This window comes from Antedon mediterranea, chromosome 6 (genome assembly GCF_964355755.1).
Source record: "Antedon mediterranea chromosome 6, ecAntMedi1.1, whole genome shotgun sequence".
Classification (NCBI taxonomy): Eukaryota; Metazoa; Echinodermata; class Crinoidea; order Comatulida; family Antedonidae; genus Antedon; species Antedon mediterranea.
Window position 1 is genome coordinate 676,643 of NC_092675.1, and position 209,382 is coordinate 886,024.

At 31.9% G+C, this 209,382-nt stretch overlaps 11 protein-coding genes and 1 pseudogene across 23 annotated transcripts; 6 read left to right on the top strand and 6 right to left on the bottom strand.

Moving 5' to 3' along the window:
• Positions 1-1,696: 1,696 nt before the first annotated feature.
• On the bottom strand, positions 1,697-26,227 carry LOC140052294 (uncharacterized). The gene is made up of 5 exons (XM_072097781.1): positions 25,940-26,227; positions 21,577-22,107; positions 20,472-20,893; positions 17,964-18,071; positions 1,697-6,743 (listed from the first exon to the last, which is right to left on the bottom strand). Exons 1-5 carry the CDS (start codon positions 26,057-26,059, stop codon positions 6,242-6,244), a joined length of 1,683 nt encoding a protein of 560 aa, XP_071953882.1. The 5' UTR covers positions 26,060-26,227; the 3' UTR covers positions 1,697-6,241.
• A 2,441-nt stretch (positions 26,228-28,668) lies between these two features.
• LOC140052285 (exosome RNA helicase MTR4-like) lies at positions 28,669-40,968 on the bottom strand. The gene is made up of 22 exons (XM_072097763.1): positions 40,856-40,968; positions 39,934-40,050; positions 39,412-39,550; positions 38,970-39,082; positions 38,225-38,399; positions 37,761-37,851; positions 37,548-37,672; positions 37,086-37,184; positions 36,884-36,992; positions 36,440-36,651; positions 35,880-36,092; positions 35,447-35,572; positions 34,874-35,024; positions 34,315-34,487; positions 33,836-34,036; positions 33,087-33,197; positions 32,755-32,847; positions 32,236-32,331; positions 31,725-31,888; positions 30,659-30,821; positions 29,912-30,074; positions 28,669-29,329 (listed from the first exon to the last, which is right to left on the bottom strand). The coding sequence occupies exons 1-22, from the start codon at positions 40,960-40,962 to the stop codon at positions 29,172-29,174; spliced, it is 3,099 nt and encodes a 1,032-aa protein (XP_071953864.1). The 5' UTR covers positions 40,963-40,968; the 3' UTR covers positions 28,669-29,171.
• Positions 40,969-41,569: 601 nt separating this feature from the next.
• Positions 41,570-50,081, top strand: LOC140051761 (uncharacterized). Its single transcript, XM_072097066.1, has 6 exons — positions 41,570-41,735; positions 42,584-42,687; positions 47,795-48,154; positions 48,373-48,682; positions 48,920-48,966; positions 49,441-50,081. The coding sequence occupies exons 1-6, from the start codon at positions 41,656-41,658 to the stop codon at positions 50,079-50,081; spliced, it is 1,542 nt and encodes a 513-aa protein (XP_071953167.1). The 5' UTR covers positions 41,570-41,655.
• A 2,104-nt stretch (positions 50,082-52,185) lies between these two features.
• LOC140052303 (tetraspanin-33-like) lies at positions 52,186-67,750 on the bottom strand. 6 transcript variants are annotated; one of them, XR_011845615.1, is made up of 10 exons: positions 67,626-67,750; positions 66,876-67,025; positions 65,770-65,955; positions 65,115-65,189; positions 64,613-64,708; positions 63,243-63,365; positions 61,126-61,299; positions 54,774-56,308; positions 54,258-54,740; positions 52,186-54,213 (listed from the first exon to the last, which is right to left on the bottom strand). XR_011845615.1 is itself a non-coding variant. In XM_072097801.1 (9 exons), the coding sequence occupies exons 2-8, from the start codon at positions 66,960-66,962 to the stop codon at positions 59,913-59,915; spliced, it is 855 nt and encodes a 284-aa protein (XP_071953902.1). In that variant the 5' UTR covers positions 66,963-67,025; positions 67,626-67,750; the 3' UTR covers positions 56,203-56,308; positions 59,879-59,912. The 6 variants fall into 6 exon arrangements, 3 of the variants coding, with proteins under 3 accessions (XP_071953901.1, XP_071953902.1, XP_071953903.1); XR_011845616.1 differs by lacking the exon at positions 54,258-54,740 and having other exon boundaries at positions 54,741-56,308; XR_011845614.1 differs by having other exon boundaries at positions 54,258-56,308.
• A 518-nt stretch (positions 67,751-68,268) lies between these two features.
• On the bottom strand, positions 68,269-114,276 carry LOC140052286 (PH and SEC7 domain-containing protein 3-like). 5 transcript variants are annotated; one of them, XM_072097768.1, is made up of 15 exons: positions 114,119-114,276; positions 103,784-103,850; positions 91,346-91,399; positions 89,911-91,129; positions 89,434-89,686; positions 88,858-89,067; positions 87,922-88,003; positions 85,103-85,173; positions 82,703-82,765; positions 79,637-79,788; positions 78,909-79,053; positions 78,066-78,209; positions 77,286-77,465; positions 73,721-73,740; positions 72,176-72,270 (listed from the first exon to the last, which is right to left on the bottom strand). In XM_072097768.1, the coding sequence occupies exons 1-14, from the start codon at positions 114,251-114,253 to the stop codon at positions 73,735-73,737; spliced, it is 2,781 nt and encodes a 926-aa protein (XP_071953869.1). In that variant the 5' UTR covers positions 114,254-114,276; the 3' UTR covers positions 72,176-72,270; positions 73,721-73,734. The 5 variants fall into 5 exon arrangements, with proteins under 5 accessions (XP_071953866.1, XP_071953867.1, XP_071953869.1 ...); XM_072097765.1 differs by lacking the exon at positions 73,721-73,740 and having other exon boundaries at positions 68,269-72,270; XM_072097767.1 differs by lacking the exons at positions 72,176-72,270; positions 73,721-73,740 and adding an exon at positions 75,987-76,052.
• Positions 114,277-117,387: 3,111 nt separating this feature from the next.
• LOC140052287 (uncharacterized) lies at positions 117,388-122,336 on the bottom strand. The gene is made up of 6 exons (XM_072097770.1): positions 122,233-122,336; positions 120,648-121,714; positions 120,339-120,548; positions 119,784-119,950; positions 119,043-119,225; positions 117,388-118,805 (listed from the first exon to the last, which is right to left on the bottom strand). The coding sequence occupies exons 2-6, from the start codon at positions 121,707-121,709 to the stop codon at positions 117,788-117,790; spliced, it is 2,640 nt and encodes an 879-aa protein (XP_071953871.1). The 5' UTR covers positions 121,710-121,714; positions 122,233-122,336; the 3' UTR covers positions 117,388-117,787.
• A 4,814-nt stretch (positions 122,337-127,150) lies between these two features.
• Positions 127,151-127,268, top strand: LOC140053092 (5S ribosomal RNA; annotated as a pseudogene).
• A 12,609-nt stretch (positions 127,269-139,877) lies between these two features.
• Positions 139,878-140,765, top strand: LOC140051764 (galanin receptor 2b-like). Its single transcript, XM_072097070.1, has one exon. The coding sequence runs from the start codon at positions 139,878-139,880 to the stop codon at positions 140,763-140,765; it is 888 nt and encodes a 295-aa protein (XP_071953171.1).
• A 3,426-nt stretch (positions 140,766-144,191) lies between these two features.
• Positions 144,192-145,073, top strand: LOC140051765 (galanin receptor 2b-like). The gene has a single exon (XM_072097071.1). It carries the CDS (start codon positions 144,192-144,194, stop codon positions 145,071-145,073), a length of 882 nt encoding a protein of 293 aa, XP_071953172.1.
• Positions 145,074-148,000: 2,927 nt separating this feature from the next.
• Positions 148,001-148,879, top strand: LOC140051766 (galanin receptor 2b-like). The gene has a single exon (XM_072097072.1). It carries the CDS (start codon positions 148,001-148,003, stop codon positions 148,877-148,879), a length of 879 nt encoding a protein of 292 aa, XP_071953173.1.
• Positions 148,880-166,214: 17,335 nt separating this feature from the next.
• LOC140051464 (superoxide dismutase [Cu-Zn]-like) lies at positions 166,215-169,203 on the top strand. 2 transcript variants are annotated; one of them, XM_072096684.1, is made up of 7 exons: positions 166,215-166,272; positions 166,491-166,637; positions 166,879-166,895; positions 167,482-167,595; positions 167,764-167,936; positions 168,212-168,329; positions 168,671-169,203. In XM_072096684.1, the coding sequence occupies exons 2-7, from the start codon at positions 166,550-166,552 to the stop codon at positions 168,788-168,790; spliced, it is 630 nt and encodes a 209-aa protein (XP_071952785.1). In that variant the 5' UTR covers positions 166,215-166,272; positions 166,491-166,549; the 3' UTR covers positions 168,791-169,203. The 2 variants fall into 2 exon arrangements, with proteins under 2 accessions (XP_071952785.1, XP_071952784.1); XM_072096683.1 differs by having other exon boundaries at positions 166,227-166,272; positions 166,483-166,637.
• A 4,516-nt stretch (positions 169,204-173,719) lies between these two features.
• LOC140051404 (uncharacterized) lies at positions 173,720-176,555 on the bottom strand. Of its 3 annotated transcripts, none has more exons than XM_072096615.1 (5): positions 176,441-176,519; positions 175,964-176,154; positions 175,463-175,780; positions 174,792-175,293; positions 173,722-174,606 (listed from the first exon to the last, which is right to left on the bottom strand). In XM_072096615.1, exons 2-5 carry the CDS (start codon positions 176,144-176,146, stop codon positions 173,987-173,989), a joined length of 1,623 nt encoding a protein of 540 aa, XP_071952716.1. In that variant the 5' UTR covers positions 176,147-176,154; positions 176,441-176,519; the 3' UTR covers positions 173,722-173,986. The 3 variants fall into 3 exon arrangements, with proteins under 3 accessions (XP_071952714.1, XP_071952716.1, XP_071952715.1); XM_072096614.1 differs by having other exon boundaries at positions 176,372-176,511; XM_072096613.1 differs by having other exon boundaries at positions 173,720-174,606; positions 175,964-176,555.
• Positions 176,556-209,382: the final 32,827 nt, after the last annotated feature.

Genomic DNA, 209,382 nt, shown 5'->3' on the forward strand with positions numbered 1-209,382 from the left:
GAAGTGTAAAATGATCGGAATATGTCTAAATTGGTTTGCATCACATTACACATAATTATGAGGAATTAAAATCCAATTGTTATAAATTGAATATGTTATGTAAATTTAAATAAGAGTAATGAAATCTGGAAATAATGAGGCAGACGTGATGACGTCAATTGTTTTACGGCATAAATTGGTTGAAATCAATTGAAAACGATGAATAATTCTAACACCATGACTTTATTTCTTCTTTAATATTTGTTTATATAAATTGGTTTAATAAATAACAATTATGCTGTATTGATCTACTATAAATTTATCAATATTTCATCTTCTTGTATGATTAACAATATTTATTCCTTATTATTATATGTCTATGTTTCAATTACACGAAGGCTGTTGCGTAAATGTATAAAAGGTTAAACTCGACTGATTTTAATGTCTTATGCATTTCATGCAACTGAAGATACATACGTTCACGATATAAAATCAATAAAAAGGCTTTAGAATCTTCGGTAAACTGATTCAATCATATACATCATTATGTTGCCAATAATGGTTCAATGGACGCCGCGATCTTAATTTTTACATTTCTTAGTTGTTAATCTTACTCAGTTTATTTTAATAGTATGTATGTGTGTTTTATTATACAAGTTAATATTTGTCATGATAAAGGATACTTTATATTTTGTATTTCTTTTCCATTTACTGTAGGCTAGCAAGTCGACGTAGGCCTATTTAATATAAAATCTCTTCAACTATATAGGTCTATAGAATAGGCCTATTTAAATATTATCGCGTATTTAAGCTTGGTTCCCACTAGAGACGCAACGCAAAGACGTTAATTACGCAGCGCAAGTGATTCGACCAATCACAAGCGATGGATTATTCGAACAGTTGCTTGTCTGTCTGAAGTTCAAATGAATTATGAATATGAATTATTAATCAATTGTTTGCATAATCGGAAATTCTTCTGTTCTGTTGCCGACATTGTAATACTTGTTACTATAGGCCATTGAGAGTTTATGGTGCGGCCCATTAAATATTATTGCAACTTACATCGAAATAATGAGCAGTTTAATTAGACATTCTTATATTTACATTAATTACCATATGCTTTCAAAATTAATAATTTACTAGATATCGTCGTCATATGGGCTATGCCTATAGTATTAAGTAATGTAATGTTGCATAACGTCTCTGCTGTGGCGATATGATTTCAAAAAATGATTTAAAAAAAATATGCTCCTTGAGGATTTCGAGGATTCAGGTTACGTATTAATATTTATACAGTATTATTTATTTATTTCACAACACATGTTGATGACATAAAATGGCTGGTGTGTACCACGTGAGCTGAATGTTGTCTTTACATTAATGTTGGTGAATATGAAACAAAATGGCTGGTGTGTACCTACCACGTGACCTGAATGTCGTCTTTACATTAATGTTGATGAAAATGAAACAAAATGGCTGGATTGTACCACGTGAGCTGAATGTCGTCTTTGCTACTATGGGTGGAGTATTAATTTAATCTCGGAGTGGGTTGAAATCTGCTACGTTTACCATAATTGCCAGACATGCAGCAAGCTTCATACAAGGCATAGTAAACCATAGATTCAATACGCGTTTCCAAATTTAAGTTTCTGATATCAATTTTTCAATCTTGCATTCATTGTCTGTTTTTTAAAAATTAAAAAAACCAATCAAATAATTCAATTCCAAAATAACTTTAATAATAACAATAATCATATGAAATAAAATATTTAAAATGTGAGCCACACCGTTGCTATGCTATAGGCCTAGTCTTTATATTCATTCTCTTAAAAAATTACCAAGGGATAAAATGTACCATGGACAATGACATTAATAGATTCACTCGAAATATACGTTTCTATACAATATAATTACAAAATGATATTTCCATATCATATGTCCATATATGGGATGGGAATATATCAACAATCATTTTTTTCCTAAACATTTTCTTTAAAAAACCTTTTCAGCTAATTTTTAACAATAAATATAACAATACTGAGTTATTATATAGTGATTATCGTAACGTTCTTCTAGTCTACTAAAATTGTATTTATCATTATGTTATTGGATCTATATATCTATTGTACTGTTCAATTACATATTCATATCATGAATTTGAATTTGTTTCATAATTATGCTTTTCATATTTATAATGCAATATCAATATATATATACATATATATAACAAATACTTTATAATCATTTTAATCCTAAATATTGATATAAAGATATTGTTTTTTCAAAGCACCAATGACAATATACAATATTCACCTTTTGTTTAAATTTACTTTGTTTTTATTTGACATACTATATTCACAGGGAAATAATAGAATGGGAATGTATCTACAGAAAGCACTAACGCTTTTATTTCACAAACAAGATAATAACTAATCAAAATACAGAGAAACAAAATTGAACAACAGCTATATTATCATAAATGTTGCATGTAGACACTCTGCCAGAAAAATATTAGAACACTTCCTAAACCAGAAATGTTTCTAAGTTCAAAATTGTCATAATTATTTTTAACAGTGTCACCAGTACCAAGTTGTAAGAAATTGTACATTACGGATATATTATTACTCTAAACCTGTCTACACATTCAAACTGTATGCGAGTAAAAAAAAATCAAAACAAATCTGATGTGCCCATACAGTATATGGACGTGACACAAAGTACCATATTTGAGCATATCACTACCATATTTGGGCACATCACACTTTTTTTTGTAAAATTAGTTTGATAGTGTAGACAGAGCTATAGATACAGTAGAACTCCTGTTAAGGGGACAATAACATTAATTATAAGGTTTGTTTTGCACATTAGTGTTAAAACATATATTTCCCCTTGGAAAGTGTCCCCTTAATAAAGGGTGTCCCTTCAATAGCGGTTTGTCGTAGTGCTAAAACGTATATATTTCCCCATGTTCATTTCATAGGTAGGTAGGCTGGAGAAGAGTGTTCCAAAAAATGGGTTTTAGTTTACCTGTATTTAGTATACAAATGAGTGTCATAAACTAAGTGGTTTTCACACACTGGTCTTACACCAAGAAATTATATATTTTGTAGCTTGTAAAGGTAGAGATGTACTGGACGCAAGAGGCCATGTTAATGAATGAAGTTCAGTTGTATAAATTATCCTTATGTTTTATAATGTTCAATTAATACACAAAATGTAAACTTAGGAGAGCCTTATATGGTTTATTATTGCATTTATCCTCAAATACAATCAGGTGGAATTTAATCAATGTTTACTATAGCACCATAGTATAACACAGATAAACTTAAACAACTACAAATAACATACAATAAACTAGAATGGTGAAGAATATACATTATGTATGCTAATATTATTAACAAAGCAATTTGTTGGTTTATATCTGCTGTACAAACCATTGTTTTATACCAGACATTGACATTTCATCACTGTCCTACAAGGATTTACACACTTCCTTCATTTAACATATCCATTGGGTAAATAATCTCACTACTGTACCATCTGTTCTCACATCATCAGTACATTTAAATATTAACCAATTTTATTTACTTTCACAAGATTACAATCATTGTTATTATTTATTAGCATATTTGTTATGCAACTAAAAGTTAATAAAGTGATTATATCTACATCAGTGCATATGATTATTACCATGATTTAAAGAATAAATTATTACTTGATTATTTCTAAATAAATTTTTATCTTTCTATTGAACTAAGACAAAGCTAGTTCTCTTCTTCTAAAAATTAAAGCATTAATAAATATGTTGCCAAGATTGTCAAGATAATTTAAAAAGCAATGATTAAAGTGAAAACAATAATCATGCTTTATTTATTTATAAAACCAGTTCTAAGGAAAAAACTATGCAAAAATATTTGCTTAAGGTTATTTTGAATTCATAAATCATTGGCTCGAAAAAGGTAAAATGATTTCTTTTAAAAACAAGATTGATAATCTTGAGAACCCCATAGATAGATTACTGGTTGAACAATAGCATTTGGATTGTCATTTCAGAAGGTATCTTATGCAAGAAATAGGCATAATAATATCAAACTGCAAATCACGTACTGTGTTAATAGTACTTTATCTTTCAGACAAATGCTAGAATTCAAGAATTTAGTGAGCATGTGTTATTAGGTTTGGTTGGTTTAAAATCAAATGATCATTAAGAAAAATAAAACTTGTATAATAAAAATAAATACAGTAAACGCACCTGTAACTTTGTACTTTAAATATCTATTCTTAATACACACATACATATCATTTGTGTGGAAGCATGTATTGTAACATTAAAACCACGATAAACAATATTTGCATAAAACCATATAGAGAAAACTAACAGTCATATTAGATACAGTAACTTGTATCATCATATTAGTTTCACTATTGTAGTAACCTCTATGCATTGTCACAACAGATACAAACGCATCAATTTACATCTTACATTTCATTTTATACAATTAACAATATAAATAAAATTGTTTTAAGATTTCTTTTCTCAAGACAAATAATAATAGCATTGAAAGAAAAATTATTTGAGAATTTTGTCTAAACTACATATCTTATTTGCAGGGAAACATTTGATGTGTCAGAAAAAGGGATATTAATTAAGGAGACACCTTTAGAACAAAGTTATACCCTTTGTAGGGATGTCCAGTGAATAGGGATGGAAGATTACCTTTTCTTTACCATTTATTAAACTAAAACTATTGATTTAGATTTTGTTATTTATATAACATAATAACATAATTTGTTATAACTTTATTCTTATATTTAGTATGGCCAGCATATAGCTGGAAACACACATCAGATGAAAAAAAAACCTAACAAGACACATGTACAGTTACTGGCTCTGTTATTGGCCACATTATACTTGGTCTCATTACATTTACATTATATTTTAAACAAAAATAAAGGAATAAAGAAATCTACGCGATTGAAATAAGCGGCCTGTTGCGCTATTTAGATTCATGGAATCTTCTCTATTTTAATATGTCAGTCTATCATCATTCTCCTCCTCCTCACAATACTGTACACCTACATTTCTTTAGTTACATAATAAGCACCATTTTCATCATATTTTATTGCCGTTGCTAGGCAACTAATTGGAACTTGCATTCAAATAAATATATTGGTGATAAAAGATCACATATCTAGCAAATATACTGAAAGAAAGCTACAAGAAATGTGCCAATACACAGTGCCAATACACAGACAAATCTAAAGAATTAGATCATTTAAGACATTAAATCAAAAGCAAAGCTTTTCAAGACGACCAAATAAGGAACAATAAATGCCATGATCTATAACTCGCTGACAAAAGGTTTAATTAGTTTTCCAGAAAGATGGCATTTCTATTCATGATAGAAATACAATTGTATTGTATATCCTAATTCAAAGAAAAACAGATCTAGAAGGTTCTACCAGCAAACATTAGTTTGCCTGGTAACCAAGTATAAAGTGCAGATTGGCCTAGGTGAGATGTTTACTAAAGAGCTCCATATCACTGTACACATACAGCTGTACATTAAATAATGAAATGCTTTGTTCTGTTTTTTTAAGGACAATATTTAACCAATAAAAACTAATCTATACTGCATAGGTCTAGTACCTAATGAAACATGTAATGAAATTATATGAAAACGTAGAAAGTGAATTTTCAATTAGAGCAGTATTTATATTAGATTTTACTACAGTATATCATTAAAATCCATTGGACAGATGCATTGTTGCCGATGATAGAATTACAAAACATGTGACATTTCCCACATTATTAACATATTAAAAACAGATTTCATAAACCTTGTTATATCACAACTTAAATAATTAAATTACATGGAATATATTCTTAATACACCAAATGAAAATTTAAGATATCTGTATATACCTATAAACACTGGCAAACATCCAATACTGAAAAAGCTAACTTCAACATTAACGGGGGAAAAATCATGCAAGGTTTTTATAAAAATATTATTATTAAATCAACTACGGTAATTCCAATCTGTACATTTCCTAAAAAAAGAGGGAGGGATTTCAATTAAATTATTCACCTGCATCTTACACATAAATACACAAGCAGCATCAACTGTCTAATCTAGGTGATTTGTATAACATTGAGTTGTTCTGTTTGCATTTTTTTTGCTTGGGAAATTGACCAACAGCAGCAGAGCACAAGTTTGTATGAAAAAAATTGGGTTTTTTTTTCTCTCAATTTTTAAAGTTAGTCTTCATCGCTGTCTGATGAGCTGCTGTCATCTTCATAAAAACCGTGTTTGCGATGTTGCAACATTGCTTCCATTGCTGCATCCGAATCAGGATCAGATTTACGAATAGCAATCCAAATTGCAAATGAAAATACGTAGAGAGCTAAAACGGGCATCAGTGACAAAATGACAGCACATTTAACAGTTCTACAACCTCTTGTCGGCTTTTTGCGTGCTTTCCTTCGAATTATTCTCGTCTTTCGTTTCTTTTGCTTCTTAAACTCACGAACAAACGGCGTGTCTATTCCCTTCTTTGTTAGGTTTGCCAGTTGTGTGATGTTCCACTCTGGATGATGAAAATGGATATCAAATTTTTGTGCCCAGCGAGCAAAAACTGCCTTCTCGGTCATAAATAAATGGCCTGATTTCAGATTGTGTTCGCTCCAGCTATAGTAGAGGCATTCTTTTGTTCCATTTGGTTCATAGTAATGATAAGTAGTTAAATTATCATTATTATCCCTAAAAAAAAATAAGAATATTTACCAAAATTGTTGAAAATGTAAAAAGGGGAATTTTGTTATTACTGTAAATGTTTAATATTTATAGGTTTTGCAAGATGACAAAGATGCACAATTTTATTGAAGCAAAACAGTGTGAATTAAAATATTATTAAGCAATAACAAATATGCCACATAATCTATGTACAGTATTATATACAGTATAATATTAATGTACCAGCGAAAACAAACCAAAAATATATTAAATATTATCTGTTTTCACAAGCATTAGAAAGCTTGCATAAACAGATTTAAGCTGATCCAAATAATATCAGTTTTAACCTTTAATGTGCGATCAGTTTACTCTTTTATATCTACATGTGATAACTCTTAAAATACTGCACTTTTGATGGTTTTCAGAGATATACATCTGAACAGAAAGACAACACAAGTATGAGATAGAGACTATACTGTAGCTGAATTATCATGAGGAACAGCCAGGCATGTTCATTATTACTGTAGCAATTATTAAAATTAAATTTCAATAAAAAATTATAACAATACAACATAAATAATTTTAATAGTACCACAGTATGCACAAAGACGACTCAAAATATGCCCAGCGATAGTTTACGCCTACATGGCGAATCAAAGCGAAAATTGTTACACTATAAACAATTTATTTAAAAAAAAAATGTAAATTCAGGTTTAAAAATAACATTATAGACCTACATTTTATGGATTCCTACTGTAATCTTAGGAATACTGAACTAGGCCTTGGGATGGGGGTGGAAGGGGACGCCTTTATCAAGTGAATCACAATTAAAAGAGCTAACTGTAAACAACAAGATATATCAAGAAAAGAAAATGTGTAAACATACTGTACAGATTGAGTTATAATATATAATGGTTACTAGTAAATATGGCTTTTGTTTTTGTCGTCATTGGCCTGATGCTACTGTAGCTTGTAATTTGGGAGAGTCCTTTGAAAGCAGTTGAAAGATACTGTTGAACACCCACCAAATCCGTCAAGTGTACGGCCTGATACTCAATTGATATCAATATGTCAAAATTGGTGAAACAAAATCATTTTATTTAAAAAATACTCTATACATGCAATGATTTGGTTTGTATGATGACTTTTAAGCGTGTATGTCAGGAAACAATATTTACAATCATAGAATTGCCTACACAGAACTATATAGCTGTTACTTATTAACTTCTGTTTTGAATACCAATGTTTGTTACTAGAATCAAACATATGTTTCAATATATACATGGTACCAACAATTTGATTTTACCATGTGTTATGCACTAAACTTTAGTTACAATGAATTAACATTCTTAAAATACAAAATAAATAAATAATAGACCTCGGGCTATATAATAGACCTAAAAGGTAATATTAGTGTACAAGAATTTAACAATACAGTTGGACAGCATATGGTAATTGCAGATAATAATGTCCATAAATACCAGTACTGTAAACCACAACAATTAATGCTCTATTATATTACTTCTTTCTTATTAGTTGACCTTGTGTGTAATGTATTTATAGTAAATAATGGAACTCATTGGAAATAAAGTCAACCACTTAATTTTAATGTCAACTTAATACATGTACTTTAATGTAATCCCAATATTCTTTTGAAATCATTGTATGTATTGTATTTTACATAAAAGATATCGAATAAAGTCAACCTATAAACTTGATGTTAATCGCAACTATAAGTACTATACAGCAATTAAACTTTAAAGAAGAAAAAAAATGACATACCAAGTAAGTCATACATTACATGATTTAGTTTAATGTTGGTTCAATTGGGTTTGCTATGTATTTTGGAGGTTCACGGTAGTTTTCAGGGTTTAGCAGCAGCAGCTAATTACTGATGACAATACAGTATCAAGCTACTCAACGTTATGCAGTCATAATATAACCTACTGTATTAGTTCCAAGAACATCAACATTATGTGAATAATCAATATTTTTCTATTTGGAATAATCTACTGAAAACCAGGATATTTTGCCATTGACACTTCATAAACCTATACAATATGTACTGTTTTCTGATTTTATTTCTGTATGTCAAGGGCTTCCCAGTGGCATAACGCAGTGGGCAGAGGCCCCTAGTTTAGCACTCCTAAGAGGCCCTTAAATGGTACTGTACAGTAGTTTGGGACTGCTCATGTTCTGGGGACACCGGTTTTTGTCAGACACAGTAGCCCTCATAGCATAAGGGCGTGTGGCGCAGTGTGTTGACGCTGGATTACCAATTGTGAGGTGGTGGTTTGAATCCAACTCTCACCGCATTGCTTGTATCCTTAGGCAAGGCACTTACATTTGCCTACCCATGTATGTGTATAAAATTGGTACCGGTTACTGTAGATCAAGACACAACTTTGATTATCCTGCATTATGGGAGTATGTTTCTATATGTGTTTGATCAAAAAAATGACCGGGGTAATAATGTTATATAAAGTGCCTTTGAGCATGATTACTCATGAAAAGGGCACTATATAAATGTATTATTATTATTATTATACAATGAACCCAAATCATTCAATATTTGATTTAATATAAAAATTGTAAATAGACTACTAAACAAAGAAATACAATCAAATAAATAAAATTACAGTAGCAAAGGCCTACTGTGAATCTGGGTTGAGGCAGGGGAATGTCGAGCTACCTAAACCTTTGCATTATAATTTCACCCCTGACATTAATGCTTTACATGTAACCCCAGAAGCCTCTTAATACTGTTTTACTGCAAATACAATTTACATTCCCTAAAATTACGTGCGTTACAGTAAACTACAGTTTATTCATTCCTATAGGTTTCCAATTTTCTGTCTTTCAAAATCGAAACTTTCAAAATGGGAAATGCTATTGATATTTCCACAGTTGATTTATGCGTCCTGGGTATGACTGGCAGTGTATAAGAATCCTGCTAACCTGGATTAACAGGCAATAGCACAATGTACCAGTGTTCTCCCCAAGATTCACATCAAGCGTCACGCTTCCGCCCCCGGGGGGAGGACCATTCCGACACTAAGTCCCACCCATGTATATAAGAATCCTGCTAACCTGGATAAACAGGCAATAACACAATGTACTGTAGTATTCAAAGAAAAAGACACAAACCATAAGTGGTGTTGGTAGTGCAGCTAGCTTACCTGGATAAACCGACATTGGCCTATTCCCTCCGAGACGAGAGCTACAACTCGAATACAATTTTACAGAACACCCCTATCAGATAATGGTACATTCCATAAACCCCTGCCATAACGTGGTAGCATCCCAACACAACCATATCATTTAGAAAATTCCCTTAACAAAAATGGTACAGTCCACAAACCATGCCCCATGTGGAAGAATCAGAGACACACACCAATATTCTCATTTTCTTTTCCAGAGGCTTGTCCGAGGGATAAGACAGGAGGGTTGTTTATTTTCATGGAAAATAAATATACTCTTTTTTATTCAGCTTTAGCTAGGCACGAACTATAGTGATATAGTGCTAGTAATTGTTTTGAAGGTACAATGTGATTATTAGTACTTTGCTTTTCTTCTGTGTTGTATTGATTAGAAAAAAATGTGCAATTCTTAGAAAATCACTCTCACAACATTCAAACAATGAGAATTCACAAATAAAAAATTGGATATTAGGAATAAATAATGTATATTTAGCTAGTTTAATACAGGAATTTATAAATATCTTCTAATAACCGATTGCATTATTAACTTTTTTTGTTGAAACACATTTTGTATAAAACTGAGCAAAATATTTAAAATATACAGTAGAATAATAGGTTCTGAGGCCAAATTTCTAGAAAGGAATTTCATCAATTTATAATTTCTATCTATATAATTTTGATCCTTATTGTACAAAGCCTTATTCTTGTCTTAAAGAGACCATATACAGTATATAAACAGCATATATTATGCATAGTAGGGTACCTACTGTAGTATAGTTACTTCTGATTCAGAAAAGAAGGGTTAACAAAATGGCTGCATGTGCAATTATGCAAAACTATCAATGAATACAAATAAATATTTGAACTCATTTGATAAAATCATTTTTGCTTTTACTGTAGTTCTCTGGATACATTAAATTGGCCATCTAATTAGCATAATTTATGCAATAAATTTTAAGCATAGCAATAATGACAAAACACACCATGATTTGTAAGTAGTCATGAGTATTGAAAAAACACTACTAATTTCTAACAATCACATTCTTACTGTATTATTCATTGTAACAGTAAAATTTCATGAAACATTTTTCGAAAATGTAAGTATGAATTTTACATAAATGTGAAATCATTTTCTTTCAGTATTTTCAAAAGGGGATTTTGTTCACATCCAAATTGATGGCTGAATGAAGATAAACAAGGACAATCAATATTAACATTTTGTAATGTACAAATACATTTGTAATGTACATTGAAACTGCTCTATCCTGTTCCTGTTTGCAAAAGGTGAGGGAATTTTCTGGTTTTTTCCTTCATAATAATCAGGTTAATTAACACTAAAAACGTGTTTTAATGTAAAGCTTTATACGATAACTAACTTTTTCTGGAAAAGGTTTGTCAGTTTTCCAAAAATGTAATCACTTGGATTTTTCTTACAAACTGAAAACCTTCAAATCCTTGATTTAAAATAAAAACAGCAAATGTTTTGTTGCTAATTATACAAATGTGCCAAGAAACTAAATCGTTTACTCAATTATGGCATTACAGTACATTACAGTCCTAAATATATCACATGATTTTATGTTTTTCAGGATTATGGAAAAATTTGGGAATTTTAGAATTCAACTTTAAAACATCTGAAAATACACAAACCAAAAGTGGTTTAGTAGTCTATAAGTGCTAGTTTACCTGGATCATTGACCCATTCTCTCTGAGAAGAGAACTATGACTCGAATATATAAAATTGTATGAAAAAACCCTATCAGATAATGGTACATTCCATGAATCCTGCCCTCAAATGGGAGCATCCCAACACACAACCATCATCATTTCTTGGACTTTAACATCCTTATATTTTATGTAATGTCAACAGTACTAAAATATGGAGCTATCGACAAACGACAACACCTTCATTGATTGACCTATAGGTTGGTCATCGGTCATCTTTCGTCGCAAATTGAATCCCTAATGAAAGACTGGATCATTTTAGAAATTACTGTATGTTACACACTGTTGGATATTATGATAATTACAACATTTATTAGCTCACTAGGTGGCAAGCTGACTGAATAATATGCCAATCTTTACAGGAGACTTATTTCAACAGCTTGACCATTGACAATCATTATTCTATTGTTTAATTACAATACTTGATACACATCATCACAGTGTACACTAGGTAGTAAATTACGCCTTATGTCAGTGACATATTATTATTTTAAACTAAGGTGATAAGTTAATAATATTGTTATCCATCAAATAGTCAGACTCTACTATTTTAAAAATATAATCTAATGCTAGCCAGAATAGTACCACTACAACTTTTTTAGGACCAATAATAATACTATCTATATTTTAACGCGGAAAAGCTTGTATCGCTACAAAATCTGTTCTTCTACTGTACAAGGCAGTGATCAACTTGATGCATTACTAATTTAATTAATTTAAAAAATATTTGGTAGAGTTAAATTATAATTAATCAAATATAAAATATCTAAGAAAACCGTATTATAATGGTTTTGTCCTATTGTAAATTGTATATTTAGACTATAGGAGTTAAATGTTATAGACATAGTATTGTATTGTATATTTAGACTATAGGAGTTAAATGTAATAGTATAATGCATGGTTTTGTCCTATTGTATATTTAGACTATAGGAGTTAAATGTAATAGTATAATGCATGGTTTTGTCCTATTGTATATTTAGACTATAGGAGTTAAATGTAATAGTATAATGCATGGTTTTGTCCTATTGTATATTTAGACTATAGGAGTTAAATGTAATAGTATAATGCATGGTTTTGTCCTATTGTATATTTAGACTATAGGAGTTAAATGTAATAGTATAATGCATGGTTTTGTCCTATTGTATATTTAGACTATAGGAGTTAAATGTTATACAAATAATGAATGTTTATGAGTGTAATGGTACAAATAATGGCACGAGGTGAATGATGAAAGGTTATATTTCAACGAGGCGATGAGCCGAGTTGAAATATAACCTTTCATCATTCACCAAGTGCCATTATTTGTACCATTACACGAATACAAAACATTCATTATTTGTTTTATATAACATCTAAATAAATTCTAGTTATTTGAATCAAATAAAAGGTAGCCCTAGCCAAAGTTTACTACATTTCATTCACACACATTGATTAAAAACAGTAACATTTCGTTTTAAATAATTTTATATTAAATGTTATATTTATATGGATTTCGTAAACACACCTACTTTTGTGTTAATTATGTCAACAAACGACCAAACAATCCTAGGCCTAGCAAGGCTAAAACGCCTAGGCTAGGCCTAGCCTAATACTAGCATGGCCTAGGCTAGACCTAGTAGCCTAGTACTAGCTTGGCTGAAAGGCAAAACTTCGACAGACAATTGGAACTTATCTAAGCTAATTATGGTTTTTCCAACAATTCCACGTCCTGTAGGGATGTCCCCATTAATTAATCAAAATCCTAAAAACGATCTAAAGCTAATTTAAATGCCTTTTTGAATGAAATTAGTACATAATGTCCAAATCGTACACAAATATCTGCTGCTGTTGCATATCTCGCGGTGGTGTTTACAAATGAAACTCAGACCAGACGACAGGTGGCGCTGTTGTATTTCACAGTACATAGCCATATCATAGGATAATTTGTGTACTAGATTTTTTTTCATCCGCGAGACGTTTTTTTTTTCGTACACAAAAATGTTTCAAAAAGTACTATTTAACGATCGTTGAATAGTGCGTACTATTGCACGCCATGTGACCCACAATCGTCCAATCAAATGACAGGAATTTATTTAGGTGTTATATAAAATAGTATAATGCATGGTTTTGTCCTATTGTATATTTAGACTATAGGAGTTAAATGTAATAGTATAATGCATGGTTTTGTCCTATTGTATATTTAGACTATAGGAGTTAAATGTAATAGACATAGTATAATGCACAGAATGTCATAACACATAATTTAGAATGTTATTTTAATTCCCTACAGTATAATGTATGTTTTCACTTTTGTGTTTTATTTCTTGTTATTGTTTGACTTACATGACTCTGATCAACTAAATATCATTCAGCATTTATTTTGCCAACTGAAGACAGTTGTAGAGTAGTATCATATTTCTGTAATACTGTAGGTCAGTAGAAATAGTTCAGCCATGAACAGAATGTTTTAGCTACAGGATCAATGGATACTGTACTTGCTATTAAATTGACATAAATTAACATCAAATTTAAGAATATGTAAAGATCTGCCTACAGTACACTATCAAACTAGTTTGTACTTACCAAATATGGTAGTGAGGTAATATATATGGGCACATCCCATTTTTACTCGGGGTACCCGAGTCTAGTACTTACTCATTTTCTCCTCCACCATCTGGACACTATTGAGTAAAAAGTGCGATTTTTAAAGTACTACTCCTCCCTTATTAGTTGTAGTATTGAGCTGGGATTTGGCATGAACATACTACAGGGACATGTCCTCAAAGCTATAGAGCCGGATTTTTAATTTTTTGTTAATTAATTTGTTTAATTAAGAATCCACAATGTGTGACACACACCACAGCGTTATGTAGTTATATGGTTATATGCGGCTTCTTGGCGTAGTGGTTATCACGTTTGCTCAATACGCAGAAGGTACCTGGTTGGAGCCCGGGCTAAACCTTTTTTTTTAAACTTTATGGTGAAAAGTACTGTATACGCAATATGATAATTATACACAGTATATCTTATTATTATTTTTTTAAATACTTATTTTGTGTAATCGGTAATTATCACTTTTACACATGTTTATTTTGCTTTGTGCTTATTACCATTTATTTGTAATTTAAATGGATTAAAAAACTTTCTGTAACCCACAATTTCAATGTAAGAGGTTTCGTAGTGTAGTGGTTGTCAAGTCTGCTTAACACGCAGAAGGTCCCGGTTCGAGCCCTGGCGAAACCTATTTTTCTTTAACTTTCTAACTGTATACGTCTGTATACAGCTTCTTTCGCTGTACCCCGAGTATTGCACATTCGTGCTTGTTTTGTCACATAAAGTTTGATAGTGTAGACAGAGCTTTTACAATTGGTGACTGAAAGACGACAAATAAACAAAAAATATGTCATCTTAGACATGCTTTCCTTGGATTTATGCAAGTACAATTTTCGTTAGATATAATGGTACCAGTATTTTTTTTCAAATTTCAAAATTGGATTGTTAATCTTATACTTATTTTAATTCTATCCAAAATAGGAAATAAAATTGCACATTGCTATATTTTATAGAAAAATTAAGATTTGAAAAAAGTAAATATGGAATATAATATTGGTATAAATACTGTAATATTATATTATCAATATTGCAATACATGTTTATCTAATCAAAAAGTTGTTTGCTAGTGAATTATGACTGTGTATAGAAAAAAATGTAACAATATTCTTCAGAATGATTGTACAGTCGACTCCGCCTAAGTCGAATTCGCGTAAGTCGAAAAATCGCGAAAGTCGAATTTTTAGGAAAGTCCCAATTCTTTCCTATACATTACTGTGTAATTTTTATTTGTAAGTCGAATTTTTCTAAGTCGAAATTCGTCTAAGTCGACGTCTTTTTGCGGTCCGAATACACACATTCTTTAGTGATTTATATCGTATAAGTCGAAGTCACAAATTACGCGGCAACAACGTGCTAAAAAAGCCGATGAAACGTACGTAATTCGAGGGGATAATGTGGGACCATATCGGTTCTCTCAAGCAGGTTGTATAGTATAGGCGGCGTCCTACAACTCGCGCTAGTGTATAGTGTATGAGTTGTTTGAGAGTTGAGAACTTGAGCGGCGTTTTGTGGGTACCTATTTTGTGATAGACAGATGGCAATAAACAATGGATACCGATTACGAATAAAAACCGAAATGTATTTATTATACGTTTTTGTATTGTTTCGGGCTTAAACCATAAAAGAAAATACAGTTTATCATTGCCGATAAAGAGGCTTAGCATTTATTAGGCCTAGCTAAGCAAACGCAATTCAAGAAGGCTCATCGCGTGGGCCGCGATCGCGACAGGGCAGGGTCCACTAGGCCTAGCCATAGCGCGGCTAGTGAGTGAACCTAGGCCTAGCATTTTTTTGGCAAATCTGTAAGTCGAAGTTCACGTAACTCGAATTTTTATACCGGTCCCATTAGATTCGACTTAGGCGGAGTCGACTGTATTACTGTAATGTATGAACAAACACATGGAAAAATACTTGTATATTGCAGCTACAGTAAACAGCACAGTTTGTGCTTTGACCTTAATAATAGCAAGGACCATACCAATTTGTACACCTGGGTGGAGACAGGCAGCTACTGTACAGTAAAGTTTGTGCTTTGACCTTAATAATAGCAAGGACCATACCCATTTGTACACCTGGGTGGAGACAGGCAGCTACTGTACAGTAAAGTTTGTGCTTTGACCTTAATAATAGCAAGGACCATACCCATTTGTACACCTGGGTGGAGACAGGCAGCTACTGTACAGTAAAGTTTGTGCTTTGACCTTAATAATAGCAAGGACCATACCCATTTGTACACCTGGGTGGAGACAGGCAGCTACTGTACAGTAAAGTTTGTGCTTTGACCTTAATAATAGCAAGGACCATACCCATTTGTACACCTGGGTGGAGACAGGCAGCTACTGTACAGTAAAGTTTGTGATTTGACCTTAATAATAGCAAGGACCATACCCATTTGTACACCTGGGTGGAGACAGGCAGCTACTGTACAGTAAAGTTTGTGCTTTGACCTTAATAATAGCAAGGACCATACCCATTTGTACACCTGGGTGGAGACAGGCAGCTACTGTACAGTAAAGTTTGTGCTTTGACCTTAATAATAGCAAGGACCATACCCATTTGTACACCTGGGTGGAGACAGGCAGCTACTGTACAGTAAAGTTTGTGCTTTGACCTTAATAATAGCAAGGACCATACCCATTTGTATACCTGGGTGGAGACAGGCAGCTACTGTACAGTAAAGTTTGTGCTTTGACCTTAATAATAGCAAGGACCATACCCATTTGTACACCTGGGTGGAGACAGGCAGCTACTGTACAGTAAAGTTTGTGCTTTGACCTTAATAATAGCAAGGACCATACCCATTTGTACACCTGGGTGGAGACAGGCAGCTACTGTACAGTAAAGTTTGTGCTTTGACCTTAATAATAGCAAGGACCATACCCATTTGTATACCTGGGTGGAGACAGGCAGCTACTGTACAGTAAAGTTTGTGCTTTGACCTTAATAATAGCAAGGACCATACCCATTTGTACACCTGGGTGGAGACAGACAGCTACTGTACAGTAAAGTTTGTGATTTGACCTTAATAATAGCAAGGACCATACCAATTTGTACACCTGGGTGGAGAGAGGCTGCAAAGTGTCTTGCCTTGGGATTCAAGCAATGTGACTTATAGTCAAGATCATTAGTCTTTAAGGTGTAACACACTGCACCACACGCCCTCATATAAATTCTCAGCTCAATAAAATGATGGATATGATATATAAGAAGACGATAATAATAAATTAATATTTAATATATCAACACTTAATTCAACACTAATTTATTGGCTGCAATCCAAATTAATATTTAATATATCAACACTTAATTCAACACTAATTTATTGGCTGCAATCCAAATTAAATTATCAAAGGTTCATGTAAAGAAAGATGAATCTATGGCTTATAATTAATAAAAAAAATTATAGAATAAAAAATATTTCTTAATGGTCAAGGTACCGTGTTGTCACGACCTACTGTGCAGATATAAGGTTCGAATCCTAAACCTATTGCAGAGATCATCAATTACATATTAATATTATAATATGTAAATGTATTTAAAATCATTTGATATTTATATGTGCAATTAGTTGTAGCATAACATTAATTATAAATGCATGAAATATAATTTAATGATGTTATCAACTTCTAGCATCTAAACACTTTTCCAATTAATGAAATTCCTGAAATAGAAAATTAACATAAAAATGTATTGCACAAATTACATTGAGTCATCAGTGGATAATACTTACACACAATATCGATGGCTAAGCATTCCATACACGTCAATCCTGTCACAAACATCTATTGCAAATAACATAGACATCCACCCTGTTGTAAACCAGGTTTTGGCTTCTTTCCTAAAAACAGCAAGTGAAAAAACATATTTAACATTCAGGATTTATTATTTTTTGGATATTCAGTAATTACTACTGTAGATGTGATTGTGAGAGATTCTTGAAGAGATAGTGGTCCAAAGTCCCTTTGTATTATTCCCAACTACTGTTGAGGGTAAGGGTGTTTCTACAAGCTTGTAGCCTAGATTTTTTTACATTCGTTTTACTACAAATGGGCAAACATCGTCATGAGCTAGGCTTAGGCCTATTTACCACACTTTCACTGGTGATCTCTAGTTTAGAAAAAGGCACTTTCGGAAAAAAGAGGGGCTTCTTCAAACCCACAAACCATTTTATAATACTACAGTATGGACAATAAAATAATATCAGTATCACAAGGGGAACAGCAGAGGAAAAAACACTGCTTCAGTTTAAATAGTGCACAGACTATTTCAAAATATGAAATTGGTCAATAGGTCCATTTCATGAGGTATTATCGAATTGTCATGTATAACTATTTTTACCCATAATTGTTGTTGTTACTTCAATATTATCTGAGCCTATTTATCTTAAGTATTACATCAAAATTCGTCAAAACAGATCCCAAACAGATTCTAAAATGTTATGGAATTATTAAAAACAATTTCTTTGTCGTCATGATTAAATTGGAGATTTAATATTTTACAGCCAAAAGTTGAGGCTACATGCTAAGGTAAAAACAGTGACACATGTACTTTGTCCTAAGTGGTCTAGACTGTGATTAGCACCCATTGTATTCAAGGAACATACAAGGAAATATAAATGCCACATTTAGACAATCTTTAAAAACGTACAGTAGGTAGTCTAATTGTGGTTTATGAACTGTAGGCATATATACAATGTATATATACTGTAGTTTTCACATTCCCTATGTTTTTTTAGATCTAATTTAAGGTCACAAACTACATTTAATGTACTGTATAAATAAATACTCTATGTTCCTATTGCGATAGCTTTTTTCCTCTTTGAATGGTTAGAGTAGCCATATTCTGACCGATTAACTAGACTGAATTTGATGACAGCTGAATCAAAACAAGATTGTTTTACCGGTATTTTTGTTACAAATATATTATATAAATTACAGAATAGTTTTATTTTAAATATGTTGACTATCAATTGTAGGCATTTGGATGTTCTAACTTTTAAACATCTTGCATCCAAAACTGATAGTGGAAAGCATTGTATCCCAACACTAGATTTATTTGTTTGTGGAATACACTACCGGTCAATATTAAAGACGCCTTTGTATGCGGAAGTTGGGTACAATTTAAAAACATGCTAATGGACCACTTTAAAAATACTATGCCTCTTTAATGTACAGTATACAATTATGGTATTAATATTACATATTTACATTGTTTTATGTTTTATTGTATGCTTTGAGTGCTGGTGTGGCACGCCTTATGGCGACAGTGGTCCTTCGACCTCTTTTGCCACTTCTTGGCACACTCAAAGTTTATGTAATTGTTTTAATGTTGCTAAAATTGATAAAATAAATGAAAAAAAATGTGAAAAAATACAGAGTTTCCCTCAATTTGTATACTGTAACAGATTCTGGCAAAAACAGAAAGACAATTAATGCAGCAACTAAACGTCAGGCTAAGCCTATAGCTAGCGTACGATGTTCGTACATTACTGTTCACCAGCTAGGCCTACAAAACTAAGCCTAGCTAGGCTAGGCCTAAAGACCGTCCATGAGAAGAGACTCACAGCGAGCTACTTAGGTAGTTCATTGTTTCTCTCTTACCATAAAATTACCATAAAACGTACATCTAAGACAAGGAATAACCTGGTTTAATGTTTGTAAAGTAATTTAGCTTTTTTGCGACCTATTTTAATGTCATTCCATTCCTCAGGGGTCCCTGTAAGCTCAGGGCCCCTAGGTTTAGACAGTGGGCGCTGATAGCCGTTACATCAATGGTCACAATACTCGACGACCACAACTACGCAATTTTGACACAAATAGTAGAGAAGTGAAATTCTGTAATATTTTATTTGGCATTATGGGGTTACTGTATATTACTATTCTGATATGAATAATGTACTATAGCCTGCAGGAACCTGTAACATGAAATGAATATACATCATTTGGAAGCAACGGTAGACGAAGGAGATGGTATAAGACAATGAGGCGTGAACGGATACACATTTTCACTTGTCACAGTCTGATAAATTACGACTGTCGTCCCAAAACGAAAGCTTGCCGAAAAGGAAACATTGTTTTCAGAATATGAAAGATATACATGACAACATTATGAAGTTTATCTGTTCTTTCAATTTCATTTCTATTATTATTTTGGGATTTTCCCATTTCAACCTGTAGTTTTACAAAGGAAATAAAAAGTAGGGAAATTATATAATAACTACAAAAATATTATGACATACCTTGTAAAACCAACCTCCTCCGTGAATATATTTTCAACGTCTTCTATCATTTTTGGAGATATAACAAAAAATTCAATGTCTGGATATCGTAATGAAAAATTCCGAACTAGATCGTAATATTTATCAGAAGTTTTGTTAATTGTGTCATTGTATAGCCATGGTATAACTGCTTTCTTTGTACGTGTTCTAGTATCCACAAAAATCTCATCAACTCTTTCTGTCTCATTCATTTTCTCCATGTTAACATGACCAATCACGCGCACTGTTGTTCGTTGGCCAACATCCTCTTCAAAACCGCGTGTAGGTGCATCATTCATGCGTATAACACATTTTGAACTGTCTATTTTTTCACCAGCACTACGGTTGACTAATCTACCGGAGCTTGTTACAAGGGCACACTGGCTGCATCTCATAGAAAGAGGCTAACAATACAAAATGTAAATAGCACAGTTAACAATCTCATTATAATCACATAATTATTTATAATTAAATTATTAAAATTAATTAAACCCTCAACTAATGTAGATATGGCCTTGTTTGGATCTTGCCTTGTTAGCAAAAGGTTACGGTACAAATCCTGTGACCTAAGCGCCATAAGCACCATTGTAGGGCTATGCATATATAATAATAATAATAAGATTTATAGAGCGCACATATCCACAAAGAGTTCAAGGCGCTTACAAATTGCTCAATTTAATATATTTAAATTTATTAAATATTATTAATATTGTCTACTGTAGAATATAATAGCTTTTAATAATAAGCCTATTAATTTCCATTTTTATTTTGTAATGAAGGAAAACTAAAATCAGTGGAGGTATATCCTAAATGTTGTAGATTAGTTGACGACATGTAATGTAAATAAAATTTAGGCTTTGACTATTAAAATATACTTCATAGTACTATAAACAGAAATACTTGAATTGTGGTCAAAATATATTCAATTTCCTATGTTGAAAGTACTATGATTTATGGTTTAGGTATTTATTTTGTTCATCACAGATTTTAGTGTGGAAATATTTGTTTTATAGTTATCATAAATCAAAAGGTGAATTACAGAAAAAAAACCGAAGACTGTTACAGGAACAGTAACAGTAACCCTTACCTTTTCTGTATCTACTTTATAATATCCATCAACCTGAAATGCGTCTGATGAATTTTTCGCTGATCTTGCTTTTTTTAAAGTCATCCTGCGAACTATACTAGATATCAGGTTGTCCATTTTTTCTAAGCTAACCCTTTGTGTCGTGTTTGGTAACGCACCTCCTTTACGTATCCTTGATAATGTTTTATTCCTAAATTCCTCTTCTTTACTTAAAATATTTATGGGTATAAATTTACTAGATATATTCACTTTGGTTAAATTACTCAACGTTCTGAATTGTTGAACAGGTGGTTTGGAATTTTTAATATATGCATCTGGATTCTGAGCTAATTGCGATGCGAAGCCGACACCGGATGGTGCTGCTCGTTTGCGCTCTTTTTTTGCGAGTTCATTTGCAAGAATATACTCTTTTGACCATACTTGGACTATATGAATTCGTGGAGTTTCATTGTAACTGCTTGCCATATAAAGAAACAATGTTGCTATTAAAACTGCGTTGCACATTACTAAAAGGGTAAATGTTCGGAATGTCTGCAAACAAATAAAGAAAAGTAAATTAATTGGTATACTGTACTGCAAGTATTTTATTAGATCAATAAATAAAAGTGGTGTTAGTGTACAGTACATACTGTACAGTGTACACTGACAGATAATACAATTCCTAATATTAAAATAAGAGACATAATAAATAAAGTGTAAAGCCTCTTCACAATACAGTCAACTCTCCCAATACCAGACTCTCCCAAAACCGGAATTCACGAAAAACCGGACTTTTTTGGAGGGCCCAATTTGTCCCTATTCTAAATGTACTGTAATTTATTATGAAAACCGGAATACCCAATTCCGGAATCCGGACAAATTATGAAGTACAAAACACGAAAATTAGTCTGAAAACCGGACTGACAGTTAAAAAACTGTCGCTGACTCGGATTCAATACATGCACAATGTACAAAAGCTTTTAACCATACCCTGACCATGCATGAAGTGCGCGACGTTTCGCGGTACGATCAAATAATGTTGCCATGGAGCGCTACACTGTGATTGACAGGTCAGTTCATTGTTAACCCACGAGGCGGCAATTGCTTTGTTGCGTATCGAACTGCGGTGGGCTTTTTCACATCGAAGCGCTATTGTTTTTAGCAGGGAGTTGTTAACAACTCCCTCCCTGTTTTTTAGCATATGAATTGTTTTTTAATAAAGTTCAATTTACATTCCACTTTGTGTCTTTGTTTTGTTTAAATCATTGTTAAATTCACAATTGCAATAGGACTTTAAAAAGGAATGTTTTCACTAAAAATGTGCATCATTATAAATTTGGAAATCATTATGGCAAAACGGAATGAACTTGACTTAACTAGTGTTAATAAACTTTGAAATGTTACTAATTAATTATTGTGTCACTATTGCTGGTCTCGTTTACCTAATCAATTTTCATCATTGCTATCAAATTACGTCAAAATAAAGGAGCTTAAAAAACATGTGGTCTAGGTGTGGGCGTTTTTATTTGATTATGACACCTCTGCACATGCACATCAATCAAAGCCCCGCTTTGCTATTTTTATCACCCCATGCTGCTGCTGCTGCAAGCTAGCTCACGAAAAACAATAAACAGACCGAAATTATGTTCACCGTACGTACGTAGGCCTTTTTGCCGTTAAAAACACATTGAGAAACAGTTTACTATTGTAACATGTTTTATTGGTACTGTACAGTAAATAATGTAACTTTTAAAAAAGGTAATAATATTAATAAAGTAGGCCTAGGCATATCACTAGCTTGACACAATCATAGCCTAGGCCTTCCCTACGCTAGACCGTACCGGGCAGCATTCGGACCGGTGATTCAACGCATTTTCAGTGACAACGTGATGACTTTAAAAATATGTTTTCAGGAAACCGGACTTTCGAAAAACCGGAAAATATATGCCCGCCCAAGGGTGTCCGGTATTGGGAGAGTTGACTGTATTATCCCGGTCATTTTTTTATCAAACACATACAGTGTAGACTTTATACAAGGTACTGTACCAATTTGTACACCTGAGTTGAGAAAGGCAAACATAAGTACATAGCAACACAACAAGTTTTATTTTACCAAGTGAGTTGTTTGGTTTCTATAGTACAGTAGGTATTAGCAATACCTCAGGGAACTACAGCACTACAACAAAAATAAATGGAGGATTGTGTTGGTAAATGTCTTCATTGACATTGTGTATTGTGGTTTTGCCCCTGGGTTTACACTATTCTGTGTACATACATGTGGTAACAAAACAGGAATGGTTGACTATACATATAACTGTTTGAACATTGGATCAATTTCAAAGTTACCGGTAGTGGATGTTTGGTGATGATGTTTTGTTGCCTAGAGACACAGTACACTGCTACAGTTAACATCTTCCACCTCTTTTATACAGTACTGTACAGTTTTTCAATTGACATATTAGGTGTGTAGTACACTACATGATTCACTAACTTTTATGTCGGTTCGATGGGTTTGCTATGTTTTTTGGGGGTTTGCGGGGTTTAGCAATACCTGTGGTAGTACTGTACATTAAGTACAGTATAATTTACATTAAATGAATGCATGAAGCAAGCAAGCAAGAAATAACACAATTTGTTATGGAGATGGTTTTCTATGAAAAAGTAATTAGTGATTGTTAATTTGTAACAGTTACCTAGTGTTTAATGAATTATACATGCACTATATCAAACGCGGTTAAGTAATTGATGTGTTATCGTCTTGACTACAAGACAATAATTAACTCCCACTTTCCATATGTATCAATCAAATTGTAAACATTCAGTATACTTTACACAGTACACCAATATAAATGTCAGTCATTTTTTTTTTGTGGCATTCATTCTGTAAATATTTTTAAAAGTATCGTATTTAAACAAAGAATCTACAGGTATATGTTGCTTTTGGTTTTTATTTTTTTGTAATTTTGCAATATCCAGTAACTGATAGTGCTGTGTACTGTAGTAAAAGACCAAATAAATATTTGTTACAGTGTATGTGCATGTCCAGGAATTTACAGAGTTTTTTTTAAAATATTTTTTAAAATAATATCTTTTGTGATGTACACACACCTCACTAAAGGATCATGCTATATTTTAATTTATAGAAAATTGAATGACCCCTTTCATTTGCTTCATTAATACTGAAAACCACCTTTAAAAAAAAACCAAAACTATTCATGTGGCTCCTAAAAGTTATGAAGGCGAGAATGTGCCCTTATCCACCCCACCCCCTTCCTAAGCTTTCTTGCTGGTAATATGGGAAGCAGTGTCATAAATGTTAAAAACAGGGGGGGAGACGGGTGCGTACACAACCCCCACCCTCCAAAATTGCCAAAGGTCCACATTTTATAGGGTCTTAAAATGAAGAAGTACTCAATATTATGAAAATGGTTCAAAATATATTAATCCGCACCCACCCAAATAAAATCCTGCGTACGGCCCTGAATACTAGCTGCATTAATGGAAGTTAAAATTGACCCTCAACACAATTAGAAACATCAATTCAACATATACCACTATTGAAAATGTATGGGGGGAATTTATTTAAACGGTTATTATCGATTATTTTTTGCAGAGGAAACAGAACCACAGATACTGGCAATAGCCTGTGAGAAAGGCCTTGCATTAATTAGACTGGATGGACATATAGGATGGGTGACCCTGCCCTGAACTGCTCTATTCCTTTCAAAATTACTGTGCAGTACTGGTAAATCTATTTGATGGTAAGGTCAGTGTAAATTTGATAATTAATATTCATATACGAAACCAGTACATTCTATAATTAAGGAAGTATATGCATGAAAACCAATATTAAAATTGGTAAATCTGAATAATACAGTTAGGTACTAATTAATAACAAAATCGTAAAAAGGAGTGAACAAAGCACTTTCACTTAGTGTGGCTGGCAAGAAATCAATAAATAATTTTTTTCTGGCATTTTTGCCATGAAAACAAATATTATTATTATTATTTTATGATTATTATGGCTTTGCATATAAAAGTATGCGGATAGTGCTGTACAAAAAGTGTTGTAATGGTGAAATCATTAACATACTGTACAAGCTCATGAACAACTTAGTTTAGTCCAAATGATTGGTTTAATATAGGGATTACCAACCATTCTTTCCCTTAACCAGTAGTAGACTACAGTGTATGGATGGGTGCTGTAAGTGTAAGTGTATGAATGAGAAAATACAAACAATACAATACAATAGTAACCTCTCAAACAACAGATTCTACAATTGTAAAACAAAAATTATAGTGTGTAAGCACACAATTTGTAAGCGTCAAATTAACAGTCAGATAAATCCGTTTATCCATTATTGTATTTAGTTTACAATCTTACCGCACATGACCGTCCACCAGGCCATTTTGTTCTAACGAGTTCATAAACTCTGGCTAAATCAACAAATTCATCGGGCGAGGCGGCGGTGATGGTGGACGGTAAATCCGAACGGCTTGCCATCGATGTTTCACGCTGCGAATTCCTCCCCTCTCAACACACCGTTTCCCACTTATTTTTAAACAAATAAGTCTGTATAGTATATCCAAAATAAATTTTAAAATCCAACAATAAACCACGTTTTATTACAGTTAAAATGGCAGTCCATTTACACCTTATACTTTCACTCATGCTCAGAAACTGAAAAGTCCGTGTTGAATGCTGGGAAGCAATAACAGTATTCGCATATCTCTCTGCTGTATACGTACGTGAGTCCGTACTCAACTCTGCATTCTCGGGTCACTTTATTTGTGGGTCACTGCGGTATGACGCTCCGAGGTTCTCAATGCTAAATTATTTGGATTTCTTTACATTTTAGTTAATTAATGTCTTTGAATTAATTTTGCATATACTGCATATTATTAAAATTGCCAAGGGTATATTATAAGTAGATTATAATCTAATAGCAGCCAGTAAAAATCACTGCCTAAAGTCGCCAGAAACCACCAAAACAAAGACAGTAGTTGACTTGTCATTTGTTCTTGATAATAATAATTGGTAGCAATCAGTCAAAACAATAATATAAAAGTGGAATATTACGTAAGATTATTTATTTATGATGGTATATAATCATGACTGTGACATCACATTTAGAACATTTTCATTATAATTAAGTACGCCTATCTAATTACTTTTTTTAAGACAATTGGGTAATGCAGTGTGATCAACTTTCATCATGATTAGTTTTCTTTATTTTTTTATAGGCATTTTAAGTACTTTAAAAAAGCATTTATTTTGTAAAGTCACTGCTGAATGTTCAATGATCAGAAGAAAATCCCTGATAATATATTCATAACTGTCAAATAGTAATTTCTGCTATTGGATTCATTGATGTAGAAAAGTGATTGATTGAAAACAATTGTTTAACAGAGGATGTGAGTATTGATCAATATAATCAATACCGATTAATAATCGGAGCCTATATTATGAACGCTTTTGGTCGTAAATCAATTGGGGCTCAACAAATAGGACATTGGATACGGCATGGAAACAGTAAAATTACAATACTTTTTATTGACACTCAAAACAAAAATGAGAATGGGTCTCAGTGGAAAACGTTTAGTTTGAGCCGCTACCGTTGTCTAGTCGAGTGGCGGCAAAACAATCGGAGCATTTCAATTGTCATATCCTGATTTGGTCATAAATAAACCCACGTACTATTTATTTTCGGCTTTACTCATAAGCACAAAGCTCTGACGTCATAGTCGAAAGTCCAAAACACATCATGTCCTTCGTGTGTCGATAGACGGCCCAATAATATTGATATCATTGATATTGATTGTGGATTGGCGGGTACAGACCGCGGCTATAACATTTTCTAAATGACACAAAAACCTGTTTATACTCCTAATAATAACAACAATACTAGGCAGAGCAACTAACAACAATATATAAACAACATTCCTCTGAATTTGTAAAATAGTACATTTTTAATAAATTTTAATAATTAAACTTTATTTTTTAGTTGACTTCCGTTTTGTAGACTTACCCGGTAGTCTTAATCAACATCAAACCATGGACCTAATTTATAGATCCATTCTCCACTTTGAGTTAAGTATTTGCTGCAATTCTATTTTTATGTAGGCCTATTTAAATCTACTTGCTGACCGTTTTTATTAATTTAATTTTGTTTATAGTTTTGATGTAATTTTATTTTTTAACTGTTTTATAAACGTGTGCCGCTGATCCAAAAACGTTGTTCGAATAAAGTTTGACTTTTTTGAGGCGATTACAGAACATAATAGCGATATTGCATTCTACTCTATAAAGTGCGCATAGTAAATAACAAGGATAAATAGATAGAATAGAAGTAGATTAAAAGATAATAAGCTGCACAATACGGAAATCGAAACAGTACAAAATTAATATTTAACTGGAGCAATGAAACACGAAAGAAACCTGTAAACATCCTTTAGGGATGTTTTCGAGATGGGCTTCTTTTCGAGTTTACTTTTTCAAACTAAAGAGGAGCTTCTTTGGGAAATGAACGTTGCCAATTTCGTGAATTAGGCTACCACTACAATAATAGAATTTTTTAAACATTACCTGCGAATTTTACAAAAATATGTGATCAAAATACCATTATAAACTGTAAAATAAATGTATGACAAAGCCGATCATACAATATATCTGCATCACAAGTTACCGAGCATAAAATCACCCTTTAAATCACCAAATAGTCCATACTATCTTAAACTTAGCTCATGAGATGGGCTTCTTTTCAAGGTTTTATGGTAGCTATGGAGGCTAATGTTTGCAAAAACAGCAGCTGACTACTAACTAATGTAATAGTATGTAGTACTGGTAAATCTAGACTACTAGGCCTATAATGTTTCCCCAGATGCATTAATAATGAAGGATGATGTTGTAGCCACTATCTGGAATCCATATTAAGAAGCAATAGAAATTTAGAACATCACAGAAATAGTATAAAAAATATGAATTATTATTATTATATTATGAAAATGAACAATTTATTTACAAACTCCTAGATGTATACAACTAAAGAGACATAGTGAGCTGTAGAGTCGCGATTGCGTGTGAATAAAAATTGAAACTCAAATACCAACAGATTATTTGAAAGTTATTAAAATACTTTAATCATTAAACAAATTTAAAAGAAAAAAGAAATATACAAAAAAACACAAGTTTTGATTCTTATTAGTCTATTAAGCTCTGTTTACACTATCAAACTAGTTTGACAAAAGTGTGATTTGCCCAAATATGGTAGTGATATGACATCATCATGTCAATACAAGTGCACATCACATCACATTGTTTGTCATATAAAGTTTGATAGTGTATACAACATGTATTCTGAAATCATATTGTAATGAAAACACATCAGGGTCGCCATAGAAATGTGGATTTACATTACTTTTGTCTTTACATTTATTTTATATAATAAAACGTTAAAATATTTCAAATTCATTCACAAAATAAAAATCCCCACAAGGTGGGTGAAGTTGATAATAAAACTGAAAAACATCAAGAAAGTGTAGTAACATAGTAGATATCTTTTTCCAGGAACATAATATTTAAAAACGTCATAAAAATAAGAAATTAGTTTGTTTGATCATAAATACAAACTGGCAGCAAACACAATGTCTCTTTTGATTTTTGTGATACCATCAGCAAATTTATTCTCCAGTTCTGTGTTGCCGATTGCCTTAGCTGCCTGACACATTTGTCTCATTAACTCCTCAAGGCGACGCATTGCTCGAATGATGCTTCCTATAATGAAGACAATATCAAAGTTAAAAGAATATGAGGTAAAAAAGAAAAACACATCAGCAACAACTCAAGCTTTGACAGCCGGTTATGGAGGCCTACCATTTAAAGATGTATTGTCCCCCAAAAACATGAAAAATAATAAAGTATTTTGTAGTTTTATTCATTTTCGTAGAAAAAAAAACCGGACAAAATAAATATTTTCACTTAAAATAACAAAATGGTTAAATTCAACCAAAAACCCATTGGCATGTGGCCTCCTAAATTTTTCAATTTGTAATGCAAAAGATAGGACACTAATTTCAGTTCAGCACCTAAAATTTGCCATTTTTAGGCCTTGGGCCCCACTATTTCAAAATCTTGGATCCGCCACTGCATCAGGTCACCAGTGAAATAGGTCTGTTGACTGAGGTAAGAGTTTGGATAAATTGTCAACAAGCACAGAATCAAAACGCATTATACAGCAAAACAAATTCTCCTTCATTTATTACTAGCTTTGTAGAGTCACAATTTTATCTTTACAAAAGGGAAATATGAAACATAATTGTTATCAAAAAACGATATTATAAATAATATAAACTCTACCTTCAAATACATCAGTCATTTGACATAATTGTGAAAATGTTGCCCCTTTACACCACTCATAGACAACATCCATCAAAAATGGCTTAAATGATTCCACATACTCTTCTTCATCTACGTCTAACTTTGCTTCAGCGCTCACTTTTGCAATCCTCCTTGCCGAATCCTGAAAAAGTCAAAATGTATTTGCTTCCAGTATTCTGGATATAGGAAAGAGAAGGGATGGGGGATTTGAGGATACTGGCCTGAGCCTCCCCTCAACATTGTGAAAATTACAGTGCAAACAATAGGACATTGAGTTCAGCCCTTTATATCATGAAATAAAAGCTTAAGAAAAGCATTTCCTTTCTTTGTTGGGCGTCGCAGTTAACAGTGCAAGGTTTTTCTTCAATGGCAATAAAAACTCCGGACGCAACTCATTAAAAATGGAAAAATTAACAGAAAGTGATATTCATCTTCAATCAAGCAGTGTGTTGTTGTAATGTAAAATATCATGTTTATTGTTGGGACATCCTTATTAATATTTTTATAAATCCAAAGGCAAATTACTGAAAAAAATGACAATGCTGTGGGTATCAGTGGCTGATCTCAATGGATACAAAATAAAATAATCAAAAAGTTAAATCATAACGATAAAACTAAATAGCGAAAAAAATTAGTAGAGCTTTTGAGCAACACTAGCCCTTCAACACTAGCCCTTCAACACTAGCCCTTCAAAAGTACATTTTATAAATATATCTTTATACTTACTTGCATTTGCCGCAGTGGTCCGGCCAAAACGTCCGATAATCTTGGCATTTCTTTTACTTTTTCTTGAAATACAAAACAACTTAACAATGAAACTGTTTGTTCAACAGTCAACTCATTGAAAACACCATTGAATACCAACTCAGTTATCATCAACTCATCACCACTGAAAAAGAAGAATTGAGAAAACATTATTTTTTTCATTATTAAAGATATATTGTCCCCATGAAAAAAATTTATTTTTTTTTGTTGAATCTGCCATGTTAATAGTTATTCACTTGACCAAAAATTGGATCAAGAAAAAAATTAGCAAAAGCTATTTTTGTTTGCTCCTATTTGCTATTTGTGAAAAAATAAGAAATTAATTATCTTATGCGTTCATCTTCCTTAGAGATTTAAAGCAATGTTTCTGTTATAAAGTGCTTATGTACTTTAACAACATTACAATTAACAGACTTTCTGATAACATAAACTTCTTCAAAAAATTGTTTATGTAATTATTTCCAGATAATATAAACATTTTATGTAATTTTGTTTATCTTTTAACAACTTAATGAATTTGAGTTCACTGGACAGATTATATTCAGTTGTCACTGCATGTTCAATATTCTAAATGTTTGGTGCAGGTGCAGGTTACAATGCTTGCATACTAACTCCATGGTCACAAGCTCTTAAAACACCTCTATTTATAGTTTGGCCATTTGCTAAACTACAGGGTACCTTAAGCTTAGCTTCAGCAGGATGGAATACTTTAAAAATGAACATAACAGTTTAGTGGTCATTTTGTTTTTATGAAAATCTAAAGGTCAAGATGAGTCATATCTAATGATTGTACCAAAAACTGGGGTTGTCCATTTTCCAGATATTGTCCTAGTTTAGTATTTGTAGGTGTGTTTCTTCTATAAACTTGTTGACATGAAATAGAGACTCATGTCACTATAATCATCTTTTAAAGTAGTATTACTGTTTTGATGGATAACTGTAAACATAATGACAGTACATAATAAGACAGAGAAAATTAACTTCAAGTAAACCTAACAATAAAAACATTATTTGTTTTTCTACTCACGTGCTAACTTCACATGCCACTCTTCCTTTCACCTCAATAACATCCGCTGAAGTTGCGTAGCCCAGTCGTCTCAGGACACGTTTTCTACATTTTAATTCATCCATTTTAATCACTGTTTTTACTTTTTTCAACTCTTTCTTTGCTTCTTTGATATCTAAAGCAATCTTTAACATAAATAAACATAGAGAATAAATAAATGTTGTTGAATAGAGTTTGAAATACTAAGTGAATGGAAAAAAGTGTTTTATTTAGTACTATTTACATATTGATATTTTTATTACAGTCTATTGTTCGGGAATGCTTTCATAATGTCTACCAATATTAATTTTTCCAAGATAAAGCCTGTTTTCCAGTTAATATTTACACATTTTTACCCGATTGGTTTTCTTGGTTCATATCAATGCATTACAAAGCAACTCGCTGCAACTCAACGTCGACTGGAAAACAGGCTTTAGTACTAGCCAGTACTTAAATAAGTTCACAGACAGCAAGTAAATATGCAATAGCTTACTAGGGCTTTCTTTTCATACTCTGCAAATATTTCTTTCACATTTGGATCCTTGTGTAACGGGTGCTCAACCAGTCTTTTCTCAAACGCTTCAACTTTCTGAAAGTTTAATCGAAAAGTTATTTACTAGGCGTACCATTAATGGATAAAACATGCTTTTACCTAGCTAAGAAATTTAATTGATCAATAAAAACAGAACAATTAAACAATCATTAAATCAAACTGTCAATAAATCAATCACTGTATTATACACTTGATATTTCTTAATTCACATAATATAAAAGTAGTAAAGAGATATAGCTAGAGAAAAGAGAGAGTTAAGGTGGTGGCGAGTTATGGGTGGAAACAATCAAAACAGTAATCAAGGTATATAGAGGTTTGTTGGGTGGGTACTATGTTGAAATGTGAGGAGCTTCAGGCTGGGTTGAGACTTTGACGCTGGGTGTCCTGCCCACCTAAAAAAAAAACAATTACATAAATAAAATAATAAGTTGTGACAGAAAGAAAAATAATTTGTGTTACCTCTACAAGTTTCTTCAGTCCACTGTCCTTAATTCCCATGTCATCAATTGGGTCTAAAAGTGGTAAACCATCTGGAAACCTTCTTATTACCTCCTGCGAAAACAAAACAAAACATTTAAAGTAGCACAATAATTCCTAAGTAAATAATTAGTTGAATACTAGTAGAAGATTACTTTGTTTTTCTGATCTGTATGGCTATATGTCTGGCTTCCATGAATTTTTAACTACCTGATACGTTAGACCAAGAACTACAATGTGTTTTTGCTAGTAAACATTTTTTATTGAGAACATAGTTTTATGCCTTAAAACTGATTAATCTGAATCTGAATTACCTGTATAGATTTTCCAACACTCTGTCTATTGTCTGTAGGTCTTAGATCCTTTGGTATATACAACCGGACACTACTCATTTTAGTTATTAAATGCAGCATAATGGGAACAACCTAAATAACACAAATAATAATATACAATAACCCATTACTTAATGAAACTTAAGTGTGTGTTGAATTTCTCTGTCCTCTGCCGTACCGAAATCAGAGTTACGATATTCGTGTGAAATTCCTATGTAATGCATATATCAAATTCAAATAGGCCTAAAATAGCCTACATAATACAAATTGTATGAGTATCTTAGCTACAGCATACATTATAAATAATCTGTAGAATTGCAATATATATATATGAACAATACCATAAAAGCCCCAGTGGTCTAATGGTTAGGACATCTGCATATCAAGCAGGCGGTTCGAGTTCGAGTCTCGGTTGGGGCGACTTTTTCTCATTCTCAAAGATTTCCTCATCTTTATCGTTTCAAATTAATTAAACAAATTTCAGTATTTTCACCGAGCGGTTTAGAATTAATGTTCTTTGCCTGATTTGTTTATATATAAGTTACAATTTCAAAATGGTACACTAAAGACTGTTTCATGAAGGAGATAAAATTATCAGAGGCTAGGCTCTGAGAAAAATATATGAAGTATAATTCACTGTTTGATTTGTGAAAACATCCACAAGAATACAAACATATGTTTTTATTTATTGAACTTCATATCATAATGTGACAACATTAATCTACACTCACAGTCATTTCGCCTCTTTCACCTTCCGCAGGAGGTCTAGCAGACTCTGTGACGGCATTCTTGATGCTCTCTTTCGATACATTCAGGAGCACCTCACCAACATATAGTGGAGAGTCATCTGTTGGATTTGCCATCTTCTGGTTTGCTTTTTTCCTAAAATTAATGATGACGCCCCAACCAAAGTCATCATTAGCATTTTTTACCTGTTAAAAGAAAACATTTTTCAAAAGAATAAATATGGGACACAGAATGGAGTATCATAAAAATTAACATTGTAATTAGCATGTATATGAGTACTTATTAAAACACTTAACTCCTATTAAGGGGACATTTTCAGGACCCAAAAGGGTGTCCCTTTAATAGGCATGCCAAGCTGAATGTATCTTGTTCCTCATTAAGTTCAAAGGAAAGTCTTCCTAATAAGGGTGTCCCCTGAATAGTCTTAAAGGAGTGGTTATGTATTACGAACATTGTCACTCACATGAACAAGCCTACCAGGCTGCATAAATGGAAGACAATTCTTTGGCTTGGTTAACACTGCCTGTATCTCAATTCTTAACCTTTCCAGTTGTTGGCGTATCTTATAATATGTCTCAACATTCTCCTCATCTTCTATACTCCTGCTGTTGTAGTCCTTTTCAAGTTGTTTCAATTCTAATTTCAATAATAAGAGAACATGGTTGATATTCTATAAAGCGGAAGATGTTATTTAACTATTTTTATTATTTATTTATGCTTGGTGACCTCTTTAGTCAATAACTGGTTCGTTATTATCAGTGGCTGTGAGTGACAGTGGCTGTGAGTGACAGTAGCTGTGTGTGTACTAGTACACTGGGGTAACCACTTACTAGTCTCAAAAGATGTACTAGTTTCTTTAAAGTGCACATGAGCTAGTTGTGTGCACTGGACCTACGGTTTATAGTCCTTATCCAAGAAGACTTGTTGTACCACCAGAACCATGGAGCAAGTGAGCCTCGATGTTATTGTTAGTAATTATGGCCCCACCGCTCGGCCACTCACTCACTTTGAACGTGACTTACTATCTATGAGTTGTGGTATTGCAATGTAGTTCTGGAATTGGTAAAATGATTTCTCCAACATGTATTCTGGATTGATCTCTTCGACTCGTAATAAATTTAACACCATGTTGTATGTCAAATGAAATGCACTGTTTAAAGGATCGGGTAATCCCTGAAAAATCAATCAACAAAAACGGTAATCATTTCTGAAAACAAAGTATCAGTTATTAAAATAAATACAATAGCGTAGTTATGTTACAAAAGGAGTTTAAAAAATAGTCTTAAGCTCTGTCTACACTATCAAACTTTATGTGAAAAAAACAAATGTCATGTGCCCATATATGGACAAGATGACATCAATATATGACAAGATGACATCACACTTTTCTATCAAACTGGTTTGATAGTGTAGACAGAGCTTTAAGTCATGTGGTATCAATGGGCTTGAGCTTATCCCTAGCTTCTGTAGCATGAAGCAGACAAGAGAGTATCCTTTTACCTTGGAAACATAAAAAAGTAACGTGGTATAATGAATTGAATGTCATAATGTATAAGAATTCATATCCAAATTGAATAAATTTAAAGGTTTCATACCTGTACAATATTCTTGCCAACACTTGGACTCATCTTCTCATCCACCATAAGAATAACAATACCACGATCATCCAAGCCTCTTCTTCCTGCACGACCACTCATTTGAATATACTCACCTGATGTAAGCTTTTAGAAAAAGGTGCAAACAAATTAATAAAATGAAAGTCTAACTCTCTCTACCAACATTAAGGCGAGTCCCGTGTTCATTCTGAATGTAGGGAAGGAGGTCATTTTACCAAGCTTCTGCATTATGTGGTAGGGTGGCCAGTTCCTTTCCATGCTACCTTATCCTCACTAGTATTTTCAAACAAGTACTCAGTGAGTGGATTGTACTACTACTACTACTGTATGTACACATGCTTGGTCTGGTCAGCAACAGTAACTTATTCTTACTACTTTGGAACTTTTACAAAAGGTTTTAAAAAACACTAACCCATCTAAACATTTTGCCATCAAATTTCCTAGCATTGGTGAAAACTACTGTCCTTGCTGGCATGTTCAACCCCATTGCAAATGTCTCTGTCGCAAACAAAGCTTTCAAAAGTCCCTCAGAGAAAAGGATCTCAATTACTTCTTTTAGCAGGGGGAGTAATCCTGAATGATGGATTCCAATTCCTCTTTTTAACAGAGGGAGTAAATTTTCAACCTGCAAGTAAATTATAAATAAAATCAAGTTCCTTATTACTTACTGGTTAAAAAAAACAACAAAAAATAGGAGTAGGATGATAAACCATGTGCAGTAAAAAACCAATATTATCAAATCAGGAAGTAAAAGAATTCACATAAAACAGAACAGAAATTCATCTATTTCTGCTACCCTGTACAATGTCAGTGTTCCCATATATGGACATGATGTCATTTCGATACCATATTTGGGAATTTCACTACCATATTTGGGTACATCACACTTTTTGTCAAACTAGTTTGATAGTGTAGACAGAGCTTTAGACTCAGGAATATAAACTTCCTACAGCCATACTGATGTTTTCTTACTTGCGGAAGTGTTTTATCTTCGTCTGAGAGGGCATCAGTGGCATTATCAAAGACTTCTTGAACAAGCTTCTTCTCTTCTGGAGTGTTGAAGTCTAACTTAGCAAGAGTGAGGGCGTACACCTCACACTCTTTCTTACTAAAACTAAAGATTATCACTGGCTGAAAACTCTTCTCCATTATCATCTTTACAATCTTATAAATATTAGATGGGCCTGAAATTAACAAATTAATTAATCGATGGTAACTAACAAATTCCTTTAAAACAAGCAAAGAGAGTATTTAAGAGCAATTTTAGTTTTTAAAGTATTTTTTTGTATATATTTTGATTTAATTTTAAAACTGGACCTCACGGGAGACAAGTACTTATGTATTGAATGAATTTCCCAGAATAAAGAAAGATATGAAGAAAAAAAAAGAAAACCTACAGCTCCACAAATACTATACCTTTCGTTCCTCCTTTCCTTCCTCTATTTGACATATCCCCCTTAGAAGCATCTCCTGCGTCTCTTAGCACTGACATTGCTGTGTTGAAATTATTTTGACGAAAATCACCCTAAAATAATAAACATAGTTGACAATTTCTTTAAAAAAATCAATATTATTATGGAACACATACAATAACATAAATAGCTATAAATTGTCCTACCTTTTCATCAACAACAAGGTGGAGGCCATCTCCACCAGCGGGAAAGATGTAGTGCTGTAGAGGAACTGGTCTATAATCTGTATACACAACATGACACGGCTAGGGGAAAAAATCAATAGTTACATGAAATTCTTTTTTGTGTATTTAAAAAAAAATAAAAATTGGCAATACTGACATTAGATGTAAAAAAAAATTATGTTCCACAAAATAAACTCACTCAAAATTGTATTTAAAATCTTAGAGTCTCCCTTTATTTAGTCGGTTTATGTATGTATCTTTTTAATCGGAATTGCTGACAACCGACATTTCTTTGTTTTTTAACGAAGACAAATGAAGTTTCTTATATCTTGTAACTTTTTCAGTAATTGGAAATTCAATTTTTTAGTTGAAATTACATGCATGAGTAAATTTTCTATAGCTCCCTAAGTTCGTAATTATTTGTTTTACAGTATGTGAACTGACTTGTTTGTGAAGATGACAAATCCATTCTGCAAACTGCCTTGCATTTGGTATCGTAGCTGACAGGAACACATAATGAACATTATCCGGCAATAAGATAATTGTTTCTTCCCATACAACACCTCTCTCTACATAAACCAAAACAAAATTAATGAATATTGTAATGTTTTATTACTTATTTTCGTATAAAAAGCTGTGAACTATACTAAAACCAACCTTTATCTCGCATGTAGTGAATTTCATCAAAAATTACCCAGCCGACCTCTCGCATAATTTCTGATCCTCTGTACAACATACTTCGAAGAATCTTGAAAAGTAAACAACCAAATTGTGAATGGAAATGTTGTTACCAACATTTATTTTATAGAAACTTCTATTTTTTTTTAGAAACTATTACTCTATACTGATGGGAAATAACTAATTACATTATTTTTATGAAATTAGAGAATGCCTTTGTGGCACAAAGTTTTGCTAACACCATTAAGCTCTGTCTACAATATCAAACTAGTTTGACAAAAAATGTGTGATGTACCCAAATATTGTAGTGATATGACATCATCATGTCCATGTACGAGCACATCACATTTTTTTTCATATAAAGTTTGATAGTGTAGATAGAGCTTTATAGTATGATTGTTACATTATACATATGATTGTTCTTACACTATATACTCACTCACCTCTGTCGTCATAATAAGGCAACTAGCAGTTGGATTGATTGTTACGTCACCAGTCATCAAGCCTACATCTTGAAACTCCTCAAACATCTCACGATACTTTTGGTTGCTGAGCGCTTTGATTGGCGTTGTGTAGATGACACGCTGTTTGTCTCGAAGGGACATCGCTATTGCATATCTAAAAATAGCAACAATGAGGAGCATGAATAATCTCGCTTGACAACAGATAAACAAATTCGTGATCGATGTGAAAGCATGCTCATCATTCGCGATATTTCTCTCAGGGCGTCGGAACAAATATAAGCACGATGTGAAAGTAGGTTTTAAAGTTTAAAAAAAGAACAATTTTTGTCTAGAAATTGAGAGATTTGTTTGTTATGAAAATTTTGTTTTGGTTTTTATATATTTAGACAAATTGCCAAGGATAACCATAGGCGAATTCATTCACTATCCTTCTTAAAGGTGGCAATCCTGTTCACAAGACAAACATTATACACAAGATGCTATACATAAAGAAAGTCCCATTCCAAGTCTTTGGGAGTGGAGTTTTAGTTTTTCATTAGAAAAAATCCTGACATATAACAAGACCCTTGGATTGGTAGCCAAGCATCATAACCACCAAGCCACAACTCCACTCCTACAGTACATGTTTACTATAGCATGCATACATCCATACAATTTGTCCTGGGAAAGTTTTTAAACTATATTTTGGTTACAGGTAAATGTGCTCTTTAGTTTTTTTTCTTACTCTGCTACCACTGTTTTGCCTGCTGATGTGTGAGCAGACACCAGTACTGATTGGTTGTTCTCCAGACATTTCAGTGCTTCCTTCTGAAACGGATCTAAGATAAAAGGATATTCCTGCAAGAAAGAAAGAAATTAAAATCATTGTTTTGATATAATATGCACTGTAACACTAAAATGCACTAATAAATTTTCTCACATACACCCTGATTCAGGGGACACTTTCCATGTCCATGAAAAGCAATGTATGTTTCACACTAAAGCTCTGTCTACACTATCAAACTTTATGCGACAAAAATGTGATGTGCCCATATGAACATGATGACATATCACTACCATATTTGGGCACATCACACTTTTTTGTAAAACTAGTTTGATAGTGTAGACATTACGTTAGGCTACCTCTAATTTAGGGAATGCTCTATTAAGGGCAAAATCGTTTATACCTTAGCAGGTTTAGAGCCATCCGGCATTGGCTTCAACTCCTCATATTGCTCATCTGTAGGTACAGCTACTTCATGTGTACAACCTGAAATAGTGCCTTCAACAGGATGTACAGACACCTTTGGTAAAATTGACTCTAGGCTGTAAACAAATTAACAGTGTAATTAACGAATACCCAGGTATACATTTTTTTTTTTAAAGTCAGTCAATTCCAAATTGTTATTTATCCTACAGCAAATCTGCTGGGCATAGCTGTAGTTTTCATTGAGAAGTAGTTTTTTTTAATTCGATTTAGCATTTAATATTTAGCTTTATTAAAATTATTTTATTTCATATACAACATTTATTGTCATGCCTGGACAAAGATGTCTTTACTTTGTATATATAAACCCATTACATTTTTACTGAAACTATTATTATCTATTACTCAAATAATTTAAAAAAAGAAAACATGATTATTATTTATTAAGCATTTTAAATAGTTGCATAATAATAACATTTATTTAAAATAGTAACATATGCACCTTAAATCATCCTCTGTAAGTCCAACTCGGACTCGCTTACTAAATTCTTCACTTTCTTCAGTATCTGATAGGGGGCGCTTTTCTGCAACACCTGTAGTGATGGTGGCCTCAGAAAAGCTATTAAGGGGAAAGTAAACAAAAAAGCACATAGCATAAAAAATTGACTAGATGTACCATACATCAATAAACAGACGTCTATTACTTAGTAATTACTGACATACACTGTGACAGTACAAAGATAGGCTGTAGATTCTAGTTACTTTACAAACAAAGACTAGTTAAAATAACAATTGTTTGAAACAAAAAAGGCCTAGTATTAATAATCAAATATTTAATATATAATTAATTCAAAATTAAATATTGTATGAAATTGAATGCAAACTTGTTTGTAAAACTAAAAGTGCAGTGAATTTATAACAGGTTTAGTCTGGAAAAAAAACCCATCAACTTAGCAAGGTCCTAAATTGTTTTTTGACCTAGGACTAGCCTAAGTAGACTAGAAGAATTTATCAATAAATAACATCAAAAAATATTATTACTCTGAGTTACTGTATAATTATTATTAATTAGGCTAATAAGTAATATAATACAGTTCTGTTTTTGTGATTATTATATAATCCTTCTTTTAGGTATTTCCAGTACTAGCTAGACATATTAAATGTAATGTGGACGTCCTAGGCCTACTAGGCAAATCAGTAACATAAGTTTTAATGCAAATCCTGGCCAACAGCTAGCCTCAGTTCCAGGCTAGGTTTAGGCGGTGATGAATAGCTTCTTCACTGGGGAAACGGACAGGTTGGGGTGGATCGGCCGACGTGCACACGTCACACACATTGCAAAAGCAATAGGGCCTAGCTTTTAGTCGTTAATTATAAACGTCCTAAAACATTTGGACAGTTAATAAATCACATAATTTACAAACCTATCCATGTCTGAAGTCCCTGGCAGATCGTCATCTTGCTTTTCAATCCCCTTGGACTCCACCGGTTCGTCAAAAACACTAAAAAGATCGTCACCGAACTCGGCCATGCTTGTTAGTTTTTTGTCGTGTGCTATTAATACGGCCGCCGTGTGTACTGTCCAGCAAAGAATTTTATACCAGTCATTGTCTCACTCTCTTTCTTATATTTCATTTTTTTTCCATTCCATATATTATTATAAAAGGTCCTTAATGAAAAAGTAATATATTAAATATGAAATTAGATTTTAAAAAGATATGCCCTGTTATGGGATGCATAATTACTTCCATTTTAATATTTTAATATCTAGATCTTATGCTCTAGAACCAATAAGCTGAAAGAAATTGTAAACAGAACACATTAAAATACAAATCTTTAATATAGAATAACCTTTTTTACATAATTAGCGCCACCTCTTAAAATAAAAAAGGTGGCAAAAAAACAATTTACATTAGCGCCACCACTAGACAAAAAGTTGGCAATATTCTACATAATATAGTCGCCTTGTGTTTTTTAGTAACAGCTGAAATGATTCAGCTGTAATGTGTAGGAGGAAAAATTTACGTATCCAGGCCATTTCTGTCATTAATAAGTACGTCAAGGTTGTCATAACGATTGCCGGAATTTATTTCAAATTACACAACATTATAAATATTAAAATCACAAGTGGAAACTTTATTATTGTGGCTCTGTATAGGACAACGAAATTGATAAAAGTCTCTTCAGAGACAATAAAATATTGTGAAATTATTGAGCGGAGAGAATGGACTCAATCAGAAGATATGTCGTGATGTCCGTTTTGTTAGTCGTTTTATGTATTTTCACATCGGCAAAACAATGTGGGTAAGTAAATTCCACCTTTTTCGGTTGCACTTAGGAAAAATATTAATGTGGATACTAGAATGCGTTCATGGCTTATTATTTTCATTTATTTTTTTGTATCGAATGTACAGTATATTTATTTTTTTATGCATATTGTAAATTGTTTTGTATTTTTTTTATCTGTAATGTAACTTTTTATTATATGTACTACAATAATTTCAGACTTGTTCTGCTTTTTGTAATGTTTTTATTTACCGGAATAAAAAAAAAAAAGAATGATAACTTATTCTAAGAATGAAAACACTAGATGATGACGATGGCAATGTCTCTCATCTCTAAACATGTTGCCCGGTTGTTGTCCTGTTATATTGTGCACCCATGTAATGAATACACTAGATGACGACGATGGCAATGTCTCTCATCTCTAAACATGTTGCCTGGTTGTTGTCCTGTTATATTTTGTGTACCCATTTAATATTGTTGTGATTTTATTACTCGTGTTGTCAGTCAGTCCTCTTCCAAACATCCTAAAGTAAAACGAAAATGTAACAATATGACGATCTCGATCAACGAAGACATTGAATGTCAAATTAAGATGGCAACCGATACACCGGTTCATAGGCAAATCTAAAGCTCTGTCTCACTATCAAACTTTATGTGACAACAAATGTACTTTTCCCAAATACCGGCACATGATCATGTCATATCACTACCATATTTGGGTATATCATTACCATATTGGGCAAATTACACTGATTTTGTCAATCTAGTTTGATAGTGTAGACAGAGCTTAAAGATGGTTTAGGCCTAATGATATCGCGAACGAATCAACCAAACCGATTTTATATATAAACTTATTTTTTCCTCAGAAACATGTCATGTGATTGGAATGCTGATGATGAATGTTATTTGTTCTACACCTATAGAGGATCGTGGTACTACCAGTCAAAATACAAGGTTCAACGAGGCTTCGGTATTAATTATTCATATCATAAGCTATAGTAAAAAAAAAACCTTCTTTAGGATACCCATACCGGTGGTAGGGCCTGGGACACTTTGTTGGGTCCCGAAGGTGTCCTCTTGGTTCTAGCAATTTGTCTGTACATTGCTTTCTAATCTAACAAGTTTTCCTTTGTTGTATATAGTGATTGATAATACAAAATGTTATATTGCATTCTATAGGCCTAATGGGAACCAATATATAGTCGTAGAGACTAAACCCAATTACGAGCCTAGATTTAATGAATTACGAATATACTATTAGTCAATAAACTTCTAAATTTGTTGTTTGTAATCATCTTGCGAACGAAACATTGACGTTATTGTATAGATGAATTACCTTATTCTCTCAGTGCTCTATGCAAAGGTTACAGAGAGCTTATTCGAGTCTTATTCGAGTCTTATTCGAGTCTTATTAACACATCACTAAACTTTTGTCAATATCTTCGAAAAAACTTACTTCAAGGATAAGAGTGGGTAAAATTTGTGATGCAATTAAAACTGTTCATTTCCTATTGCAAAATACATTAATTCTCAGGAAATGTGGTGTGGAGGCCCTATACTATCTATGCCCCTACTTGAACAGAAGAAGACATTATGTACGTGCATGAGTGTGAATGTTATTATATTTCTAATTATGATATATAATTATTACTTCCGTGATCGTCAATCGTGATAACATACTACAAGGTTGTGTAATTGTCACATGTGGCAAAAAATGCACGTCAGAACCCCATACTTATTGGATACAAGTATAATAAATAAATTACTTAAAAAACAAATTCCTTCGGAGTAAAAACATTGAAAAGCATTCATTTTAAACTTTAACTTAAACGTTGCGGTCGCTTCAACGTAAACATTGTGGTCGCTTCAACGTAAAAATTAAAGCCTGTTTTCCGGTCGACGTTAGTCGACGCTATCGTTAACAATAATGTTTAATTTACTACATTGCGGTGGCCTCCAGCGTGACGTTACGGCTGCGTTGGCAGGAACGTTGATGTAACGGTAGGCCTACCGGTGCTGACAGTCATGAAACGATGTTAGGCCTACCGTATTATTACTGATGTAACTTTCTGCACCAAAAACTATATACTATATAATTTAGAAAGTTAAATCACTCACTATGGAAGAATGCGTACCTGAGCAACTTCTCTGTTTTTATTGAAGTTGACTTAGTAATGCTATTAATAACGCATTGCCAAATTCGTATGATGGTTAGTTTCCAGACTTCACGGTCGCAAAATAGATTTAGTTACTCAGGTGTGGGTCTATGTCTCAAAAGCATTACGATTTTTAGTGGTTTCCTGTCTCTCATAATAAACACTGCCTTGAGCAAGTTACGTTTCATGAGCAGGAGTACCATGCACAGAAAGACACAACACCCATCATCTGAGGATTAGCAGGTAACCACATATTAACGTGATTTTCAATTCATGGTTTCGATCCTTGTTCACTTGTTTTATTTAATACAAGACTTCCTATTTTGTTTTGCCGGGGGCCTTCTCTCAGTTGGATTTGAATTGTTATAGCATACATATTGTAGATATTAGCTTCGCGTACATGCGTGCACGTATAGGCATAGTTCGGTTATTGGTCCCACTAAGTAAGCGTCACACAAAAACTTAAGTTAGACAATTACTAATGTGAAACAAACTTTATTGTAGGCCTAGACTAAAACTTAAAGTTATACTTTATAATACTGTTTAGGCCTAATCAAATCAGTAACATCATTTACACTCTGTGGTTTTCAATACACACATTAGTATTCCAAATGTCCGATTCCACATGCAGCAACATACTATACATTAAACAAATTAAGATAAAAGAACATTTTTATATTTATTTTAGAGTTTTATTTGTATAATGTGACAAAGTTTGTTGATTAGTGATATTGTCTATTATGTGACATTAACTTTATGTGACATATTCTTTAGATGTTTTTGATGAACTGTTCTAAATCCGTTTGTGGAATTCAACATTGACAGCAGTTTACTTGTATCTCACTACTTTCAAATTCATGTTATTTTATAAATAATTTCCGATATTAGCTGTTGGGAATTGAAAAAAAAATAACGGAGTAAATGCCCGGGGCCAACGTAAAAGTAGTTTGAAAATTGATTTTTAGAAAAAAATGGGCCTTTATTCAAATTTATTGACCTCCCTTAGGAGAAACATATAAAAACTGCCAACCAACACATCAAAATGAAGATTCACCCGAATCGAAAGATTAAAATGGTTTTAACAAGTTAAATAAAGTGTCAAAATCATAGTGAAAAAGGGAACTTGACTTCGCTGCTTTTCCACTTTTTATTACTCATAATTCGTCAATGTTATATAAAATGTTAGAAGGACGGTAACACAATTTAAAATAAAAGTAAAAAGGCCTTACACTACAAACAAGTAAACTTTTTGTATTATACAGATAAATGCAGATTATTTTTTTTTTTTAAGTGTAACAAAGATAGTATATTTCTATTTCAAATGATTTACCATTAAATAAGCATATATCACACACTGCTTAAATAGGCATATATCACACACTGCTTAAATAGGCATATATCACACACTGCTTAAATAGGCATATATCACACACTGCTTAAATAGGCATATATCACACACTGCTTTCAAGAAAAACATTTTATTACCGTTAGGCCTTATTGTAATTACTAAACATACGGTAATAAAGAAACGATTTTGCAAGCGCAGCAGATGGAATTTAATTTAGTACGATGGATATAGGCCTAGATTTATCGACCCTTCGTCTGATGTGGTGATGACGTAATATCACGTTGTAAAACGTACAAAAAAGTTCTACAAAAATAATTTACCCACTTCTAAGAAATTTACAATACTAAGCGTATAATAATCTACTCATGTTGTCATGTTCTATTGAGTAAGATGTTACGTGTAGGCATGTGGAAATTATGACTATTGATCAAAACTAACTCATAACTATAATATGGGAATATATTTCAAGTTTTCTTAAGAAGCGGCAATGTGGAAAAAACGGCAAAAGAGATACAACAGCACCTGTTGAATCTCCACCGAGGAAACATAATAATTACATTTGAATATATTTAATTTAATTTACTTATAAATATTGAAACGTCAACTCATGGTGATTTTAAGGAAGTTATTATTACATGTGTATGTGTGGACAAGCGTCATGCTGTATCAGTCTCTCCTTAGCTTCACAAACATCGAATTTGTTTTAATGAAAATTATCAAAGTTGTTAGTGTTAAGATGTTAATTCTGTAATTATACGCGTTTTATAAATCATTATTTTAATAACTTTAATTTAGTATTCTTTCTCAACAAAAATTATTACAGCACTGGCTTTGTCTTCTTATTGTATTGTTAAAATGATATAATTCAACAAATATGATTCATAAAGTTTATAATCTTAGTTCAATTACTTATATTTTTTCAACAAAAGCCATTAACTCTAACTACACAATTTGATTAATTTAAAAATCTTTTTACAATTACAGTTTATTAATATTTTCAACAGATAACATATAGGCCTATTTATAAATGATTTTCCATATCAACATTCATTAGCGTCATTTGCGGTTATGTATATAGGCTACAAATTGTTATTAGTATTTCAGCTTCTTCGAGTGGGCTAGTGTCTACAATTTATGGGCCCTGATTTTATAGGCCTATTTAACGTCAGTTGAACCGTTTGTAGATATTATAAGGATTTGGGTGCTGGGCACCACTTTAAAAAAGAGAAAACACTTTCTAACACTACTAACCGTAAACAGTATTTTGTCATTGTTAACTCTACTCGACGCCGCACAATAAAATTTGCAAATCTTGCAGCTAATAATATTTTATATTGATATTCAGGATTTAAAAAAAATCTATTTATATGTGTTAATATGTTGAAAAGTGGCTCTATATTTAGATATCGTGCGAAGTTATATTTAAGATACTCTAACCCCAGTAATCCCACAAGAATTAACGGTTAACGTCCAAAAAGCGAAACAACAACCAAAGTCTAGAAGTTAATTAAAAAGCATCCATCTCTCTCATTTCGAATAGCATTTATTGTGGACTTAAAACCGCATTGCTTCCGCTTAGTACTCAAGATACTTGGCTCATTAATGCGTGGCTATGTTTGAGAAATCAGGCACGGTTTTATGCGACTGGGACAGGGAGTAAAACAGGAACTGACGCCTCGAAACACTTATCGTTGGCTGTCACGACTGCTACCCTGGCTAGGCCTATCATCCGTCTTATATCTGCAACATCCAGTTGCTTATTTTGACCTTAATAATCCAGTTTATTGCTGACAATAATTGTATTCAGTTGTGTTAATTATTTTATAATTAAGTTTCATAGAATTCATACAGCAGAAAATATGAATTGACGTTATTATAGAAAAACGGCCTTAATTAACAGGCGCAGTCTACAGATCCATACGCGTATAAGAGTTTAGGTTTGTGCGCGACTCTACAGCTCACTATGTCGGTCGGTCGGTTGGCCGGTCGGGGTCGGTAAACACTAACTCAGATTTACGCACACGACTGCAGCCATGTATATGGCCTTGTTTATGCGTAGCGTCGGTAAAAACACGTTTCAATGCAGACAATATGTAAATTTATCTGCGTAATTATGTTTACGTACTTATGTACTTAATGCTGCACAATCATAGAATAAAATCTAAACTGAGGTGATATCGATGACCTGAATGACCTAATGAACACTCTTCTAGACGTCTAATAAAACCTAAACTAAAAATAATATTTGGATCAAAAAGTCAATGACATTTGTATAAAAACATTTCAGAGAAAAATGAGTATGTTAATTTTGATAAAACATGCAGGTTATCTTTCTCAGAAATCAGGTACAAACGTTTTTGGATCAATTGATTTTGAGTAATAGCTTTTTCCACACTTTTCTTTAAAATAAAAATGATTATGACTTATATAAAGACAATGATATTACCAGTATTTCAAAATAAGTTTTAAAATTATATAGGATAGGAATCAACACTTGGTGATACTGGAAATGTTTCTGCTTGTAGTAATGTAGGCAACAACATTCATATAGATTAATTTTATTTCTTCTACAGTAAACACTGCCAAATCAGAATCATGCTATAAATACGTGGTAAAGCGGAATATCATATCAACATCTTGTCTAGATATGGAGAAATATTGCAAGGAATCCGGGGGAGCTCCAGCCGTCATCAACAGCCTCCGAGAGTACCAAGAGTACAATGAGTTCGTACTAGACGTAACTAATCTCAAAACATTTGATCCGGTTTATCGCAAGTTTCTTGTACATGTGGATTCTTTACCGATGGCTGGTTTGAATAGGACATGCTCTCAGGTTTTTGTGAAAGATGGCTGGCTGACAGATAACGGAGGATATATACTTAATCAACCATGTGCAGAGAAGACAATCGTCAACAGTATATTATGCGAATATAGTAAGCTAAAACATTTTATTATGATAATAAGGCTTCTAAGAAAAAAGTTGAAGAATTACCTATATAACATAATAAACCGCATAAGAACTAGATTTAAACTCTGTTGATTATTATCTCTATCCATATTATTACACAATAGGCCTACAGTTAAAAATGTACCTCGATTCAGTTTAAGCCTACTCTTGTAAACATTTTAATTGTGTATGTTTTGTTATTAGATTCAAAAATTAAAACGGAACCAATATGTGCAATACCAACACCAACACCAACACCAAAGCCAGCGACAACAACCTTACACACGACAACGACTCTAACACAACAGGAAAACGTTACCATTCCCATGATGTCATCCACTATGTTCCCCACTCCAAATCGTGATGTGCGTGACGACAGAAAAACCATCGGTTTTGCCGCAACCACAGTAACGATCATTGGGCTTCTAATTATGATAATCGCCTTACTCTCTTGTATGTTACTCTACATTGGTAAGCAAAAACACAAGCGAAAACAAGAGAGATATGTAGTCAGGTAATTTGACATGAACACATGTTTTTATTATAGTTCTTAACACAACTATACATTGCCAAATTTCCTTGTTTACCCACTAAGCCTCTTTGGAATCTTTTAATTTTATTATATTAAATTTAACCTACTATAATATACCTGTCTCATTTGTATTTCTTATTACCACCTTCGTGCATTTACTATTTTGTCACTAATAATCTACTATATGACCCCCTATGAAACATTCCTATTATCTTTTAGGGCTCATCAGGAGATAAGATCTGTTCATCTATACGACTCTCCCTTGGGTAAGTATAATTGACAAAAAACTTCCTCAATAATGAATGTCAATTTTGTGTCGAGATGAAACATTCTTTCTTTTTTATAACATAGCGAAAATTATTCAATGACTTTTTTTCTTTATTGGCAAACACGGCGCAAACAGCAAAAACATTAACAAAAATTTAAAAAAATATTTCAAATAGAAAAAATGTATTCAACCATTAAAATTGTCCAGTAAAAATGGAAAAGAAGAAACAAAATTAAATATTCTTTATTTTTTTTTTTTAAATTGTATAAAAACACTTGTTTTTATAATCTTTGTAAGACTATTCCATGCTTTAGGCCTATTAATACTTTAACGATATAAGGGTCTTTTTTCTTTGTAGCAATTTCCAATTCAATTATTATTCGATTTATTTTTTGTAAATTGAGAAAAAAATAACAAGAAAAACATTGTCATGGTTTTGTTTACTTCATCCATTAATAACTTTCTATTTTAGATGACTGGATGGATAAGCCGTACTTAGTTGCTAGTCAAAAACAAACACTTTATTCAAATTCTGACGAAACCAATTCCACCAGGCTTAGCGATGTCACCGACGAAACAAACAAAGATCATTACATCACAACGTCCACATCGAGTACGAATAGTTATGAAAACCATCATCCCACGAACGATGATAACGAATATTTGTGCCCAATATCTCGAAACCAAGACCAGACAAAGGAGTACTATAACGTATCCAGTTGTTCAAACCTAGACACGCTAGACGCGAGCATCATCAAACGGATTTACAACCCTCTTCGGCCTCAGAAAGATCTAGTTTCTGAGACGAGTACAAATAAATACAAGCCTACTAAACCAGTTAAATACAATTACGACAAGTTATCTAGAAGTTCAACAATGGTGTCAATGCCAAACCAATTCAAGTCAAAACCCCCCAATGTTAGACCCCCAAATGTTACACCATGTAGACCCCCTAAAGGCATTGGACACTGCAACATCGCTGTGCAATATATGCAGCCAGGTGCCGTAAAAACGGGATATCACCACCTGGAACGCCGCTGTGCAACTATGAACATTGGGGGTACGAATGACCATGATTACTCACGACTCGCAATGAGTGACACTGCAACATAACTCATCAAATAATCTGAACATTTTAAACTAATTTACTGATGTAATATTGGCATTTAAATAAGTAATGGTTTACATACTGTTGCATGAGTTGACGCTTCAATCTCCAGATGCCAGGTGCCTAACTCAAATTATGCAAATTATGTACAAATTGTAAATACGAATCAATGGACGCTGTCTTTTATGAAGCGTGAGTAAGCTATTTGATATCTTCGCTTCGATATTTTTAAATTCTTAAGTTTGTATAAGGCTTTTTATGCGTGTTATGTACCTAATTAAAACGTTGGTGAAGTATATAGAAGAAGAATATTTAAAAATTCTTCAGCAACTTATGATAACATTGCATTTTTTTTCCCATCACCGCTTCTCGAAATTCCTAAATGACATTCACTGTCTATTCAAACTGCTAGTCTTTGAATTCTCACTGAATTCTTTGTACTAAGAAATTTAAAAAAAATAATATATACATTTGATCAGATTCAGCGCGCTTCGGGGCAATGGTAATCCAGTGGGGGTGGGGTTCTAGCCGGCCTGGGCCCCCTAAATTTCACAAATTGTAATGCAAAAGATAGGACATCAAATTAAGCTTCATTTTACCATTTTTGCCCTCGCCCCGCCCTATTTCAATCAAATAATCAATGTGGTTACAAAGTTTCAAATCCGGAATTTCTACCGTTTTTTTTCATCAGCCATACAAGAGCTCTGTAATTTATTTGAAAGACATGTTTCATTAGTTATAATTAACTAGTTATTAAACAAATAAAAGATATTATTAAGCGATATTTATCATGTACTAAATATTTGTAAATAATGTACAATACAAACACATTGAAATAAAGTAAAAATATATGAAAGTGATTTGTAACTTTGTTCAGCGACTGGTTTATGGAGATTAATTTTGCACGAATCTTTCATCAATAAATTCAATTTGTAAACTATTAATTTAAACTCGTCTCTCGTTTATCAATAGTAAAACACCTAATAAACTTAATTAAATACTTTCTTAATTTGGTAGTCTTTTATTTGTACCGCGTGTTTAACTTGTTCAAAACAAAGTAGGCCTAATCGTGAAAGCGGGGTTGTTATCGAGTTCTCTCGTGTGGGTTTAATCTATCCCTACCCACCAAGCTAGCTAGGTAAGGTGGAGTACATTGGAAATCAATGGTTTACTCACATCCTCTAGGAGAACATAGTTTGGCATTTATCCACATTTGATGAACAGAAAGGTAAGGTAGGCCTGAACGTAGTATGTACTTCAAAGAAAAACTTTCTTTCTTTCGAACTTTACTATAACAAATTGCTTATGGTACGAGACAAGTTTTAACTTCTAGAAGGAATCCATGATAATAATGACTACCAATTACTGCTTTATCTATGTTCACTTTAATATCTTTTTTTTCTATTTTGTATATGTTCATTCAATTATCTGAATAAATGTTATCTGAATCTGAATTTCAAATTTACATATACATGGCTGCAGTCGCGTCCGCAAATTTGAGTTAGTGTTTACCGACCGACCGGCCGACATAGTGAGCTATGTGAACGAAACTACATGTATAATAAAGTCTATATCAAAGCATAAATAAATTATCAATAAAATCTAAATACTATTATGTGAGAAGTTTAAAAGGGAAATAGCGTGGAAAATCTTGAATCTTTGTCAAGTGTTAGCGGATGTAAACATCTTCAATCGTAATAAAATGACAATTGTGGAATAAAAGTATAACAAATTCGATGAAGCTTATATCAAAGAGTAGATGTACTTCAAAGCATAATTATGTAGAAATTATATATAAAACCTAAATACTATTATGTGAGGTGCTTATGAGCGGAATAGCGCGGGAAATAGGGTGAATCTCTGTCAAGTGTTATATTAAGCTACTGAATATTGCAAAGTGATTAGGCCAGGCAAGTTACACTTTTTTGGGGGTTATTTAGAAATGTTACTTGGAACGTCATGACTGGGTAGCCTAATGTTTTGAAAACTTTACACATATAACATATTATATGTTTTATTTAAAATAGGTACTGTTATAATTATGTACACAAGACAGGAGGGGGGGGGGGGGGGTTCTACCACACATAATACAATACAGTATACGTAATATGCACTTCTTTATGATTTACAAGTTTTTACTTATTTATTTTTTATCTCCCACTTAAATTAGCCTAACTAACTAAACTGTTAAATGAATTATAAAAAACATGTGCACTAATAAAGAGTATTGCCAAATACAACTAATTATCTTTTCTTCATGTCATTAAGTTATCTTGCATCTTGAGCTATCATTACATGATGTGCCTAAAGTTCTGTCTACACTATCAAACTTTATATAACAAAAAAATGTGATGTGCCCATATGGACATGATGATGTCATATCACTACCATATTTAGGCACATCACACTTTTTGTTGTCAAATTAGTTTGATAGTGTGGACAGAGCTTAACTAAAGAAATACATCAAATACAATGATGTTAATACAAATTGCATTTTAATCTTAGGTGTGAACACACTACATAACAATTCGTCCAAAACAAATTTACGATTTTAACAATTAATTATATTAATAATTATAATCAAATACATTAATAGTAAATATACTATGATTAGATATTGTAAGGTTCAAATTATATTTGAATTTCATGGAACAATTAATAATATGATGGAATTTGTCAAGCAATACGATTAAATACAAACACTGATAATAGTACAGTACCAAGTCTACGGATTTAACCAGGAGAGCTACAGTATGGAACCCCAAGTTCCAATACATTAGTATGTACCAGCCATTACCATAAGTGTACTTAAATACCATTATATTTAAGATACATGAAGATTAGTCCATGGTACTATGGAAAGCCAAAGAGCTACAGTACGGAACGCCAAAGAGCTACAGTATGGAACGCCAAAGAGCCACAGTATGGAACGCCAAAGAGCCACAGTATGGAACGCCAAGTTGCAATACATTAGTATGTACCAGCCATTACCATAAGTGTACTTAAATACCATTATATTTAAGATACATGAAGATTAGTCAATGGTACTATGGAACGCCAAAGAGCTACAGTATGAAAAGCCAAAGGGCTACAGTATGGAACGCCAAAGAGCCACAGTATGGAACGCCAAAGAGCTAAAGTATGGAACACCAAGTTGCAATACATTAGTATGTACCAGCCATTACCATAACAGTACTTAAATACCATTATATTTAAGATACATAAATCTTTTTTATAATATTACAAAATTGCACTCTATTCATATATAAACCCAAGCATTAATTAATGTAAGTGCATTAAACTTACTAAGTACATAATTTATTAGTCAAACAACATAATGCCAATATACATAAAAAAACAATAATTACACATCAACACACCAATTAAAGTAAAGTTTAACTAACAGGCTATACATGCATAAGCTATGCAAGTACTGGCTATGAACAGGCTATATGTGTACAGGCTATACATGCACAGGTTATACACACACAGGCTATACACGTATCAAGTAGGTGGTATATTGTTCCATAATAAGGATTCTACTGTAATTTGAAAGTAAACATATTATCCCATGATCACAAATACAGTATAACTTTCTTTTTCAAATTTAACAATCATAAATGTCCTTTTTGTCAAGGTTCTTAATAATAAACTGCATTTAATTTAAAAAAAAAACATTATTAAGAAATTTAAGCAAAATTCTACATTGCATTATTAATTGAAAAGAAATTAAAAAACATTATGTCATGCTTGTTCACCAATTTGTTTTTATACCTTTATGCTATACTTTTATAATAATAACATTAAAATATACTTTGTTCTTTGTTACAGTTATAAATAAATATATCTATCTATATAAATGTCATAGAGTTGTTAAAAATGTAGCATAAAGACTACATATGTTAAAAAATCTCTATATTAAAGATACCTCTATATTAGGGACTGCCTCTATATCAAAGAACACCTCTATATCAAAGAACACCTCTATATTATATTAGGGACTGCCTCTATATCAAAGAAAACATCTATACCAAAGACAACCTCTATATTAGAGACTCCTATATCTGCAAAAAACAACCTCTACTATATCTATTTTAAAGACTACAGTACCTCTAGAGATTACCTCTATAAAGACATCTTAAGAATCCTCTATTATCAGAGTCTGCCTCTATAAAGACTACCTTTATATCAGAGTCTGCCTCTATAAAGACTGCCTTTATATCCGAGTCTGCCTCTATAAAGACTACCTTTATATCAGAGTCTGCCTCTATAAAGACTACCTTTATATCAGAGTCTGCCTCTATGAAGACTACCTTTATATCAGAGTCTGCCTCTATAAAGACTACCTTTATATCAGAGTCTGCCTCTATAAAGACTACCTTTATATCAGAGTCTGCCTCTATGAAGACTGCCTTTATATCAGAGTCTTCCTCTATCCTTCGGATGGGATGTAAAGCCGTTGGTTCCGTGTACTTAACAATGCATGTTAAAGAACTTGGTACACTATTCGAAAAGAGTAGGGGATCGTCTCCCGGTGTGCTAATCTGGTAGGCGCTGCACTGCTGGCTGCCGTGGGTCCGTGGAGGGCCTAATCCGAATTTCCTCAGTTTCCAGTTAAGCTTGAGGACAAATATGAAATACCTTTACCCTTACCTAAAGACTGCCTTTATATCAGAGTCTGCCTCTATAAAGACTGCCTTTATATCAGAGTCTGCCTCTATAAAGACTGCCTCTATATCATAGACTATCTCTACTACATCTGTATTACAGACAACCCCTATACTACTACCAAAGACTATCTCTACAGTATCAGACACTACCTCTATAAAGACAACCTCTATATTTGATATTATGTCTATAATATCAGAGACTGTGTATCAGCCTCTGAATCGAAGAACATTTATTTTTGTTATTACTAGTAACCAGTGACATAGAAAAATAAGTATTTTATAATTAATAATAAGTATATTATAGTACTTTAGTCTAAAGATAGAAATAGTAATTTTGCATAGATTAAGTACAGGTAGTATCAATTATATAATAGAATTGTTTTAATATAAATTAATGATTTGACATTAGGTGGGTTTTGAAAGGAAAGCGAAAGCCAAGAGACACAGTGGGTGGTGTTGTATTATTTTAACAATTAATATCACAAATTTGTCATAATCTAATTTTTCATATAGTATACGTAGCTGCCAGGCGAGATATTATACAATTAAAAATTATATATGTTTAGTGCATTTGTGATTATGTACATTATAAATTGCATATAAATAAATTATGTATATTTGATTTCTTTCTAAAAACATTTTCCAAAAATGTTATTCATACAAAAAATTTATCTTTCTAAAAAACTACAAAAATGGTAATTAAATTTATTGGAATAATCATTCCTAATTAGTATATAGAATAGAGTACAAAAATTACTTTTATTTAAAAATACATTTTTATACATATTCTTTATTTAATGTATTTCACGGCATGAAATGGGTGGGCCTTACCTTTCTGTTATAGCAGATTGGTTTCAGCAAAAGAAATGTTATAGTAATTAATAATTTATTGTTAATTAGCAATATAATTTATATTAGTAATTTTCAAAAAACAAGTTTGATTTTTAAAATAAATTATATCATTAATATTTCATGTTAATATTTTTTATTTTATTTTTGTAACATAAGTCTACTATATAGTAACTGCTACTCTGAGCTGGTATTAAATGCTTTAAATTGTTAAGAAAGAATATAAAACAAAACAAACAATAGATATATGAACCCTGAAATATAGTATTTCTTAGCTAACCACTGTCCACTGGTCTGTGTTATTCTTTAATAAAAAATAAAGTTATTTCTGTCTGTGTAAACCAATTTAATATTGAATATTTAATGAATATTTATGAGTGGAATGGATATTAGTATCTATCTATCTAAATATCTATCTTTCAACTTTTAAAATATTCTATCCATTCAACAAATAAAAATGCATTATTTGTTTTATAACACACCTACTGTGAATGTCAAAGGCCCATCCATAAATACAGGTTTTGGAATTGGCTGTGTAGTAGAGCTATTATGGATGGTGTACAGGTTGGTCTGTATGTTAGTGTCTGTTGTCATGTTAACTTGGTTGTTGATATATCTTCACTTGTTACTGCCATAACTTTCTGGTAGTTATATAATAATAATTCCTCTTGTATTTGTGTTACCATTAACATGTTGATAATTAAGCCAAAAATCTGAAATGAAAGGCAAAAGGTATAATAATAGTAATAAATTATGATGGTAGATAAAAACAATAATTATTATATACTGTATGAATATTATTTAATTTAGTGGGGTTTGAAAGCACTGGCATTAGCCTAGGACAATAGTAATGGTAATAAATTATATAAAGAAAAAAGAGGTATGTTACAATTTGTTTACACTTTTTTTTACATTTTATTTCAAGCTTTTCTTTTTCATTTTTGGCTCATTTTCTAAAATGATATTCGAACGCTAGAAATCTTTTCTAAGCAAAATAAAGAGAAACAAACTCAGAACTTTGCATTAAATTGTTTAAGAAAGACGATAGTAACTGCAATACACACTGAGAAAAAGAAAAACACATTAGTGTTCAATTTTTGTTATTGCAACTTTATAAAACTTTTTTGGTTTTCTTTATAGTAGCTAATCATCATTACTAAATTCCTCTTTTATTAAGTTTTATAGACATTTTTATTTGTTTTATCTTTGATATCTTCTATTTTAATTTATTTTTTTTTTCTGTTTTATTTTTCATTGTATTTTTTGGATATGGAAATTATTTTGTGACACTAACTGATTTCTGTATTTTCACTAAAGTTAGTTATAGCGATCAGCATAATATAACTTTCAAGTCCAGTAAATACTGTTATTAACTAATTTTGATATTGTTAATATTCAGAAAAGCAATATTGAATATTTTAAGTTTTAGAATATTAATTTGCAAACCAATATGTACTGCAGCAAATATAAAATGGTTAAATCTAAAAAATGAGTAAATATATAAGTATATAATAATAAGTATGAAATACTTATACTGGTCCAGTGAGTTTAGTATGAAATATTCTATATAAACATTAATAATACATCTACCAAATGAATGTATTAATTATTAAACCATACAAAGGATTTAATAAGAAGCAACAGTGCCAGTTATTGAATGTAAACAAATGAAAGATACAATTAGATGATATATATATATACATACAAATATTGTGAATTACAGATTTTCATGCAAAAGTAACATATTACACTACAGTAAAAGCCTTTCTTTGGGACACCCCTGAAGAACGAATGGAACAATCTATGTTTGAATACTACAGTCAACTCCTACCTACACTATGCTGGGGCCTGAAAGTGTCCCCTTCATAGGGGTTCAAGTGTAATTATAAATAATTAAATATAATTGCTTTAGATTACTAATTTACTTATCTTTGTACATAGCGGCCTTTATATGACCATTTTTAGCATGCTTTCTATAATGTAGTCTGGTCTAGCAAAATGGAATGTGTGACACGTCCAAAACAAGTATGTATGAATACATCCTACTGGTCCAGTGATCGAAGCCTGAATATACTTGTATGTAAACAATGCATAAGGATAATTTACACAGACAAGCGGTTACGGTATAAGTGGAAAGCCGCATAGCTTGTACTACATAGAATCTGTATCCTCAACGGAAACCGCCTCACCGCTCCACGTTTGTGTACATGGAGGAATAACATAGATTCTATATTTTTATTATCATTACCGCTCATCTGTGTAAATTGACCTTCAATCATAGTACTTACAAACTTCTTTTATTTGTATCTCCATTGAGATCCAGCCATGGATACCCACAGCATTGTCATTTTGTTTGTAATTTGCCTTTTGATTTTTATAGTATAGTAAAGAGGAAATGTTATTAAAGCTATTTAAGAGTTTCACCTAGATTAAATATTCCATCAATAAATGAAATGGTATAACATGAAAATGAACCACTGAATATTAATATTTAAAATTTGACAATCATAATATTCACTGTGAACAAAAATAATATTTTTTAGTTCCACTAAAACTCTGTCTACACTATCAAATTAACTCTATGTGACAGAAATCTGATCTGCCCATTTATGGACATGATGATGTCATCAACATTTTTGTGACAAACTAGAACTAGTTTGATAGTATAAACAGAGCTTTATAAGCAATTTGCTTCTAATTTTCGAAAAATTAAATCAATCAACATTCATACACAAGTAATGACTGCTATATTTTCCAGTGTCTCAACCTAATTGTAAAAATCTATTAATAGTAACCTAGCTTTTCAGATTCTTAATTTTCTTTTAAATTTTTAGATATCGTCACTTTTAATTTTAAAGTTTTATAATTTTATTTCTGTCTAATGTCAATTATGTAGTTATCACCTATGAATAAATCCTATTTTTTTTACACTAATCCCTCAAATATTATGTTAACTGTTTCAAATTTGTTTTTGCGGGTTACCGATAAATCCACATTTTAAAATGAAAGATGTTAAAATAGATGTATGCATTTTCTTATCAATTATAATTTTAGCTTAAATTCCTCTTAATATAGAAATATAAAACTATTATTCAATTAAATGTTGGAAGTTGGCAGGGCTTGAACATTGTAAAATGAAATGTAAAATAATTATCTTTGTGTTGCATTATATTTATGTATAAACTTAATAAATAAATATTAAAAGAATATTTATGAATGTTAATATGAAGCTATTTTATATTTTTATAATATAAATAAAGCAAACAATTTTATTAGCACAAAGAAAAAATAATAAGTTTCCTTCCTCTTATAAAATGAAATATAGAAAAGATATTTTTAATGTAATATAGGAAACATTAAAATTCTAACAGCAAAATAATTAAATGAAAACAAATTAGTTGATGAGTTTGAATAAAATAATGAATATACTGTATGATAAAAAGAAATCAACTTCAATATCAATCTGATATTTGGTTATATAATAAATAGTAAGTGTTAGGCAATCCAAGATGCACAGTAGTGGCATTCATCAGTCACATGATACCTAGAGTGCATTCAAAGTAAACAAGTTAGTGCGACTTAAGTGCTGCTTATCGTGGCCATCACCAGCAGTGGTTAAACCCCACAACGGCTACTGCTGCAATATATCATGGGTTTTTAGTAACAGATTAGGAAATGTTTTTTTTCAATGGAAAATTGGTTTCAAGTTGAAGAAAAAAAAGAGGAAAAGAAATGTGATTTTTAATAACATTTGGAGAATTGATTAAATAAGATGATGGTAATAACAGGGAGTTACAACTCCCTGGTAATAATAGATTGATAGGGCAGTGATTGGTTGAAGTTGAATATAAGAGCACAAAATGACGCAATCTTTTTCATATGATCATGATGACAACTTTGGATATGTTACCATGGTTAGTTACTCCACTCTCAATTTCAAATAAAATTTGTAACCCCTTTCTCCCGACAGCTTTAGAAATAATTACACAAAATAAGTTTTAATTAAAATCAATTGCCTTTTTGTAGGAAAAAAAACAGAAAACATTTATTTGTGTGACAATAACAAAATAGAAATGAAATTTAGGAAGAATGACCCATATTAAGAATGACCCATGTTATATTGCAGTAGTAAATGATAAGGTAATAAGGTGTCACTGTGCAGTGTGCTGCCCCCACGTGTTGGAAGAATGACCCATGTTATATTGCAGTAGTAAATGATAAGGTAATAAGGTGTCACTGTGCAGTGTGCTGCCCCCACGTGTTGCATTTCACCATGAACTTACGCACATGAGAAGAAAATAATGAATTAAGCAGAAATTATTCTGTGGTTTTGTCTGGCAATTCAGCCGCATCTATCATATCAGCTTCCGCATACAAATTCTCATCTTTTATTTGCTGGATAAACCCAAAGGTCATCCAAATCCCTGCCACCTGTAAAGATTGAAGGTTAAAGGTCGAACGAAGTGCAAAGAGTAAATGTTTGAAATGACTGGATTTGAGCAGATACAAAATCATCTAATGATTGATTCATCAGTGACAATGTTCAAAAGTATTTAAAAACCATTTTAAAATGATGACAAACCATACATTACTAATCAATGAGTTAAACAATTTTAAAAAGTGTAACCCAAGTGTATAGGCTACGTATGTGCTAGTTCGACACAAATAACACATGTTGTTGAAAATGATTAATTATGACAAATTTCAAATATCTTTATTATTATTTGTTCTCATGTCTTAAGAAGTTTAACCACCACCGCAAAAAGAAAAATAATAATTGTTAGTTTCTGCATACCAACCAATACATGCCATTCAAAACCCAACATACTCATTTTAAAACGTAATGTACATATAGTACAGTATACGTTTTTAAGACAATATGAAGTTCTCCAAAAAATACAGAACCTGTGTTGCTTTTTGAAAGTTAGTAACAATGTTTCCATAAAATCTCTGCTGTTGCTACAAGTTAACGATGTAACTGTGATCGATCAACCAAACAAATTGAGAAAGTTGTTTTCAATTTGTTTGCAATGATTTGCAACATTGGCCAATCACAAGTTTAGTTAACGTACGTGGTGTATATGCAATTTTTAGCTGAGCACTGCAAGATCAATCTAGAAGTATTTCCATGGAATCTCTACTCACTATCACTGACAGGCAGTGTAGCAATTATATGAAAACCAGTCTTATAGTAATTTGATCAAACCAGTGTATATACAGTAGTACATGTGTTTAGAAACAGCTATATGTTTGTAACTTTTTCTTTATTCCACGGAAACATGATTGAAAACCTGGTTTTCATATGCACACTACACATAGGATTGATATTTTTTCCTGAAATATCTTAAATCTTTCAAAATGTCCTAAACAATGGTTACCAAAACAAGTAAGTAAACCTTGATAAAGACTGCAAACCATACATCCCTATACTTCATGCTGAATTTCATTCAGAACCAAAAATTGGCAAAACATTATTTTCATTCGATTAGTAAACCATTCTAGATTATTAAAATAAATCAGTAATGTATACCTGTGGCAGGGCGAATCCAAGTATGACACCAGCTATGAGGGCTAAGTTGTCCTCTAACCAAGTACTAAAAGCGTCTACGCATCCACTGATGTAGATTTTACCTTGTAACTCAAGCCGATTAGTAACTCCTTCACGAATTCCATTTCCACATTGAGTGTTTGGTATCATTTCATCCTATGGAAAAAAAAATACATTTCAGATACAATACAAGATTAAATATTGAAAATACAGACTTGTTTAAAAGGTTGATTACTTTTTAATTATAAAATACAAGCATTTGATGACTACCACTGTAAACATTGCATCACATGTGACTACCACTGTATACATTGCATCACATGTTCATTCGTCACAAATATTGCATTTAGGAATTATAAGCTGTGTCTACACTATCAAACTTTATGTGACAAAATAATGTGATGTGGCCATATATGGACATGATGATGTGATATCACTACCATATATGGGCACAACACCCTTTGTTGTCACATAAAGTTTGATAGTGTAGAGCTTAAGAGAATCGGCTACAGTGATGAGTCCCATTTTGAAAAATTGGTGCCACAGGACATTCTGGACTGGAACAATTTCAAGAAGTGTAGCAGAACAAACAGATCTTAATAAATTATGAAGAATTTGTGTTGAATTAAACCACTTTAGTTTAAGTTTCTATCTTCAAAAATAGCATTAATAAAGAAACATCAAACAAATTGTGCAAAATTAGAAGATAATACAGAATAGGCATTTTATTTTGAAAACAGCATAATATCCAGTATGTGCTCAGAGAAGGAATTAAATGTGATAGATGGTGATTTTATAAATATAGTCGACGAATTAGTGAAGTGTGCCTAACAAGATGTGAAAAATCTCCACATCACTACAGTAGCTCAAAACTCCTGGTGGAACTAAGGATACACACAAACTGATGGTTATAGGGCTAGTGATCTACAGGTTGGGCCGGCCTCAAACCATCTTATTCAAAGGCATTCTCATAGGGCTAGTGATCTACAGATTTGGCCGGCCTCAAGTTCAAATGAAAAATCAATTTTATTCAAAGGCATTCTCATAGGGGTAGTGATCTACAGGTTGGGCCGGCCTCAAGTTCAAATGAAAAATCAATCTTATTCAAAGGCATTCTCATAGGGCTAGTGATCTACAGATTGGGTCGGCCTCAAGTTCAAATGAAAAATCAATCTCATTCAAAGGCATCCTCATAGGGCTAGTGATCTACAGGTTGGGCCAGCCTCAAGTTCAAATGAAAAATCAATCTTATTCAAAGGCATTCTCATAGGGCTAGTGATCTACAGATTGGGCCGACCTCAAGTTCCAATGAAAAAACAATCTTATTCAAAGGCATTCTCATAGGGCTAGTGATCTACAGATTGGGCAGACCTCAAGTTCCAATGAAAAACAATCTTATTCAAAGGCATTCTCATAGGGCTAGTGATCTACAGATTGGGCAGACCTCAAGTTCCAATGAAAAAACAATCTTATTCAAAGGCATTCTCATAGGGCTAGTGATCTACAAATTGGGCTGGCCTCACGTTCCAATGAAAAACCATCTTATTCAAAGGCATTCTCATAGTACATACTGAATCTTTAGTATACAATTCACTCAAATACAACAATCTAATTAGTAAAGAACAACAATGTTTAAGAAGTTAAACCAATGTGATGATTTTATCATCTTACTTGTTGTTCCTGCAGAAGGAAAAATAAAATAATGTGAAAATAATGTAATAATTACAAAAACATGTAAGTAATAAACAATAATATTAATAAAAGCATTTATAATACACCATATCAATGATTGTTCATAGGTGCAGTACATACATGTATTAAACCATTATATGAATTAAAATATTTAAAAAAAATTGTTATTTTACTGTTTTAGCAAGTTTTTATGCATGTTTTTAACCTTTTATTTTCTATAAACAGGACCATATATAAAACAGGTGCTACATTCATCTATACCTGATATGTTTTATCCTGTATAAATATGTTTTTAAATAAATAAATAAAATATAAATTAATTAAGTAAAGTATAAAAAATGCAATGAAAAATACTAAGTTGTAGATTAAGATGTAAATGAGATTGAGTGTGTTGTTGATTCGAATACCTTGGGTACAACACAGCATGTGTATGGCACGCCACAGGAACTTGCAGATCGATGTGAATCGGTACACATGAAGTAAATATTTCCGTCCCAGTCATTAAAGTCAGCACCACCACAACATTCAAACTATATCACAAAAACAAGAAATAGTACCATATGTATTTGTATTAAAAAATATATTCTGATATCATAATCATAATAATTTCTAGTTTCAGTTTATAAGTATATTCTATATAACAACAACAAAGCATAACATTATTTATTATAATATAAAATAATATAAACCATGATGCCATTGTGTTAAACAATTGTATAACTAATGACCCCAGTGTTACATGAGAATTAGGAATTAAGTATACTTATGTGGCACAACAACATCCTGGTAAGACAATACCAGAGACCTTCACAAAAACAACAGTATGAAACCTATAGAACAACCTTTCAATCCTGTATAACAGGATTATTGTACATATGTTATATTATTATTTAAAGAAAGGATTTTATGACTTTAAAACACTTTATAAACAATTGAAAGCAAGAAAATTGCAAATTACAGTATGAATAAACTATCATACAGTACTTGCCTTGTTTGAGGCTTTGGGAGTGGGGTAGAGAAAGTGAGTTATTTAAAGCCACTAGGTCAGGATTGAACCATAGACCCCGGGATTGGAAGGCAAGCATGTTATCACCAAGCTTCAACTGCACTACCATCACAGTTTACTGATTGAATGCCTCTAGATACATTTCTGTTTAAGGAAATTGTTTTTTTTCAGTAAAACAGTTTTTATGCTGAAACTCAAGGATCTTCTGACAAAGACAAGTACATTGTGAAGGTAATCCACAGTGAGGAATAATAGAATAACAACAATGGGTTGAAAGGTTTAAAATCATAGATTTCCTACACCTGAGGTAATCCACAGTGAGGAATAATAGAATAACAACGATGGGTTGAAATGTTTAAAATCATAGATTTCCTACACCTGATCTACAAACAATAATAAGTTATATATACAAAATGGCCATAACAACAACAACCACTAAACAAGGATATTACAGTTGATATTAAATGTGTACAAAACTGTTTCATGGTGTGTATTAATAAACATCCACTGTACACAAATTAAATTTCCTTTCGGACTACTAAATAATATTTGCATATTTAAATGCATAAAAATTCATATTTAAATGTATGCAAATTCATATTTAATTGTATGCAAATTTATATTTAATTGTATGCAAATTCATATTTAATTGTATGCAAATTCATATTTAATTGTATGCAAATTCATATTTAATTGTATGCAAATTCATATTTAATTGTATGCAAATTAATATTTAATTGTATGCAAATTAATAAACAGATAAGTACCTACATTTGTTTGCATTGCATCTACAGCAAACTGAATATCAGGATCATTGTAATAGTTTCTGATAGAGTGCTGAAGCCCATCTTTTACAAGTTGTTGAGTCTAACAAAAAATACCACCATCTTTTAAATGAATTATTTACATGTAACACAATCTCATTACTGTATACAAACAATTTAATCTCAGCACTAATTTAGACTAAATTTAGACATAATTCCATTGTTATATAGATATATTTCTCCCTTTGAAAAAATAATTGTTTTAAATGTTTTTCCATTTTAATGTCACCTAATAGTTATTCACTTTGACAAAAATTTTGGATTGAAAAACAAATAATTTTCCTGAAAATTTTAAGTGAAAAATAGTCAAGATAGTACAATTTAAGCATTTATTTTGTCTTTTAATAAATGAAAACTTCATATTTTTACCGTTACAACATTTCACTCTAGTGAATATTTCCAAGTGACTGTTGGTGAAATTACAAATTAAATGTTAGATACAAACTTACTTGACCCCTGAATGCCAACGCAAGAATAGCACCAATCAACTGAAGCGCAAACACAACAGCCAGTGTAATACCAAACTAACAAAAAACAATTAATGCAAAAATCAGTCGGTTATAGGATGGAAAAGTGATGCATTTAACAAAACAATGAGTTTAAAATCACAAATTTCAAATGTTTAAAATAATATTTAAAAACAAATAATGTTTTTATATTTGTGCAATGGAACCAATATTTTCTTCCGCTTAAATTAAAGGCGAAATGTTGAATTTTTACATCATGAAAATATTTGTACTATTGTACTCATTCATTATTTGTATAATATAAGAAACACTGCTGTGGTTATAGGAGTTCTATTGCATAATCAAAGTTATGAAGTACGAGGTTATAAATCTTGTTTGTATAGTGTAGATGATATGATATGAATGGATCTACTCTGTATTATTTTTTTAGTTTAGTGAGATAGGATGCTGTTTGGTTTGTTTGAAAGAGACCAACATGATATAAATGTTTGCTGAGCCTTTGTTCGGTTATCTTTGCCTTATATTGTTTACTTTCATTTTTTGTTAAATAAACAATCTTATTTACCCGTCTTTTAAATAAATTACAGTATAGTGGGTCATACAATTGACATGTGCATAACAATTTAACAAAACTTACAATTCGTAGCAAAGTAATATTTTCTCGTAATGCTCCTATGCAGCCAATGAAGCCAAGAATAAACATGAAGGAGCCGACAACAATCATGAAAATAGTCGGGGTAAGAAGGACATCAACGACTGCTTGGTAGTCTTTCTTTTCTATTTCAGCATAAATACCCACACCTAAAATAACTACACCAATCAGCTATGATAAAGAAAAAAAAAAGAGTTACTAATCCATGAAAAAGAAGTTTAAAAGGCCAGGTGCGGGCAAACAATTTCTATTGATCATACATTCCAATAATTATCGATCTATAATTTGCCCTATGTTTAATAATTTTGGGGATTTTTGAGGTTGTTGAAAATAAGCACTTTCTTATCAGTGGGGGGATAGTTTAAATTACAATGTAAAATCTCTATTCTTTTGTACAGAAATTTTGTAAATAGAAAGGCACTTTAAAAAGCTATGAAAAATAAACAGTGTTGTAAAAAATGTTATCAGGTGACTAAAATAGGCAATATAACTTGAATTTTACATTTCTGGTATTTTTATTCAACTTCAGATTTTTATTTTCATGCTATAGCAAAAATTATCCACTGTATATCCACCATCTTTTTTCACTTTCTAGGGAGTCACCAGACATGTTATTACATTAGGTTAAACTACCTAACTACTGGAAAAAGCCTTCCTGGTTTTTATGGCAGAATGTTGCCAAATTTTATATTTGACCATATTAAGGAAAGGTTTTTCGTCTTGATTTCTGTTACAATTTGATTTATGTACAATTAACCATATTATATTTAAAATTCATGCATGTACCGGAGCTTTAAAAAGTTACATACAGGTATGAATCCATTAAATAATATTTCTGACAAAAACACTTTTATTGCATGTTTAATAACATCCAGAAACTGAAAAATATTCTAATTTCAATTTTCTAAAAACTGTATTTGAATAAACGCCTGGATGGTTTTTAGGGGATATTCAGGGAAGGCGTTTATTTAAAGTGGGCGTTTATTCCAAATAATATGTTATTGGGGACGTTTATTCAAGGGAAGCGTTTTTCAAAGCAGGCAGGGTGTTTCTTCAAATAAATACGGTACTTGTGAGTTGTCACTACTTACCCAAAATCCTACATCATATAAAAATAGTATAATTCGCAAAATGCGATGACCACAGCTTGGTCTTGGAAGACGTTTCAAGGAAGGCATGATGTCCGTGTCCTTTAATAATGGTTAAGTAATGATGTCTTTGGTTGTTCCTAGGCCTAGACTCTGAAAATTGGAAAATAAAAATGTTTCAAGTTTACTGAAGTGAATGATTGTAATTGTAATACTTATACTGTATATATTAATATCTACTAATTAGCTACTAATAATGGTTTTGTAGTATTATTGTACACCAACCAAGTAGTCAATTTAACACGCATTAAAAAATGAATACAAATAAATGTCAAAATTGTTCATAATAAATAGAAATGCAATTTGTTTTTTTAATTACTGTATCTCATCACCGGTATGCACGTACCCACCTGTCCTTAATAAATAGCGCTCTAAACTAGCCTAGCTTTAGTTTATGCAGATATTTTGTTCACTATTATTATTAATAATAATATTATATATCTCTATAGTTTATGGTAGGCTTAACTAAAGAGACTCTAGGCCTAGCAAGGCTGTGGTATAGCCTCCTTTCCTAGCCCTCTCCCTGGTCACTGGTGGCCTAGGTCCGGCCTGGCCTCTTTCTAGTACTACACTACCAGCCTAGAGGCCTAGCCTAGTTAGGCCTAGGCCCTCTAGCCCTGGCTACTAGCAAGTAAACGCTAGGCTAGCGACGTACAAGCTAGACAAGCATGGGTTTACACAACCAACTCTTACCGTTATTTTTTTAGCATATTTATATCATCAATCAAACCAATAATTATACTTGTTTACATTCATAAATGATGGGTGGGGTATAAATTACAGTTCGTCGTTTTTTACGTCGTCTTCGTTGGTGGTTCGCTCGAGTAACACCACCACCACAACATGACCTTGGTTTCCTTGACCTTGATTATACGTCAGAATATTCATATTTTCAAATATTAAATATGCATTAGGTAGTTAGCATAAAACAACTGCTGTATGCAAATTTTTATAACATTACTGGTTACTAAAACAGCAATGAAGAATAAAAACGAATGGTAATTTTATATACTAAAGAAGTGAATTTTCTTTTTTGTTCATCCAATTAGTATGATATAAATACAAAATAAAAAAGTATTTACGGCAAAAATAAAAATTTTTGTCGACATGGAACTCAACTGTGTTGATATAAAGTGCAACTTAACGCAACTGACAACGAGGCACAACAAAAATGTTGACATATAAGCTTAGTTGCTTTCAGTTGCCTATGTTCTATTTTTTTAAAGGAAAGGACTATGAAAGGAACTATGAATCGATTACACGCTTTCAGTATGGGTAACCACGACCAGACACCTTCAGTTCGATTTTACAGTAAAGTGCTCACGCATACTGGTTCCTATACAACCATGACTATTACAATCAGTTCCAGTGTTGACATACGTGCTTGCACACTGGTTCATTTCAGTTCCATTCAGTTGCTCAAAATGTTGACATAAGCGCTGTCGCACAACCAGTACCTTTCAATTGAGTAGAGTTCTGTGATGACATAAGGGTTCCTTTCGGATCCAAATTATTTCACGAATATGCATGAATGTTTACATTCGCACTGGTTGCTGTAGTAAGAATCACAGAAGCGTTTAAATCCGGAATAAAACAATCTACCCATTGTTACAGGGAGAAAAAGACAACAATGCTTTAATTAAAACAGAATGACTAAATAACTGATTTATCTTTGTAAAATTTACTTCAAAATTCTACAGAATAAAATAAGGGAGTAACGAATATTAACAACATATATATATTGATAATATATTACAGGAAAAAAAAATGTCCACACATGCACTAATTTATTCACAGCTTTAAATCAAAAGTGTCATTGAGTCAAGTTTTGGAAATTATGAAAATAAAGACAGGAGGTCTACACCTTTTACCAAATAATAAATATCTAGGTACAGTCAACTTTCCCAATACCGGACACCTTTGAGCTGGCTAAATATGTCTGGTTTTCCAGAAAGTCTGGGGATGTGTTTTTAATGGTAAAAAGAAATTTGAGAGAGAGAGGTCCGGTATTGGGAGATTCAACAGTATAAGCAGTGAAGCCAAGTTGTACAGTTGAGATGGAGATGGTTGAATTTTACAACCAATGCTCAAAAAGGAACTTCAAAATGCATTATGATGTTAAGGTATCTTAATTATGATATTTCAATATTTTGACATAGCCATTTCTTTCTGCACCTATAATTAAAAAAGTGAAAAGTTTCAACTCAAATCTAATACTGCTAGTTCATTGGATAAAATATCTGATACAAAAAATGATGAAAATTCTAATTACGGGTGTCTCCCACAATTAAATCCTTGACGAATAAGCCCATCCCCAAATGTTCATACAAAAAAAGACCAAGATAATATGCACACATTAAAACGCATATGCAAAGTGATCATAATAATGTCATTATATATTTTACATAAAGTAGAATGCCATGTTAGCAACAAGTTTATTTTAGTAATTATTAATTAACAAATTAGTGAGCACAGATTGAAAATAATTCTTAAAATCATTATTAAACGTGAATAACACAAATTATATTTTAAATTACATACACTGTTACAAAAAAAAAACTTACATTACAAAGATAATTAATGAACTAAACCTTTATCAATAAGTAACAAAGGATATGTATATCATGAAATATTAAATAAAAAAAAAAATTAATAAATATAATTTATAGTTTTATAAGACATAATAAAATAAACGACAATTAAAACAATTATTATATTTAACGCTGTAATTTCATTTTACTTTTTATTGATTGTTTTATGTACTTTAATTTTTTTATTGATTTATTACACTTAATTTTTAGAGGGTTACCTTAATAGCGTATGATGAGTGACAGTGGCTGTGTGTATACTAGTACATTAAATATGTTTTTCTGTGGAACAATATATATTGGTAAACAATATTATTGAAAATAAAGGTATCGCCAAATATAGATTTACAGTAATTTTTGGGTACCAGGGGAATTTAATAATTTGCACCCCATTGTTCATCATTACCATCACTTTGTTTCAATTGTCATTCCAAATAACATAATTCCTAAATATTTAGCTACACCACAATAACAATATTGCACATGAAAAACAATATTCAATGACATTTGTCATTATTAAAACACAAAACAAAATATAAACAATAATTATTATATATTAAATTCAGAATATTTTTCAATATTATGTTTCTATATAACATAATGATCAATTATCATTTAGTTATTATAATTTATTGGAATGAATTTGTTTTTTACCCCTTTTATGTCCGATAAACACCTTTTATTCATCAACTTTTTAGACCAAAGTTTTACTTTTACTTAATCTCTCCATACATCAGTTTTAGCACGATAATATGCAAAACAATAAAACACTAGCTCTATTCATCAATCACAAAATGCACAGTACTTAAATACAAAAAACCCATCAAACATCATTGGTATCAAATTTAGAAAAGTGAATCAAATTTGTTGCAATATTGGAAGCACAAGCATCTGAAATATGTAGTTTATTTGGATTTAAAACATGTTTGATTACGAAATAAAATAATTATAATCATAGTAGTATCTTGCAGAAGCTAGGGGATGATGTACTACTTTTTATCCAAAGCAAACGGTACAGGTCAAATCAAGGTACTATTATGAATTGAAATGCACTCTCTACTTTAAAAATATTTGATGTTAATTTGTACCTAATATTTTAGTCTGGCCCAAAGTCTCCAGATTGTCTATTTCATGTTGTTAATATTTATTCACAAGCGTCACAAGCAGATCGTTTTAATTTTTTTTTTGTGTCAAAAACTCACAGCTCATCTCAGCTTTATCAACAGTTTATTTTTTTAGGAGGTAAAATTACTATTTGAATATAATAGAGTTAAACATTTTATTGAACTATTTAAATCATAGTAGGGCCTATATTTATTTTATAAATACACTAAATTCTATTTAAATACAGAAAATCTTTTATAATGAGCACATTACAGGTACAATAGTAGTGTTTAATCTTCACTTAACTTTATTCCCTTTTTAGAGTCAGTTTAGAAGAAAAGTATAATCGTATTTATTCTTTCAGAACTAATACACGTGGTGTACCGCAAACTAATACACGTGGTGTACCGCAAACTAATACACGTGGTGTACCGCAAACTAATACACGTGGTGTACCGCAAACTAATACACGTGGTGTACCGCAAACTAATACATGTGGTGTACCGCAAACTTTATATCAACGTATTTATAAAGTTTATTTTTACAGTTAAAACTGAATCTGCAGTCGAACATCATTTGTCTGGCAAAAAATATTCAATTATTTCGTAAATTTACCTGTTTTAGCAAAACTCTTAATTACACTTATAGTTGAAATAGGATTAATATACATTGCAATAAAACTGAATAAATAATTTAAATTTATAGGTTATATATTATTTTAATATGAAAGAAGTACATTTTTATTTGATTTTATTATAAGCAAATAGGTATTATAAATCATTATGTGCATGGATCTAATACAAACATAAATATCAGGCAATGACCACCATGGCCTTTCATCTCAAAGGCATCATCATGTACTGTATGTCTTAGTAGGTACAGTGATATTCTAATGCAGTGTGATACTGTGCAGTTTAATCAACTACACCGCAAATATTCAACTAAAGTACTTAATTCAATTTTACAACTGTACCATGTACTGGTAAATCATTATATGGTATTCTTATGCACTTGTAAATTGTATGAACCACTATACGGCCTCTGTGAGAGGAGCGTCATGGGTGCATCATTTACAAATAATTATTGACGCAGGGGTGCATCAAAAAACCTAAGATTCACCTTTGAAGGCTGTAGTTCTTGAATGGGAAATATGTGATTCCAAAAATAGATGCAATGCTATATGATATCAGTTGTTTGATGTGCAAATGTCTGCAACTAAAAATTGTGACTAAAAATCAGATCAGTTTTGTGATGTTCTAGTGAACAAAAGCGAAATGCGATACTGGCAATGAAGATGGTGTAAATTTGACGACGATGTAATAAGTGAGATTTATCGGAGTGCTTTAAATACAGGCATGATGTAATCTTGAAAGCAAGACGTAAACCAAGATCGTAAGTCCCACTCAGCATGTATGATTCTGTAGTGAACTCGCAAACCAAACAGCGTAATATGTTCTGTCTTTTCACATAGTACAACGATAAGCAGATTGGTGATACTACAATTGTGCAACTTGTTAATTTCAATGTTACATGGGTCACATTATCATTTTTTCCAGCTACAAATACGAATCTTCATCATTTAGGTTCAGCAGAAGCGGTGGCGCTACATTCTTCAAGCGTCCTGGAGATGAGGCCAGTCTAAAAACCTGTAGCACAAAATTAAAAAAGAGTGTCAATTGAAAAAATATGTATTGTCATTGGCATTTTATCACAAAAGTTTCTTTCTAAAAACTTAATAAACAAAATAGTAAATGTGGTTATGTAATTAAAATAGTTTAAACAAATTAAATTAAAAACATTTATTTTATTTGAATAAAAAAAGATAATGTTTTAATATTATATGAATAATTCAACTTAAACTATCCAAAAAATGACATAAAAATTAGATTAAAATGATAAAATAGAAATGAGAAGTACAGTGTTATTGTGGCACATACAGTACATAGATTTCAAGATTTTGATTTAATTTGTATTTTTATGTCCAAATGTTTAATTTTGGTTGTTAAAACTGTCCAAATTCATTATAATTACTATTTAATTGCTGAGTAGACACCCCTTCAGTAAATGATCAATAATTAAAAACCTTGGTCCCCGCAGGGATCTGGTTATAAAAATAACAAAAGTAAATTGGAAATAGATAAATTAGCGTATCTTTCAATCATTTGAAATCTTACAAAATCTTTGTACGGTTCAAAGCCTATGAAAACATTTTGATTCAAGTTGAGAAGTGAAAACATTCCAAATAACCATGTCACATAATTCACATTATTTACCTGTTAGAATTTGAAAATTGCTAAATCTAATTATTTTTCAGAGAAAAAATAAGTAAGTTGAACATTTTATACAGAATAGGGTGCAAGGGTGCAATTGTGACTATGAATATTATGGTAAATATGGAATCAATGGCAGGATATAAGAATATGCCATTCATTGAGGAATATCTCTATGATTATGGAAGCATGGGTGTATTATGGTACTTAGCATAGGAACCAACGGTGGGACTGTAAGTATAACTTCTGACCTTAATATTAAATATCATGCATAACCATAACATGCAAATTAAGCGCAGTTTTTAAATAAAAGTGGAAAAATTCTAATACAAGAACAATAAAAAAAAAATTACTTAAAAAGAGAACATTTACTATAAATGACAAAATAATTAAACTGTTGATAAATGCATTGTTTGTTAGTCTTGGTTACCATTACAAAATCAGACGTATTTGTGTTTAGTGTAGTTAATATTTGTTTATACTGTACTAAATGCGAAAAAACATCCAATTCTCAATGTATAAAAAATGATGTTGAATGTTGAAAAGATATAAACTATAAAGGTTTACTCATTGATATTAGCAAGTAACCCATCAATAGGATGAGATAATTATTTAGTTCTTGCACAATTCATGCTATGAACACATAAAACATTACAATTATCATGATTATGCAACATACTAAAGCAACATTAAACAAAGCTAATTAAGAATAACAACTATGAAAAAAATGTTACAATAATGACTAGAAAAGGGGAGCATGCTGTCCTTATAAACCATTAAAAAATGTTACCTTAACATGAAAATAAAAACAACATGCGGCACTTACTTGGGGTAATACTTTTACATCTTGAATGACATTGTCAATAAATTGAAGCATCAAAATAAAATGGTAGATATGTTGATGTTGTGTTCAAATAAAATTGTAAAAAAACTCTTTTTATAATGTTATATCTAGGATACTGTAGTATATCATAAGTACAAAACCTGTTCACATTTTAAAGAGAAATATTTGTATCGGTCTTTGACAAAACTTACTATTCAAATCGCGGTCTTTGATTTGGACTAGGACTAGAAATATTATCTCTAATTTACAGGAACAAATGATCATAACTTTTTGCTTTAAAAATCTACAATTTAACTGTAAAATTTAAAAAAAATCTAAAAACATTAAAGAAGTAAAGCAATAAAAACCAACAATATTCATAAATTCACAATTTGGCAAACAAAAGCAAACGTAATGGCCAAAGGGGTTTTACTGGCCAAAGGGGTTTTAATGCCCAAAGGGGTTTTAATGCCCAAAGGGGTTTTAATGCCCAAAGGGGTTTTCAAAGATAATTTCACACACAACAGGATGAATTGAAGCAAAACTGTGGGTTTTAATAGTAATCCTTGGTTAATATTATTATTATTTACAATTTATAACAGAAACAAGGTGTTAAAAACAATGTGTTATAATACACTAGAACCTTATTTATTTGGTTTTCTTTCCGCATTTTTTACAGGTTTCTTTTAAAATTAAATCTTCTTATACAAAAGAGTGAATTTATAACTTAAATAACTACAATTCTAAGTAACCCCATTATCAAGTATAAGATTGCCCCTAAAAATAATTTGAATTTATCAACTTAACCCAATGTATTTTGGTCCTCAGGTATACGCCTACCCTCAACATTTATCAAATATAGCATGCTCTATGGGCTTAAGTCTGGTATGGATAATTTATAAAAATAAATGTTTTTTTTTCTTTCAATGATACATTCAGTTTTCTCAGGCGTAGAAATAGCATGAAGCAAGCCAACCAGCTACACATTCCAATTGCATTTAGGCATGATAACCAATCACTGATCTCAAATACACATTGGTTTTGTTTTAATATTTTCAACTAATATGACAGATATACATAATCTCTCTCATGAAAGTAATTTTTAACTGAAAATTGACCTGCATAAAGTACATCTAAATCATATTAAAATAAACAATTATTTCAAGATTACTGCAATTGTGTTATAATAAGATTTAGAAAATACCATCAAACACGTCATTAAAACTAACATCACACAATTTTTATTTTGGGAACTTCTAAGCAGTTTGCATGCAAATGTTACAATAATATACTACAGTAATATTGTTCTTAAATTATAGTTGAAAAAGGTTTTTTTTCATCAGAATCTCATTCATTTGCCAATGATAGGTAATTACCTAACTAATACCCAATGCCCTGATTTAAGCTATAATAAGTATTTTTGATATAACTTTAGGTTTGAGAATTAATGTTTTAAATTTTTAATACTAGACATATGTCAGATTAGCTTTTCCTTTTGCATATTATATAATAAAAAAATAAAAATAAAAACTATACTACATCTGCTATACACGTTTTTTTTTTCATGCAATGAAATGACTAATTTATAAATATTTTTAGATTTATATTGAAACATTTCCTTAATTTATGCATGATGTAATTAACAAAGTTTACAATATGTTAATATTATTAATATTTACATCTAAATAATTTACATATTTATTTCCTAGAAAGATATGAAAATATGAGTGTATTTTAGTATAATCATTTAAAATAATAATGAAAATCCTGTAATTCATCTCTATTTTGTTAATGTATTGCACCAGAATGGTCTATGAAATAACATTTATAAAATTTAACAATAAAAACTTTTACAGAATAGGTCACTTGGGTTATAAAAACATTTTCAGAACTAAAACCGCCTTTTAAAAAAAAGGATTTAGAGGATTTATTTCATGCGATTTTAAGAAGAAAAAAAGCTATGAAAATCAAAGATTCAGCCTGAATCAATTAGTTTGTACTATTTCACTCCAACTTCATTAAAATGATTAATATCTATTGCTATTTAATTTTTTTTTTAATATTTCAAAAATAAGTTTTTCTTGCAATCCCAAAATTTAAATACATTTTTTATAATATATATATTTTTTTTCAATAAAATACATTTTATATATTGAATTTAAATATTTGTTTTAATTTAAAATTGTAAACAATTCATAAGAAATTTGTATTATAAAATTGTATAGCAATATAATTTTAATCAATTTTATAAAATGTAAGCATTTATATAAATGAAATAATTGTAGTATATTACCTGTCTTATAAGTAATACAAAGAAAATTCACACAAAAATAGGCTGTAGTAAAAAGAATATAAAGAATGAACACAAAGTTCTAAATAAAACAATTCTATTAAGAAAATAAAAGAAAAATTGATAAGAAAGAAATTATAAAAACAATAAAAATAGAATTAGATATAAAAAATATTTTAAATTATTTCATTATTTATTTCACCATTTGCTATTTAGATTTTTGTTGTTGTCTGTTAATAGTACAATATTTTGGTTGTACAGTTATCTCTCTTGTAAGGAGTGTATCAATTTGATTGTTAATGTGATTGAGAACTACCGTACTGTATTTGAATGTCCTACATTAGCAGTTCAAATCCCATCCTGCCAAGGGAATCACTAGTATCTAAGGGCACCAATGTAACACAATTTATTCTATCAGCTAATCCTAGCTGGTACGAACAGCAATGTTGTTTAGCGATTTAAAGTTTTTCATTTAAGTTCATTACTGAAGTTACAATATAGTAATTATTACAAACATGTTAGGTTTCTTTAAATATTTTGTTTTATCAAAATTGTAAAATCTAATCCAATATTTCTAGTGTTTAGCTAATTCTGGTGGTCTGCGATGCTGTACCCCATGTGTTACCAAAGGAAGTATAGCTGAGAATGTTTCGGTTGTTACGCAATGGTTGTAGTCGTACAAATGATCATATTGAAAAATCAGTTTGCAAGTGTACAACTTGCAATATTTTGTATTTGTATATTACTTTATGTAATTATTTTAAAAGGATGTTATTAAAATTAAAGTAAAGACAAGAATAGTTTTATAGACTTTTCATTTATATGTACAAGATTAATCGGAGAGAACATTGAATCATCAAATTTAATCATACAAATTAATAATAATTTGTTTAGTTAATACAAATTAGTGTTATCAAATATTAATAAACTATTACCTTAGTTTAGTCAGTTAATTAAGAAAATAAAGATCATATAATTATTCAGTATCTTCAGATAATCCCTTTATATACAAAAACAAAATAATAATAGTCTATAATAATAACAGTCTATTTATAATAGTCTATATTTTCTGAGGTATTTGGTGCAGAAGAAAAAGAAAACAACTTTTATAAATTTACAATTTGTGCAATAAAATCCAGAGTGCTATAGATGTGCATATTTTGGCAGCATATATATAAATAAATATAATTCAAATTATATAATTGTTCTTTAATCTATTTCATGTGTTTTATAAATAGCCATTCTATAACTATAGCGATCTGATAGGCTTCTATATACCTTGGTATTTGGTGATCTTCTTTGAACATCTGCTGTGGAAACTGATTGAGATAAAGGTTTCTTCATTGACGTCGATGATACAAGTGGGGCGGGGGCGGTGGGAGGGGGAGAATGCATGGTAAGAAGGGGGTTTCCAACATTTGATTGAAGTAGGTATACATATGTCTTGAATCTTGTTACCTATAAATACAAAATTTAGATTAGTGAAATGTTATTGGGCAGGTGTGGTTCAAGGTCATAGAAAAAGCCAAGTTTATGTGGTACGGTACATGCACATTCATATTTTTTTTTAAATAGAATTTTGTTCAATGCTATAGTGCACTTGAGAACAGGTCTATCCAGTTTACTGTTCTATTTAATGAGACGAGATGGAGAAATCAATCTTTCAACTCATGAAAATATACTATCCATTCAATCATAAACATTCATTATTTGCATTTGCTCCACCTAGTTAAATAGAGCAGCCAATCTTCATTTAGGTATATTTATTCATAAAAAGACATCAAAATACAACGGCAGCCAAAAGGCTGAAAAGTAGTATTTTACAAAATTTGATAAAAATATATAAATACATTATGTATAAAAGGTAAAAATCTTACAACTCATATTCTCACCATCAAACTCACATTCATTACTTTTATAATATGCAACTGATTTTGGGAAACAGCTGAATGGGAATAAAATACAGTAATTGAGGCTAAGGCGGTTTCACGTTGTGAAGCGCCTCTATGTAAAATATTGTATTAAATGTACTGACATAGTTCATTAAATAACACCAACCTCATATTCTAAGTAATCTTTTTTATCTTCCCAGTCCTTAAGTACAGGTGCACGCGCCCCTTTATCTGGAGGGTAGTTCCTATGTTCAGTCAGTTCACGTTCCAATTCTTCAACTTTGCTTTCATGATTCTGCTGTTGTTCAACCTAAAGTATAAACATCATCATGCATCGATACGCTTGAATGATTCTCACATTTTAATAACATTTCTGTTGTCATAACATAAACATGAATGCTGTCCTCTACATGCTTTTCTACTATACACTACTACAGTTTGCATTGAATTGAAAATATTAGTATGGATCACTTTAACTATTACAGGAAGGTTAAAATTAAAATAAACTTGGATCTCAAGTAAACACCTATATTCGTCAATGACGGTCATGTGTCTTCAGAAGGAGATGGCAACATTGTAGTTTTAACAGTAACTACCTAAAAATGTCGATGAATTGAAAATTGAATTGAAAGTAGTCAATGCATTCACAGAATTTGAATCTGCAAACCACAATGCGTAAGCCATCTGCTAATGTTCTCAATTCAGAATATATTAGTATAGTTTTTCTAAGATCTAATCAAGGCTTCTTGTCAGTCAACTATTGTAAAATCAAACAATCTGAAAACCAAAACGGCGTTTGCAGCACTGCATTTCCATTTTCCTTAATGTACTTGAACTTGATCGATTTGAGTCTTTTTACATAGCTCAATGATTTAACTAATTTAGGACCACAATGGAAATAAGTTTGCCGTCTCGGTACTTTTTGTGTTTTTATCCTATTGATTTTGTATCAGAATAAAGAAATATAAAAAATAAACTAAATTAATGTATTGTTTATATGACCACATACCCTACTTAGCTTTGAAGTAGCAGAAGGAAGTAGTGGTCGAGTAAACCTCTTTATTGAACCACACCCAGCTGGTAACGGTGGAGTTGATAGCGTTGCGGCTGCAATGTTAAAAGCCTGCATCCACAACTGTACCTCATTGGCATCTCTGAAAAAAAGATAACAGTTATATTAATGATAAAATGACAAAGCAACTCTAAAGCAACGCATAATTAAATCTCATTTGAGTCGTAGGGAGTGGATTACAATTTAACTCAAAATCAATTTATTTCATAAAACTAAGGATTTGTACAAAGATGTCATCAAATATTTATAGAAAAGGAAACTTTAAATAAGCAACGCTTTTAAGCTGAGACTGAGAATAAGGTAATAAGAAGTTTTTAATATCAAAAACAATAAAAACAGAAACAAGAATAAATTTCTTTAAAAGAAGATGATAGTGAAATATGTTTGAAATTGATGTACTGTAAGTTGACCAAAAAACGTTTACATAAATGTTTAAATAAAAGGAACAAGATGTGTGGTTAAAGGTGTAACTATAGTTACACAACTCACAGGGACAAAACTTACAGTTACAACCCTGCCACTTGGTCAGGATTGAACACAGGACCACGACATTGGAAGGAAAGCACCTTAACCACCATGCTACAGCTTCACTACTCATTTTGATCTTAAATTTACTATTAATATAAATTAACTTTCCAATAATTTATTTTGGTTTGAATACATACGAGCATTGTGTGAGGTATTCACTCCAATCAGAATGCCTAACTCGAAAAACATTTGACCTTTTACTGTACTCTACATCCTTTGTTGCTAGGCAATGATGCAAACTGTATGACTCCTTAGGCTTGTGAAAATTTAGTTGCGATGCCATATCAGACTACAAAAAATAAAACAACTTTTACAACAACAACATAATATATGTATTTAAAACATTTCATTTTTGTTATCTAACTTTTCCAGCTGTCTGTGTGGAATTTGATGTTTTAAAACCGTAATAAATAAATAGAAGAGTATTAGTCATTAACCATAAAAGATAAGCTACAATGTAAAACAAGCAGCAAAGTAAATTGTAAGTATATTTATAACTATTTCTTTATTACTTAATACTAATATAATGTATTATATTCATACTCATGATTGGCCGTATTACTTGTTTCAATAGTAAACTATTTTGATCTCTATTTCACTACTGTAAATAATACATTAAATCATTATTTTTTTCAACAAAAATTTTTTTTTTTTTTTCACATACAGAAATAAATAAATAAATAATAAAAACGAATTAAATACATCTTTAATTAATTAATTAACGTAAGTGTTTGAACCACAGAATGTACTTTATTTTTATGTGGAAATGTTGAAAAAAATACAAATATTTATTACAAAATGTATTATTGCAAAAGAGATGGTTTTAATACACAATTGATAAATCATTATGATATTGAAATTTGAAGCAAACCAATGTCTTTTATTACATAATGAAGAAGATTTACAATGCATTAAAGGACATACTGTATAATATTAGTATACTTTAATAAAGATGATGTGAATACTAATGTAACTATATATTCTCACAAATACACTAGCACACATTATGCTTTTTAATAACACAGACAATTAATCTGATGTTTTATTATGTCCAGCTTACCATCTTTAAAATCTAACTAAATATTATTTCAAATTGCTTAGCAGCAGAATTCAATACCCAATTGGCAAACTGATGATACAAATGTATGTCATAAAATATATAATGACTCCAGATTATTAGACCAAATCAAATTATTCTTAATACAGAGTATGTGAGCATATATGGTATAATAACATAATGTACTGTAGTAGTTTGTAAATGTTACATTGCTATAAAGACCAATGGTTACTGTATGGTTATAACATACAATGTGTGTATAAGACCAATGGTTACTGTATGGTTATAACATACAATGTGTGTATAAGACCAATGGTTACTGTATGGTTATAACATACAATGTGTGTATAAGACCAATGGTTACTGTATGGTTATAACATACAATGTGTGTATAAGACCAATGGTTACTGTATGGTTATAACATACAATGTGTGTATAAGACCAATGGTTACTGTATGGTTATAACATACAATGTGTGTATAAGACCAATGGTTACTGTATGGTTATAACATACAATGTGTGTATAAGACCAATGGTTACTGTATGGGTATAACATACAATGTGTGTATAAGACCAATGGTTACTGTATGGTTATAACATACAATGTGTGTATAAGACCAATGGTTACTGTATGGTTATAACATACAATGTGTGTATAAGACCAATGGTTACTGTATGGTTATAACATACAATGTGTGTATAAATTGTGACATGTGACGTGAATGGTGTACAAGTGTAGATGCATATTATTTTTTTTAAACACATAAACAAATAAACTACAGTGGGGATCTTTCTCTTTTATAACATGTATAGTCTACAATATCAAACTAGTTTGACAAGAAAAATGTGATGTGCCCAAATATGGTAGTGATATGCCCAAATATGGTAGTGATATGACATCATCCTGTCCATATATGGGCACATCACATTGTTTTGTCACATCAAGTTTTATAGCGTAGACAGAGCTTTATGATGAATAAGCAGGACCAGCTATCAAATTACCCTTTTTCGATTTTATGAGGACCAGAACCTAGAAACAATTTTTAGTCCCCAGAACAGGAAATTGATCCTAACGTAGTCCATATTCCAAGACACTCAACATTGGTCAAGCGGACAAAATTTGTATGTTATTGCCGCTTGCGTGGACATAGAATTGACCAAATTGAGTCGTACAGTATGACTCGGCAAAATATAAGCATTTGTACAGATAAAAACTAAAGCTAATAATAACAACAAAAGCTGCATTATGCTTTAATGTAGCAAACAAATTAAAATTAGATTACTCTTTATATTTTGAAAATAAAAAATTAAGCTTTTCAAATTTCTGTTAAGAATCATGTTTATATCTATGATGTATACAAAGGGTAAATTACAAGTATTAAATATGTATTCTGTATTAACTTCAATCAATATCGTCCACATAGCATGACTTGTAATTATTTGTACAATCAATGTTCACATTATAGATAATATTTTAATAGCCATTTCTCTTTTGTACATGTTCAAGTGTATCAATTTTAATAGCTATCCGTAGATGGTTTTATATTTTTTTTGTGGATCAAAGTTCAACAGATATGCTGTTACTACTTGTTAGAAGAGCTTAATAAAAGAGCTATAGTTAACGTTAGTGCTATTTTGCTCAAAATGAACAGTATACGTTTGCTTGCTCAAACATTTTACAAATTTTTACTATTAATAATAAAAAAATGTTGGTGTAGAAAATAGCACAAGCAGTCAGCAGCAAAAGATGAAATTTAAATATTAAAATAATATTTATCTAAAGAAATTTTAATAAATAATGTAAATTCCTTTGTTTTAATTATAAAGAAAACCATAATTATTTCTAGATGCTTATTACTGTAACATTTTCATTGTTCGTTCTAGAAAGGATTTGAACCCAATACCACAGAATTCAAGGAAAGAACCATAATCACCAAGCAATATAATGTTCTACTCTATGCATAATGAAACAACATGTAACACAAAGTGGAGTTGAATCCACAATTGTAGCAATGTAAGCACCTTAATTTGATCAGGATGCATAAAAGTATTAGTAAACAAATGCTACAGATGGTAGTGCACCATGGTAAAACAAAGATGTAAGAAAACAGAAATGTATTTTGCTTTCAAGATGAGCATTTCTTACATAATTGTTGATACTTCTGCTATCACCTGTTTGTTGAGATACTGATCCCTCCACATTAAAATCCTAAAGAAATTGAATATACGCCCTGTCTGTGTTAATAATGCTTTAAGTCAGGTAAATATATTGTGCAGTGTAGCTATTGTACACACCCAAACAACATTTTAAAGGTATAAACTGTTATTGTTTATTAATATTTTATTTATACTGGGCCAAGGGTGACCTCTTCAGTCAAAGACTGGTCTGTTATTGTTTATTAATATTTTATTTATACTGGGCCAAGGGTGACCTATTCAGTCAAAGACTGGTCTGTTATTGTTTATTAATATTTTATTTATACTGGGCCAAGGGTGACCTCTTCAGTCAAAGACTGGTCTCCCAGAATGCCCAGTTATTATCAGTACACCGGGGTAACACCTACTCATCTCGAAAGATGTACTAGGTTAACATGAGCTAAATCTGTACACTGGACCTACAGTGAAAAGGAGGGGACCTGTTACAGTCCCATGTCATCTTCTCAAAAGTTATTCTTTTATGTTGATGATATAGGCCCAAATTATTTTGTAATCTACAGTAGTTGTGGTTACAATATTAGTTCAAGGAATACTATATTAAATTTATGTAATATTTTTATTGTTCCATCTGATTTTGGTAGTAATTTGCTACAATGTCCAGGCTGTAAAATAGCAAAAAACATCATTTACAATTAGGAGGTTACTCGTAAATGTAAATTGTGAATTTGACTAGAACTCTTGTGGTATAATACTGCTGAAACTTGGAAGCTTTCTAAAGATTTTAAAAGCTAATTTGAATAGTAATAATAAATGATAAATCATTAATAAATTGCTTTTAAAAAACAAATCGCATCTTCTATCAATTTGCCGAGAGGCACATGTACACATTGAACGCTCATCTGCATTTCCTTTGCGGCACTTTCTACAGTCAACTATCAATTTCCTCCAATTGTCAAAAAAAAGTGTTACATTTTTAGAGATTGAGAAATGTATGAAGCTTAAAAAAACATAATCCTGGTTTCTCACATTTTCTAAAACTGATCTATAATAAATTAAATTATTATCATAATATACCAATAGAAAACATTCATTTTTAATTAGAAATTTATAAACGCCCTAATTGAGGAAGGTCCCTGTTAAAACAAGTCTTTTTGAACACAAGTGCTTCCAGCTCCTATATATTATTCCTACAAGGGCATAAACTCCAATCTGTTTACACTAATAAGTTTTAATAATTTCCAACAGTATTTCTCTAAAATAAGACAACCTCTCCCCTCCCTTATTTGCATAAGTATAGACAAACATGTAGATGGTGAAAAACACTTAGTCAGATTTAATAATCATACCCCTTTACCATACATAATATTGGACTTGAGCCTGTCACTGTTAATGCCAAATAAGGTATGTGTTAGCGTCAGTACGTACCTTGTACGAACTAGAAATTCAATCAGTCATAAAACTTACAGAGAACTTTGGATGAAAAGCTATATATTGTATAAATATCAGATAAATAGTAAGCCTGGTTAAAATCTGTTTGTAGACACCCTTGCCACTGAGCAATAACGTAGGAGCCTGGCAGGACAAGTAGACTAATCAACTTTATAGCAATAATTCAAAAACAACATATTTCATGGTCATGTTTAATATCTTTCAAATCTGAGTAACCTGCTCAATTTATGAAAGTAAATCCTTTCAAATTGTATGGGAAAAAAAATAATTGGAAACAATAATTGTAAATAAAAACAGAACCTATAAAGAGATGACTGAAGACAGAAGTGAGCAGAGGAATTTTGTTGCAACCTTGTATATTATAATATATTTTATATATAATAATTATTTACATATCTCTAAAATACAAACATCTCAAATGCACCATTAGTTTAGTATAAAATTAATAGATTGCCATATCACTATACATCTATGTTCTTCTTAGAGATAAAATGTTAGGTTTTGCCTAAAAATAAAAATTTTCTAACTCATAGGGAATAATTTGACACGAACGAAAAAAGCACATAGGAAAAAACATTTATAATACTTATAATGTGTGTATGCATAATTGAGAACTAGTGCTGTACCACACCAAAGATTTCAAGTATTTGAATAATACCATGAAAGCACCAGTGATGTAATGGTTAGGACATCTGCATATCAAGCAGAAAGTTCAGAGATCAAATATTGGTCAAACAGCTTTTTCTCATTCTCAAAGATTTCCTAATTATAATCGTTTCAAAATTAATTTATTAATTTTCAGTATATCACTGAGTGGTTTAGAATTTCTTCTATGCCTGAAAATATGTGTATATATAAATAAACTGTTATTTTAATGACAGTTGGAAAGCATTTGAGCATAAAGTGTTTTGAAAATTGTGCTTTATAGTATATAGCTTACCTTGTGTAAATACAAAATAAGACCTTTAATTACAGCATAGTACATCCGCCATGACCTCTTTCCCTTTGGAGCTAAAACAGGAAATATAAGACACAGCATAGTGAATGAACAAAGATGTTGGCATGTTTTGGGGGTTTGTTAGTATACTTAAAAATAGTAATTAATATCTTGTGGTTTGTCATATGCTGTACACAAAGGGCAATTTTCACTCTTAACTATTAATTTCAATAAATATACTTATATTCCTCCTTTCAGTTTCATATAGATTATAAATACAAATCCATTATAGTATTTAAAGTGTTTAAAATAAATTACTATTATAGATAAGGATATCAAGTAATGCATTCACAGGCTTTGGAAGACAATAGGATTAGGAAGATAAGAAGACGAAATGTACAGATTCAAATAAAACAGACCATGGTCGTGTTCGTACGGTGGTTAAAATAAGCGCTTAATTTCACCCATGCCTCGGGTTATAAATTGAGCGTTGTTTGTACTTGAAATATTTAACCGCTTAAATGCTTAATCGACGAATCACAAACCGGAAATTACGTTTTAAGGTCAGTTGTCTTTACAACATACGACCCCATTTTCGCACGCTAGTTTCGTGTTGTATATTTTTTAATCGCGATCTTTCTTTACAATAACAATTACTTGCTACCTTTTACACCGCTTATCATCCTTGCGACAAACCTTATGCCTCTTAACGCCGATAATCCTGCCGAAATATGCCTTCTCCTGACGACCATTATTTTACTCATTGACGAAGAATTTGAGCCCAATGTTACATGACGGAAACACCACCGACCAGCTAGGCCTACTAAGCGGGGTGTATTCCTAAGCGGTCTACACCAACAAGGACAGCACCAGCTGACAATCGCTCTCGAAGCGTGTATGGAAGAGCTTCGTAGGAGAAATGACGGGCCTAGGCAGCGAACGTTTGTCAAAATTTGACACATTGCCTCTATCGGAGATTCATTATCCTCGAAGGCCGAGTATAATTGGATTATCGCTGAAATAACCTGCAAATTTGGTGAACATTTTGCCTCGAATTTTTTTGTAGCCTGAGGCAAAAGTTAATTGGATCACGCGAACGGAAATCGGGAATAAGCTGGTATTTTCAACCCCTACGAACAGGCCCTAGTTGCAAAAACATGCTATTTTCACATTTATTTTGCAGGAAATATTTCAAATGCCTTTTTCATTTTATTCTTTATTTGAATGAAAAGGCCATATGTAACCTATGTTGAATTAATCTTACTTAACATTTAAACAATTTACAACAGGTTTAAACTTTTCCTGACCTACGTACAGTCATTTCCCTTTCAAATAAATTTAAATCCTCTTTAAAGATGTATTTCACAACATACATTAATAATCTGATTATCATATCTATTATATAACAATAATTAATAGACAATGTATAAATTTATTTGAGCACGAAAAAACAAATAACCGTTTTTTCACACCAATTTCAATTTAATTAACATATACTACGGTATATCAATTTATAGAATTTTTAAAAAATTTATCATTACGGTATTAGTATTACATTAAAAAATATATAAATGAAAAAAATGTATTATTAAATCTATTCTGATAACAATATTAACAGAACATTTTAATATATCAATTTTGTTTTATTTTATAAAATGTTGTTTGTTCTGCAATGTGCTATTAACTGTCTTTAATACAGTACCAAGCTACTGTAACTGCATGTTTTGTTGACGATACTCTTATTGAACAAAGGGAAATATATAATATTATAATTAGGAGGAGTGCTATTGTGTCTGTAATTGGGTAATTTAGTGTTTTTAATTGGTGCATTATTTGTCATTTGTCCACTCATACGAGTCAATTATGTTCTAATAGTTGAAGGTTCAATATTTTTATTTTCCTCATTTATGATTTTGACCTAAAATATATTATTAAATTTATTCTATATAATACTAGTAACACTATAACGTATTAATATAAAGTGTTAATATTTAAAGTTAGTTAAAGGGATATAAAGCTTTGTCTGCACTATCAATCTATAGTTTGACAAAAAAAGTGTGACGTGACCAAATATGGTAGTCACATAAAGTTTGATAGTGTAGACAGAGCTTTATGTCTTTATACAGTACAAAGATAACTGCATGTTTTTATGATGTTTTTGTATTTGAACAAAGAGAAACACATTTTTTATTTTTGCTTCTTTCACGATGTTGACCTGTTATTCAGGTTCACATGATTCATGTGCGATACTCGTTAAAATATATTTCCAAGAGCATATTCATTTTGATTCATCTCAAAAGCAACAAATCTATACTTGCTATTGTAATGCAATTAGTTGTAGGCAAATTAGGCAAGAGAATAATAGTTATTGATGATAATTTTGAGAGACAAGACAGTGAATAATGTTAATAATATGTTGAATAAATCTCTTGAAAATGATGTTTTTAAATTCAACCTTTAATAATAAATAACAAAATATATTATATAACTTGTTTTATATAACCAGTTTTATCTATATATACAGTTTATTTAACAACTCCCTGATTGATAAACCAAGCATAATAAATTTAATTTAAAGAATTTGAAAAATTGTAGTATTTAAAATGTGCTCAATTGGGCAACATTTAGGTTAAAGTTCATAACAAAAATATGTACATACTAGGCAGGCAAAATATTGTACATTTGAGTGATAAATCACTAAGGTATTTTGTTGTTGCGTGTACAGTATTTAAAAAAAGGCCACAGCTTTACCACTACAGACTAATTATGTTACCATTCTTAGGTTTCTTACATTTTCACAAAAAAAAGATGGTTAAACTTACTTTTTTTGCCATCGCCATCTTTAATGTTCTTTCTCATGATGTAGCCTTGCATAAAAACAGGAGCATTTGGATCACTTTGGAGCTAGACATAGCGAACAAATAGCACAAAAACATCTTTAATATTTTTAATCATTCAATGCAATAACAATGATGCATTACAGAATACAGAATTAGTTGCTACTTGATTTGTTTTCTAAATCCTTAAATATGAATTGAAATTTATATTTATACTGGGTAACCTCTTCAGTCAAAGACTGGTCTCCCAGAGGGCCCAGTTGGTGATCAGTGGCTGTGATGTACTAATACACCGGGGTAACCCCCTACTCGTCTCGAAAGATGTACTTTAAAGTGCACACGAGCTAGATGTGTACACTGGACCTACGGTTTATAGTCCTTATCCGAGAAGACTCGTTCTACCACCAGAACTATGGAGTGAGTGAGCCTCGAACCCCTGCCGATGTTATGGCTACGTAATTACGGTTCCACTGTCTTAACCGCTCGGCCACTCACTCACAATGTTTAAATGTCGTATTCTATTCTCAAAAAATTTCATCTGGTTTCAATAGATATTAAATAAATAAAGGTTAACTTTTAGTTAAACCAGTTGACAAGTACTTACTTGCTACGTTTAAATATCGTATTCTATGTTGTTAATTCTCATTAGTAAACATGTTGGTGGTGGGTGGATTATTTTATCTTAATTTTGGATATTGCATATTTTGTAAATAGATAGATGATGATGATGATATTGTTTGTCAAACATCACCTGTAATTGGGAACTTTGTTCCTTTTGAAATGTTTTTGTGCAAATAAAAAAAAAATGCAGATAGTATCACTAAATACTTTTAGTTGAGAAAGTTCATCAATGAATATCTCACACGTGTTTGAATTGTATACATAATTGAAAATCTATGTAGAATTATATAATATGTTTACCTCCATAAAAGGGTTACCACTAAGTGTTCTGGTGCCATTTGGTGGGGTTTGGAATGAGATTTCCTGTGCCTCACCCTTTGCCCACTGAATGTTGTTCATCTTAATTGACTGGTAAATCCTCTTTAGAAGCTCCCTTGGGAAGTCCTCTCCGTCGTTCATCTTTTCCAAGTTTAGTTGGAATGCTGGTAAAGTCATCTTTTTGCCTATGTTCTGCAAAAACATAGTATAAAAAAATATTTGTCATCTACAGTACTAGTTCCAATACACAGTACTAGTTCCAATACACAGTACTAGTTCCAATACACAGTACTAGTTCCAATTCACAGTACTAGTTCCAATACACAGTACTAGTTCCAATACACAGTACTAGTTCCAATACACAGTACTAGTTCCAATACACAGTACTAGTTCCAATACACAGTACTAGTTCCAATACACAGTACTAGTTCCAATACACAGTATTAGTTCCAATACACAGTATATCAGTTCCAATTGCAGTTGTTTTCAATAGAGGCTTTTATCTGCCACCTCCCTTACCTTACCTTATATTTTGCATAAATCTTTTAAGGTACTTACTTGTCCATGTAAATCTGTGTTCAACAAAAGCATTGCACATACTAACGTATGTACTGTATCACTAGATTTGAATTTTCCTGGATTGCATTCGTTATATCGCCGTGAGAAATGCGTCAATATGCGTTCTCTTTCCTGAGTCTCGCCAACTAACGTAATTGCCTTGAGAAATTTCCGTAAAGAAGAGTCCAGCTTTTCATTGGCAAAATTAAAATAATTTAAATATTCTTCAGCTACTATTTGACTAAAATCATTTCTGGATGATAAAAAGAAAGAAAAACAAGTTTAATAAATTGTCTCTTAACGTTGACCTAAAAATAAAAAATGTTAAAATGATCGATGATTGAGTTAAAAAAAGAACTTAATAATCAAAATGAAGCCTGAAGTCATTAGACCTCAATAAACTGTTTCTTTTTATAGTTTCCAAGATATTAATTTAAAAAGTCACTTTTTATTTTAAAAAAACAACTTTAAACTAACCTTTTACTAAGATGTTTTGCAACGTCTGATCGTTTAAATCCATCTAATAAAAACAGCCGCTTTGCTAATCTTTTCGCAGAGGGTTTATCAAGACCTTTACTACTATTGTTCATGATAGCATCTTCTAGCGTTTTCATGTCGAGTGCATCTTCCGAATCTATGGTTGAACATGATGCACTCCTGGGTATAGACTCTTCTTCAGGATATAAATCTTGAGTAGTTGACTGTGACATTTCCAAACAACCAGTGCTATGAGAAAGCCTTAAGGCACCTTGTGGAGTCGTCTTTGTCGGAGATTTCTTCGGTGATGTTTGAGGGGCTAAGAAATTTTTATGTGAATCTGAAGGTAAATCATTGGGTCTAGCCAGAGTTGGAGAAGTTGTGGAGGTTTCTTGTTCATTGTGTTCAATGTGGTTGGACATGTTTGCGATGTCAACATCTTCATTAAAATGCGTCTCCACGAATGGTTGCTGCGATTCTTTTTGCTTACTCAATACAAATTCATTAACCTGAGAATTCATTGAATCTAAGTCTGGGTCTGAATCTGCAGCACTTCCTTCTGAAGAACCACCGACTCCAGAATCATGCCGCCTTTCTCGTCTAAGAGTCTCCTCATCTGGGCCTACATCGTGGTGCCCATTAATTTGTATTACTGGTTCATTCGAAATTTTATTTGAGTTCGTATCCATTATTTGAACACCGACTGCTTCCGACAAAGACGAGTCCTCACGATGTATGAGAGCACTAGTTACAAGTACTTTGTTACTAGGTGTCAAATCAGACAAACTAGAGTCTGTACTACTTGACATCATAGCACTGGAAAATTGCTCGCGTGTTCCATGCTCACACTTGCTACTCAATGGTGTAAATGAGTCGGTGTTAACTCCAATGTTCGATTGACTACCATTTTGTAAACTTACATTTTGCTCCATCGATTTATTTTCTGCAGTATTATTACCTACAGTTTTATCAACAGTATTTTGTTCCTCAATAATTGTAAACTGTGATGACGGAGAGCTCACTAGTTTTTCACTCCTGGCAATTTCCGCTCGTAGCGATGCCTCAAGGCCAGCCTTTTCAAGCTCCTTTCCGCTAGATGTTAGCCGGATATAGTTGGCTGTAGGACTTGTTGGCTGACTTGATTGTGCTAATCGTTTCTCATTAAGATCCCTCGTTATTGGTTCCATAAACTTTTCAACTCGTTTTCTTATTTTTGCATCTACGACAAAAACGTTATTAAAAAGATGAAGGAGATATTTGCTTAAGGTTTTAAAAGTTTATTTACATTCAGTATCAGTATCAAATTATTTCACCATATTTAATCATGACAATAATTACTTTCGGTAGAGTGGCCACAAAAACAATGTCTATTTTTTTTTGGTAATGATGAAACAGTTATTTTTAAACTTTACTGAAGAAAAACATTTGATATTACCTTCTTTAACTTTCAGCACCAAGCAATCTGGTGATTTCATTAAACATGAAACAGCTGAAAAATAAGAAAATAAATTTTAAAATTTAAAATACAATTGTTTACAGTATATAAAAAATATGAAAATAAACATAAAGATGAGAAGAAAAATATAGAATATCAAATTTTATTCAGTAATACAGTAATAACGTAAACTGTCTTTAACTTTGTGTACAGTACATATCAAGTATGATTTTATTGTTAATTCTAACAATCTTAAATTCGTATGAAAAATAAGTCTATTTTCTAATTTATTTCTTTTCAACTTTTATATATCCATCGATTCATTTTGGTATTTATTTTACGACAGATTTAAGAGTACATAAATTAAACTGTCGGCAGTTTCTTTAATGATTAATTTTCTCTTAATACAGTATTTTAATAACTGTAGAATGTTGATCCATTGATGAATTACATTAACCAAATCTTTGAATAACATCTACAGTACAAACTTTATATGAATAAAATTCTTAAACATTTGTACAGTATTAATGTGGCTTGCTTATGATGAGTCGTATAATTGACAGGTTATGCCTACAATGATTGATTGTACCTGTACATATGTCAATTTATAAAGCAAATGTATTCATTTTCTATATATAAAATTCTGAATGTCCTATTTAATTATAGGGCATCTGGGGTCACAATTATCACAAAAATCTCACATAAATCATCTTAACTATATTTTGATTTTAGTTGCTTGCTTGCTTTCTTGTTGGTTTTCAGGATAACTTTAAGCAAATATATATTTTTTCCACAGTCAATTCCACAAATAAAAAGAATTATTGTAGTATAGAACTGTACAACTGTAATATACATCTTCAGTAGTATTGTAATGTTTTAACATCATCATTACATATTATTATCATTACAATAATTACTGTATGTTGCTTAAATAAGTTTTCAGGACAATTTAAGCAAATATATATTTTTTCCACATTCAATTCCACAAAGTAGTAGAACTGTACAACTGTTATATTCATCTTCAGTAGTATTGTAATGTTTTAACAGCAACATCTTGCATATTATTATCATTACAATAATTATCACCTTTACACAAAAATTCTCATAAAGAAGTAGAGCTACTACAGCACATCTCAATATTTAGCGTTTACTTAATGACTATGATGAGACGGGCATGTTACCTATGAATAATTGTAATGTCTGGACACAATTTAATTTCATTTGGTTTCCATAGCAACATGCACAGATAGCAAGTCCTAATTTCGGGTGTGATTAAAATGATGTGTGACAATCAATGAGATGTAATTGAGGCATCATTTTTTAGATATTTTCAATACTGTTGATGACTTTAAACAGATAATAATAAGACAATTAACTAAAATGTACACTACATTTTACCAGTTTTATGTCTTGCTTGTCAATATTGTCAATTCATTAATTTGTTTATTATTGATAATTGAAAAGAAATTGATAATAAATTAGATTCCTATCAGTTAATGTTCAGATGTCATTAAATTTAGTACAATTTTTTAAATAACTATGAGATTGTATCTTTAAGCTTGGTTCAATGCACTGCGAGTGCAAAGGCAAGCGAGTTGACCAATAACAAACGACATTTTAAATAATCCATCGCTTGTGATTGATCAAATTATTTGTGCTGTGCTTAAATCCTTGCATTGTGTCCTAGTGGGAACCAAGCTTTAGTCAGGGACCAGATTAAAGGTACATTCACATTAAGCTCTGGTGCGATGGTCATTTAAAAATTCATGTGTGTAGTGTTTAAGAATACACAAACCAATAGTGGTATTGGTAGTCTTCATAAAGTGCTAACTTACCTGGATTAACCGACATAGGCCTTTTCCCCTTCGAGGAAAGAACATAACTCGAAAAGTAATACAATTTTAAAGACTCCTCTCCAAGCCAATAGTATCACCCGTGAATTGTGCTCTCAGGTGGGAGACAATGTTATACATACCTCTCCATTTAAAAGGAATTTTCTCTCCTCAAAGAGGAAAAGGCCTATATCGGTTTATCCAGGTAAGCTAGGCACGAAATAGACTAGAACTGTTCACAATACAGTAACTCATTCCTGATTCAAAAAACTTATAATTCAACTTATAGTAATCTCAAAGGAAATTGTAGAATTTTTTCTAGTTTATTAAATAGGTCAACCTATACCTAAAGTCAAATTTATTCATGAAGAATTATCTACCATCTAACATTTATTTGGACGTACAGTACTATAAATTCTACAATTCAATTTACATACAAATGATTCAAGATGGCTTGCAACGCAAGGGGTACTGCAATACATTATGCTACAATTATTCACAACATTTCAACAGACATAAAAATAACCATGTTGTCAATTTAAAGGAATGTCGCTAAACATTCAAAACATAAAATCTAAAAACAAAAATATACTACGTACTGTACAGCTTCTTTCCCAAGAACTGTACAATAATGTGGTGGTTCCAGTATGAGCACTTAAATAATAGTGTGAAACAAATTACGAATGAAAACAAAAAATCTCTACTGTATGTGCATTACATATAACTTGATTCTAAGAATAATTATGTTTTTAGAAATGATTGATTTTCTCCCTGTGGGAAGAATTGTTTATATCATTTCTATATTATAATAGCCTAAATGACTTTAGATTCTAAGAAATATGGTTTTAAGAACGAATGATTCTCTCACTTGGGGGAGTTAATTCACTCGTATACAGTACAATGTGGTTCATCAGTACATTAATGCAAAATATCTCGGCATATAACAGCATCCTATATAAGACTTTAGATTCTTTAAAAACATGATTTTGGAAATGATTCTTTCACATGGAAAGAACATGTGGTTCACAGTATGATTACTGTACTCAATAAAAAATATCTGTAACATCAAAATCCTACTGTATGAATTTGGAATAAACATATTCATGTACTGTGTACATACCTTTGTCAATAGTATTCCAACAGTGATGCACACTAATAAGTCTTTTACACTATATAATACCAACCTCTATTAGCATTCCAATACTGATTCCTATTGCACTGTTGTACACAAACTAGCTACTAAAGCCTGTGCTCAGTACAACAAACAATAACCTGACTCGTAACAATGTAAGCGTGTCCAAGAAGAAAATGGTTTTCAAACAATACAAAGATTTGTTGCGATATGCATCATCGATTTCTGTTAATTAACTCCTAACGAGTGTAATAATAATGTCTTCAAGCGATATTACAAGTTAAACCAATTAAGGTAATAACATGAGAATTATGGTTTTGCAATAAAAAATAAAAAAAACTTTAATCTTGAACATTTGGTTATATTATGTAGACTCACGAGGATATTTTTAAATGATAATTCAATAAAACAGGAAAAAAAGATGGGTTGTTTTCAGAAGGCCATAGGAAACATGGTAATGTTATGAGTAATTTTTCCATTTTCCATTTTATTGAACAATTAAATAAAATACATACTTCTGTACAGTATAGGCGTATTGTTAATTCAATAAACATTTTTATGTCATGTATTGTATGAAAGCTTGTGGGCTACAGGGATTAAGCAATCAGAATAGACATTCATCCAAACTTAGTTTGTTCTACTCTAACCTAAATCAGTGAATTTGGTACGTAAGTGACCACACCTCATAAGCAGAAACTGTTTTCATCCTAAGGATATCCTCTTTTGGGTAAAAATTTTAGGCAATATGGGTGCATTATTAATTTAATTAAAGTTCTATAGTTAGTAAAGTATTATAGACTAGAATATCTCCTCTATTGAGACGCCTATTAACTCGTTGGATTTTGAAGGTGTCTCCTTAAATTTGGAGTGATTAGGACACTTGACTGTCATACAGAGAGACTCGGGTTCAATTCCAGACAACTTCCAGTCTACTCAGCTGTAAATGAGTACCTGGTTGAAAATACTAGGGAGGATTAAGCGGCTTGAGAGGGAACTGGCCACCCTACCACATAATGCTGAGGCTTAGTAAAATGAGCTCCTAATACTGTGGCTCTAATTCTCCTACATTCAGAAAAATAAGTATGGAACTTACCTCCTTTACAGGGTTAAAGGGTCATTCCATCTCAGTTCACCCAAAAAAAATGGAATTTTAAACCCTACCTCTTCCAATTTTGATGAAATTTGGTATATGGGTGATTCATAGCAATTAAAGCCAAAATTTCAAATTTTAACTTTATCGGACCAACGGTTTTCGAGATATCGCAATTTCAATTTTCGGTTTTTACGCAAAAAAGGGAGCGGCCGCCACGTTTCAAAGAGCTGTATCTCGGGAACTATAGGTTCGATTTTAAAAACAAAGGTATTTTTGTAAAGGGGAGACCATAAGGAACCTAAATATACTAATTGTGTGTGTTTTATGTTAATTTTAAGTTGAATAAAACTTTGACATATATTTTGACCTTGAAATTGACCCCGTGGAACACGCCCGATTTGTTGGTGACTATCACGAAAAATGTAGCCCTACTTGTCAACTACAACATATAAAAAAATTGGAGGGGTTTTTTTGTTTGTTTCCATGAAATTACAATTTGAAGTTGACATACCTCTTCCTTTTAGTGTATTTTTGGTGTTGTTATATACTTATACACAGTGTGAACACTAACTGTTAAGGTGTCTTATTGTTACGCTTTCTCATCAGGCCCACTTAAACAGTAGATATACTTTGATATGAGAAATACTGGGTAACTCACATACTTTTCAAATCAATTTTGACACATAGTTTAGTGTCCTTGCTATGTTATTATGCATATTAATGCATAATAAGTGATTGCAGAGAACATACATCAGTTACTGATGCCTTTTTAAAGGTTGTCATCCCCTATTTAAAATCAAAACTACCAACCATGAAAAAAGTTCATTATTTCACAGATGGATGTGGCGGCCAATACAAAAACAAATATAACTTTATTAACCTTTGCCACCACCAGGAAGATTTTGGTTTAGACGCCGAGGGGAATTTTTTCGCTACATCACATGGCAAGAGTGCATGTGATGGCATAGGTGGAACAGTTAAGAGGCTTGTCACTAAGAGAAGCTTACAGCGTTTGACTGAATGTCATATTCTCACATCTCTCAGTATGTTCGACTACTGTGTAATTTTTTATTTTTATTTATGTCTTTAGGCAATGTGGCCAAGGATTACCAATAGTGAATTAATCACTGTCCTATCAGATAGGTGGTAATCCCCCTGATACAGGGGCTATTGTGTGAACCAGTTCACCGGGATAACCCCCTACTCTTTTTCGAATAATGAACTGGGTTCTTTAAAGTACACACAGGTTATAACTGTGTACACTGGACCTACGGTTTATAGTCCTTATCTGAGAAGACTTGTTCCACCACCAGAACTAGGAGCGAGTCGGCCTCGAACCCTTGCCGATGTTGTTGTTGGCTCTTTAGGTACGGTAAACGACGCCCCTGCCTTAACCGCTCGGCCATATGACTCGCTCATATGGACATTCCAGGCATCAACTTTTTTCATGTGGGAATAGATGAGGTATCTACTGTGGAAAAAGAAATAAAGCCGAGATTCAACCTCGCCCAGACCATCAAGGGTACATTACAATATCATCGCTTTGTTCACGTTTATCTGGCACAGATGCAGGTCTACAAACTTAGTACCCAGATAAACCCTCCGGATGTGGTAGTGATTCAAGAATCTTTCAGTGATGAAAATGAAATTGTTGCTGATACACAACCCACCATTATTAGACTTCAGAATTTGTGTGCTGTAGTTATGATGGTGTCCCATTTGGTTGTGGATGTCTCAGAAGAGTTTGGGGATTATCAAATTAAATTTATGCATCCTCATGGGCCAGCGAAAATCTTTTATTGGCCGTCCAAAGAAGACTGTTGTTGGATTCCTGAATCAAATGTACATTGTATTATAGCCTCTCCGTTTATAAAATCCTCTTCGACTAGGAATTACAGTAATTTCCCAAAATGAACGCCACAACATTTCTAAATACTGTTTGAATTGGCCAGATGACAAGGAGTAAAGGCCAGATAGACAATTGTAACATTATAATAATATTTAGTTTGTAAATAAAATTATTTTTGGAATACATCAAATTGACATTGAAGTAATGCATGGACAGACACCAAAATACACTAAAATAACATAGTAAGGACACTAAACTATGTGTCAAAATTGATTTGAAAAGTATGTGAGTTACCCAGTATTTCTCATATCAAAATATATCTACTGTAGTGTTTAAGTGGGCCTGATGAGAAAGCGTAACAATAAGACACCTTAACAGTTAGTGTTCACACTGTGTATAAGTATATAACAACACCAAAAAATACACTAAAAGGAAGAGGTATGTCAACTTCAAATTGTAATTTCATGGAAACAAAGAAAAAAACCCCTCCAATTTTTTTATATGTTGTAGTTGACACGTAGGGCTACATTTTTCGTGATAGTCACCAACAAATCGGGCGTGTTCCACGGTGTCAATTTCAAGGTCAAAATATATTTCAAAGTTTTATTAAACTTAAAATTAACATAAAACACACACAATTAGTATATTTAGATTCCTTATGGTCTCCCCTTTACAAAAATACCTTTGCTTTTAAAATTGAACCTATAGTTCCCGAGATACAGCTCTTTGAAACGTGGCGGACGCGCCCTTTTTTGCGTAAAAACCGAAAATTGAAATTGCGATATCTCGAAAACCGTTGGTCCGATAAAGTTAAAATTTGAAATTTTGACTTTAATTGCTATGAATCACCCATATACCAAATTTCATCAAAATTGGAAGAGGTAGGGTTTAACTCATTGGGTGATCTGAGATGGAATGACCCTAAACTGAACATTACATCCTTTAGAATAAAACTCATGATGTAGGATATTAAAGGTGATGAGCCATGCAGGGACTTCAGAAACTTAAAGGCCAATTCATGATTCATACTTTCACAAAATTAAACTTAACGTTGGCATTAAGATGAATCATACAAACAGGATGCAACGTAATAAAATGAATAGATCCAATTTGTGGATAAATTGAACAATAATATTATTAGTGAAATGATAGAATGTGAATAGAATCCTGTTACAAAAACTAATAATTGATTGATTGATTTAATAATGAATCGATTAATTAATTAAATAAATGACTAAATGAGTGAATGCTAACAAAAAAAGAAGATATGACATTAGGAATAATGTTTTAATGAAAAGATTTAGATACTAAGCAATTATAATATTATTATTAATCACTATTAAAAACACATTGGGACCCACTGAAGTGCCAAATACAGGTACCAAAAATAAGGTTTTTATTATGTAATTTAATAACTTTTATTTAAAAATGAATTAAAAAATAAATGAATATATTAAATAACAATCATGTTTTTAAAATAGATACTTACTGTCAATGATAAGTATAAACTTAGTTTAAACTAAAGTATAATGAATTAAATGTAATACTGCAACTGTATTACTTCCTTGATTTATATTATGTTGCATGGTATTGAACAGAAACAACTACATTCATGTACTGTATGCAGGGAGTATGGGCTATTGTCAGAAACAACTACATTCATGTAACCTGTATGCAGGGAGTATGGGCTATTGTCAGAAACAACCACATTCATGTATGATCAAGGTCAGAATAATAATTCCTGTAGCACCTACTGTACACATCAATTGTTTAAAATAATATAAAAAATTGTTATATAGTAATCTTAATTTTATTAATATATACTTTAAAATTTGAAAATGTACTCATATTATTTCCATTTTAATTGGCAAAATAAAATTGAATTTTGAAAATTATTAGAAATTGTAGAATAAAATGATAAGTTCCGGTTAGCTATGGGTGTGGTAGGGAGTGTAGTTTTGTTATGAATTTCCTCTTTGGAAAAATAGTGAATACAAAGATGAATTATTTATAATAAATGACTAAATGGATTTATTAACAAATTAGGAAAAGACAGACAGGAATAATGTTTGAATGAACAATTTTAATCTGGTCACTATTAATATTCACAAATCAGAGACAAAGGAGAATAATATGGGTAGTGTACAAATAGACACTCTCTACAGTACAACAAAAATACATAAATTGGAAAGATATTGTGCAGTTTTTGGGGGATTTTTGCCAATTATGGTAAAAAGTTATTAAGCTAAATATGTAAAATTTATATTTCTACACCAAAAGTTGTCCCAGATTTTCTTCACAAATCATGGTATCAAATGTGTACAGTAGTCTGATTAAAAATAGCCAACGTGACTCATTTTTGTACCAGCTACATACTTCTTGGTCCCACAGTATTTCTGGTGACTCATTTTTGTACCAGCTACATACTTCTTGGTCCCACAGTATTTCTGGTGCAAATAGAAAATTGAGGTAATTTACTATAATGAAATGAGTCCCCTGTACTTTATTGTTTTTATCGAAATTGATCTTTTTTGAAAAATGTCAGTTTCTTCAGCATGAATTGTATGCAAACAATGTATCATATGGCTTTACTCATCATAACCTTCACCTATCATTAGGTAGGCTTAACCCCTAGTTCAATTATCCTCTAGCTGTTCCATGAGCCACACCATATTAATCATACGAAACAGCTAGCTTTACTCCCATTTCTATATGGTTTTCAAAATGGTTAAAACTGACGGCAATAGTGACAGAATTAGAATGTTTCCACTTTAAACCATTTTTAAAAAAAGGCCAACAATAGGCCTACAGAGAAACTACAGTACATTACCAAAAAATGTGGGTTTTCAATAGAAAACAGCTTTTTTTGTACTGAAACAATTTAATTAACCATTATCTTTTAAACTGAGCACTGAAATTGTATGATGAAAATGTATGTGAAATCGATACTGTCATTTATGTAAATATCTAATTACCAAATTTAAGATACAAATTTAAGAAAAAGAAAACAATAAAATCCATAAAAAGATTGGACAATACAGTTATCATACAGATTGAATTACAAATGATGAACTAGGTTATTAGGTCAATGATGATATTACTATTATCATTATCGGACATTAAACTCTGACGAAAAAACTTTAATGGCTCATTATTCATCAAGTATGATTAAGCCCAGCGTTATCAGATTAAGAACGGCAAGTTCAGAAAAATTACTACAAAAACGTTTTAACGATTGGAGAACAGTATTGAGTACACTAACATAAAAAAAAATGTAGTAGTTCCGGGTAGTAGGAAAGGATTTAAGACTTAACTTTGAAGGTATAATTGTCTACGTGCCCTTTCCAATGCCTTGCATACTTGCATCATAAAGTATTGATAACCAGTAATTCAAAAATAGATTAACATCGTATCATAAAACGTTGATGTGTCCAAAACAAAAACACATTTTTGCAAAACAAAAACAAATCAATAAAATGTATCATGCAAACAAATAAACCTATTTCAATGGAAGCACTGTTTTTTTAAAGTAATTATTTTATTTATAGCTCAACTCGGAATAAATTATAATTGATATGATTTTCTGGTCAATAAATTGTAATTTAGGGAAGAATGTAGCAAAAATTATCTTACTGTACTGTAATGTATACAGGTATCTGTATAACAAACTGAAATGAAATCACTCAGAAACCGAGTGAAGTACTGTACTTGGCAAAATATATATGAGAAAACTATATTTGGGGAAAGAGAACTCGCTACTTGATATTTTGGTTCATGTTAAATTAATACAGAGTGCGTGCTATTTAATCTCATATGGAAGGTACTATACAGGCAGGGAGTTGCTCCCTGATACAGGTAAGTCAGATTTGAATACAATAGCTTGTGATGTGACCAATACTGTATTTCAATTTTTCCTGAAAATCAATGGGCATTTTCTGTAAAAGTATACAGTACCTATTAAACACCCAAACATTTAGGACAATAACTTAAAAATTGTGGATGCTATCGTGCTAACAAACAAAGCAAGCACTATATACTTAAAGCAAAATTTAATAAGTAATCATTTTTGTCGAGATTCTTTCAAAGGGCCGACAATTTTTTAAAGTGAAACACCATAATTAACAGTATAATACTTTAATTATAAACGCTCTAATAGTATTAAGGGAAATAATATCAAATTAAATAAAAATCTCATTTTCAAGTTTCTTTTCTCATGAATATACTTATGAATGTAAAGTATGTTCTGATACACGATGATTAATTAGTTTGTTGTAGAAGTAGACATATTAAAATGAGAAGCAGACACGATTTATAAATCATGGTTTATGTATTTCACATTCAGTGAGTGATTCAAATACAGTATAACATCACTTTATCATGTATAATTAATGCATTTATATCTTTTCAATGTACTTTTCAAATAAAGCATAAAAAAAATCTAGAAAATCTAGGGTTGGCGCTTTTATTTTGATATTGAGGGGTGTCGTATTGAGCATTTCAAGAAAAAAGTATTTTAAAATTATAAAGCAATATTTTGCTAGGAAATAATAATTTTCTTAACTTTTCAGTATTTTTTTTATTTCAGTTGATTGAAACCAAGAGCGATTAAAACCGCCACTATCAAGTTTAATTGAATACATGGATAACTTGCCTGTTGCACTCAATTTTCATTTTAGATTATGGCTCAATAGTGGTTTTACTTTTAAAAGGAAAAATTCATTTTAGATATCATTATATTAAAATAAAATAAGCTAAAATATTATTAAAAATCAAAAATCTAACCGACCGTATGACCAAACTGGGTTTTTAATAGATGCTATGCAAAATGCCTGTTAAACAATACTCCCCTCAATACAGACATACAGTAATCAATACTTGCAAATTTCATAGTTAGAATTACTATAGATAATACTGTATATATAAAGGATGGAGTGGATGTCAAAAACATAAGGGTGGATGTCAAAAACATTAAACATTACTTTAAATAAGTCTGCTCATAGGGTTGTGGGTGTGTGGTACTACAGTATGTTGAAATTACATGCTGGGTGGTTTAGAACTTATAAGCCTTAGTGGGTGGGTGTGCGTGTCCACTCCCACTTCAACCCAGCACAATTATAATATATTAACACTGTATGTAGACTGTAAATGGAGTGGGTGGGTGTGTGTGTCCACGCCCACTTCAACCCAGCACAATTATAATATATCAATACTGTATGTAGACTGTAAATGGAGTGGGTGGGTGTTTGTGTCCACGCCCACTTCAACCCAGCACAATTATAATATATTAATACTGTATGTAGACTGTAAATGGAGTGGGTGGGTGTGTGTGTCCACGCCCACTTCAACCCAGCACAATTATAATATATCAATACTGTATGTAGACTGTATTAATTTGAATGTATGTATACTGTACCTACACATTTATTTCAAATTTAAATAATGATCAATTTCTGAATATAGTTTATAAATGATGCTTACCTTAAATTTAGTGATGTTGAAGAGACAGTGAGTTAAAACTTGTAATATTAAGTGTTTGTTATTATTGTATACTCTGTTATTTTCATTGAAAAGAATACCACTTGGTGCAATAATACTAATGCGGCCCACGTGCCAAAATATAACATAACAATTGTTTCCTCTTTTTCAACTTTTCAATTTATTATGAGTAATTTCATCTATAGAAAACTGACATTGAAAAAATTTTACAAATAAATTATAAATAAATTTAAGTTAAAAACCATACAGTAACACAGAGTACTAATTTAAAAATAAATAATCTTTTTTTTTTCAAACCTTTAACATTTGAAACTTGACTAAGCATTTTACCATAAGAAATAATTGGAATAAACGATAAAAAACAGGCAGTGACAGGCTGTGATATGCCATGTGTCATACAGTACTCTATCACAAAATAGTTTAAATGAATCAAAAGTAAAAAGAATCTCAAAATAAAAACTACAAATTAGTATTTTGGGTGTTGTCTTGCCACAAAAGGCTGGCCTATTAAATGTATAATAATGTATAGCTTTTAAATTCATATTATATTACAGTAACAATTTAGATTTTATATTTATGGTTTATAATGGTAACATTTAACACTAAAAAGGTACTGTACTTACTTTAGCTATAAATCATTTGTATGATTTTTATTTACCATATTTATTCAAGTAAACGCCTTGCTTTGAATAAGCGCCTCCCATAGAATATTATTTTTAATAAACGCCCCCTCAATAAAAGTGACATAAACAAAAACAATAACTATTATATCAAGTGACATAAACAAAAACAATAACTATTTATAATATCAAAAAGAAAATAATCAAATTTTGCTTTCTATTTATTTGAGATTTAAAATAAAACTAAAACAGAAAGTCAAACATAAATGAAAGAAAATATTTAAAAAGTGATGAATTTCAAATTAGTAAACATTAATTATGCATTCTAGTTATTACAAAGATTGTGAAAAGAAAATGAATTAGTCAATTATATTTAATAAATATTACTAAAATATAAATGAATAGTACAAACTTACCTTCTTTGACACTTTTCCCTAAAATCCTTTCTTCATTGATTTCTAGAATTATATCTCCAATTTGCATCTGTAACGAACAAGTAAATAGTACTGAGTAAGAATCTCAATTACAGCCTAGCTAGCTATCAACACAGTGTTGTCCAGTGCACTTCCGGTAAAGCTTAAGTACAGAATTCACTAGACTTGATGCTAATGACATCAGCAGGGAAGAGTCATAATAGCGGCTTAAAGGGGCGGAGTTTAGGTTATGAATCTGCAGGCAAATTATTTACTTGTTGAAACAAGGTTTTTTTTAGTAAAAACACAACATAATATGTAAAGCTCTGTCTAAAACTATCAAACAAATTTTTTGTCATAATATAAAGTTTGATATTGTAGACAGGGCTTAAGACACATATCTACCATTAATGTTAGAAATGTTTTTACAACATTTTATAAATCGTAATTTCTGTATCATTTGAGAAAAATTAATAATAATAATTTTAATAATATAATAAAAATTTTAATAATTATGATGGAAAAATATTTTGTGCTTTTTAATGAATATTTTTGTTTTTTGATATCATTCTTCTTTCCACCCAAGCAACAACACACTATTCAGATCACAGAAAGTTTTGATTAAGTTTACAAATACAGTATGCACACTGTACAAGTATCTTGGCTTTAATCATCAAAGAAATTACAAACAGTAGTTGTACAATAAATAAAATTGAGGGTAGGGCTACCACACTCAAAGGGTGGGCATATCATAATAACAAAATACTCAAATTATGCGATGTAATAAATACAAAATAAACAAAGGAAAAAGGAAGCCTACAGCATTGGTAAAAGTTCTGTGTTACAACAATTAGATGCAGTGTACAAGTCAAGCCTACAGTACTGTACTGTACAGTAGTTTAAAGAAAATAAAGTAAGGCTTGTTAATTTAATGAGGTGAATACAGGGAAAATTTTCATTTAAAAATTTTGTTTAGCAATATTGCTAATCAAACTGATTTTTAAGTCGAGAAACATAGTTTTGTATTGTATTTTTTGCTACACAATTTTCAAAATGTGTAGCAATAAGGTTGTTTTGTATAGCTTTTTGCTACGCTACACTGGCGAAAATGTTCCCTGGAATATTACAGTACAGTATGTTATTGAAGAATCAGTTCTTTTTAAAATAAAAATTATATATAGAAAATGAGATGGTAAGTGTTTATGTGAGGTTGGGAAATAATTTAATTTTAAAATGAACAGATTCTTAACATATGAATTGAATGCCTCTGTTGTTGTTAAGGAGATTCCACAAAAGGGGAAAAATACTGTCATGAGCAAGGCCTATTTACCATCACTTCCGCTAGGGGCGTAATGGCTATGGGCGCTTACTGGCTAAACCCAGGGCTTATGGGGCCCCTGAGTAGTGCCCAGAGGAGAAAACAGGCATTGGAGGGCCACTTAGGGTTCCTAAACCAGGGGCCTCAGGTCTCTGTGTTACGCCATTTACTGGTATTCTCTGGGCTTATAGTATTGGTACAAGATTGTTTATTTTAGATGTTGGAGGTATTAAAAATAATTAAACAACTAAAACTGGTATACAATTATTATTATACCATTGAATTGAAATCAAGTCTACTGTTTGCATACTGTACATACTGATGGTTTACACGATTATATAATTCAAATTTATTCATCAATTTACTCGTACGAAGAAGAGATGACATAATACGTAAATGAAAGAGGGAAGTGTGATTGGTAATTAGTGGTATCTATAGTGGATAACAGCAGATAATGAAATTGGAAGAGAAACGAGAAATGTGATAACTAAATTTTAAAGGGAAACATAATGGCACCAACGATAATTATACTTAAAGGGACAGGTGTGTTTAATTTTGTCAGATATTTTGCCCTACTGCACTCCGACATAATTGTACTTAATTCTTTGGTGGAACTCGAACTTACAAACTTTCCAATCACTACGCTGATGTTCTTACCCATAAACCATCTACTGTAGACTTATTATGTGAAATATTTAGTTATGGAATTAGTATGTGGAAAAACTTTAAAATAGAAGTGGTTTAACTGTAATGGGCAGACATTTTAACAATTAAAAGTTACTTTTTTTAATTGTTGACAATGACATGACCTTTGCCAGCTTTTAGAGGGCAGCATTTAAACATAGGATTTAGGACAGACATGATTAAAGAGTCGGACGTAATTTAAACTGATGGCGCCCATTACAATTTGGCATAACCACAACAACTTACTCACTCTGAGTCATTCCAATGAACTTAGCATGCTTTTGAGATGCTTTGGGAGACGTCCTGCTGTTTTGGATACTAAATTCACTTTTATAATATTGTTTAATCTCTTCATTAAGTTTAAAGATGTATTGTCCCCCAAAAACATGAAAATTGAAGATTACTGAAATCGAATCGAATAGGCTTTTTGCAGTTTTAATAAAGTTATTCACTTCTGTAGAAAAAAAACCCAAATAATAATACTTACTGTAATTCACTTATAAAAAGACAAAGAAACGGTTAATTTTAACCAAAAACCATTGTCTGACAGACAATTTAGTATTTTTAGTGGCATGCAAACACAACTCTACAGCTCACTTTTTTGTGTGAAACAATGGATTTGGGAGATCAGTACGAAAGGTAAAACAGTATACCCAAAGTTATCTACTTTCGATACCCAAATTGTTCCCACGAACAAGTTATTTAAATATTAATTAATTAATTTAATTGAAAACCAATTCATACACATTAATATTAGTTCAGTTTATAATATAATTAAATAATAGTAATTATTAAATTTATAAAAAATACAATAACATAAATTATAAGAATTAAGATTAGAACTTGTTTGTAACTTTGCATTTTATTTTAATATTAATAAACAAATACTGAAGAAAAAAAGAACTATGACACAATATAATTATTACTTACTAATATGATGCAAAATTACAAGATTGAACACTTCTTAACCGATCTAAAGTCCAAATGCTAATGACATCTCACATAGTAATATTGCCACTCCTAAGGACAATTATACAGGGGTCATTTAGTGTTTAACGTCAGATAACTAATCTATGTGACCTATGACCCATGAAGGCATTAAATTAGTAATCCTAAAGGATAATGGATGTCACATTTATTCGTATGGGAATGGATTGTTTGTGTTCGGAAATGGAAAACAAATTTAATGTACTGTTGAGATTTCAGCATTTATTTTATATTAATGGTACACTATATAATTTTTGGATCAGAAACATCATCATGTCATCAGTTTGAGGGATGAATGAATGCTGTAGCAACATTCACTACCTAAGTGGAATTTAAGAGAAGATGCAGCGATGATGCCTTTTTTTACCTTTCATGGGGCAACCCACTTTTATTTCATTCGAAGTTACAATTTTACTTGTAAAATCAATGCATGCTCAAAATTTCTATATATAGCATGATCCTCATTTTAAAAAAAAATGAATATTCTTTTCGCAATAACTTTATTGAAGCAAGTAATTTCATAATATTATAGTCTATTGTTTGAAATGATTCTGATGATTCTGATGATTCTGGCCTAAATTGCAAACGATTCTGTTAATTGAATTTATCATACTTTCCTGTAATCCCAAGTTTTGCATAATTAGGGAAATTAACTTTTCTGTTTGACAATAATCAACCATTGTTGTTTGACCCAATTATTTTATAACCTGTACAACAATACATACTGTACATTGCAAAAGGACTATCTGGTTTTATCGAAAGTGAATTGAACTTAGATCGTACTTGTCTTATCATATGATAGCCTTTAAAACTTTAGTGCATATTTAATCTACTGATACCAATCAAGAACCAGAAAGTTTGTGATAGAAATTGCACAAAAAATGAGTATAAATAACTGTACATTTTTCTCAAAATATGTAACCTAAAACTCTGTCTACACTATCAAACTTTATGCGGAAAAAAAATGTGATGGATAATGTCAAATCACTACCAAATTTGGATATATTACTACTTGAAACTCTGTTTTTCATGAAATCATTTTTATTTTGTTTTTTTTTGTATAGTTTTTTTTAATCATTATGTACTGTAAATGATAACTTGTGTAAATAGTTTTGTAGTAAGTAACGGCCTTGTGAAAAACACCAATCTGGTGATCCAAGTGTTGCATCCGTTTTTAAAAAAAGTTGTTATTATAATAATTATTATTATTACTACCATATTTGGGCACATCACACTAGTTTGATAGTGTAGACATAGCTTAACACTTTAATGGACAAGATAATTAAATAAAAATAGATTCAACAAACCAAGAATAATTATCTTAGGTATTTCATAATACAATAAAATATTGTTCATGATCAACATGTAAGTGAGATGATCTAAACATGGAGGTCTGACTACAATATCAAACTTTATGACAACAAAATGTCATTTCACTACCAACCATACTTTAGGTATACACCACAATTTTTTTGTCAAACAAGTTTGATAGTATAGACAGAGCTTTAGAATTGTTCCCCAAAAACAGAAATGATGTGACAATAATGAACATAAATCCATGACTTTGCAAGTTTACAAACATCATCATCAAGTTTTAATCAATGTTGAATGAATAATATATCAATTATCATTTATGGCTTAAAAGTGTAGAAGCCACAGACACTGTCTTCAATCTTAAGAATCACTGCAATGGATTTTCATTGAAAATAGCATTTTAATAAAAGTAATTATTTACTAAATGCATACATGTCAATTTTGATAAATCAATGTACAGTATTTACTCTAAGCCCCCACATGCGAAAGACTTCTCACAAATACTGTAAGTAACATGGAATGGCAATTGAAAATAACAACAGTGACTCACTGGATATTAATTTTAAAGACAAGATGACCTTGCGACCTGGCCATTTTTTGCAATTTAATCCAATTCTAAACAGTGGTGTTATTAGTATTGTGTATTAGTAAAATATACAGTACCCTTCTCTGATCAAAGGAAAGACTAGTTAAAGAAAATAACAAACTATTTAACACTGCAAATATCCATTAATTGTGTCCTCTATTGAGAACATCCCAACATCTATTGTCTGAAATAATACATTATGAAAATGATGACTGGGTTGAATGGTTTAACATTACACTATACTGTACTTACATATTACTGTTAATGTACACATACTAAGAGTAGACATCATTAAATATTATTACAAGACTACTGTTAATGTATTGATTATGACTAAACATGTAGTATAATAATTTACTTCTATGAATTAATTTGACCTTAAGGCACAAAACGTGAGAATTGACACATTGAATGAAATGTTGTAATTAATACTGATTGTAAAATACTCGATTAAAATCACATGCATCACAGAGCTGCTAACGCACAGTAGCAAAATAGTGTTATCGTGCAAATACGGTTAACATCCGACTACCGCCAGAGTCTGGTAGTACAGTAAACGCTTTCGATAGACACGGCTAGGCTAGAGGGCCCTGTCTAATCATTTGTGTAATAAAGACAAAGGTAGGCCTCTACTAATTATATGCAATTATGATAGTTTGTTTTCATCATTCAGTGGTGGCCTCATAAACACACCGCCACTAGGGTAAAAGTGATAGGGCACATTATTATCAACAATCTTGTTGCCACATGGCACATGGTTTTCACAGTTTACTGAAAATTAATTTTACTGAATTGTGATTAACTGCTACTCAAATAAATATGGATTAAGCAAGCTTAAAATTCCAAGCTAAAAGGCAAGATTTTATCCTAGTGAATTCCATTCTTTCAATTACTTACAGTATTACTGTAACATTGTAACAGTACTTATCAATATCATAGAGCTTCAAGGATACAAAATATAGCAAAACTGAATAAATTATCAAGATTTTAAACACACATTTCGCAAAAAAGCAAAACTTTTTACAATTTTGGAAGTACAGTTTATACTTTCAGCTTCTGCTTTTACAGATTTTTTCGAGAGCTTTTTAAATTTCATAAGCCCGTGATTGAAACCGAAGTGTTTAAGGTGATATCATGAATAATGTTGCCAAACTTACAACATCATAGTAGAATTAAGATAAACTTTAGTTTTATGACAACATTTTTTGTAAACATGTTTACACCAAACATCATCAGTGCAATGAAATACAACCTTAGATGTTCTAGTTTAATATACCTTTATACAGGTGATTTCAAAATGTAATAAAATGTCAACACTTTACTTTATTCACTGTCATCAAATCTTAATGATTGCATTTTAATGTAAAATATTACTGTGGTCTTTATTGCAGGAAGGATGCATGTCTACTAAAATTAATATTGAAATACTGTTCAGCTGCAATTTCATATTCTTTAGCTATTTAAAAATTACTGTCAAACAAAACAATGCAAACACATAAGCTATTTTACAAATTTTAAAAAGTAGCAGAGCCAGCTAGAAAAAGAGCAAGCTTTCAAAAAACACTATCTTCTGTATTGTTTATTTATTATTTATTTTATGCATTTAATTACAGGAAGTTTATAAATATATTATGATTAGGGGAGACCTCCAGGATGTAAATTCCCTTTTTCATGAAATGATTGCTGTTGCTGTTTTTTTCTGGTCTTGTTCTTTCTGTATGGTATCAAAATAAATTAAACATGAAATGATGGCAGTACATTGCTCTTGCTGGGTTAGTCCATTATTGCAGAGGGACGTTCAATGATTTGATCGTATATATTTCAAGTATAACCAATGCTCTAGTATAATCCCATCTTCTAGTTGAAACTAAATTCAGATACAAGACTAAATTTCATTCATTCTGTATTGTATGTATAGTCCCATTACCAAATTGTTTCGCAAATATCATGCTCAAGTTCCCTGAGATACTCAATTAACAAAAGCCATCTATAGAAGAAATCGAGAAGAATATAAAAAACAATACATTCAAAGAAGATAGATTCATTCACACAAAGAAAAGCAAAACATTGTATTGAAAAGACTATGGATCTATAGAAACACAGAAGTGAAAGTACAGTATTGATAACCATGTGGCACAGACAATAATTAGTGAATATAATTAATGTTATATACTTTGGTTCTCTTTTTTTCATGCACTACTCTTTGTTTAGATTTTCTTTCTATGTTCACAAAAATATTTGAAAACAGAAAAGTGGTAAATGGTGATAATGAATGGTGATAATAAATGGTGATAATAAATGGTGATAATGAATGGTGATAATAAATGGTACTAATAGGCCAATAAGGCACGATTTACAAATAGTTTCTTTCCAGGATCTATTAGAGCCTTAAATATGATGTAGACACTTTTTTTTTGTAATGTTTTGTTTTTGAGTTCGTGTTGTGTCCGTTGGATATTGTGCTCCGCCAACAGAGCAAACAGAATTTCTATGTTTTTCCTAAAACAAATGATAACTAGATTTAATTCGTCACTATGACGAATTATAGGTTATATGCATTGATTTGAATAAAGATAATTGATTTTTAAAAGATATATTGATTGATTGATTGATTTTCTCAGAATCTTTAATTATTTATAATATATGATAGGACCTTGCTAACGCGAACACCATAGCCAGTATCACAATCCGATCAAAGATCCATATGCGTATAATGTCATAAACCACATTTGTTGTTACATAATAATAAAGACATAAGTTAATTTTTATCTAGATTTCATTATAAATCATGTGTATAATCTATACACTAAGAAATAAATTTGAACAAACAATACGGATAATAAAAAAAAACTTATTTTGTTTCGTTTCCCAAGGTGAGACTCGATCTCGGTACTTGAATGCTATAGACACGAGCAAAGACCACCGAGCCATACACAACTGACTAAAAGTTATGGAAAGATTCCTCCGTGTATTTACTATGCAGTAACCACTTTGGTGCAGATAGATTATTACATACCGCAATGAATTATAATGTTTTACTATGATGACATCTTTAAAAATTAAAAAAAATGATGCACTGTCAAACTATATACTTTTAACTTTAATATATGAACTTCTTAAGGAAGAAAGTTAATGTTAAGTTTGTTATTTTGGCCTAAGAAAATGTTATAATTTGTTTGATTGTCGAAATTAATTTTGTTAAATTTAATATGCCATTAATGATGACTTAATCAACTTTTGTTCTTCTAATTTCATAATAAATCATACATATGATACATACACTTCAAGAAAATTAAATAAAAAATACGTGTTCCCGAGCATTCTAACGATATATATTAATTTTAAAATTTAGCATATTTACTTACATGTGCGTAGCCCGTCACTTTTGACGTGCTCGTATAACGCTGTTTCGCGTTGAAAAGTGAATAAAATATGATGATATTATTAAAGAAAGGTTATACAACAGTAATCGGACACAAACAGTGCGCATTAACGTTTGACGCGCAGTGCGCGTGCAAAAATCTGCGCACTCATGGCAATTTTTTAAACGCTTAAAATTGCCTGAAACGTACGTATTTCATCGAAAATAAATTCTGACAATTTTCAACATTTTAAGCGCGCGTACGCATGTGTTATATGCGCTACGCACGTAATTGTATTGCCATATGATGAAATATGACCTGAAATTTATGAGTACCAAATTTTGTTTAAAAGTGATTCATGTTTGTGAAGATATGATTACAAACGTGATTTCGTTAAATCGCGCGTAGACCGCGTAATTTTTGATTGCGCATCGTGAAAACATAACCACATCGATTCCTGGCCATAAGGAATATACTCTGAAAAATTGACTTAGATAGATGAAACTGATGCCAAGATAATTCACGGACAAATAGTGCTAAGGAAAGAATAAATAAATAAATAAATAAATAAATAAATAAAGATTTTGACAGAATCAAGAGGTTATATGCATATCATGCATATAACCTAATAAATGATACTTGACTTGACTTGACTTGACTAATGAATGGTGGTACTAATGAACATTCAGCTTCGTGTAGATTTACAATTTTCTACCACACAAATTTTACTGATCTTACGTTAAAAAATCAACCTTGTAGTGTCCGGTGCCTGTAACTGTTCTCAGCCGCACATCCAAATTTAAGCGCTACCTTTTGAATGGCATAACAAGGCCTTGTTAATCAGCCAATCACTCAACCCATGAAATATTCTCACCATTCAATTTCAACTCATAAACATTCATTATTGCTTTATTTATTAACTTGTTCTGTTTTATCTTTTCCTTTATTTTACTTATTAATAACAATTATTGAATAAATGTATTGGAGGTTGAATCTATCAAAGTGAAGTAGTAATTAAAAAGATAGATTTTCATTTAATTTATAGGATTTGAAACTGCTACACAGCTGATGATTCTGCTAACTGTGTTATTAGAGAAAACACAGAAAGTCAATTCAAAACAAAACAGATTCAAATCTCTTCATATTCCATGCAATGAAGAATTCAATCTAAAAACACAGGCAGGAAACCATATGGCTTCCCGGCTACATGCTTCATTTACTCTCAAACGCAGAAGAAATGATAACAATAAATGTTTAATGATAGCATCTTCTACACTGTTCACTTTCAATTGATATTTTTAATACTGACAGTGACACACTACAGTATTGAACTGATTATATATGTACACACAGGCAGTGGTATGCATGTTAAGTGACAACATATTTTATTAGGCCTAAATATATAGTCAAATAACAATTTATACAAAATTATTTTGTTATTTTAAAACAAACATACTACCTACAGTATATATTATAACTAGAAGATCACTTTGAACATACATTACAAGTTATTAAGATTAAGAAGTAGGCCTACATGTTTTTTAATTATAAATTAAATGTTCACTCTCTGAAAACAGTGGAATAATCTCATCAGTTTCATCTCATCATTGAGTCAGTATGTGTATGTTATGAGCAATTTCATACAGTCAGTATGTGTATGTTATGAGCAATTTCATACAGTCAGTATGTGTATGTTATGAGCAATTTCATACAGTCAGTATGTGTATGTTATGAGCAATTTCAAATTTCACAATAACAAAAGAAGTCTTTCTCTTCCTCATTATTGCAAATTTTACAAAACATCAAACCAAGAACAATAAGATGATTTTTATAACAATTATTTAGGGGCCTAGGCTATTCCATTCTATTTATATTATAGGATAGGTAGGCCTAGGCTAGGCCTATTACATAACATCCGACATCGACATAATCTAGTAGGCTAGCCTAGCTAGGCCTAGGTACAGTAAAACTAGAATTGCCAGATTGCCAGTCCTGCTGGGGAATCACAGTAGGCCTACACGTAAGCCCAGGCTAAAGCCCCATCCATCAATCTTGGGCTGGTCAGAAGGCCTACAGAAAATACTCACCCCATGACATTCTGCAGCTGGAGAGTTCTCAAGAATATCACATATTACAGGTGGTAAATTGGTATCCAAACCACCCATCAGAGAAAACCCAAATCCTCCTGAAACTCCACGTTTTACTTGGAGAATTTTCTCCATAGCACACACCTCTTTCTCCGCCATTCTGGCGATTGACCAAATAAACCATCATAAACCTCAAGAGGTATATTCAGAGCGTCATTTCTGGCGACTGGAGCATCCTCTACTTCTCTACGGAGCGCCATTTATGCCTTTATTAACTTTAGCTTCCAGGGTAGCACAGTGATATCAAAAGGAAATAAGTCACTACTTTTAATATCGTTTTGTAAGTTAATACACTGTGCTCAAGTGGATCCAATTTGGCGCCAGTGGAGCACAGTGATATAAAATAGAAATAAAGTCATTTAAGTTTCAATATCTTTTCGTATGTTAATACACTGTGCTGTGGACCTAATTTGAAGTCAATTAAGTTTAAATGTGCTCAAGTGGAGCACAGTGATATAAACAACAAATAAGTTACTGAATGTTAATATCTTTTCGTATGTTAATACACTGTGCTCCAGTGGATTCAATTTGGTGCCAGTGGTGGAGCACAAAATAGTCACATACAAAAACATCGAGAAAAAATACTTCTGTAAATACTTCAAAATTATTTCAAACTTCCAGGTATATAGGCTATGGTAAATATCGGTTACTCCATAAAAATTAGATTCAAGTCACATCAGTGATTTTATTAACTTGCGTTTGTCTAAGATAAATACTTATTAGTGTCACCGAAGAGTGCACCTATTCATTGAAATATGACATTAAATATTAAGTTGGGACAGAGCTAATAATGAAAATAGAGCCAAGAATTGCACTTATACTTATAACTATACATAATCACCTATAGTAATTATGGTAATGTTAAAATGTCAACTATCCAGATGCGACTTCAACATTTTAGGTGGGGGTTTCTACATAGGTTAAAGCTTGACTTCGTATATGGCCTAGCCGGCGGCGGAATTAGTCTAAGCTTCGAAATTGGTCTAGAAATCGGCATCTTTACAAAATGTTCTATATTTGATTTTATTTCACTCTCCATTAACCCCATACAAAAACCATCGGAGACAAACTATCTGTTTAAAACATGTTTATTCTGAGAACGGTGCGCGGGCCATACACACCAACTGTCATAACAGTTTATTCATAACATTATACAATAAAATATCTTGCATGAATCGGACATTTTCGCTACCAATGTAGCAACATAATAAAAATGTCCGCGAATGACTAACAATACCATCTTTCCCACAACACCTGCACAACCATTGCATAACAACGAACGGTGGCATACCAAACCGTTTCGTAAGATGAAAATATAAAATTCATTTTTTTTAATTGAGGGCGGCAAACATAAAATTTACGAGATCGAATACAGGTTGAAAAAAAAAATAAAAAAAAAAAAAAAGATGTTAAATGTGCTCTCCCTGCCTCAGCACTAAAGCCCTGCCACAGCCTTTTGGGGTCGTTTCCAGCACATCACCAGATGCATTGAGGTTATCGCCTCATGATGTGTGGTGGAAAGGGGGACGTATAATTCTGTGAACCCCAAACACAGTGGCCGCATGCCTTTAACTCTATTCCACCGACCAGCATGGGAATCGAACCCACGACATACGTGTTGTGAACACGACGCTCAGGCGACTGAGCTAACTGATAATTTTGGTTTTAACAAGGTTAATGGGATATTTATGATGTAATGATGAATTACGTAATACACGTATAAATAGACTATTATCAGCTGTTTAGTCATGTTTCTACTTTGTGGCCTAACGGGTAATGCTCAGCTTTGGGTGCTCCCAGTTCTAGTAGATTAAGTTTGAACCTCCACGGATATTTTTTTTAAATAAAAAATAAACAAATACAAAAAATTAATAAATAAATAAAATAAAGAATATTGTTTTTCTTTTATTTCGCAAGAGAGATATTTTGAGGGTTGTAAATGTCAGGCCTAAACAAGTGGACCTTTTTTAAAATCAGAAACAAAGTTGCATGGCATTATTTTTCATTAAATAGACTGCCATGAAACCTCGAAAAGAAGCCCATGTGCTCCTTCATTTTTAATACTCTTCGGTGGGCTTCTTTTCCACATGGATGGAGTTCTTTTCGAGATTACTTTTGCAAACTAAAAGAGGGGAGCTGCTAGGTTCCCGGCCGGAAAATGTTTTATTTATATGGTTTGAACAATCTTCTAATGTAAAAGATTAACAATAAAAATTTAACCTCGAATGACTAAAATACCATCTTCCCCATAATGCACCTGTAGTCCTGTACAAACTCATTTGCATGACAACGCACGGCATACCAAAATGTTTAAAATAGAGTTGCAAAGTCTCCGGAAATGACATCTATTATTTTTTCAAACCACATGTATAAGAATCTTCAGTTACCCACCATGCTTGCCGCTGAGCAAAGACAATTTTGAAAAATAGAGCTGCATAGGTTCCCGCCGGAAAAAAATGGAACTTTACATATAATATGAAACAAACTATATAAGACTCATCAGGATAATAGACCTAGCTTTTCCCCATAAAGTGCACTTAATTCATTGAAAATGAAATTAAATATTACATCTCCAGTATTACCCCACCAATGGTTGGGGCAGAGCTAATAATGAAAATAGAGTCAAGAACTATACATCTATGGCAATTATGGTAATGTTAAAATTTCAACTATCCAGATGCGACTTCACAATTTTAGGTGGGTTTTCTACTTTAAAACTTGACTTCCTATATGGCCTACCCGGCGGCGGAATTAGTCTAAGCTTCGAAATTGGTTTAGAAATTGGCATAAATAAATAAATAAAATACTGAATATTATTTCTATATACCACTGTGCTCAATTGGACCAGTTGCCGTAGTACTTTTTCTATTTCTGAAGTAAATAAAGGCATAAATGGCGCTCCGTAGAGAAGTAGAGAAGGCTCCATTGTCAGAATGAGGCTCTGAATATACCTCGTCCTAACAAGGACTTGATGGTAGAGGGCGCTATCTATCGTCATCATTCAGAGCCATTTAATTATATTGAAATATGGCTCTCTCTCTATCATAACCTTTCTTAAACCTGAAAAAAGTCGTAATGAAACGTCATATGTAATTAACTTCATTTGAACATTACATTATTTGCTGTTTTTGGTTGTTGTGTTCTATGATTGGCACATGACAAACAATAAATAACAACCACTTTGATATAATATAATTATTATTAGGACGTTTAATGTAGGCCTACTCGTATTGTGACAGGAACGAATTTCTGACATTATTACAATACATTTCACACATATGGGGATGTCCGTGTAACCGCAAAACTGCAATGCCACTGATGCGATACATCTCCAACAAAAAAATATATATTATTTATAGGCCTAAATGGCTGTGACGTGAATTACAACATATTGCAATATTCTTGTCGTTTTTTATGTGCACATGATCAGTTCATTAACCCGTTCATGCCGAAGATGACGTCAACTCAGCAACTATAAACGTCATAACGCTCTACAAATAATTTAAAGTAACGTTACGTCAGTAGCTTAACCCTCAAATATTGCGTAACAAAATGTACTTTTTTTCTATATATAATTATATTACATAGAAATAATATAGTTATCTATGATTACATGCGCATTTCATTATGATTATGCGCAACCTTAAGTTCATCAAACGCCACATGACCTAATATATCTGTGATTCTAGGTCTCCTGTACGGATCCTTATTGATGCAACTATCTCCAAGAGATTCTAGAAATGTCATATTCCTTTTTGAACCGATTTCTTTTACTATTAACCCGATTTGGAATATGTCCGAGGCCGTTGACTCCTTATGCGTACCACTTACGAGTTCAGGAGCTATGTGCGTATGATTCTTTCTAAAGCGAGCCTTTTCTTCCTCACACAACCTGTACTCTTGTGGATGGTTTAAGGACGAAACCTGTCCTAGATCAATTATTCTTCCAGCCCAACGACAGTCCGCAAATACAACTAAAATATTATCACCCTTTAAGTCATTGTGTAGTAGATGGTTTTTGTGCAAAAATTTTACTCCTAAAACTACATCGAGCACAATGTTTAGCCACTGGACATTCGTAATTCCGTTTTCAGCTGATTTCAAAAATCGCGAAATAGTCTTCGATTCAAGGGTCTTATGATCCCCTAAAAACATAGCCACTAAACGCAGCGGATGCCCTTCGTCTACAACCCCGATCAAGAAAGGAAACGCATAATGCGTTGACGTCAACTGCATTGCACGCACCTCACACTGAAACTTTTGACGTATGTGGTTCCGAGTTTTGTCTGGCGCGTTTGCGTCCAGGTATACGGTTTTCACTGCCACCAGAGTTCTGGTCGGCAGAAACTGCATCAGTTCCACTTTGCCAAACACACCTCTGCCAATGACCACAGGGTCATTATTCCCAAGACGTATGATCGGATTCAGATCACACGGATTGATATAGTTCCAGCGAGGAAGCTCAGCTATTAGTTTGTCTCTACGATCTGTCCTTTCGCAAATGTCTGCCCTGCCGTTACACGGTGGTCCTGCGATCATAATCCTATTTGCCACACACTGCTGTCTCTCAGCATTTGCTAATTTTTTTCTAAGCTGTTCCACCTCATGTCGTAGTTTTTGATTTGTTCTAAAAATAATGAGCACAAATCTAATAAATTTGGACTACTTCTATAACATTTTGTATTTTTCCAGGATAGAAATTAAAATAAGAAATTATAAAATGACCAATTGACATATTTTCAGTCAACTCAAATTCCTACTGTTAATCACAATGCCATTATTTAAAATAACCAAATTATACAAACATGTCGAATCTTTTAATGTTAGCAAAAGGCAGAACATAAATCCTATAATACGAACTTACCTATTAGCATTATCCGCGATTACCCTAATCCTGTTATCTTTGTGAGACACTACATTTTGTAGTTGTACAACACGCAACCTCAACGCTTCCTTCTCAACGGCCGTCTCATCTTTTACTGAATCCGTTTGAATTTCGACCGTGTTGGTGGTGACTTCAGGAACTTGTGGCAGTGTTTCGTTAAACCTAACACAACAGTCATAACATTGTCATCATGGTAATTATGCATAACGTACAAGTATGCCAATACGTAAAATATTACATGACACACAAGCATTTCGTAATAAACATCACGAGGTGACACTATTGACACTTGAAATGAATTTTGTTTTCACAAAGTGACACAAAATGTTTGCCTTACAAACTATTTTATTAATTAACAAGATTTACACAAAGCGTTATAGTCGTGAAAAATAGAAACGTTTTAATTATAATGTCTTGAATTTGAAATTATGTGTTGTGAGGTCTCTACTTAAAGCCTGTTTGTCGTAATTTGTGAATCATTTGAATGGTCAGTTTTAACGATCGTGACGTTGAAGTTGAACTCGGTTCTTTTACCCCACCCCTCCCCTTTTTCTGTAAAATCGTTGAATCATGTCAGTTCAACGCAACTCAACTCGCCGTAACGTTACGTCGACATGAAAACAGGCTTTAATTGTGTTTAAGCTAAACGCTGTATTTATCCAACTACAGTATACCCGGTTAGTATGAAAAGACGGTTTATTCAATTCACAAAATACAAACGTTTCTTTGTTCTCGGCAGTTTCTTTTTCGGCGATTCTTAATTCTAACTGGGTTTTCAACGAATCCCGCTCGGTACAAAGCTCATTGTTGCTAAGAAGTAACCTGTCTGAAGCAGCTTTTACTTTATCCAGTCTTTCCCAGAGTCGAGACACTTCTGTCTTTTTGTCCTGAAGTGTGAAAGTTAAGAAATAACGTTTTAAGATAGTGTTGCCGTAACAGAAAACTGACCAAAGACATTAGATAAATTAAATTATCACTTAGGAAAATGTTGATCAACGGTGATTTGGAAGTCACCAGATGTTAGACCTAAGCTCTGTCTACACTACATCAACCTTTATGTGACAAAAAAATGATGTGACCATATATGGACGCCATCATCTTTCTACCATATTGGCACATCACAACTAGTTTAATAGTGCAGACAGAGCTAGCTTTACAGAAAGCCGTTGTTACTTTACAATTACAAAGATTATCTTCAAACAAACCAAACATCTTAACTCCTCAATATAACCGTCATCACTACGTTTAACATGGACAACGGTTTGACATAGTTACCTCTAAGGTATCAACAGCAATATCTCGATGCATCTTGATTATCGTGAGCTGTTCCATCAGATGTGTCGGGTTAGTTTGGTAGTGTGACGTAGTTTTCATTGATGGATCAAGCACGTGCTTATTTACCTCCTCAAGATGTTGACTGAACACATTCCCGTTTATGGATGCCACGATTAGAGCTGGATCGTTGGAAATAATTTGGCCCAATGACTGTAATAATAAAAACAAAACTGTTTACATCATAACATTTGTCATAACTGGCATTTTGTACAAATCACCAACATATTGTAACTAATTAGAAATTCTTACCTTATCGGCAGTTTCATCTTCATTAAGGAATTGTTTATCAGATATTTTCTCACTAACGGGTGGAATGTCACGTTCTTCAGTAGGCTGAGAAGCATCACATGCTGCATCATTGATGTTAGTTGAGTTTTCAATTATTCCTGCTAAAGAGTGACTACGTAGGCCTACACCAGAGGTTTCTGGTCCATCAATATTAAGATTGGCTGTCTCTCTTATAAGGTTATACTCATTATAGCCAGGAGGAATTGTGTCGGCTTGCTCTATGACGTCAATCAATGGTGGTATACTATCGGTCGACAGTATACTTTCTTCTTTACCATTACTAGAATCGTCAGATAGTTTATTCAAAGACGTAGTACGATTATTGTCCGATAAAGAAGGCGGATTAGCAAGACGAGATTTTTCTAAAGAATAAAATATTTCATTGAAAGAGGATGTCTGTCCTTGATTCTGAATCCGTTCTGGTGAGATTTTAAAGAATTTAGTCTCATTTGATTTTTCAGTAACGCCATTACTGTGGTTCAATTTTCGATGGTTTCCAACTCGGTCAAGACAATCTCCGTTATTTTCACGTGATTTTCTTTGGGATTTTGTCTCTTCATCATTGTCTTCACGTTGAATTGTAGTTCTAATGTTCAACTGTATGTTACTAACTTCTGTGGGTTGTCCAGGACCTAAAATCACTTTCTCAAAATCTATATTTTCAGAAGGAATGTGTTGTTGTTTCGGAAGTTTTGAATCTTGAACTTGAACTTTATTTATAACAGTGACTCCACTAGTTGTTTTACAAAGTGGTCTAATTTGGCTAGTGGCATTGTTGTTGGTTGTATTGACGTGAGCTCCGGGTCTAGAGGAGGAGGCCTTGTTGCTGTAATTTGTTGCTGAATTTGATCTACCGGTTCGTGGATGTACTGGTCTAGTTTGGTTATGATTCAGTGTCCCCCTTCTACCTCGTACTTGGCGACGTCGATAACAGTTAGGCCTATTTGTTAAACCAATAGGCCCATTTCCGTAGAAATGTTTGTATACGTCGTCACTGCCATCCGCATATGGGGGACGATACATAATACCTAAAACGCAAAAAAAGAAGCAAATATAAGAAATAACTACAGCAATAATAAATTAGTAAACAACAATTCATAAAACTTCCTGTTCTAGGCCTAGGCCTATATCACACTTACATACGATGCGCCCAATGCTTTAAAAAAATTGTTGTTATGTATTTTAATTATTTCAGAATGGTGGTACAATTAAAATAATTATCTTTTTTTACAGAAGTGAATAACTTTATTAAAACTGTAAAATGGCCTAGGTCTATTTAAATTCTTTAACTGTAACATTATTTTATTCGATTTCAAATATATAAGAAAGAAGATTTGTCAATTTGCGATTTGTCTGAGAACGAGAAAATAAATTTGATTTATTGCGTTATATTAGGTAATTAGTTATCTAAGCCTAGTTGGTAGGCCTCCTACGAATTGCAAACTTTAATGATGTCGCTGAAGTTGAGTTCTTGACACAATAAACGTAGCCTATATATGTGATTTTAGCTTTAGAACATAGGCCTAAACAGGCAAAAGTTACTTACGATCATGGAATTCTAATGTAATCTTCTCCCAGAAATCTGCTATGAATCAGTAAATTAGTGTGTACTATCATTACCTAAGTTTCTACTTCATGAATGAAATCGCATTGTTTGTTTGCATTTTGAGAACAGAATGCGTTACCCGGAGAAACTTTCTATTTTCTAACGCACACGGCGCCATAGAAACTGCGCGCGTTCCACTACGCATTTCCTATTTTTAATAAAGTCGCGTCATATTTCCGGTCGAGAGAGGAAAAGCAAAGTCCGTAAATTTGATTTAAAACCGAAAATTCAATTTTTCAAGAAAACTAATCTTAATACCGTATTTTAAAACAGTGGATATTTTCATAAAATGAACCGGTTCTAAGAAAAAAAAACGGTTTTCGTGGATCAAAAGTATCAAGCTTTATTTTGTAAACGTTTTTATGAAAAATCTTTATAAATTCTGAATTCTAGTTTACACAACAATACAAACCAACTATACCTAAAAAAACATTATACATTGTTACAAAAACATAGAAATAAAATATAAGTATTTAAATAATTCATTTTGAACTTTCAAGTTACTTACTACTTTATCATTAGGTTCATGAATGATTGTTTGACAGAAGGTGATCATAAACAGCATAAAATAGCCTTCCAAATTGTTAAAAGTACATAGTTATCATCAAATGCATAATATAAATTGTGTATATATAAATTCGCAATATGGAAAAAAAATAAGGAAGTTGTAAAAAGAATATATTTTTGACTACGTAAGCTTCCAGTGTCAGCTACTAACTCCTTCCACTGAAGATAACTACAATATCTATTTTGATAATTTATTCATTGTAATCACGACGAGCAAACGATGGGCTTGTATTGGAAAAATCTGCATCCATTTCATACGCATAATTATAACGGAAGTTCTGCAAAGATTCCTGACCACGTCTAATAATGTCGCGAACGAGAATTGGATCTTCATATCTCGGTGGTTCATGCATTGAGGTTTGATTCATGTTACCCATGTAAATAGCATTGTTGAAACGGACCTGTTTACTAGTTTCAATTGAGCTACTATCAGGTTGTTCGTTTGGTTCTTCTTTGTTTCCCTCGTCACTTATTGGCACTTCTCTTTCGCTCTTTCGTGTTTGTTGTCCGTTTCTGTCGTGTAAAGGTTCTTCTGTTTCATCAGTTTCCATTTGAAGTATCCTTTCTACCGTTTCAAGTTTTGGGTTTGATCTAATAAGGAGGAGATACTTATATTTCTTTGAGGTACAGGTTTATTTTACACCCCCCAAAAAAATTATATACTATCAATGTATAATGCAAATATCCTGGACATATGAATATTACTAACCTGTTAATGTTATATATCATGATTGAACAGATGCCAATGAAGAGTACAAGGCATCCAAGTGTAATGGACACAATCAAAATCACACTGTTTTCTAAGATAAATAAAGAAGGTTATTATATAACATCATTATTAAATTAGTAATTACTGCTAATATCATTATTCTTATTATATATTATAATTATACTTAATTCGTTTATTCCATTTGTTCTTTATTTTGTATTCAATGTACATATACAGCATTACAGATACAAAGATATTTAACTAATATACATAATTACATATAAAACAATACAATAACCGTATTTAAAGTAATCTTAGTACATTTACCACTCTTAAAATATTATTCTACCTTCAGAAATTGGATCATCTTCCTGACAACGATTGCCTTTATAATAAATGGCACAGCGGCAGTAGGCATTTCCATCACTTTCCTTTTCACATTCCCCTCCATTTAGGCAATATCCTTCACAGGAATCTGGACACAACATTTCATTACTTTTTGTGAAACATTGAAATTATATATATCTATATATATAAAGTTTGGAAAAGAGGCATATCTTTCTGCTAATGTGTAGGCCCACTCAACACAATTTGCAGCATCTTTGAAACAGGTTATGCTTCCTAGAAAATGTGTACACATATGCCTATTCTGTTGCTCTAAGGTTGTGATAGGAAGCTGATCATAAAGTATTTATATATTATTTATTTATTATTTCTTTCTGCAGGCACTTTCAGTACTAGTGCAATGAAAAAAATGATTTTATACATGTCTATCAATAGTCAATATGTAGCTCTTGATATACACACCTATGCATCCATTTTGTCCAATACCATCACCATAAAACCCAAAAGGGCATTCACAAGATGTATCATCACATGTTGCATTCGGGTGACATTGTCCACAGTTGGGTGCTGCAAAATAGAAATATTTTCTTACATTATTTCAGGTCAGAAGTTATTAAAATACATAACATAATATTCTTCAATTATGTAATATTTGTGATAACAGCTTTTTATAAAGAAAGATAAAAAGAGGTGCTCGGTGTATGTTATAAAAGATAAAGGCGAAGACTGTACTTAAGGAAATGAGCCAGCCAGTTCTTTTCTAATTGCCTTAAGGGACTCTCTACTTCTCATATGATGTGAAGTGTCCTGACCACTTGGCTACCCCAATGCTATACCTTCTGGGACTTAAAATATGCACAATGATTAATTTAGACTTACCAATACAGTCATTGATGTTGACAGACCCTATCTGACTTGTCAAGGTACCCTCAGGGCAATAAAAACACACTCTTTGATCTTGCTCTGGTTGATATGCCCCAATGGGACATGGTTCACAACGATTTTCCCTCTCAATTAAGTACTCACCAAAGTAACAATATGCTAAGAACCAAAAAGAGTGATTGTCATGCTATTATTCAATCATATCAAAACATAGCACGCAGTGGTGGTCAATTATTCATAACATTTCCTTATATAGTAGATCTACCTCTATAACAATACCATAATTACCCAAATTCTCCAAAATCTTACCAAGGTTGCAATTATCAACTGAAATTGAACCTGTATCTGCAGTGGTCAGTCTTATAGGGCAAGCTGTGCAGGACATGTCACCATCTGGTTTGTAGGTACCAACTGGGCATGGCTGACAAGACCCATCCAAGCCTTGCTCAACACCAGCTTCGTCACAAGTTACTAAACAATAATAAGACAATAATAGTTTTAAGTGAGTTTGTTCATTTTATTTAAAAAAATAAACATTATAATGAAGACTACAATCTTATTAAATTTACATTTTACATTTAAAAACTTTATTTTACCCATAGGGAAACTCGGTTAGCTTTATCAATTGGACATACATGAGATATTACAAGAAATATAAAGTTTAGAATAAACGATATATAAAGACAGTATGTCACAATTAAAATAAAAAGTAAATAACACTTCTGTTCTTACCATTGCAATAACTAAGTAGTGGAGCTCCCAGCAACTCAGTATTGGTTCCAGAGGGGCATGCTGTACATTCAAATGAACCAATCTGGTCTTGGTAGAATCCAAGAGGACAAGGGGCACATTCCATGCCATTGAAATACTCACCAACCTCACAAATATCTAATTAAGAAACAGTTTAATATTAGCAGTGCCACTGATGGAGATACAATAGTAGTAATTATGATAGTAAGTAAGTACTACAACACCAATATATGTGATGGTTGAAATTCAATGATCATGTGTCACTTCAGTCATTATAGCAAGAGTGCATATTAGACCTCAACAATATCAACAACAAAAAACATTGCTACAAATGAAAAATAAATGCTTTAGAATTTAGACCATATATAAGTAATAATCATATTCATTTATAGGCCTATATAATTACAGATCTATACAGTAAAATCAATTGGAAATCTAACCTTTACATTGTGTGACATCGATAGAGGTAAGACCCTGTGTGGTCATTCCATTTGGACATGCTGCACATGTGACTTGTCCAGTTTCGTTCTGATACGTGCCTTGTGGACACTGCACACATACATCTTCAGCAGTATCATGGTATTCACCTTCAGGACAGAGAACTTGAATAAAAAATAAAAGACAGAGAACTTGAATAAAAAATAATAGACAGAGAACTTGAATACAAATTTTAACATTTCGTAGAATACAGTAATGTCACATTACTGCCGTTATAATAAGCAATACTGACAGAATGTTCATACAGTTAATTTTGTAACAGTTTTAGAAGCTATTTTAAGCTTTTATTAAAATAGAGAGGTTACATATAGACAACTTATTCTTTTGTAAAACACTGCTGAAGGATCCTTTGTACACCTGATGGGGTCACAACAAGATATTGCTTTCCAAACCTACCACACATTTCTCCACTAAGAACGGATCCTGAGTTACAATTCAAGTTGGTAGAAACAACCAAATTACTAGTGTCCACATCACCACCTGTAGTTGTACTCAGATTACCAGCAGCTGCTTGCTCTACCAGTACTTCATCAATGGTACGACCATCAGCTGCTGTTGTTGTTCTGAAAGAGAAATCAAAATTGATATGATAATATGTGATTTAAAAAAAAATGTGCACCACCTACTTGACAAAACTAAGGAAATCATAAACAGACAATATATTAGAACACACCTCGAATGTTGTGGATTTTTGCACATTCACCATAAGAACAGATTTTAAAAATGAATTAATTATAATCATTTCTGAAACCATTTTGGTTGATGTTATTAAAGAAAATACATATTAATTTCTACATTTTACATGATGTACTTTTTACCCATTTGTATTAATAGCGACTGTAACTGTTGCCGCTTGGCCCACAGTCTGACGTCTGCGCCTTCTACGAGCAGTAGAGTCGCACTCAACTACCACACCTGCCGTTCCAAAATCACAAACTGGAGCTCCACATACACCTAGGAACATGTTGAGCTCATTCATAACACCTTCAAACTCACTGACAAGGGCATCAATTGTTTCATTGTCACATTGACCAATGGTGTATTCTAAACTGAGGTCAACTGTTGCACCTGGGTTTACAGATTCTGAAATAGATATATTTATTAATTTTTTACGGCTTTACCACGTTGAAACACCGGTTCTCGTCAGATCACCAAAGTTAAGCAACGTTGGGCCTGGTTAGAGCTTGGATGGGAGACCATCTGGGAATAGCGGGTGCTGTATACGGAGCTGGGGTCCCGTTAGGCATTTGAAATCAGCACTGCTGACTCTTATGGCAGCCCCTGCATCTAGTATCTGCCTCAGACCTCTGGTCAAGGTGGGCACTGGACGAGAGAAGCCCTTGATCAATGTCAGGACCAATCAAGGTGCTTTAAACTCTCCTGGCTTTGTTTGTATCAAACCTGTTAGTGGCGGTAATTATCGCTGTTGGTTTCGATTGAATAAAATAAAAAAAAAAAAAAAAATGAGCAACTGGAGAGAATCTTAATTTTAAATGATTATAATTGTATAGTGATTTTTAAACTCTTTTAATCCAACTTACGTGCACACCCTGGAAAGATAAAAGGTTCATTTGGTCGTCTTGTATCCCACACTCCTTCCTGAGCACACACGTAGTAAGGATTTGGTAATGTTGTAAACTCATAGCCTGCGTTGCATCCAATTGTGCAGAATACTCCCCACTGCCAGCTTCCACATGCACTCAAACCCTGGACTGGAGGTGCAGGTCTCATACAATCAAAAGCTAAAGAAACATTTTTAAAAAGTAAATGATTATATCACAGTGACAGAAAGAGCGGTTAATTATTAAGAGCTTGAAGTGGCAATGCGGGGATGTGAGAATTATATTTGTTTCTCTAATATTCAATTTTGCAGCTTCTGTGCCAATGACATCACAAACTACCTTGTCTCTCTCTCTCTCTTCACGGGAAACGCCAAAATGGGCAAAGCTAGTTGACCGATCCAAGGAAGTCTTTTTGTATCTGAATGTACATAGTAAATTGCACCAAAAAGTATATTGTTTGATTGCATGCTTGGTTGTGCCATGTTTTAAAAGCACTGCATTGTAACATACATATGTAATAACTTACGCAGAACATAGAGTTTAAATTGTGATATGATACTGTTGTATGCTGCATCATAGGCCACATACACAATTAGATACTCGCCCCAGGAGAAAATCTGACCAACTCTATGTGACCGTGTAATGTTTACAACAGCAATGTTATCCGAGAAAATTGGCTCAACCCATGTTCCAACAGATAGTCGGTCAACTTGGTTAACAATTCGGGTGTCTTCTGTTTGGTAGACAACAACTGGTGGTTCCTTATCTGGTGTAAAATAAGTAAAGAATATTTTATTTTTTCTGTAATTTATTCAAAGCATTAAGTGGGATGACTCGCACTTGTATACTTTCACATCAAACATTGCGATTACTGTGTATCTAGAGCGCATTACCATTGAAACCGACTAGAAACTCTGATAGGATCACATTCACATTAATCAATCAAATAAAAAAGTAAAATATTTAAAAAATAAAATTAAGTGTGACCTTCTGCTGATCTTAAACACCAGCGTTATGTGTCAGTACCTTTCACATTGCATTGCATTCCTGGTGTCTCTTTGGTGTGTTTCAAGAGCAGATTGCATTCAGCTGTTCAACCCTGGTGTTTAGAACTCTGGGGTTTTTTGGTTTTTTTATTCACACCAAACAAAATGTTGGTGATGAGACACTATAGCTATAGCTATACCCAGGTTATGTCAGGGTTTTCTTAGCATTTTGTTTAATACAAAACTCTTACCAATTGGTATGTCACAATTTGTTCCTTGATAACCTTCTGGACAAGAAGAACTTCCACATTCAGAAGGCACAATCTTTACCACTTCTCCATCTAGATCAGCTGCCATAGTAACCCACTGAATCAGATCTCCCTGTTCCCAGATGTCAGAGCAGTTCTGTGATCGCAGTAAAATCTTATCAGCACTCAGAACAGTGCTAAACAGGTTGAGGTAAGTGATTTCACCAATAAATTCCATTCCAGGAATAATCTCACCACTTGTGGAAAAGTCTTGACCAAGAATAATTCTAACACTAACAACATAGATACAATTATGTTTGATTTAATATCAATAAAGCTTCATTCAATGCTTGAATATTTGACATATAAGCAAACATATTCATAAATTCTATTCTTATTGTCAATTCTAAGAAACTACTTCTTTTAAGAAAGTGGATAAGACTAATGAAACAAAACTTACAAAGGAGCTATAGTTCCACCAGAACCCAAATCTTGAATTGTTCCAACCACTTCTCCATCTAGATACATAGTCAGCTCTGATAGGCTGGACCAGGTACAGGTTACACAGTGCCAATAACCATCATTGATAGCAACATCATTAGAAACCTCATTAATATCAAGAACCAATACATAGATATTCCTAGACATGGACAGATTACAAAATGTAATGTAATAATCAATTTTGTCTTGATTAAAAATTGAATCATACTTTTGTTTAGAAGGTGTTTATTTACCCGTCATATCCAAAGAAACGCAGAACAGCTCCCTTACTTCCTGGTACTGCAAATCTTACCCAGAATTCCAATGTGAATGAAGATAAACCAAAGTTTACAATTGGTGAATAGGATATGGATGAGTTACCATCAAATTTTAAGTCAAAGTTTGGTGATTTGGCTAAAATAAAAACAATATTTAAAAAATAGTGATGTTAAGAGAATGAATGAATAGAAAAGGAATGAAATTCTTAAAATAACAGAAAACAATTATGATCCACTCAGTGTTATCTGTACATCAGGTTATTCATTAAACAAACACGATACGTGTGGACTACTGCTTAAAAATTCCCAGTGAACTCTGCACAGCTCATGTGAGCTCACAATAGGTCAACTTTCGCAAAATTAGATAGTGGGTTGGTATTCCAGTTTTCAGTTATATTACGCATACTACTGTTCAAAATTATATTACCTATTTCGCAATAGTAGCCTTCATATAAAATATCACATTCGCATGTGAAGTCATCAATCCCATCAACACATGTCCCATCATGCTCACAATTTACTGCAGCACAATCATCAATGTTGATTTCACAGTTCTTTCCCGAGTAGCCTTGTAGACAAGTGCAGTTGTATGTGCCGGGCAAGTTGACACAACTTGCTTCATTTTCACAAGGTGATTCTAGGCACTCATCGATCGATATCACAATGCGTTCCATTCCAACCTACAGTAAAAAAGAAAAGATTTCTCACTAATCTGAAAACAATAAGAGGCATGTTTTTTGGAAAGAAAGTTTCAAAATATTGACTTGTTTTTTTTTTCATTTCATAAACATCCAACAGCAAAGTATAACCAAATACTGGATGGATAAACTCTATCATACATAAGTCTTCAGGCTAATGAAGTGGAGTAAACAGTCATGAGTTACGACCCCAACAATGTTGGTCGGGATTTAACTCAGGATTAGAAGGCAATGTTAACCACTAAGCTACAAAGGAGTTTGAATGTTGAATTCTTGAAATGTGTCTTATGTGTCCTACATTCTCTTTACCCAGGTTTATTAGTGAGTATGCATCTATTTTGTAAAATGTGTTTCAATCAGACAGATGTCACTACACTGATTTCACACCATGTAAATGTACATACCAATGTTACAGACACATGTGAACCCATTGAATAGATCATTGCATTCAGCATCATTGAGACATGAGTTAGCAGCACAATCGTCAACATCAACAGTGCAATTTACACCTTCCCATCCAGCAGGGCATCTTGGAACAAAGAAGATAATTTATAGATTAATAAATGAAAATTATAAATCAGATTTCCCAGGATATATGGGAGCCACTTTCCTAAAGCTCTTTCTACACTATCAAACTAACAAAAAGTTTGCCTAAATATGGTAATGATATGACATAATCGTGTCCATTATGGTTACATCACATATTTCTTTGTCACATAAAGTTTGATAGAGTAGACAATACAATATCTTTACCCATAGTATATTACTTTGCATGTTCGTTAAAATACTTACGAGCATCTATAAGAATTAACCAGTGTTGTACAGTTTCCATTATTTTTACATGGTTCTAAAAGACAAAGATCAACCATCAGCTCACAGCTTTCACCATAGAAACCAGGAATACATGTACAATCACGCCCATTGACAACATCCGTGCAGGTTCCATTATTTTGGCATGGATAAAATGAACATTCATCGATATCGATCTAAAGATAAATAGTATTTAAATGATTTTTATTTATATATACATAAGCTGGATGACAGTTTCTCAATGCAGTTTAAAAGGCATTCAATTTATACCCGAGTCACACAAAATTGACAAATTGTTACAGGGATATCTTTACCTCGTTACAACTCTTTCACATGCTAGTTGATCACAATGCGCATATGTATTGATACAATGTATAGAGCGTAAATAAGACTCCTAAAAACAACTATTTTCCCGACTTGCCATACCTCACAATTTTTGCCTTCAAATCCTTGATAACATAAACAGTGGTAATCTTCTTGTTCTATCAGTAGTGTGCAGTTTCCAGAATTTTTGCACGGTTCTAACAAACATGGACCATCTGGATTCCCGCACAATTCTCCTAACAAATGAGAAAAAAACAGATGTTTTTGAGATATTGACATTAAAATAAAATTGTATAAAAATTATATTAGATCTAAAGAATAAAGAATGTTTAAAGAAAGTTAGGCCTAGAAGTTTAAGAAACTCACAGGTGCTGGAATGTGTTGGGACATAACACAAACAAATTTCAAATTATAATTAGGTAATTGTTACAGTAAGTAAGTATATTTCTTCATAATACAACATACAGTACAGGTATTATATGTTGTTAACATATAGTGTTGTTGTACTGGTGTTTCATACATCTACAGGATTTAAATCTAAGACATCAATACTATTCAGCAACTAATTGCCCTCACGTTCCAAAAGTTTCTAATCTTCATCATGTTATTCAATGTGTAATTAGATGCAGTTAATTTCAAAGATAATTAGAGATTATATATAAGTTACAAAAGAATGAATAAAAATGTAATAACAATGATCATCATAATAATGTAACTGATTTTAGTTCTGATCTATAATCTGTATATTTCAAAACAACATTAAATGTTTATAATGAACCAATAAATTGATCTTATCTTACCGGACCAGCCAAAAGCACATTCACACATAAATGAGTCTAATTGGTCAATACACATGCCACCATTCTGACAAATTACCTCAAGGCAATCATCAATATTATGCTGGCAATGAGCGCCCTCATAGCCTGCGAGACAGGTGCATGAGTACCCATTGGTGAGGTCAGTGCATGTTGCATTATTCCGACAAGGTGAAGATGAACATTCATCTACAATTTTAGAAAATAATAATTTAATTTATGAAATTACAAAAAATGGTGATTTTACTATTATTTAGGAGTTATTTCTAATATGTAAATTTTAGCAGTCTTAACAGTATGTAAATTTACAAACACAATACGTAACCATATACACGAATTATTTAGTGCCAATGGTATGATCATTAGAAATTAAATATACAGTCAATATCTATCCTGGTATACAATTGGTACGCATGTTTGCTGCTAAACTACAGTACCAACAAATGACTATACGCCTATATAAAAATTGATGTTTATTTACCCTTGTTTATTTCGCAATGAATGCCTGTGAAACCAAGTAAGCAGAGACACTCATATCCTTTGAGTCTATCATAGCATGTTCCATTATTAAAACATGGAGAAGATGCACATTCATCCACGTTGACCTCACATTTATCACCTTTAAAAAATGCATGCATTTGTTGTTTATTATTATACTTAGGTGTTATGAAACAGAAGAATGATAATTGGAGGTTAAAATAAAAATCAAATCACAAGTGACAGAACTCATGCAGCAAAAATGTTCTCTTTTATTGATAAAGAAGTTGAATTCTTTCTTTGCTCTCCTAAAAGTGGATGTGTCCAAAATTTATTTATTCATATGGTTTCACGTAAAATGTTCTACCACTAACCTGCATATCCAGGTGGACATTCACATGCAAAATAAGCTCCTTGATCTACACAGGTGCTGCCATGCAAACAAGGTTCAGATTCACATTCATGAGTCACATGTACACAGTTATCACCATAGAATCCAGGCAAACATTCACAATAGTATGACTCTTCTATGTTAAAACATGTTGCATTGTTCATGCAAGGGGCACTAGCACATTTGTATGGAATTTCACATGATTGTCTGCAAGATTGAAAAAATGTTACATTAATAGAATAACGCAAAAAGGAATAAGCTTCTACTCCATCATGGGTACCTTTATATTGTATCAATAGGCCTATAATCATTTAATTGTCCATTCGTATAAGAAAAAAAAATTCAAAATACAAAATAGGAATCAATTATTTGTATAAAAAATGCATTTGATAGAGTCACAGTGTTATTTTTCTTTATTTAATGATAGTATTAATAATTATAATAATATTAATAATCTAATTTTCTAACATTTTAGGTTAAACAACCATAACACAATATTCTTACCCTCGGTAACTATCTCTACACTGACAGTATGCTACATGATCAGATACTTCACAATTTCCTCCATTAGCACAAAATAAGCCTTCACAGGGACCTAACAAATGATGTTAATACCAATTGTTTAAATAGTTGTAGTAGTTTTAGTATTTTTTTTAATTCAATTTTTTTAATCAATAAAGAATTTTCATACTATAGCAGAACAGATTTTGAACACCAATTATCGTTGTATCTCCAAGATACACGATTATATTTAAAAACAATAAATCCAACTTACTATAACATTGACTGACATTGGTAGATCCTGTGGACAATGTAGCCAGATAGGGATCACATTCAGTACAATTCCTTGACCCTTTCAGTGACTGGTGGTAATGCATGGAACATCTAATACATGGCTTGAAACCTGTTGTAGAGTAGGAACCAGGCTCGCATGGTACTGAAACGGTAAAAAGGCAATTGTTAGGAAAACATTTATAAAATCATATCATAATAAATTGATAAAAAACAAAACACAATATATAATTATTAAGCATATATAAACAATAAAGATGAGGTGAGATTAAATAAAAACAACCTGATGCTTGATATGCAGAAATCAGAATTTATTCATACTTTTGATAAACCGATCAAGAAATTATAAATTATGCATTAGTGTATATGTGCATGTTTTTTTAAATGTTTGCATAGCGAGTGCCTCTCACTCCTGACGACTATCAAATGCATTAGTGTATATGTGCATGTTTTTTTAAATGTTTGCATAGCGAGTGCCTCTCACGCCTGACGACTATCAAATGCATTAGTGTATATGTGCATGTTTTTTTAAATGTTTGCATAGCGAGTGCCTCTCACTCCTGAGGACTATCACATCATAAATTGATCGAAACTTTAATTAACAGTTCTTTTCTGAACTACAACTATATCTACATATGTGGTGTACCACAAACATATTGTGTATATTGGTATTCAAAATAGTCATCTGGTTGTTGTCCTAGCCTACCTTGACAAGAGTTAGGTCCAGTTGCCGGCTGGACAGAGTTTACTCCTTCTGGACATAAACTACATACAATGTTGCCATAGCCCTCTGCATATGAGTTTCCTGGGCAGACAGAACATGGTTGGTAGCCATCAGTTGAATAATACCCTGGGCTGCATTGTGCTGGTAAAACATAAATAAAAATTGTATTAATTTTTTATCCAAGATGGCACATCAGATTTTCTTTCAAAAAGTAATTTATTTTAGTATTAATGGTTCTGAATCGTCTTCCCCTTAATAAAAGCAATTGCCATAAACTTGTAATAAATTACTATAACCTACATCCTAGCGTTGTAAATAGATCAACATCACAGAATTAATATGATTTTTTAAAGTCATGATTCAATCTCCAGATCCTGATAAATCATAGAGATATTATAGTGAGGACGATTAAAGTATATTGATCGTAATGTCGAGAAGCTCAACAGTTCTTTTCAGAACTATATTTACGTGTCTGCAAACTTTACTATCAACATAGTGCTAATATCTCTATGGTTTAATGAATATTCACCACACAAACAAACAGCCTCTCTAAATGTTAATAATATTACTTACAAATACATTCAAAAATGCTCTTCCGCTGTATTTGTAGAGTTGTATGGCCTTTTGGACAAGCGGAGCAAGAAGTTTCTCCATATAACTGTTGGTATGTTCCAAAAGGGCAATTGACACAAGTTCCATTTATCTCATATGTTCCTGGCGTACATTGTACTGGAAATAAATATTATTGGAATTTTAATAGGCTCATCCATCATGCAAAGTCTATATGTCATCTTGCCTTTAATTGGATTGTTTTTATCGCCAATTCCATATATCAACACAATTTATATTAATCAATAAATAGGCAAAAAACTTCTTAATATTAGTTTATATTTGTTTTTATATTTTATAAGAGTATACCCACTTTTGTTCTTGTTCTTCACTTTTTCTGGTTTTTTGTCTAACTTTTTGCAATTATTATTTGGCTTTAAAAGAAAAAACTAAAACTGCAACCTATCTTTTAAATAGTATAAAAACATACTTACAGCAGAAACTATCTCTGTAAGTGTATCCAGGGTCACATTCTATGATAGTATCCTCCAACACTGGTCCAGAATCAATAGTCAAGTTTAAGCACTGTGCTCTGTATTTGACATCAATATTTGACCACATCTCATAGTTTGTTTCTGTGTAGTAGTCAAGTACATGCTGCCGACACTGTGTAAGTTCTTCAGTAGAGACATACCTGACGTTTGCACCTTTGTATCTCAATCCTACAACAGCACTAGCCTACATATTTAAACAAATGACTTTAGTATAAGCATAATATAATCTATATGGATAGTAGTTAATCACAGTCACATTTTTTGGTACTTAATTTACTTTTTTTGCAGTACGCAACACCATTATACATTTACAAATTAGTGCTTATGCCTATTAAAACATTTATTAGGTTAGTAAATTAATTATATCAAAGATGAAAATGTAGGTCTACCTGAAACTGTTTGGTTCTATAGATTTATGTAATATATGAACTTTAGTTTGTAATAGACGTAGAGGGCAAATACAGTACATTATATTTAATTCAGAATTCTTGCACTGACCTTTGTGAAATCACTAATTTCTCCAATCTGCAAGCACAAATATAATACAAATATTAAGTTATATATTAATTAACAGTATTTTATTGGTGGTTAAATCTGGTTAAACATTATATAACTGATTGATGGCAGCCAGAAAATATGCATTATTTTTTTTTTCAAATTCATCTTCAATCTTATACTTTTACCTTTTATTTCCTATAATTTGTCTTCTGTATATTTTGTGATCAACAAAAAACTATCCAATATCATGCAAAAAGTATCGAAGCATACCTGATTGATGTGTTGATTCATTGAAAGGGTAATTGCCACTGACACTTCTACAGAAAAATTAGCAGCAATCCGTTGGCAGACTTCTGAACTGAAGAGTACATCTACAAGTGATTCTTGGACTAACAGGTTAAGATTGGCAGCATAGTCAGGTACGCATTCATTGTCATTTGTGCCGTTAGCGGAATAATTGGCTTGTATGATGTCCTCTTGGACTGGAGGTTCTTCAACTGGAATACGTAGGTAATAAAATGTATAATCACAGCCCTGTAACTATTTTATGTTTATATTCTACGACGATCAGTCAAGCAATTCAAGTATTGAAGTGATCAATCAATCAAATTAACCTTTCTTTCTCTTAAGGTAACGGTTTTATGTAGTAAAGCAAAGTTAAGAGGGGCAACATCTTGGAAAGCAAAAGTTTCTAGAGTTCTGTCAAGAAACAGAACATACTGAAATATTTTTTGAATATAGTTCAATTCAAAAATTTGTTTCCCACAAGACAAATCTTTTTGTTAGTTTGTTTTATTGGTTTCACCACACATTTTAAAATAAAAGATAAAAATTACAAATTGCAAAAAGAAAATTACAATAAACAAGAAAAACACAAAAATGTGCGGATGGAGGTCAAAATAAGTTGCGGACAACTTTAAGTCGTGACCACCAGTTAAAAAAAAAAAAAAATGAAAGTATACAATAGCAGTCCGGCTTACATTAAAAATACAGAAGCTTAAATTGCTAAGACAATAGTACAATTACAAGATGAACAATATGATAAGGTATTCAATTCAATTAAGCGAAGAAGAAAGGAAACGAGAAGAACAGGAACAGGAGATTTAGTTACCATATGCTGCGACCAAAGACTTTTTTAGGTTAGATTTGAACAAAGGTAGATTAGGAAGAGATTTTAATGAAATACTTAATAAATTCCATAGTTTTGGACCATTATAAAAAATCGATTTTCTTCTTAAATGAAATGTATGCTTTTCAGATAAAATATTTGTTTTAGCAAATCTTGTATTGTAATTGTGAATATCAGGTTGTTGTTTAGGAAATAAAGAAATAATATGATTTGGTAAAGAGTGATTTTTTAGACGATACATAAAAATATAAGTTTGTAATTTGTGTAAATCAAATACATTAAGTATATTAAATTTATTAAATAAGTTTTTGGTGTGAGCTATTCTGGTTGACCCTGCACAAATCTTGATAACCTTTTACATGACTATATAAAATCTGGCAATACAAATATGCATTTTACATTTAAAACGACACACTAAAAATGTAAAAATAATTCTTTATAATTAATAATATAATATTTACTTGAACAACCAGGAGTAAGAGGATCAGGTGTCCATCCAATTCCTTCCTGACAAAAATATTCGATAAATGATGACGGAGGATCATACACAAATTTAAAGTCGTTCTCTTGACATGCAATGTTACATCCAAAACCAGCACCAAGAGGGCCAAATGTAAAGGTTGAACAGCTCTTGTAACCATTAACAGGATCTTCTAAACTCCACTCAGCACATTGTACAGACACTAGAAATTATTAAATATCATAAATGAATTACACAGTACAGTACTAGGAGAATAATCGAACCCTAAAAGCTTCCCATCATGCATTGGAGTGATTTTCAATTATGGTTTGTATGTGTATGGGATGCGTATAGCTAGTGTAAAAATTGTTCACTTCTTTTATACAACATACATATCAGATATAGACATTGCTAATTATGTTTATAATTAAAAAACTTGCACTGATGAAGGGCTAGTGTTGCCCGAAAGCTCTGCTAATTTTTCTGGCTGTTTTACATTATCGTTTTGATTTGGCCTTGGCTTATTTTATTTTGTATCCCCATTGAGATCCAGCCACTGATAACCACATTGTCATTTTTTCAGTAATTTTTGAATTTAATTTTTTTTAAACATGCATCCTTACCATTGACAAACACAACAAACTCACAGGTCACAATATTGTCAGCAAAATCTGCTGCAGTAACTGTAACAGTCTGGTATGAGCCTAACTTCACCACTGTCCCATTGACAGGTTCATAAGTGACGTATCGCACTGCGTCATTGTCTGATACAAGTATCGATGGCCAGAACATTGGAGTGGTGATAATAGGAATTTGATTTTCATCACTTACGGGCGATTCAATAACAATCAAGTCATGACATTCAAGTAATGGTGGCTCCTTGTCTATAAAAAAATGATTATTCAAATCAAATCACAGTTATTACAGTCTTACAATATAAATAATCAATAATACAAAAGTATTTTATTAATGTCACTAACATTTAAAACACATATACTTTAAAGATGTATTGTCCCTCAAAAACATCACTTTGAATAGGCCATTTTGCAGTTTCACTTCCATAAGAAAAACAACGGGGGAAAAAAATTATTTCACCTATAAAAAGACAAAATAAACAGTTAAATTACCCAAAAACTCATTGTCTTCCAGACAATTTGAAAATTTTTTGCTTTAAATTACATTTTTCTCAGGTAAATAAATTTTTTCCAGACCCAATTTTTTTGTGAGAGTGAATAACTATTATGTGACATTAAAATAACATATTAAAAAAAAAAAAAAAATATTTGTTTAGGGGGACAATATATCTTTAAGTGTGCCAAGAAGGGTCAAAAGAGGTTGGAAGACCACTGTCACCACAAGGCGTGCTACACCAACACAGCTTAATATAAATATTCATTAATAAAACAGGAATAGCTTTAAAAGGGATCTATTAATTTTTCAACATATAATTGCTAAAATATTAAAACACTGAATATAAAGAGATTAATTTATTCAATGAACATTATATATATTTCATTGAAGGTAAACAAAAAATGAAAAAAATTCTGTAAATGTTTTTGTATTCTTTTCTGTTACTTGACTGTCATAAAAGGAGTAATGAAAATATACTATTTAGTAATTAATTTGTAAATTGCTTTATATTTGTGGACTGTTTGAAATAATATATTATATTACATATTTTCACAGCAAAATATACACTATATTGATATGGCAACTGTACTAGACTACAAAAACACTTATAGAAGATGCATTAAAAGATAATTACAAGCTATGATAAATTGATAGATCAATTTAGACAAATTGCTTTAGAAGTACTTTAATTATATCATCATTGTTACTTTATTTAAAGACTATCTCAAAAATTAAATGCTTTAAAAGTTTCATTAATTCAAGAGGATAATTTACTTTTCACAAAACATATTATTGCAAAGATTTTGATTAGTAATAGGCTAAAACGTTATTACGTCATTGAGGACTATAAAACACTTTAACATTCAACAACATTTAGTTGAGTTATTGAGTTCATATTTGAAGAAGAAGAAGAAGAATACTATAAAGTATGACAGCTACAGTAAATCTCCTCTACAGTATTATTGGGTCTCTAGGCTTATCCACTAACGGTTTTGCAATTTTCATTCTGCTACGCTTGAAAAACCGGTTTAACTCTCCAAACATTTTAATTCTGAATCAATGCATTATTGATTGTATGGCATCATTATTTTCGATTTGTCAGTTCGTGGATGTAAGTCTAGGAGATTCGTTGTGGAAGTCTAAAATTAAGGCTTGGCTCTACTGTTGTTTGTGGTTCAACCATTACATCTTTTGGTCGTGCATTTTTGCCTCAACAGCTAATCTTGCAGTCCTCACAATGGATCGCTACTGTTCGGTGATATACCCGTTGAAATATAGCGCAAAAAAGAATAATAAATGGATCAAGGTAGCTTTGATGTTATTTCCGTGGATCTGTGGCCCGTTAGCGGTAAGTTACTGGATCATGGTGCACAGAGTTGGTGACAGAGAGTGCATAGTAGAGTGGTCAAATATTAACGCTCAGAGAGCTTCAGGAGTATTTACTTTTCTGTACATGGAAATTGCCCCAGTTACTTTGATGGCATTTGTATACTACAAAATTTTTCAGTCACTAAAAAGTCGAGTCGGAGAAAGTAGTGCTATTGGGAACGCAAACAGTGCAGCCAGGAGACTCAATGTCATCAAGACAATGGCACTTGTAAGCATCATATATGCAATTTGCTGGACACCAAATCAAATAGTATTCTTTTACTATCTGTTGGGTGGAGACTTGGATCTTGATGGAATTATGTATTACGGTACAATAGCTCTTTCTTTGTTGAACAGTGTTGTGAATCCTATCATCTACACTTTCAAGTATAAAGATTTCCAAGAAGGTTTAAGAAAGACTTTGTCATGCCTTTTCAATCGTAGTTAAGGAACTTTCAACAATTGAACAAAATTCAACAATAAGGACCGTTCGATTTGCATTTCCTCGACTGATAACCTAGGCGATTTGCGCACGAAATGTCCACTTAAATTTAAACATTCAAATTATGTGTGGATGAGTACCACCTCTAATACAATTTAATTAAATCCATAGTAAATTTATGTGAATGAGAACACAACAATAAAGTATTAAAATACAAAATTATGTGTCCTTATTTTTAAAATAATGTTTATAACTATAATCGGCCACTGTTTTCTATGACAACTGAGTAATCTTTTCATCTGCCATTATAGACAGATGACTTCTGTTCGGACTCTAATAATGGAGATTCTAAGTGCTGGAGAATGGAGCCGTGTAAATAGTTCATCTGAATTTCTTCTTTAAAGATGTATTGTCACCCAAAAAATGACTTTGAATAGGTTATTTTGTAGTTTTAATAAAGTTAAGTTAGAAAAAAATGGGAAAAAACAATGTTTTCACTTAAAAAAATTTAAATTACAGTTTTTCAGATAAATTTCTTTCGATTGATTTTTATAAAAATAGATAACTATTATGCAACATTAAAATGGCATATTCAACCAAATATTTAGATTTTTTTTTTAAGGTGTCAATATATCTTTAATGGTTATCTTAGAATATTTTATAGACCATTTTTTGTGTAAGCGCTCAGAAACATTGTATTAGGTGTTATTATAAGATTACCTTTATTATTATTATTAACCATTGAATTATAATTTTTTAGATTAGATTTTTGCTGCCAATGATACAAATTGCAATTTACCAAAATGACGTGGATTAAGGCAGAAGACACAATTAAGCAATCTACAGAAGTTCCTGCCAATTTTTTACCTTGAGAAGTAATTCTCGGTTGCAACATCACAACCTCCAGATCACTGAAATTCCTGACGCCAAGCTTCTCCACAGTAGTTATAAATACAATTATCATCCTATTGGTGCTGTACCTGCTTCTATACTGGAGATGAATTTAACCCCTTTGTCAGCACAAGCTCGGTGGTCTAGAGGTATGAACGCCTGGCTAGTGATCTGGAGGTTGTGGGTTCCAGTCCCACCCATTAATTTCATCCAAATTGTTCAACATAATCATAGAGCATATCTGATTTTTCTTGATCAAACAGAATCTATGGGGTTTTTGGGGACTCAAAAAAAAAAGAAGGAAAACAGAAGGAAATGAAAGAGAGGCAAGCAAACCCTATAAATTGGCATTTCAAATGTAAGCATGCAAAATTCTGTCTGACAAAGCACCATTCTCATTTTTATTATATTATATTATTTTGCATCACAATATCGTATAGTGGATAGACGGTTACTTCTTACACTTTGCATTGTGTTCATCTACCTCAAAATTAAACATAACTTATATATAGATAGTACTGATATACATTTTTACAATAAACAACAGTAGCATAATATGATAAAAGTATACAAATAATGTTTATGAGGTGAACAATTAATTGTTATATTTAACGAGGTAGAGTCACATTGTTTTATAACACACCTAGTTTATTAAAGTAAACTTTTATTTAATCAATCTGCTGCTAAGACTTGCATTTCGCCTTTCTCATTATTAGAACTATGAGATACTTTTTTATATTGAAACGAAATCCTCATTGAGCCTGCAAAATAGTATGCAATGTAAATGTAAACTTTCTCAGTTTTCAGTTCAAATGTGTGTTATGACCCACAGTAGCCATGACAGTGCATTGCCAATAAGAAGACAAATTCCGAATCTTTTCAAATAGTGTTTTTTTATCATGTATGTGTATGTTTATGTATGTTGAAGGATGAAACTGTCAGTCAGGTCAGTCACTAATTTTGGTTTGTCAATTTTTAAAATAACATCTGAAGGATGTGTTTCATTGAAAGGTATTGATTTAATATATTTATTTCAACCACATCCAACAGTGAAAAATTGCCAATTACAGGATGCCTTAAAACTCTTAAGATATAAATATAGATATTAAATAAATAAAATGTTAACTTTTAGTTAAACCAGTTGACAAGTACTTAGTTGAAACGTAGCAAGTAAGTACTTGTCAACTGGTTTAACTAAAAGTTAACATTTATTTATTTAATATCCATTGAAACCAGATGAAATTTTTTGAGAAAGTATAAATATAGAATTAAAAGAACATAAAAATACAAAACATGAAACATAAAAAATGGCAAACTTAAATCGATTTAAGAACTTTAGACTTAAATTGGACAAAGTGTAAAAAAAATATCGATAGTCTTATCTTAATATCGATAGTCTTATCTAAATATCGAAAGTCTTATCTAAATATCGATAGTCTTATCTAAATATCGATAGTCTTATCTAAATATCGATAGTCTTATCTTAATATCGATAGTCTTATCTTAATATTGAAAGTTTTATCTAAATATCGATAGTCTTATCTAAATATCGATAGTCTTATCTTAATATCGATAGTCTTATCTGTATCAACAATAAGAACACTTTCAAACATAAATTTTAAAAACATCTACTTAGTAAACTTGAAGAACAACAAAGTCATGCTTAGATCCTGAGCAAAATATTTTCAATCACTTTAGTTTGTTTATTTCTATTTCATACTTCTTCGTTTTCTTTCTTAGTTTTGTGCTTTTTTAAATTCTTTTTTAAAAATATTATTTCATCATCTATTCATCTTCATATGTTTCTCTTTTGATGTTTTATCATTAGACTGTTACTTTATATATTGACCTCTGTTTTAAAAAATATGTAGGCCCTACAGGTATGATGTATGGATTTGAAAAAACAAGAGTAATATAATAATCTTGCATATACAAGCAATATTAATTAATTACTTTCATAGAAAAAACAAAATAAAAAAATATATATCTATATAGTATACCAGGCCACTGTTACAAGAAATGACACTAACAAAGTTGAAACGTATGTTGGACTGAAAATACTTTTAAGTGTAGATACAAGTCTGAGTTTTTATTTTTCATTTATATCTATATAAAGCGATTTTAATAGGTTTAAAATATGGATACCTCTAAAACCTTTTACAATAACAAAAGATTTACTGTCTGACTGAATGTCATATTTAATTGAATGTATATTTCGAGGGTGGTTTTTAAAAGTGTATTGAAAAGAAACAATTATACAGCCTAATGTTGTTCAACATTATACATTACTTGATGATTGATTTCTGTAAACGCTTTTACAGTAATCTTAAACTGAATTAAATGAATATAGCATTAAGTACCTTACAGGATATTAAAGCACAGACTTAATGATAATACATAATTGAGTAAAGCCTAAACTAAAACAGCCAATACACAATGAAAGTTTAGCTTTCTTTCATATATCTGCCACAGCTTAGTAAAGACATAATCAGCAGAGTTAGAAGATAGATTTCATAGTGGAAATACAACTGAAGTAAATATATGGCATCAACTAGTACTTTACTATACAGCATATTTGGTTCTTTAGGATTGTTCACTAATGGTTTCGCAATATTCATTCTCCTACGTTTGCAGAATCGATTTAACTCACCAAATCTTTTAATTTTTAATCAATGTGTGGTTGATTTCTTGACATCTTTCTTCTCAATAATTCAGTTTGTTGATAAATTTAATAATCCGTTGCCAGAGTCACCAGTGTTGGCGGCCATCGTTTGTAGTAAGTACTTCTTCTGGTCTTGCATTTTTACTTCAACTGGCAATCTGGTTGTTCTAACAATTGATCGCTATTGTGCTGTAATACATTCTTTAAAATACAATCATGTCAAAAACTACAAGTGGGTCAAATGTGCTGCTCTAGTCACACCCTGGATTTGTGGCTTTACTTTTATTCTTTACTGGGTTGCAATCCATAGAGTCGTAGATGGAGTTTGCTTCCAGAAGTGGCCAAGCGTCCAGTTTCAGAAATTGTTTGGATTTTTGAATTTCTTCTACATAGAGCTGGCTCCACTTGCTATTATGCTATTTGTATATGTTAGAATCTTTAATTCTCTCAAAACACGTGTCGGAGAAAATAGTACAACCAGAAATGAACACGGAAACACTGCCAGAAGAATGAATATTATTAAAACCATGTTGATCGTCGGCGTCATATACATGATCTGTTGGACACCAAATCAGATAGCGTTTTTGAATTTTACTTTCGGTGGTCAATTTGATTTCAATGGTATTTTCTATTACGTAGTAGTGGTACTTTCTCTATTTAACAGCTGTGTAAATCCTATCATTTATACTTTCAAATATAAAGATTTTCAAGAAGGACTGAAGAAGACTTTAGTATGCCTCTTGCCAAGAGATACAACTTAAGACCCAACTGCAGTTCTACAAGTTATAAACGTTTCAGTCAGACATTCATTTGTAAAATCTAAAAACAATTAGTCTTATGTTTACGATGTGATAGGACAGAATTTGAAAGGTGTTGGACATTAAAAACTTTAATTTATTAATGTTTAATAGCAAGTCTGGTATTCTGGTCCATTTTAGCCCCTGTTCAACCTTCCCTTCCTTAAGAAATTCAAGAATATACCTTTCAATAAAAGATCAACTACAGTAACTAATGCTAATAAATTGCATAGCATCTTGATTTAAAATCTATTGGCAGGTACTGTAGGTTAGTTTTAAACTTGTTTTCAATAGATCACACAATATATATTTTCATAATAGCAACTGCAGAAAGTCAATGCTTATAACCATCTTCACTGTAACCTATATCAGGGCTCCTAAGTCACATAGATTCAGCATATTGCATTATACTAGTAGGCCTATACAACGACTTGTATATACATTTGATAATATTTGTATAAAAATTGTATTCAATGTTATTCTCATAAGATACATCATTATGTAATTAAAAAAATGAGAGTTATTTTAAAAGAGTCAAAATGTATTTCAAGAGTAGACCAACAAAAAAAAAGTAATGAATAAATAAACAAGGCCAACAGCCATTAAGTCGCGTGCTACAATGCATAGTGATACCGGACCGACAGACAGACCGACAGAAAGACCGACAGACAGACAGACCGACCGACCGACCGACATAGTGAACTATACTGACCAAAATTACTGAACATGTTTAAAAATGTTGAAATGTTTGAAAACATTTATATTTTTTTAATTTACACGTGCGTAGCCTGTCACTTTTGACGTGCTCGTATAACGTAATTTCGAGTTGAAAAGTAAGTCAAGAAAACAGAAATCGGGCAAAAAGAGTGCGCAATAACATTTAACGCGCAGTGCGCGCGCAAAAATATGCGCACTCATGGCAATTTTGTAAACGCTTAAAATTGCCTGAAACGTACTCTTATTTCATTGAAATTTTGAAAATTTTAAGCGCGCGTACGCATGCGTTACATGTGCTACGCACGTAATTGTATTGCCATATGATGATTTATGCCCTGAAATTTATGAGTACCAAATTTTATTTAATTGTGATTCATGGTTGTGAAGATATGATTACAAACGTGATTTCGTTAAATCGTGCGTAGACCGCGTAATTTTTTATTGCGCACCGTGAAAACATAACCACATTGATTCCTGGCCATAAGGAATATACTGTGAAAAATTGACCTAGCTAGATTAAACTGATATCAAGATAAGGTCAGAAAGCGATAAAACGCATAGTGATACCGGACCGACAGACCGACAGACAGACAGACAGACCGACAGACCGACAGACCGACCAACCGACCGACATAGTGAACTATAGAGTCGCTTCCACGTGACTAAAAATAAAGAAAAAGTGTTAAATGTTTTATTTGAAGTTTTTTCACTCATTGGTGTAATTATTGGTCCACAAAAAAAAAACAACAGATAATTACTAATGGATGATATATCATATCTACCAAATTTAAGGCAATGTAGAATAGTTTGAAAATATAATTTGAATTTGGATAACGTCATAGTATAAAGTTGGCAAGTTTGACAATATATATACAAAAACTTGTATACTGTAGGTAAATGTATATAGGTATACCAATTGTTCAATTCTTCTACCGCCATCTTCATTATTCGATAAATTAATTGCAAATATCATAGGCCTACCTGAGTAGATTCTTTTTATTTAATTTGAAAATTGTGGGTCAAATTCATAAAAGTACCAGGGTCTGGCATGAGTGGTGGAATGGTTTTATAAAGATTTTTTTAATAGCGAAAGTTTTATGGTGTTTGTCAGTATGTAATGATGCATGAAAACAGTATCCATGAAGACGGTTATGTAGGAGAATAGTTACAAATTGAATTATATATAGATACTGATTTTCTTAAGAACATACTTTGAAAATACTTTAAAAGCTTTTCAAGGGAATCTTTAATAACCTAATATTGTTCACATATTTTAAATAAAAATGTGTCCTTGAATAAGTAACAAGATCAGCAAATTCTAAAGTCTTAATCATTTGAAAGCCATTAACAAAGTATCTATAATTGTATGCAATTTCCTATATCTATTGACAAATGAATATATATCGATTACAGTATGATTGAGAAGACCAGGTCCATGAGAAGACACTTCATGAGACTATAGGGTGCTCTGTGATTTGTTGACAGATTACTATTTAATTATTAATTATTTAGGCATTATATTGCCAAGGATAAACTTATACAAAGAAAATTTATTTGGAAATTGAAACCAATTGAATTAAAAAAACAATCTTTGTCAGTGGAGTAGTTTTTTGTCGTGAAAAAAAAATCCTTACCATGAGATCGGTAACCAAGCATCTAAACTGCTTGAAAGCTAAAACTTCACTTCAGATAAGTTATGTAGATTGAATTGAATTACCGAGATCATAGTAATTTTCTACTTTGAAAACATTTTAAAAGCTTTTCAAGGAAATTTTTAATAACCATATTGATTACATTTTATAACGGAAATTGTATCCTTGAGTCAATTTAGACACATAATTGGCATGATGCTTACAAACAAATTGTTTAAGTTTGAGTATAATATATATATAGGCCTACTGAATGTAGAATATAATGAAAATGGATGTAAGATGAAAGTTTGATTCATGGTTTAATACACTTACGAATTAAATATATGAAATACGTTGAACCAATAAGCAGCAGAGTTCTGGAGTGGATGTACCAGCATACTCTATATGAGGCAAAAAAAAAAAGAAGTTGCCTGCGACACGTAAAACAGTAGCTTCTTGACTAAGAGAATATTTTTTTTCTGGAAGCCTAAGCCACACTTGAATAAAGTGACATCAGAATTAAACAAGAGACAATAGAAAAACATGGCAGCAATAAATGCAGTACTTTACAGCGTGTTTGGATGTCTGGGATTGTTCACAAATGGTTTCGCAATATTCATTCTTCTACGTTTACAGAATCGATTCAACTCGCCAATTATTTTGATTTTAAATCACTGTGTGGTAGACTTCTTGACATCCTTCTTCTCAATAATTCAGTTTGTTGATATATTTACCACTCCGCTACCAGAATCACCAGCATTGGCGATCATTGTTTGTAGTAAGTACTTCTTCTGGTCCTGCATTTTTACATCATCCGGCAATCTTCTTGTTATAACAATTGATCGCTACTGTTCTGTAATATATCCTTTAAAATACAATAAAGTTAAAAACTACAAGACGGTCAAAGGTGCTGCTCTAGTCATACCCTGGATTTGTGGCTTTACTTTTATGCTTTACTGGCTTTTAATCCATAAAATCGAGGATGGAGTTTGCATTCAGAAGTGGCCAAGTGTCCAGTACCAGAAATTGTTTGGTTTTCTAAATTTCCTCTACATCGAACTGATTCCACTTATTATTATGCTATTCGTGTACATAAGAATCTTCATCTCTCTTAAGACACGTGTCGGAGAGACCAGTACCGCAAGAAATGAAGCAAACACTGCCAGAAGAATGAACATTATAAAAACAATGATGATTGCTAGCATTACATACATGGTTTGTTGGACTCCAGGCCAAACATCATATTTATATTTTACTTTTGGAGGTTACCTAGATTTTGATGGAGTTCCATACTACATTGTGGTGGTATTTACGCTATTAAACAGCTGTGTAAATCCTATAATATACACCTTCAAGTATAAGGATTTTCAAAAGGGTTTGAAAGAAACTTTTTCATTCCTACAACAAAGAACAGAGAACTAAAAAGGTTAGGAAGGTAGTAACACAACATTTTTTTGTAAATTTGTAATTAAATGTGATGTGGCCATATTATATGGACATGATGATGTCGTATCACTACCACAGTTAAGCATATCACTACCATATTTAGGCACATCACACTTTTTTGTCAAACTAGTTTGATAGTATACATACAGAGCTTATTAGCCGTGTTCTGATCATGCGCACAATTACTATTCCCTCGACAGAGGTGCGTATCGATTAATTTAATTAATTTATTTTTAAAAATTTAAAACATATTTATACAGGATAAAAACCTATAAGGTATTGTATATGTAGTACCTGTTTTACATATGGTCCTGTTTATAAAAAATTAAAGGTTAACAACAATCTTTAAAACTTGCTAAAACAATAAAATAACAATACTAACATATATGTACATTTACGATAAAAGGATTAAAAATGCTAAATATTCAGATACCATGTCCTGTCACAGTTTTACAATTCTTATTATGAATTGATTGCAGGCATCAAGTTGAGCAAGTTAAAAATGTGATACCAACAAATGAATGAATAAATAAATAAATAAATAAACAATATTATTTACTCCAAAACAGATGATACATGTATATGATTCATAAAATGTAATATAAAAAGAAGCAGTAGTGCCAGTATGATGGTGTCCCTTCCTTTAATGAGTGTATGCGAAAATCTATCTATGGCTTCATGCAACGTATGTTGAATAGTTGTAATATTCTTGTTGCTTGTGTTTGCACACATGTTAAACATTAAACTAAAACATGTATAGTAGAAGTATCCTATATATTTAAGCTTAGAGTTTGTGAATTTTCTTTTTTCTTTTTCTGTTCGTACGTTTGTTGATATGGATGAGATTTTTCCGAAATAAAAATAAATTGAATTGAATTGAAAAAAATAAATAGACATTATGACATAGAAATTATCAATTTTATCTATAATTGTTAGATAGTGTGTTGAGTTCTTTTATAACTAAACATGTGTAGATTTTTTGTTTTTGATCTTTTTTTATTCCAAATTTTGGCACTGTTATAGCTGATACTGTTTTGTATTATTCTTTTATTTAATAGTGTAATGAAGTTTAATTTATATTAAATTCACAATGTTTTCTCTTTCTTATGCCATACTTATGAATAAAGTAATAGAAGCTGTTTATTATGAAACTGAAGGGTTAATTTTACAGTTCCGTGATGTCCTAGGCTGGGTTGAAAAATGTGTAAATAGTACTAGTCCGGCTTGATCATTGCTATCGTTATTTATTTTCAACAATTTAAAAACTCAGTGACGTTACATGACATCGACTGGAATGTGGCTGTGCGCCAATATACATGATATATGCGCGTGACAGCGCCGTGACAACGAAAAGCCGCTAATGCTATACGCGCAAAATGACCTGACCTTGAAACTGAATGATTCTAAAGACTTACCAACACAGATCGGTATGCTTGCATTCCATTCTGGTCGTCTGAACCCAGGTGGTGAATTAAACATTGTCACTTCCATTTCTTCAGTATACCTCTCTTGTGCCTCTGTAACATCCATGACACCATCAGTAACCATATTTTCAGTAATTTCTTCCTCTGAAGAAAAAGCAATGATCAATTATAATTAAATTCATAATATTAGGCCTAATAGAATTAGGATATAAAACACTTTTTCAGTAACAAATTGATTTTGTGCAAATTGAACAATGACACCTGGACACCACTTGTGATCATAGTAGTATTGATGCCATGTAAAGAGTTATATGTATGCTGTGAACAGAAATTTAAATACCTGTAATGACTGGATACTCTGTCTGTTGAATCTGCCTTCGACGTCTGAAGGGGAATGCTGATAAATAATAATAAAACAAATTGAACATGAGCTTAACAGTAGTGGCATGTAGTGTTAACGTTCTTTCCCTTTCAGAAACACAATAAAGGCTCTGCCAAAAATAGTGCCACTTTTCTTGATATCTTTATATTGCACTCTGTAATTTAACTTCTTTTCTTTTTAACTTTTCTTTTTATTCACTCACTTTTATTTACATTCTTCATTACAACACATCATAATCGTTAATAATTATCATTGTAGTATTTCATTATTATATTTCAATAAAAACTGTGTAGTGAAATAAACGTACGATTTTCAACTGGAGTTTCACAAAATCTGCCTTCGTAATCAAACCCACACTGACAGAAAAAATCACCGCTGCCTACTAGACAAATTTTACCATTCATACACGGGTTAGGATCACAAGGGGAACCTGCAGAAACATCAATGAGAAAAAAATAATAACTTCTATAAGTAATAGAAAGTGTATTTTTTGCATGAAATAAACATTTTTTGCTTGTACATTAAAGTAATACAGAACAATACTTTGAAAAAATAAATTTATTGTGAGTAAATGTAGATTGAGAAAGACACTAAAAAGCAAAATGTAAATACACACTAAATGTAAATTCAATTCTTACCTTCGGTAGTGGGTATGGCTGAGGAAAGATGACCAAAGGTGATATCTATCTGGGGAGTTGTCCATGGTGCAGTGGATGCTTTATTTTCTGAAAAAAGAAAAACAGTAAATTTCTTGAAGAATGGCTGTGTGCTTCTAGTTGAAACAATTGTTTATTTCATGGGTATCCACATAGTAGCTGGTATTTTTATTTCTATAGTACCTGGTATTGCTGTTGTAACTGGTACAAGTATTGTTGAAGGAACTGGTATTGGTGTAGATGGCAGTCCAGAACTGGTTATGTCTGGACTAGTGAAAATGTTGAATTTCGTGGTCATCATATTTGCAGCAGTTGTGAAATCTTCTGATTGTGTCGATAGTAGTAAATGTTCATTGGTGCTTGCTGTACAATAAAAAAAACATTATTTATATTAATTTAGGGCAATAAAGCTGATAAAAACTACAATGAATTATCTCTACTAAATGTAGCAAATTGGATAGGAAACATAAAGATTGTACAAGAAAGTTAATGTAACTCACACATAGGCATTTCTTCACAGATTTGCCCATAGACTCCTTCTGGACAAACACATATGAAATCATCTTCATTTGAATAGCATTGTCCTTCATTAAGACATGGCTCATTATCACAAGGATCATCTTAAAAGAGAAAAATAAATCAGAATCCCACATGTCAACAACAACTAAAATGAAAGCACTCGGAAACTGAGTGAAGTACATATCAGGGAAAACTATATTCAGAGTAAACGGGCTCAATACTTGATATTTTAGATACTGAGTGAAGCACTTGGCAAAACAGGGAAAACTACTGTATATTCGGAGAGAGAGAGGGGTCAATACTTTATAGTGTTTTGTTTCACTTTTTGACAATCCCGTCTACCCCTAAAGTGCTCTGTACCTTTACTTTATTATTTATAAAAGACGAAATTAATTAAATGGAATATTTTGGTTAAAAGAATACAGTGGGAGTGCTATTTAATATCTCATATGGAAGATACAGGTAAGCTAAATTTTAATATAATAAGCTTTTCCTGAAAATCAATAGCAAAATTCTATTTTGCCAAGTAAAAAGAATCATTAAAAAATATAAATATCAATACAGGGTTGATCTTCTTCACAGTCATGGCCGCAGTATCCGGGTGGACAATAGCATAGATATGTGTTGTTGTCTTGTTCCATGCAAATACCATCATGAAGACATGGATTAGGTTCACAAGAAGAGGTACCTGTCAATCAATAAGTCACTAAATCAATAATTAACTAAGCATCAACAAAACAGAACTAATAAACAAGCTGAAATGAAGACTTTTTGGTATGAAATTGTCTTGAGACATTGGCCGAAGATTACATTTATTTATATTTTTTCTACTGCCTTTTTGAATTTTTGTATTGCTATATATGAGTCTGTATAATAAAGATTTTTTGAATTGAATTGAATCAACAAACATGGAAAGAACTAATAACAAGAATAGGGCAAGAATTGAAGCATGGAAATAACATGAAGTGGTAAATCCAGTTTGGCTATTATTTTTCTAAGATAGATTATTCAAATATGGAAATAGGTTTGGTGGTACGAAATGTACTGAATATTACCTTCTGTTGTGCTGTAGAGGGCTGTAGGTCCGAATGTAGGGGTCATTCCATCAATAATACACTGAATAGGGTCCTCTTGTTGTGGTCTGAAGCCCGGTTCAAGGCACTCATACCAAACAATGGTACCAACATCATAGTTGGATGTTGATTGATATTGGATGGCATTATTAGGTGTTCCAGGGTCTTCACATTCTGTTGCTGAAACGTTAAAAAAATACCATTTTTTAAATTGCTTTTGTTGTTACTGAAGTTGATGTGCTCTTAAAGTATTAAGATGAAAATTTCGACCATCAAGAAATAATAAATATGAAGTATGCTTACGTTGACAAATACAATCTGTTCCATTCCACCAGCCAAAGCCCCATCCCCAGCCCCATCCCCAGCCATAACCCCATCCAATGCAACCAATACCGGCTCCATCTCCTCCACCTCCACCACCCCCTCCTCCTCCACCACCTCCATCACCTTGTTCTCCAGTACAGGCACAAATTTCACCTTGACCTCCTCCACCACCTCCTCCTCCGCCTCCACCTTCACCCCAGCCTGTGCCTGGAGGACATTCTACAAGAAAATCAATAATAGTGATCAATATATTATACATTTATTTAAAAATCTCTTGCTCTCTTTCTAGAGCTTTGTTATTGTATACCTTCACAATAGCCAGGGCTCCCACTCCATATCCCATTTTCAAGGCAGTACCTCACCAGAGGTCCATGGTACCCATATGTTTCATCACATTTGGTATATGCTTCACTTCCAAACGTTGTAAGGTTATTCTGGTATGTTACACTGCCATACTCAGGTGCCATCATTGCTCCACAATCAACAACTGTAAGAGGAAAAAAAAATTTGTATCGGAAAACTTCCCTTAATTAACATAATAATGAATAAAACGTGTATAAAAAGTAGGTATACTTAATTTCCCTTTATTTATTTTATCCCTTTTGACCCCAAGATTTATTAAACTGTTACAGAAATACATGGAAATGATTGGCTGTATCCTACTTACTTGTGCATTTTGGTTCAAAATCTGACCAATCATAATGATTGTTACCAGTGTCCTCACAAATACGATTACTTGGTCCTGTAAGCGTATAACCTTCATGGCAGTTGTAGCTAACTTGTGAAAGACAAGAGTAAGACTCCAAAATAGGCTCATAGAAGCCATCATCCACTTGTGATGGTGGAAAACATTCAATACCTATAAACAAGATTGGCATTATGGTACATATTTTAAAATGCAAAAATTCTGTGTACTACATTACTTAAACACGCATATTTATCTTGTAATTGTATGTTTCTGTCCAAGAATTTTCCATTTTATTTCATATCCACAAAAATTAAAATCAATCGTGTGCAATATAATAAACTAAATTCATATTAAAGGCATGAAAATGGAAATATAAGTTCGACCTTTGGTTACTTTTTTTGTGTTACCCTGAATTCATTCTTTGTAATTTATATGTTGTGTTATTTTGTGAATTCGAATAAAGAAATAAAATAACAATTAAAAAAAAAAAATATATTTTAGTAAAAATATGTGATTCTCCAACAACTCATACAGAACCTGTACATAAATAATACCTATACAGCTTGGAAATTCAGAATCAAAGCCATCACTGCCACATGACAAGACAGCATCATCACCAACAAGCTCATAGCATGGATCACAACGGAACTCTATAGTATCTCCCATAGGGATGGCGATGTCAGTAACAACCTCAACTCCATCGAGTACAATAGTGCCTATATAGTTGTATGTTTTATCAGGAAGAATAACTACGCCATTCTCAATCTTTACTGGAACTGGGCAAAGGTTAGCTACATTCAAAATAAAACGTTATTTTTTAACCGTTAGCAATTCTATATAAATAGTATGATGCTTATCTATTTCATGCAACAATACTAAAAAAAGAAGTAAAGTATGATTAAAGTTGGTTATGATAATGATCCATGGTTAAAGTCACTTACAAACACACGTTTTGCCAATAACATAGCTGTCTTCATTTGAGTAGCCTGACTCGCCTGGTGGTAGATAGTAACCATTGGTTCCATTCATAACATAGAGATCATATCCTGGTTCACATGAACAGTTATAGCTTGCTGGATAATTATGACAGAGTTGATTACAGTCATTAAGGTTTTCATCATCGCATTCATTGATATCTAGAAGAAAAAAAGGAAAATCCGATTTCTCAATAAAGAACTTTTACGAACAACTTCAATCAAGACAAGACTTTTTGTAGGCTTTGGAAGTTATTAAAAAAAAGCACACGGTGCCATCGTCACCACTGTTGGGTTCACTCTAGATGCTTAGAAATTGAATCGTCAGACCATCACTTACCAGTTAATCATTAATCCAACCAATTAAGTTATTACATGTGAAATGTGTCAGAAGACACAAGAAACATTTTGGCCAGTTAGGTTCGCTTTACACACTTTGCATCATCATTCAGATGAAATGTGTATCATTGATTTGTTCATTTGAGAAAAAAGATAGTCTATTGGTTCGTTTAAAGACTCAGGGAAAGTCTAGGACTAAAGAATATTTCATGAGTAAAGTTTATCTTTATTGGGATTAATACAGATGTATAGGTTTTTAGTACTGTTATTCAAAAATAGATACACTACCATCGCAGGTTGTTATGTCTTGTCCGTTATTAAATTGATAACCAGGTGGGCAAATACAAGAGTACGATCCTTGAATGTTGCGACATGTAGCAAGACCTTTACATCTGTTATCACCCTCACATTCATTTATATCTAATAATAAAACAATGTTAGGATATTTAAAATAAGAAATGTTGAATGAGCTGCAATGAACACTTCTTCATAATACAATATAATATACTAGTAACTTTAATTTCTAGAAAATTTTAAATATTTTTTAATCAAATTGTTTGAACTCTTTTCCTACCTATGCAACTTGGGAGTGGATCATCCCATGTTGTGCCTTCACATTTGACAGTTCTATCGGCGCCCTCGGGTAATTGGTAGCCTCCGTAGCACAACGCAGTGGTTGTTTCACCAATGGTAAATGGTGCGCTCGTGGCCAAGTAAGTGGTAAAGTCATTGTACTCAGGAACCGGGCAATTAACAGCTTAAAAGAGAATATAATGGAAATTTTTATAATACCATCCAAACAAACTATTTTCACATAATTGTATGTAGCACAGCTATTAAGCCTACGGGGCTACTATCTATATATTCTGTTTTGGAAGGGTGTACAAATTGATAGTGATTGGTAGTTATGTATGACTTCTCACAAGAATGAATCATAAAAAAAACAAAACAACATAGACATATCATTGTGTCACTTAACATTGACACCTAAAAGAAATGGATGAGAATAAAATTTGAATCTTGAATCTTTGAAATATGTAGTACCAAGACCTTACCGACACACGAAGGAGGACCGGAAGACCATTCAGCGTTATCTTGACAAACACTATATGTTGATCCGCTTGGACTGTACCCAGGATCACATCCATAACTAACAGGCGAGTTTATTGGCCAGACTTGGCTGCTGGTGTCAACAATGTATCCATTCTCTGGAACAGTTGGTTCATTACAAGAAGCCACTAACAAAATAAATAACAAATTAAAACAAATATATATTCTGTATGTTATGTTGTATTCTCATTCACTCAATAATTGTTATTCACTATATAAACCAATGAGGGCACCATCATCCTTTGTTGAAATATCACATTAATTAACATAATATTGCTGTGTCTACATGCAGTAGGAATCTGCAATTTTTCACTTTTTTCCTTCAAGCATTCCCATATTCTGTTATTTCAGTAGGGATAGAGTATATCTCTTGTTTGTTTTACAAATCGTAAACTAATTTGAAAAAAAAAGTGTGATGTGCTCAAATATGGTATAGTGATATGCCGAAAGATGGTACATCATCATGTCAATATATGGGCATATCAAATGAAGTTTGAGACTGTAGACAGAGCTTTAGTTTGAAGCACATACAGGTACATCTAGGATATACTGGTCCCCATGTGGTATCAGCTTGACAATAAACAGATGCTGTGTTTTCAATCTTGTAGCCAGCATTGCATTCATAGATTGCTTCTCCACCATACTCCCTACTGGAAACTGCTACCAGTCGACCATTGCTGATGGTGCTTGGCTGTCCACAACTTATTTCTGTGATAGTCCAGGAAGAGAAAAGTTTTGTATATATATATTTTTATTTTGAATTATGTCTTGGTAGTTAATAATTGTTAACTTGTTAAAAAGTTTGGAAACATATCTATCAATAAATATTGTCATAGCTAGAACTTTAGAATACGTTATGTGCACAGTATTGCGTACATATATTGCATACACATTTCCAAACCTTACGCTAGCTGAACTGCAAAAACTTCATTGTCATAAAGTTTTATAGATATTTGCTACAGTTGGGTAAAATAATTATGGATGTACTGTTAAAAATGTTTAGATAAATAAGGCATAAATAAGATACCAATGAAAAATGGTACCAACCTGTACATGATGGTGGGGCACCATGTCCATCATAGACATAGCTCCACAATCCTTGGTAGTCACATGTTATTGTATTATAACTTGCATCAGGATTATAATAACCATTTCCACATGTGATAGCGACAACTGCACCCCAATTCCGGGATGTTGTACTCAGTGTGGAGCCATCATCTAAGTTCAACTGAGGGCAGTCTAATTTCAGAAATAATTGTACAGATTAAAGCAATTGCTTTCTTTATTTAATTAGTATTTTCACCTACAAATTGTAATGGAGTTATAGCTTGGTGAATAATGCTCTTGCCTTTCAATCACAAGATCCAGGGTTCAATCCTGACCAACTTATTGCTTATTGTTGTTACCCACGATTATATACAACTCTACTGAAGCCTTAACAACTACACTCCCTAAGATTTAGTTTATGATACACTTCCTGGGCCCTAACTGGTGAGTAAACGTGCTGTTCTAATATACCATTTCTGGAAAGGTTTTATATTATCATTTGAATCTTTCAGACCTCTATTTTCAATAGTTTCCAAAACCTAGTTCTTGCAAATGGTTTCAGAAGATTTGAAGAAATATTACATTAATTAAAATAGAATGGACTGACCTTTTGAATACCTAGCATAAAATCCTGATTTTGTTCTACTTCTGCTAGAGACAAATAACAGTGAAAGTTGTGGTCCAGTGGTGTAGATGTCTCCAGGCACATGATCTCCTCTACTACTTCCTGTCACTCGCGTGATAAAACCACTAAAAACATCACCACTATCATAAACCTAGGAAATGTATTTAGTTAACATTGTGGCATTGAAATAAACTGGCTAATCCTTGCTTACCATCTTGAAAATACATTATTTCAAAATAATTAAGAATGAAAATAAAGTGAATACAAATAAAATACTTATTTGTAATAGGCAGATGAAATTATATACACTGTCTTGATTCTCAAACTTTACATTTACTAGAAAATTTTAAATTACAAAATATAGACGTACATTTACATAGTCATCCTGAGTTCCGTCCTCAAACTCAATCTGCTCAAACCGGAGTGTGAAAGCTTCTCCAGATGGCTCAGTAATAAACCAAGAACACTGGATATCTTCTGGATAATCATGGACTCCATATCCTGGAGAGGTTATTTCTCCATACCCATAGGAAATATCTATACCCTCACAACCTGTTAAAGAGATAATAGTAAGTATAAAGATATTTCTGCATAATTAATATTATTAAGTATATGATTTCAGTAAACGGTAGTGAGAAAATAGGAAAACACACAAATTAATAATACAAGGCAACATAAAAAACCAATGATCATTTCAATAAAATGTTAATTCTTAACTTCTTACCTAACCAGTATTTGGCGGTGAATCCAAAATATGTCGTCAGAAAATTTGAGTAAAAATTCACCATCATGTACTTGTGTTTGCCAGAGGAGATAATCACACGTGGAAGTTTATTACCCGAAAACCAATCAAATAAATGTTTATTATCTATTTTCTGTTCATCATATACAGTGACGTAATCAAGGTCGGGTTCGGTTTTAAAATCCAGAAACTTTTGGAAAAAAATTACAAAATTGTAAAAATTAACTTTTATAATTAAGGTCACTTTTCATATAAGCATATTGAGTATATGCTTTGAAAATAAAATATTTGAATAAAAAAAAACAGGTTTTATACTCAAAATAATTAGCTTCTTTATGTTTCTTCGAGAACAAGTTTAAATATATTCTAGAGAAAACGAATTCACTAAAATCTCTATTTTTAATCATTTTGTAAATGTGTCCTTTGTTGTTGAAATTGAAATAAAAACTTGCACCAATATAAATAAGATCAACCAACTTTATTATTATCATTTTTAAAAATAACATTTAACTACTTTTTATATGTATTTTTAATATTTGTTTTTAATGTAATTTTGTTGTATAAAACTGAACTTTGAAAAACATTACACAAGTTCTGAAAGTGTATAAAGTATAAAGAATAAAATAAATAAATTCCCTTTTGACAAATTGCAAACAAATGTGAAAAAAGATTGATTTCTCCACATATATAAAACAATAAACTTCAAATGTTTAAATTGTGAAGGAAATATGTTTGATTTAATAAAAAAGTGTAAAGTGTAATTACACCTTTACATGTAGTTAACAAATCAGGTAAACATATTGAATAAATATTGATTTATCCACATATATAAAACAATAAACAATTAAACATTTGTGAAGGAAAGATGTTTAATAAATAAAAAATACATTATAATACCTGAAGTGTAATTACACCTTTACATGTAGTTGTAATTAGTTCAGGTAGACATATACCACTGTTACTTCCACTTCCACTGTCGCTACATTTATCACTCTTGCTACCTTTGCTTGAATGACTGGTGATTGAACCATCTACCTCAACTGCACACGTTGTAATGATCCAATAACAGCGAACATTATTTGGATAGTTCAATCCCAGCAAGTAACCAGGACTATTTAAGTACTTTGCTGTGGTGGTTGCTTGAACATTTCCACCACAATTATCTTCAACTGCATAAATAGAGAAATGAAAGCCTAATGTTTCATTGAAATACACGGTCACTTATAATTTTACATAGTTGTACTGATAAGCAATTTTTAATAGCATAGATTCTTGCCATTTAAAGAGCTTGTTAAAAATTAACACTTAGTTAAAAACTCATAAACATTCAGTATATACCCAAACACACCAGGCTACTTTCTAAACTTTTAATTAATTAATCCACTACTTTTATCATGAATAAAATGCAAAGTCATTTAAAAGGGCGGCGCTCAGGATTTGGCTGTGGAGTAGCATACTCTCAAAATGTTTACAAAAAGCTGACCATGCAATAGAACAATTTAACATCACCATTAAATATCATTAAATGTGCAATAGAACTAATAATGAATGACACATTGTACAAATTAACCAATAAACTTGCCTGCTTCCCAGTTGAGTCTAAATCCAGTGTAACTGACTGCCTGGTTTGATTTGAACGTCACAGTTGCAGAGTTGCTTGTAGTCAATGGCACATTCTCCTGGTCACTTGAACCGGAATATTCTGAAAGCCAACTGAGGTCATACACTGTCACCACATCATAGCCTTGTTGCAGGTCCAAGGTATCAAACTGAAGAAGAATTATTATTATGGCGTTTTATTGTGAAAATAAATATTAACAATATAATATTGATTTTTAAAGCTTATCGGATAAATAGAAAAGGATAGTGAAGATTTAGACCTGTAAAATATGGAATATAAAAAGAATATAGTTGTGAGCTGGTAGCTAAAGAACATTAAATAAGAAAGTTCAACCTAACCATAATATGGAAAATAACTCTAAAAGTTAGGCCTATGAATGATTAGGTATATTATATGCACAACTTAAACACTCAACTGAGTGTATGTGTACAGTAGGTTTTGTATCCAAGCTTCTAAAAAAATTGACAAAGGAACAATACAAATATATTCTGATGTCAATCGTTGCTGTGTACACACACTATTCTTTCTTATTTGTACATTGTCTATTCATCAAGCGTGTCCAACAGTTTTTCATGTTATGACCAGAACTTGGATTACTTTTTTTCTTTTTTTCCTTAGAAGTTTTGTTTGATTAGAGGGAGAGAAGTTCATTTGAAACCTGTACACAAATGTTTTAATGTCATCTGAGAAGTAAAATATCATATTTATGAAGTGCATGTAGTCAAACATGTTCTTTTCAATAACATTATCTAACATACAGTTGCGACCAACATTATCAATAGGAAGAAAAATGTAATAATGCAATAGTTACAATATCATTCTTTATTTATTTTTATTATTTATTAAGGGCAGCATACTTTTAAGGTATTTTTACAAAAATAAAGGATACTTACTGTACCTTTTAAACTAACTAAGAATAAGAATTGTCTCCACAATTCTTCAATTATGTAGGCCTATTTATTTATTTTTATCCATGCAAAATGAAAAAGAAACCATTGAAAATAAGGTTTTACGAAAGAAAAAAGAAATTATTTTTGATTCTAGCATCATTCTAGAGTTCATTGCCTTAAATAGAATATGGAATATTTAACTGAAACCAAATTTCAAAATAATAGAACACAGTAACCACCCCTTCCCAATATTTGACCCCTTATTGTCATTTGTTTGCCAGTCTTCGTCTATAGATCAATATTTACAGAATGGGCTAACAAATCATATTCCTTAACTTTAGGTCAGATGATGACCCAGTTGAATATACTTTTAAAAAACAAAAATTTATACTTTAAAAAAGTTATGGTATGTACACATATGTACTGCATGTTTTTGTGCATCAGCAGTGGTCTTTAAATGTAAGCCACCAATTCATTGAGACGGTTATTAGGCCTACCACAAATGTTTTTTTCATCGTGTCTGTCTATATCATAATTAAGCAGAATTGATAGATAAAGCAAATACATAAAGTGTACATTTTCTTACAGTAAATGATATTTTGGTACCAACTGGAGTCCTTATGGCCCAGGTGCATTCTAGTAGTGGTGGATATTCTATAGGGTACCCTGGACTTGAAATGCTACCTGATATTCCGTCGATGTAACTACCACAGGAACCTGAAAAAAAAATTATTATTACGTCATATGTTTTATATTCAAATAATTTAATTTCAAGTCCATGTTGTTGTCGAATACTTGGCACAACTTGAAATGATTATGAATATTTAAAAAAAGTGACTAAAGAAAGAAATAAAAAATAAACTTTGAGTTTCCAGAAATAAAATTAATATTCTATTTCAAATAATTCAAATAAATAAATAAATAAAAAAAATCTCCTAAATGACTTTCTAAAGGATATCTTTAAATATTTATTGACTTAAGTAAGATACTTTACTTTTCTCACTTAAGTAAGGTTGTTGAATACATTCATTCATTCATGCCCGAAGGCTTTTCTTCAATAACTAGGCCTCCAGCCATTTTAACATAAAAATCATAACATTTAACGAGGGTTTTATAATACATCTCTATACTGGAAAGCATAATAAACCACTGAATAAACCACTGTAGTACTGTAGAGTAGTATATAGAACAATACAAAATAACCCATTTTTTAGCTCTAAACTTGTATTTATGAGCCAGAGACAGTAACAGTCAAAACAAATATCTTACCAGTACATGACAACTCATCCGCACTGTCTGTGCAATCTGATGTTCCATCACACACCCAAGAAGGTGAAATACACTGGCCACTAGTAGGACAGCGAAATTCACCTAAAAGAATTTTTTCATTTTATCAAATGTTCAGTAAATTTGTTAAATTCAACAACTTGATTAATAAATATCAAGAAACTGAGTTGTTCTAAAGGGAGTTAAACCAGAGTAGAGATTCTATTTTTTAACCTCATATTGCCATTTTATGTTGTTTTATGGCAATAAATAAGGAGTTGGTCTAAGATTCAAAAATACTTTTACCCTGTTTCACACAATATGGAGTGGAGTTGTGGCTTGGTGGTTATAATGCTTGGCTACCACTCCAAGGGTCCTGGGTTCAAGTTTTTCTAAGGACAAAATTACAACTCCGCTCCCAAAGACTTGTAATAAGACTTTGTTTATGTAGAGCATTGTATATATGTTTATCTTGCGAACCTCTGAGGGTCCCTAATAATCAGCAATTGCTTGATGGATAATAATTTAATGGCAATTTAATTATACTTACCAACTTCACAAGCATCCAGTTGGCAAACAAAAGGATTTAAGTTATTGCAATCGGCATATTCCCATTTATAGCTTTCCTCTTCAAGAATCATTTCGGCACAACCCTCCAGTCTGTCCACTGGCTGCAGGTCAGCCCACTGACCATTGTATGTTGTGGATGAAATACCATCAGACCACATATAATTACCATTTGTACCCCAGAAGCCTAGAAATTATAACATTTGTATTAAAATTAAGTTCATGAGTCAACAAAGGTGTGTGCTATTTAATATTTAAGATCAATAGGCATGGGTTGTTGTATACTATTCGTGTACAAACAAACTCCATGATGACATTATAAAATGTTTGTACGTTATCATTCAAACAAAAACAAACTAACATACAAACATACCTCTTTTCCTATGTAATATTAATAAAACTTTGTTCTGGTCAATTCAGAGGATAATAATCTGAAGTACAGTAAGTATGTGAACTACCATATACTTTTCAATTATGGTACGTACTTCCCTAGGTCTCAGGATTAAGATCTATTGTAAAAACTAGATCTTCATCCATCACTATTATACACTCCTTCAACCCACTCTATTGACATTTAACCTGGAAGTCAATTTTCCACAATGTACTTTGAACTATTTTATTATAAATTTGTTATTCAAATGTTACAGATGTCTACGTACCAACCCAAATTGTGGAATCATCATAAATTCCGGTTGCATTTTCTGCGATTTTGGCTGCTATCAGATTATCAGAATAATCATTGATAATCACTATATGTGCTCCAAATCTAAGGAAACAAATTAAAATTAAATAAAGTTTTTTCTCTTTTTTTTTCATTCAAAGAGCATTATTATTATATTATTATTTGACTTTAGGCATTAATTGAATGTCTGCTCAGACAGACTGATTTAATTTCGTTTTACTGTATCTGTTTGCAAGATAGTGAAATACTACTGCAGTAGGCTACTTACTGTTGACATACATTTTCAGCATCCTGCCATGGTAACCTGTTAGAAAATGCCTTAAAACATCTACCAACTTCTAGAATCCACCCTTCAAAAGCAAAAACCAAAAATGACTGTCAAACACATTCATCAACACATAGTTCGAGTTAGGCACACAGGCACAGAACAAATTCTAAACTGCCCGGTGACGGTGAAAATGTATTAATTAACTTGAAATGATAAGATGAGAAAATCTGTGAGATTTCCCAACCAAGATTCAAACCCGGAACCTTCTGCTTGATGTCATAACTAGTGCTTTGGTACAGTATTGTTCAAACTTGATTGGAAACTCTCGAACAGAAGGTGTAACGGGCTACTCCTTCAAAAAGATCCTCTCTTTTATTTTTTAAGTGTAGACTTGCCCCAAGTCTGTGTATTCATTGTCTTTTTTTTAATTTATTTGTTTTTGTAAACAATGATGTTTATTGTTTAAAATGGGAAGTAGTGGTACTTTGGATTTTTGGATCTTTCTAACTAATAGGATAGGCCAATACCATTTTTATTCCTCCTCAAAATTAAATTGAAATATGGCACCATTCACAATGGATGGATGCAGAAGATTGGGCCGTTGGGCCACAAATTTGTTGAGATCCATTAATTAATTGAGATTAGTTAATCCAACCAGTGTATAGCCTATATTACCTTCTGAGCATTGAAATTCGATAACATCATTTGTTATCGTGTTTCCCAATTCCACTTGCTGAAAAAAATAGTAGAAGAATACTTTATAAATAAGTAATCAAAACACAGATGGAAACAATGACACAATCATCTGAAGGGGTAGAGAGAGGTGAAGGTGAGTGTCAAATGACTCTCCACATCCACATTTCTTTGGAAATATATACTGCCACACACATAATTGTCGATGAAAAAAAAGTAAAATAAACTTACACAATCTACCTGACCAGCGTTCAAGATCAATACTATACAGTTTATGAATAAGAGGTCCTTTACAAAGGATGACATTCTAGACATACACATTCGTATCTGCTTAGACAAAGAATCTGGTATTAAGCCACAAACTGCCTTGTATTATTACTTCATTAAATTCCGATTTTTAATGAAGTCTTCTGGAAAATGTGATATTTTTTCCCTGTTGTGAACACACACTGGATGTGGTATGCATAGTGGCCTATAGGCTAAAGACACAAAACAGCGAATTTAGGCCCTATTATTAATATTTGTTTACCGAAATCCAAAGAAAAATTAGCCAAACAAGTATTATTGTCACTGTATTGAAGATTTAACCAATCAGTAACAAGCAAATATTTATTGTATAACAACGTTTAAACATATAGTCCACTTAACGTAGGCGGCAGGACCAAATTGTCTTTCTTTCTTTCTTGTGTCATGTAGGCCTACTTATTGAAGTTCAATGAGATGATTGTTCCATTCCTAACATTTTGATTGATTTTGATGTCTGTATTTTTAAATATTTTGGTTTTTTTTCTTTTTCACTGGTGTAATTTTGTTATTCATTGTAAAGGTTATACGTGTGTGCAGAGAAACAGTAAAACTGAAAACATGTCAGCTAAGATTTAGAATTGGAACCACACACAACAACATAAATTGAATAAAACAATACAAAAAGGATCATAATAGTCGACATCTTTAAAAAATCGTGATATAAAAATATAACAGTGTTATAAACTGAATTAGGATTGCAGATACAACAGGCCCCGACATGCATTAAGAAGTACACTTTATTTGAAAGTTAGGTCTGTGGTAAACCATGTCTTGTCAGAAGAAAATAATGATTGAGTTATTGTTGTATATATTGTTAAAACTGTATACAATATTTAAACAAAGACATCCCTTTTTTTAATAGTCCAATTTGTGTATACGAAATAGGCCTACTGTTGTAGATACGTTATATAACGTTATCCATAATAATAATAATAATATTATGTATATTATACATTATACCATGATTTTGATGAATTACAGCGATACATCAGCTGGTACCATCACAAACTGGGTAAATAAATAGTAAAAAATGAACATGCAAATAAAATGATGAATATTATGTATGTATAAAATCGCAGCATTGATGTTACGTAAGGTTGATATCGATGAAATACCTAGTTAGTGCCTGGAAAAAGAAATCTACAAAAAAGTTCATGAACAAGCAAACAAAAGGTAAAACAATCTTTATAATATAATACATCATTAATTTAAATCTACTGGCGATTGTATTGAATTCGATTGCAAGTTTATCGATAAAAGACGCTCTATTACAACCTAATGATCGTAATGCCGATTATATAAGTCGGTGAATTAAGTCATTATTATTCACCAACTATGCCACCAACCCGCATTAAATACCAAGTATGCATTGTAATTAATTAGTTTATCAGGTATTCTTCATTGTAAGGTGTGAGACAACAAGGGAAGAACGATAATAATCAGTGAAATCATGAGGAATTTGGGATTTGCCGATGTATTTTGTTTGTCTGTATTAATGGTGTACGTTTCCGTTGGCACAGCCAGATGCGCTTCCGCTTGTAAGTATTGCAGTTTATTTCTAGAAGAGAGACTACCATTTAAATCATTATAAACATTATAAATGACGTCTGTATAGAGTACATGTACATATAGCTATTGATTGATTGTTGTAGTTGTTTATATAGCGTTTAACCGTTGTTTAGTCTTATAATATTTTTGAGCTTGTCAACAAAACGAATTTCCCATGTGAAGCAATACAGAGAGTTAAATAAAAATATGTTTATTGTTATATTTTTGCAGATCGTAACCCGCTGAAGGTGAGTAAAATTGTTAATGTTATAGAGAATTGCTTGTTTTTTTTCAACGTTAGCTATTGTGCCTTGGCACAGTTAACTAATCGTCACTGTGATGAATTTGGATGATTCGTAAATTGTGATATTAACAAGATTATAATACGAGGTTTCGTTGGTCCTTTAAAATATCATTATGAATACCAACATAAAATGTTATAGTTTCAATAAATTCAGAACAGGAAACACCTAGTTGTTTTAAAGTTCAACGTTAATTGAACACAAGATATAATTCTTAAATTTAGTGATTGTTTTTATAATCAGTACACTCAACATATGTAGGCCTATGATATGTAGAGTCATTTTGTTGCAATTTTTTGAAAAAATAACAGTGCAGTTTGTTGAATAATGGTGATAAACTGTGCAACAATCATGAGTTAGGCTTTTGTCTTTCATCTTTTGTCGCTACCATAATATGAGAGATATAATTACCATAACGTTAACATTAACTCTACTTAATAAATACTGCAAGAAAGCAGTCTACTTTAATTTACATGTTTAGTGTAAGACATTATAAGACATACACTTTACAATATTCTTCTCTATGTTTAAGTCAAAATCAACACCTGTACTGTACGCCAGTTGTGAAGTACGGCCAAATGCAGCATTGGATCTCGAACTAGCTGAAACAAATGACGTAAATGGACGTATTTTCCTGACACACGAGGTAGGTAGATATATTCTCACATGATCCCTGTCTTATCAACGTCGATTTGTTAATATAAAATAGGTAGATTGTACACTATTCCTTTCAGTCATCCTGTGACGTTCCAAACAAAGTCACCGGTTCAAACGAAATATGTTAAACATAATATTATTCATTTTGTATTCAAAGTTGGGTAAAGACATTGAAATCCAAGTGGAACTTGAAGGGTTAGATCCCACAGGATCTCTGCTTCACGGTTTCCATGTGCACGAGTATGGCGATTTAAGCGATGGGTGTGACTCAACAGGTTCACATTTTAATCCTTTTGAACAGGATCACGGAGGACCAGACGATATTATTCGGTTTGTTTTTTAAATCCTTATTTACAGAACTGATTTGATTCTCTCATTGCTCCTTTGAAAACAATGGTATATTATTACTATACTATTATTATTAGGCATATTGTTTTAAATTGATTTAAACAATATACTGGTAATTGCGTTTAAAAGACTTCTTTTCACTGGATAACGTAATACAGAAATCGCATAAACTTAAGTAGCGCTTTCTCAGGAGCAGTTTTGTGGCGTGTAAGTTCTTTTTTAATTTTACTCATAACATCGTTATTGTTTGCTTTCAGACATGTTGGTGATTTAGGTAACATTGAACGCGACGCATATGGTCGGGTTTCTACCACTATAACTGATGATCTGGTGTCTCTTTGGGGGATGAACTCAGTTTATGGAAGAGCTTTCGTGGTACGCCCTATATTTTAATAACATCAATGTTACATTCAACTATTAAACACAGCTGTCAATAAAATTAAGCGGATTTGTGCTATATTAGGCCTACATGATGTGTAATTCATAATAAATAAGATTATTTCTTCGCTTTACAACATTCGTCATCTTTATGTCAAATCCTCTCCTCCAAGAGTTACACATGGCATTGAAATTAGTTCTATTGTAAACCAGTCTGTAAATGACCATGAATCACGTTTGACGAACTGGAAATCGAATCAAATTGTCAAATTATTCGTTCACAGTTTAGTTTACTAAGATAATTAGGCCTATATAACAATACTGTTTGTTACTTGTAGATCCATGCCGACGAAGACGATCTTGGAGATGGCGGGTACGATGATAGCCTGACGACAGGACATGCCGGTTCTAGGCTTGCCTGCTGTGTCATTGGTCGTGCAACAACTGACGATGAATGAACAGTTTGGTATGCCGTGCGTTGTTATGCAAATGAGTTTGTGCAGGTGTAGTGAAGATGGTATTGTTAGTCATTCGCGGTCAACACGCCACACTGTTAAATGTTTTTAATCTTTATTAGAAATTCAATTCATGTAAAGACACAATTTTCTGGACGGGAACCTAGCTGCTTCCCTCTTTTAGTTTGCAAAATTACAATCTCGAATAGAAGTCCATCTGGAAAAGAAGCCCACCCAAAAGTGTACTAACAAATAAGGAGCACTTTTCGCATCTTTTTTGGGGTTTTTAATGGATAAATGAATGCCATACAACTTTGTTTCTGATTTTTTTTTTTTAAAGCCCCTCTTGTTTAGGCACAGGCCTGATATTTTCAACCCTCTAAATATCTCTCCTTCAAAATAAAAGAAAAACAATATTTATTTTATATAAAAAAAAACATTTCTATATAGATGTTTCAACCCAATCTACTAGAACTGACAGCACTCAAACCTGAGTTCCATTTTTTCGGCCAGGAACCTATGCAGCTCTATTTTTCAAAATTGTCTTTGCTCAGCACCAAGCATGGTGGGGTACTGAAGATTCTTATACATGTTGTTTGAAAAAATAATAGATGTCATTTCCGGAGACCTTGCAGCTCTATTTTAAACAGTTTTGTATGCCGTGCGTTGTTATGCAAATGAGTTTGCGCAGGTGTACTATGGGGAAGATGGTATTGTTAGTCATTCGCGGTCAACACGCCACACTGTTACATGTTGATGTTGTTAATCTTTTACATTAGAAGATTGTTCAAACCATGTAAATAAAACATTTTCCGGCCGGGAACCTAGTAGCTCCCCTCTTTTAGTTTGCAAAAAGTAATCTCGAAAATAACTGCATGTGGAAAAGAAGCACACCCAAGAGTACTAAAAATGAAGGAGCACATGGGCTTCTTTTCGAGGTTTCATAGAAGTCTATTTAATGAAAAATAATGCCATGCAATTTTGTTTCTGATTTTAAAAAAGGTCCACTTGTTTAGGCCTGACATTTACAAACCTCAAAGTATCTCTCTTTCAAAATAAAAGAAAAACAATATTCATTTTGTTTATTTATTTCTTTGTTATTTAAACAAAAATACCCGTAGAGGTTCGAACCCAACCTACTAGAACTGGCAGCACCCAAAGCTGAGCATTATCCGTTAGGCCACAAAGTAGTACTGTACATGACTAAACAGCTGATAATAGTCTATTTATACGTGTATTACGTAATTCATCATAAAAATCCCATTAACCTTGTTGGATTTAAAATTAAAATTGTAATGATAATAGTATAATCATGCAAGTACGAAGAAATAAATACTGGCAAATAAATTTTAATTTAAAAATCATGATAAGTTTTTTTGTTTCGTTTTCTTTCTGTTTTTATACTTGTACTATTATTGTTGCTCTTTTGGCGCTCCATAGAAACAAAAACATTGAGCATGGGGGAGCTCGAGGAGTTACATTGTCATTACAGTATACAAAGAAACACATCTGTAAAATCATCAATTTAAAGGATTTATTTATTTGTTATTATGTGTTTCTCCTTCTGAAAGTACTTATAAGTCCTAATTTTAAAGTGTGGTGTTCAGGATAAAGTTAGTCAACAAATTTGGAGTCAAAATACAAGAAAGGCAGGTGCGTAAGAAAAACATCCTCTGAAGCAACACAATGGAGTAAATATATACCAACAAACAACCCGTCAAGTTTGTTTGTTGTAAAGAAAAAATATACATTTACTCAACGGGCGAAAATAATGTGAGTTTATCTATGTTTTGCGGTAGTATTAAATTATATTTATGGTAATAAATGAAACCTACTGTGTTTAAAATTATGTATGGATAAACAAGTATTGTTTTTAAGCTGTAGTATATCTTAGTATTTGTAATCTTAGGTGTTGGGTCTTAGCTTTCGTGATCTTAGGTCTTAGGGGGTCTGAGCTTTCGTGGTCTGAGCTTTCGTGACACCCCAAAATTGCCCCATTATGGAATAAGAGGCGTGGTTCTTGATTGGTACCGAAGCTACCTTAGAGAAAGACAACAATTTGTACAAATTGGGAAGTGTCAGTCTGTAACCATAATAATAAAACAAGGCGTTCCACAAGGGTCAATCCTTGGACCCCTGCTGTTTTTGATTTTCATAAATGACATGTTTTCTGTAAGTAATGTCGTTGATTTAATAATGTTTGCAGATGATACGAATATGTTTTTACAACACAATGATATCGTCACTGCCTTTACAATAATGACAAATGAACTAAATAAAATTGAGAAATGGTGTAAAACTAATAGATTAACTATTAATACAACCAAGACTACGTATATGTTATTTAGTGGAAAGAATACCAACATTGACACATCCCAATTTGTACTTTCAATAAATAGAGTTTCAATAGATAGAGTAGGCCTACCATATACTAAATTTCTCGGTGTCGTCATTGATGAGAAACTGAACTTTAGACACCATACAAATGCAGTTTCTTGTAAAGCATCCTCAATAATTGGTGCCATGTGTCATATAAAAAAATTAGTATCTACTGAAGTGTTACTTACCATATACAAGACACTTATATTACCAGTGTTGACATATGGTATTATTGTATGGGGTGCGGGGAACAAAGACAATTTGGATCGCCTTCTATTGCTTCAGAAAAAAGCTCTTAGGATCATTTGTAAGGTAGACTTTCATCATCCCTCTTCTCAGCTCTTTGTGAAAACGGGCACATTTAATATATTTGATTTGTATAAAAACAGTGTTTTAAATTTTATGTTTAAATACCAAAAAGGACAACTTCCAAAATGTTTTAATTCTTTATTCAGTTTATTTGATAATTATCATACATATAACACTCGAAATAAAGACAATTATTGTATAAAATTAAAATCAACTAATATGGGTCAGCAAAGTATAGCATATAGAGGACCTAAGCTATGGAATCAACTTATAAGAAATATAAGAGAGAGTGAAAATATATCAATATTTAAAAAACTATTACTAAATAAATGCATTAATAGTTATAAAGAAACAATATATCTATGCGAAAACAACATTTGTAAAATATGTCTAACTTTAACTTAATTACTTACATTTTCGTATATATTCTGAGACTGATGTATATATATATGTTATATTATAGTACGTTGTATTTTCCTTCATTTATTTACTACATGAAAACATTTTTTGTAATATATTTGTAAATTTATATTTTAAGTTAGGGTGCCACAGATTAAAAGCTTTGCTTGCTTGTGGTTATCCTGTTTTTCACACTTTATTGTACTTAATCCTTTATTTATATTTTTAAGAATGTTGTGTGAAAAATAAAAGAATCAATCAATCAATCAAAAAAAAAAAAAAACCAAAATGATCAGTCAGCTCAGTCGCCTGAGCGTCGTGTTCACAACACGTATGTCGTGGGTTCGATTCCCACGCTGGTCGGTGGGTTCGATTCCCACGCTGGTCGGTGGAATAGAGTTAAAGGCAGGCGGCCACTGTGTTTGGGGTTCACAGAATTATACGTCCCCCTTTCCACCACACATCATGAGGCGACAACATCAATGCATCTGGTGATGTGCTGGAAACGACCCCCAAAAGGCTGTGGCAGGGCCTTAGTGCTGAGGCAGGGAGAGCACATTTAACATCTTTTTTTTTAATTTAATTTTTTTTTTCAACCTGTATTCGATCTCGTAAATGTTATGTTTGCCGCCCTCAATTAAAAAAATGAATTTTATATTTTCATCGCAGGTGTACGAAACGGTTTGGGTATGTCGTGCGTTGTTATTTAATGGTTGTGCAGGTGTAGTGTCAATTCGCGGTCAACACGCCACACTGTTAAATTTGGATTTTGTTCATCAACGTTGCTAGCTACATTGGTAGCGAAAATGTCCCATTCATGCAAAATATTGTATTGTAAAATGTTATGAATAAACGTTTATGGTCGCATTGTCCCCAGAATAAATGAAAATATTATTTTAAACAGATAGTTTGTCAACAATGGTTTTTGGATGGGGTTAATGGACAGTGAAATAAGAACAATTTGCAAAGATGCCGATTTCTAGACCAATTTTGAAGCTTTGACTAATTCCGCCGCCGGGCTAGGCCTTAGGCATATACGAAGTCGAGTTTTTAAAGTAGAAAACCCCACCTACAATTTTGAAGTCGCGTCTGGATAGTTGACATTTTAACATTTAATATCATAATTATCATAGGTGATTATGTATAGTAATAAGTATAAGTAAAAGTGCAATTCTGGGCTCTATTTTCATTATTAGCTCTGCCTCAACCATGGTGGGCTAGTACTGGAGATTTAATATTTAATTTCATATTTCAATGAATAGGTGCACTTTCCGGGGAGACTAAATAAGTATTTATCTTAGACAAACGCAAGTTATTAAAATCACTGATATGGCTTAAAACTATTTTTTTCTTTTGCATTACGGATGGAGTAACCGATATTGAACATATTGAAATACGTTAATAATAATAATAATAATAAGATTTATATAGCGCACATATCCACAAAAAGGCTCAAGGCGCTTGTGAAAAACCATGAAAAAACATATAAAAATACATTACCCCCATTCACGTTATGAATAAAAGTTTACGGTATGGCCGCACCATTCCAGAATTTATATGTTTTAAACAGATAGTTTGTCTCAGTTCTTGAATGGGGTTAATGTAATTTGTTTCTCTCCACAAACAAGAGTAACATGGCACTGGCATTAGTCTAAAGATAAATAATGGCACCATGTTTGAATGAACTGGAAATCGAATCAAAGTTTTCAAATTATTCGACCAGTTTTCTTACTAACAATAGAAACATGATAAATGTTGCTCTTTCACTTCCACCAAGATAATTCATAATTTTTGTTACTTTACTTTGTAGATTCATGCTCGGTATGGTAGTCTGACGAGGCATGTAGCTACTAGACTTGCCTGCTGTGTTATTGGCCGTGCAACAAGTGACGATGATGATGATCAAAACTGAATGAATTGTAATGAAAATAAAACTAAATTTATTTAACGAAATTAGATAAACATAAAAGATTAATATAGCCCTATCTTAAATAATAAAATAATTTACAGAATTATAATTGTGAAAAAAAATACTAGTTCATATATTGAATTAAATACAACGTAAAAAATGTTTAGAAACAAAAATACATTTGAAATATTCAATAAATGTGTTTATGCTTTTTGTGATGTAATAACAACTTTCTCTTCTTTCTGTTCACCAGTCTTCCGTTGAGTATCTGTGCCATTCAACTGATCTAGTTCAGGTATCTCGTCCTCTCCAGAGTGATTTATGTCCTCATGTCTGTCTTCGTATCGCCTGTTTTGCTGGTAATAACCTCGACGTTGATCGTCCTGCTGACGACTGAAACCATTACCTTGATGATCCCGTCGATAATGTCCTCTTCCTCTTCCACCGAATCGTTTGTTATAGTATTCATAATATCCAACTACATCTTGTGATTGTTCGTTATAACGACGATCTCGTTCGGTGTTTCTTCCTCCCCTGTGGCTGCTACCACCATAACGTCGAGTGGCCCAACTATCTCTTGGCTGTGCTGCTCCGTTCAAGTGTTGCTGCTGATGAATCCGCTCGCTTAGATCACTGATGTTGGCTTTCTGTACGTTACAGTCGTCGAAGAGGAGCTGGTGACTATTGGTGAGATGATCGAGTCTGGAATTTAGGTAAGGTATCCACTGTCCAAATTGAGTCTCCAGCACGGTTAGACGTTCGCTCATTGTGAGTAGGTCTACACCTATTTGTTCGTTTGTAAGAATTGGAGCCCAGCATACATCTAAGTTTTAAACATAAATATATATATGCGCGGTCATAAAACAAATATATTAATTTACATTCAATAAAAAACGAAAATTCAAAACAGTTTATAAATATTTAAAAAATAGTTAGGCCTAATATAGTTGTATAATTGTAACATATCACGTGGAACATTAATTGTTAACCGGAATATGAAGAACTAACCCCCATCGGCTGTCGAGTACTGCACGTATTGGGTTGTTGGGTCACTGCTTACAGGGATAGCGGCTGTTTGTTGTTGAAAATCGTGTGTACTTCTTTCGATAGCGTTATTTGTTACTGAATTTTCCGATTCGTCGGGAACTTTCATATGCTCAGACTCAAAACGGTTGGTCTTCTCTGGTTCTAGTGCAGCAGTAGGTATAGCCTTAAGACGTGTATCATCCTCTACCAAATCATTTGCTATCTGGTGACAAACTGTCGTCTTCTGAAGAGTTTTAGTTTGATCCATGGATTCCTCAACTTTTGTTTGTGAATAAGTAGCTGATGTTTGGGTGCTTGTTTGAACATCTTGGTTGACTTTATTATTGGTTACTTCCGCAACCTCTACTAAAGGGCAACTCTGGGAAGACTTTTCAGTACTATCGATCTCATTCACCACCAATGCCTGGTTATTCACGGCAGACCAGTCAAAAACAGGTTGGTCATTGACTCTGGATAAGTCCGGCTAAAATAAAAACAAAATCGTTTAAAAAAACAAATTATTGTTAACGAGTAGCGACTTTAATCTGAAAAATAGGTTGGGGTGTACTAGAACCGCTAATAGAGGTTAAAACCCAGTTTGTATATTGCAAAGACCAGTCAAGCTACATAAACGACTTCCAAAGCTAACAAACCTTTTCATCAATCTTTACATCATTTTCGTCATCGGTTTGATGATATCCTTGGCTACTGTCACCTAACGACCTCTGTGCGCCGACGACGGTCACTGCATCTGCACCAACGATCACGTATTCATCTTCCGTGTTTGATGCAGAGATGTGTGGCTCAGGACCTGCAGTGGTTGAATTTTCGTCGTATTGCATTCCATCCAGTTTCTCCTCTTCGTCACAATGCTTACTCAAGACATTCCCATCTTGGTCGTCCTTTCCGTCGTCATCGTCGGTGTCAATTTCTTCATCAGGATCTGTTGCATCATTGTTGTTGTTGCAATTCTGCCGGAGAAGAAATAATTAGACTTGTAGGCGTGGTATAAAGGAGAAAGATGGTAGGCAATTACATAAAAAAATAGATAAAGAATATAGAATATTAAGTTAGCTAGTTAGGCACGTCCCCAATGCAATCAAGGATAGCCTAGGCCTAGCCTATAGTAGTATGGTAGGCTAATGATAATTTACCGAGTTTAACTGAAGTTGCAGATAAGGAGTGTTGAGTGAGTTGTCCTTCTTCCTGGGTCCAATTTCTGTAAAATCATCGTCTAATCCGAAAGAAAATGATTTACTTGTCCCAATGATCCTTCCATTCTTGCGGGAGTCTGCGTAAACGAACTTAAATTGACCCACTTCTTGAGATGGCATCATGGTATCTTCTGGAACGGAAGAGAGATCAAATTTGACTTGAAAAAGGACAGACCATCTGTAACGAACACATTCCTTCGGTATAGGTTGAAGACATAAGCAATCTTGAAGAATTTTGCCAGCCGCGGTGGCTGGTAAAATCCCGACAACATTCCGATCCAATAGGCGAGAACGTTGGACACGACATTGGACTATGACTGAGTTTCGGATGCTATACGTGCGTCTCACATGTTCAAATTCTACTTCCTGTCTTCTTTTTCGTTCAAGGCAGGTTGCCTTTTTATCATGTTGACTTACAACCATGATTATGTAACTCCCTTTGTTGCTCAATCAATGCAAGTGAAAAGAAGTGCCGGGCCCTATCATGTACAATCAAGCAGCCACTACCAAAGTAATGTTTTTGTTTGATCCGTCCAAATGTTTTATTCCAAAGTGAACACGTGTAGAACATAAAAAACAACGCTCTACGGGTACGCGCATGGATTACGCGCTGTTGCCCGATGAACATGCATCGTCAAGGAGATAAAGGATTGTACTTTAAACTAAAAGCAATTGTACTGTAAAACATAATAATATAAACATTTGTGTAGCGTTGTCTATAACTGTTGCACGTTACTACCTATTAATTTTAAGTATCCGTTATTTGTTGTAGAATCATCAGATTTACCTTTCCATTTTTACAATTAATGTTTCATCAGACATACCGACTGAACTTTTTTTTCATTGTTTATTGGCTCTCTGTGCGCATGCCCAGTTCACAAATTCCCATTTAGACTCTCTTTCCATACGTTCTTTGGGGTGTGCGCATGCCCAGTCCGAGAAAAAGAAAACTAGTTATAAGCTACCGCGCGTTATAGTTACCTTGAATATTATAATTGCCTAAAGGCGCGGCGCAAAAAAAAAGAAGAAAATCTTCGACATCAGTTATGTAACTCTAAAGGTTCACTAAATAAGTTAGAAAATTTACAATACCAAATGGCTAGAATTATTTTGAAGGCACCAAGAAACGTCGCGAAAGCGGCATTGATTGGTGACCTAGGATGGGAGACACTCTACACCATCCAAAATAAATTTAGGATGTCCTATTTTAACAGAATTAAAAATATGGACGACCAAAGGTGGCAAAAACTACTATGTAGATCTATAATGGATGTAGAAGATAAGGTGAAATGGAAGTGGATTAACCATATCAAAGATTTATTATGTAAATTTGATTTAGGAAATAAGTTTAATTTAAATCCGGAAAGTCAATGGTTCAAGAGTTTTACACATGCCAACTCTCTAGAAAATATCAAGGAATGGTTAGAAGGTGCAAAAACAAAGTCAACCCTCTCCGAATATTTGAAATATAAACATGAACCTAAAGCAGAGACATACATGTTTGATATGGTGAATTTTGATTCCATTAGTTTAAAGTTTAAAGCGAGGTCTAACTCTCTTGATTTAGAAGGTAGAAAAAATACATGGTCAGAAAATGAGACTGGTTTTTGCAAGCTATGCAACAATCAGTTAATTGAAACTACAGACCATTTTCTACTTGAATGTTCAAACCTTAAAAATGTAAGAGAAACACATTTTAACTTACTAAAAATGGATTTATTATATTGTGGTTATGATACATTCTGGGAAAATTTTAGAAGTGGTACAATCGAATACCAACATCATATTTTACTTGATGACCTTTATTTAGAATTTCCATTTGAGAGAATCGGTGAAATTGTAGACTATCACTGTAAACAATACTTAACTGCTGCATGGAGACATAGAAAGACTACACTTAATATATAATATATAAATATTTACCGCCCACCATATTATCTACTAACATTATTTTACCATTTATCTAATTCAATAATATATTATATATATATTTTTTTTTTTTTTTTTTTTTTTTTTCCTTCAAAATTATATAATGTAACCTAAATCTAAATAAAATAAATAAATAATACAGTACTAAAAATAAGACTAAATAGTATAATAAAAATTGTATCACATTTAATTAAATTACAAATAACTATTAATATTAAATATAATAAGAACAAATAATCATATAAAAGTTGCATTTATTTTAATAATAACAGTATAATAAATCAATTAGCAGTTATATATATATATATATATATATATATTTTTTTTTTTTTTAGTAATAATAATGATAATATATTCGCTTAAACTTGAAAATATTTATAATACTGATAATAAATAGATAATAACATTAACTCCATCATATAGGTTAAGTATTGTTCGATATGTAAGATTACCTTGTTTTTACTAATTTCATTTTACTTGTATAATTCGCTTCTTAGTTAAGACTTAAATGTTATTTTTTGATACTTTTCTTTTTGTTTTTACATTGCCTTGTAAATGAACGCACCGTCTTATAAACGTGTGCCGCTGATACAAAAGCGTTCGTTCAATAAATTTATCTTTATCTTATCTTATCAGTGACGGTTTCAAATGCTATGTTTGCTGCCACCATTTAAATGCAACTTGTGTCAAAGGTTATGTTGTAAAATTATAAGCTGGAAGAGTGGGAAATTTGATCATCACAGGCCTTCTTGGTTTTCGACATGACAATCTTCTTTAGATAAATTAAGGTAAGTTACAATATCAATCAAAACAATTTGTAATGATAACACTGACATGCTTATATTAGAGGCCTAGGACTTACTACTTTATTGTAGGTAGGCTAGGCCTAGGCTAGGCCTACTCTAGCTAGCTAGCTAGTAGGTACTCTCTAGTAGGCCTACTACTCTTCTCTTTTATAGTGTAAAGTATGTACAGTACTATCAGTAGAGACTATTTGTTAGTATTATAATAAAATAAGTATAGAGTAGTAGTAGTAGGGCCTATACTAATGTTATTGAGGTTTCAGTCAGTCAGCAGTCAAGTAGGCCTATCATACAGTAGTTCTATACTAGCCTAGGTTACATAGGCTAGACAGTACTATAGTATTAAGTTTAGGAGGCCTCATTATTGGCATTGACACTTCTTGCACCAATTTTGGACAATAAATAAGGTTTATCGCAAAATAGCGTGCACTACACAACATGGTGGAAAGGATTTGGGAGCAAATGTCAAAACGAGTATGTGAATGTTGTTTGTACATACGCATAGTGACGTTTGCTCCCAAACCCTTCCCTCGCAAAATCAAGTTTTTCTAAGATAAACCTTATGCATTCAAAAATGTCCAACATGTTTGTACAGTACGTGTGCAATTTGAACGATTTGCGAAAATTTAAATTGCACAAGGATTTCTATGCGCAATTTGAATCAAAATACTCAATTAAAAATACCCACCACAATTTGAAATTGTGCAAGAAAATCCTTGCGTAATTTGAAAATGCGCAAGAAACTTTTGCGCAATTTGAAATTGTGCAAATTACGCATAGCATGTGCCTACATTAACTGTATATCTTGTGCCTGTAGGGGCCAGTACGTATGATTTATTGCAGGCATTATTCAAACAATGCGGGGTGTTTATGGTTCAAGTGTCTAACTTCAGATTTATAAAAAAAAGTTTATTCACTTATTCATGTTTGCCGCATTTCTTTATCATACAGTATTTTATATTTGATTCGTTAATGGTTCAATGTATGCTGTCTAAAGATATAAATAAATTTATCCAAAGTTATTCTTATCTTACTTCATTTTTGCCTCTATTTGGTCTTATTAGAAAAAAATAATGATGATGTGAAAGAAAATTTATAGAGGTGTTTATTGGTTGGACGGGGAGGGGGGGAGGTGGGTTTTATTTAAAGTGGGGCGTTTATTCAAATAAATATGGTAAATAAGTTTAGATTAATTATTAATTGTTTTATTTTCTTATTAAAGAATGTCAACTAAAACTGTAGAAGATCACATTGTAGTTTAATAAACTTTTTAGTATGATTAAAAATAATTGAATTATCCCTGTGTGTGTAACAAACATTGAGGGATAAAAAAAAAGTTTAAAAGTAGGTTAATAATTAAAAATTTGGGTTGCATCCAATACTTGACTGAATTGATAGACAATTTCCCAGATAAATAAAATGATGAGCAAAAACAGATTAACAATGTCAAGAAAATCTACAAACATTTCATCTCTTTTTTAACAACTAATATCTTTATAGCATTAAAAGGAAATTATGACTGGAAAATTGAGCATTGTCGCGAAAGATTTCTAATGTTTCAGCTGTGCACGGTGTCCATTTCAACAAGATCTGACAGGACAAAATGTGTATTTGTGTGGTTTATGTAAAAGGCAATTTAAAAATAAGCGACTTTTAAACAATTTAATTTAATTTAATGTCAATTCAATACTGTATGAATTATGTTAGAAGCTAATCAGTATAAATTGAGTTGATAATAACTTACTGACATTAAATAGCCTTATGGCATTTAGCCAAATATAATGTGATGTTAATCTCTGAGTGAGTGGTTCATTATTTTTCATAGTATATTAAATTTCAATTTGGAAGGTAATCATGTTCAGCTTATTTATTATTAGGAAGAGTATTTGTGGGTATACTGTTCAGGTTATATTTTAACTGTAACTGTACCTACAGTACACTAGTACTAGTAGTGTAATATAATCACTCTTTATAATAATTATATTTATTTTAATTTAATTTTTATTGTTACATGTTTATGTCTTGTCATGATGTATTTCTGTGAGGGTCCCAAATGATCAACTTCGGCTGGATGTACAACCCTTGTAAAATATTGTTGAAAAAAATAAATAAAATAAATATATAAATAAATAATAATATCAAACTATTTAAATATACATTAAGGTCATTGGTTCAGTTTGTACTCATTAAAAAAAATAATCCTCTCTGCAAAATCCTAGTCTATACCTTGATAAAGGTAATACTAAAAGAATGTTATCAATAATGTTTTTGGGTTTACAGTATACTGTCTCTCACTCATTGATTGGAATTAATAGGCATTTGGCGGTTTCCAGGTAAAAACAGTACTAGACTACCAACACCTCTGTACAGTACTGTACTGTATGTGTAATCTGATAATAATATACAGTAATAAAAAATGTGTTGGTAAACACAGTATATATTTTTTTAATTATATGAAAATTAATGAAGAGTGCGGGATGAAGAATTAAGGAGGACTAAGAGTTTAGAATTGTGAACGTGCTAGACCTAATTTTCCATCGTTTTTGCTTGCCTACAGTACTGTATGGTACAATACAGCAACTCCTCGGAGAGATTCAGGTCTGCATTGAATACAGTACAAAACTCTCAAAATGTCCCTTTCACCACCAATGAGAGTTGAGCCTAGTACAGTAAACCTATATTATTTATTGTAGTTTATCCTTTAAATCATGTTGGTATAGACTTAGCTACAAAGCATGTTCTTAGTACATGTTAAAGAGACATAAAAGATGTTTTACTTATAAATCTTATTTCTTCTTGACAGTACAAAATAAATATATACAGAATGGATTCTTAAATCAAATGAAAATGACTTGAGATTATGTTCTGCTGGATCCGAAAAGGTTAAAGTTCAAAGACTGGTCATCTCAGTTATTATGCCTGTCGTTATTTAAATGATATAATATTCAGAAATATTTTTGGTTTTTACAATTTCAGATTTGGTTAGGTTTACATCAGTGATATCATAGTGTTGACCAAACTAAGTAGACAAAACAAAATAATATTACCTGACCTGAAAAATTTAATTAATTAATAAAACTTAATTATTTAAATTGACACCTGCTTAGTCACAAAGTTACATAACATTATAATAAAAGTACAGGACATGGTAATGTTAGTATACAACATGGTAATGTTAGTATACAACATGGTAATGTTAGTATACAACATGGTAATGTTAGTATACAACATGGTAATGTTAGCATACAACATGGTAATGTTAGTATACAACATGGTAATGTTAGTATACAACATGGTAATGTTAGTATACAACATGGTAATGTTAGTATACAACATGGTAATGTTAGTATACAACATGGTAATGTTAGTATACAACATGGTAATGTTAGTATACAACATGGTAATGTTAGTATACAACATGGTAATGTTAGCATACAACATGGTAATGTTAGTATACAACATGGTAATGTTAGTATACAACATGGTAATGTTAGTATACAACATGGTAATGTTAGTATACAACATGGTAATGTTAGTATACAACATGGTAATGTTAGCATACAACATGGTAATGTTAGCATACAACATGGTAATGTTAGCATACAACATGGTAATGTTAGTATACAACATGGTAATGTTAGTATACAACATGGTAATGTTAGCATACAACATGGTAATGTTAGCATACAACATGGTAATGTTAGTATACAACATGGTAATGTTAGTATACAACATGGTAATGTTAGTATACAACATGGTAATGTTAGTATACAACATGGTAATGTTAGTATACAACTTGCTTTAAATGAAAATAAATTAATATTGGAAAAAAAGCAGAATTAAAAAAATGAGTAGGTTCCACACGATTCTCCATACTACTACAGTATATCTTAGATTTCTCGAGTACCTGTAATACAGCATCACATGGGTTGCACGGCTGCCTAGTATCATACAGTAAACCATGATACACATAAGATTCTGTATTGCTGAATTTTTTATACTGCACAAATATTATCGTACTATATCAGGAATATCTATGATCAATTTTCAGGAAAAAAAAGTTCTTACGTATGATTTAAAAGTAGTACTAGTAGTAGGCCTACTGTATGTAAACTTATTTGTTATTATTTTGTTAGACAGTGATGATAATATAATTATTCCTTCAATTCAATATTTTTAGTGCATTATCCTTTCTCCTTTGGATTAAATGACTTACAAAGATACTTTAATTTGCGGACAGCCAAATGAATCGATTACTGTCTCACAGATGTGAATTTTAATTGGCTGACCTACATTAGACTGTTGACTTAATAAGGACAGGTGTAAATGGATTGGCTTTAGAAACTATTACCTGGCTTGAGTATCTAATTGTCCAGTTTGCTGACCTTTCCAAATGAATTTTAGTGTAGAATGATCAGAAGCTATTTTGTACTGTTTGATACAGTACTGTGGCGTAAATATTTAGATACTTCAATTTAAAAGCGTGTACCAAAATTGAAAATGATTTTTATATTCATAATTTTGTTTGACCACTATGGTAAAGTTCAACAAAATGATCTTCTCTTATACCATACTTTATTATATAACCAAATAAAATGTTTTGGACTTTAGAATATTTACATATGGATATTAGTAAACACAATTGTGGTAACCATTGAAAATAGAGTTTAAAGTGAGAAGAAATCCCCAAAACCACACACCTACCACGGTAGACTCCCAGGAAGATTTTATGCTCTTTTTTTGTTAAATTGTTGTTTTCCTTTGTTGATGATTGAAAGCGATGACATTGACAGTAAACTTTTAAATCAAACAAGCAGAGAAAATGTTGAGAAATGTAGATTGAGATGTTATGGATACAGGAATCAGAGTAAAACAATAGGTACAGTATACAGTAGATACAAATGGTAATAAATACAAGGGTCAAATTGGAATCCAGTTTATCGGATTTTTAAAATATAATTTGGGAGGACTAAACCTAAGGCCTACAGTAGAAGGGATGGCTATTTTTTGTTATGCTACATACAGTATAATTTGTTTCTACTAAGCCTTGTTTGTATTGTTTCATCCTTTATCCCCATCATGTTCATACATACAGTACAGTACCACTCATAAATGATTGTTTTATAATCACATTATGGTGCCTAGAAATCAAAGATATGACATGACCCAAATTATATTGAAAATATTGTTTTTGTGACTGTTTATATATACAGAATAGTTTTGATTACCAATGTCTCATTTTATCAGTAGACACTGCTATCGAGTCAAAAACTCCTCAATTTTCTATTTACTGAAATTAGTACAGAAAAGTGAGAACCTATTGTTGATAGTACAATCTTTGTTGAACTGTAAGTAAGGCCCCTAAACACAGAATTAGGACACTTTATTGATTACATTTCTTTAGATATTTGTGTAAGCAGACGTTAATCTACATTTAAGCATTAAAACTTTGAAATGACATATTTAATTTAGGAATTAAGAACTATTAATATCCTTTTCATGTAGTTTCAAAATTGAAAATCTATTATACAACTTCATATCATTTCCTTTTGTTTATTTTCCACATATGTTTCCATGGAGATCTTTTGAAAAAGCCCTTTCTCTTAGTTCAATTTCAACTTCTCAAATCTCTTTGTCATTTTTAAATGTCTTCTGTTATTGAATTGATATCAATATTTTGTTGAATCACATTTTTAAGATAGATAGATCATATTGTTTGATAATTACAGAGCAGGTGATAAACTTACCGAGTAATAATTCATATTTCATCGTGTTTACTTCCGATTTTTTTTGTATTTTATTCTTTCAATTAAAAAAAAAATCTGAATTACTATATACAACTAAAGCACATGTAAGAAACAGTTTTTGAACATGAATTTACATTAAAAAATTACATTCATTCAAACCAGAAAAAAAAAATAACATTAATCTGACTGTAAAAATACAGTATAGTAATAGCTAAGCAAAAAATAAAAACTAAAAGCTGAGCTTTTAAAAAATTTGGTCAAAATAATAATATTTAGTTGTATAAATATATACCTAGTTATGCATTCAAATTATTCATAGAACAGTATAGGTACTGTACGGAAACTGTTGATACCTACAGCAGTAACAATGCACACCTATATTGTAAAAATATCTATAAATTGTTAAAATTGTTAATATATCGTAGATACATCTTTAAAATACAATTACAACAAATTGAATACATAGTTCAGAATAATGAATGTTTATGAATTTAATTCGCTGCTTCCACCTGTAATTAATGTTGAAGGCTAGATGATGGGAAGCTTGCCATTAAAAAATACATCACTACACTCTGATTTGGTTGTGGACTAAAAGAGACTACTTTAAATGAACCCGAAACAACAGTCGCCAACCTTAATTGGCAGAAACTAACTGGTGCCATGTTTTAGAAAATAGAACCAAAAAATAGATTTTCTACCATGCAATATAACTATGACTGAACAGTACATGATACAAAATTAACAAATCAAATGGCAAAGGTGATGTAATAGTATAGGTAGGCAAGATTGTAATGTTGTAATAGTATAGGTAGGCAAGATTGTAATGTTGTAATAGTATAGGTAGGCAAGATTGTAATGTTGTAATAGTATAGGTAGGCAAGATTGTAATGTTGTAATAGTATAGGTAGGCAAGATTGTAATGTTGTAATAGTATAGGTAGGCAAGATTGTAATGTTGTAATAGTATAGGTAGGCAAGATTGTAATGTTGTAATAGTATACAGTAGGTAGGCAAGATTGTAATGTTGTAATAGTATAGGTAGGCAAGATTGTAATGTTGTAATAGTATACAGTAGGTAGGCAAGATTGTAATGTTGTAATAGTATAGGTAGGCAAGATTGTAATGTTGTAATAGTATAGGTAGGCAAGATTGTAATGTTGTAATAGTATAGGTAGGCAAGATTGTAATGTTGTAATAGTATACAGTAGGTAGGCAAGATTGTAATGTTGTAATAGTATAGGTAGGCAAGATTGTAATGTTGTAATAGTATACAGTAGGTAGGCAAGATTGTAATGTTGTAATAGTATAGGTAGGCAAGATTGTAATGTTGTAATAGTATAGGTAGGCAAGATTGTAATGTTGTAATAGTATAGGTAGGCAAGATTGTAATGTTGTAATAGTATAGGTAGGCAAGATTGTAATGTTGTAATAGTATACTGTAGGTAGGCAAGATTGTTCAGGTATGCTTGTTTATTCTTACAGTACCTTAATCTAAATACAAATGTCAATGTTTGAATCTATTTGCAATGTAAAACACCCATGATTAACACAAATGCAATATAATTTTAAAGCACATAAAAAGAAATTGTGAATTTGAAGGTTTAATACTTTCTAATCATGCAAGTCTTATCACGCAAATTTACAAAGTAAGGACCCAAGGCAATTTACATTATTAGTCCCCCATCATTTGAACAAATTGCCCAAGGAACTTGTGATCCCAGGGGTATGTTTCACAGAATCTCATTAGTGCTCAAGTAAGTCTTAAACTAAACTCCCAGGTACTTATTTAATCCATCAGGGTGCATAGAGACAAAGTAGATAAAATGTCTTGCCAAAGGATAAACAAAATGGCTTCCCTGGGAATTGAACCCCCGACCTTTCATTGAAGGACCCAATTTTGCTGTTGCTACACGAGAAACATTGTCCTACACAATGTTAAGTTTTTGGAATTCTTATCCAAACATGAATCAAAAAAATTAACCGATGTCGGCTTGTCTCACTTCAGATGTGGGTTTCACAGCTCATACCACTTTAGGAATAGGGATGTTCAGTGTCTTCTCAATTTGAGGGGAATATTGTCAGTTTATCCAAGTAAGCCAGACTATTGTAGTAGAATGAACAACTTCACTATTGTAAGACTGAAACAATCAAAATTTAAGAACTAAATAAAAAAACGTAGTCTATATTTAAAATTAAATATATTATTTAAATAATCATAGATACATTTAAAAATTATAATATTTTACAATATTCAAATAATGAACTTTTATGAGTGAAATGGTACAAATAATTTCATGAGGTGAAAGATAAAAGTTTGTATTTTTACGAGGCAAACATCCATTGAAATGGCAAGAATCTACTCAGTGTGTTTTATACAGTATTCTATTCCAAAATCTTAAAACAATTTTTGTTAGAAGATACAAACACCTGGAAATTGTATTAGTTTGAACTTTGATATGTTAGTCTTCCTATAGATGGCCGAAAAAGATATTGAATTTCTCAGATCCACCATAAACTTTACAGTCTGTATATTGATTATGATTGTTTATTGATTAATAAAGAACAAATGAAAAATGACAACCAGGAATATTCTGATAAAGGTAGCAATAGCATTGACCTGTATTGAACTCAATTTTGAATGTTTGTTTTTATATTATTTCTTAATGATTCGACTGTTAATATGACATCAATACAAATTTGTGATTTTGCTTCTTATAATTTATAGGTTAGCTATAAAATACATCCATAAAAACGTATTTAACATAGTATAATCCTGCAATGCACAACTTACAATAGCAACCTAATTAGAGATATTCTATCCATCCAAGAACACTGTGTAATTAGGTTTGAGGAATTGAGCATACAAATGGGCCATAAGGGAGCTTCCTAAATCCTGGGCTATAAACTGAATTTCTCCCTTGATGTTTCGGATATGCTAAACAATATTCAGGTTCGCTATTGTTGGAGATCTGTTCTCAGGGGACAGAAGTGTCAACCAAATTCACTGTCTCATGAAATTAAACTACTTTCCATTTTTGTGGATTTATTTTCTACATCATCATCATACATTTTGAATTCTTCGCTTCTTCGTCTCTCCAGAGAAATGTGTAAAATTTAAGAATTCTTTTCATAATTGCATTGTATTGTAAATTTGTATGATTTGTATTTTATGTGGTTGATGATATACAGTATTATACATAAATTGGTTATATAAATTGAATAATATACAGTATGTCTGTATTTCAATTTAAAAAGATTTCAATTAAACAATTTATTCAGGGTTTCTGATTAAATTTTCTGCTACAGTAGCTACAGTAATGGAAAATCTTTTGTAATTGATTTTTCCCGGTTACTTTCCACTTGTAATATTTTTTAGGATGTTTCTCTAAATAAATTGTATTGTATTGAACCAGGATGTCAACAATAGCAATAGCATCCCACAATGCACAAGAGAATTGCAAGAGACATGGATTCAACACTATCTTGCCATAGTGGTTAAATCATTAGGCAAGATACTTTACCCTCATTACACCGTCCTTCAGATTGGACATAAAGCTGTTGGTGCCATGTTCATACACATTTTACACTACTCAAATGGAGTAGATGGAATCGTCTGCCGGTGTGCTGATCATGAAGACATTAGGGTGTAGAGTGCCTAACCTACAGTCAGTTTCTTCTGAGGACGATTATTAATAATACTGTACATTTAGAACACCAACTTTAGGTAATTATATTAAAATGCCATGTCACAAGTACAGGTTTTGGTATTATAAAATAAACAAAATACATTGATGATAATAACAATATTATTGTAATCACATAATTATGCTAAGAAATTCTTTCTTTACAATAATATTTTCGGTAATCTCTTGTATGTGTTTCTTAATCCTTATTGTGCTCCTATTAATTACTCCCTATTTCACACTGTCTTCTCATCATGTAATGAGAATTTCCCAAGACAGCCAATCACTACAACCATTAGACCTAACTGTTAGAATTTCATATCTATCAATTAAAATGGATTACTGTAGCCCAGTTATCATTTAAGATCTCATTAATTGCGCTGTACATGAGATACATCTTCACCAATCAGCTAATGGTCACTTGACCAGTAGCCAATAACCATGTAGTAGGTCACTGTTTAATTTATATCAAGTAATACAGTATTGCTTAATAATAGTTACTACATTGTTCTGTTTTAAATCATGTTAGCAAGTGTTATCATTGCTAGTAATCCATCACCTGAACAATCATCCAATGGTCACTTCTTCCCACAGTCATTCACTTTAGGTGTTTTATTGGCCAGATTAATGTAAAAGTTTGTCGGGTAACAATTTCATAGGATGATTCATCACTCAATTGGTCAACAGATTTGTTCACTCATTTGTTAATCCAATCGTCAATTTGATATCCTTTTTCAGGGGTGCTAACTAAAATGACCCTCAGTCTGGGGGAACAAGATATAGCCTGGGGGATAGTAGCTATGGCATATTTTGTCTACAAAGCAAATGATAACACAGCAGGCTACTTTAATGTAACACTGTCCTTGCCGCTTGTCACTTACATGGCCAAAATGAAGCTGGTTGTTTTTCCATTCAAAGATATTATTTTTGAAATAATTTTTAGTTACAAGTACAGTAAGAATAAAACAACCAAGAAAAAATTTAAAAAATGTTTATATAAGATAGAAAAGATGCCACAGCCTTTTAGTGCAGAAACACAATTTTAGAAAACAGGATTTACCAGGATAAACCAACAATTAGCCTGTGCTCTCTTGATAGAAAGCTATGATATGAAAAGATTGAGCTACTTGAATATAATGGTGGTCTTTAATTAGGATTGGTCTCTCAATGTTTTAGTTCGAGGAAACTTTATAAAATAAATTCTTCAACAAATTACTTTACTTTGCTATGAACATACATTTAATAGTCTTCATTATTACTTAGTTTTTTAACTCAGAATTTATAATAAGGTAATTGTTACTTGATGAATTCTGTTTGTAAATCTCAATTTATAATAAGGTAATTGTTACTTGATGAATTCTGTTTGTAAATCTCAAATTATAATTTCATAAATACATTTTTTAAATTGAATAAAGTTTTTTTGCTTTTGATTTTTTTTGATTGACATTTGTCAGTTTTTAAAAAAGGTTTAAAATACTGTTTATTTACTGTAAAAAAAAGTTATCATTACTATAAATACTTACAGTACTAGGAATGTTTTACTTGACACGGAAACTGCATTGTCGGAAGGAATTAATGAAGCAATAAATTATTCGTATTAATTAATTAGTATTTAACTTTCTTTCCTTATCATCTTTCCTGTTCATACACATGATCAAAGGCTAGAGTGTCATGGGAACAAATCATAAAAGAGCATTACATGATTTGAACTAATTACATTCATACATTATAATGTTGTTATAGCACTTTTATTATTGACATGCGCAGAACACATTATTCGACTCTGTACATTATTTTTTTCAAAAAATTGTCAAATTTTAACCTTTTTGTTTTTCGATAAAATGGGTTACTATAGCATAATTGACATGTGTAGAAAACATTTGCACATATTTATTATGCTACAGTATAGTAACCAGTTTTATAAATAAAAAAGGTCGTAAATTGGCCATTTTTCGAAAATTTCCCGGTACTAATACACTGATATACAACTGATCCGGATTTAAAATCGTTTCTCTAAGAATTTTGTCAGATGAGAATGTAACATCTTAGAAGCAATATATTTGGTATGCTACCAATTGTTTGTGAGGTGGTTTCCCGAATGATCGTAAAATCAAAACGGTACTGGGTATGACCAACTAGCGTTCTTTTCACCAACTAGTCATCCATTCATAGAAGTACTGATGTAGTAGTCTATCTGTAGGGTGACCATAGAATGTGATCCGAGACATAACTAACTACGACTTTTAGTTGATAGAAGATTGAAACAATTTTTGTTAAGAAGAGTTGTACTGTATGTGGATGTTTAATGAAATTATGCCAATAATGTTACATACTGGGCATTATAGTATGTTTGTTAGTATAAACAATTTTGAGTTAATAAGATATACTGTAAGGAAGAATAGCAAAGAGACTATGGAGCGGCTATTCCTAAATATACAATACTAAGTAGTTTTAAATTATAAATTTTAGGCGATCTTGTCAAAGGTCAAGTGCCTATAGCCTGCCACGTTTCGAATATTCAATATTGAACTTGATCTGCCGTGGTTCCATGGTATCTTTATATGAAAATGGTAGAGTGGATAGAAAATAATTAATTAAAAATTTACCTTAAAATGGTTTTGAACTGAACCGGTGGATGTCTTGTCATTGTATGGTTTTAGTTTAAAAAATGTAATTCAATAATATTTGTTTATTAATATAATTTGTCCATTTTCATTATAATATTCTAGGTATTATAGATGCAGATTTGAACCTAAACCAACTAAGCATAACATGTTTGAATATGCGGCATCAAACAGGATATCTATGACATCACACCTCCAGTGACTCTGTCGTCAGTAATGCGCTCCACTTGGCCAAGGAACTAAGGAAGTGTCTCAACTTTAATACATACGGTATACACACACACATCTAGACACTTGCTGCATATGAGGCTTCTTTATTGACCCAAGTGCAAATGAAACGTATGTATGTTATTATATGACGTTGTACATTTTGTGGGTTTTAATGTTCTTTACATGTTTTTGTCTTCTTATTTCTATTACGTTGGGAATTTAATCATTGGTTAATGATTCTTTCGGTAAGTACAAATTTTATAGCATTTTTTAAGCAACCATATATTTTTTTTTAAGTTTATATATTTTTCAAGAAATGAACAATTATGTAATTCTATGTTTTTTTTAAATATAAAAATGATTGTTTATTTTCCACATTAAATATAAATTAATTATTTAAAATATTTTAAGTTAGAATTCATAGAATCTATGGTAACAATTTTATAGATCAAAATTGATAACTTAATAACTTGTAATTGTTAAAAAAGTTTCAGAGGTTTCTTGATTAAAATGTAATTCAGAAACTGCCATGTTTTAATATTTTATGTCATTTCTTAATTTTTAAAAATACACATACAAATAAATGAATGAATTTACCTCTAAATGTTTCATGACAGATAGACAAGGTAGACAAATTTAATAATAAGCTTAAATACATGATTTAATGTGCAGAGGTTGTAGACATGACATGTGTAAAGTTATGATTTATTGGTTGAAACAGACTATTTATTGAATTTCATTTTATTAAGTTTATCAAAGTGAATACTGAATATTACTACAGTACAATCAAAGCACAAGGTTTTAGTGCAGTATTATGCGTATTTGACTGCAGCAGCAGATCTAGCTCCTAAAACTCCTTACTGTTTATATGTGAGCAGTGAGAGTAGATCATTGCCAGGTGCTTGAGTGACCAGCCAAATACGCTTCATGTGTTTCCTAAAAAGGAAAATAAAATTAACTTTTGCTTATTCGCCTTAACAACATAGAATTTAATTAACTTTGTAATTTCATTTATCAATTGTCACAAGTCATAATATGCAAATTATACTATACAATAGATTGCTTTGTAGTGTGGACAGACTATAAAGTATAAAACCTAATAATGAGGTCATAAAATACAATAATAATACAGTTATTTATAAAATGTACGGACATTTTTTTTTTTAATTTAAAAAATGTAATAATTTTTTGCTGATAATATTATTGAATGGTTTCATTATTAATATCAAAGATTAACATTTTATACACAAACAGTGGACTTAGTAATTTTAAACTTTTTCCATGAGTTTCTAATGACGTTTCTGAATTTTTTTAAATTATTTGTAGTTTTTACTGATATTCAAATTCAGTTTAGATGTCTAAAGTCTAATTAATGAGCTTTCGTTTTTGCGACGACCAACAACCAACGAGTTAACTACATCATGTTAATTTACTCTGCGCATGCAGGGAATTTGGGACGTGCTTCCTCGCTATATCCCTTGATACGGTCTTGGTGTTTCTAGGTGCGGGCGTTGGATGACGACACTACAGTTGACTTGTTCTTACAGACGAGGTCGTCATTCGTGGCAAAGCAGCTCATGTTTCTTCAGTTACATTTGTCATGGTTGAGTGCTTTTTATAGACACAGTATAGTTGATTTATTTACACGTTAAACATAATACATTTTTTAGAATCTATAATTTTAAATGAAATCATCCTATTGTCTCTCAATGACTTTTGTATCTTGCGTATTCATGGTAAATGATTATGCTCAAATAAATTCATGTTCTGCTTTAATTAATGTGGATTTAATCTGTTTTCAATTACTTTGAAGTGATTATGATGCAGACTTAGCACATTGAAAGTACAGGACAGTACATTAATATCTAGAACTCTGCAATAGTTTAAATGGAAGCACTTTGTCAACTTAGTATCAACATCACTTTAAAGAGTTGTATTGTACTTCAAATTATATGGGCTTTGTTTATTCATTCATTTCTTTTTTTTAAATTATTATTATTATTTATTTCATATTTCATGGTACCAAAAATAGGACCGACGCAGCAGTAACACACACAAAATAAATAGAAATTAATTTCTACCAAGGACGTAATTTCATCCATATTGTGTCCGTGTATTTTTACGATATCCCAAAAAGTTTTTCTCTGTACAGTAAAAAACAATACTTGGGTGGTTTCTATGTTGAAATTAGGTAGAGTTGAAGACTCTTAAAGTTAGTAGGGTTTTCCTGCTGATCTCCACACAGAACAATTACTGTGAGTGAGTGGCCGAGGGGTTAAGACAGTAGAACCGTAATTACGTAGCCATAACATCGGCAGGGGTTCGAGACTCACTCACTCCATGGTTCTGGTGGTAGAACGAGTCTTCTCGGATAAGGACTATAAACCGTAGGTCCAGTGTACACATCTAGCTCGTGTGCACTTTAAAGAACCTAGTACATCTTTCGAGACGAGTAGGGGGTTACCCCGGTGTATTAGTACATCACAGCCACTGATCACCAACTGGGCCCTCTGGGAGACCAGTCTTTGACTGAAGAGGTTACCCAGTATAAATATAAATATCAATTCAATATATCCTTAATAATAATAATGATATTTATTCGGCTATGTTTTACATTTCATCTTGCCAGGAACAAGAGTATCAAATTAAATGAAATAGGTTATTGCTGTATACTGCAAAGATTATTTATTATGAAATTCCAATCTAATAAACAAACAGATTAAGTCTAGTCTTTTAAGTTTATACTCGATGTAAAGAGTGTACCTATTTCACCAAATAAATTATTAAAGCATATATTATATTGAAATGAATTTTGCATGAGTAGTACGGCCATTGGGGATTTGCTATCTTGATCATTTCTAATGAATATTGCAACCAAAAGATTTTCCGTGTAGGAAACCTGTCAAATGTTTATGACAATGAAAAATGTTTGTTGAAAATGAGATCTTCTATATTTCAGTATTATTAGAACTCACCATCTGCTCTGGCAATTTACTCCAGTGAACTTCTCTTCAACTATTCTAATTTAACACATGGTTTGTGTATTATCATAACAAGTTTTCTGTTTAGTGTCTCTACAAAAACTAATTTATTTGATTAGGCATTTTTTTATATTTAATTTGAGTCATTTATAATACTGTTAATTTTCGTAATGTAAAAGTCTCTGTTTGAACAAAGAACATTGATACTTTATTTACAAAAGAGGAATTAAGCTACAATCTAAAAATGGAATGTAACAAAAGATTTTTGATGAAAAGATTAGATTAAACAAGACAAGACAAGGGAATTCCCCTAAAATATAAGAAACAATGAATAAACATTTTCCATTTAAAATATATAGCCATTTGTTTTCACAGCCTTATTTCTTTGAGATGTGTTAATGTGTGATTTTCAAACTATATAATGTAGTATCTCCTAACTGAATAAAATAATTTTATTTTCACACTATCAAAATAATTGCGACTATTTGAAATTTTCTCATCAAAAAAAAAAAATTTCTTACAAAAAATACCACTCGACTTTTTCAATTTTAATTATTCTTTCTTTAAAAATAATGATTTATTCAATCAATTATTGTTGTTTAACAATTAGTAGTAAACAGTTTGTGTAACTTAAATATATTGTAGTCGGCCTACTGTACAAAACAAAAATGTAATCCTAAACTACTGTACATATTCCGGGGTAGGGGGGGGGGGCCTTACTCTCTAGATATCGTTGCATGTAATCCTAAACTACTGTACATATTCCGGGGTAGGGGGGCCTTACTCTCTAGATATCGTTGCATGTAATCCCAAACTACTGTACATATTCCGGGGTAGGGGGGCCTTACTCTCTAGATATCGTTGCATGTAATCCCAAACTACTGTACATATTCCGGGGTAGGGGGGCCTTACTCTCTAGATATCGTTGCATGTAATCCCAAACTACTGTACATATTCCGGGGTAGGGGGGGCCTTACTCTCTAGATATCGTTGCATGTAATCCCAAACTACTGTACATATTCCGGGGTAGAGGGGCCTTACTCTCTAGATATCGTTGCATGTAATCCTAAACTACTGTACATATTCCGGGGTAGGGGGCCCTTACTCCCTAGATATCGTTGAGACCCACCGTACTGTAAACAACATTTCTAATTTCCCAGCCACAGACAAACATACAGTACTCGCTATCAAACAATTTGCCAAACAATATTTATCATGAAGAAAGAATGTTTCAAACATTATTCAATGATAAATTGATGGTATTTAATATACACAGACTATTTTGAAAGCCAAAACAAAAAACATTGTTTATTGAACAAGTCTATACAGACTAATCTACATACATCTCAGACTCTTTTCTCGCAGATGTGCTTTGGGGTTTGAGCATGTCCAGTTCGAGTTTAGTACTATAAGCTTTCGTGTGATACAGTTTCCCAATGCTTCCGTCCTCTTTGATTATAACTGCCTAAAGACGTGGCGCGAAAATACCATGCAAGCTCAATAGAGTATCCTAAGCACAATTGACATTAGTAATATAAATTGGCTATGAATTCTATAGTAGTGTGGTACTCACTCTTAAAGTACCGGTTTACATCAAAGCTTTTTTTTTCATAATCCCCTCAATTACTGATTTGTTCTACACCATTGGATTTTCTTCTTCTCATTTCTCTTTTTCTACTTTTCCTTGTACATTGCAATCATTAGGATTCGATGTTGAGAATACTACATAATGTATATATTCCTTTCTATGCTTGTCTTTAGGCAGTCAGATATGCTGAAGGGGCTTGATTGTTTTTACACCAGTAATTTTATCGATTTAGAGTACATAGGGTTTTGAGTAGGCTTGAGAAATAAATTTGCTACACTGTGTGCACTTTATTTCAGTCAATTGTTAGGTCATTGATGTATCTCATATAAAATTACATTCAACCTGGATTGACATTCATGCAGTTTACAATATTTACTGTAATATTATAACTCATCTGACTGTATCTTATGCTATTTCAGTTAATTGGGTTTCAGTATTAGTTTTATTGCATGGTACAAGTTCTATTCAATGGTTCTATTCAATGGTTCTATTCAATGGTTCTATTACACTGCAGATCATTGTTGTAAACATTTTTTTATTTGGTGCTTTGTAATGAATGTTTGTATTCATTAATAATTAACACTCATGCAACTCATACACTAACAACACCAAAATATCCACAGTGCCTTGGTGGCAGTTTTCAAATATAGATTAAAACAGTAATTTTGATAATCCATGTGTATGGCTGCGTGACGTGCAGTAGGAAAAATCTGTATTTTTAAACAACCATACAAACTGTCTACTTTATAGATAACCTTTCCCCTTTCCCTCACTTTCACCTTCAATGATTTCATTTTAGGAAATGAGTTAGGATGAGTCTAATGAGTTTCAATAATTAGATAATCAATTATTTGATGATTAAGCTTGTTATCTTAAGGGGTTAAGGAAACTGATGTGCAGGACCTACATGTACACATGCTAATTCAAAATTTATCTTTCATTTATTTGTGTGACATGTCAACAAGGTTACATAAAGATTTATTTTTATGTAATGTCTTTATTCGAGTGATTTATACATTATGGTTTAGTTAAAATATTCATCATAATAGTTAATATTTATGTTTATTTAATGCCTAGAAAAAGTGTATATTTCATGGGTGGGCATATGATGTTAGAATAGTACATTATTGTAGGGCCTGTTTCTATTGAAAAATAAAAAAAGAACGGTTTTTTGGAAACCGGTTTCGGCTGTTGTTTATAAATAAAGATCGCGTTGCAGCTCAATTTTTACTCCAATAAAACCGGTTTTTGTCCATGTGCGTTCGTTATGAATGACATCATTATATACACCACAATGCAGTTCGTTAGGCGGAAGCGTGATTGGATCGAGGTCATGTTTACTTTTTTTCGCATAAGCGCGATCCCCAAGAAATAGCATCCATTTCATCATAGAAGGGGGAATTATTACCTGAAACGTTATTGTGGTCCTTGGTTAAAGTATAGGTACTATGATTGGCCTCTGATATTGTCAAGTTGAACTCGTCTAGCTTTCACACGCTTTACAATATTCTTAAAAACATGTAGGCCTTGGGCCTACGTGAGTCTTTCTTCCGACTCCCGACAAGTCCCCTCATCTTCTTCCCTTCACATATTTTTTACAAACCTCGTAATGGCATCGGTCAACATTTTTTAGTTAAATAAAATACTCACTATCTAGAGAAATAAAGGTTTGACTGCGAGTTGACCGCAATCGTCCCAGTGCAGCAGACTGGAGAGTTCAGTATTTGGGGTCAAATTGAGACCGCGATTGTGTTGCAGCTAAAATTTGCTCCACGGAAACCGGTTTCAGAACGGTTCTTTGCGATCGAGACCGCAATCAATTGGGGTTTTTGAAACCGTTTTTAAGATCGGTTCTTTTTTGTGGTTTTTTGTGGGGACCCATTTCTGCTGGCAAGAAAAAACGGTTCTTGAAAAGAACGGTATTCAAAACCGTATTCTCTGCTCTATAGAAACAGGCCCGTAGAGGGATGTTCAAAAAACTTGTTATTCTTTCATATCTTTTCATCTGGAGAACATGGGCTAGTTGTTAGTTTATCCAGGTAGACTACCAATACCACCACCATTGATTACAAAAGATTACATAATAGATATGGTTTGTTTTAGTACATCAGTATTGTAGTAAAGGAAATAATTTAAATAAAAAATACTAAAAACAGAACACTCAGGATACTTATTCCAACCCGACACTTTTTTCCCAGCATTGCCACGCCCTTTGGTGTGCCAATGTCTTTAGGAGCAAGCGTGAGGAGTACATTACATAAATTGTTACTATTTGAAGTTCTCAGGTTATTTTTAAAAATTAGTTAAGCAAATTATATTTTTGCTAAGCCAGTTTGATCAATCTGACCTTGAAACCTTTTGACATTATTAAATTGATCATCTTTGTCACATACACTACTGAAACCAACTATACAATCAGTTATAGTTTAATTTCAACCTGTATTTATAAGATATACTGTACTAGGTTTTTAATTTTGGTTATCATAGATAATCTTGTTGTTTGTCCTTGTGATTATCTCATGAATTCAAATAGATAATAATGAGGTGTACTGCAGTATTATAAAACATAATTCAGAATTAAATACATGGTAATTTGTATGATTGACCAAACATAACCCTTTAAGCTACCGTATCGGTGCCGACCAATTTCAATAGATTCATACCAGGCGTCAAATTCATACAACGTGCCGAATGAAGCACACATTGTGTACATTCATGTGCGGCAAAGCGGAACCACTTTTCACAGCCTACTAATCCCTTAAGCGCGCTATCCTTCTTCAGCTGAGACTATTTCTTTTCTCGTTCAACTGAAACAATTTCGTTTCTTGATGCAATTTTTGAAATTCAGTATTTTGTACATGACAAGGATGTTTGTAGCAATAGTTGCACGTTCATGTAAAACAATTCACAAAAGACATCAAGAATGCCCACCAAGGGATGTGTGGGGGTTATGGAATATGCACTACTAACTGTACACTTCTGATTCACCTGATCCATTTTATATTATACCATGATAGTTTTACTAAATTTTTTACTTTACTTGTCCATCCTATTGTAAATCTAATATACAATCTTAAATACTATACATGATAAGATAAATACGGTTTTAATATTATGACAAAAACTCCAAAGAAAATCTAAATTGAAAAATAAGATAAAACAATATATTTAATTAATACACTAATATTTACTTTTAGTACCAGTAAGCCTTTTTTTCAAAGGCAAACATTTATTCAACCAATACTGTAGATCATACACATATAATAGATTTGTATAGATAATTATTATTTCTATTAATATGACAAATAGTCATTCAATCACCACCACTTACATGTGTTTTTTAAATCACCAGCTCAAACATTCAAAGATCATTACAAACTTTATTATATTATGTTTTGTTTTATAGTTAAGCATAATAATGATATTACTTAACAGGTGTTCAGTAAATGATGCTAACATAGTTTTTTGCAAAGTGAGGATACAAAATAGCACAGTTCAGAAATGTATGCATTAATAATAGCAACCTTTTGTTTCAAATGAATGTAAAATCGACCAAATGTAATCCTAATTAGGAATGGAATGGTGTGTACTAGGCTTTCATTTTCATAGTCGAAAGTTCCACAATCAACAAATTAATTATTACGGAACTAGGAGGCCTACTTTTAAGTAACCCCCTACTTGTCCCGAAAGATGTACTAGGTTCTTTAAAGTGTTCATGAGCATTTTGTATACTCTGGACCTACGGTTTATAGTACTTATTCGAGAAGACTCGTTCTACCACTAGAACCATGGAGTGAGTGAACCTCAAACCCTTGCCGATATGCATACATATTATCGTTCCACTTTCTAAACCACTTGGCCACTCAATCATGAATGCGCAGATGAATCTTTTGTATAAAATTACTTTGTATGGTCTGAAACACAAGATCACTATTCTTTAACTGTAAACTTTGTGTGGACAGAGATATTTTTATCTTTTATTGAACAAATATATGGTGTTATACTTCAAGCATATTTGTGTTTAACAGAAGAAAAAAACACAAATGAGTCTCAGGGTCTGTTTCTGCTGAAAAAATCAAAATAATCGATTTTTTCCAGTCACCGCAAACCACAAAAATAATCGCGTTGCAATTGAAAATTGCTACGACTTTAATCGGTTATTCAGGTAATCGGTTTTTAAAATCACGTCATCATTCCCCCACAGCGCAGTTCAAGTTATGAAAGGCCGATGAGAGTTGGTTTGTTTACATCCTATCGCTGCCTAAAACTCTCACATGTAGGATTAAAAATTACTCTTACGTAAAGCTTTATTATTTCTAAAATAAACATCTAGGCCTACTACCGTACCACATACAACAGAATAATGATGTTATATTAATAAGGACACGTCGGCGAAAAAAGTTCGTTTCGCCGTTCGTTGGTTCTACCTTCGGCCTGCTAGGCCTAGAGGCTATTATATTTCTACCGAAACAAGTCAACAGACAACAGGCCTACTAACAAATGACATGTAAAACATCGTTAGCCTGAACTGGTGGTATGTAACGGGTGTACTTGTAACACAGAATCCCGGAGTCTCTCGGTATAATTCTCCCCCACAAAATAATAAAACTCAAATGTTTAACATTTGATTTTTATTCGGTCTCCATCGCGATCGTGGTTTTGCTGATCGTCGTCGATATCGCGCAAATAAACAGCATGCTTTGTGACGTGAATAAGTTTGTCATACTCTAGAGGTCAAAGTGAGGTCAATAATCGCTATTTGTGTTGCAGCTCAAAACTGCTCCGCAATAATCGGTTAAAACAAGAAATAATCGATTAAAACACGCAATGGATTGAGTGTTTTTAATCGGTTATTTTTAATCGGTTATTTTATTTTGCGCCGTTTCTGCTGCCCAAAAATAATCGATTAAAAAAATAAACGGTTAATAATCGATTATTTCTGCTCAGCAGAAACAGGCCCTCAGTTGACAGTACTGTTTATAAAAATGGTATGTTAGAATGTTTACATGACAGAATTACAGTTTATTCATTATATGCTATGGTGTAACAGAATGTTTTAATTAAATTTGAATATTATGCAGTGAGACATTTGACATTTGAATTCTATGAATTCTGTATAACTACAACAACTCAAGCTTGTGTGTTGAATTTTGCTGCATGTACTATGGCTACTCAGAGCGAACCTTTCTCTTTATGATAAGCATATTAAAGCGTGGTTCTTCCTAGCAACGCAACGCAGTGTAATTGATGCAACATAAGAAAATTGCAATAATTTCCCCAAATCAAACCTACTTGGTTGCGTCAGTGTGTGTTTCCTTGACTTGGTTCACCCCACATACTTAACTACGCGCTTTAGTATTATGTTTCTTTTGTGCATTGCTGTATGATGGTAAAATGAATTGATTTCGCGTAGCGACTGTTTGCAGCACTGTTGCGCCATCGGTTTCCTCTTGCCATTATGCAATATGGCACTTTGCGTTAATACATCGTTGTGTTGCGTTGCTAATAAGAACCTCGCTTTAAACATCTGAACTACAAGATAATTATTAAATCTGAAAAAAATGTTGGTAACAGTAGCTAGATGTCAAATGAGATACAAAATGGAATAAATATAATGCTAAATCAAATCGTAAACAAATTTCTAAAAACATTCTTAGTTATTATTACTATTATCAATTTTCATAAAAGGTTTAAGAAAAGATTAATTATAATTATTTTAAGTCAGTCAGATGGTTTCCTCTACTCTGAATAGTAGTGAATACTCACTATGAGTAGGATTTGAACCTCTGACTTCCAGATTACTATAGGTCATATCTCTAGACCACATACAGTAGTTTGTTCTGATTACTAGGGTTAGCCTTTAAGCTAAAGAAAGCATCAGGTACTATCACTACCATGATGATACTTTTTTTTTAATGTCAGAGTGTTAAACAAAACTTATGAATATGTGTACAAATAATTTGACCAATTGTTTTAACCTATAAATTATATCACTACTCATTCATAAGTAATAATCAAGGTAATAAAAATAAAAGTTCTTGGAAGCAAAACAAAACAGAATATCAAAAACTTGAATGACAAGTGGTTACAGCAATCAGTTGTAACTTTAGTACTGACCAAATGTCTGCAAATACTGCAGTTAAAACATAATTACTTTCCAAATAATTTTACATTACAACAAAAACTGTGATTTGAACAGTAAAAATAACTAATGATAATTAAAATTATTCTATTATTTAATATATCAATATATAGTTACAAATATTGAAAACAAGTCTATCATCATTATTATACAGTGCTGTCTTTTGGAGTAAATTAAATTACTATATTCATATTCTCAGTTACAAACTAGAAAACAAACTAATGTAAAATAAAGTCTATCATCAGTGAGTTAAAGCATTATAATTTATATGAATTTTGAGAGTGAATACTCTAAATCAATGATAAATGATGCGGTAGTCTGGGCATGGTTTCAGCCAGGCTGTCTTGCAAAACAAACAACATAATTGTGGTCTTAATTGCCTCATGTTATGTCACTTTACAGTGTGTATTTACTGCCTATGTAAATACACTTGTAATAAATTAGTATAATTATATTCATTGTGCCATAAATGAATTATGAGGTAAGCAATTAATTAATTAGTTTGATCTGCCCTAATCTACAGTGATCTTTTATAATAATTAATCTATGAAAGTTAATAAGGTCACAATTTATGATTACTGTGGTAAATGAATGCCATTAAAAATTTAGTGACATGTTTGTTACATATGTCATGTATTAAAATGATATATGATTACATAATAAGTAATGTAAAATTAATTGATATTAATATACAATACATTTTTCTGATATTGATATAGAGGTATTAGTTAAAATTATCATTATTAATTAGTAAATTAATTCTTCTCAAGCTATTTTACTAGCCGTATTGGATGGGTACCATCTAATTAGTAAATCATGACCTCTCTGCGACCTGCTTGTGATGTAGAGAACAACGCTGAAAAGTACAGCATTTTCTGTGAAAATTTGTTGTTCTGATGACTGAATGACGAAAGAGGAATAAAAGGATAATATTGCAAATCTTAAATTTAATGCTTTTATAATATGGATATATAGTAAATATAATTGCTTTAAAATTTATCATATCATAATCATTATGAATTATTATTCAAATATTAACATATTATATAAAAGTGAAATTGAATAATTCTGTATTAAAATGACACCAATTTTTAAGAATAATAATAATCAAATACAAGTACAAATACGTTTATTCATCGAATCAAAATAAACATATTTATATGTACAATATGTGTTTTTTTTTAAAAGAAAATGATGAAATGGGGTAGGTCTCATGAAACCAGAAGGTTTCTAGGAAAGGGACCTCAGATTAGTTCAATCAAAATAATATTTCAACAGAAAAAAAGAAAATGAGGAGAGAAGACCAAAAAATAGACAAGCTAATTTGTATATTAAAATTACTTTTCCAAATAGCCAAATATCCCAACCCAACCAATAACACAGGAAGTGATGTAACCTGTCTACGTGCCAAGTGAAGCATCACTTGGTTGTCATGGTTATTCTCCTTGTAGACTCTCTGGGAGGCTTGTTGGTTAACTTTTTTCTAGAATTTGAAATCTAAAAATAATTTAGTTTCTGAAGAATGTTTGTGTTAGATTAAAATGAAATGAATTTTATTTTTCAACAAAAAAAATGATCCATTGTCAGCAAATCGTAGGCCTACATGTTGATAAAAACAACAACACATTACATTTATTTGAATATAGAAATATTTCTTAGAAATAAAGTGAAGAAAAAGATTGTTATTGTATGAAATCAAGTCAATCAACTTTTATTTGTTTCAATATATTATAATGTAATAAAGTAATATTAAATAACTTATATTATAATATTATCTTACTCTTTGTAGAATAAGAATATGAAAGCAAAATAGTCCTTATATAATAATAATAATTAAATAATAAATAATATTTTTTTCAATTATTTTCAAGTCATTTCCTTTTTCCATGTGGCTCTTCCATCATCAATTTATCATTTCCTTTATTACTGTACACGTTTTATAGATAGCTCATCATCATTAATGATGTCACTATTTTAAACCACTCTGTCACCACCTGACAAAATGCTTTAAAAGTATGAAATACAGTATAGTATATCAGGAGCTGATCCTTACAGTGGAGTGCTTACATAACATTAAAGTTAGAAAGGAAAAATAGATATCAAAACGTTTCATTTAGCTTTAAACAGAGAGGTATAAACCAGTGTCATTTTATGTTAAAATGGTAGCATAATATGACTACCTAGGATAATTAACTGTATATATAAACTGTTGTTTTTGACAACATAATAATGGCTAAATCCTGTATATCACTGTACTATTTGTATTCCTGAAATTCTTTAGATTATAAAGGAAGTAATGAGTGCGCCCTCTATAATAGATGTATCATATAATCTGACGCTTTAATGCTTTTCTTACTGTACCAAGTTTATTCATTCAATAATGATATTATTATTAGTGGGATATCATTATGCCACTTATTGCATATTACCTTGCCTCAAATTGTTAATAATTTAATTAATTATTAATATGAATTTCAAGCATACATTTAATGAAAAGATTATAGGTATTAAATTGATGATACGTATGAGTGGGAGAGAGAAGGAGAGAAAGGTAAAATATAATAGTAGGGATCATACTAGCATGTTAGAGGCGTAAGAATCATATTGCTTGATTGGATACTTTACTTTCAATTTCTCGTCCTTTGGATGAGACGTAAAGCTGTTTGTCCTTGCACATACATATTGCACAGAATTTGGTGCACTATTTGGAAAAGAGTAGGAGATGATCTCATGGTGTGCTGATCATGGTCTTCTTGGAGAACATCCTTGTACTGAAGAGGTCACCTGGTATAACAAAACATTTTTTAAAATCAAAATTTATGTAATGTAGTAAAGAAAAGAACCTCTGAAGAGGTCATCTAGCATAAAAAATATTTAAAAAAATAAAAATTAAATAAAATTTAGTAAAGAAAAAAGCCAGGTATACAAATAGAAAAAAAATAATAGACTATTGGTAGACAGATGGTAGTATTAGCTTTAAGTTTGTTTTGTAAATGTTGGCATTTACCATGTTACCTAGATCTTGAATCAGGTTCAAGCTATGTTACTAACCACATTATATTATTAATAACATAAAAAAATCAGTTGTTGAATGTTTTGACATAGAGTTTAAGGTAGTATTTACACTTTAGGAAATCATAAGTTTCCTTGCCTACCATCCCATGTGTAAAAAGCAGCTGAAGGTGTTTTTCATACGCTGTTTTTCATTTTGTCTTGTTGTATTGTTAATCAAGAAGTTCAACTTTCACATAAATATTACAATTAATACAGGATAGAAAGTAGACAAAACTATGTCAAATTGAGTAGGATGAACACTATTTGAATTAAATCCATGTTTTACAGGTTTTGACAAAAGAAAGGAACAGACAGAATATTCCAAAATTGATTCTTGGCAACAAGTGGTTAAAACAACCATTTGCATTTTTTATTTCTATATACTATAGTACAACAGAACATTTTTCTAAAAAATGGGTGTTATTCTTGTGTTTACAATAAAATGTTATTTTAATAGCAGTAACTTCAAATAAGTTAAACCAAACACCTTTTTCTTTCACAAACATTGTTTAAATGGCTTCCATTCTATTGTGTAGTTTTACACTTATGTTCACAAGTTAATTTTATTACTAATGGAGATAGTGATCTTTATTTAAACACACTACTGTATTTAATAACTTATTTTCTGGCGTCACAATTTCACAAGGTTTACTGTGTTACTCTACTATTTTCAGTGCAAATTTTACTATTATATTTTCACGTGTGGATTTCAGTTTTGTCATATCCTAACTTTTGTTGAAAGGAGAAAAAAAAGTGACAGGTGACAAGGTATAGACAGATTGATTAGGATGTTTCATTACTTCATTAATTATATCTTGTCTAATTCATTATGTAACCTGATTAAGTATTGTTCACAGTTATTACACATACATAACCTTAAGGATTGGAAACATAAAGGCAATAAAGTGGATACAGTCAACTCTCCCAATACCGGACACCTTTGGGCCGGCCAAATAAGTCTGGTTTTCCGGAAAGTCTGGTATTCGGAATGTGTTTTTAATGGTAAATATAAATTTGGGACCTTTTGGTCCTCAAAAAAAGTCTGGTATTGGGAGAGTTTCTGGTTTTCAGAGAGTCCGGTATTGGAAGAGTTGACTGTATTTGATAATAGGATTTTTTTTTTGTAGAAAAATGTACATACTGTATAATTGAGGAAAATATACAATAACAAATATATATTTTTTTTAATAGTTCGAAACTAACAGAACAGATGAGTCAATCATAATAATATAATGTGCACAATAATTTGGTATAATATAATTTAACTTTACTAAATTTCCTATCTTTTAAAACTATGAAAACCATCTAAACAACATTACAACATTCACACACAAACAATTCTGTTAATGTTATATTAATAGGTAATTGTGGATGTTGTCTCAGTTTATTCTGCTGAATAAATTTCATTGAAATTAATTATTCGATAGAATGAGTTCAAAATTTGTTTGGGCATCGCAATTAAATACCTCAGGCCAAGATTGTTCTAAATAACTGTAAATATTGATTACTAATCAAAGATGTTCACATGTGAAGATAATGTCTAATTTATTTTCTAAGCAAGTGCTCATAATATTTCCACTAACTTATAGTATTCTAGAAATTTAGAAGAGGTTTTTGGTGTTTTTACCGGCTGTTTGGGGCAATGAAAACTCAGGATGGTAGTGGGCTGTAGCTTGGTGGTCAACACGCTTGTCTTCCAATCATAAAGTCCAGGGTTCAATCTCAGGACTTCTTCTGCTGGACACTCTCTAACTTCAAATGAAACATAGGGTATTTACATAAACTGCGCAAGTCTGGAAAAAACTTCTGGAAAACAATAGCTAAACCATACCATTTGTCAATTTTATTTACTTGTTGTTGTTGTTGACAATAAAGGGATGATACTATCTTGAACTTAAGTTAAGTTACAATTACTATAGTTAGATTATAAAGTAAAATAAAACATAATCAGAAAGTTTGGTCACAAATTAAAAATACTACAAATTTGATTTTAAATTTAATTCTACAATTTCCTTCTGGTTTTCATTATTCATTAAGTATACTGTCCAATTTTAATATTCAAGGTTTTTTATTTTCTATATAGGGCCAAATTGAACAAGATATCGGTCACCAAGGATACACAGATTGTGATAAAAGCCAAACGATCCAACGATCAGTTTGACAAAACATTTTTTTTTCTAAAATTGTTTAAAAGAGTTATTGTTATGTTGTAAATTTTAAATATCCTACCAACAATACATTTATACCGACTATGCGCTTGTACAGCATAAAACTATAAATCAGACGTCAATGTGATTTCTTCACTTGTGGTAATACCCAAGTATAAAATTGAACAATTGGTTAGGAAACAGCAGTTGTAACATGGATGCTTGTTTAAATATACGGTATAGTGGTTTGATTTGTGTTTTTAGTTTATAAAATGTTGTTATAAATTAAATATCTTAGCCAACAACCATTTCCTATCAGTTTTTAACATTAATGTTCAAAATAAGATATCTTTAAAATGATTAAAAATAGTCATCTGACATGGATGCTGTCTGCCCTAGTTTTTAGAATTACCACCAAGTTGTGATGCTTCCAGAAAGATCGAGGGAGGGAAATGCAGCGTAAGAATTTGCCACAAGGGACTCGTGAACTTAGGCGTCTTCACCAGGGATACCTTCCAATGATGTATCCAGGATCAGAGGCTAATATACGCTTTGTTAGGCCAAAGGGGTGTTAGGCTTAGAAAGTAAGGCCAAAGGGGAGTTAGCTTAGAAAGCATTATGCCAATTAAGGGTAGCATTAATATTGCAGTTTATTGCATTGATAACGTCAACAATTATGTATTGATTGTTTTTCAATTGACCACGTGGCTAAGTAATTGTTAGCAATACTAAACAGTATTTTGTAACTTACTCTATCATACATATACTATACAATACTGACGTCTTAAGATATAAATTTATTTGAATTGCTTAAGATAAAGATAGATGTTAAATTTACCAATACAAATACAAACTTTAAAAGAGAGATCAGAAAAATATACTATCATGTGCTAACTTTAAGGCTTAAAGCTCTGTCTACACTATCAAACATTATGTGACAAAACAATGTGATGTGCCCATAGTATATGGACATGATGATGTCATATCACTACCGTATTTGGACATCACACTTTTTTGTCAACTAGTTTGATAGTGTAGACAGAGCTTTAGGGAGTGGAGTAGGGACAGTCATAGTTTACAAACCTGGCACTAGGTCAGCATTGAACTCTGGACCTTGGGATTGGATGACCAGAACATTATAATTACCAAGCTACAGCTCCAAAATATTCTACTTGTGGTCACTTTTGAAACCACCTGTTTTATTTGAAATTCTGTATCTGTCTGTTATGATGTTATACCACTTCAATTATCACTCCTAAGGCTTGCATATTAAAGATATAGCGTGATGATAAAATATTGCTATTATTAAAAATCTAATACACTTACTGTTATTTTGTGCTATAAAGTGGTATTGTTACTGTAAGTGTATTAATCAACATATAGCTTTTTTACCTCACAATGTAAAGTGTTCTCTAAGTGGTAATTAATATACGTTATTCATGAAATATGCTCCGTCACTAGCGTATAGATTTCATCCTAGTCTAATGGAAACTGTCATTTTCATACACCATGGAAACAAAGCTGTGGGAATAATGGTTCTGTTAGTTGCCATGGAAAATATGCCAAGGGAATTGAGATTTATTTAATGTAATATATTTTGTTAAATGGTTATCTTTCATTTCTATCTAATCCAAGGTTTTCATGATTAAATGTGTTACTTTGTAATTACATAGATATTGTAATATATTTCATGGTATTGTAAAGTTCATAAACATTAAAATCAATACTAAATTTACATATTTCTATAAATGCGTAAAATACAGTTTATTTATTACTTTTACTTTCAAAATTTTACACTTAGAGAGCGTACGATTTGCGACCATCAATTATTGACTTCGTCATGTTAATTCATTGTTCGGGGAAATTGGACCATATTCTCTCGTTACCAACCTTTACACAGTTTTGATCATTTCTGCTGGTCCAGGTGCTGAAATTTGCTCATCTATGACACCTTCTATTAATCGTAACAGTACTGCAATATCACATTACTGGTCCAGATGATTATGAAATATACCGACACCATACCGGAATATTGTGAGCGAAGATTTTTCAAGTAGAAAACCATGGTTCCCACTGCTATAATGCAGTTCAGTCCTGTGAGAAGAGATATGATGTACGGTACTGGTGTGGTACCTCTTTAAAGTATAACACTGTACCTGTTTCGAGGGCACTATTTTTAAAATACTGCCTTGCAATGTTATATTACCTATTTTTTCATGGCATGTGAATGAAGTTTGATATTTGCAAAATTTTTCATACTATAATTTTGTAGACACAACAATTTAACATGAAGCATACATTTGTGATTCCATTGCACTAATACACGATCAACAGTATAATTCAAAACTACACTCATCTAGAATCAGCGTCTGACAAATGATCATCGCTGTAATCCACACCAGATCTAGATGTTTATCCCCTCGCATGTTGTTTAAGACACATGCGATTACAT

What these genes read in the sequence shown, in the direction of transcription:
- LOC140052294 (XM_072097781.1), bottom strand. Translation starts at nt 26,059, where the DNA reads ATGGCAAGCCGTTCGGATTTACCGTCCACCATCACCGCCGCCTCGCCC. An exon ending in ATAAAGTAGATACAGAAAAG is followed by an intron (nt 20,894 to 21,576) that starts GTAAGGGTTACT and finishes TTGTATTGTTAG; the next exon opens with CCTCTTTCTATGAGATGCAG. An exon ending in CTTAGCCATCGATATTGTGT is followed by an intron (nt 6,744 to 17,963) that starts GTAAGTATTATC and finishes ATTTTTTTTTAG; the next exon opens with GGATAATAATGATAATTTAA.
- LOC140052285 (XM_072097763.1), bottom strand. Translation starts at nt 40,962, where the DNA reads ATGGCCGAGTTCGGTGACGATCTTTTTAGTGTTTTTGACGAACCGGTG. An exon ending in GGCAAAACAGTGGTAGCAGA is followed by an intron (nt 38,400 to 38,969) that starts GTAAGAAAAAAA and finishes TGCTATTTTTAG; the next exon opens with ATATGCAATAGCGATGTCCC. An exon ending in TTGGCAAGAATATTGTACAG is followed by an intron (nt 35,025 to 35,446) that starts GTATGAAACCTT and finishes TTGATTTTTCAG; the next exon opens with GGATTACCCGATCCTTTAAA.
- LOC140051761 (XM_072097066.1), top strand. Translation starts at nt 41,656, where the DNA reads ATGGACTCAATCAGAAGATATGTCGTGATGTCCGTTTTGTTAGTCGTT. An exon ending in CAAGGTTCAACGAGGCTTCG is followed by an intron (nt 42,688 to 47,794) that starts GTATTAATTATT and finishes TTTCTTCTACAG; the next exon opens with TAAACACTGCCAAATCAGAA. An exon ending in CAGTATATTATGCGAATATA is followed by an intron (nt 48,155 to 48,372) that starts GTAAGCTAAAAC and finishes TTTTGTTATTAG; the next exon opens with ATTCAAAAATTAAAACGGAA.
- LOC140052303 (XM_072097800.1), bottom strand. Translation starts at nt 66,962, where the DNA reads ATGCCTTCCTTGAAACGTCTTCCAAGACCAAGCTGTGGTCATCGCATT. An exon ending in CATGCTGTGTTGTACCCAAG is followed by an intron (nt 61,300 to 63,242) that starts GTATTCGAATCA and finishes TTTTTTCCATAG; the next exon opens with GATGAAATGATACCAAACAC. An exon ending in TTGGATTCGCCCTGCCACAG is followed by an intron (nt 56,309 to 61,125) that starts GTATACATTACT and finishes CTTTCATTTCAG; the next exon opens with ATTTTTGGCTTAATTATCAA.
- LOC140052286 (XM_072097765.1), bottom strand. Translation starts at nt 114,253, where the DNA reads ATGGAGAAAATTCTCCAAGTAAAACGTGGAGTTTCAGGAGGATTTGGG. An exon ending in GCAAAACATCTTAGTAAAAG is followed by an intron (nt 89,687 to 89,910) that starts GTTAGTTTAAAG and finishes TTTATCATCCAG; the next exon opens with AAATGATTTTAGTCAAATAG. An exon ending in GCAGAAGTATCAACAATTAT is followed by an intron (nt 79,789 to 82,702) that starts GTAAGAAATGCT and finishes TATTTTTTGTAG; the next exon opens with TCTGATATGGCATCGCAACT.
- LOC140052287 (XM_072097770.1), bottom strand. Translation starts at nt 121,709, where the DNA reads ATGTATCGTCCCCCATATGCGGATGGCAGTGACGACGTATACAAACAT. An exon ending in AAGATGAAACTGCCGATAAG is followed by an intron (nt 120,549 to 120,647) that starts GTAAGAATTTCT and finishes TTATTATTACAG; the next exon opens with TCATTGGGCCAAATTATTTC. An exon ending in TTGCTGTTGATACCTTAGAG is followed by an intron (nt 119,951 to 120,338) that starts GTAACTATGTCA and finishes TTCACACTTCAG; the next exon opens with GACAAAAAGACAGAAGTGTC.
- LOC140051764 (XM_072097070.1), top strand. Translation starts at nt 139,878, where the DNA reads ATGACAGCTACAGTAAATCTCCTCTACAGTATTATTGGGTCTCTAGGC.
- LOC140051765 (XM_072097071.1), top strand. Translation starts at nt 144,192, where the DNA reads ATGGCATCAACTAGTACTTTACTATACAGCATATTTGGTTCTTTAGGA.
- LOC140051766 (XM_072097072.1), top strand. Translation starts at nt 148,001, where the DNA reads ATGGCAGCAATAAATGCAGTACTTTACAGCGTGTTTGGATGTCTGGGA.
- LOC140051464 (XM_072096684.1), top strand. Translation starts at nt 166,550, where the DNA reads ATGAGGAATTTGGGATTTGCCGATGTATTTTGTTTGTCTGTATTAATG. An exon ending in GTATTTTCCTGACACACGAG is followed by an intron (nt 167,596 to 167,763) that starts GTAGGTAGATAT and finishes TTGTATTCAAAG; the next exon opens with TTGGGTAAAGACATTGAAAT. An exon ending in GGACCAGACGATATTATTCG is followed by an intron (nt 167,937 to 168,211) that starts GTTTGTTTTTTA and finishes GTTTGCTTTCAG; the next exon opens with ACATGTTGGTGATTTAGGTA.
- LOC140051404 (XM_072096613.1), bottom strand. Translation starts at nt 176,446, where the DNA reads ATGGTTGTAAGTCAACATGATAAAAAGGCAACCTGCCTTGAACGAAAA. An exon ending in TGCAACTTCAGTTAAACTCG is followed by an intron (nt 175,781 to 175,963) that starts GTAAATTATCAT and finishes CTTCTCCGGCAG; the next exon opens with AATTGCAACAACAACAATGA. An exon ending in GTACTCGACAGCCGATGGGG is followed by an intron (nt 174,607 to 174,791) that starts GTTAGTTCTTCA and finishes TTTAAAACTTAG; the next exon opens with ATGTATGCTGGGCTCCAATT.